General features: G+C 40.0%; 13 protein-coding genes and 3 long non-coding RNA genes across 27 annotated transcripts; 13 read left to right on the top strand and 3 right to left on the bottom strand.

Annotated features, from left to right (window-relative positions):
* Window positions 1–39235: 39235 nt before the first annotated feature.
* LOC122771650 (cAMP-responsive element modulator-like) lies at window positions 39236–52448 on the top strand. 3 transcript variants are annotated; one of them, XM_044029331.1, is made up of 8 exons: window positions 39236–39342; window positions 41176–41286; window positions 41381–41494; window positions 44426–44514; window positions 44635–44783; window positions 45221–45409; window positions 50178–50337; window positions 51373–52448. In XM_044029331.1, exons 2-8 carry the CDS (start codon window positions 41182–41184, stop codon window positions 51515–51517), a joined length of 951 nt encoding a protein of 316 aa, XP_043885266.1. In that variant the 5' UTR covers window positions 39236–39342; window positions 41176–41181; the 3' UTR covers window positions 51518–52448. The 3 variants fall into 3 exon arrangements, with proteins under 3 accessions (XP_043885266.1, XP_043885284.1, XP_043885275.1); XM_044029349.1 differs by lacking the exon at window positions 39236–39342 and having other exon boundaries at window positions 41178–41286; window positions 44396–44514; XM_044029340.1 differs by lacking the exons at window positions 39236–39342; window positions 41176–41286; window positions 41381–41494; ... (1 more) ...; window positions 44635–44783; window positions 45221–45409 and adding an exon at window positions 47451–47732.
* A 2667-nt stretch (window positions 52449–55115) lies between these two features.
* Window positions 55116–59144, top strand: mrpl37 (mitochondrial ribosomal protein L37). Its single transcript, XM_044029319.1, has 8 exons — window positions 55116–55619; window positions 56050–56233; window positions 56752–56867; window positions 57557–57745; window positions 57831–57985; window positions 58098–58229; window positions 58377–58451; window positions 58926–59144. The coding sequence occupies exons 1-8, from the start codon at window positions 55235–55237 to the stop codon at window positions 59001–59003; spliced, it is 1314 nt and encodes a 437-aa protein (XP_043885254.1). The 5' UTR covers window positions 55116–55234; the 3' UTR covers window positions 59004–59144.
* A 958-nt stretch (window positions 59145–60102) lies between these two features.
* Window positions 60103–70782, top strand: acot11a (acyl-CoA thioesterase 11a). 4 transcript variants are annotated; one of them, XM_044022227.1, is made up of 19 exons: window positions 60103–60147; window positions 60799–60871; window positions 61333–61372; window positions 62224–62422; window positions 62538–62607; window positions 63279–63339; window positions 64018–64122; window positions 64231–64366; window positions 64524–64615; window positions 64728–64789; window positions 65329–65448; window positions 65534–65672; window positions 66490–66545; window positions 66835–66901; window positions 67111–67194; window positions 67290–67423; window positions 68277–68444; window positions 68526–68652; window positions 69558–70782. In XM_044022227.1, the coding sequence occupies exons 4-19, from the start codon at window positions 62224–62226 to the stop codon at window positions 69780–69782; spliced, it is 1845 nt and encodes a 614-aa protein (XP_043878162.1). In that variant the 5' UTR covers window positions 60103–60147; window positions 60799–60871; window positions 61333–61372; the 3' UTR covers window positions 69783–70782. The 4 variants fall into 4 exon arrangements, with proteins under 4 accessions (XP_043878162.1, XP_043878153.1, XP_043878145.1 ...); XM_044022218.1 differs by lacking the exon at window positions 60103–60147 and adding an exon at window positions 60589–60668; XM_044022210.1 differs by lacking the exon at window positions 60103–60147 and having other exon boundaries at window positions 60613–60871.
* On the bottom strand, window positions 70758–78772 carry fam151a (family with sequence similarity 151 member A). 2 transcript variants are annotated; one of them, XM_044022199.1, is made up of 14 exons: window positions 78705–78772; window positions 77812–77905; window positions 77550–77716; window positions 76187–76324; window positions 75862–76011; window positions 75613–75775; window positions 75471–75528; window positions 74466–74555; window positions 73942–74018; window positions 73709–73845; window positions 73258–73431; window positions 72903–73018; window positions 72553–72720; window positions 70758–71662 (listed from the first exon to the last, which is right to left on the bottom strand). In XM_044022199.1, exons 2-14 carry the CDS (start codon window positions 77898–77900, stop codon window positions 71351–71353), a joined length of 1839 nt encoding a protein of 612 aa, XP_043878134.1. In that variant the 5' UTR covers window positions 77901–77905; window positions 78705–78772; the 3' UTR covers window positions 70758–71350. The 2 variants fall into 2 exon arrangements, with proteins under 2 accessions (XP_043878134.1, XP_043878129.1); XM_044022194.1 differs by lacking the exon at window positions 78705–78772 and having other exon boundaries at window positions 77812–77976.
* On the top strand, window positions 76279–89895 carry dnai4 (dynein axonemal intermediate chain 4). 4 transcript variants are annotated; one of them, XM_044022163.1, is made up of 19 exons: window positions 76279–76343; window positions 79005–79164; window positions 79274–79427; window positions 79647–79819; window positions 79950–80056; window positions 80496–80652; window positions 80792–80931; window positions 81394–81561; window positions 82358–82537; window positions 82647–82786; window positions 82963–83049; window positions 83158–83312; window positions 83735–83895; window positions 84904–85016; window positions 85504–85602; window positions 86273–86499; window positions 86581–86734; window positions 87013–87061; window positions 89588–89895. In XM_044022163.1, exons 2-18 carry the CDS (start codon window positions 79106–79108, stop codon window positions 87055–87057), a joined length of 2319 nt encoding a protein of 772 aa, XP_043878098.1. In that variant the 5' UTR covers window positions 76279–76343; window positions 79005–79105; the 3' UTR covers window positions 87058–87061; window positions 89588–89895. The 4 variants fall into 4 exon arrangements, with proteins under 4 accessions (XP_043878098.1, XP_043878107.1, XP_043878116.1 ...); XM_044022172.1 differs by lacking the exon at window positions 89588–89895 and adding an exon at window positions 87897–88068; XM_044022181.1 differs by lacking the exon at window positions 89588–89895 and having other exon boundaries at window positions 82653–82786; window positions 87013–87278.
* On the bottom strand, window positions 87342–95739 carry LOC122766964 (dual specificity protein phosphatase CDC14AB-like). Its single transcript, XM_044022246.1, has 14 exons — window positions 95348–95739; window positions 94875–94965; window positions 93277–93352; window positions 93097–93189; window positions 92917–92996; window positions 92342–92408; window positions 91534–91596; window positions 91306–91393; window positions 90989–91219; window positions 90749–90887; window positions 90362–90596; window positions 88403–88485; window positions 87992–88138; window positions 87342–87622 (listed from the first exon to the last, which is right to left on the bottom strand). Exons 1-14 carry the CDS (start codon window positions 95391–95393, stop codon window positions 87574–87576), a joined length of 1488 nt encoding a protein of 495 aa, XP_043878181.1. The 5' UTR covers window positions 95394–95739; the 3' UTR covers window positions 87342–87573.
* Window positions 95740–107227: 11488 nt separating this feature from the next.
* Window positions 107228–137288, top strand: LOC122771396 (xenotropic and polytropic retrovirus receptor 1 homolog). The gene is made up of 16 exons (XM_044028952.1): window positions 107228–107696; window positions 121487–121538; window positions 128078–128179; window positions 128987–129210; window positions 129435–129584; window positions 129810–129893; window positions 130803–130884; window positions 131238–131327; window positions 131768–131865; window positions 132006–132185; window positions 132681–132846; window positions 132930–133124; window positions 134020–134186; window positions 134829–134968; window positions 135537–135758; window positions 136038–137288. Exons 1-16 carry the CDS (start codon window positions 107628–107630, stop codon window positions 136090–136092), a joined length of 2076 nt encoding a protein of 691 aa, XP_043884887.1. The 5' UTR covers window positions 107228–107627; the 3' UTR covers window positions 136093–137288.
* A 5916-nt stretch (window positions 137289–143204) lies between these two features.
* Window positions 143205–147902, top strand: ttpa (tocopherol (alpha) transfer protein). Its single transcript, XM_044048800.1, has 5 exons — window positions 143205–143465; window positions 144788–144941; window positions 145052–145245; window positions 145808–145918; window positions 146988–147902. The coding sequence occupies exons 1-5, from the start codon at window positions 143286–143288 to the stop codon at window positions 147234–147236; spliced, it is 888 nt and encodes a 295-aa protein (XP_043904735.1). The 5' UTR covers window positions 143205–143285; the 3' UTR covers window positions 147237–147902.
* Window positions 147903–155243: 7341 nt separating this feature from the next.
* asph (aspartate beta-hydroxylase) lies at window positions 155244–176509 on the top strand (the record flags this gene model as incomplete). Its single annotated transcript, XM_044037909.1, has 11 exons — window positions 155244–155404; window positions 164538–164705; window positions 165521–165565; window positions 166964–167032; window positions 171018–171059; window positions 173518–173601; window positions 174773–174853; window positions 175012–175079; window positions 175256–175342; window positions 176130–176435; window positions 176474–176509. Coding segments are annotated over exons 1-11 (1032 nt in total), but the record flags the coding sequence as incomplete, so codon positions are not given.
* A 400-nt stretch (window positions 176510–176909) lies between these two features.
* On the top strand, window positions 176910–182768 carry LOC122778740. The gene is made up of 4 exons (XR_006361457.1): window positions 176910–177050; window positions 177430–177480; window positions 177656–177703; window positions 179326–182768. It is a non-coding gene; the product is annotated as an uncharacterized LOC122778740 (long non-coding RNA).
* A 1623-nt stretch (window positions 182769–184391) lies between these two features.
* On the bottom strand, window positions 184392–205737 carry LOC122778729 (nucleoprotein TPR-like). Its single transcript, XM_044040826.1, has 55 exons — window positions 205499–205737; window positions 205125–205229; window positions 204867–204931; window positions 203764–203854; window positions 203555–203658; window positions 203266–203430; window positions 202518–202610; window positions 202268–202348; window positions 202050–202137; window positions 201795–201932; window positions 201523–201617; window positions 201100–201297; window positions 200904–201011; window positions 200538–200761; window positions 199832–199995; window positions 199611–199729; window positions 199335–199483; window positions 198715–198877; window positions 198179–198313; window positions 197748–197888; window positions 197427–197631; window positions 196734–196957; window positions 196337–196477; window positions 196054–196170; window positions 195713–195916; window positions 195415–195593; window positions 195147–195294; window positions 194778–194915; window positions 194097–194228; window positions 193582–193712; window positions 193240–193450; window positions 193003–193152; window positions 192423–192536; window positions 192238–192321; window positions 191944–192135; window positions 191819–191857; window positions 191545–191712; window positions 190899–191010; window positions 190564–190757; window positions 190151–190212; window positions 189825–190024; window positions 189535–189729; window positions 188943–189058; window positions 188707–188781; window positions 188104–188355; window positions 187806–187992; window positions 187516–187709; window positions 187126–187197; window positions 186921–187012; window positions 186715–186827; window positions 186490–186588; window positions 186238–186382; window positions 185958–186055; window positions 184955–185068; window positions 184392–184715 (listed from the first exon to the last, which is right to left on the bottom strand). Exons 1-55 carry the CDS (start codon window positions 205647–205649, stop codon window positions 184660–184662), a joined length of 7530 nt encoding a protein of 2509 aa, XP_043896761.1. The 5' UTR covers window positions 205650–205737; the 3' UTR covers window positions 184392–184659.
* Window positions 193664–196413, top strand: LOC122778747. The gene is made up of 6 exons (XR_006361458.1): window positions 193664–193729; window positions 194116–194252; window positions 195468–195694; window positions 195836–195943; window positions 196060–196239; window positions 196349–196413. It is a non-coding gene; the product is annotated as an uncharacterized LOC122778747 (long non-coding RNA).
* Window positions 199661–205565, top strand: LOC122778752. Of its 2 annotated transcripts, none has more exons than XR_006361459.1 (4): window positions 199661–199720; window positions 202570–202743; window positions 203287–203368; window positions 205159–205565. It is a non-coding gene; the product is annotated as an uncharacterized LOC122778752 (long non-coding RNA). The 2 variants fall into 2 exon arrangements; XR_006361460.1 differs by lacking the exon at window positions 205159–205565 and adding an exon at window positions 204023–204155.
* A 63-nt stretch (window positions 205738–205800) lies between the features above and the next one.
* odr4 (odr-4 GPCR localization factor homolog) lies at window positions 205801–212652 on the top strand. 2 transcript variants are annotated; one of them, XM_044040808.1, is made up of 14 exons: window positions 205801–205875; window positions 207026–207129; window positions 208683–208799; window positions 209403–209495; window positions 209613–209719; window positions 209803–209839; window positions 210425–210568; window positions 210657–210752; window positions 211066–211113; window positions 211195–211314; window positions 211401–211509; window positions 211626–211823; window positions 212228–212281; window positions 212530–212652. In XM_044040808.1, exons 2-14 carry the CDS (start codon window positions 207031–207033, stop codon window positions 212598–212600), a joined length of 1293 nt encoding a protein of 430 aa, XP_043896743.1. In that variant the 5' UTR covers window positions 205801–205875; window positions 207026–207030; the 3' UTR covers window positions 212601–212652. The 2 variants fall into 2 exon arrangements, with proteins under 2 accessions (XP_043896743.1, XP_043896750.1); XM_044040815.1 differs by lacking the exons at window positions 205801–205875; window positions 207026–207129 and adding an exon at window positions 208261–208389.
* A 1822-nt stretch (window positions 212653–214474) lies between these two features.
* Window positions 214475–229511, top strand: dpydb (dihydropyrimidine dehydrogenase b). Its single transcript, XM_044038757.1, has 25 exons — window positions 214475–215611; window positions 217719–217829; window positions 217910–217992; window positions 218175–218262; window positions 218352–218513; window positions 219455–219651; window positions 220185–220266; window positions 220494–220581; window positions 220951–221058; window positions 221534–221703; window positions 221778–221988; window positions 222177–222361; window positions 222523–222738; window positions 223632–223796; window positions 223884–223952; window positions 224509–224592; window positions 224682–224802; window positions 224889–225008; window positions 225499–225641; window positions 225837–225891; window positions 226603–226724; window positions 226835–226984; window positions 227455–227517; window positions 227957–228034; window positions 228120–229511. The coding sequence occupies exons 1-25, from the start codon at window positions 215582–215584 to the stop codon at window positions 228282–228284; spliced, it is 3066 nt and encodes a 1021-aa protein (XP_043894692.1). The 5' UTR covers window positions 214475–215581; the 3' UTR covers window positions 228285–229511.
* A 421-nt stretch (window positions 229512–229932) lies between these two features.
* On the top strand, window positions 229933–243162 carry LOC122772715 (polypyrimidine tract-binding protein 2-like). Its single transcript, XM_044030934.1, has 17 exons — window positions 229933–230049; window positions 231176–231197; window positions 231546–231597; window positions 231696–231859; window positions 231963–232034; window positions 232134–232205; window positions 232679–232837; window positions 233246–233356; window positions 233524–233692; window positions 233820–233897; window positions 234837–234949; window positions 237976–238009; window positions 239693–239785; window positions 239893–240009; window positions 240254–240353; window positions 240488–240565; window positions 241416–243162. Exons 1-17 carry the CDS (start codon window positions 230042–230044, stop codon window positions 241543–241545), a joined length of 1572 nt encoding a protein of 523 aa, XP_043886869.1. The 5' UTR covers window positions 229933–230041; the 3' UTR covers window positions 241546–243162.
* Window positions 243163–247500: the final 4338 nt, after the last annotated feature.

Genomic DNA, 247500 nt, shown 5'->3' with positions numbered 1-247500 from the left:
TGTCTTCTGGAGAGATCGCGAAAGTGATCAGGACCTCAGTGAGCCCAACTACCAAGATCTTATCAAGCTGTTTGACAATCTCAAGAACTTTGATCTCATCTACGTCAACAACAAAATACTGGACGCACAGGTGATGAGGACACACTTATTTTAATATTAGTTACAGCAACAACCACTAAAAAAAAATACGTCAAAATGCTAAAAAGGTCTGGTTAAACAGCGAATATGAGGATATGGATTCAGATATGGAGTTCTGTACGAATGAACAGTCTGATTACTATTCGGACATTTACACCCATGTTTCCTGAGAATAATCTGCAGTCACACAATAGTGATCAGAAGGAACCGGTCAAGCCTGAGTGATGTTCCTGTCCAGTAGCATGAGCAAACCATCAGTACTCCAACTTAGAGAGCCCAGACGGAGAAGATGGCAAATGCAAACGATGTGATAAAACTATTTTTCTATATTTGACATATTTTGACACTTCACTGTACTGTATGTGTTTTTTTACTTATTGACTAGTCATTAATTACAGTGGATTTCTCCAGGTTCTCCAGTTTCCTCCCACAGTCCAAGGACATGGACGTTTGTTTGTCTCTATGTGTCCCTGTGATGGACAAGCGACCTGTCCAGGGTGGATGGATAATAAAAATTATTATTTTTCCTCTTCTGCCAGAATTTTACCACAAAACTCATCCCACACTTTTGAGGAATCGTCCACATATCGTAAAACGTGTGGTGAACTATGGCTTTTCTTTCTTCTTCGGATAATTTGCGGCAGACGTGCAATGCTGCCCTCCAAAGTTCCAGTCTGAATTCTCATCCTTCATTGCAGCTCAAGGCTCTTTTTAACAGAGGTGCAAGCAAATCATGAAAGAAGGAATTCTCAAAAGGAATTGACTTATGGAGTATTTCCACCGCCTCGCCTCGCCTCGCCACGGCACAATTAGGTTGCATCTCCACTACAAGAAGAACCTACTTAACGTGGGCGGAGTCATCACTGCGCGGCTGAGTGAAACTGTGGTGACTTTGTTTTATACGCGACACACACACACTCACACGAGTGACTAGTGATTTTTCACCAGACTTCTGTAGTTCTTCTGTAGATTAACCCACGTTTTTAGGATTGTTCAGTAGTTTTAAATTATCTACAGTTCCGCGCAGTTCATTTCTGTCCACACGTCTCCGGAGTACAGCCTCCAGCGGCAGCGGTCTGTGATGCCGCTCGCGATTGCAGGCGCTGTCCCTAAATACATCACTCCACTTTAAAAGACTCCAGTTAAATAGAGCGGTTTCCCTTGTAGTTGTTGGAGATTAACCCACGTTTTTAGGATTGTTCAGTAGTTTTAAGCGATCTACAGTTCGGCGCTGTTCGGCTTGATTTGTGTGGGGGACGTCTCTTCCTGTGACAGGACTCTGGCCAGTCAGCGGCCGGCAGTCTGACCGAACATCGCATAGTACCTACTTAGCACGCTTGGGACCTCGCCAGTAGAGCTGCAACTATTTTTTTCTCGATTAATCGATGAATCGTTTGGACCATAAAATATCAGAAAACCTTAAAAAATGTTGATTGGTGTTCGTCAAACCTGGAAATGATGACGTTCTCAAATGTCTTGTTTTGCCCATAAACCAAAATGATTAATTTTTAATGATTTCTTTGTTATCCAGAGCTAAGAAAGGAAGAAAATAGTCACATTTAAGAAGGTTAAACAATCGAAAATGTTGTTTTAATGATGAAAAAAGCTTCAAACCAATTGATCGATTATCAAAATAGTTGTCGATTAATTTAGTAATGGATTAATAATCGATTAATCGTTTCAGCTCTACTCGCCAGAGCCGGTACTATGCTAGTGGAAACGCTACTTAAACCGTGCCAAGGCGAGTAGAGTCGGTGGAAATGCGCCATTAGAGGCAGATAAATGGTCAAAGGACTCGTCCTTTGTTAGTTTCACATCAAAGCAAGCCCATATCTTTGATGTGTGTATATAGATCCATTTCTCCATAAATCACACAAAATCCATAAATTTGTCTTTGCAAAGCGCCAACAGCTGAGGCAGCTGCACAGCTCCAAAGAGCAAAGTGACGGGAGCCGACAAGACAGAACGTACGCGGCAGAAAAATGTCTCACAGTGTTGAGGTCCCCGATTTGACCTTTGATTGGGACAACGACGTCTTCTGGAGGGATCGTGAAAGTGATGAAGACCTCAGTGAGCCCAGTTACCAAGATCTTATCAAGCTATTTGACAATCTCAAGAACTTTGACCTCATTTACATCAACAACATAATCCTAGATGCACAAGTACGGAGTACCACGCATCAATTTGTCCACTTCATTTCTCAATTTTATTTTGTGCACGACCGAGTGTAACAACATGTCTCAAGTTGAATAATGCATTTGAATCTGTTTTCAACAGTTCATGAATGAGGCCTGGTGGAGCAGCTACAGTGACGACACAGACTCGGAGATCGATTCAGAGATCGACCTCTGTCTCTACGAACAGTTTGACGGTTTGGGGGACAGTTTGCCCACAGTTCTCTCCGAGTCATTTTCAGTGACACAACATTGACGAGAGAATCACTCGAGCCCGACTGTCCAGATGTATGGAGAGACAAACACTACGTCAAGGGAAATGACAAATGAACTCTGAAGAAACTGTATTTAATCAAATAAACTGCACTAAAATCTACGTGGTTTAAGCTTGTGATGTTTTGGTGTTTTTGCTTTAACGTCGAGCAAAGAGAGCGGCAGACAGGAACTTTGCTAAAAGACAAAACTGACGATGATGGCGGCTTTTATCAGACAACTTTCTTGGACACTACTTTTGTCCACCATACTTCTGTTACCATCCTGACTTCCTGAAAATGCAAAAACTATGGACTTGCGATCTGGTGTACCCCAGCTGAGATTGGCACCGCATAGAAGACGGATGGATACAGAAAAGCAGAGAAATAGAGCTTTGCGCCCATATACTTGCCTTCACGGTAGCCCCTCAGGAAAATCAGCACCGCACAATCACAGACAATTGATACTGATTATCATGATGGTCATCAGAGGGTTAATCAATGAAAGGACAGACAGAGTCACCAAAGTTCAAAGTCATCAAAGGAGTCCTGCCTTTGAAAAAAACAAGACACTATCACAAATAAACAGGACGCTCGCTGTGCGTCCGTCGCCGGATGGTGATGCAATGGAGCCGTGCATCTCTTCACAGAGCTTCCCAACAGCAGCTGTGAGCTGAGGTGCGAGGACTTCCACACACACACACACACACACACACACACACACAGATGTGGCGTTTTGCACAAGTGTCTACGTCACCGTCCACGTCCTCTCGCTGACTGTGGAGCACCAGCAGCTCTGCACGATTCAAGTGCCAAACATTCCTTTCACCGTGTCAGTGCCAAGTGGAATCCAAGGCTCTGGACTGAGGCCAGACTCACTGCTCGCTATTTACACTCTCAGAATTAACAACTGCCCCCATCCTGCTGCGCCGGACCGTGTGTGTGTGTGTGTGAACAGGGCAAAGGCTACGGTCCATCGTTATGAACATTAAGTTTGCCTCAGAATGTGATTTTAAATCAGGCTCAAAAACACAGCCAGAGAGAAGAGAGAAGGCTGCATCCAACTTCTTTTTGCACTTCTCTGGATTCATCCTTCATCCAGCTCTATACCAAACTTTAATGGGTTCTTCTTTGCCTCATATTCCATCCCATAGAGATTTTTAAAATCCATAGTTCCAACACTGAAAATGTGACCAGTTCAAACTCTTGTGCCAACGTCAGCTGCTGCGTAAATGGAGCAATTGCACCGTTTTTTTCTCCAAACATCAACTCCAGACACTGTCCAGAATGTTGTTTTGTTCTTAATCCATCAAATTCACAGCAGCAGGAATTGCTTTTTAAACATTCTGGCAAAGGTTGGTGCCTGGGTAGAGCGTGCAGAGGGAATTCCCCCGCTCGCTCCCTGTGAAACTTCAACTTGACAAAAAAAAAAAGAATATTTCATTATACTTTGATTTTAATTTCTTGCCGACTAAACACACATGCTAAAGCACATATTTAAATATACAGTATGCTGGAATTAGCCACTTAACCAACTACACTTGTTCCAGATGTTCCAGACCTTGGATTGAGGGAATCTGGATTTTAATTGACTACCCCCGTGTTAGAGAAACAGAAGCAGGGCGGGTGAGTCGTGTCGAGACAGAAACCAGAGGAAAACACGGGCAAAAGAAAACAACCTCAACGGCACCAAACCTCAAAAAGGAACAATGTCACCATTCAAAGAAAGACTCTTATCTGATCAAAACAGGCAACCGCTTGACAGTTTTCTGTACCATTACACTCTAAAAATAGACAGAATTACATGCCTGCGCTCAGACATTAAAACCGAGGCAGGTAGGATTAGTCAGCAGACTTTTATTCAGCACATTAAAAGCTTTAAAAGCTCCGAACAACGCCATCCCCCCTTTTTTTCCAGCGGCACTTCAGTTTGCACACACCGGTGGGAGAAGAGAGCTCCTCGTCAAATAAACAAGAAGCAAACTGTGCGGAAAATCAATCAAGGTACCTCACATATCTCGATTTAAATGTCGAAATAAAACAATCGCAGAGTGGAGCTAGAGAGAGACGGCGAGGATGAGGAAAGGAGGTCAGAAGGGCTGTGTGGTTGAGAGGAGGGGGAAAAAGAGACAGAGTGAGAGTACATTCATGAGTTTGCAGTTTTGACTCCAAACAAAGTAAATCATCCAGATGACTCATTTTACATTAAAAAAAAAATCTAATGTCGTATTCAAAAGGACTGGAGTTTTGATGAGTTTCCCACAGAATGAGGGCAAATCAGTCCGATACAGTCATTTAAGATCAGTTCAACTATGTAGTAACACATTTTTGTGGCATATTATAAATAAGTATCAATAAGCATCAGGACAAACAACACCACTATCCATATTTACGTTAACTGGATTCTAATTTTGCATTCAAATAGCCGTCAATGTTCACTGGCATTTTCCTCTTCACAGTCGTCCCTAAACGATGACGATGCTGCCGATGTCACGGTCACAGACCCGTAACTTGATGATGAATTCACTTGGTTTGACCCCGGCAACAACAATAAGCAGCTTAGCAGAGATGCAGACAGGAAGCTTTCAGGATCAACAGTTGAACGCGTCACCACACTGACCTTCACACAGGTTGTATGTTAACTAACTAATGGGGAAATCGATTGAGAAGGGCTGGGAGAATGTTTTCTTACCAAACAGTGGTGAAAGGAGAGGGAATGTGAAGCTGCAAAACCACACCGCTGCATTTTTAATCAGTAACTTTGTTTAAACTAACCTCTTTCTGTTAAGGTTATTTTTTGTTTTTGCAACGGTCAAAAAGGGAATGCAATGCATCATGATAGAGTTATGTTGTGTTGGCAGTGACACAGGAAGGAGGATGGGAAGCGAGAACAACAGAATGCTGTGGTTGGTACTCAGATGGAGGACCGTGGTTAAAAGTTCTGAGGAAAGTTTCCATGCTGAAGTATTTGTGCTATGTTTGGCACTGCTGCTGCTTTGAAGGACCCCGCAATCACGAAATGCTCACAAATGAAGGTCCTCTTATCATCAGGGCAAAACGGTGTTTCTTTCATTCCAGTAAGCCCAGGCCCAAATACAGTAAAAACCAAGAAAGAGTGTTTTGTACCATGTGAAGAATCGCACATTAGCATCTAAAGAATCATCATTTCAATTGTGTATGTATAGCAGGAAAGTCACTGCAGACATAAATGTGATTAAACGATTAAAAGCCACCCCCATTTTAGAAAATCCAGCTTTAACTGTACAAAATATACTTTCTTTTTAACCCAGGAAAGAACAAGTTCCAGTTCTGCGGCGGAAAAGTGTACTTTTCAAGCAGAGAAAACTTGTAGGAAATCAATGTTGAGTTTGGTTCTCGTTCAAAGACCCCGTGTCTCTCTAAGGGTCAGAGAAAATGGGGGGGGGAAGTAAATTGTCTACATATACAGCAGCTGTCTGCCCGCCAGCTAAACACCCGCGGTCCGACTGCTCTTAATCCTCCGACAACGAGCGCGACTGAAATCCAAGTCCAACTGGGGGCAAACAAAATTATGTTAAGATGGTTTTTCAAAAAGGTAAAGCCGAGACCTAAATCTGGTAGCAGTCCACATGTGCCTGAGTCAATAAATACCCCCAGGAGACGGCACGTTGATGCAGTGGAACAAAAACTCCTCTGTTAAAAGAGGTGGAAAAGCCTGAAAATAAGACGAGGGCTGCTCACTATGTCGATGCCACAGATTAAAACAACTTCCAGGCCTCGGTATTATTGTCAAATATTTTAGTTAATATCTTTGTTTCAGTTTTACATCAAGTGAGCAAATGTTATGGTAGACTGCATGGGAGATATCTCATTTAAAACATAATATAGAACATTCTATTTTGACTTTTTAATATCTTTCTATATTGGACACACATGTGGAAAAGCATGTTTGTTATTATTTATTATCTTTATCTGTCTTTGCTGATGTGACAATGTAAATTTCGCCACTGTGGGACTAAAGTGACCATCTTATCTTAATTCCTGACAATATCTATTCAGTTTGGTATGGTGCATTTTGAGTTTTAGTTTGCTAGACGCATGAATGACAGTGGGAAGATTTCTGGAACATTCCGGCAAGGGTTGTTCCCTGGTTCAGGCCATTTCATTTTGCAGAAAATCTGCCTGCAATAAACACAGCCCCTCGAGACAACTTCAGTAACCGTGACAGCGTAAGTATGAAAGCAGCTTAAGAGAGAGAAAAACAACGTGTGAGCAGCGGTGGGAATGACAGTTGGGTAAAAACAAGAGGAAAGTGTCTCGGGTGTCATTTGAAGTTCAGTGGAGACATGTGATCCTGTGTCTTCATTCACGACTGACCCTCAAAACACAGACCTGACGGATGCCTTCAGCACAGACCAGTCAGTGACACGAGAAGAATTCAATAGTATCAATTAGGCATGTTTGTAAAACGCCATTCATCCATTCATCCCCCCGAAGGACAAATTACATCGTATTCATCATCCGACTGGAAAAGGATGTCAAATTACAGCTGTCAGCTGTGTGGATACCTGCAGTCGTGCAGGCTTTATAACTCAGATGCTGTCACATTTAATCAAGCTGTACTTGTTTCTAAAGGAGCTTTTACTGTAGATATCTATTCTACTTGACTTGTATCTATACCCAGTGACAGTCGGGTGCATCGGATGAAAAACAATGCAGGAGCACAGAGCGCATGTGTTTTTATACTGTGTTTTTTTTATTTAATTTGGTAGTAAATCAAATTCAAATACTGATAATTGTGAACTCTGTATGATTTACTGTCTTGTTTGTCTTGGGGTGGAGTGGCTCAGTGGTTAAGACCGGTACCCTATGTGCGAAAAACATCATGGTCGCAAGTTCGATTCCACCCCTCGCTGATTGTACTCAATACCATTGTAAGTCGCTTTGGATAAAAGCGTCTGCTAAATGACATGTAATGTAATGTAATGTAATGTCTTTTACCAAAAAGCAGCTCTGACCGAGTACAGTTTCAAAAATGAAAAGTCACAGTCCTGATCTGGTGACACTCCTCATGACCACAAATGTGTATATAAAACACACTGACTCGAGCACCAACACCAGAATGTGACGAATACATGACAGGAACACAACTGTACCTGGCTGATGTGACTGGACTTCAGTGTCTTCTTGAGAGCGTGACATTGTTTCCTCATCTCATCCACACCTTAAACTAAACACACCGCACTGATCTCGCTCCTCCTGCAGCAACTAAACTGTGAAAACACTGAAGACGACCGGCGTGTGTGTTCAACAGGAGTTTTATGCTTGTGTGTGTGTGTGCAGGTACAGGTGTACAACACTTCAAACACACTTCTGTGTGTGTGTGTGTGTGTGTAAGAGACTGTCCTCCATTTCCTGATGGACACTTGAAAGAGGACACACGCTGCAACACAATAACCTGTTCTCTGTATTCTGACGACGCGTTATCAGATTCCCACAGTGTCACTGGATAGCGTTAGAGAGAGACAGTACAGGCTGAACTGCATGAGAGATTGTGCCGATTCCTGAGCTCCTGTATTCATGTGTCATCAGCCGCATCAGGTTTCACTGGATATTTTTTAAGACTCATGAATTTTATTATAATCTCAAGAAAAACATCCTCAACAAAAATTAAGTACGACGGGTGTAGGTTTTGGGCACATTTGTCCAGTCGGGGACAATCTGACTGAAGAGAAAAGTCTGTCCCATCTTTAAAATGAATTTAGTAAAAGAATATTTTCCTATGAGGTCAAAAACATTGGTAAAAATGAGTATAGTTGACAAATTGTTTCAGTTGTAGGTCAGATTTTATCTCAGAGGCTAATACGGCTCGTTTTCAGACGTATTTCACAACAGGGTTCACGCAGCCTTGAGCTATGAAAGGTGCTCAACCTTTATCTTCTCAGCATTTAAAGCAACCTTTCATGTTGATGGGTTAAGCCTGCCCCACACAAGAGGGTAATTGGTCCCGATCCGTAAGCAGGAACCAAGTGTGTGTAAACGTTATGATAGTCAGAGACTCAAACTGTCAAAATCAAGTTGTGCAAGTTTAGGAATGACACGGAGGTCAGTCAAAAAAAAGTCTTCAAACATCAGTTTACATCAGCTTTATATATTAATAATTTGTTGGCCATTCAGTGACACTTAGTACAAACAGTGACATGACACCAGGTGAATGTCAGATGTGGGACAGAAATGGGAGCAGTGGACAGGTGCAGGACACTCTAGAGGCAGCTGGCTTAGATCAGATGAACCTGAACAAAGAGAAGCCATCAGGCTCAAATCACTGGCAGCTGAAAGGTCATCATAGCCATCGCATTAAGGGATTCCTAGGATTCATCCGCGTGTCATCCAATCCGTTTGTGTACGTGCTAATTAAAAATATACACATGTGTGCGTATCATCCAGTAAACCCTTAAGTACTGGAGGGACGAAACAGGGCGAGATATTCTGGACAGTTAGTCAAGGATTTGCAAGTCAATTCAATGGAATGTTCTCAACCTGACCCCGAGCTGCAATCAACCACATCTACAACTTAAAGCAGAAGGAAACAAGCACCAGGATTCAGCTCCACTCCGGTCAGAGGTGTATCACATTACAGAAGACAGTCACTGGAGGCACCACTCAGGATTGACAGATATCAGGAGACAATCTTGTGGTTACCCTCATCTGGTTTGAGGCAAAAATGTGACAGGAGGAAATCCTGTCTGTCAGAGGTGGAAGTCCTACAGACATAACGCCTCGTGTCTTTAAAGAACTGGTTCAACAATGAAGAGACCTTCTCCTTTGTCTTACAAAACAACTTATTCTGTGAATAGGTTTGATATTTTTTAAAAGGCCTATAGATCACTATCAGGCTTGGAGGGTTTCCATGGACACACCTGATCGCAGAGTCAGATACGCAAAGGATAAGTCTGCATGAGTTTAAGTACACGTTTGTCAAAGACTCTGCCACTGTTGGCATAAAAGCTGTAACAAGGTATGTTCGCAAAATTCAAAGACAAACACAAATATTTAATTGTCTGACAAGGCAAAAAGAACCTACGAAAATCCTGTATCAAATATGGCGCTTTTCCATAATACAGTTCTAGCACTACTCGACTCGGTCATGAAACCAAAAGATTGGAGGACATCGAGGCGATATTGTACTTGCTGCTCAATCTGTGGACGGACCACGGTGCATCCTTTACAGACAGTAGCTATGTATGGTCGCCGTAACACTCGTGGTTTGATTCTTGTGTTGGACGTCGCACTCATGACTCCAGCGACGCAACTCTCTGACCAATCAGTGGCCGGCAGTCTTTTGACGTCACATTTTAGGATGTGCTCTTGGACCCTCACCAGAGCACCAAAAAAGGACCAGGGACCAGGGACCAGGTACTATCCGCAATGGAAAAGCTAAACGAATGAGTCGAGCCAAGTGGTACTAGAACTGTACAATGGAAAAGCGGCAATACACATACCATTACACCCCACGTATAAATGCTTACAAAGAAATCCCTAATGCCACAAACCAAGCTGCAGATAGTAGCGGCACAGCTGTGTTCTTGTAACCCCATTCCCCACACACACACACACACACTTGTCAAATGATCGCAAACTAACACTAAAACCCTCTTAATCTCTGTTAACGCAGTCTTAAACTTGGCTTTGTTGTCACCAGCCCCGACAGAAGCCCTGCCAACAGGAGCTTTGGTCCTCTCAAACTGTGAGACATACAACAGGCTGTTTCCAGGCTGAACAACACAAACCACAGCCATGGAGACCAAGTGACATCATCATGGGAGTTCTCTCCTCAGCCAATCAGACAATGAAGTGGGAGCGTGGGGTGGCAACGGTTGGCCACGATGCTCCTGAGGGGTGTGGTGATGGGTGCACAACGAAGGTATCGTGGACAATATCTCACTCTGAGGAACAGCTGATGCATCATGTTTAGCACCAAAGAGACAGCCAATAATACAAAACCAGATATGACATGATGTGAGAGATGATAATGGAAGATGGAGTTGGGTGGTGATGATGACGATTGGGGTCATCAATGACAACAAAGATGAAAGAACTAGTGCAATATTCAATCAATACTTTTGTAGAGTATCTTTGGAATGGGTGTGATTTTTGAGTATTGGGGAACGGATGTTGGATTTGGAAAAAAATAAAGACGAGTTCATGTAATAATGGTACTAATTGTGCCTGTTTGTTTTACACTGGGACACAGGAAGAGGGGGTGGGTGATAAGTAGGGCTGCAACTAACAAACCTGGAAATGACGATGTTCTCGAATGTCTGGTTTTGTCCACAAACTGATTTCTTGGTCAAATGGAGCAAATGAACCAGAAAATATAATAATTTACTAGTTCCTAGTGAATCTTTCAGTGTAAAAACAGACAGACCCTCATGGATCACATGTACAGTGATCTGATAACGCTGAGTGATTCTCTATTTTGCTCTAGAGACTAAAATCTCTAGGAACTGCTGTCACTTAACATTTAAAACACGTCAAAACATGTTGCAACCAAAGCTGCACACACCCCGGCCATTCTTCCTCCCGTCCCAGATGAAAAGAAGGCTTACAGGAGGCAAGTCACGTAAAAATAAACGTGTCCTCCTATGACAGCGTCTGATGACACCTAAGCCCTCAAATGTCATGGGTTTTTGAATAAAAAAAAAATAATAATGTGGGCATGTGCCAATCCTGATCCAGTTATGAAGCCGAATGTCTTCTGCAGGATTGGGGGACGCAGAACAAGAGGATTTGTGGGGGGGGCAGGGGCGGGACAGTTGGTCAATGGGCAGACAGCGGTGCATGGGATTATTTTGTAAAACATGGATTTGCACAGCGAGTCTGAAACACAGCAGTCTGTGTGCCAAGATCACGTGGCAGCTCGACATAGCTGCCAACGACCTCGGCTGTATCAGATTACAGCTCGGCAAATGGAAAAAAGGCAAAAATAAGGAAGCTTATTCGTAGCGGGCTGAGATATGTCCTATTACACAGAGGTGGAAATGCACAGAGAGGAAAATCTGGCCTCACAAAAGGAACTGGGACACAGACAAAGCCAAAGAAGACATCTTTAAAACAGATACAACTGGACAAATTATCCATATTTCACAATATCCCTCTTTGACTAAATCAAAATCAAATGTGTACGTAGTGATTTAATGGAGCGACCCCCCTGCTGTAACTCTGCATATGGGCTAAACGTTGATCCAAATGATTTAAAACAGCTCTTATATTACTTTAACCGATGATTTAAACGTCCACAGTCGACGGTGACGCTTCAGCAGCTGCTGTGGCTGCAGTGTATGGTTACTGGTTATCTTGACCTGACACTACATTCATCAATACAAACAAGACTAAAAGACTGAGGACACGAGGACACGAGGACAGGACGCATAACTGGATACAATGATTGACACATCTGTCATGCAAACCTCCATATTCAGATTATTGAACATGTCACTTATAATCTGATGTTAGTACACCACAATAAATCAATTCAATCACGCAGCCTGGTGTTTTGCTTTGTGGGCCACATCTGAAAAATATGGCAGGCCAAAAATAGGTGCATGGTAACTGCTTTTAAAACCCCAGTGTGGCTCTGCAGCATCTCTCACTGATGCATTATTAACCAACACTGCTGGAGTTTTTCTGATTACTGATTACTTGCTCCACACGTCACTCACGCTGATGCAGAACTGTGTCGGGACTGGGCGGGGTCCTAATCCTACAATTTATGTTTACATCACTTCACACGGAGTCGCACAAACACTACACAAATGTACAGAAACGGAGGATCGGTCTTCTTCGATGGAAGGACTGTAACGTCAAGGTGTGGACCCACGCGCTCACGTCCATGAGGACAGCGGAGGCCTGTAGAGACAGAAAAGGGGACAGACAAGCCTCGACAGGCTGACAACACAGTACAGTAGAGTGCAGTCGCTGATGGATTAAAGACAGTGTTGCGTAATTCTTTATGGATGCACTTAAAACGGAGAGAAGTCTGACAGATAGAGAGAACAACTCCCTTATCGGGTTTATTTAAAAAACGAGATGGAGGGACTTAAAAGTGTAAGAGTGGGGGGCAGAAGTGCAGGAGAGTAGATATCCTGCAAACAAAGACGTCCCAGCAGCAGCTGGAGTGTGTCCTTTAACAGCTAAATTGGAAACACCAAGTAATCCCACCTGATCCACAGCGTTGTCCTTTTTCTTAGGAGTATCAAGGCAGTTCACTAACGTAGCTTTACTACCCCCGTCTTCTCTTTCCAAGTCAAAAGATCCATAAAATGAAGTCAACGTGGAAGTGCCTGTAACGTGCATTATCAATACCGACCATCGGGTGGCAAGTCTGTGAGAAAATGAACCTACTTCTCGCTCAATTTATAACAATTCATGAAGAGTTTATGATATATAGAATATAGCGTGTCCATTCGAGATTTTAACAAATGAGAGACGTCACAGTGTGTTAATTACAGTAAATTATACTACTACTGCTGCCAAGAAACCTAACTACCACAGAGCATAATATCTGAGCGCAACATTTGGGAAGGACCATAGGAATAAAACAATGCTGACAGTTTGACATGTACATGACAAGAAGACAGAGGAAAAAAAAACATATTCCTCAAAACTAAAGCACAAGCACATGTGAATCAAAGCCGAGAGAGGGAATGTGAAGGTGGGGGGGAGAGGAGGGAGGTAATGGAGGTGGGATGAAGAGATGAATGTGGGGAGGAGGGAGGTTGGAGCACTGACGAGGATGTAGATTGCAGTCTTGAGAGCCTGAAGATGGAGGGGGTGTTAGTTACAGCAAGAGACGAGATGAGATGGGTTCTTTTGGCTCTCTTGACGACGTGATGAAATCACAAAGTATGTAAGATCCAATCGGTATTTGGCTCAGATGTGATTTATGGTTGCACTGTACCCTCGGCATGAAGTTTTACAAAATTCATTAAGGATTCTCCCCTGATAACACTATTTCTTCCTCAGACACCGCAGCGGGGGCACGGACAGAGGGAGGTAAAACAGAGTGGCCGATTTCAAATCAACCACAGCAAAGACATGTTTTTTCAACCCATTCAAATTCAATCATTTACGTACAGGAGACAGCAACGACACCAACAGACCCCTAAAGAGGGCCCCATACCAGTTTTAGCTTGCTATCAAAAGCTTCACAATTGCACACCGTCAGTCAGCGTATGAATCATGAAGTGCACTTACGCTTCAGGGAGTCAAGAATGAAAATCGATGCAAGAGAAAGAGGAAAAGAAAACAACAAGACACTTTTAAAGTGATATGTTGTTACGCTAAAGTAAGTATTTTGACAGCAGAACTTCAACTGTTGAATATCTTTTATTGAAAACCAGCAAATTCCAGCGGATTGAAACTGCTGCATGTTACAGGTCGACTCTAGATGTAAACGGAGACATTTAAATTCCACTTAAGTGGTACGCACACATTAACATGTACATATCCAACATAGAGCACTTATTTACCCACTGCAGGACCCGATGCTGGTGATGTAAGAGGATAAAAGCACGAGGTCGGGAGGTCGTCTCGTCCACTGAGACACCATGCATGCACATGCCAAAAAAGAAAAAGAATCGCCAGTGCAATAAAAGCAAAAAAATAAGAAGTGTCTCCAAAAATGTAAACAAAAGATAAGGTGAAATAGATTTTTCTTGTAGTTAAATCAACAAAATGTCCATCTGTAATTCATCACATAATTAAAAACACAAGTCAATTCTTTCTCGGGCTGTGAGCATTTAGCAATTTCTTTTTCTTTTCTTTTTTAACAGTTTTGGGAAATAATAATAGCTTCCAACAAAAATATCCCAAAGAAACAATAACTTTTTCTTTTTTTTCTTTTTTTTACATGTACCATGATAATAGGCTTCTGTCCACCGAGAGTCTGGGTGGTGAGGACAGAAGTATCTGCAGCATCTTTCTAGTCCAACAGTGCAAACTTGTTTGACTTGTGTGTGTCTGTGCCTCTGATGGATAATGTTGTGCAGTGAACTGTGAGCGATACACAAACGGGTCAGTGATCTGAGGGGCAGATATGACCAGGCATCTACTGTGAGAAATGACCCGAGGAGGTTTTCCTGTTGTGACACAGCAGGTCAGGCTTCTGCAGCGGCCGTGTAATTGGGATATAAGTGGGATGAGTGACTTTGAAGCTGGAGTCACTTTAAATGTAAATCAAAGTGCAAATAAAACGCTTCTCGTGTCTTTAAGCTTAGAATCACTTTCCGCTGCACGAGGTCAGCAGCTAAAACGAAGGGATCATACTTAATGTCGGAAAGGAAAGCAGCATTATTCCGTTCATGATGGAAAAATAAAAAGTCATCAGAAAGAAACTTTACTTTTGACTTCATAAAAACCTTGAATAAGACAAAAACACCATAGATACCCTCAACTATCAGTAAACCAAACTCATTTTTACTAATGTCCCTGTTGTCTGGCATCCAATGCCTGATATGTTGTATGTCTCTATATGTGTATGTGTGAACTAATGATGATTCTGTATGGGAAGCTACAGATTAATTGCCCCTCAGAGACCAATTAAGTTTTCTGAATCTGAGAAAACTTCTATAAATATTGCAAAACATAGAACTTGGTTTTAATGAAGCAAATGCATGTTAATGTAAACCCTAATTGTTGTTTTTGTATTGTCAAATCCATGCAAGCGCTGTATTTATCCGTGTAAATGTCTAAAAAATAGAATCAATTGAGATTTTTTTTTTCAGTAAAATATCTATTTTTGTGTTTGCAAACAAACACCAACACAAATAGTCAGTCATTCAGGTTCAATTCACTTAATACGACTGTGAGAATATTGTCAATATTAACTGGTGCTTATTTTCTGGTAATAAGCAATCCCAAAATTCTATTCAATTCTGTCTGCATTCACATTCAAACCATTTTTGTAGCTCACAATAAAAATGGAAAATTAAGCCAGATTTAAAGACCATACACACCCTGCTTTTATACAATATATATCAGGAAAGAACAAATGCCCTTTTAATAAAACTTCAGGAAATTCCTTTGTTGTCTCCGTTTACATCTATTCAGTGCGTTTGCTTTAGGTGACGTGTGACCAGGTCAAGGCTGCACAGATATACGTAAAGATTCTTGGCACAGTTCAATACATGGATTAAGAAAGTCTAAATGGGGCACTTGTTTCCAACAAATGGCCCTCACTTTGAAATGCCAGGCGTGTAGGGTTCGGTGTCCTAATTCATGTGTGTGCAAGAGGGCAAAACCTAAAGAGCTGAACACACACACAGACACAATCTTGTCTGATCATGTCAAAAGAGGCAGCAGTTCCAGGCCAAAAGTGACACCGTTCATTCACAGAGTAAGCTTCTTTTTTTATTCCGTCTCAACTGCCGCATTCAACTCTTACTCAGAATCCATCACCGTTTCATCACAAAAGGCCATTTAAAAATGGCTCAACTCATTCCTGCCACAACAAAGCTGAGGAGGACGTCTGTGTAAGTAACAAAGTATTGAAAATATTACAGGGTAAAAAGAGCACTCATCGTTTATTCCCTCTCACCAAAGCCGCAGTCTTCAATTTCACATGAAAAGCACTCTGTATGCAGAACATGGCTGCAGCATTAGCCCACACATGCAGAGAGGGCTCTCCAGTGACACTGCGCTCTTATAATTTAATTCTGTCGACCGTGATATTCAGCAAACCGACGAACATAAGTTCTTTGTTGCTGCAATAATAAGAACCTTGGGCAAATCCATACACACAGGAAGATTTGCAAAACAAAACCCCCAAAATATCTAATCCCTGTTTTGGCCTTGGGCTTTGCAGTAAGAAGACGCTCACAGCTGAACCAGATGAAGACGATTCCCTTTCAGTCGTCCCTGTCCTTGTTTAGTGTTCACTGCTATGTTTATCCGCATGGACCAAATTCTACATAAATGGCTCTGAGGCCTTTTGTACTTCCTCAGATGTTCTTTGACCGCAGCGCGACTGCCGTGCTTCCCCTTGTCGTGGTCGACACTGGTTTTACAAAGTTGTGTGGCTGCTGCTTTCATCTTCTTATTCCCCCCCCCCGCTGGTGCCAAGTGTCTGAACAAAACAAGACGAGTGCAAAGAAGCATCAACTTTGACTGTTTGCACTTTTTAAAGATGTACTCCTGCTCCACCCACCACTCCGCTCACACGGCTCGTCCTCACGGGTCCATAAGTCTGTGCCTACGCCCACAAAAGAACCTGTCCATCTGAAAACTGGGACATGGACCCCTGCAGAATGAAGAGACACTGGACTGGAGACAAAGTCCTAATCAACAGTCAGTACGTTTACGTGCACGGTTTCATCAAGCTAAGGCTGTAGTAGGACAACTTGCAGAGTCCGAGTACATCTGACTCCGCCTCCATAGGTGGCGCTGCATGTCACGATAATTATTGAGTTTCCTGTCGACCTTTACGTCACAGAAAAACAAACGGCGAGAGGGACAGCGAAAGGCCGGGCAGTTAGAGCTGCAACTAACAACTATTTTCATAATCAATTAATCTGTCGATTATTTTCTCGATTAATCGTTTGGAGTTCAGAATATTAATAATAAATAATGTTGATCGGTGTTCGTCAAACCTGGAAACGATGATGTTCTCAAATGTCTCGTTTAGTCCACAAACCAAAATGATTCACTTTATTTCTTTGTTATCCAGAGCAAAGAAATTAAGAAAATATTCACATTTAAGAAGCTTAAACAACCGGAAATCTTGTTTTAATCATGAAAAAAGCATCAACTATTATCAAAATAGTTAATCGATTAATAATCGATTAATCGTTTCAGCTCTACGGGCAGGGTATGTTGGTGCATGCACACAACACCAAGTCCAACGTGTATACATGCAGGAGTAATCAGACTATGAATAGAATTATCCAGGTATGATGTTCAATAAAATGGTGGAAAATGATAAGACAAACCACAAATTAAAGTGTTTAGACCAGGACATATTTACATTAAAGAAGCTGTACTGTATATCGATTTCTTGCCAAAGATTTGAGTTTTAGTTTTAAATGGTCAGTGTTGTCCACATAAAGTGACCTACAAGAGTTAGAAATAAACTATTTAATCATACAAACCCAGATAAAGGAAATTGCACACTTACTAACTCACAACACGAAAGTTTAATGATTGACGTGTATCCGGTTTGAATTATTTATATTCTCATAAGAGGACATTTGCTGCTAAGAAGTTTTCAAACACAGAGATAATCACATTCTGTTCTCTGAGGATGTGAATGCACAAATGAATCAAATGTTTCTCACATCACTTTCCGGATCAGACCAGATCAGAGATCAATAACCTCCCCCGCTCTCTCTTCTGTAATGCTGCTGAATCAGATGAAGGTTAAGAGGTTAAGGCATCTCAGCAATTCTCATGTCTCTCATGTCCAGTGCACTTCCTCACCGCCGACTCCTGCATACTAATGATGACGGACAGGAAAAAAGGGAAAGCCCTCATGACTCAACCGAATGCCGCCGTTCCTCCAGCTTCACTTGGACCGTTTTTGTTTAAAAATCAACATCTGTTGTTTTAAAATCAGAACCAGTCGTTACAAACCATTGAGGAATGCAACAGATTGAGTAACAATAGCTTTATGGGGTGCATGTCAGCATTCACCCAAGACATTTGCATCAACAGAGCCAGATGAGCTCCAACTCCAATTTTTTTTCTGCCGACATCAGCGTTGTCGGAGAAATGGGAAGCGACTCAAAATGTGATAAGACTTTCTTTTTTTTTTTTGCAACACTTTCCTACTATTCCATTCCAATGATTACACTTCATCTACTGGATCTCATTCTTGGAAAAACTCAAAAAACACCAAGTTAATGCAATGGAGAAGAGTATCCAAGGGTCCAACACAGACAGACCTATGATTATGCAACTAATGACTATTTCCACAATTAGTTCATCTGTAAAATGTGAGCAAAATTATGAAAAATGTCTCCTCAAACAGAAAGATTCAGTTCCTCTGGCTTCTTTGTTACAGAGTAAGTAAAAAATCTGTTGTTGCAGCTTCATATGGAAGTTCATATGGAAGTTGAGCAAATTCATGATGATGATTGTGACAGAAAACATTTTACAACAACCACAGTGCAATACTTTGGGATGTATCGTTTGAATAAATACTTTAGTTCTCGTTTTCCTCAGTTTTTACGCAGTTCCGCAGTAATGTATGGACCCCAGAGGGAAGGAAAAGCTCCGGAAACCAAACTAACAAATTAACAATTCCATTATCACGTTATCTGGAGCTACTGCACTAACAAATATCTGTTTATTGTCAATAATTAAATGAGTTAACCGAGTTCACGGTGTACATTTTTGTTGCGTTTTCTTTTTAATGTTTGATTTTAAACTGAAAAATGAAAAAAAACTATGAGAAACTCATCCAAACACTGGAAGCCGCCGGGTTCTTAGATAAACATCTGTCATTAGAATCTGCCACTCATCACATGCGTGTGTGTAGTAGTAGTAGTAGTAGTAGTAGTAGAACTGAGGGACACCATTGTAAAGACAACACAAACCACAACATACCAAAGTCTACACGATTAACTGGTGTGGACGCGGGAACAGAGGAGAGACTGTCGACGTCCTTACAGAGTAAATACAGACAAAAGCGAGATACATTGTCTCTTGCATCAGCGGCTGGTCACTCAGGAAGCAGTTTTTCCTGTCGAGCAGCGTTGGCCTCGCATACAGTTTTATCTACAGCTGACTGAAACTGGGAGTCGCTCCTCTCGGGTTTCATTGTAGGAATTCAACGATGTAATAAAGAGTTTCAAAAAGATCCGAGGTCATAAATCTGCAAGATGATACCACTTTAATGACAAGACGGCATTATTTAAATGACACGGTCACGGTGTGTGCGCGTTTCTTCCGATTGCCTGATTATTCCTCCCGCTGTGTGTGAATGGTGAATATTAACTCGTTTTGCAGGCTGCGTTCTGACAAGTGCAGACCAGACGTGTCAAACGCACACACACACACCCAGGAGACAATGAAGGCTTGTGAATCTAAGCCTTTCTTCCTTCCATGAAAAGCCAGTGGAAATGCCATCTGTAATTTAATGGGCAGACGAAAATGTGTTCAACTCAAAACACCATTTTACAGCATAATAACTAGACAAAATACAATGAATTATAACTATTAAGCAAATGAAATAACACAGAATCTTTTTTGAATGATTTCTCTGTCGTACGGAGCAAAGAAACCAGAAAATATTCACATTTCAGAAGCTAAAAAAAAAGTTAAAGAAACTGGTTTTAATAATGGAAAAAAAACTCAAATCGAGTAATTTTTTACCAAAATAGTTGATGGTCAATTTAGTAATCAATTAATAGTAATTGTTTCAGCCCGACTGACCAATGCCTATCAAGGATGTACAGTGAGATATTTATTCTATAGTTACATTTAAATCTGCAAAAGTCCAATGAATAAATATTTATAATATATATGTTTATAATTATAATAATATAAATAAATATTGTCAGTCTTGACAGTGACAGTGCAAAAGTAGGAATTGATATTTTCACTTTGCACTGATTTTATTGTCAGTGATTAAAATGATTAGGGCGGCAACTTCAGATCATATTCATTATTGATTATTCTGTCAACTATTCTCTTGATTAATTGACTGCTAGGTGCATAAAACCCCCCAAATAATCACCTGTCAAAATCATTGGTAATTAAGAATGAACTTGCAGATTAACTGCTGCAGCTGTAGAATCTATCCCAGATGTACAGGACAGCCTAAACCATGTTGAACTACTGCTGCACTCTTCTTATTTAGCATTCCTGTTCCATTGTTTAGGGGTTTTTGTCTTTGTTTCTTTGTCGTTTTTATGTGCAAGTATACAGAGTAATGGAAAATCCATAATAAAATAAACAAACCTAAAGGATTCAGTGGACGTAACCTCAGGAGAAGTCTTCGGTTTTAAATTCAAGGTTTAAAAAACAACAACATCAGATGACAAACATGCTGACTCAGCATGTTTGTCAGCTGGGCTTCACCATGACGAACCCAACGATGCCAGCAGACAGAAGAGTGAGGTCTGGAGTTCAAAGGCCTCACACCTCAGCTCTGCCCAAAGCCCAATAATCATCCGTCTGTCAGGAGGCAGCGCTCTCGCCTGGCCCGTCCTATATTTAGCAGACAAAGCCTCATCAGCCTAAGTACTGAATTCAATTTCAAGGGACTTCATTAATCTACCCTCATAAATCATTTGGGTTATGCTAATGTTTCCTCCTCATTCTCCTCAATACCATGTGGTTCTCTGTGTCCAAGCAGAACCTACTCGATGTCTTCATCGCCGAGCTGCTGGCAATCAACAGCTGCATAACAACACCAGGCTGTGTTGCGGGCGGGGAAATGAAAATGAAATTTTAAGACTCGGGGCCAGAGGAATCGCAGATGAATTTCACAGGAAGAAAATAATAATAAAGTATAAAATAAAAAACCAACAAGATCTAGGCCACACCAGCAGATAAATGAAGACTGTTTGGTAAAAACAAGGCTTGTGCTCAGACTTGACCGAGGTATTATCCCCTATATCTGAGCTCTGCTGCTGTTCGTCCCGTGTCCTCACATTCCTCAGAGACAATCCTCCCCCTGTACTGCGACGCACAGTGAGTCCTTGACATTTCAGTCAGTCAGTGTCTGTCCACTGGGTGGACATGGGACACTTGTGCCCGTGAACAAGGCCAGTCCACATGCTGAAAACAAGAGTACATTCAGTTTTTACACTCAGCCGATTCTCCGTTGTGAGCAGACGCAGCAGTCAACAGGGAGTTTGGAGCGTTTCTTCATAATCAATGAATCTGTAGATTAATAGATTAATCATTTGCTCCAGAAAATGTTGATCAGCGTTTACCAAACCTGGAAATTATGATGTTCTCAAACGTGCAGTTTTGTCCACATATTTTAATAGTTTTAAATGTTTAAAACACAAAATATTCACATTTAAGAAGCATTTAAAAAACCGATTAATCAATTATCAAAAAGGTTTGACGATTTAGTAACGGATTAATCGTTAAGAGTTTTAGTAGTATTCTCCAAAGCGACTTTACTTTCATATTAGGAATATCTCGACGCGATATCACAACCTCAAATTTCTACCCATGTCAGTCCGATACAGTCTAAAAATTAAAAATAATAATACACTTGTGTTGAGAGGTTCAACTGCATGGCAGATATTTGTAGCCATCACTCACATCCTGGTCACATGACTGAGGCGGAGGTGACGAACATCGCGCTCTACAAACTTAAGCCTTATAAATGCATTTATGTCATGTTTGGGTTTATTGATCGCATACAATTTTTAACTATTTCTGCTCCAGTGATTTTGGCCACTGTTTACCCATGGAGAGCATCATAACTCATCTCTCAAGTTTGAACTATTATTTCAATTCATTTTAAACCACAGACATTTCTGAGGTAAGGGAACACAGTAACCGACTTTGGATTCATTTTATTTCTATCAAATACATTTGGTTAAGATTTTGGCTGCATCTGCATCACAAGTGTGTCTGGTCCTGAGGGAACATTCATTATCTTGCCAAATCCCTTTTTTACTTTAAAATGTGTTTTGGTTTCGCAGTGGACACGAGACAGACCATAATGCACTTGGAGCAACAGGAAGTGAGCTGCAAAGTAAATTGGCTAAAAAAAACAGAACATCTTTTTTTGTTTAAAATGTGATGATGATCAAACTGTGTAAATCACTTTCTCATCGTCTCACTGCTCGTCTGACTTCTCTGATACAGTCATAAAACCAGAGTGCATGCAATTATTTGCAGTCCATTTTCCGTGATTTCAAAAGGAAACATTGTTTCCAAGTAGTTTTTTTTGGTTTTTTTCTTCATTAAAAACCAGAGACGTCCATTTAAAAAAGTTAAAAGCTTTTCTATAATAACACGCCTGACACAGAAGGACCCGTTGATTAAGAGTCCGGGTAGAACCTTGTTCCTTTCTGCTCTTGGAGATGCCGTGTGATCTTTGTCTAACCTTCACAGTTATTATAAGAGAACGCTGATGACTGCTCAGTTATGCTTGGAAGACTTTGTGTAACTATCAGTCATGGCTGTTTAAATGTTGCCATTGCTCAAACCACAACACTTCTTGAGTAAATTCAACCTGAGCTGACTTGAACAGTCCTCTTTCTTAAAAGGATGAATGCAGTCGCTGTTCTCACGCTTTCAAAAGACACTGTTCTGTGAGCGATCATTCCAACTGCTAATAACATGGAGCCGAGTTCTCACTTCACTGCCAGATGTTTTATGGCGTTGTGCGTTTTAAATTGTGAACACACAGTATATCTCTACTAAACTGCTTAAACAAGACTCTCTTCACTTAAAACTGGAGCGGTTAAAAACCTGCATTGGTCAAATCATCCTAAACTTGTGCAAAACCAGCGTGTTGATGCTGTGAGAGCTTGTGTTTCAGGCAGAAAAAACAAAAACACCCTTCTGTGAGGAAGAGTCTCTTTCATAAATGGACCGTGATGTCTAGCAGAAAGGACGGGGCCATGACGATGGATTTAAAAACAAATATCCAAGAAGAGCAGCAGAGATATCATTAGACTTCCTGTTCCTTCTTCCCTGCACAAACTTACACTCTGGAGCTTCCCTGTTTATGGAAGAGAGGTTCCAGGGAGGGAGGGAGGGAGGGAGGGGGTGACCTCAAAACAACAATCTGTGATGCAGGCACATGCATAAAATAACTTTCAAGCATCCATCAGCCAGTTATTTACCACTGTCAGTCACTCTCTAGCCCACTTGGTGTATCGGGGCTGTTGGGGGATCCGGCGCCATATGCAGCTGGCTTTGGTGCACATGGTTGGGGTGCCAAGACTCAGTTGACTGGACCCATGCCAGGGTCCAAGTAATCTGTTTTCATTGCACTCGGTAAAGCACTTAAGCTCTGTGTATCATTAAGTGTTATGATCTGAATGCTCATTAGCTTGGGCCCCGCAGCAGCCGCCGCCGCCGCCGCCCCACCCCGTGGCAGTCAAAAGTTCAGCGTGCATCGTGTCACGCTAAAAGAAAATCTTCTTTTACAGAAGAAGAGATAGTTTATAAAAGCCTGATTTTTCCACAACGTATGAGTCAACGTCAATGCATGTACTGTCATGAGTATGGACGACCATACTGGTCAAAATCTGATATCAGAAAGATAAAAATGTAAAATACAATACAATCCAAAAGTTCTATGTATCGCATGTGTTTCCCATTTTACAGTTGGTAAAAGGAAGATTTGGGACAGATAAAATGTATCCATCTATCTATCTCTGCTTCACTATGCACAGACTGGAAACATGTAAATAAATATCAGTAAGAGTATTTTAGCTTTTTGTTTATGGATGGTTTACAATCAGGTCAAATATGAAGAATTGTCCAAAACAACAAATGGCTACACTGAGAAAAGCCTGTGGCTTTAGAGACAAATGTGACGAAACATACCAATGTGAATAATGACTTCTCTCCAGGCTGTTTGTGATGTATTGCAACCATTTTTACACCCAAACGAACCATGTGACGTTTGAATCAGACGTATTTTACCGTTTGTCCGTCTTGCATACGGTACAGTCCAAAATCTGAGTATCACAGAGACTCTGTGTGCCCCGACCTGTTGCTTAAGAAATATTTCTGCTGATTTAGCGTGAATCAATTCAATGTAATGTCGCATTTGAAATGATGATAAAAATTCTAAAATGACAAATTGCAGTTTCCAATAACAATGGTGTGATTGCAGTCACCTGTACAAAGCCGATCATAGAATTAAAGATGGTTCTCACAAAACTTGTGTTGCTAGATGGACATAATCAGCCTTCCTTTGGGGGGGTGGCCCTCTCAGCTCAGGGCTCCAGGCTATTGGCTCCTATGCTTACACTGTTGAAATGCCTCAGTGCAAAATTACACAAACTTAATCAAGTCAACATTAGTCTCAAGCCTGAAGAATCACGTTTATATTGCCAAGCAAGTCCATACATTCACCAACCTGTTGGAGAGTAAATTATCTACAAAAAGCCTCATGGAAGAACATTACAAGTGTGCAGAAGTATGTTTTATTATTAGGGGCGAGTTGCTGCTTTCAAGTTCAGCATATTTTTGCCAAAACTGTAAACAGCTCTGACCAACAGCATGAACTTAACTTCTTAAAAAGGAGAGCAGACGTCTTTTCCCACCAACTGAGAACTATGCAGTCAGCATTTTACTGCCAGGTTCACTGCCCATCAGGGAAAACCCTGCTGTCAAATAACAAACGTGCCACTTGTTTTTATTATCGCATCGACGTGTCGGATTCAAGTAGGGACGACAACTCAGTGATTTACTTTCGTCACCGTGAGGCAGCAAAGTGGCAAAGAAAATGACAGCTATTTAAAGTGCACAGCACAGCACAGCACAGAAGCACTGTGGGAAAGTTAGTAATGCGGGCGTCATCGACAGGCAAACCAAAAGAATGTCTCATGTCCCAAGGGAAAATGATTATATACGTTACAGTGGATAACCGCAATCATCTTTCCTGTTATGCAAAGCCTTTTTTATAATGTCTGCAACCTAATACAACTGCTTAAATTCTTGATTTTTAAGAGCAATTTTACTTCAACGTGCAATGAATACGTTCACGCAGCTGGAAATGGCATCTCAACCATTGTCACTTTGAACAGTTTTCAAACAGGAAACTTCATATGGCAACCGCTGAGCAGTCCTCAAGTGACTCCATCAGGAAATTAATGACTCTGCTGGGTCATGTTTTAGGACATTTTTCACAGTAGTCTGGTCAAAGGCAAAGTCAGATCATCACAGAAGCTTTTAATCCTGCACTGTGCCCATTCTGGAAGCAGGAAACCTGGCTGCGACGCTCTGGTGACATGAGGATCAAACGGATGAACTGTAAAACGACTCAAGCTTATGCAGTATGACCTCGTACAACAGTACCTGCACTGTCTGTATAAGACATTTTCTCGATAACATAAACATCTGTCCAGAATTGATTCACTTTGATATTGCAAGCGTGTAAATAGGAATGGAGGCAAACAATCGGAACTTCCTGTCAAAGACACAACCGTGTTTAACTTATTGTTGAACCAACTGGATGATGAAACAGCGGGGTTGCAGACGTCATATTGTGTTGTGAATTCTATTTCCATCAGAATCAGCAGCAGGAGGCTGATTGTGACTCCATTTGCATTCAAGAAAAGATGAATTTATTCATCGTCTACCGTTTTATCCTACACAAGAGGGTCGCAGGGCTGCTGGTGCCAATCCCAGCTGACACGGGGCGAAAGGCGGGGCACAACCTCGCCAGTCCTTTGCAGGCCCAACATATAGAGGGTCTACATGTTTTTTGGAAACCGGAGAACCTCCACTACCAAACTTTTTTGCTATGAGACAAGCAGCAAATTAATGAGAGCAAATGAATCTAATAAACACACCATGCTAAACGGCCGCTTCATTATGTTCAGCTAATCAACTGCTTGTTAAGGCAAATATTTAATCAGCCAAAAACGTGGCAGCAACCCTGAGCATTGAGGCCTGAAGGCAAGGTGAAGACAACCTGCAACTTTGCAAGTGGCACGGTTTGGTTGACGGTCTGAGTATTTCAGACGGTGCTGATCTACTTAGATTTTCACACACAAATATCTCTAGGGTTTACAGAGAGTGGTCCGAGAAAGACAATATATCCAGTGAGCAGCAGTTCTGTGGAAGAAAAGGCCTCGTTGACTGAACTAAACCACTCGTTACAACCAGGAAAACCCTCTGTGAACACACAACATGTGAAACCAAGAAGACCAAGCCAGACACACCTAAAGAAGAGGCTGGAGGTAAATAATATATCAGTTAGCATGACCATGCATCAATAATCCTTTTATTACATGGTTGACTGAATCTTAATCAAATTATGAGGTAACTAGAGACTTCCACCCCTGAGTGAATAGATATTATTTGCCACACCTGTCGTGCAGGTATGTTAGGCATCTTCACTGAAACCATTTACCACCAGTTACATATTGCACAGATAGTGTCTGTGCAGATAGTTTGTTTACATATAATAAAATATAAATAATATTATTAACATATAATTGCATTAAGTGCTTGGCCCGAAAAATGCCCCTTAACTGTGATATAATAAGCACATACCACGGCCTCTCCTGATGTATTGCTTAAATATACCATACTTTTAAGCATTCTACTTTCTATAGAAATTATGGTATGATTTAATGGTTGTGTACCATAAATTTAAACGTAAACACCAGCAAAATCTGTAATTCAGACAGAATGATACTGTCAATTTTACGGTAATTACATGCTTGTGACTTTACGGTATTTTACTGTGAACAAACTTTTTATAACATCCACAGTATAATTCCGTATTTTCTACTTAGTAAGACCATAAAATTTAAAGTTATTTACTGTTTCTTGATTTACGGTAATTCAATGTATTTACTACAGTGATATACTATTTTTAATTTTACGGTATTTTACTGTCGCTATTTGACAGTTTTTTACTGTAATTTCTACGGACATTTTTTACAGTGCAGAAAGACAAATAATACTGCTCTCGACTGGCCGGACAAACATACTGAATGAACACACACACACACACACACACACACCTACTAATGTTAAGATGACATAATGGAACAACTTCAGTGATAACATCATTTTTGCCATTCTGGCTGAGTTGGCTAGAAAACAGGAGATAAAAGAGAAGAGAATTATTACATGTTCGCCCAAGGAGTGTCTCTGAAACGTGTCATTTTTGCTGCACAGATGAGTACAATTACTCATGATTTCCCGCCCACAAAGACCCATATTTATCAGGTCAATATCGCTCCCTGCCAACAGTGGTAATCGGATGAAACCACTGGTCTATTTGATGATGTTTGTGTGAAGTTTGTCCAAGTCTGACTTTATCAATGACAATCATCTCCACTGAGAACACGGCCTTATGGCGCTTTTCCACTACGCGGTTCCACTCCGCTCCGACGAGGTTCCAAGCGAGCTGAGCCAATGCTAAACCGTGTGTCGTCACCGATTGGTCAGAGAGTGTCGTCACTGGAAGAGTCGTGAGCGCGACGTCCGACACAAGAATCAAACCGAACTATAGATCAAATAAAATGACTCATCTCCAAAACATCGCAAAGGATATGTCTAAAATCTCAACAAGGAGTCTGGTGTGGTCATGCAGGAATTACTGAACGATTATGTGTAGGGCTGCAACAAACGATTACTTTTAGAATCGTGTAATCCGTCGATTGTTTTCCCAATTAATCGAGTATTCTTTTGTCCATAAAACTATAGGAAAATGTTGAAAAATGCCCGATCAGTGTTTACCAAACCTGGAAATCATGATGCTCTCAAATGTCTTTTTAGTTTTAAAGATTTTTTTGTAAAACGGAGCAAAGAAACCAGAAAATATTCACATTTAAGAAGCTGAAAAATCAGAAAGATTGTATTAATTGTTAAAAGAAAAAAACAATAATCATTGCAGCCCTAATTATGTGAAGTAATCTTTTTAATTACGTAACCGAATAATTCTGGATATTCTGTATAAGCAAAGCATCATGTCGTGTGAATGCAGCCGTCGCACGACACATAATCATTTGAGGACTCCTTTCCTTATTTTCATATTCCCTTTCATGCATGCATGCGCTTCCTTTGAAGATGTGGCACACTTCCAGTGGTGAACATGTTCATGTGTGAGACAGACTGCAACTGCAGCAGCAGCGTGCAGCAGCAGCAGCAGCAGCAGCAGCAGCAGCAGCGTGCAGCAGGACAGTGTATCCTCAGGCCTTGACCATCATCAAAGACTGTTTTAATAAAAAAAAGACATGAATGTGAGGCAAACTTCAGCTCATAGAAATGACACCAAGACAGGACTAAAACATGTTGGATTGTTAATATTATTATTATTATTATATAGTCTCCCATTTTGTCAAATAAAGGCAAAACAACATGTACTTAAAACAGATTAAAAGCAGACGGACAGTAGTTTGGTCAACAGTACTGTTCTGCTTGACTGAGCTGGGGCCACATTAACACAGATTATCTTTGCTTATTCTAACGTTCACATTACAAGTTAAATACATAATCTCAGCACATTATTCCTTGAAAATCTACACACAGGGTTGACCATCAGGTCAAAGACATTATCCCGAAATTAATTAACTGGCTAATTGTCTTTTTAAGCTTCTCTACGGGCAGAAACGTTCCACACAGCAGAGGTAAAACAAACAAAGTAGGGATATAGTTATACCTCAAAGTGCTTTGATATATATTAGAACATTATACATACTGGCAAATTCATTTAAAAAAATGACAAACACAGCTATTGTTTGGAGGAAAACTGCAGCTGCAAAGCATTATGTACTTAACTTTAAAGATATTGTGTTTTTCCTCTTTTCAGTAATTTATAATTGTAAGCATCTTCAGTGTGAATGTGTCTCGGTTTCTTTTGTTCGTTCTTTTCTATGGAACATTTTTGGATTTCAGACCACTAAACAGAAAAAGCAAGAACCATGTCTGCTGCACTGGGTCATTTCTGACTATATCTGGGCCTGTCTTCATTTATATAGAGTATTTGATCAATTTCAAAGGAAAGAAAGTAAATAAAAACAATAACACTGCGGCATCTTTAACCACATACGGCACAGACAGAAGACCAGACACTGGGCTTGAGGTCAAAGTCATGTTAAATCTGGTCAACCCCAGCAGTGAGTGGAAATCTGCCGCGAGCCATGTGGACACAACAAACCAGACACCTGATATCCACCCTGGTTGTTTTGGGAGCATTAAGATCAGCTACAAAATAAGAGACAACCCATGTTTCCCTCCGACACGCCATCACTTGCGTCACTTGAGGGTTTGGGACGTTAGACCACCAGACGGTTTTCCAGTCAAGGGTGTCATTTCAAACGCTTGCAAACACTCGGTGAAATCAGTGAAAATGTACCGCAGGAAAAAGAGCAGCGGAGGATAATACGACACCGCTCTTTTTCCCCTTCACAATGCACTCAACGAGAGTTTGACGTTGGACAAATTGTTTCCGCTCTGAAGTCCAGATATGTGGACGATTATGTACGAACAGAAGTGTCCCCGTCTTTCTAATTCCACAGTTGTGAGGTGGTTTTAAGGCCAATTTTTCTCCCCTTCTGCAGGAAGCATTCCTCTCTAATGACAGGGGAAGTAACAAGAAGGTCCACACAAACACCCAAGCAGGAGAAAACACCCAACCTAAATTTGAACCTCTTATTAAGACAAGCTGAGTAAAAAAAAAAATAAATAAATAATTAAATAAATAAAAAGATGCCATCTTGACATCCATGACCAAATGACTTCCTCAGACAGCCTTGGTGGGGTCGGGTGAAATGAGCAACGAGCAAGAAAAGCAGACATGAAGTGACTAAACGACATGGGTGTCGTATGTCGAGGCTGTGAAGATTTTTGCTTCTGCATTAAAACAACAGCAAAAATCAGCTTTTACTAGACTATCACGCCTTTACTTAAAGTGTCGACTTAACCTCAAAAAACAGCTTCTACAAAACGTCTCCACATGGAGCCAAGTGCAACAATGACTTCAGCTGCTAACCACACACAGTTTACTTCCAAACCCCAGAGGGTGGTGTCACTCATGACGCTGGCTTTTTGACGGGACTTATGTTAAAATTAGGTGGCGGCCAAATTATTTACAGCTGGGAGATTTATTAATATTACTATAATTATTTCTTTCTTTGAATATTTATATTTTTCTTGCACGCACCAACATTCAATCTCCAAATGGAACGTAGGAGTGAAAATCTCTTCGTGGTGCTTATATGGTGCTACGATTACAGCGACGATCATCGAGGGTAACATTAGCTCCAGAACTTAGGGCCGTGCAGTCGTGCCAGACTGAATTACAGTGAGATTCAGAGTTTTTACAATCACTGCTTTCAAGGGAGAATCAAAGTGACACAAAGTGGGTTTTTGCCCAACTTTTTAAAAGCGTTTTTCTGATTATTCGTTTAAAAAGAAAATATAAAGTCGTGTCCATTTCCATCAACTATAGTATGCACATTTTCTTAGCAGGGTGACCACACTTAATATACTGAAGGGTATGTAACTTTCTAAGTAATAAAATGTCAACAAAAAATACAACACGGGCTGCCGAGTGCTAGAGGAACACTTATTTTATGTAAGGAAATATGTGGAATATTGCAAAAGACTTTTCAGATTTAAAATTGTCTTCATCTCAATAATCCAGGAAGTAAAGCATGTTTTATTTGGAGAAGCTGAAGATGTTGCGTGCATACATGGTGTTAATAAATCCAGCAAAGAACAAGAGGGACACACCAGAGAGTAGAAGCAGGAACCTCGGTAATGTGGACTCCAATCACAATATATACCTGGGGGCGCGGACAATAAAAGATGTTCTAAAAGTTCATTAGTGTTCATGCTATAGAGCGACATTCTCAGTTATCCAGAGAGATTAATTGAAGAGTTATGTGCCATTAACAAAACCTCCATGGAGTCCATCAAGACACAGAATTAAAGCAACTGACCTCCCGTCCCCTCTGAGCAACACACTCAACTGTGCCGAGTGAAACCTTGAACTGGACACATGCTGCATAGCTGTGGTGTCATTGTTTCCATCTGCTTTATTTACATCTCGTTCACATGAGTCATCAGATAATGCACCTCTGCCACAAACCTAAACATTTTAAACATTTGATTTCTTTTGCATGTATTCACCTGACTTTTTGGAATCTACTGGGACAGAAAAAAAGCTTTTATCGCCCCTTGTTTCAAGACTAAAACAATAATATTCCCATTAGCATCAAGTCAAAGGACACGCTGGTATTTTCCCTGCAGATGAAAGGAGGAGAGAGTGGTTGAGCCGGCTGTTATCAGCTCCTTATACCTGCTTAACATCTCAGCTACACAGAGATATTCTCCTGCACTGCCCTGTCTGCTCACACTGAATTATTGAACACGAGGAGGATACTGTAAGACATCTGTGTCACTATCGTCAGAACAAAAAAAGAAAAAAAGACTGCCTAGAAGTTACAACATGGAGAAGAAAAGCATGAATCATTTATAAAAACGTGAAGAACTGTTTAGTTGAACCATAAATGAACTAGCTGGACTACTGACACCATCGAGACTGAAAGTTCTTTATCACTTTGTTATCGCTTATGTGTTGAAATCCTCACGTCCTGATAGCATCAATAAGTAAAAACTTGTCTGAAAAACTCTCGCAATTAACAAATGAACACAAACAGTCATTTAATTCGCTGGCCTCACAAACTGACAAGAGCCTGAAAAGTCAAGTATGTGAATGGCTCACTTTCCCACACCAAAGTCCATGGAGAAAATCTGCGTGGATACGTGAGCTGCTGTTCCACTGCTGACTTGTTTGGTAAGTTTGTGTCACAAAGTAACATGTATGAACTTATTGATAGAGGCAGCTCATGGGTGCTGTGGTGTAAAATCGCTGATTTTCTCTATGGGATTTGGTTCAGGGGAGTGAGGGGTGTGACAAAGAGACACAAACTTCACTTTCCAGGTGTGAAGGCTGTGCAACAACAAGATAAAGTGGTGAATAGTATCTGCTTGAAATAATGTACACTTAACACAGCAATGCCTGTGTGTCTGTAACTTCCAAAACGCTGAATAATCACTCAAATGTTCACGATATTCAATAAAATCAAATCAATCCTTTAACTTTGGTGGCGTAAACGTCATTTCAAGTACTGTCGCGTATAAAAACACACTGCTCCTGTAACCCCAAGTCTTTCTTTATCTGATCTGGTCTTGCTCATAAAGCACCAGCTGCAGCTCAAAGGTTATCTGCTGCAACCCCAACATCGTGCAACAAGTTTTCTTAGGTTGACTTTCATCTCAGAGATTTATGTGTCAGGTTCATGCCTCCCACAGTCAGCGGGAGCTCTGGCACTGCAGCTTCCTCTCCTGGACTGTCCAGCGTGGGCCTGGTGATGATGACCCTCTGACCAAAGACAGCGTAGAGCAACGTACTGTAACTTTAGAAGGCATTATTAAAAAATAGCGTGTGTTGATGTTGATGCATAAGAATGCATATGACGTACCAGTGAAGGCATCGCTTCCAGGTCCTGACCATGACATCGTCAAAACTAGGAATGACTCAATACTACCGATATCAGGACCTCAGTCCTGTAGAAGTATTTTACCTCTTAAAAAGACATGATGATGTTCTAACATTAGCAGACTTCAGGCACGTCCTTGTCAGCTCTACTCCGATCACACACCCTGGTTTATACAGGAGAACAGCATTTCTGAGTTCCCTCCAGAGGAATCTCACGTACCACTGATAGTACACTTTAGTTTGAGAACCCTATGTCTAGACTAATGGGTCAAAAGACTGGTGATATATTGTTGTCGCCCTTCCGCTTGCAATACAATAATCTATACGCCAGGACAAATACCCATATTTTAAAAGGTACTTTAAGGTACTTTAAGGTAAACCGTCCCTGCCAGTTTTGCTCAAATGAATGAGGATAACTTGGGTGGAAGTTACCAGGCAGAAGAAGTGTGAGTTTACAGCGGGATAACGACAGAGAAAGCTACATTAAAAGATGCTCCATCCATAGACTTTATGCACTTTGTTCTCAGTGTTATGAATAAATAGAGAAATCCTGCACTTTGTACTTTTCACAGATTTGTTTTCTTCAGTCAGACAATTGTATGATTGTATCCTGGACCACAGTAACCTGTGATTCCCACCCCTACTCTAGACTAAATGGGACTTTCATATTCCTTATTTCTCTGGATCCTGAACGCCTCACACTGGCTGCAGCCCTGCTAACTCTGCTAGTAGGCTAATCTCTGCAGGCAACTTGTAAGTGAGCGCCCTGAAAGTGTGTTTGTGCGCCAACATGTCAGGAGGCGCACAAAGTCGCACCATTTTTAAAAAGCTGTGCAGCCAAAGTAAACCAAGAAACCGCGTTGTGAGGGAAACCCAGAGGAAGTTTGGTGCGTTTACAAACACAAGAACCACAATGGCGGTGCGCCTTTTCCTTGGGAACACAGCAAACACACGGCGGATAAAGCCGCACACGCAGTACAGTTGTGCGCGGAAAACTGTGCCAAAAGCGGCAGTAAAGGGAATAGAAAGCGACACATTATCTCCTTCTACTTTGCATTTGTTTCAAGTTTGCGCCATATTGACTGCGCGCGTGCACACGCAGAGGGAGAGAAACACCCCCCCCTCCTCCTCCTCCTCCTCTGGGACGTCGCAACATTGTTTCCAGGAGGACAAAAAAGCCGCAAGAAAACGCCAAGTAGCGTCCACTCACCTTCGCTATGGCCTTCTTGTACCTCATGACAGCCTGCTGGATGAGTGTGTGCACTTTAATGTTGCCGTCCCCGCACGGCACCACCACCCGCGTCCTGCCGAAGCACACCGTCACTTTCATGGCTCGCTATCCGCGTATCCTGCTCCACATTCGGAGTCACGGCGAGGAGGGAAGCGGCGGAGGCAGCGGGAGGAGAAGGAGAAGAAGGAGGAGAGGAGGAGAACCGTGAGGAAGTAAAAAGAGACGCATGTGTTTCCCTTGTTAGTTTGTTCCCGGTTATTCCTTCACTGGAGCGACGACTGTGGCTCTTTCCGCTTCTCCTCACCGGACGACATTGTTTCTGTGTGTTTCCAGACCACCTGTTTAGTCTCTCTCTCTCTCTCTCTCTCTCTCTCTCTCTCTCGGCTGAGCTCATGTGATGCGTTCAAGTACGACTGGGAAATCACAGTGAAAACACTAAGCAACAAGACTGTTGTAAACAATATAACTCAATGAATAAATACAAATGAAGTAGTACAAGGTGCTCAAACTGTAATGTTTAGGCCTGAAACTAACGGTTGTTCGATTATTTTCTTGATTACTCAAGTACTTGTTTGGTCTGTAAAATGACCAAACCTGGAAATTGTGAAATTTTGTCCACAAAAGGCAGACCTTGGCCAAGTGGAAAAGGAACTTGACTTGTAACCAGAGGGTCGCTGGTTCAAATACCCACCCGGCCAAAAAGGGCTGGGGTACCCCTGAGCAAGGTACCCAAGCCCCAATGCTCCCCGGGCGCTACTCAGTGTGGCAGCCCACTGCTCCTAATTCTAGGGTGGGTCAAAATGAGGAATACTTTCCCTAAGGGGATTAATAAAAACTAACTTAAACAAAAAAATTTAGTTTGAATGAGTTATTTGTTATATGGAGCGAGGTTGAAAAAACTGAAAAAACACATTTAAGAAGCTGAAAATTAAAAAAGCTTGTTTAAATTAGTTAAAAAAAAACAAAAAACACATTTAAGAAGCTGAAAATTAAAAAAGCTTGTTTAAATTAGTTAAAAAAAACACTGTTATGTGTTTAATTTTTTTCATTCTGAAAATCTCCACTGTGTAACTTGTTGATGTAATTGTTGTTCTTCATAAACAGAAGTAATGTAAAATGACTTCATATGAAAACATGATGCATAAATCCCATCAAACAGCTGGCTTTTTTGAAAAGCAGGATTCAGTCGTTTATGTTTTCAGTAGTACTCTAATTCTATGGTTTCCAGAATGAGGTACGTGTGTTCTTCTGTCTTGACCAGGTCACATGTAAAAAGGAGATACTTAATCTCAGTGGAATTTCCCTGGAAAAGTAAATGATTAAAAATAAATAGAAAACTGTGACAGTGTTCTATGACAAACACTAGACGTTGGTAAAGTGAGTATCTTTGGTTTGTGGGCTAAACAAGACATTTGAGGACAAAAAACACTGAAAGATATGTTTCTACATATTCTGTCATTTTATGGGCCAAAATCTGATAAATCATACATAGCAGTCTCAGACGTAATGTATATTGATACAACAATAACCATGGGAGATGTTTTATCAATAGAAGTTATAATTTATTAAAGATACTTACATTATTGATACAATAACGTCAACATCACTAGATGTGAGCTGTTTCTCTGTACTTGGTGTTTACTTATAAGAAATAAGAAATGCTAAGAACAGAATAGCTGCACTGTCACATTATGGACACCACTGCTGTAAAACAGCAAATAAAAAAGTGGCTTAAAAGAAACAGCTGCTACTTACTCATTTAAAATAAAAATAAAACATCTGGCTAGTAATAGATATTTACTTTCCAAAAAACAGGACAGAAATGGTGGGGAAATATTTCAACATATGTGTTTTGTAATGTCTGAAAGTAGAATTTCCGAGCAGTAAGTGAAGGCATCACGAGATCAACGAAGACCGCAGTTGAAGTGAGTTCTCTGCTTCTGTGTTGAAGACTGGGAATGTTTTATAGCACTGGGGGTTAGTTCTGCACTCTCATCAAAGAAAGAAAAAAATAAATATATTAAAATCAGTACATTGACTGATCACCACAGCACCATAAAGACAAGTTAATTCCTCTAAAGTCAGGACAGTTTTCTACCTCACTTTTACACTTACATACAGATTTAATCTTGATAAATAAACTGAGACTAGGTTTGCTAATTTAATTTCTTCACATTTCTTTTTAAAAAGCAGGAGTTATATGTAGTTTTAATTCTCAGTGACACAGCATCTCCAGGATGTCTTGTGCACCTCTTGTGCATATACCAACTGCAAAGGGGTCAGGATTTCTGTATAACCACTTAAAAAACGTCCATTAATACATATTAACTCCGTTTTCTGGCATGAATTGCACTCATGTAGTTTGTAGTTAGTTTATTGTTTAACTATAATAAAATCCATCATGTGCATACTCTTTTTGAAAGATATCGCACTGCTGCTCCGTCTCAAACTAAACCAAAACCTCTTACAAATGAAGGGCAGTCCAAATCTATGTGGTGAGTCTTTCTCTGCAGCTGCAGCAGCAGCACATGTGTGGACCGGAGCCACCGCACACATCTGCACAAACAGAACCCTCGTAAAACATATACAGAATTCATATTTTAAGTAACTCACACAGTAGAGCTCCAGAAGAAGAGCTGCAACACATGGTTCAGTCTAAGAAAACAAGAAAACACAGGAGAACCACTGCATTTAAAGAATGGGCACCTTTTACAAGTGCCGGCTGCAGCTGAAACTCTATTTTAACTGTAAACGCAGATGATGTTTTTCCTCACAGGCCTCAGACCACAGCCTCAGCGGCCGTCACCATGAATTAAACTGCTGTCAGTTTGCAGAATATAGACACTTTACGCACAGTTTGGTTTGTTCTGTGTTCACAAAATGCAGCAGAGAGGAAATGTTCAGCCAGTGGAAGGATGAAGTCATAAGTGGATGATGGGAGCTGACACTGCGTTATTTCACGCATTCATTTAGCTAATATTTGTGTATAGATGAGAATATAATTCAGCCTCAACATCACTTACATGTGGCGAAGTTCAAAGGTCAGAGACACTTTTTAATAGAGCAGGTGACTTCGGTGACCTCAGTGACCTTTTAAACGTTCATGTAAATATAAATGATGATGTTTCTGACAGAGCATCTTTTTTGAATCAGTAGCGACCTCTTGTGGTACAATGTGTTTTCACAAAACTTTGTGCACACACCTGTTACTATTTACTCACCCTTTACACACTTTTTTACAGATGTGCTGTGTTTGAAATAAGAGTTAACAATTTGAGAAAAATATCGAATTGTGATTTTTCTGACAGATATTGAAATGAGGATTTGATTTGGGATAAAAAAAAAAAAAAGGTCAAGCTTCAGTTTTATACTCACTGTAATATTTTGGGAGAGAAATAAAGAAACACATATTTGCATCCTCAATGACAATTTATATCACTAATAACTCACTCTTTTATGATCGTATGAACAAAATTACACGACCATTTTTTTATTTTTTTTATTCTGATAGTCTGACTGGACTGAGTCCGACTACTTAATCTAAAGAATACCTCTCTGATGTCTCTGATGGCAGTAACAGCATGTAACTGTGTTTTAATACTTTCATCCCAGGCTGATTTTGTGCTAAAGAGGTGTTGGGTCTGTGCAGGTCATACGTGACCGCTGACTGTCAGGCCTTTGTGCCACCCATGGTCGCCCTTCTGCTGCTAGAGCACGACCATCTGGAGCCTCCACACTCTGACCACAGGACAAGCCAAGGACAAGAAGGAGGATGGAGGTGGGGACACCATGAGGGGACAGGGCAGGGAGACTGATGTTAGAGTGTGATTCAATAATAAAATAGATAAAGTAATAGTAAAGCAAGAAAGGGTCACGATGCAGTCATTGGCCATTTTATTAGGTACAGGACATACAGCTGTCAGTGTGGTTTCTGCTGCCGTGGCTATAATCTGCTTTGAGTTTTCATGTGTTGTGTGTTCAGACGTGTGCATCTTAAACCAGCATCAGCATAACCCTAACCCTACCCTCCTCATCCCTCATGTGGAGGATAAAGCGGTAGACTTATGAATGAATGAATGAATTAAAAAGGAAGGGAGTTTGGTGTTGGAGTACTGTGACCTCTCCTGGCACACAGGAGGACAGATGGTGGCACTGGGGTCATCAACACTCACATGTGAATGAAGGACTTTAGAGAAAACACAGCAGATTCCACAGGTGTGCTACAATACTGGACATGAAAAACCTTACTTACCTAAGGAGGCTTTTTATTTTTTTATGTTTTATTTTATATTTTTGACTGACTTTATGCCAGGAATAGTTTTACATGTATATTTATATCTATCATTTGTTGTGTTTTATTTAAGTGCTTCTGTTATTCTTTGTTATTTTTTGTGTGCCTTTAAGCCGGGAGTTGCTGCAAAATCTTGTTTTGTTATATTATATTAAAAACATTCTTGATTCTTGAAAACCATATACATGTATATACACATAATGTATATATTTTCAATAGATATGTTTATTTAGCTCTACTACTTGACAATCAAGTATCCGGTTTTAAGTTTTTTTGTTGCTTTTTAAAAAATTAATTCTGATTTTTCATCTTATTAAATGTGAACATTTTCTGGTTTCTTTGTTTTATTTGACAACAAAATCATAAAATGAGAATGACTTTTGACAAAGTAAGACATTTAAGAGCATCGTCATTTCAATTTTCTGGACCAAACAAATACACGATTAATCCAGAAAATAATCGACAAATGATATGATCGCTGTATGAATAGCTGTTGTTTGTTTTCAGCCAGCAGAGGGCAGCCTTACTCCAATCTACCAACTTATAAGCGACCACACGGTAAATATAAAGTGGAAAATTACTGTTTTGGATGATAATGATTCGTTTTTATTTAACAAACATTGTCTTCGGTGTTGTATTAAAACGCTTCCAGTGTCAGTATTTGTATTTAAAAGTACACATTTTAACATGAATAGGTTATATTTTTTTACAGTCACGTTTGATTACAATCAAACGGTCAAACAACGGCAAATGTAGCAGGTCAGAAACGTTAAAAAAAAACCCAAATGTCAATGCTAAGAAAATTACATAACCTACAATATTACTTTTTGTGATACGAAGTCATGACGTTTATACGTTTAGATTCACGTTTAGTATGTGTTCACATACTTGGCCAATGAAGCTGATTCTGATGCTTACAAAAGCGAACCCGGAAGTACGCAGGGAGGAGTGCTCTCGCTCCGCCCCCACACTCTCCGACGTTGAACTGACTCGTCGGTGGACATTTTGGGCACAGCAGCATCATCAGCGCTGACGTGGACACTACGTGAGCGAGGGCACAGCACGCGCACTGTCATTAGTGACGAGTCTGACTACGTAAAACTTCGGTAAGTCACTGCAAAGCTGTCGCATTCTTTTTCCATGGCCAGCGTCAGTTGAGCAGAGTCGGCGGACGAGACGCAAAAAGATGTCAGGTTTGCACTAAACAAAACGAAGCGGCCCGAATTAGCCTCATCGGCGCGGAGTGGAAAAGGAAAGTGTTGTCACTCTGCTCAGCTGGCTGTGTTCCGCTTCTGCTCAAGCTGCTCACGTTTACAGCGCTGCATCAAGTCACACGGAGTGAGGTGGATCACGGAAGTGTCTCTTCAAAATAAAATACTTAAAAAAACAAACAGGAAACGTACACATTCTCCTTGATTTCTAATAAAACATACATGCTGTTTCAAATCATGAATAAACACTAAATGTGTTCTAAAAGTTTCCATATAGAAACAACACAAGTTGGTTTTACTGAAGTAGGAAAGTCAGTTTTGTTAAAATTGACTAAAGTAATGTATTAACACACACACAGTTTGCTTTTGACATTTGACATATATCACTACAGTTCTCGAGCTTTTTTATACCAAGTACCACTTGAGAAATGACTAATCTCTTGAAGTAACTCCATTATCACCTACATTAAAACACAGTGGTGTAAATAGGCAGAGCAAAGTCCGCTGTGGACAGATTTATTCCCAATAATATACTTTGCTCTCTCCCTCATCATCATCCTTTCTTTCTGATTTTCCTCCAAGTACTCCAAAACTGTGGTACATGTACCACAATTTGAGAACCATGATGGTACTATGGTATTTTTATCATTGGTTTATATTTTATTTTATAGAATGAAAACTGAGAAATAGGAGAAATGTGTTCACAAGCTACAGTAGATGTCTAACATTTAGAAAAAATAAATGTGTCAAACTTTTAAAGTATTGCTTAATTAATAGTTTTAACTGAAGTCTCATTCACTCAGTCACTGGTTCTGACAGTAAAGGAGAAACATTTGAGATAAGTTAGTATAAGTATATCACAACACTTCATCCATTTAGGAGCCAGAACTCCGTAAAGAGGAAATTAGGCAAAGATTTACCAAAAGATGACATCACGGACAGACTGCAGCTTTAAACTGAGACTGTAGGTGTACATGTTATTATTATATAATATTATATTATGTCATAAATTGTGTTGTAGTCAATCATCAAGAGTCAGTTCTTTGTGATACTCAGTGTCAGAGTCTGACGCCTTCTTAAAAAACAATTATTCCCATGAGTACACTCATCGTTTCCCGCGTGTCTATGCTATCAAGAATCCACAGTGATATTTAAGTTTGTAGAGGACTCTGTCCTGAACTGTGAGAACATGACGTCCTGCCTCACGTAATGAGCACGAGGAATGGATGTTATGGTGTTGGCACAGAGCTCTTCTTCACACAGAACTCTGTGACTCACACGCAACCTGGCAGATGGATGAAAACAACAAGTTTGCATTTCAAATCAAGGCATAGTAAATCTGGTGTGTGCCGTCGTAGGCCTCCTTTAACTAGCATGTGAAATGGGTGGGGTTTTTTTTAATTTACGCACGTGTTATATATAAATGAAAGTTGAAAAAGTAATTGCTCCCAAGTTTTCCATCAGAATGTCATTCTTTGCAGCTGGGAAACATAAACAAACCTTCATTTCATGAATAAAACTGTAGAATCTGTACTTTGACGGCTCATACAACAAAGAAAATCCAAGTTAATCGCGGGATTGTGATCTGGAAAGCATTGTCCTGACTTACACCAGGCAATTAGTGCATGTAATGTGTCCTTATTCACTATAATGATAGGTTTTCTGTATAAAGAACCCATAGAAAGCCTCAGTAACGGCGTAAATAATCGGCTTGCCCGCCTGTTTTAGGTCACTATGGATTCAGTATCATCTCAGCTTGACAGCAGTTTAAATGAGTCACTAACAGATGGAGAGGAGAACCACAGTGAAGGCAGTTCATCTCCTGCAGCATCTCTTCAGGTAAACACACACATACGTGACCTTTTCTTTTACACAACACAGTGCTCTTTCAGTGTGGACATTTTGTCATCATTGTCTTGATATGCACTGGCAGGTATCTGTGGCTGCAGAATCCCCTGGCGCGACCGACCTCCAGCTGTCTGATGGTGAGATGCAGGACCAAGGTGTCATTCAGGCTCCTCAGACTTCTGTCATACAGTCACCACAGGTCAGACCACACTGCTTTTCACTTTAGAGGCAAAGTTTTCTCTGTTTAAACAGAGAAAGGTTAGATCTACTGTATGCACTCTCACGTCACCAAGTCCCAGGTCTGCCAGAGCAAGTACCAAGTCATTCAAGACCAATTCAAGTTCGGTCAAGCCATGTAAATTTGACAGTGCAAGACTGAAGTCAGTGGAGGAAGTCCAGATCAAGTTTGTCAGAGCAAACCTCAGGTCTATTCATGAGTTATTGATGCAAGGTCCAGGTCTGATTTCTCAGAGAAAACCTCAAGTTAGGTTTCAAGTCACTGTAGACTTTGCCTGGACAACTCAGTCAGAGCAATCCTCAAAGAAATGTCAAGGTGGAACCTCTCGCAACAAGTTTTTGAAGGCAAGTCCAGGTCAAATCTATGCACTCTTAGCTCACTTAAGCCACGTCCATACCAGAGCAAGTATCAAGTAATTCAAGACAAGTTCACACTCAATAGTCTCCAATCATGTAGATTTGACAATTTGGAAATCCAGATCAAGTCTAGTCATGAGTTATTGAATCAAGGTCCAGGTCAAATTTCTCAGAGAAAACCTCAAGTTAGGTTTCGAGTCACTGGAGACTTTTCCAGGTCAACTCAGTCCAAAGAATGGCCAAGGTCAAACCTCTCGCAACAAGTCTCAGGTCTCAGCTCAGTGAAGACAAAACCTCAAGTTCCAAGTTATTAACCACACAGTGTCTCACTCAGTGAGAGTATATTCCCAGTTAGGTTTCAACCAATCAAATGAGGACAATCCTCATGTCTGTCAGGAAAAGTCTCCAACTCATGTTATTTTGATGTTTCAAGTTAAATCTCAAGTCATAAGTTTGTGGACTTCCTCATTTTGTTGACTCTAGGTCAAACTGTAGTGGTTACAGTTCAGTAGACGCGTGTACAGGTTTGTCACATCAGAGCCCGTGTGTTAGTGAATGAGGGTTTAGCGTCTGTGTGTAGAAGGCGCACTGAGGTGTTCCCACTCCAGTGCATCTCTTAATAGGATTGGTGTGAGCAGCAGGAGGTGAGCTTTAAGCTCATCACTCTCACCTTCACATCCAGGTGATGTTGTTGTTATCGTTGTGTCAATGAAGGACGGACATCTTCACTAACCCACGGACAAGTCTGACCTTTGTGGTGACGCCGGCCAAAGGTCACAGTGTGTTTGTGGACAGAGAAAGTCAATCTGTTCAGATCATCCTGCAGTTTCTCAGTGTATTTAAAGCACATTTTATTAAAAGGACAGTTCAGGATTTTTCGAGGCAGGGGTTATATGAGTTTCTCGTCAGTGTGTAACATACCGGTGACTAATGCCGGGATCAGACTACACAAATTCAGGATGCAGATTTGGCGTCTGGGAAAGAGAAGTCTGGCTTGATCCAATATCTCCTGTTTTCCTGCCTTGTCTGACATCTCCTACGACGTGCTCCTGGACGCTGACCAGTACGATAAGACATAAACATACAGACATAAACATGGCTACTGAAGAACATTCTGTTGAGCTTTGACAACAGTACCTCTGTTGTCAAATGTTGGTGAGAAATAGGGAAGCCACTTCAACAACCTGGTGACAACTCCTTGCCCCGCCTCCTCGATGACCTATGAACTTGTGCTGTAAACTTGTAATGTTGCCAGTTCCCCAGACAAGACACGGCAAGGATCCGTGCCACTGTGACTGATAGTGTGACATGGTGACCATCGTGAAAGACGACAATGTAATAAATATAAGAAACATGACTGTGACTGTGGACAACGGGAAAAATAGATTTCACCCACATAGCAAAAGGCTAGTCAGCTTAAGTGTATGCTATCTTAAGAATGTGTAAGAAAGATTTTTTTCATACAAGAAACTGAAGTTGGCGTCACTTTGTAAACCACTCACTCCCCTGCACCAGAGTCATTTATCAAAAATAAGGGATTTTACATCACAGACGATACAGGAGGTTTTTTTTGCTGTTCTCCTCCTCTTAGTGTGTGACTTCCGTAGTTGAGAGCCTTTATTTGGATTTACAGAAGTTACAGAAACCACTCCGAGATAAAATCAATGGACTCTGGTGTTTAGGAGTGAGTGGTTTACAAAGTGACGCACAACTTCAATTTCCTGCATGAGAAGGCGTTCTAACAGTAAAGAGGAAGAGATATTCTCACAATAAATCACACTTAAGCTGACAGATTTTATTAGTTGAGCCTTTTGTTATGTGGCTAACAACTTTTTATTTGTTTTTCTTCTATTGTCTCCAGTCGCAGCCATGTGTCGCTGAGCTTGTGCCTGACTGCACCCGCCTGCTTCTCAGCTTGAGGAGTGCACAGAGCACAATCGCCTGTATGTAATATACTGAGTATGTATACATTATAGAGCCTGACTTCAAAAATCCCTTATTGTGATACTTTTGCAAACGTCTGCTTTGAGAGAAGTCGTCTTTAAAGCATATGGATGTGCACACACCCATGTTTAACCTCCGTGGCATAAATCAGACTTGTCTTTTTTTGTATCTGGCACAAACAATGTACTCTTTGTCCTGGACTCACACGACCATTACGCACAAGTTTGATTGGTAATATCTTCCCTGATTGATGTCAGTAGGACACGGGTGACAAAATATTCATGTCTTTATTTAACAGGGAAATCATTCGTGTTGAAAGACGAGCGTTAACGATTACACTGGCAAATAATTACAGTATTTAAAAGTGTCCGATGAGAGACGGAGCGGTTTGAAAAGATCAAGGCTTAGAATACAAAGCTGCTCAAATTCCCTCTTTGACGTCATCCCTCTCTTTCACTGATTGTTATGTCAAATACATTCCAGGTCACTGGAAAGTAACACGCCTTCAGTAACACCAGACATGTTGCCAAAATAAAAACACAACAACGTTGTGGATTGCAAGCACAATTTAAATACGGCTCATTTTCTCCAGGTTGCCACCGTAGCAGACCTGGAGGATAACGAGTTGGCAGCAGACGCTCAGAAGAGACGAGAGATTCTCTCCAGGCGTCCGTCTTACCGGTGAGAAGACATTAAAAGTAAACACGAGCGTGATGAACAACACATGTTTGCTGGTTGTTCTGGGCTGGGCTTTTTTTTTTTTTTGTGGAATGATTTTGGTAAGTTCTCCTCTCCCTTCAGGAAAATCCTCAATGAGCTTTCGACCGATTCGCCGGCAGTTCCTAAAATCGATGAAGAAAAGACAGAGGAGGAGGTGTCGATCGCGAGCGTGGCCTCATCGCCACCGTCAGTGCCAACCTCCATCTACCAGACCAGCGCGGGACAATACAGTCAGTACACACGTGGACAGGAGTGTTTGCTGCGGTTGAATTAGTCTCAGCTCACTTCACTTGTATTGTATTTTCACGTTGTCAAAATAAAGTGAATAAAACCGGGATAAAAATTCAGAATCTGATTCTTCGAGATTAATTTATTATATTAACACACTGCAATTATTTCTGCCTTAAAATGTTGGAGAAATTAGAATAAAGCAATTATTGTTTATCTCATCTGGTCCAAAATGTCACTCTCCACCTTCCCACCTGTAGGTTTTGTGTAATTCTGCCAACTAACGGCCCAGAAAACCTCCTCTGTGAATGCAACCACTGCTTTATAGTCTTTGAAACTTGGACTTCATCACACATTCAAAAAGCCTTCCTTCCCCACTCTAATGTTCTGGTGTCATGTAGAGTTCGGTGTTGTTTAACTGAGCTTCTCTACCACACAGTTGCCGTCAGTCAAGGGCGAGCCATCCAGCTGACCAGTCCTGGAGTGGAAGCCCTTCAGGGGGCTCAGACCCTCACGGTGGCGAGCCCTGCCACGACGCAGTCTGGCGCCACCATCCTGCAGTGTGCGGCTCAGCCTGCGGACTCTCCGCAGCAGTTCTACATACAGGGAGGACAGGTCCTCATCCAAGGTAGGCGGCGACTGATTTTGGTGGAAAATGAAAGTGGACACATTTGAGAAAATGATGAATGGGATTCCAGAGATGTGGAGGAAAATGAGTGAGAGTGAAGAAATTCAAAGATAATTTCCATGATTCTGACATCAAAGTGAAGCTGTAGTGACGTAGTGGAAACACTTTTCCACTGCGTGGTCCCAGCTGGCCTCGCCTCTGCACAGCGCGGTTATTTTGCTTTTCCATTAGCACAAGAATCAAACCGAACAATGCCCGAAATGTAGATCACTTAAAAAAGACCTCAAAATCCTCAAAACTGGTGGAGTCTGGTGTATTTAGCCACAACCTCTGCCGCTGTATCTCAGTTTAGACTGTGTCCGACTGAGTTTGTCCATAAATCCAAAGCATTTAGTGCCGTTTGTGAGAGAACAGCAAACGTCAGATCACCTCATTTCTTGGTGTCTTTTTGTTATTCGTGTTCGGTGATGTGCCGTGGACGGGCCTGTCGGTGCTCGCACTGTGCTCCGGTGGTGCAAACACCCAATCCTTCAGCTGCTAGAGCTCAGTTAATGCCTGGGAACGTGGTGAGGGACATGCCTGAGCAGCAAGTTGTTTCACCTGAGAGACGAGGGAAAACAAGGTTAAAGAAACAGTGTGTTGCACTTTCTGTTTGGGCTGTAAACACAGGATTACACGGTATACACATGAAACCACTTTGTTAAAGCGTAATTCAGTTTAGTCTTTTTTTATTCAGCTTTACTAGGCAGCTGCACGTACACGCCCCCTTCAGTAAGGACGGGTATTTCAAAGACACGGATACTAATAACGATACTGCCCATCTATGCTTTTCTAGAATTTGAGAAAGAAATAGGAACCAAACCTGCGTCGATTCATAACATGCTTACATTTACTCAAGGTTCTTCACACGTTAAGGTCAAGACCTTTCAGTTACTACAGAGAAACCCAACAGGAACACGATGAGCGAGCACTTGGCGACAGCAGAGAGAAGAAAACCATATACTGTGTAGGAAAACAGTCACTACCAATGTACAGTATAACAGAATATGATTCTGATGGTGTTCATTCAGAAACAGCAACACAAGTAAGGACTTATCATACATAATAATAATATCTATGGATAATAATAATGTGAATACCACAATCTATAGACACCAAAGTAAGTGCAGAGCAAACAGGTGATGAGACAACAAATGACTTAAACAGAAGTATTCTGGGAATCCAGTTATACACAAATCATGTGTAAAAAAGACAAGAACAAGACATTAACATGGAAGCGTGATTTTTTTTTTCTTCAGATAATTCATTATTAATAATCAACACTTCATAAACAATATATCACAGGCTGGAGTCGTTTGAAGAATTATTCTCCTCTGTGACAGGAAACTCACTCTCAGACAAATCCCGTGTCTTTAATCTGCATCTGATTTCTGCACATATGTGTACATGTGACATCTTCTGCCACCGAGAGTGCTCCTGCTGTCGTTACTGGAAATGTGAAACGTGTCACATCCTGTGATGCAACCAAACAGCAAATGTGGTCATTCACAGAGATCTGGCCAGATCGATGCTGTGTGCCGCATCATGCAGCAACACAGAGGAAACAAACCCATTATCCTCTGCGTTTATTAACGTGAAACACAAACACAACGGCTTTAAACATGCCCTTATCCCTGAACCTTGATCACACCACAAGCCCTAAACAGAAATGACATTCTGCCTCATTAGGACCATGTTTTGGTCTCCACGAGGACAACTGTATCCTGACAAGGTCAGTGTTTATGCCATTAAAGGTCCTAAAGAGGTCACACACACACACACACAATACAATAAGTCCTATCAGGGTGCTCAACAGTTTGCACAGCAGCCACTTGGGACACAATATCCTCTTGTTTGTTGAACGTCTCTCTCGAGTTGCGTCACTAGTGCTAAAAATACAACCCTCCACTACCAATCGCTCCCTCCCTGCACACATTGTGTTTCTCTACTTCAGCGTCTGATCCACAGCAGGAGGAGGAGGAGGAGGAGGAGGAGAGGGAGGAGGAGGAGGCGGAACTCTAATCCAGCGTGTTTTACTGACTTCAGCGGGCAGCAGTGATGTCATTGTGATGTCAATGCCTGTAATTGTAATCGGGCTGCAAAGTTGACGAGTGACCGCTCGTCTGCAGAGAAGCACAGGGAGAGGGAGTAAGAGAGAGAAGTGTGAGGCAGCAGCGAGGAAACAAGAGCAGGCGAGTTGTTTCAGTGTGGTGGTGTTCTACTGCCGTGGGGCTGGATTATTGGAAACGAGAGATGGCTGTAACCGGGGATGAGACTGAGTCAGGTAGAGTTTCTCTCTCACATATACACTTTGTACTTTTCTTGTTATGTCGGGACAGAAATCAGCATCTTGTGTTCTCGAGTGAATAATAACTAATCCTTGAGTTTATTTTTTCAATCTGACCGTAACTCTGCTCATGTTGTTTTTGCCAAAACTGAATTCATAAGAGAGCCACAGGTTAGAGCAGCAGCTGTCCCTCTCATTTCAACAGATAAGACACTTGATAAACAGATCGAAACAAGACAAACATGGGACCAGTAAGTTTGCTCAACTCTGTCCCTGCCAGTTTGTATCCTGCTGTTTTGCTCACACACACATACACACACACACACACGTTGTCACAGGGCAAGTTTAAGGACATTAGAAGGACTTTATCTTCCTTTTAACTTTAAAAAAAAACATTTAAAATCAGTGTTTGGGGACATGGCTTTTGCCTTTTAGTCTTCAGTGTGAAATGTGTCCCATGATTATTAACACACACACACACAGTCTGATCTCTGAACCAGTCCAGTGGTTGTCAGGCAGAAAGGCAGGAGGGGATAAGAAGTAAAAGGGGCGGGTGGCAGCAGGGGGTGGAGGTGGAGGGGTTAAGATAGTCGTCAGCTTGACGTCACTCCAGTTTCCTGGAAGAGAAACCAAGCAGGAGAGGGAGAATGCAGAAAGGGCGAGTGAGACGCACAAGCTGTCGTCAGCACAGTCACTGTGTTATCACAGTGTGTGTGTGTGTGTGTGTGTGTGTGTGTGTGTGTGTGTGTGTGTGGACAGGAAAGAGGCGGAGAAGAGAGAAAACTTCTCAGGAACAAAAGTGAAGAAGAGAAACTGAAGAGGCAGAAGAGACAGTTAACAGTTGACTCATTGTTTACACCAGTTAAATGAAACGGCACAGAGCTGCTTTTCACTCACTCACTCACTCACTCACTCAGGGACACTTCCACTCGCACTCTGTGGTAAACATCACGTCACTGAGTGAAATGACCTGTTGGGACCTGTGGCAAGTGTCAAAGCACACAACAATAATCATTAAAGGCCGAGTGTGTCATTTGTTTCCAAAGTGTTTTCTGGACGCTCAAGTTGCAGATACAGATACCGATATCACAAACTCACGTACCACCACTGTCACTGTTGCATTTTCTGTTGACTGTGTCAATCAATATATATATATATATATATATATATATATATATATATATATATATATATATATATATATATATATATATATGTATGTACACAAGTTGACAGATTAACATTCTTAGACCGTGTGGTTAATGTTTTGCCACGTGTTTAATCGATGTCTACAGTGCAGTACACTGCAACTAATGATTACTTTCAGTAGAGTCAGTTAAACTGTTCAGTTCTTTTCTGGATGAATGGAGTACTCGTTTGGTCCGTGTTTCCCAAACCTCGAAACCATGATGTTCTCAAATGTCTTTGAGTTTTGGCCTCAAACCAAAATTGTTCATGTTTTAATGATTTCTTTGTCAAATGGAGCAATGAGACCAACCAAATATTCGTATTTAAGAAGCTGAAAAATCAGAATTTTTCTAGTAAAAAACTTGATTATCAAAATAGCTGACAATTCATTTAGTTATTGATTAATAATCGAATAATCGCTGCCGCCCTATTTCCATGGGCTGCTGTTAAGCGCATATCGGGAAGTAGTTTGCTGATATAAACAGTAGGTGGTGCACAAGTAAAAAGGATCTGGTAGCTGTTGATACATTGTGGTGTTTCATTGCTGCTATTATTGTGATAATATCACACACCGCAGTATTACATGTTAATTTTGTTGACCTTTTTTGTGCTTGCAAGTCAGGAAATGCTTCTCATGGTCTTGAAGTGGGGGTTTATGGGTATTTTTTTTACCCATTACTTGTCACCCAATGCTCATGAAAGTGCAGATTTTTCCAATAATTCACAGTTTAGTGCAAATTCCCCAGAATTGCTGTTGTTGTCTGGGAAAAACTACAGTAATTCTGTGTTTGTGGTCTTCAAATGTCGTCTGTGAGTCAAACAAAAATCTATCACGCAAATGTACATGACAAATGAATTACATGCAAATATTTGTAAGGCTTATGTGCCGCCAAGTTTGGTCCTTTAAGTGCAAACGCTTGTTTACAAGGGCAGTCGCGTTCAGAGGAAATTCATCTTTTCAGACAGGAAGGAGAGCGGCATAATAAACAATGTCGGCTAAAGTCACTGTTGAAAACATCCTCCGGTGAAATGCATCCCTGTTTACTGCATTTTTCAGTTGAGAAAATACCAGACTGTGTGATTGAATTAGGAACGTAATAAAAGCCAGTGAGATCTGAAAATAAGTTTCTCTGTTTTCTCTCATTCATTCATTCTGTCATCACGTGTCATAGTAAAAGAGGGATAAAGCCAGAAAGCACTTAACAAAGTTAAAGCATTTGGAGCTCTAACGTTGTTGTCTGTCTTCTTTTGCAGCTGCCACTGGAGACATCCCTGCCTACCAGCTGCGGTCGCCCAACTCCGGCCTCGCACAAAGCATCGTGATGGCGGCGTCTCCGGGCTCCATGCAGAACCCGACATCCCAGCACGCTGAGGAAATCACCCGCAAAAGGGAGGTCAGGCTGATGAAGAACAGGTATGGGAAGTCAAGGGAGTCACAATAGAACTGTAGAATATGGACCTTATGTTAGATTGTTGATTTATTACATTGAATTATTTCCTAATCCACACCATGAAATTAAAGTATTCAACCAGGGAGGGGTCATAATGGAAGGGGAAATGTATGATTTGTGATGTTCTCACTGTTTAACAACGCTACCTGTTTATTCCACTAGGGGGCACCACCTTATTTCCTAAAACAGCTGAGCTTTATATAGAAACGGTGCTTGTAGCTAAATAATTGCCCCTACATGAGTTAGCAGCCAGATTATCTCTGGCCTAAAAGTCTGGAGTTTGATCTTTGGTGTCTGCGTCACAATCCAGAGACAATTCAACAGTAACAAAGTAATAACATACAACATGTATATCATCACGCTTTGTGATAAACTCAATAAGTTGATAGTGGAGAAAATTACTACTATTGTCTATGATTGGGTTAAAATTGCTGTCTAGCTCGCCAACATACAGTACTTGTGAGTTAATGTGATGAGCCACAAGGGGGAGCCTGGATCTCTGGTTTAATGCTCTTGTTTTTTCGCGTTGAAAACTTTTTGTAACATTAGTAACGTTCATTAATCTTTTTTCTCTGCGCTCTGCATTGCTGTTATTTTGTCATGACATAATCCCAACAAATGCTGCTACAAATTCCTGCTTTGAGATAAAGTTAATTGGGCTGCAGTTGATTCATAATGTAGCTTTTAACCTTATTATTCTCATTATTATTATTAATAAAGTTGCAATCAAAGTGTCAGAGCCAAACACAGACTTTTACTTTGCGGAGGTTGGGTGGCTTTGCTGTGTTTGCTGTGCCCACCCCGTTTCAACGGCCCTGTGCATGAGTGATTATCCAGGGAAATGTGCACTTACAAGGCTTTGCCAACAAATCCTGGACGACAGCCTTTAAACAAACATCTGCTCCGTTGTATTGTTGCTTTGTTAACATTGTATCCAAAGGCTGAGTTAAGTTTTGATCAAACGACCCAAACATGTTTTCTCTCTCTTTCTTCTCCAGGGAGGCAGCTCGCGAGTGCCGCAGGAAAAAGAAAGAGTACGTCAAATGTCTGGAAAACCGCGTGGCTGTGCTGGAAAACCAAAACAAGACCCTGATTGAAGAGCTGAAAGCGCTGAAGGACATTTACTGCCACAAAGCTGAGTAGCAGCGGCTGTTTGTGGTCACGGGCTGAGGACGGTGCCGTTTTTCAAACTGCTGCAGCAAAACAAAGAGAAAAAAAAGAAAAAGAAAAAGAAAGGACTCTGAAACAAAAACTGCTTTGACCGCCATTGTGTCTCTGCTCACTCAGGCCTGGTTTTTACGGCTAATTCACAAGTGTCCCGGGGAATTCAAGTGTCGCTCGAGCTTGCCAGTTGCGCTCTTGTTCTTATCTTGTGCTCTTTGCATGTGAGGACTCGAGTGTCGTTCACACACTTTTGCTTCGCCGCCGCTGGGCGTTGTGCATGGGCAAGGCCGGCAAGCGAGAGCCAGGCGAAAGAAGAGGAACAGGAAGAGGAAATACAGGTGCTTCCTGAAAATGCGCAGAGATTACGAAAGGAAAAAAAACCCCAGCAAGTTTCTGTGAGGTCAGACGAAATGCACAAAAAAAAAAAAAAAGAAGCTGCGCAGATCCACCACCAGCTGCAACCAGGCAACTCCATCATGTTTACCCCATCGTCATGACATTTGTGTAATTTAGGCCTCTGGTCTTAATTGTTTCATGCATTCCTTTTTGCAAAAACACAATTAAGGAGAAAACATCCTCAAGCCTTTTGTCCATGAAGCCATTTCCTGGATTTCATTAACCTGTTTTCGGTTTGTGCAGACACACTTGATTGGGTTATACTTTTCAGAAATAAACAATGAGTGACGTAAAAGGTCCAAGATGAAAATCCTCTTGTGTTTAGGATTTTTCAGAACAGAAAAAAACTATATTTCAAGGCCAATGTCTATTTGAAATGCTCCCCCGCCCCCTCCCTAAAAAACCTTTTCCAGAAGAGTCGTTTTTTGTTTGTTTGCATCTGTGAAGTGAGTCGTGTGATTGAACACAAAAGCACAGAAAGGACCAAAGCGTCATTAAAGAGAACTACAAATTATATTGAATTGTCTTTATTATAAAGAATTTCACTCCAAGAGTTAAAAGAAATGTTACAGATTAACTGTATAATAATAATAATGATGATGATAATAATAAAAAAGATCAATCCAAAACTGAAAAACCTCAGTTTCAAAATAAAATGACTCATCGCTTAAACAGTCATGCACGCGTTAGTTGCTGTTTTTGTTTCCTTTCAAATGAATGGATATCCATTGTAGAATTTAAAAAAAAACTGTATTTTGATATTGGCTACATGTTAAAATGCTCTGTTTAAAGGGTGATGCCAATTTTTTTTCTGCTTTGTTTTTTATGTTCAGACACGTTTATTTTATTGATTCTAAAACATGTTGTGTTCATGTTTTTTTGTTGGTGGTAATGAAGTTAACTAAACACCTTTGCTTTTTCTCTTGTTTCAGTTGAAGCGGAGTTTGTTCCACTGAATATGTTTTATTATTAGAAAGTGATAGAATTGATCTTTTCATCCCGGTGTATTTCCTTCCTTCCTTCCTTCTTTGTTTGAATTGTAAAATCAAAAGTATTTTTGTTTATCTAATAAAATATTCATATGTGACATGTGATTGTGACTCCAGGCACTCTCATCTTCAGAATTGTACATGACCTAAATCCAATATGAATGTTAAAAGATGAAAATCAAGTAGTATTGATCCAAGAAAATCCCTTTTAACACGGCTTAAATGGAAGAAATCTCTCCACAGAGGATGGTACACACACAGCACTAGTAGTATTACATTTATATACATGTACAATAATAACAGTTCAAAGTATTAAAGTTATCGTAGTTAGTACAACTAAATGACAGTGACAACTCCTGCATTTAAAGTCTCATAAATCAAACACACCAGGTTTAATATGTGTATTATTATTTATTTTAGCTTATTTTATTTATTAGTGTTTGCCAGACTCTCTGCTTTTTAACGTTCATTCTGAATTATAAGTGAATTTTGAAGAGTTTCTAAAAAAACAAAACATCTTCATAAGTTCTGAGTTGGGAAAATTTAGCAAACCAGTCTTTGAGGAGCACTAGTTTAGATAAACAGGTGCACACTGATAAAATTACTGTTAATGTGCCAGAATTAGCCAAAATGCCAATGTTTCCATCTGCGGTTTCAACACTGCAAAAAAATCCTTTCCTGACTGGAGAGTAGTGTTTCTAAGCAAAACTGTTGATAGTGATAAATATGTGCATGAATATAAGTGGTTTCCATAGCAACAGTAAAGCGTTGATCTTGAAGAGGTTGGTGGTGCTAAAAGCTGCGATAATAGTGTGTGTTGTAAGTCTCACACTATACAAATACAAATACACCTCATTATCACAACGTACCAGAGACACACACACACACACATACACACAACAACAACACAGCCATACACAACATCTCTCTGTCTTTCACACATAAACAATTTAAAGTATCTTTCACTTTCACTTTCTTACACACATGGACATAATTCACTGTTTATCCTCTTAACATGACCCTTTACATCTTAACTAAATGCCTAATATTAACCCTTACCTTAATCCTAACCTAATGTTATCCCTGAGCCTAAAACCAAAACTTTACCCTCAGAGTTGTTTCACATGTTTTCACTTTTAAATGCACTTTTGAACCATTTACTCACAGATGAATAAGTGGAACAGAATAAAAATGTCAGTGAAGCCTTGAAACTGCTGTTGATGAAGAGAAAATCTTTTTTGACCTTCACTGAAGCATCTGTCCACTCCTGTGGAAATGTTGCATGAATTCCTGCCTTCATGACATTTGAAATAATTTGAATTAATCATTTATGAACCATTCGGCTTCCCTGATTCAAGAATGAGTCAACGTGGCCCGCGGAACTGAACTTTTCTATTAACTGGCACAAATGCTGTTTGATACTGCACTAAATCAACTGCATTTACTCTCCTACTCCTCTGTTTATGCTTGTAAAAAATAATGTGTGTTGAAGCAATGTGGGAGCCTCTTTAATATTTCATTTTTGAAGCATCTTTAACATCTTTATGGCCTTCAGTCCTGTGAGGCTGCAGTGGAAATTTCCACAGCGAGAGTGGCTGAATGCAAGCAGGCAGATGAAGCCCACTGTCATGACAACATACACACAGAGCTTCAGTGAGGAAGTGAAGGAGGACACGGAGGACACGGAGGACCTCTGCTGGCCAATGTGCAGTACTGCAACAGAGTAGCTCAAGCAAGCGCGCTATCTATATTACATTATATTACCATGATGTCTTTGGTACACAAGGTAGGGTCTTAACCACTGAGCCACTCCACCCCCTATAAACTGGCTAGCTAACTATCTACGAACTGGGTAGCTATAAACTAGCCAGATAACGATCTATAAACTGGCTAGCAAACTATCTACGAACTGGTAGCTAACTATCTATCCATTAACTAGGTAACTAACTATATATAAACTGGCTATCTAACTATCTATTAACTAGCTAGCTAAATATGTACAAACTGGCTAGCTAACATCTAGCTACCTAGCTACTACAATGTTTATCTATTTAGACTAGGAGCTACCTTATATTGTATGTATGCTGTAGTACATACTCCGCTACAGTAGGTGTCGGTATAAATACTGTAGCATGTACTCCAGTACAGTAGGTGGCGGTCTGCTCCTAACATATTGTTATCGCGATCCGCCAGAAAATGCAGAAGATTCTTGATTCTTCTCAAAATGGCAGCCCGCAGTAGTCGACTCTGACAGACACCGTTAGGTCAAATTATCAGCTTTAGAGTTGAAAACCTCGAAAAAAGCAGAAACATGTTTCCAGAAACGTCTCGGTGTGTAACCGCGGCTCTGTCGCCATTCTCTAAAACCGCTGTCTTGAAGGAATTGAGGCGGTTCTTCGCACATGGCGGAGTGTGCCGTCTGCAGCCCCGGAGACACTTCGGTGTCAGCCGCCGTCTCACAGCCAAGGTCCCCCCTCCGCGTAAGCCCAGGGAGAGAGTCCCAATCCCCGGGCTCGAGATGATCGACTACGGGGAGAGGATGCACTATGTGCCGGGGCTGGCGAAGCCCGTGAACCCAGACTGGGAGAAGGACTTCAAAGACCCGAGATATTACAAGTCTCCCCCGCCTGACAAAATGCCGCTGAGCAAAGAGAAACCGTGCTATGTGTTCAACCAGAGGAGCAGTTTACTAGAAGGTGAGCTTTAATCATGTATGACACATGTTAGTGGCATTAAACTGCCATTAAACTATGTTCCGTAACACTCAAACGTGGTTGTACACTGATGGCACTTTACATTACAGTTCATTAACAACATGGTCATCATTTTAACATAATATTGTCCTATATCTTATTTACTAAAAGTGTGGTGTGGAGGTAATAATACATTGTTAAATGTTATTATAATAATACAAAGTAATAGGAAGGTAATAGTTTAATATTGAGAGTGTTTATCAGTGTAAAACCTTGACATGATAATCAAAATTGTTTGCAAATAAACCTTCTGAAGTGTAACGCATTGAAACTATAAGGATTGAATCTCCTCCTCCTCCTATGAAGTGTTGACATCCCACCTGCCTGTGAGAAGAAGTGACCTGAGCCTCTCTGTCACCTCCTGTCTCCTCAGGTGTGCCTCAGGCTCTGTGTTTGACCAAAACAAAGCTGATCCCTGGTCTGCCGCCTCAGCTCCTGTCAGCTGTTGAGAATCCTGCCAACCAGATTCCAGATCAGGACGAGCGCGTGCAGAATGCCATCAAACACGCTCGCTTCTGGGACACGACAGAGGAACGGCCGGACAAAACTAAATACAGGTAGCGTGTTACAAACTGCATACTTCTGACATATTTTCATGACACTCACAGGTTTGGGTTTTTCTTTATTATTAGCGCATGGGTGTTTTATTTTCACATAGGATTTGTTCTTTTGCCTGAGGGTTGTTCCTCTCCAAAACAAACATCCATAATAAAGTTGTTAAAAACCAAGCCTGGATGATTATGGGGTAAACTTTTAAAGTCAAGCTTCTATTTTTTTGTGATCAAATCAAATAATATGTAATTAATTACAAGTAAACTTGACAAATACACAAGTACAAACTGTACATAATAAACTGCAGCCTTTGTGATTTGCAAATCTCTTTCAAATGTTACAAATTGTTATTTTGATTTGAAAACAATGAATTATTCAGCCTCAGTGAAGCCACTGAATAAAGCAGCTTTATGTTAAAAAACGCTGTTTCTCGGACACAGGATGACTCTGAGAAGCTGCTGACGTTTATTCACCCTCTTTCTCTGCTCAGTGCTCACCTTGTTCTCTTGTGTTTCTCCCTCAGCAACACTCTGTTAAACAACCTCATGCACCTGTGTGCAACTCTACAGTCCAGCCACCCGGCGATCGGCAGGAGGATGCTTGCGGAAAAATGCTCTTTAGCAGCTACGTGGAAAAGAGGTACAAAGTGTAAAAGTGTTAACTGTTTTTTTTTGTGTGTTTTTTGCAATTTCCAACATAAACATTTATTTTTTCTATACTTTCAGCACACAGTGCTTATAAGTGTGTTCCACTTTTGTGAGCCTATTATTGAAAATATTATTTGTATACAATGCAGCATTTTTAAAAGTGTAATAAGAGTTAAGTTAAGTTTTCTAGACTTGATGACCACTCAAAGCTGCTTTACACTGCAGTTTTGCCATTAACCCATTCACTCGCACTCATTTTTCAAGTGTCTTGCCCAAGAACACATTGGCATGTAGACTGGCAGAGCTGGGGTAAGCGGCCACAGCTTTTAAGTTGATCGATGACTTGCTCTAATGAGTTATCGTCACCTTTAAAATAACTGAAAGATAATTCTCTGGAAAAGTGTATTCATGGACCGACAGCTACATTAAAGACAGAGATCTGCAAAGTCCTGATAATTTGAGACATATTTTTTTAGATGTTTCAGTCCAACTAAAATGATGGACTGATTTAAAAGACAGACTCATGTCCAAAAATTATTCTTGTTGCGCGAGTAATGATGTCGGAAGATAAACACTAATGGCGTGTTTCCACCGGCTCTACTCACGAGGCGAGGCGACCCAGGCTGGGCCCATAGTGGAAAAAGGCCATATATGGACTTCAGCTTCTGTTTCTTGTACCAGGTGAGGACCTGTTCCAGATCCGAGGTCAGAACAGTTTACTGCACAGCTGCATGGATCCTCTCCCAGTGGTTTCTGGGAAAGAGGAAGTTGCAGAAACGGCAGATCATGTCATGCAATCCCTCTACCCAGTTTCCCCCACCATCGACCTGCAGAAAATCTATGTGTATAAAGAGGAGATGAACAACACAGGTGAGGACGGTTGTGCTCTTTCTCATCATTGTCTCTCAGTGTTGTGCCGCTTCCCTCACTACTGTCATCCCTCTCATCCAATCAGGTTTCAGGGATGACTATCCTTATCCTCATGTGCACACACTTTACATCCTGGATGGAGATGACACCAACTTTTCACTTCGTCGAGAACAGTTCAGAGCCAAAATTCTCATGTTCGCATTTGGAAATGCTCTGGCCCGAGCACACAAACTGTATGGGGTAAAGACATTGACTTCCTGGCAACATATACTAATATTCAAGATCTAAATCCAGCTTGTTCTTTGTATTAATTATAAATCATTGTCATTCTTACCCTCTGTGTGTGTGTCAGACTCAGCCCCAGCATGTATTAGATTGTCCTATAACAGTACAGGCAGTTGGGACCAATGGCAGAATTTTCCAGTTTTTGGTTTTCCAGCTCAACACCACAGATTTCTCAGGGGATGATGGCATTAAGAACCAGGTAAAACCGTCCTTATTATGCTACTGTCATTTTTACTACTATGTTCGTGAGTCAGAGTGTTTTTAGAACTCTCCTGAGAAATGCCACTACATATTGGCACAAACTTGTAATCAAGAATGAAACTGAAATGCTGTTTGCTCCTCTCAGGCCTGGCTGGACGAGGATGCTGAGCTCTATGACTTTGCTAAAGTCCGACCACTGATCAAGAAGAAACAAGTGAAGGTGAGAAAGTCAGTCAGTGTTGTTTCCATCACACTACGACAGAGAATCGGTTTATGAAAAGAAGTTTGTCTGACTTTGTCTGAAACAGTCGTGGTTAGAGTTAATGGGCGTGTGAAGGAAAACTCTTCTAAGAGGTTGCAGTTGGACCTGTCTTTAGTGTGTCTGTCTGCCTTCAATGTGCGTCTTTCTACCGTCCAGTGACTTCACAATATTTCATTTCTGTTTCTTTGTCAGTCCAAAAAATGCACCTGTTGTTCTTTGGTGTTCACGCTACTTCCATTGTTTATGTTTATGGGTCAAAGCCTTGTGGTAGGAATTGTGTATTTTAAAAGTAGTTTTAATCAGACAATGTAAATGTACTGAGTGCCATGTTTTAGGCAGCAACTGCTCTGTGTGTGTTTTTAACCACAGACTTGATCTTAAGTATGGAGAAGCTGAACAGTCTCTGATTAGTCGCTGTGTGTCTCCTTGCAGGTACCAGCTGGTCTGGCTGGGTACAAGCCCGAGATATTCAACAAGTTCCTGGCCATGTACCTGCACGGCGCTGTATAGGACTGCTTACCTCCTAACTGTGTGTGTGTGTGTGTCTGGTATCTAAACCAGTGTTATATCACAAAATACTTCTGCTCCTGTCCTTTCAAACAGCCTGTGACCTGGCTTACATCAATAAAACCTGTCACTATCTCACCTGTATATATTGTGTCTAAAGTTTCTGTATGGTGAGGATATTGTCTTGATCATATCTATAGTAATTTGTTTAATTTAATTTAATTTAATTTAATTTAATTTAATTTAATTTAATTTACTTAGTTTACTTAAATTTAATTTAAGATACTCTCATAGGGCTGGTGCATTATACAATATTATTATGCATTGTCTTTTTTTTAAAAAAAGAAAAAAGATTAATTTCCATCATCAATCAATCTTTAATGAGGAAAGTTTAATGTAAAGTTTCATGTGAGTAGTTTGAAATCTCTTTTGATTTTGAAGTGCCACGAGGGACAACCTGCGTCTTCACAGTAATTCCAGGACATTGTGCTTCAAAATCATTGTATTTTTTTTACCTTTTTTAAAATGTTCTCTAAAAAGTATTCATACTAACATGTTTTGTAATGGGGCCACACGGTTGGTGTAGTGGTTAGCACTTGCCTTTGCAGCAATGTGAGAGTGAATTGTTCTCTATATGTCGCCCTGCGATGGACTGGCGAACTGTCCAGGGTGTACCCCGCCTATTGCCCCATGTAGCTGAGATTGGCACAGCACCCCCGCGACCCTCTGGTGGAGGATAAAGCGGTAGATGATGACTGACTGACTGACTAAGCATTATACATTGCAATCAATGGTTTTAGTATTACCACTACCACAGTGTCATTCTTTATAATACCACTTGATGGCAGCAAAGTAACGTATTTCATGAAAATAGACCATATATGATCAGTCACAACGATCTCCACACACAGTCTGATCTTTTTTCTTGTTTTTCTTTTCCAGTCACCACATTTGTTCTTTCTTTTTTAACCATAGGAGAGAGGGAGTACTTTTCCCAACAAGAGTGCACGCTAATAATACACAACACCTGTCCACGCCCTCAAATGCAGCCTGACAGTCACAGAAGAATAACACGTTCACCTGAACTCACACACACACACACACACACCAAGACCGTATGACACGCGTGTCTGTAAAAAGAAGCCAGGTAACACTTTATCAAGATTACAGTGTTAATTTCATAGTGAGGTTTGACATACGCTCTTTAAAAGTTTGTAAAGTTAGCCATACACAGACACAGGAAGTCATTTGCTTTTCCTTCAGTGCTAAAGTAACCTACCTGTTGTTTTTTAATGTAGTCATTTAATTTAAATTAATATGCTAATTGATGTCTGTTTAATTGCTGGTATTTATGTTTTTTTCGTAGCGTTACTGGTTACTGGTCAGCATACTTACACTAAAACAAGTATAACGTCACAAAAGGTTTTTTTTCTTTACTTATATTTTATATTATATACGTATATCTTTATTTTCGTGATCTCTACATACGATGATATTGAAGTATACTCAAGTACTTGGATTCACTCACTGTCATTAATGAGCCCAACATTTCTAACACCGTGTTGGCTCGTCAGGCTTTTATTTTGAAATGTGTAACCGGAACATCACTTGACATTCCAAGCAGTCCGTGATTCTTCAGTAGCCGCGGTTCGGTTTGTTCTAATGAATGTAATGGACACTAAAGATAATGAGTTATTTGTTTATGTCACAGATGTGAACTCAGCTAGCTAACACCAGCTGTTACAACTGTAAAACAGCTAATGTGGCTAACTCTCACTGTGTGTTTGTGTGTGTGCAGTTATTTTTGTCGTTTTCCTGGTTTAAGAACGGAGAGAGAGTTTTAAAGTTCGCCAGTCAACAGAAATAATACGGTGAGTACAATATCTTACATGTAAAGCAAAGCTATTTCATATATACTAGTGAGTTTAGCTGCTCTGTGGAGCTATGTTAGCTGCTGTGTGTTTACACTTGTCTCATATTAAAAGCCTGTGACTCAGAGTCAGGCTGACAGTGGATAATATATACAGTAGAGTCATTGTTTATGTTTTATTTAATGTTGAGATGTTTGTGTTTTACTGTCAGTGACTGGTGCTGAACGGGTCCAGTCGGTTGCAGCTGCAGAATCTGTAGCTACATGCACAGATGGGTGTTCAGTTTGTAATATAGTAGTTTTTGTCACATTACTAACAGGTTTTCTTAAACTGGTAAATGTGTTAGACCAATATCTAACTATGTGTGTGTGTGTGTGTGTCACTGGATTAGTGCTTTTCGAGGTGAAAGTTTTGATTTTTAAAGTTTTCAAAGCAAAGCTAAACGTATCTTCTGCTTACAGTGAATGATTGTACAGGAAACCGTTGCAGTAGTAGACCAAGGTATGTCAACACTTCTCTGATGTGACCTGCTGAGTCATTAGAGGACATTGACTTTTTTTAACATTGAAATATCACATTTCAGTCAACTGCTAAATCAAGTGCCAGATATTTTGACAACCAATGTATTGTTTTGAGGGTTTATCACGATTTCAGCTTCTTTTTTTTAAATATGTACTAGTTTATTTGCACCTTTAACTCTGACAGTAAATCAAATATTTGATTAGTGGACATAACAAGACATTTCATGTCTCATTTTGAGGTTTGGGAAACACCCATCGACATTTTTCAACCTTTGTGACATTTTATGGACTAATAAATGAGTTTATTAATGAAGGAAATAATGAAAAGATTAACTAATCATAAAAACGATCGTAGTTTCAACCATAATATGCATTGCAGGCTTGTTTATGTGTATTATTGCTGCAGTATTACTGAGCAACAATACTGTTATTTTGATAGTCTGACTGAAACTGAGAAATGTTCAAAGAATGAAGTCGGTTGCTTCGGAAATTTGTTTAAGCAGTACATGTCAAAACAACCTAATTTGACCAAAGTGTTGTACAGACAATACAAATACAAGGTAAAATCAACATTTGAAATTATACATGTACTAAGATAAAACGAGAGAAAAACATTAGTACATTTGAAATAGTCTATGCATCAGCCATTGCTGAAACCCAGCAAAAGGTGATACATCCTCGGCTTTTTTAAATGTTTGAGGGTCTCGCTGCAGAAAATACTCTATTAACACTGTTTTTAGCCATGATCTTAGCATGTACAAGAGCAGCTGGTCAGCTGACCTCTTAAGACAATTAAAAACAAGTCCTCCTCCTCTCCCCTCATCTTTGAAGATGAGTTCTAGACTGTCAGGTGACCTGGAGAGAGACGAGGTGGAAGAAGAGGAAGAAGAAGAAGAAGAGGAAGGCGAGAGGGCGAACCCAACAGTAGTGAGAATGAGTCAGATTGTGATGCCCTGCCACAGCAACCATCGACAGGAGCTGAGCGTGGGACAGCTGCTCAAGTGGATGGACTCCACCGCCTGCCTTTCTGGTGAGACTGACGTGTGTGTTAGTCATCTATGTTGGATGTTGACTTTTATTTTATTGCTGAGTGTCCAGTATGTTGCAAGCACAGGACCTGACATATCTGTGTGTCATATATGCAGCTGAGAGACAGGCTGGAAGTCCCTGCGTCACTGCTTCCATGGACGACATCCACTTTGATCACACCATCAGGTAACAGGAAGTGTTGGTCCTTCCAAATGACTATGTGCATGTGTGTATATACACTGCCTGCCAAGGTCTGGAGTCTGTGGTGGCCAATCTGTGTGTGGAAATGATGTCTCGTGCTCCCTGAACCACTCTTTCACAGTTTGAGCCCGCTAAATCCTGGCATTGTTATCTTGGAATATGCCATCAAGGAAGAAAAAAATCAATTGATGGAATAATCTGGTCATTCTGTATATTCTGGTAGTCAGCTGACCTCATTCTTTGGGCAAATAATGTTGCTAAACCTAGACCTGACCAACTGCAGCAACCCCTTACCTTTTTGCATAGTTAAATCCAGGTGGCCAGACAGTGTATATTGTATATTAGGGTTGTAAATCATGATTATTTTCACATTGAATTGATCAGTCAGTTATTTTCTTCATTTCGTCCATAAAACGGTGATCTCAAAAATCCACCAATTTAAATTATTGAGTGATTTTTTTTTGTTATGTGGAGCAAAAAAAACAGAAAATAATCTGAAAATGTGAGAGAGTCAGAGTTTAATTATTTTAAAAAGCACTCAAACAATGAATCGATTATCAGAATAGTTGGTGATTAATTCAGTAATTGATAAATAATCAATTAATTGTTGCAGCCCTCCAGTTATACTCATTCTTCCTTTATGCTTCTCTGTTCAGTGTGGGTCAGGTGGTGAACATCAAGGCAAAGGTGAACAGAGCCTTTAACACCAGTATGGAGGTACGGATTGTTCTTTAGTGTTTTATGGCAGTTGGTATTCATAATGTTGCATCACTGCCTCTCCTCCTCCTCCCCTGTGATTCATGTGATGTTCTTGTGAAATAGTGCTGCAGAGGCAAGTGTTCTCAGTTTTGTTTTGGCCCAAGCTTTAATCTGAAGTAAAGCTAACATGACACCCTGATAAATGTGATAGTTCTGCCATTTACTACTTTATTTAGGCAGTCTGGTCAAAGTCTGCACCTTTTCAGCAATGTAAAATGTTTCAGTTGCTTCTGAATTTGAAATATGGATTTTTCTGTCTATTTTCATATGATATAATGTTTATACATTATCCACACTAGATATAGATACAGTATAATACATAGCTTTGAATGTTTGACCTCAGATGTGTGAAATATTTCTCTGTTCTCCACATTTGTTTGTCTTCACTCAAAAATCTGACTTTTATATAAATAATGTTTATTTTATTTGAAATAATAATGGTTTTTTTTAATAATATAAAATATTTTTTAATAATATTGAATAACAATTAAATGACTTGAATGATTAGTTTTTCCAAAAGTGACATGTTTTTCATGTGTTGACTCAATTTCTTTAATAGCTTATGTCCCAAAAATATGAATGGACAATGTGTATATTTCACAGTGAGTGACAGTATCTCATATTATTGCATGTCAGGTGGGCATACAGGTGAACTGTGAGGACCTGTTCTCTGATCGTCACTGGAGAGTTTGTAATGCCTGCGCCACCTTTGTAACCCAGCGTACAAACGCGGGGAAAAAGGTTAGTACGTATAGGTGGAAATAATTTTTTTTTAAAAAACATTAGGAGAATGTAGGATAAGGCAAGCCTACGTGTGTGGGTGTGTCATATGCTGACTTAACCTCACAGGTGGTGTTGAAGCCCATCGTGCCTCAGACTCAGAAAGAACAGGTCGAATACAGCGTCGCAGCCGAGAGACGGAGGGTCAGGATGGTACATGATGACATCATCAAAGATCTGCTCTCCCATGGCTTCATCCAGCAAGGTAGGTGTGGTGCACCTTCCTTCCATAAAATAAATGGAATTACAGTGATTACATTTTTTCATGATGTAGCGTTGGAAAGAAATTATTCTATTTCGCCTTTATATTTACCTATTGTACCTCCTCTTGATTCATGTGTGTTTGTTTGTTTGTGTGACAGCTGATAACTCAGCAGTTGGCAATGCAGTGGCAGCAGAGAAGACCAAGGTGGAGAGTGTCGAGCTGGTTCTACCTCCTCACGCCAACCATCAGGTGATCTATTTGGTCACGATTGTGGGGATTAAGGCTTTTTTCCGCGTGGTGTTTTTACTGTGCAGTGTAATCTGTGTAACTGTACCTCTTGTTTTGTTTGTCTGATCATCAGCTGAATACATTTGGAGGACAGATCATGGCCTGGATGGTGAATGTGGCTATGATTGCTGCCAGGTACATTCATTCACTGGATACACACACACACACACACACACACAGGCTTAATTATCCTTCTTTGGACACTGCATTGATTAACTGGGCAACCTTTACCATCACCAGTTAATGCCTATCCATAACCATAACCACAATTCAGTTCTAGTTCCTCAGAAATGAGCTTCCGCCTCATTAGGACCAGGTTTAAGTCTCCATGAGGACGACTGGTCCTAAAGAGGTTATAAATACACGCACACACTTATAGTCGGACATTTCCAAAGACTGGGTCAGGACCCACAGATGCATCGCAAGAGGTTTTTGTTGGTCCTTGAGTAAATTTTGCATATTTTAGTTAAGATTTATGTGAATATGGTCTTTAGAAAATGTGCATGTGATTAATTTACCAAATGTCTAGTAATTCAGAATTATAGGTTTTGCAGATGTGGCTGTAAAGTTGCTTAGTAATATTTTGCCATCTTTAAAATAAGTGGGTGCCCATATAGAAAGTTTTGCAAATGCTGCTGTCATGTTCTTGTATTGTGTATCTTCTTCTCTTTCAGTCGTCTGTGTCAGGCTCATCCGACTCTTCGCACCATTGATATGTTCAAGTTCAGAGGTCCTTCTCAAGTTGGAGACAGACTTCTGCTGAGAGCTATTGTCAACAACGCCTTTAAAAACAGGTAGAGTCATAAAGATAGGTACGATTAAAAACTGATCCATGTCAAGATAACAAGATAAGATCGTGTGTTTGTCCTTGTCATGCAGCATGGAGGTAGGTGTGCGAGCAGAGGCCTACCAGGAGGAGGGACCAAACCGACACATAAACTCTGCCTTCATGACCTTTGAGGTGCTCGATGACCACAGGACGCCATGTACGTTGCCCCGGATACGTCCTGAACCCCTGGTGAGTGAAGCAACGTTATAAGGGCTTGACACTGGTAAAACGACAGCAGGGCAAGTTATACTTTACAGAAATAAGAAGTCAGCATTCATTCTTCTCTGTGTCATTTGAGGTAGAAAACAGTAGCAGTGTCTGTTTTCTGAAGTGGCACGAAACCTGTCCAACCAGTGCTGAATGTAAGAAAATGATGGTACAAGAATGAGTCGTGACATGCACAAATAAACACAACAGAGGAAAAGAATGTGGCACCACTGCACATTATTGGAATGTCTCCAGTGAAGTCTGTTTTTACTTGATTACATTGTAGACAGAGCTTACTTTTGGATTCAATATTAATACAAAAAAATTACCCAACATAAAATCCCCCAATAAAATGTTTATTAAACGCATTGTTTTTTAAGATGTTGTATTATTATTATATTATTATTATTATTATTATTACTATTATTATCATTATTATTATTAAGCTTAATCAGACACAGCACTGAGATGTGCTCTATGAATGGAATAAAATTCCAGGTATATTGGAAATATTTTTGTATTTTGTGTCATAATTTAACTTTGTGTTATTGTTGATAATGACACATGAGATGAGAAGAAAATTTCAAACTGGCACTCGTGTCACAAAGGTTGTGGACCCCTGTTTTACATACATTATTAAAGTGGAGAAAACAGGCTGCTGGATCTGATGTGATCAAGATTTGAACAGGGACAATGAACTTTACCACCTCAGAGTTGAAAAGGTGTGGATGTTTATAAACAAAGAGGCTTTAAAGTGCCATGTATTTTATCTTTTCTTGTCTCTTTCTTTCATTAACAGGAAGGGGAGAGGAGGTTTCAAGAGGCCATAGCCAGGAAGAAGATAAGATTAGACAGGTTAATCATCTTTCCGCTCATGTTGTTCATTTTATTCTCCTTTTACTCAATAAAACACACAAACATTGGTTCCATCTTCTGCCTGTGACATTATATATAAAATATTTAAATGTGAATCTGTTATGTTTCCATCATACATTTTCCTTCCACATTATATGCTATATAATCTCTTTATGCCTCAGACCGTGTTTTAAAAAAAAAAGATTTATTTAACCATGATGTTTGTTATTTATTTAAGTTGACAGTTATAAAAATGATACTAATATCTCATCATCTTTTGTTCTTCCAGGAAGTATATAATATCCCGTACACAGGCCGAGGTACCTCGGTCCGTCCCCTGGGACCCCAGAAACCAGGTGAGAAAAAGACACTGATCACTGCACAACTACACTACATGTGCTACATTTGCCTCAACTGTGGTGCAAAGATGAGGACTCAAAAGTGCATGATTCTCAGAAAAAGTTTTAAAAGAATTTATTTTAGGACAGAGTACAAAAAAGTGCATAAGCAAGAAAATGCACACTGGGAAAAGACTAGAAATAATGTGTGTGTGTGTGTTTTCCAGGTGTATTTGAGCTATAACAATGTGTCAGCTCTGAAGATGTTGGCTGCGAGAAACAAATGGCGCCTCAGCTCTGAGAAAGACAAGGTATCTGCAGTTTGTCTGCTTGAACAGGAGTTTTTTTTTGATGTCCTTTGTGTTCCCTGAGTTTTTAGAGTTGACGGGAGAATCTGTGTTTCCAGGTCCGTCTTTACACACTGGAGCAGAAATCCACGCTGAGTTTCAGGGTGGAGGCTGAGGTGGATGTTCCTGCTCACACAGCCTTTCGTCTGCTGGCCGAGCTCAGCAACAGACCGAGCTGGGACACACACTATCTGTACACACACGTTTGTCTACTTTACATTGACTTCCACTCATTTGGACAGCCAAACCAAAGACTTATCCCTAACCTTAACCATAACCACTTAATGCCTGTCCTCAAGTCACATCTTAGTCCTACCTTTAATCAGAGGCTGAGACATGAGGCTCTTTCTCATCAGGACCAGACTTTGGTCCCAATGAGGACAACTAGTCCTGCAAAGTTTTGCAGGATAACAAACAGTCTTCGCACACTGTGAGTTAACATGACAGAAACCGGTTAGAGAAGAAACTGTGATATGTGTTCAAGGAACTGTGTACATTTAAAAACTTCTGCAAACACACAGACCAAACCTCTGGTGATATAATTTATAGATCTATTAACAAAATAGAATAAAGTTGTGTATCTTTCTATGGCAGGTTGTCTTTATCCCAGCTCTATATTTATGGTTGAGGGTTTATTTATGGTCTGCGTGTATGCTGAATATTTCTTGGCGGCACTTTAAAAACAACAACAGCTGAAATAAAGTGCTGTACATCAGTGATAAATGAAATAAATAAAATATAGAAACCTAAGACCTAAAAGACCTAAAAACAAACAAATGAAAAAGACAGTAAAAAATACAAACAGGTAATAGCAATGTGGTCGAAAGCCAAAGAGTAAAAAAATGGTCTCCAGATGATGAAGTTTTGGAGCTGATTAGTCAAGGTCCACAAGTATATTGGTCTTTAAAACACATTTTGTGTCTGCAAACAACAGCGAGAGGATCTCAAGATAAACTGATCAAGTGGCTGCAGACGGTCAAGTATTATCCTAAAAATGTGTGTCTTTCACAACATGGTTAATATTCCTATTCTCTGTCATCGCTCAGGAGCTGTGAGCTGATTCATCGTGTGGATGACGAGGACTTCCTGTACCGCGTGGTTACCCCGTCAGTTCATCGCAGATCTGCAGCCTCCCCGTCTTCAGCCAGTCAGGTAGAAGGAATTCTCCACGACTTCATCTTGTTGGCTTCCAAGAGGAACCCATGCGGCAGCGGGTGAGTAGAGTGACTCGCACAGTGAGAAGTGAAAAGGTCACGCACCCCTACTGTCAGTGTCTCAGTGTTTCTTTTCTGTAGAGATCCGTACGTCATCGCCCTGCGCTCAGTGTCTCTGCCCACTTACCCTCCAACTGAAGGGTATAACAGAGGGGAGGTTCTGTGTGCTGGGTTCACCATACTGGAGACGGAAAACAACATGTCACTGGTGAGACAAGAAACATGTCACTGTTTATCCAAAAATATGTCCCTTTGACACTGAACTACACTGCAGAGGTATGGATGTCAGAGTCTGGCATGTTAGCTATTCAAAGTTAAGTCAGGTTGTATCAGGTACAAGCACATAGTCAATGATACGCCCTCAGCACCGAGAACCAGTTTGGACACAAGAAAATCGACGTGAATTTTACTCTCTGATAACCTAAGTATGTGTTTTGCACTTCTCTCTCTCTGTTACTCAGTATTTTCTTACTGGAAACTGAAGTTTGTAAACCGTTCGATCTCCCACACCAAAGTCTATAAAGAAAATGAGTGATTTTACATCATGGCCACACAAGTCGATAATAATATAATATAATAATAATAGAGAGTTTGTGACTTCAGTGTTAACACATTACTCTAACAGGTATGTGAAAAAATACTCCCCGTGTCACAAGGTCACAAAATGAATGGTCGAGCTCAAGACTAGATGCAAATTTCTATTTACTAAGGTAGGTTGTGTAAACATGTACATAACAGAGGGATGTTTCAATATTTTACCATTTTCGGCACTGTTTGTCCTGTTGTGGCCAACAGAGGGTGCTGCTTGCTATAAAAAATTGTTGAGAAGAAGCCGCATATTACCAAAAGGGGGTTTTCAAACTCGTTTATTACTTTTTATTTTGCATAAGTTGAAATTCCCTGCAGTAGTTATTTTACCTGAGTCTAAGCTGATAATCACTTCTGATTAACTTAAAAAGAGATAGTAAAACTAAAAAACTAAAAAATAATGTCACACTACTTTAACACCTGTGGGTACAATCAAAAGTTTAGCTGATTATCCAAAATATTACTTCACACTCTGAGCAGGTTCATTAACCCGACCCAATTGTTATTTTGTGCTTGTTTTTCCAGATCAGCTACTATAACCAGGCGTCTCCTGAGGTCCTTCCCTACATTTCCAATGACATCGCCGGCCTCTCCTCCTCTTTCTACCACACCTTCTGTTCATGTAGACAGTACCTGACTGAGAACAAGCTGCAGTTCACCTCTGAGGAGCAAAGAGGTCAAAGTCAGGTCACAGACACAGACAGAACCACCCGTGACAGCGAAACTGACAGTGTGTCATTGCAGCTATAGACACTCAGTACTACTGTTCAGGCCAGTTTATATATATATATATATATATATACTGTATATATATTAAAAAACAGTTTGCGCTGATATTTGCATTAAAATATTTTTTAAAGGTACATATAGATCAAGAAAAAAGGGTCAATTTAAATTAAAAACAAACTATCACAAACACATAAGATGTAATTTAACATGAATTCACTTTGAATCAATGACTGTGAAAAGATGGAAGTAAAGCCAAAATACCCAGATACTCCCCCTGGTGGCATAAAGCGGCATACTGTAGTGAGTGGATCAGACATGAAACAACATAATGCTCAATTTTACATGAAGTCTGTTTTACCCAAAATATGGTTTGTGTCATTTTAGGTAGTTCTTATCATACGTGTGTTTCTGATCAGATGGGCTTAAAGTTATTTGATGCTGTTTCTGAAACTGAATGGTAGTTGTACTTAAATAGATAGGATAGATATTATATTTTGGGTTCATTTTGTACATCTTCTAAACAGTCTTTGGTTTGAATATGTAATATAAAACTATGCAATTGAACACAGTGGTTCTCAAACGTTTTGTGGCATTACCCCATTCAGATCAATTATTCACAATGAACTAGTATAATAGTAGTATAAAAAACCCTTATAATTCACTTCATATTTTCCTTTTTGTCATTTATGGCAACCTGCAGTGTCTCTCCCCTCCCTCTAGGGGGTGTTCCAAGTTTGACAATCACTGATTGAAAGGTTTGATGGACTGTAGAGGTCATTGTAAATATAACCAAATATAGGGTTGAAAGTAGAGTGTATTTTTTACAAACACTAAAGGTGGTACGTTGTTAGTTGGAGCTACTTGAGTCCATTTGCTGACAGTAACTTCTGTTTTTTCATTAAAGAAACAAACAAACATGTCACACAGGGTCTTTCATAGGAATTTAAACTGTTATTGACATTTTTTACATTTACACTTTAAGAACAGACCAAAGCATTTTATTAAACAGTTTAATTTTAAAGCTGTCATCAGTGATGCCTCTATTCTTGTTTGACAGTATGTATTTCATCATATGACTTTAATCTACAACAATATACAGACTTGGATGACGGAGAACCTTCACAGACTTAAGTGAAGACTTAAGCCAGTTAAAGGTGAGTTGGTGATCCCTTAATGAAAGATGACAGATTTTATGAATGGGCATTTTATATTAAAACTTCCCTATGGCTGTTCAATCTCTCACCGTGTCAAGTAAACCAAACATCTAGTGAATTGAGTCCCTGCTCCCAAAAACATGGAACCACATAGCATAACCTCATGGGAGGAGGTAAAGATCTGACGTGATATTGAAACATGTTGAATACTGGGAAAAATGCTGTCTACATTGTTTGATTTAACATAATATTGCAGTACAGTGATGCTTCAGTGTTTGTGATACACTTCATGTAATTCCAATTTAGTTTCAGCTAAATTGGACCAAAACATGTTATGACACTTAAATGTGTCTCTAACATCTGCTGGTTGTTGTTTGGAGAGTTTTCTAGAATATTTGCCCTGTTTTTTAATGATGATACATAGAGTATGTCTGCTCAGGACTGTTTACTGATCACATACAGGTTTGTGTTTGCTCTGCCCGTGCGCCGACTCTTCAGTCCTTTCAAAACGTCTAAAGTTTCAGCACCGCTCTCTGTGTCCTCCTCCACTATGAGGTCGTATCTGTCCATCAGTGCTGGGACAGAGTGAAGTCCCCGGTCTCCCTCCGGCAGCGATGCTGTGATCAGATGTAGAGCCACTCTCTGAGACAATCCTGCCACTGACGCTGGGACGTAAGGAGGCCAGCTGTGCTGTGTCAGGACGATGGTAACGTACGGGAACAGCCTCTCTACTGTGGACACAAACTCCTGTAAACAGACACACTTTTTAAACGGGATTATTGCAAGTCTTTGTTTGTATTTGCAGTAAGAATATTAAAAAAAAAAAAGGTAAAAAGAACAACACGCAGGGCAAGTTGCACAATCCCTGGAATTACTCTTGAACATACTGCTCACAAAAAGTGCAAATTTGTACATTGCCAGTCAACTATTTGTGCATTTTTTGTATGTATTATGTTTTTTTTTTCTTTATCATTTACTTACAACAAATACCACATAAATAAATGTTTTCCTTGGTATATTCAGTCTCAGGTGGACATGCTGTGTCTCCCCCTGTTGGAAAGTCTCTGTTATGCCTTGGAGTTACTTAAAATGACCACACCTGTGGATATTTATCGTGTTTTACTCAGAATACACACTGCCTCTTGAGTGCTGTCCTGTTTCTTTTGCAATTTATTCACACTCTCGTAGATAACCTTTAATCTTCAAGTGAGCCGTTTGTTTACTGTCCTTTCTCTTAACACGTCATTTTATTCTCAATAGCTAAACCAGCCATTTCCAGGAGATGTAAGTTTGATAAATGAATCAACTCCATTCAATGCACGTGTTATTCAGCAGATATTAAGCAAAGAAAATCTGCATCTTTAATTGGTGACGCCCCCGAAAAGCAAATCTGTAGATCCTGACCTGGTCTCTGAGAATGATGGTTCTAAAAGACGGCAGTGGGAATAAAACTCTCGACAAAATGATAAAATTGACCCAAATTTAGATCTTGTGAGATGAAAAGAGAATACACAACGCAACCAACACATCTGTTAAAGAAACCCTGTGACCTACATTCTGAAACAGCCTGATACTTTACTACGTGTGCACGTAGTGTGTGTACTCTGCTCATGAGTGAATGTGGAGTGTTTTCTTACACTGCTCTGTAAACTGTCCACGTCGATCCACACAGGCCTGTAGAGCGTCCCTCTGCTGTAAGCTGAACTCAGCACAGTGAGAGAAGCTTCCAGGAGCTGCTGTGTGTGAACTCGGAGGTAAAGACCCCAGCGAGCATCAGCACTCTGTTCAAGCAGCTGCAGGACGTCCTGTACACACACACATTCACACAGAGACAAACATCCTATGTGATTATTATGGACATATCTCTTTTAATTATGCTTAAAACTAGCAGATAAAGTCATTTATTAAAATGTACTGTTGTGTTCACACTATTTCTTGCCTTAGATGATACAGAAATGATTTAAAAAATGATGACACATTGGGTTACCTGCAGTGTGAGGGGCTGCAAGCTCTTTCCAGAACCTTCCACCAGAATCACACCAGGTCGTGTGATGTCAGAAAACATCCGCACCACCAACATACCTCCTCTTTCTCCGGCACCATCTCGATACACATGGAATCAGAATCATATCGTTTATATATTGTCACTTCTAAATATACATTCAGCCTATATGGACACAAACTGACAGTTCTCTAATTCACACATTCACACATCTGAATCTCTGGATTCACTTTTGCCCTGTGAGTGGTTTTCTGTCATTCTTGGCTTCTAAATCACAGCTTTTTATTTTTTTTATTTTTTTATTCTTACAATCAGTGACTGTTTTGTTGTCTCTTCAGACCTGTGAGCTGAGCCAGTAAGGACGCGCGGTCAGTGACTGTGAACCAGTGGACATTCAGGCTGCTGCGCTGTGTGACTGCTGTGGACAGGAAGCTGGTGTCCGAATTGTGGTTTGGACACAGGAAGTCCATCAGGTCTCCTCCAGGGTAGAACGTCCTCACACGTCCCTGCAGCCCTGTAAGTAATCAACAATAAAAAACAACAACAAAGAAACAAACAGTTATTACAGTTAATATTATTTAAAAATGTCTCTAGTGAGTTTTGTCTAGTTTTTTTCATTTTTTTTGTCTTAAAATTGTTCGATTTACAAGAAAACTGGCTTAGTTTTAAGAATTCTATACATGCAAAATGTCCTTACTGCATTGACAGATTTTTCATCTTCAATCTTAAATCAATTTGTGAATATTTGGGGGTATATTTCTTTAGTAGGCTGTTGAGTATGTGTGTCTTACCTGCAGCTTCTTTAAACTGAGACAGCGTCGGTTCATAAATATCATAGTAGACTCTGGTGTGGTGGGTGTTGTCACGGACAAACAGCAGGTCACTGATATTTGGATGATTTGACCCCTGCCACAAGGTCAGACTGAACCTGGAAACAAGGTCCCAAACAGAACAGTCATCATTTTTATGTCCAGGCTGTTCTGTTTTTTTTTTACACTGTCATGAAGGAAACTGTGTGAGTTACCTTGGAGACTGATTGAGGAGCCAGCTCAGGTGCTGCCAGCCATCACGGACCAACAGGGCGTGGACTGGAAATGTTACCTGAGGAGAGTTGGTAGATGTTTTACTGACTCATTGTAACATCTTCACATTCATATTGGAACCATTGGAACTACACTGTCAACAAACCAGAGCATGGTGGTGGTGAATATAAGCGAAATTATATAATTTTAAACATCCCGACTCTCCTATACTGTATGTACTCGAGGGAAAACACATTTCAAATATCAGAAACTGTTTGTGAGGTTCAACTTAACTAAAAATGAGTTAAAAATGAGCCAGTTACAAAATTACATTATAAGAGAATATCGGTCACTAATGCAACACAACATAAATTATGTCTGATAATGATAAATTGATAATTCAATTTCTACATTGTATTAAAAAGGTCTTTATATGTCATAAACTGATGTGAAATAATGAGTAGAACTCATTTGTTGATGCTTTATAACGTGGGCGACCTTTGTTGTTGTTTTTTTTGTTGCTCACCCTCTGTGGGACGTCTTTGATGAGACTGTACATTTCTTCTACCATGGACCTGTTGTAGGATTCAGTGAAGAGTGGAGGACCGTAGGCCACCTGTCAGAAACAATGTCAGTTCCAACCATTCAGCCATGAACCTGACCTTACCTATATATATATACATATATATATACATATTATCTACCATTCTTAGATCCTGTTGGGTAAAAAAAAAAAGTTTGAGGGCTGTATATCAGTTGCCATGACCTCTGAATTCCTCCAGACAATTTGTTTGTACATTTGAATTTTGGGTTATTTGTTTCTGGTGTTCTGGTTTCCTTGTTTTACTGTTTTATTTTGTAGTTTTATTGTGTGTACATTAAGTTTTACTTCCTGTCCTGTCTTCTCTCTTGTTTGTCCTAATTTAAGCTCAACACTATGTAGATTCGGGCTGAACGATTTTGAAAAAATGTCTAATTGCAATTATGAGGGAATGCTACTTTTTTACGTCATTATTCTCATTTTCATTCAAAGAAAACATATTTAAAATGAGCACTGTGTGATATTTGATCTGCAAGAAACAGTTATGTAGAATAAGATGTGCACAGATCAAGACAATAATTAATCTAAAATGATATTCTGACACACATTTAGGCTTTAACAAATATTGCGCCTCCTGTGATTTGAAAACTGAAGTAGGCTGTGTTGCGATTTTGATAAAATTATGATTAATTGTTCAGCCCTAATGTAGATATCTAAATGTATCTAAAAATATTTAGATTTCTTCAATATTTTAAAATGTTTTCTCCACACACTACCGGGTTATCAGCCACTTAGTTCTGGCTCTGTATCCTGCCATTAAAGCCAATGCAGAAAAGGGATGTGGTGTAGTGTGGTCTACTGTAGTGAGTAAAATGTTATTACACGTTTGACTTGTATTGTAAAGTAAATTTCACAGATATAGTGCTTTACAATGATATAAATTGCTAGTAAAGTGCTACGGTCAAGCTTTGTCTGTTGATTATGTGATACCTTCCATCCAGGAGATAAAGTCACATGTGGAAACTTCTCCTGAATCAGCTGCAGAAATCTGGAGGAGGAGGAGGTGGAAGGAGAGGTGAGTGTTACTGTTGAAATAAAGGTCCAATATGCTGATACTGGGTTTATGTCTTACACAGTTCCATTAACTGGTGGCAGAAAGCCCGGGACATTTGGACCTCGTAGGATGTCTGCGTTGAGCCACACCGGCTGGTTTATACCTCTGTCGCTGTTCTTCTGACGAAGCAGGTCTAGTGACAAACCCACTGACTTTAAACTCTTGAAATCCAACTTAATCCCTGTAGAGAGACACTGAGCTCAGAACAAAAACCTTGCTTTTATGATTTTACGCACATATAGTATAATAATAGCTCCCCAACAAAACCTTTCTTTGAGGGCAACACAGCGTCCAGCCACTGGTCCAGAGTGTTGTCACTGAAGATGTCGGGAGGATGAGCCATGATGGGGATTGGCTCTTCACTGGGCGTCCCAAGACCCTTCACGGTGACGTCAGCCTCCAGGATCATGGCGTCACCTGAGAGGGTGATGACATCATATAAGGTGCTACATTCATACATGTTATCACTCAGTGTGTCAGTTCTTCCAAATGTTTCCTGGGTGAGTTTTGAGACTTTATTACATCTCTAAACTGTAGAGTTTAGAAACAACCGTTTTCTATTTTGTGTGTGTGTGTGTGTGTGTGTCTTTACTCGCTAAAGCTTTGTTCATCTCCTCCTTCTTGTTAGCCCTGTGAAACCATGTTGCCAAGAGACCGTCAGGTTCGCTGATGTTACCGGACTGAACCAGGTAGTCCAGCATGTCTGCACCAGTAGAGGGAACAGGAGAACCTGAATGGACACATGAAATGTACGTAAGTCAACTGTGAAATCAAATTTCTTTAGTTCATATCAATACAAATGTCAAGGAACTGCAGTTAAGGGTGTAAAAAAAAAAGCACAATCACAATCTCGGAAACGTGTGAAAACTGAACTCAAGAGGTTCAAGAGGAAAGTAAAACTGTAAGATAACCTTGAGGTGGATATTTTTCAGAAAGGTTTTTGTGGCTAAAGTGAAATTAAATAAATACAATAGTGAGGCTGCATGTTGCTCATCGCACCTTTACGTTTGTGACAGTGTTTGTATTATAGATCACTTTTTAAGGGAATAGTAACTAAACTGTAAGGGTTTCTGTCCCTTTATTCTATGTTTAATGTGTCTTGTGCAGTCATTGCATTCAGTGTTACACACCAAAGTGTATTTGAAGAGAGAAAACTCAGCCTCACCATATCATATCATATCATATCACTGTCTGTTCATATCTAAGTGCATATAAAACCCACTTTGGGTTCGTGTTTTATTATTTTACAGCTTGTGGTTTCATGTCTTTGAACACTCACTCACTCACACACAACACGATTCGACCGAATGTGACGTTGATGAATCTGACGAGCCGCGGACGTTTACGTTACACATGACTCTCCTGTTTATTTTAGGTTGTTGTTGAGTCATTAGTGAACAAGCTTGCATTTTAGGACTTTTACAGACATTTAGAAAAAGTAATGTTTGTGCGATAAACCCTATTTGATGTGTGAAGTCAGCTATAAAATGCAGTCAGTTTAAACCCTCACATGCGAAGCAGGGGATAAAAACTCAACTGCTCCTCCTCAATTAGAGAATTAGAGATTTATTAGACATTGTTCTCTGTTTAAGTCATTAAGAAAACACATATAAAGTTGTAATTTTAATTGTAAACATAAAGCCCATACCAGTGGTTGCCTAGAGCTGAACATACGTAGAAATACACGTTATCATGTGAACTTTGACTGCTCTAATCAAACACAGCTTTGTCTTATAAAGCTCACGTGTGATGTCCCGCTGCACAATCCTGTGTCCTGTTTATGTGTTTCACAATAAAAAAAGATAGTATATGATGCAAAATAAATCAGTTAATATTAAAAACAGACTAATCTAAAATGAAGTGAATGATAACATGGATGGCAAAACACCAAACAAGCTTCTAAAGCCGCATGTAATGGATTGGTTTGGCCCTCAGGCCATAGTGTGAGAATGTACCTGACTCTTTGGTGAGCAGCACAGCAGTAACTGTGATGACAGTGAGCAGGATAACAAGTCCCACGGTCAGACATATGATGATGAGCTGTTGCTTTGTGAGACAGCCCAGGTAACGCTCCTGCTGTCCCCTCTGTCCCGAGTCCACACCTCCATGATTGGACCTCATTCTGAAGGACACGCAGCGAAACACAGGAGAACTCTACACCTGTCTGTCAACGATCATAAACAGAAATCCACATGGAGCAGAGTGTGGCTCACTGACTTGTTTTGTCCCTCTTCTTTGCCTCGGTCTGTCCTCCTCTGTCTCTCACTGTCCTCTCCTTGTCTCATCCTTCTCTGCCTGCTTCTCATTCGGTCTGTTGGAGAATGACATAAGAGACAGATGGACAGGTTTTGTTTGCCTCCTGTCATTAAACGGCGTCTTATCTGAGGAGCAAAGATAACTCGTGCACACGCTCTCTTCACTTTCCCCTCAGCCTTGACCGCTCCACTTACAGCTCTGTTCTAAGGTCAGGAATAAGAAGTAGATTATAACAAACAACGTTTATGAAAGGCACAGTTTGTAAAACTTACACCCACTTTCAATAGCTTGTCAATTTATTCACTTTAAGACAGTTTCTAATTAAAATAATTTTGGTTTTGCTTTACTTTGTACATAAATCTTTGTTTTATTATCTTTTTTTACATTTACCACTAATTGTGTGTATATTTGTTTTGTCTTTTATTTTTGTTATACCTTTTTCAGTCTTATTATCCATTTGTCAGTCCCCCATGAAGCTCTTTGATCTACAATAACTCTATAAATGATCTATAAATAATATGTTTTTCTTAGTTTCTGACCAAGATGTTGATCTGCATACCATGAGTTCAGAGTTTCATAATTATTTTCCTGTACTTTTCCTGAAACTTTGTGTGTGAATTTGACTCTGTGAAAGGTTTTATAACGTAAATAAGTGCTTTATTATTATTATTATTATTATTATTATATACTTATCATTGAGCAGATTATAAAGACACTTTTATGTGCCATAAAATGTTCTCATCTCACCTCTTTCCCTTTTTTTAAATTTGTTAAACGTTATTGAAATAAGTGTCTAGTAAAAGTTTTTTGCCAAATGTAACAAATCAAGGATGAACACAAATAGAAGTACTCACATAAAGAGTCTTTTAGTCAGAAGTATTCGTTCTTCTTTCTCTAAATAATTACTCCGGAAAAGGAGGGACAAAGCTGCTCTGCAGTGATGAGATAAGAAGGAGGTCTCACTCGTAACTGACTTGAAACCACCTCAGATGAACTCAAAATCAGAGGGAATTTGCTGACTTTTTTTTCACAAAAATGTTTTCTGATTTTTTTTTTTATGTTTCAATTGTGAATTGTGATTAAAGATATTTTAATTTAAAAAATGACTTAATTAATAATCAATAATCTCTATTTGTGCGTTAACCTGTCGTCAGTCAGAGGCAGGGTAAAGGGGGATGGAGGGTAAAAGCGGTATCGTCGCTTGGCCTCCTGTTGCCATGGTAACCCCCACGCGTAGACGCGCAACAACACCGAGATGTCAACGTCGGCTCTAAAAGAAGACAGAAAGAAGAGACGAGCTCTGGTTCTGAGGCCGTAAGTTGACACAGTGTCGTACAAATCTTGTATCTCGATTGTGTGTGTGTGATTTTTTGTTTGTTTGCGTGTGTGTGTGTTTTTTTGTTTGTTTGTTTGTTTGGTACAGCTCGTCTCGAGCTTTGAACGTGTCCGTGTCGGGGACAGTGAATGCAGTGAACCTGAGCAGCAGACACACGCACAGCGGAGTGAGCAGGAGGAGCTTCAGTCTGACAGCAGGAGGAAGCAGAGTCCTCCTGGACAAGAGACCTGAGACTGTCCGGGTAACACACACACACACACACACACAAACCCAAGTCTTAACCCTCAAAAAGCCAAAATGAACTCTCTTTCCCAAAATGTCCTCACCTCCTCCCTATGGTTTCTATGTTATGTTTTGTGGTCCTTACAAAGATACACATACAAGAACACACACACACACACACACACACACAGCATTCCAAATGAGGACATCCAAAGACCTATTGCATTCTGCACTTCAGGTGTTTGATGAAGAAGACAACGATGTTACTCCTCAGCCGCTGTACCATGCAGATCCAGCAGGGGCAGTGCAGGCCCGAGGCTGCAGGTTCTTTGTGGAGGAACTCTCTGCAGGTCCTGGATCCACATCAGACCACACAACAGCCACAGGCAGCATCACTGTGCCTCTCTCCAGGTAAACAACCACCACCACACTGGATACCTTAATATTGTTTTAAAGAGTGTACTAAATTACATGTTAAATTAAAGTGTGCTTGACGTGTGTTTTGATCATTTCTCAAATGTGTGAATAAACCTGTTCTCAGGTCAGTGTTTGGAAGCAGCAGAATATCCAGCCAGTCGACAATCGAATCCATGAATGAGGAGATTGAAGATACATTCTCCAAACGAGACATGCCCGTCAACTTCCCAGGTTCATCACCGTTTAACCTTCTTTTTCTGCCATTTTAAAATACATATATGAAATTTACTTTGAGATGAAGGTAAGGTGTAAACCAAAGTTTCACTCAGCTGCACCAAAGCCCATAGAGAAAATCAGCATTTTTACATCATCATTGAAATCTTTTGTTTGTATTTGTGTGTAAGTGACACAAACCTTCTAAGCGAGGCAGCAGTAGACCACCAGCTCCTGTTTCCACGCAAGCTTAGGACACTGATTTTCTCCATAGACTTTGGTGCAGCTGAGTGAAAGGTTTCTACTGTAAACTTTAGTGTTCTGTACGAAAAAGCGGTTTAACATATGTTTAATAAACTAATGATATCATAAACTTACACTTTTATGGTGTGACAAATAATAACAATAAAAAACTGTCACTGCTTGTTTTGAGAGCTGTCTTCCGTTCCTTTTCCAGATGTGCAGGTGAAAAGAGACACAGTGAAAGAACACGTGACAGAGGACATGTTGAAAGACATCATAGATGTCTTCATTTCTGAGACGGACACTATTTCACTGCTGGACCTTCCCTGCACGGCCGTGTCAGTGGACGCTCATAACGCAGAAGCTGTCCAGTGAGTGAAATTGTCCTCTTCGGGACAAAAGACACACTGCGAATATGACCTTTCTTCTTATACTGACGACAACAAGATTCATTTATTGTAATTGGTGTAATTTTAGAAGCTCCTTTTACTCTGACTTTGTTTTTTACAGAGAGAGAAACAAACAGTACGCTGACGTGTGCAAGAACAGAGTGGGCAACGACAAGTACACGCATCGCTCCATGCAGACGCTGAACGGCGCGGTTAAAAACAAACATGTCCAGAGTGACGGCGTGCTCACGGGGGACGCAGGTGAGATCGTGATTGTCCCTCAGAGCATGCAGAGGCCATGCGTACAGTCCTTGTGCTCATAAAGTTCTGGGTTGCTTGGGGTCTGCACGTACTGTGTCCATTATGGTCTGACCTCTGACCTCTGGGGTCTTGGACACAGAAACAATGAAACGGCCTTAACCTCTGGAGTGGAGTAGAGAGGACCGAGGAGTATTTTTTTATTGCCAATCAGCCTAAAAAGACATGATATGAATTTTAGGCTGAATTGCTCAGCTGTGTTGCTGCATTATTTTTAATTCCTTCACTCTCTACTGCCTTATCCTCCACATGAGGCCATTTAGAGATGGAGGAAATCCCAGTCGATATAGGGTGACAAGCAGGGATTGAACGTTCCAACAATTCAGCACCTTCAAACAACCTTTATATAACGAACACGTCTGTGTTTTATCAGCTGTGATGACGTCATGTTTCCATTGTCCACAGCCACGACTGTGACCACGTGGGACATGTATGATACTGTGTGCAGCTGTGAGCAGGACGAAACAGGAGGACACAGCGCCGAGACGGAGAAGGTGAAGTGTCCAGAGGCCGCTGTGGACGTGAGCAGAGGTGCAGACAGGAGTGTGTCAGTGGGCAGCACAGTCAGCACAGGTAACAGACGGTGAAGACAGTGGGGGACACTTCAAGCATGTCTTGAGGGAAAACGTTCACTTCGACTCTTCGGTGGATATAGTGATTCCATTTTGTAGCTCATAGGTCAGGGGATACGGTGTCTCTGACCTGGCAAACCCTGGTATTCATAATCCTAATTTCTGACTGAAATTAAGCTTGTGTCACTTAGATAAATCAGAACAAAGGATTTCACACTCCAAAGTAACAAAATAACACATGAGGACTTACTGATGGATGGAGGCAACACTGATTTAAAATCACTGATTTTCTCTATGGACTCTGGTTCATGCTGATTGTAGGTCCAGAGAGTACAACAGGGGGCGCTCCCAGCACAGTTAACGCCTCACTTTCTACTGGCAAATACATTCTCAAGATCTTGTCTACTGAAGCTGGCAAAAATGATATTCATTGAGTCATTTGTCAGGGGCCACAAGGCGAGGCGGTGGCTAGCGTTGTTGCCTCCCAGCAAGATGGTCACAGGTTCGACTCCTGCTTGGACTGAGGGCCTTTCTGTGTGTGTGGAGTTTGCACGTTCTCCCTGTGTGTGCGTGGGTTTTCTCTGCGTGGTCCGCTCTCCTCCAACAGGTCATGTGAAATGTGAAAATGAATGGTTGTTAGGTAGCACTATCTGTCATCCCCTCATAGAACCAGTCTTTTAATAACCACAACGATCCCTTTAAATGACACATTTTTATAACATGTACTACATAATGTCATTGCAAAGCATCAAGAATCTTCCTCCACTGAGACAATGATTGACATTGTTTCCCTTCAGCCAGTGCTGCCAGCTCACTGAAGGATGTGGACGTGTTTGCCATGACTCCTGAGTCAGACCTGCAGCTCATCATGCAGTCAGAGAAATTCCAGTACTCTTTACTAGTAATGGAGAGGAGCATCCTGGGAAATACCTTCCAACCTGAGCTGGCTGCCTATCGTCAGCTGCCTGTACTAGAAGGTGACACACACACACACTCACATCTCACACACCATCTTCCACCTTCAGAAAAACTTTCTCCTAACACGTGGGAGTGAGTGATAATACAGCTGAACTGAAACTGTGTCAGGTGCAGACACTCAGCTGAAGCCTGGGACGGCGGACACAGAAAGCTGTGGCTCTCCAGCTCTGCGGCAGCTGTGGGCTTTCAGCTGTGAGCTCAGCAGGGGGCGCCGTGTCAGCAGCATGGCCTGGAACAAGAAGAACCAGGTAACCTGTTCTGAATTCTGCCAGCTCAAGTTTGATTGGTCAGTAGTTTCTTCATGCAGATTATTATCACAAACGAGATAATACATATTTCATTTCCAAAAAAAAACTTTGTGTGTAGAGTAGATGTATATTTATAGATTTTTAAAGATCTATGTGTAACATTTCTCTGTGTTTAGGACCTCTTGGCTGTAGGTTACGGCGAATTTGACAACATTAATATGAAACCGGGTCTGGTTTGCTGCTGGTCCCTGAAAAACCCCACTGTAAGACTTTGTTTTCATTTAAACTGTCACGCTCCTCTGCAGAGGACACAGTGTTTTGAGCGACAGGTGAGTTCATTCGGGAATCAGCGCGTCTTCTCTGCTCCACAGTGGCCTGAGCGTGTCATCCACTGTGACAGCGCTGTGACTTCTCTGGACTTCTCCACCGTTAACCCCGGTCAGCTGGCTGTGGGGACGCACGACGGCACCATCGCCGTCCACAGTGTTCACGGACAAAGCCACGGCTCACATGTGATGAGCAGCAGGTGAGTGAGTGTGTGACGGAGCAGCAACTGAAGACTCAAAGACTCTTTTCTGTCACTGACCACGTAGTAACACCCTTCACACTCATCAGTGCTCGTAGCCTTGTTGAAAACATATGGGTCAGGAACTGGTTACATTAAGGACTGAGATTTGAATTGTGGTTAGGTTAAAGTTAAGGTGAGGCACTGTACAAATGAATTCAAGTCACTGTTGTGTCTGTGTTTGTGTGTACATTTGTGTATTTATAATCTTTATGAGGACATGTTTGTCTTTTTGTCTGGTCCCCACTTCTACTTCAGGGTTAGAATTACGTTGGTTAAGGTTAGGATGAGGTCAGGGTTAAGGTCAGAGTAAGTCTCCAGAAAATGAATGTAAGTTAATGTAATGTCCTCTGAAACCAGAATGTGTGTGTGTGTGTGTGCAGCGAGTGTCCCAACAGACACTCAGGTCCAGTGTGGCAGCTCAGGTGGACTCAGCAGGAGTTGACGCTGACGGCAGAGGAGAAGACGGAGGCTCTGGTCTCTGTGTCTGCTGACGGCAGGATCAGCAGGTGGTTCATCTTCAACAACGGCCTCGACTGCAACGGTATTACACACACTGTCACTGTTTCAGCTCACTGTGCACAATGATGAGTAACGTGTACGTTCCACTCGGAAGAAACCAGAAATGTGGTGGAACAAATTCATGAATCCTGCTGAGGGAGTTCATTTAAAGCTGCTGTCGATTGTTGAGTCTCATCTCCACAGTGGCAAAAGCCAGAGTCTTCCATGTCACAAAGGTGATTCTCTTTTAACCAGGTTAGGTCACCATCACCACCACCTGCTCTGAGAATTATCAGAAAACACAGATGGAAAACACTGCACTTTCAGTAAACAGCCTCTTTGGGCATCGTTTTCACTGTGATTGTCTTAGTGCTTCTTTATTCCCTATGTTTCAACAGCCCTATTAACCCTGAGAACATTTTCCATTACATTGTTAAAACGTACAGAATATACAGAGAATATAAGAATGTGCAACATAGAGTTTCTTATTTCCTTTTTTTTCCGCATAACCTCAGGCAATCTGATGAAGAATTTTGGATTGAATTTGTGAAATTTGGAAATACGTCACAGTTCAAAGTTCACTTGGCTCCTTTTTATGAACAAAAAGAAAAGAAAAACGGTCTATTTTGTGACTTCTGCAGAATTATTGCTACTTTACATCAATAAAATGAATCGTAACTTTGACTCAACAACACGCAAGAAGACAAATAAAACAGAATTTTTTTAAAGCGTGAATATGTGACCTGTAAACAAACACACTAAGGTCAATAAGGGTTAATTTCCTATTATAAAATATTCATAAAAAATGCTTCATATGGCAATAGGCAATCTCAAAAAAGCTCCGACCATTGATTAAGTATTAATTTTCCAAGTCTAATTCTATCTTTTTTTAGGGTTTCTTTGCAGCCTAGGCAGTTATTACTGATGTTATTACAGATGCAGTATGATACTTGTCTTGTTGAAAATGCAAGACAAAATCAAAACAATGCAATTTTGATGTCTGAATAGTTTCTGTTTTTATAAACACAATTCAAACGTCCGTTTGTCGCAGATCTGATGAAGCTCAAGAGGATTCATAACACAAAGAAGAAAGCAGGAGTGAAGAAGATAGAGAGTGTTCTCTCAGTGCTGACTCCTGGACTCTGTTTTGACTTCCACCCAACAGTAAGATAGTAACACACATACTGTTATTACAGGATTATTATCATTATTATCATTATTATTATTATTGTTATTATTATTATTAGGCGTGTGACTGTGCTGCTGACAGTTTACACTATAGAGCGTATTGTCTTTTATATACTTACAGAAAAACTTTAAACTTTACTCAAAACTCAAATATCAAGGGAATCAGGCTGACACTGAAACTAATAAAGCAGGGCGATTAAATACTGAAGATAAGGAACAAGACACAGGTGAATCACATCTGACAACAACTGGAAACACACACACCATATGACGGAGAGTAAATTAAAAAAACAAAGTACACAAGGGATAAAACTACAACGTAAAACATGACAAGACACAAGGACACAATCAAAAAGGCAAGACAACACACATCACATATGATGTTATAATAGATATAATAAAAAATCCGTCATTGCAGACAGTACACACATCACGACTCTCCTCCGCTCCTCTGTTCCTGCAGGACTCCAGCATCTACTTGACTGGAACATGGGACGGTCACATCCACAAGTGCTCCTGCTCCAACACTCAGCAGGTCCTGGAGACTTTCAGGAAACACTTTGTAAGTCCTTCACAATAAAAGCCTCCGGGATTGGTTGCAGCTCCTCATGTGACCCTCAGGAAAAAGTACAAGCCGTGGTTAAATGATGGATGAGGATACTTTTATAGTTATCAGTAACGACTAGCTATATAACATATAGTAATGGTTATAGTATTGATTGGCCAAGTTCAAGGCTGTGACGCATTTCAGGGAAATGAGCTCTGAAGGCGTCAACGGCCTTTTTCCCATTTTGCAGGCTCCTCTAAATGTGGCCTCCAAACTGTGTTTGGTAGTTGGGTTGGGTTGGTTTCCTTGGCTGTAAACATGTGCCTGATGAACACGATGGTTAATGCCCATTCCATTTCGTTGTCTTCCCCTAATCCGGGTCGCAGGGGCAGCAGCCTTTTCAAGGAAGCCCAGAACGCCCTCTCTGGGGAGATCCCAAGGCATTAAGATAGTCCTTTATTCCCAGGCCAGCTGAGAGATATAATCCCTCAGGGTCTCCTCCCAGAAGGACATGCCTGACACACCTTCCCCAGGGAGGCGTCCAGGAGGAGGAGGTATCCTAACCACCTCAGCTGGCTCCTTTCAACATGGAGAAAAGAGCTGGTTTGTCAATGCCAAGTTGTGGCGATGTGTCGCGTGTGTCGAGCAATGACACAGAATCACCACCTTTATTTTGTCCCGTCAGTGTCCCGTGAACTGCGTCGCGTGGTGTCCCTTCAGTGCTGACGTGTTCCTGAGCTGCTCCTCTGACTGGACCATACAGCTGTGGAAGCAGGACCATCATCACCCTGTGTTGGGCTTCACTTCTGCTCAGAAACCTGTGTGCGACATCAAGTGGTCCCCAAAGTGGGCCACTGTGTTTGGAGCCGTCAATGAGGGACAGCTGGAGATCTGGGACCTGAATTCAAGCATGTGAGTCAGACTCAGGAGAGAAGTGGTCTATCTGTCTGTCCCCCCTGTCGGTCTGTGACGTGTCCTGTGTCTGTCCCTCAGCCTGGACCCAGTCATTGTGCAGCCTGCTGCCCCCGGTGTGACCATGACGTCCCTGCTCTTTGCCGCACAGTCACACTGTGTCCTGGTCGGAGACAGTGACGGACAAGTGACAGTTTATGAGCTCAAGGGCCTGAGTGTGGGAGACAGCAGCCAGGTAAACGTGTCACACAGGTGGTCTGTGTCTGTGTCAGGGAGTGTAGTTTTTCTAACGATTATGTATAGCAAATATACAAAAATGTACATTTTCAGGTTTTACTGGTTTTCTGGAAGAGTATTTTTAAATATATAAAGATATATATATATGTATATATAAAAACTCTAGAATGTATTTGACAAAAAGTAAAAAAAACTAAATTTCATTTTCTTTTTATTGGTTTTACTGCAGTCAGACACAGATGTCTAATGAAGACGTCTCTGCATTTTCTCTTGCAGGTGGACGTTCTTGAAGGCCTCGTTTTCTCTGCAGCTTCCACATAGACGTGTAAGAATGCAATTACAATTAAAGTCTGTACTTTGTTGAAACTTTATTTAACAGATAAAAGAACAAAGTGAAGATTTGTTAAAGATAAACACATGAAGATGAAACCAGTGATAATAGATATGTTTATTTTTATATTCATGACAGATTTTCATATCATAATCATAATTTCAACAGCATTTGCATAGCAAGCATTTAGATACAAACATCTAACAAGCAAACATTTTCCATACATATGTACAGAAAAAAACGGTGTTTAATTACAAAAACACACACAAAAGAGTTGTGGTAACCAAGCACATTGGTTTTATTAAGTTTTTATTACCACTTGATCCCAAGTTTCTTGATTTGATAAATTACATTTGTACACAAAGTGTTCATACTTAAATAATTAGCTGTTTTTGCTCAGAAAGGTTAAGTAAATTAAGCTTTAAATGAAAGATGCAGCTGCAGTTCAGAGTCACATGCTTTTGTTTCACTGACGCGATGTTGCCGGACGCCTGTTTTCACTTCACTCAGTGAATGACAGCAGGTCTGGAACTGAACAGACTGAGGCTGAAAGGACTGAGGAGACAAAAAACAACAACACAGGGAAAGAGTCGCAACAAATTCGTCGAGAAGACACAGATTTTCCTCATATAACACACACTTGCTGACTTCAAGGGATGCTTGTATGAGGAAAAAAGGCTGATTTTAGTCACTTAACAAGAAACTCATATTCAAAACCAGAGATTTACATCACAGCACAGAAGAGTTTGGTAACCTCAAATATGATATTGTGTGTCTTTTGGTATTTGAAATCTACTTATTTCATTTTGAAATCTTCATAAATGAACAGAATGCAGATTTCCTCAATGGACTTTGGTGAGGAAGAGTGAGGGAACACAAACATCACACAGCTGGTCAAGGCTTGAAATCAAGGCGGTCACTCACCTCTTGATGTAAGGGATGGAGGAGGAGGAGCTTCGCACAAGCTTCTTAGATGAAGAGGAGGAAGAGGAGGATGAGAAGGAGAGCGGGACTTTCGTAGTCTTAGCCGGTGGAAGGATGGAGCAGTGAGAGGACTTTGAAAGGTTTAACCTACAAAGATAAACTCCAGTTACATTACTCACTATATACTGTATGTAGTCTGTTTCCGATCATCCTGTCATACTCCACCTGTCCACCAGGTGTCCCCACACATTCTTCCTGACACCTGGTATCACTTGCTCAGCTCGTTCTCCCTCTCAAACACTGGGGTCGTGTTTGAAATCACTCAATACTCACTATGTTCTCCACTATATAGTGATTTTAAACAAATATATGACATTTAAAAGCACACACACACACATGAAGAGAAGTTACCTTGAAGACGGTGACTGTGATCTCTGTCCTTTCAGTGCTCTCAGTTTGTCTCCCTGAGTCAGACTGCTGTCTTTACAGTTATTCTGCACACATATAAAGAGACAGAGAGGCGAGGTTATCAGTCTGTGATCGTATGTTTTAATACTTTAAAAGGTACAATATGCAGGAAACAAAACATTCATTGTGTAAATACTACTAATATACTATAATATACTACTAATAATAATAGTACTGATGTGACATCACTCTCTTTCTCTGTGTTGCATTTAAGGACCACGGAAAATATCAAACTCTTTATGTAAATAGACCATGTTTTCATTTTCCCTCATCATTTTTCACAACCTATTATTCAGTTCAATTCAATTCAGTTTAATTATAATCAATTGTATTTGTTTAGCTCCAAATCACAACATACATTATGTCAAGGCACTGTACATAGTAAGCCGGAAACCTAAACTCCCTTTTAACAGAAGAAGAAATCTCTGACAGAACCAGACTCAGAGATGTGCAGCATCTGCCTCGACAGGTTGGGGTGAAAGGAAAAACGCGGGACACAGGAGAGGAAGGACAAGAGGTAGAGGTGAGGTAGAGACAGACGAGGCAGATACATAACAATTGTATCAAGTTATAAGTTTAGACAAGACACTTCTGAATCAGTGATGACGTATGTTTAAAGATATATATAACTTTAAATATGTTATCTATGGCTTTTGAAAGCTTTTTGAAAGTTAAACTCTGCAGAAAGCAGACCGACCTGAAGAATTTTTGGCTTTACTATTTGTTTAATATCAGCTAACTGTTGGGGTACCTTTTACTACTTTTATCTTTTAAGACTAGTTGTTCTACTTGTCAATGTTGTCTTATTAATCCTATGTAAACATCAACCTGCCGAAGGAACTAAAGATGGAAATAAGCCGTAGGCTATAATCTTGCATGTTAACATGTATATGTCCATTAATATGTATTGTCCCTATTTTAAATAAATAAACTCTGAACTCTAAACTTCCATAAAAAAAGCTGGTTTTGTTTGTTTTTTCAAACAAGGAATGAGATAAGACAAGAACGAATATTATTCCTTGACTGACAGCTCTATGAGCCATGTAAAGGTCTTTAAAATGACTTCTCCTCCCACACTTCTATGTAAACATCACGTTAACTCTCTCCTCTGTGTTCTGATTGTTTCAGGTGTGCAGGAGACGGGAGGAAACTCCACCAGCTGACTCCAATCCTACAATCACCTGTCTGTCTTCTTAAGCTCAGCTCGGCCACATCCACACTGACTGACCGTCACCACTGTTCAGTCTGTCATCTGTATTTTGTGCCTCTAATTTAAGTCTCTTGTATCCAGAGCTGCCTGCTCTGTCCTCTGACTCCATGGACTCTGTCACCTGCTTTTCCTGTCTGCATCTCCTCTGTCCTTTGGACCGTCCCCTCCACAAGAAGAGCTGAGCTGAGCTCTTCTGCCGCTTTTGTGAAATAAACCTTTTTTATTTTTTACTCTAATCCAGGGGTTTAAAACTCAAATGACCTGGGAGCCACATGAGCTTCAATCTGTATTCATTGATTGATTTATTTACCCTTTATTTAGCTAGGAAGGTCCAAATTGAGATACAAGATCTCTTCTTCCGGGGAGTCCTGGTCCTGTAGGGCTGCATCTCAATTAATCGTCAACAATTTTGTTTTGTTTCTTTAAATAATTAAAACAAGTTTTTAATGTGAATATTTTCTGGTTCTTTTTAAGTGGGCCCCCATGTGGCCTACGTGTCGCAAGTTGGAGACCTCTTCCCTGACCCACTGTCGCCTTGTCTGCGTCCACATAAAAACATGTTTCATTATCTATTTCTTGTTGCTTTGTCAGTGAGAAAAGATGCCTGATGACGTCCTGACGTCCACGCTCAACCGTGACGGACGACCTACAAAATGACACAGTTTCAGCAATAATGAAAAGTCCGCCCTCACCTCGTCCATGCTGTAGGATTTGTGGAGCGTGGTGTTGAGTGACAGGTCGCCCATGCTTGAGAAGAGGCGGGACATGGCGTCCTGTTTGCCTTCGTCAGAGTCAGGGCCGCAAATCTGCTGCTGATGCTGATGTTGACGCTGCTGCTGAAGCTGCTGCCGTCGACTCAGTCTCTGCTGAACAAGCTTCTGTTTGGAGCGATGGACGTCACCCTGGACCCACATACTGTGCTGTTTCCTACACACACACACACACAGGTAACTGTCCTACTGCACCACCTGATTATCATCTGTTCTACAGTCAGACACACACAAAAACACCCACAGTATAATAGAGAAAACAGTGTATTTCTCAGTGTGGATGTAAAAGAATCTTAACTGAAGACTCACTCCTCTAAGAAGTTCTGTTGTGGACCAATGATGGATCCGGGTCTACAGATTCTGATCCAGGCGATGGCTTCAGCCGCAGTGAAGCGGAAGTGCTTCATCAAGTAGCAGCCGATGAGAGTGCCTGTGCGGCCCAGGCCGGCTGTGATTGGATGTTTAAGAGACGGCGAGTCAGCGGAGCCAAGTTCTCCAAACAAATGAATTAAACAACAACAACAACAACAACAACAAAAGAGGTTGTACCTTTACAGTGCACAGCCACGCCTCCTTCTGTACTCTCACACACGTGCAGGAAGCGTCTGGTGATGAGGTCGGTGGGCGTCGTCCCGTCCAGGAAGAAGAGGTCGTGGTGGTCAAACCCGGCGTTCTCGAACCGCCTGCCGTCGTACAACTTCCTGTTTAGGCGGACCACGGCCTTGACGCCGTTTTGGCGAAAGTATGGGAAGTAGGCCTCAGGCGCGTGGAGAGGGTAACCTGGAAAAACAACATCAACACACACACGGTGATTCACTGGTGGGGATTGACAGACATTTCTGTTGTACTACTATTCTGTGTCTCACCGTTCTCTATCTTACTGCGAGGGTGAGGACTGCTGAACGCCAACAACTTCCCCGGAACGATCCAGTTCATGTCCCCGTTTTCTACACGCTGAACACGACGACAAAAGAAAAAGTTGAGATAAAATAAAACGGACAAAAGTTACACTCAACATGTTTAAAATAGGAATATGATAAATATGATAAACATCAGTTTAGTTGAAAAGGATGTTTTGTCAGCGTCATCCTCACCTCATAATGTTCATATTCGTCAACGTTAAAGCTCTCAAAGTCCAGGAAACCGTACTGCGACGCCTGGAGGAGAGAGGCACAGAGTCAGTGTGACGCTGTGACGTAACTTCTCTGCAAACAACATTCTTTAAACTTTTGAAAGAGTACAGGATTAAGAGGAAGTGGATAACGTTGCACAACAAACAGAGATTAGCTGCTTTAGCTGTTTTATGTTCAATAGGATCCGTTTAGTCTGATGTAACAAGAGAGTAAAGTACAGTATGTACTTTTTACATGTGTTAACTCAGTGGTTCCCAAACTGGGGGGCACGGTGAAGCTAAGGATGCTGCTAATGCAAGTAGCAGGGAAGGTGTTTTTATTTTGTTCTTTTTGTATTTTGGTTTTTTTCTTGATAATTCAACAAAAGTGATTAAAGAGCAAATAGACTGACATGCTACGGCTGAAGGAGTGAGGGGAAAAGCAAAATTTGCACTTTTATTGACAGATATTGCAGTTTTTTTCCCTGTTTTATGGCTTTAACAATTCGATGGAACATTATCACATGTCAACATAACAACATTGGCTACTTTATGCTCCAAAGATAAGAACTTCAATATATGAACAGTGTTTGCATTGTGTGTGTGTGTAGAATTATATAGCGAAGTAAATTGCAATGATTCAAACTAAGATTTTGATTTAAAAAAGGTGTAATTACACTTTTTATTGGAAAAGTGCTTTTCTTTTCATTTTTCCTTTGAACAAAGACAGATACCTCACAAACCTTTGCTCTGTGTGTTTGTTTGTATATATACATATTCACGTGTGATACCTTGCGAATGGCTTGTAGGCAGTCGAGCACGGAGAGATTAAAGGAACATTCTCCCACCGCTGCGTCCCTGTCACACACACACACACACACACACAGAAAACGTAAAGTTTTTAAACCCATGACATATTTCTATATTCAGTAATACACTGAAATATAGAAGAGTTCAAATTGTTGCAGCAGAGCAGCATCAGTCACTTTTGGCCATTTATATGAATCACCAGGCATAACCACTGACACGCAGTAGTCCTCATGGGGACCAAAACCTGGTCCTCATTAAGTTTGGGGTTGAAATTTGAGTTGAAGTTAGGGTTAAGATTAAGCATTAACTGGTTGTAGTTATGCTTTGTTTATGGTGTGTGTGTGTGTGTGTGTGTGTGTCTTGTATGGGTATCTTTTGTGAGCACCAAAGAAACTTGGCTGATCCTCACTTTCTGACGCCCCTAAAAATTGATTTTTCGGGCTTAAGACCTGGTTTTAGGGTTAGAATTAGGGTAAAGGTTAGGGTTGGGCACTTCGTTGAGATGGTTAAGGTTAGGTTAAGGGGTTAGGTTAGGGAATGCATTATGTGTGTGTACCTGAACGACAGGTAGCCTGTTTGGCTTCCTGAGAGAAGAGTCTCGTACGCCTCCTCTGGACTTCTTCTCAAATAGATGACCTGCAGGAAAGACGTTTTACTGTTAATTCAATCATGTACACATGGACAGAGAGAGGGATGGATGGATGAATGATGAATGGATGGATGGAGAGATATTTACAGCAAAGGCTCCAATGAGGACGGCAGCATTGGCTCTTTTCTTCTGGTCATAACTGGTGAAGTGGACCAGCGCCTTCCTGGACGTGGTGAAGGACTGACGTGATAAATGAGGAATAATTCAGTGATCGCAGCACCGTGATGAACACATGAACATGTTCTGAGTGAATCAGAGGGAGCTGACCTTGAGCTTCTTGTTGAGTCTGCAGCAGTATCTGTACAGCATGGCCAGGTTGAGGGGACCAAAGTCAGAGTAGAAACTGCAACACAAACAGCCTCATCATATCTGCAGCGACTCACAATAATCTGCTGAGATCTAATGTTACGAGGCTACAATAACAGATAAATATACTGTAAAAAGTTTATTTTCCACCAAAGGGAAAAAGTAAAACCAATACTACTGTATTAGTGGTCAGCAACTGGTGGCCCGTGGACCAAAACTGGCATGCCAGCATTAATTTGTGGGCCGGTAGATAAATAAACAAATCAGAATTTTTTTGGTTTCTTCATAAAAATGACAAAATCAAGCAGTTTTAAGACACTGTGGCAAATTCAAATTCCTTTTTTTAATCAACACATCTCTTAAATTTGGTATTTTTGTACAAGATTGAATAGATTATATTCAGATTATAATAGATTGAAATGCTGGTGTCACTAGTCCACTCTTTCGTCACCTGCTTGTCCGACCAGCACGAAGCTTGTTATCCCAGGCCCCTCCCCCTTTTTTAATGAACACCTCCTCTCAAAATCTAGCCACAGAAGAGAGGATTTAGTTCCATTTTAAAGTTGTTTAAAACCCCATGGAAGAATAAGAATTAAGGTTGTTTTTATGTGAACGAAGAATAATATCTTCCCTCACTGATTTTAAAGTGACTTCATAGATATTAAAGCTATTAAAGTGTATCATTGTCATTGTTATTAGGGCTAATAATGACAGTAGCAGGTGAATAAAATGACAGACAGGAATGACTAAGTGTCCGGTGAGTCAGTCTGTGTTTGTCCTAAATCCCCTGTCTGTCACGAGATCACAGCCACTGATCTCATGTTGACCTACATCTCACACACTGGGATGATATATATATATATAGATATATATATATATAAGTTTTCACATACAAGCGTCACTTCAAACACAGCAGCTCTATTTTCCTCATTAGCTGCTTTGATTCCAGTCAAATTTTCACACTAACAAACAGTAATCTATATATATATATATATATATATATGTTTATACATTCATGTATTCATCTTTTATTTATCTATTATAAGGAGTTTTTGGTTGTTTCTTTTCTTTCTACAAACTCTTTTTCCAGTCTTGTAACAAGTATGTTACCAGACCAGTTGAAGTCACTTTTTTTTATAATATTACTTAAGTTAATGACATGTACTGTACATAAGTATCAAAGGTAATTTTCTGATATAAAATGTTTTAGAAGTAAAAAGTATGAAAGAAGTAAGTATTTGAGTCATGGTGGCTCAGTGATAGGGCGAGTTGTCTTTTAACTGGAAGGTTGTGGGTTAAATTCCTGGCTCTGCTAGTATGTGTCATTGAGCAAAGACACTTAACCCCGCGTTGCAGCGTGTGAATGTGTGAATGAGTGAAAACTGTAGCGTAAAGCAGCTCATCAAGACTAGAAACGCTCTATGTAAATACAGAGCATTTAATCAACTCTTCTTCTTCTAATTTGATTTGGTAGTAACGAGACTAGACACACTACACACTAACTCTATGATAAATAATAAAAATAATAAATAAATCATGTCGATGTGAAGCAGTTTTACCTCTCGTAGTTGAACTCCTCGTCTGTGCTGAAGTAGTGTGTGTTTGCCGTGTTCTTCGGTTTGACACGAAGCGTGGCAAAGTACAGTCGGTCTGTGGAACACACACAATTCAAAGGTTCAGCCTCATTAGGACCTGGTTTTGGTCTCCATGAAGACTACTGGTTCCGGACAGGTGTTTATGCCAGAAAATGTCCTAAAGTGTGTGTATGTGTTTATTTTACATTCATTATTATTAGTATAAAGTAATGTATGCTTCCTCAGCAGTATATAAATATGTTAGTATGAATTAAAACAATTGGAATTATTATTTATGAATTCATGTTTCAAGGAGAAGTTTTAAACTTCCTCCCACTCCTTTGCAAACATGAGAAGAAACTAATGAATGTGAATGATTTGGTTTCTACTCGTCTTCATGTTTGAAATAAATAAAGTAAACTAAAATATACAGGTGTTATAGACATCATAGAACTTACCTTTGATGAATTCTGACGCCCTGGAGAGTTCATGTTCCTCCGCCATCTGACGTTTTTCCACACGAGATCACAACTCGCTCTGTCTCAGTGTGTGTTGTGTTGAATTTGAAATGTTATCTGGTCTGAAGCCACTTTACGTGTTCACTCACACACATCATGATGTCAGGAAATCCACTGTCCAGCTCGTCTGTCCCTGTCATCACTGACAAACTGTCCACAACTGTCCAAACACACACACACACACTTCACTGAGTCTGATCAATCAGAGTGAACGCTTTATCATCAATGTTCTGAATCAAAGTGTGTGTGTGTGTGTGTGTGTGTGTGTGTGTGTGTGTGAATGTCGGAATATTCCAGTAATCTGAGCTGAGGAGGCTGAGGACACGGAGCAGCCAGAGTTAGAGAGCGCAATAATCTCTGCTGCTGCTCTGCACATGCTCTGTCTGTGTCCACACACACACACACACACACACACGTTTGCTCAGCTCTTCTTATAGGACACTGTATTGACCTCCATTCATTTGGACAGTTTAAACAAAGCATCACACCTTCAAGGTAATGAGACAACATAGACACACAAGATCATTCTATAGTTGTGAGGACATGTATAGAAAATAAAGATATGACTAATGGACACTAATACAGCTGTGACATACCGTGTATGGACCTTAATAAGTTTGTGAATCTAACTGATTATTTCACACATTAACTATATTAACCCTATGAATTCATGTCTATAGCACCATAGATTTATCACAGTTTCTTTCTTTTTTAATGAAATATACTGTATGATATAATTGTATATATATATATATATATATATATATATATATATATATATATATATATATATATATATACATATATATGTATATATATACATCTTTTCCCATGCACATCAGTGAACTACGGTGGCCCTCACATACCAAAAATGGTATTTTACTAAATTTACTAAAGTAACAACTAATTGAAACTGAGAGTAAAACGTATCAAAACCAAAACTAAGCATTTACAAAAAAAATACAAATTTTAACTCAACTAATTTTAAAAACAAAAAGTCAAAACTAAATAAAAACTAAAACTAATGAAAAAAATCCAAAACTATTATAACCTTGGCTTCGACACAAGAAACACACACTCCGGCTGGTTTGGCACAAAATGGCGGCTTCAGTTGCCTGAAGCATACATGAAAGGCTTATTCTATAATAAATGTACATTTCTGTCGTGATTTTACACTTCTACAAACATATTTATGGGAAGTATATTCAAGTTCTGACAGTAAACCCTCATAAATGTTACACCCTGGTGCTACATAGACACTTTCCATAGCAGTGTTTGAATGCAGCCTTGCTCAGAGTGTATGTGTATGTCTCACTAACACTAACACTAACAGTCTTACTCTCTGAGGAATGTGTCTTGCTCCCGTCACTCGAGGGTGTCACATGGCTGAGCTCCCTGATTCGGCGGCTGAGCTATGACTTTCACATGGAAGCAGCTGAATCTGCGCTCGCGTCACATCACAAGTGTGTGAGATGGTGATTGTACAATAAGTGTTTGGCTGCTTGTGAGGCTTGTTATGCAGGCTCACTAATGTTCCTGGAATTTTTCTTTGAGATGTGAAGTAATATGATGAACCCACTCACAGAGCGACCGGCAGCTACTGTATAATCACTTTATATACAGATCGCTCCCAAATCATTGGAAATAGAACAAATTGATCAACAAAACAGTTTTTTTAATGAAATCCCAGTCTACTGTAATAGGCATACATATGTCAAAACCTCAAATAGAATCAAATTTAAACAGAATTTGGTATGTGTGTGCAGCATTAGATACGTGTCATCCAGAAGACGGAAGTGCAAACCCCATTATTACTAAGCTTGAGACAAATTTACATTCAAGACAATAAATAAATACATTTCGCAAAACACTTTTACATAAGTGGTGAAACAAACTTATGAAACTTGAGACATTTTCCTAAACAAATTCACAAAATGTGAAACCATTGTACAGATTCCCGCCAAAAATGTACAATATTTATTTGAAAATAAATTTGCAACATGACAAATCCCTAAACAAATGAACAAAAATTTAAACAAATTCACATTTTCTGAGACAAATTTACAAAATGCCAAACATTTTTACAAATTCCCAAAACAAATGAACAAAAGCCACAATTCTCACAGAAAGGAAATCAAAGTCACAAGATGCGAAACACACTTACACATTTCACCCACACTGTGCAGCTAGAATTTCTCAGTTCTAGTATTTCTTTTGTGTTTGGCATTTTGTACATTTGTTTCCAAAAATGTCATTTTGTTTCAACTTGTGTTTACTGTTTAGTTTGCACTTCCAAGCCACCGTAGATTTGACAGAAAGTTCAGATGTGTATGCAGGATGAGTTTTGTCATCTAAAACTATGATGTAAAACACAGGCGATAAAGTGTCTGCACTTTGTGTCCTCACCTACACTCTGTCTCACCTCTTGGACGTGGACACACACCTGCAGGTCTCGGTGAGTAGGACGTCGTCCTATTCCTGGTCTGAGCTTCATCTCCTCTCTTTAGCCAATTAGACGTGAGATTAACAGCTGAGGACACCGACGCCACGGTCATGAAATTAAAAGATGTCACAGAACACGTGACGATCCTGGTGATAGAATTAAACCAAATAGAGTATAATTTAAGTTATAGTTTTCTGTCTCATTCTTCGCAGTTTGGTTTATTTTAAAAAGGTGATATTTCTGACAGTAATGATGATGATGATTGTGCTGATAGGAGTCAGTCTTCTCTAAAGAAAGGCTGCCCTCTGGTGTTTACTCACGTTATAACATCTGCTGTAGCTGAAAGGCTAATAAATACGTCATTTCCTTCTGTGAGTTTTCAAAAATAAATAAATATATAAATAAAAGAAGCAAAGAAACAAATTTGCAAGAAACAAGTGACTCAGGAGTTCAACAGTAAACTGTCTTCAAACCTGGGGCAACACTCTGCTTGTGCTTGCCTCATTTTTTATTTATTTATTTATTTAAACAAATACACATTCAAATATGTGGCATATAAACACACACACCCAGGATGTCCATATAAGGAGTTGTGTATTATATAGTAATATATCATTTACAGAGGGTGCACCTGTGTGAGCGCTAAGGGTTAATTTGCGTGTGAAATTATGACCTAAAAGAGCTATATAAATAACATTTCTTCTTCTTATTATTATCTTTGTTATTATTCCTGTTAAATTCAAGACAGAAAACAAAAAGAGCGATTTATATGATATTAAAGTGTCTTAAAACAACATTTTATTGGCTCTGTTCAGGATTCATGATGTCATCAAAAGTATCATCTGCCAGTTTGTGTCTGTGTGGTGAAAAGGAAAGGAAGCGATTCATGTTTAAATTATAGTGTGACAGACTTTCAGTGCTGGACTGACTCCCGGTCATGCAGCACTTCACCACTTCACCTCACTGGGCCTCATTTCACCCTCAGGAGTCAGAGTACATCCGCTCCTTTTTCTGCTGAAATGTGCACTCAGAGAAAATGTGTGGCATTCATCACATCTGGCATAACATGTCCCACAGGAGTGGAAGGACAGCAGCAGCAGCAGCCGCAGCAGCAGCAGCAGCAGCAGCCGCAGCAGCAGCAGCAGCAGCAGCAGTCACCCAGTGAGGAAGCAATCTTACAACCATTATGCTCAGTTGGCAGAAAGGTGCTGAGTCATGGCGGCGATATTTCTCACAGTTTCACAGGTTCATGTCGCTCCTGAAGAAAGATCACATTTATTTAGAGCCAGTCTATTCAAATGGCGGCCCGTGGGCCACATGTGGCCCATACCCTGACTTCTTAGTGGCCCAGCCTGGAGATTCCTACAGTAGCACTGACCATGAACGCAACGCTCTGTGTAGCCTGATGGGTTTGATAGAAAAGATACAGAAGTTCTTTTGTGTTTTTAGATGTTTTTGAGTCGTATATATATTATATGATGTATGTATGGTGGCCCTGAAGTGCAATCACCAACACAGATAGGAAAACATGAACTAAAACACAACAACATGAACTAAAACACAACAACATATGATGTGATTCCCCAAACAAAGAAGGAAGATTCTTGACTCAGGGGAAACTGAGGGAGGGAAGCACAATTATTCAAAAATACTACCGCTATTCTAGTAATACAAAGCTAAATGCAAATCAGTGAAGTATTAAAAGAGTGAGGAGTTATCTGTATGTATGTATATCTGTGTCCTTGAGCAAAAACACTTAACTCCATGTTGCAGCATGTGAATGGATGTGAAACCAACTCTTCTTCTCCTGATTTTATTAGTAACGAGTAACAAAAGATAGTTACAGGAAAATACAGTGGAGTAAAAGTAAAAGTTGCTCGTGATATAAATAAAAAGAATTACATTTTGCAAATTGTAACACACAGTATTACAGCACTGCCCTCCAAGTACCACCAGAGGAATCCTCTGTACCATTGATGGTACATGTACAACAGTTTGAGAACCATGGTGAATTTTTCTTTTTTTTTGTTAATTTTTATTATTATTATTATTATTATTATTATTATTATTATGTGCTGCAGAACAGTCAAAGTGAAAATGACCTGACACATCCCAGAGCTGCATCAGCTGCAGGAGGATGACACTGGTCTCAAGGGCAAAGAGAGAGAGAGAGAGAGAGGGCGCGAGAGAGAGAGCATCTGTCTGCATGATGACGTCACCCCGCCTCATCCCTCCAGCTCTTCTTCTTCCTACGCGTATTATCCAGCAGCGCCCGCCCGTCCGCACTGTCCGGGAGGATGAAACCAAACCGAACCCTGCGATTGCATCCATGATCAAATCCTCTCGATTATTAAGACCAATTGTGTCTTTATTTTATTTTTGTTGTTTTTTCCCCTGGCGGACACGAGGAGAAGACATCATCTTTGTCTCTTGAATGTCTCTGCATGAAAGGATGAGGTGGAGGAGATGAGGAGAGGAGGAGAGGGAGGATGTGAAGGCTTCGGGATGGATCCTGGAGGAGATAATGCGACAAGGAGACTCCGTGTTTCACTGCAGATGTCGACGCTCTGCTTATTTAGGTGAACTATTTTCATCTGTTTTACATTTCTGCATGTGAATCCTGCTCAGGATTAGGATTAGGATTAGGATTATGCATGCAATTTAAGCGTCTGCAGACGTAAATAGTAATGTTTTCATATGCTTCCATATTGTGGAGTCTTTTATTGTTTGGCTCCAGTGTGTTCGGTTGGATGCTGGTGTGTGTGTGTGTGTGTGTGTGTGTGTGCAGGCCTTTAATGGAGCATGTAGGCTAATGCTGCATAGCCCACGGCCCACATACACACTAGTAATGATATGGTGCATTCAGTGTCGTCACAAATGTGAGGTTTAATAAATCTGAAGTGTTTGATTCAAACATGGGCATTTTCTGTTTCCGTGTTTGTGTCTGATCATTTTGGTTATTTTTGATATTTTTGGAACAGTGTAGCAACATGACAGTGTGTTTACTGCAGTGCATTTTTTTTTTTATTTCATTTTATCCTCAATTATTTGCACAATAGGACTATCTTTTTTCAAATAATCTGAACCATTATGGTTCATTTTCACAAGGAGAATGACATTATTGGACACAGGCAAAGAAAATTACATTTGAATGAATTCGATTTTCGTACATTTTGTTTCATTTTTAAAAAATATTGAGATGTTTTTTAGGGGTGTTGACATTGACAAAAGGAGCCCCACCATTAAAATCTGCTCCTAGCCTCATTCAGATGTGTGCAGGCCAGTGCGGGCTCTGCTCTGTAATGGCTGCCTGCTTGATGTGTCCTTGACATGTCATTAACAAAAAAAAAGAAGAAGCTGAGGTTTAGTTATTGTTGGCGTGTGAATGATTTTGTGCCGCTGAAGGATTGTGCGTGTTGTGTTTGAGGCGAGGAGATGGAAACAGTTGACAGGTGTCGTGAACGACAGAGGGAGAAAAAGGGGAAGATGGTCAGCAGGTAGAGGTGTGACCTTTAAGTCTTTAAGCCTTTTTTTGAATTATAACTCTGTTTTCCTTGTCGTTTATGTCCATTTTTCCTCTTTATAGACGATTCCAAAGGCAGGAGCTGCGGCTGCATGTTTGACATGGACTCTTTATGGTTGGATAAATAAAAGTAAGTGTTATCCAGAGAAAGAGACACAGCGTCAACAAAAGAGATGATGAAGAGCAGCAGCAGTAGTGCTGTTGCACCTCGGCTCATTCGTCCTCAAGGTGACTGTCCCTGTCTCTTGGATGAAGGAAGAGTCTTGGCTCTCTCGCGCTCTCTCAGTGTTCACAGTGGACCTTGATTTAAAATCAGTCAATTAAGGCACGCGGTGAATGCCAAGAGAGGAGCCTCACTGTCCACGACGGCTGGAATGTTCTCAGAACTGCAAAATGATCATGCACTGTGATTTAAAGATGAGAAAAAAATCATTAAAAAAGTTTGTCATGGTGAATTTTTCGAATAATAAGTGGAGAATGTCGTTAATATTTCATGCTTCTTTCCAGTTGTTCTCATAAAAACTGTATATAGTCTTCCTGTTTGAAGGTTGAGACTGATCAGGAGGAACAGTTCATTGAATCGCTATCAGGGCACAGAAATAACTCAATTTGAATTGAATTCTATGGGAAAATAAATTGTTTTCTCTGGTGTTTCAGATCTTTTTCAATAGCACATGATGTCCCTTTGTACTTTATGTTCCAATGTAGAGGACAAGAGACGGTAAGTGTGGACAGCCCTGTGATTTACAGCCCATATCAAGGAGCCTGGTTACACATGATATTTTAAAATGTACAGTTTCAAAATGACAAAATCATGGCACCGTAAAAATGAGGCATCCAAACTTGGATTTGTGTTGCAACAGTAAGACGACGTCCACTTGTACTATACACGCTCAGTCCAGAACCTCATGGTTTATAAGATCCTTGTACTGTATGTATCATATCTTTGATGATTTTTCTTACCGTATGTAAGGTGGAGTGAATTCAGTGTGTTCTATAATGGTATTTGGAGGCGGTCAAAGTCATGTTTTTTGTAACATTGTGACATTTTTGTTGTTGTTCCTTTGTTGCCCTTCATACATAAATAAAATGTAGAGAGAAAAAGGCTCCACCCATTTCTGTTTATGAGTCTTAAGAAAAGGTGTTTCTTTAATAAAAGACTTTTTATTAAAAACTTAAAACTTTTAGGTTTTCTTGTGTTTATGTGTGTGAAAACAAATAAAATAATTAAAAGAAAACGTGTGTGTGTGTGTGTGATGTATGGGTGTTTATATTCTTAATATATATATCACAGTTCACTTTTTAAACTGTTTTTAATTTGCAATTTACAAAGTCATGCATCACATCAATAATTATGAAGTAATATAATAATAATGTTATGTTATTATTAATTCAAACATTAATACACTAGTTCTGACACCGACTCACACAAATTATGCATGAAAATATCAACTCAAATATGCAAATATCTGCTTTTCTTCCCTCTTTATTTACTGTCTGTTTCCAACTGCGGCGACTGCTGTTTTCATGTGAACAGCAGTGTTATAAAAGACAGCGAGCCTGCAGCCTAATCTGACCGTGACTGGCTGCTAATCCCCAATAATGACTGCTCTACATTTAGTCCCTGCATGTTTCCACAGGCCACAGGTCACGTCAGCTGCACTCAGCGTTTCATTAAATCCCCTTCACAGTTCCATGTTTGTTTGTTTGTTTTTTTAAACATACACACTCTCACGCTCATGTCCACGCTCACACAAATTACATAATCCGACACTGCGTCCATCTATCGATTCTATTACAAGCTCAAATGTAGCCGCAAGCTTGAATTTTGAATCATAACATTATGTAAGACAATGATGAGTCAACTGCAACCAGCACACTCATGTTCTACAATTTATTTTTCCCATATGGGTGAGGGTGGATGAGTGGTTGAGTGAGTTGTCTTACAAATAGAAGGTCAGGGGTTTGATTCTGGGCCTTTACATGTCAGTGTATCCTTAGGAAAGACACTTAAGTTTCCTCCTGCAGCTTTGCGTAGTTATCAAAACTAGGAAAGCTTTTTGCTTTATATAATATAATATATAATATAGATTGAAAAATAATATTACAATATTATTATTATTTTTCTCATTTTGTTTAATTTTCTACGCACTCCGGTCAAAATTCCGCAGCTCCACGCCGATCACATACCCTGACATATACAGTAGAAACAGTATTTCTGATTTTCCTTCAAGTACCACGAGAGGAAGCTTGCGTACCACTGGTGATACACGTACCACACTTTGAGAACCATGGCTCTAAGATTAAAGCTCATTATTTTTTACACAACAGTCACATTTAAGTATACAGTATATGTGCACTGTGTGTATCCCAAAATTGTTACTTATATGGTTAAAGTGATATTACACACTAATATAATATTATATATATAATATAAATATGTACATATATATGTGTATATATATATATATATATATATATATATATATATATATATATATATATATATATATATATATATATATATACACACAGTTTTATCTCTGTGGTCTGCCGAAAAAAACCTTTTCCCTTTTTTCATGTTAATTAAAAACACGTTATTTAATTATTTAGCAGGTGACAGTAAAATAAATAAATTTCTTTTCCACCTCAACTGGCTATTGTATAGATAATGAATTATATAGCTTTTTAAAATGTTTAATTTGATTTAATTTCTTTCATTTTTAGTTTTAAGTCTATTTTTTTGACACAGTTTTTGGTTTTCAGCAGTCTGTGGTTTCTGAGCAGGTATCCACTTTGCCTGGTTGGTAATCTGTTGCTATAACGACCAGTACAAACAATGTACCTAAAAATAGTACACAGTATTGCCGCTAATATTACATATTGTACCTATGACTGTTACACTTAATTCCACTGGTATTACACCAGCTAGCACTGTTAGTTTTTAAGGACAATTTAGTTTAAGAAGATTGATTTAATATGACTGAAGAAAGGAGGAAAAAGAAAAGTGACACCTTCTCTCACGAGATTAAGCAGCCAAATGGTGTCAACGCTCATGTGTCACTGAGTTCTGATAAGAGACACAAACAACAACAACAAATGATGAACAAAGAAAGTAATTTGTGTGAATAAGACGTAAAGATGGATGTGCAGGACCTGGAATACACATGGGGATGTAATGTGATAAACAAACACTAGAGGTTGCTGTACTATTGATTATTTACAATCCCATTGAAATTATCTGTGATTAACTTGTGTTAATCCTTTAATTTTATGACTCAGATTATGAAAACAAAGATATTTATTTAGTTTATTTACGGAGATAAGAAAAAAAGGGTTAAATAATTCACTGTTTGCCTGATGAAGCCAGAATATGAACCTCCGACTGGCTGCGTTTACACTACATTTACACTCTTCATGCCCATTTTTTCATTGTTTATTTTTTAGGACCTGTCTACATTGTCTTTCAAAAAGTGACCCATATCTGAATCCTGCATGTATACCTGAAAATTGTTCAGAGGTCGAAAAAGGGAAGTGAAAATAGAGATATGCTTCAGGAAATTTAAAAAATTTAAAAAAACATGAAACCTTGGTATGAGTTCATGTGATCATCGGTGGTGATGGTCATTCACCACTGTCTTATCTTAAAGACACATTGTGTTTTAAGAATCTGCTGCCACCTGTATCGCCATCAAAATAAATTGAAATCCTGCACTGGAGAGAATATCAAGCATAATTAACCTACATTTGATTCATTTTGATAACTTTAAAACAATAAAGTTCAGGCGATATATCTCTCCTGCTAATTGATATGTTTTTTTGCCCTCAGTGATAAAGTTTGGACACTTAGATTACAGACACAAAAGCACACATTTATCAGATGAATACCCACAAATGAATGATATCTGAATCTATGTGTGTTTTTTTCCTGCTTACACTTTCATGGCTCTAATCTGATTTGTTCCACGTGGGAGGAAAAGATTAGACATCTCATATCCCTTGTTTACAACAGCTTGGCGTGTTTTCTCTCCATAGTGATTTCATTTGCAGTTGCAGCCTGTGTATAGTTATGGACTATAGCACACGCCTGTATTTGCATAAACTGAAGTGAACTACACTCAAAAAAAAAAAGGTCTGCATTTTGTCAAGCACTTTGTTCCCAGTCTTTCAGGACATGTGAGAGTTGATATTATCAGTTTAATGGTTAAAAGGAAAAACTCTAGGGTTAAAGCTAAACATAGAAAGAGAGAGACATGGAGAAGTGTCTTATATATGCAGAAATAGGGATGAGTTAGATTAAAGTTGAGTTGTATAATATAATACATACATAACAACATACTAAATGTTGATCTACAATATTGCACAATAGAAGGTTCCAGCAGAATTTATTGTCAACAGGATATTGTCATTATTTTTACATAATGCTGTGCAAACACACACACACATACACTGACAGAGAGGATGTATGTGTGTGTGTGTGTGTGTGTGTGTGTGATGGAAACTTTCCACCACAAGTTCCCCAACCAGCGTCTACGTCATCTTCTCCCAAAGGTGGAGGACGACATCACGTGAGTGGCATTCAAGTGCTATTGTAATCCGCAGCCTCTTTGTGACAGCACACAACACGAGTGGGGACAGATTTGAAAGGATTGCAATTGAAATGATGAATTTATATACGATTGATTTTCATCCTTGTAAAGTAGAAACTTTTTAAATCCTTTGTCTCCCGACGTCAACTGCGTTCCGTTTACATTGGAACTTGGAAGTCGGAACGGGGAGTGACGTCAACCGCGAAATGCAAACATGACTCGGGCTAGCTATTGTTAGCAATACCATTTGATTACACAATTCTACGTGGTATTGGGTGCAAATTAATCAGTATAATTTTCTGGATTCTTTACTCCATTTGAAAAAGAAATCATTAAATTGAACATATTTTGTGTTGTGGACAAAACAAGTCAGTTGAGAACATTAGATTTGATTATTTTAGATTACACTTTGTTGTCAGATTACACTGAAATTTGAAAACCACACCTTTAATGACAGCAAATGTAACCCAACATCACCATTTGAGGTTTGGGAAAGGTTTTTTCAACATTTTCTGAAAACATTTATGAAAATAATGGTTAGCTGCAGTTCCAGTGAGCATTTGTGTCTCAGACTATTTCCAAGTGCTGGGGGAACACACAGCAGACAATCAGCAAGACCTGCATGTCAAACCACATTTCAACAAAACTGAACTTTCCCTTCAACAGAGATCTATAAAGAGTATTTTTTTAAGTAGGGAAATAAATAAATAAATAAAAAATAATGATGATAATAATAATAACAATAATAATAATAATAATAATAATACTAATAATAATAAAACAGCATGAATTCTGAGAATTAAGTCAGAGTTCTAACTTTAATCTCTGAATTCTTACTTTTTTTCACTGAATTTCTTAGAATTCTGACTTTTTCTCAGAATTCTGACTTTAATCTCAGAATTAATGCTGTTTTATTTAAATAATTTACTTTCTTTGAAACAACTTTTGGCCCTAATACTCTTTTGATCGCAGCGGAGACATTAATAATATATACATGAGTAAAACCAGCCCTGAACTGGGTGAAATAACAAATTAAACTTGTACGTCTATAATCTTTATCCACTGATCAAATTGCCGTGTTCGTGACCTCCTTTGAGCTCGCACGCGTCACTTCTGGAACGAGTTTCGTGGACAAAATGCCACACCTCGCGTCACAACCACCAACAAAGGCCGTGAATCCTCAAGGAGGGCGAGGTGTTCATATTTCCCAGTGCACCTGAAGGCAGCGAGGGAGAGGGAGGTGGAGAGAGGCTGAACAACAGTGAGAGAGGAGGAGGAGGAGGAGGAGGAGGAAGATAGCCACAGTGAGCTAGCATCAGTGTCTGACTGCAACAGACCAAACGCTCATGAAACCATCATGTCAACGTCGCCCCGTGTTGTTAGGGTGTGACTTTTCGTCGTGTGCGTGCGGAAAAACGCACTGAAATGTGAGCCGTTGGCTTGGCTTATTTTAGCTTAGCTTAGCGCGAGGACAGACGGGGGACATCGGTGTCCCTGAGCAGCAGCAGCAGCAGCCTGTCTTCGGATGTTAGAGTGTCATAAAAAAAAAAACACATCCCTAAACCACCTCGGTGAGCTGAGCTGAGCTGAGGTGAGGACAGCAGCTCCCGGCTGAAGTGAGAAGGCAGCGGGGGAGAAGAGCAGCAGCAGCAGCGCCGCATCACCATGAAGTTCACAGAGCATCTCTCCGCTCACATCACCCCGGAGTGGAGGAAACAGTACATCCAGTATGAGGTACGTTCGCTAGCTCGCTCTTAGCCACCTCGAGCTAGCTCACTGGCTAAGTCAACGAGCGTTCACCGTCATACCGGTTAGACCCGATATTGGGACATTGTTTTATTTTTTTTTTAATTCATGTTTTGTTCTTGTGGGAGGGAGATACTGGGGGGGGTGTTTGTGTTTCCGCTGTGGTGTCGCTGAGCGGCTGCGGCTGTAAACGGACACAAACACCAGGGGATGTGTTGTTAGCTCGCTACGGTTAGCTTAGGTGAGCTGCAGTGAGCTTCTCCCAATCAACTGTGTGTGTGTCTCACACACATAAGGCATTCTGCGCTGAGTCATCATTTATTGAGCTGGGTAATCTTAACCCCCCCCCACCCCCACCAACACCACCAAAATCCTCAGAGGTAGAGGCTGTTCCAGCTTCAAGTATCTTGTGCTCTAAGGTCAGGATGTCCAGGGTCACTGAGGGACTGACAGCCCAGTGTCCAGCCTTTGATTCATTAATGCAGTTGCAACACATTTTTCATGATGTCTTTATTCAGTGATGACCAAACTGGGATATTTGTACTAAAAACAAAAACATGATTTGCAAACAGCCTGATTACATTTTGAAACTGGCACAAAAATTGGCATACGGTCAAATTCAGACAAACATTGCAGTTGATTTCTGAAGTGGGAGATGTCTGGAGGACAAATGTCTGAAGGGGTACGGGACCGTGAGAAGTTTGGGAACCATCGCCTTTATTGATGCACTGTCAATTCTTGGTGTCCAATAAGCCAGCCCATGTATTTCCAGTAAAGCTGTGAACACACTACAAATTGTTTTGCCCGATTCACAGTTGGGCAGAGTCTGCACCAGTCAGCACTCATTTGGGGACAGTCTGCATGGCTAGATGGCACAGAAATCTGCGCATGAGAGTAATAGACCCGACCTGACCTCAGTTGCAGTCAATCAAAGGTGTTTGCTTTTTTTCAGCTGATTCTGGACACAGTTGGGTAGTGTGTACTGATGCTGACCCAACTGCAACAATGGGCGATGTTTGTTTACCCTTTAAAATGTCGCTCGTAGACATGTGTGCAATCCAAGTCTTTTGTAATTCAGTAACAACTGTGAAAGTTTTATAGTGTCCCCAGCTTAAGCTGTCTGCCAAAGATGCAGAGATGTTCTACAGTCGATGTCTGCAGCCACAAATTATAGAATTTAGTTGATGTTGTCCCCTCACTATGCTTTTTTCATTTTAGGTCACATTGAATCTCTAAAAGACAACATAAACATTTTTAGCAGAAGTTTTAATAAGTTCAAGAAAAACATTTGTATTTGTGTATTTGAGTATTTTTTCACACTAATATTCAAATTGTACTCGTACAACAAAGCAACATAAAATCTGATATGTTCTAAAAAACTTGGATTACATATTCATGCTTCATTTTGCACAGATATGGCACAATTGTGTGGTTAAAAACATGGCAGTTTAAACAACTGTGTCAGACTTATATTGGTGTCGGAGAAGAAAAGGTGGGATTGAGCCACTCCTAACTGGTTATTGGTTTGATACTGGCCAGAATGCAGACCCGGGTTGTAGTTCAATTAAATTTGTATAGCATCAAATCACATCTCATTACAGCACTTGGTAAGGTGGAAGCCCTACTTTGTTTGTTAGTCCATTAAGGAATCAGTCAGAGATTGATGAGCTTCAGAGCTTAGTGGACGCGGAAGTGCATTTATAGTAATCATACACATTTGCTCGTATGCCTCAGAGAAAAGCAGCAGGGTGTTTTTGTTTCCTCACTCAGGACTGATGAGTACAGCATCATTTGTTACCACAGCCTATGTTAATATATACAAGCTCTCGAGTTGCATCTGGAGGTGTAGTGTTTTACGTTACGATTTTATGTTAGGAGTGTATATTTCCAGCAGGATTGCTCTAATGTTCCTGCTCACAGGGTTTCTCCCTCATCCCTGCACCGATGAGCTGACCTATCTATCTGCATAGTTGCAGTATTTCTTACAAGAGACAGTTTGCCAGGTCACAACCAGTGTGCCTGCAGCACATTCTTTCAGTCTGTGTCACCGAGTTCACCACCGCACCAAATCCCCAAATGTTATGACATTCAGTTCAGTAAAATTGACTTTGAAGTGGTGTTTTACTAAATTTAGATTATTTATTATTTGTTCATCAACGCCTTATTCTGTTTATTTCTGTCAGTTTGAGATAGAGCCGAGAGTTAAATAAGCTATCAGTCATCTCCACTCTGCACTCCTGACATGTTGTTTTGGTTCTGCCTTCGTTCCTTTTGCAGAACAGCCACATTAAGCTTTGAGCCAAAGGTCTTTTCCTGCTGGTAGAAATGGTTCAGCCGTCCTTCAGAATTAACCCTACTTAGCTCAGCTCTACAGATCCAAACAACAACAACAAGGAGCCCATAAGCTTTTGTTCAATTGCAAATCATACAGCTCTCAAACATCATCTGTAAGGTTTGGCTGTGGAAATGCTTTGAAATTTTAAATTACCGTAGCATCTGTTAGAAGGACTAAATAATAGTATGTATGTATTAGCTTGAAAAGAAACCACAGTGGACAATTTGCAAATCAAATTTCAAAACTTTGCCATAATGAGCCTTTACACACATATGGAAACTAATTATGAGGGAGTAAATCATTGCTTACATCAGAGGATTTATCAATATAAGAATGTTTTACTTTCACTATCAGTCCTAATTGGTGGGCTCTACATAGTGACTGTGATTGTAAATGGTGAGTTCTCTCATTGACAGACAACAGAGCTCATTTAGTTGGTAAATCAGCTGTAAAGCCCTGTGAACGCCGACTAGGTTCAGTCGTGACACAGACACAGCAGCCCTACAAGGGCTATGTCGACTGTAGCATTTATGAATGGCTTTGACCGTTTTATTGTCTTTGTTATCAGGACGAATATTTTGCTGAAAAACAGCAAATTGATTTTCAACACAGTAAGTCAAGATATGACTTTTCTGATTTGTTTCTGATTGCATTGTGTTAAATTGCAGTTGGTGTGTTAACATATTAAAAAAATGGGGTTAATCCAACAAAAACAGACTTTTAGAAGACTGAATTGTACTTATATATTGTGATTGGAAGTTAAGCCACGACAGTTTGTATACCTTCAGTCAGAACTGAGTCGAACTCATGCTGGCCTAGGTGCCAGCTTACAAGATGAAAGGGGGTGTAGCATAGCAGAGATGGACATACTTTATTCATAAATTGATTCCCCACTGCATACTGGGACAGCGCCAACTGAACATTGTATTTGAGCTACAACTGTAGCTTGACTTAACTGTGCATGGAAATGTACTGGGTGACTTTGTACTGCTGTGACTTTACAAAAGTGACCAAACAGGAACTTCCTGGGAAATGAAGGTTGTCTTGTGCCCATTCAAAGACAATTGACTGTAGACCACAACAAGGCTTTTGATATGGACACACTCCGAGGGTCAACAATATGAAGCTGATATTAATCTTAGTGTGTCTTTGTAACAGGAGCGTGTGATTGTTTTGTGATTATTCTGGTGCACCGTTGAGTTGCTTATTATTTCCTCAGCACTTTCACTTGGAGTCAGATCTCTTGTAGTGTTAAAACACAGACCAGATGTAGCTCGTTGTTCTTCCCAGCTGTTAATCTGACCCTGGGCCCGGTTAGTTTTTGTCCTGTGAAGATGGAGGAGTCAGGCCTCTGGGATTTGCAGAACCATGCTGACCAGGCCTGTTTCATGGATGTGGTGTTTTTTAAAGGCAGCTGTGCTTGGGTCAGACACTTAGTACGACATCTATATAAACAGATATGTACCCTGAGCTGTTATTATGATATGATGGGCACCAGACCAAAGACTGTGGGTGTCTTTGTATTTATGCTGGCCTGTTTCAAACATGCTATGATTTATTACAGCTCCTGCTCAGCTTAGAGCGCTGACATTGGAACAGCAGTGTGCAGTTATTTAGATTTATCTGCAGAAATGTATAAAATACTCTAATTTAATCCAGCCTGTACAACAGACTCTGACTTTGTTGACTCACAGCCGACAAATAAATGTACAATGGAAGAAGCTTTATATAACCTCACAGACTGACCGCATGACTCCCAGACAGGAACTGTAAGAAAATACAGTAAATGCATGATGGTCATCTGTAAGACTCAGCAGACGCATTGACTGCATTAACAGATTGCTTAATGGCTTTATGGCCTGAACACTCAAGGATTTGCATATCCTTACAAACTGCATGAAATGCAGATGATTCAGTAGTGGATTTTGACACACTGAGTCTATCATCTAAGATTTGCCTTGACTCATGTGAAAGCTTATATTGACTGGATACAGGATTGCAAAATATCATTAATGTACAATGTAATTGCATGAAAAAAACATACCTGATGTTCAAAGAAAGGATGTGGGCTTTTTACTTTTAATTTCAAGCTAAGCAAGTGGTGGAACATAACATTGATGATACTTTGATAAATGCAAAAAAGGATATCAAACCCTCAATCCGAATGTTGCTGAATTTCCCCCGGAGCCAATCATGCTGAGCGCTGCCTGAACAGTGCAGAAACAATGGCAAGTGAACAAGACTCTGAAAAAAGAAAGTTTGAAGAGTGCACTATTGTTTAAATAAAGTTTGTGGTTTGATTATATGTGTGCTTTTAATGAATTATTTTTACAATGCAATATTGCCTTTGCTAGTCTGAGTAATCTTATATTAAGATATCTAAACCGTACCGTTACCGTGGCCCAAAAACCGTGATACATACCAAACCGTGGGAAAACTGTACTGTTGCATCCCTAACATAGAGCGTTCTGATTTTTATTGAGGTAGAGGGAGAAGTTGGGGAATGGCTAACAAACCTTTCAAATTCAGTCTTTTAAGGGGCACACTTTAGTGTAAACACAGTGTAGGATTTGCTCTCAGGTTCCCCTCACAATTGGTAAATCGTTCTGTGATTGTACTTTGACGTTTGCCATATTAAAGTAGCATGTTGTAGTTCTGAACCTGAGACCAGAAGTAACATAGTGCCAATACAGGCAATGCTGACCTGCTCAGGCTTTGACAGAGGTAACATTCACCCAGTTGTAAGTTGATGTACCATCAAAATAATCTTGGAGACATTATTTGAAGGTTGAAATCCTTCATTGAGTTGGTTTAAATGGAGGATAATACAATTTTTACCAGGTGAATCCAAAGAAATAAACGTAGTCTTATGAGATCAAAGACGTCCAGAGTAGGGGAAATGGTCAGAGTAAAAAACAACAAATGGTATTGAGCCTCAAACTTATTGATGGAGGCAGATCAAGTGGGAAACATTTTCCTAAATTAGAGTATTTCAGTTGTCCTCTGAGCTTGTGCTGACCTCTGTTTTTGCTTGTTGGTGCAGTCAGCTTTGTGTAAGATGCTGACTGACTATATTCAAGTCCATATAACCTCATTTAATAAAACATGAACAATCATTTTAACCTGTCTATTTGATATTTTCTTTTGTCCTATGCAGTATTGTGTGTAGGACCAGATGGACAATGACTGTACCATTCAGCAGCACCTTGTTTCTTTATATATAACCTCCATATGCCATTGACCTGAGGTGTTTTATTCTTTCATAAATGAGCGCCTCACTTTTTACTGAGTCACCATAATGCAGTGGTGGAAACTCTAAGCTGCATGGGAAGTTAGTTTGCTGATGCTTGCTGGTTTTAGCTGAAGTGAAATGAGAAGCAGACAGAGACATAAGGGTGTATCAACAATTCTCTGTTTTGAATTGCAGCAGACAATTTTAGGTGCCTTCTGAAACTGGCAGACATAATTAAACACTTAACGCTTTATTTTCTGGAATTCTTTTTTGAATCATAGAGATACGTTGCATGTTGGGAATTTCACCTCAAGCCTCAAAGTACAGCAACAGAGTTGTATCTTAATACTCTAATAATAGATATAAAATAATACCAGTTTGTTTTGTCTGCAGAGATAAGATAAGGTATCTGAAGAGGCCACAGGCTTTAAATTCTGAAAAGACTTCAAATTCAAGTGCATTTGTTCTGTAGCCAAACATTTTTGTGATGTGTTTTGGTCCATTCATAATATTTTGTTGCTTTACAAAATCAATAGACTCTGAATTGTTGACATATTATGCCTTAAAGTGCTAAGTGGCAGCCCTGTCTTTTTCTGCGTGTCTGTGGGTTTTAGTCCTGTTGCTGGTCCGTCGTGTTGCTGTTTTCAGCAGAATACAGTCATGGAAGGCAGCTGCTGATTCTGCTGCTGCTCTGCTTCTGTTATGATTAAGATGAAAAGCTAACGATAAAGGACAGTGGAGGAGGAGTGGGAAAGAATAGAAGGTCAGAGAGAGGAGACGGCAGAGCAAAATGCTGGCCAGTATAGATGGAGAGATGTGGACAGATACGATAAAGGTTAGTGTTGGCACACAGATGAGATTTGTCCATTGAAGGTAGTTGAAAATATCAATAGAGGTGAATTAAAAGAGAGTCTTGACATTCTGAAAGGTTTTAATGCCATAATCATCTGATAAATGTACATCTTTCTACGACAAAAGGAAAAGGCTTTGTGTATGGGAAATGTTCTTGACATGAAAGCAACTGCCTTACATCAGCCTAACTGGTATTAAAGGGTCCATTCTTAAACCTACTCACTCATCATGCAAGTCAGTGCACATGCATAGACCACATGCATGGAGTTCCCACAGCTTTCTCGTCGGCAAAGTCTTATATGAAACATACTATATAATTATTCTTTTACACTTAAATTTAATGTGTGTAAACTTGCTGCAAAAAGCCAATTTACTTCTTTATCATTGTCAATTTTATTTTTGCTAGTCAGTCATGTTTCGTCACAAATGCACAGGAAACGATTTACAACCAGGAAACACATTGAAGGAGACAGTAACATGTACTTCTTTATTACACATGCACCCTACTAAAATACAACAAGTGTCGCCCCAAATGAAGGGAACACAGTCTGTTGATATTAATGACAGTATGAAATCTGCTTCTGAATTATGAAACAGTAAAGTCTGAAATGAAGCGTCTCTGTAGAAGAATGCTTCAAAATTCCTTCTGAATGTTGCATAGGTATGTTCCGCAGCAACTGGAAGAACTGGTTTCAGCTTATTAATGCCAAAAGAGATCCACCACAGTTTGACTGTTGGATGTGTTCAATAAAGACAGAAAAAGATTATACCTTCATTTTTTGTTCTTTGCACAAGTGCATTGTCTAATTAGACATAAATTGACAAATTATTGCAAAGAAAGCAGGTCTAACTAAACTATTAAAAGCAATCCACATTCTTCCCCTGTGGACTAAACATTGATGAGCCATAGCATTTAAAAAAAAAAAAGACCTTCCTAATCTGCTTTTGGACCTCCACGTGCCACTAAAACAGCTCTGAACTGTGAGGCATGCGCTCAAAACCTCTGAAGGTGCCCTGTGGTATGTGGCACAGGGACGTTGAGCAGCTGTATGTTGCAAGTTGGAGCGGCTGCGGATCAGACTTGTTGTTTCAGCACAACCCAGTCATCATTTAGTGGTTTGTGCCTCCTCTGACCACTGTCCGTAGGTACTCATCACTGCTGACCAGGAGCACCCCACAAGCCTTGTTGTTTATAAAATTCTTTCACTCAGCCTGTTGAAAGTGGTAATGTTAGACCCGGGTCATACTTTCTAGGTCTGTGTGTCTGTAGAGATCCACTTGGGTCCACGTTACGTACATGTCGCCATCTCCCCATTTCCGCAGTGGTCTGCACACGCGTGGACGTTGTTGAGCACCGTTACAGTTTGAGTGCACATTGACCAATACGTGCTGTCTGCGCACGCTCCATGGATGGTGCATGATGCTAAAGTTGTTTTGGTCTGTAACATAATAGGGAAACGCCATATACTAACGAGCCAAAAGGTGGCATATCACCACCTAGCAGAACAGACAGTTGTTCAATTAAATGGCGAAAGTGGAGCCACATGTGTGCATAGAAACTCTACTGAGGTACGAGGCCAGCGATAGGCTAGGACAAGGAGGGAGTGGACAGTGAAGGGGAAGGGAAGGACAGGACATAAGTAGGGTAATCTGTGAGGATAAGCAGAGCCCTCCTTCCTGCAGAGCTGCGTGTGTTTTGTTTTGGAAACTTGCACCTTCGCACATGCTGAGCCAGCCTACTGACCAAATACATACACACTCACACATCTGAGTATGGGAAATGGTTTAGCAGTATCTTAGTTGTGTGTGTGTGTGAATTTGTTACATTTTCTGGCATAATCACTGACCTTGTCAAGACCAGTAGTCCTCATGGAGACCTCGTCCTAGTAAGGCAGAACCGGTTGAGCTTGGGACTACTCTAACAATAATGATGATAATAATAGTAGCAATAATAGCTGCTCAAACCTGAGTGTGAGTGTGTTTACTGGGGAATACAACATGACAACAGATTGTTGAACAATGCACCACGACGTCGCCACAAGTTACTTTACATCATATTAAAAGAAACTGTTCTCTGTGGTTCTGTGTTCTTTTGACATTAGAGCCAGTGTAACAGTCAGATGCAGACAGGCTGTCCATTTCCATCATTACAATTCAGCACACATGTCACTGAGACTTCCTCTGCAGGTACTGTATTGGAGGTGTAGTGGAACAGCCAATAGGAGCACCCACTCTCTCTGAACTGCCCCTGCGTTTGGTCAGATCCTCCTGTGAAGTTGTGAGACCGTAAACGAGAGGAGGTGCACTAGGAAAGAGTCTAGTTCGCTCTCCGATCACTTGATGTTCATAAATCTTAACACTTATTATGTAATTAATGATCAATGTAAGCAAAAAGATTCTGCATTTTGTACTCGAGTGTACAGCACATTAGGGCTGAAACAATTAAAAAGAATTACTCGATGAATCGAGAAAATAAACGATTCATTGATTATGAAAATTATCATTAGTTACAGCCCTACAGCACATGCAATGTGAGTACAGTCTAACGGTGTGATTCCTAACATGTTCAAGGATGACCTGGTTAAGTTATCCCTCGTGTGACTGTTTGTCTGTTTCTCACACATCTCAAAATAATATGGGCTGGGCTTGGTCCCTTGTGGAAATACCAGTATGACGCTTGATATGGGCTTCAGCGTCTTCTCACTTTTCTCTGTGTGAGAAGAGTGTGTTTTTACAGTGAAAGTACATGGGGCTCACTTACAGCAGTTGATGTAACTCTCCTCTGCCTGCTGAGTGTCTAATCTCTCAGGTTACAGTGGCAAAAGGCCTTGCATTGATCCCGACCTCTTTCCTCAGATTATTGCTCTGTTTTCATGCCGTCATTGACTGAAAACACAAAGATTGTGTCGTTAGTGTTCAGTGTTACTGTTACAGTATCAAACAGGAGGACAGAGAAGTGGAGGCCAAATGTCGTCCATAATACCCCTGTAGAAGTATTTTCTAACTGTGGCAGAAGTGTGTCTGCTCCAGTTAAGTCTGGAGAAGTTTAGAAATGCTGCGTGATGTTTTAGTTTGAAAACTCCTGGGCTGCGTTTCATCCAGGACACATCAGTCAACACATTATTTATTATTCAAATCTCATTTAAGGGTTGAACTGAGCATAGTTTATAGATTCGCTCGACTTCTCTCTGTCCCTTGCGATGTACTCATACTCATACACCCTCACCAGCAAAGTGTGTTGTGAACCTCGAGTCAAGAAATTGTGTAATGTATATTTTGCAGTGGCTGTTTAATTATTTTCATTTGTTTGCCGTTGTCAAATTATGCATTTGTAGAATTAAACTTTGTTTTTTAAATTTTAATTTATTATCTATCTACAAATATCAAGAACTTCTATCTATCTGTTAATCACACAACTGCTGCTGGTAACTTGCATAAGAAATGCACGAGATATTGAAAGAAATCTCTAAAAGTGCTACTTCTGCCCCACCTACCGCAGAGATCATTATTACATTGATTGTTTTGTATATATCAATATCACTTGTAGAACTTCTTGTGGTGCATGTGATATTCCACAAAACCGAACAGTGGAAAACCAACAAAATCCTCTTGTATGGCTGCAGTACATTACAGTGCAGCAGTGGCATCTCTGTTGAACTGTGAGGAAAAGCCTTTACGTGACCACTTTGGGATGGAGCCCACAAATGATAGAAAGACAAATGTAATGTTAAACAAGGCTACAGGACTAGAAAAAAGATTAGTTTGTCCCCTCAAACAGCAATCACATTTGTATGGTATGTATTGTATTTGCATACAAGGAGGGGGAAGTAAGGTCTGTGATCACATGTCGTCAAAGGAGACACATTTAATGCCAGTTGTGAACCTTGTGGTTGGTCTAATAACAGATCGCTGTGGTATTCTGGGTGCAGATTATTTCTGATAAAGAGCTGAAACACACTCGTCTTGAAGCGAATCATTTTCATTTTAAAATGATTTAGGCTCCCACATCCGAGCACTGCAGCTCTATATTTAAGATGACAGCACAGTGGATGGTGGAAGACGTCTTTTTGCCTTCTCTGCTTTCTTTGTTGATGCTTGCTGTTGTGTACACTGTGTTGGTTGTTGTTGTTTACAGTAGTGTAGCAGCAGTACTGGTATAACAGTGACTGTAAGCTGACGGTGTGGCCTCTAACATGACCTTGAGTTGCTCTGCTGTTTGCTGCAGAAGTCGCTCTTTGACAGACTGGCGGGCAGAGTGGGGACACAGTGAGACTATTGTTGTCTTGTGCTCTGTTGCCATTTTGGCAGCGCTGACTGACCACTCTACTATCAAGCCCTTGAGTGAAAGCGATGGAAAAATGCCGTCTGTGTCCTCTTGTCTTGTTGTGACTCCGTGAGACTGAATGATTGTGGTGTCACTCCTCGTCTCTACACCAGAGACGAGCTGCAGTGCCACTGAAAATTGACTCACAGGCGGCATGAAGGAGACTGAATGGCTGCAGCAGCTTTACTGCATTGGTACAGGGCGCTGTAACCGCATGGAAGAAAGAATGATACAAATGCACATATCAACATATCTGTGATCTTATTGATTAGAAATTGATACAACAAAGGCACAATGAAATTAAGCATGTTGTCCTGAGTGTGTGACCCTTTAAAATAAGTCTTTACCTTACCTTTACAATTATTCAAAAGACAATTAGCAAGCCTCAGGATTTGTGACTTGACCATTGTCACATCCATAGGTTTGTGGATGTCACCTGTGACTATTCGTGTAATGTCCACTCATATGTGCCATTCCTCATCATCTATAATCATCTTATTTGGAACATAATTTTCAGAAGTTGAGACCGTTAACTCTGCAGGGAAATGTTTATTAATACTATATAAAACAATTGAGAATTATAGACTCATTTTCTCGTAGACATGCATTCAAGAGTTTTATTTGCGTCCAGTGTAGTCGCCCCCTGGTGGTTAAGTGCTACTTTTGTCTTTCTTCCTAGACTTCACTTCTCAAACTGAAATAGTTTCTATTTCTTATACATGGTCTATATTTATATGCTTTGGATTAAAGATTGGCATTATTATTAGATTATTCATGTGATTTAGACAATGTCAGTTAGTTAATGCAACTACTCGTGCTCATATTAAAAAATATTAACAATATCAACTTGATTGATTATTCTGTTCCTTCATCCTCCTGGTCATGTGCGTTGTTTTGAGTCTATCCAGCAGCATTACTGCAGGAAGTCATTGTAAGTTTACATTTGTACTTACTTTAAAATCAGTTGTGCTGTTTCCAAGAGGAAGGAGGATTTCCTCTTTGACAGCTCAGACAGGTCAAAGTGATGTGCACTGAAACACACCAGGATGTCGCCACAACAGTGGTCTTTCACCAGGTTCATGAGAGTGACAAGGTGTTTACTAACTGATATTTCAACCTGGTTTGTTTACCCAAGTAACTTTCAATTCACCTGAGGGTAAAATTAGTGTAAAATAGCCTTGAGATTCCAGTTTGGACTTTGAGCGTTGACATAAAAGCATTGAAAACCACTAGTTTAGAGAGAAATAATACTACATCATTAGTTCAGTACAAGTCCTTTCTCAACTGCTGCTGCTGTGGTGCAGATGCTGAGATACTGCTGAATTTGGGGGTGGGGTGTAGGGTCTCGGACGCACAGATAACTACTATCAGACTACAGACAGCTTGTATTTATTTACTTCTGTCACCAAAACATGTCTTTTGGTGACTGAAGACCTAAGCTGCATGAGTTCATTGAACAGTGTTTGTCTATTTGTGTGTTTTACTGTGGAGCAGTGTGTGTGGGTGAGTCAAAACAAGCCACCATATTAAAATATGGTACTCATCATCAAATACAGTCTTTGTTTTTTCATCCCAGTGCCTGTGTGAGCAAACGTGCCTCTCACGCCACTCTGCCGTGGCGTGTCAGCAAGAGTTTGTGCATCTCGCCTGTTTTGCACATGTGGTGCTCATGGGCCCCAGCAAAAAATAGACATTGAAAGGACTGTACTGTCACATTGACGTCACATAAAGTTGACATCTCTCACTGCAGTGCCAGTGTCTTGTTATTCTCACTCAGTATGAAAACTCCTATCATATTCATTCTATAAAAATAAAAAATATTCTATATTTTTAATACTTTTTTTAATACTTTTAATACTTTAATACTTTTTAATTTTTTAATACTTTTTAATACTTAAATATATACGGTTTATATGAAATTATATTTAAAACAATTTAAGGTTCTTTCATGTTATTTCAGTAGTTGAAAGAGTAGGTTGTGTTGTGTCAAAATGTAAAATGTTTATTTTATTTAGTCCAGGTTAGTCCCATTTTCAAAATAAGTCAGGGTACTAGATTTTGAAGTTCAGATTGAAGATTGTTCCAAACAGGTGCTGAAAACCTGAATCTTTTCGTTCTCAATTCTGTTCTTACGTTTGGAACAAGCAATTGCAAAATGTCCATTTGACCTCCATGACCTGCATTTAGAGCTCTCTCTTTATATGAATAAAGATAAACAACATTCACATGACTTGTTTTTGTTTACTATTCTTCACTCTACTGATTGTGCATCAACTATTGATAATAGAATGATTATCAAAGCCTTACTGTAAACAGACACACTGTTGTTGTGGAGACGCACATATTTGTGTGGTAGTGTTTTACACACACACATCAGACTATGTCGCCTAGGTGGTAGACAACCTCTGCTCAGACGGCTCCATCTGAGAAATGCTGTTTTTAAGTGTGACTGACTCACTTCTAGAGGCAAACTGATGTTTTTTATCAGAAGTGCCCTATTCGCATGCCAGAACACAACAAAAATCGTTCGCTATTTCTTGGTCTGCCATTTTAGTAGTAGTAGTTTATTTTGAACATGCAATAACATATATATAATATATAAATGAAATAAGCAACAACAAAAGAATAATACAAAAATGGGCAATGAGAAAAGAAACGTCAATTATTAATCTTCCTCTTACGTGACTCTTTTCTTATTTCTCTATATTTTTGTTACATTTCTGGATTGTGCCGGCCAAAAACTATAAATAAATAGTTACCACTGCTGCCATCTGGTAAATATATGCACATATGGTACGCACATGTATCATACTTTCAAATAATGCTACATTCACGAATAGCAGGAGGGGATATGGACAAAAATCATCTTAGATATCATTTTATATGATGATAATACACCTCTCTCACTGAGCACTTCATGAGGAACACCACAGTCCCTGTATGTGTAGTGGTGTTTTGCACTGTATTGTATCTCATTATAATAACCTCAAATGATTGTTGTTTCAATATTTTAAAAAACTTACTTTCTTTTGCAGGCTTTCAAAGAGATGATCTATGCTGCTCAAGACCAGGCTCCATCTGTTGAAGGTAAGGGAATGTTCCTCACTCAAAAGAACAGTTATTGTGTTAAACCCACAAATAATTGAAGCATAGATACAGGTACAGAATTTCCTTCATCCTATAATATTCCATGGAAAACGTGTATATCTTCTTAGTTTTAGCTTGGAACCAAAATCTGTGCATTCAGAATTGTGCATGGATACAACTTTTTTGTCACATAGCCAATTTCTTTGCACTTCATCAGTCGTGTGTGTTAATCAGATAATTATGTGTCTCAGTAAAAATACACTAAAAGCAGCCATAGCATGGCCAAAATGTGAGGCCTCAGAGTCCTAAAACGTTTTAAACCCAGTCATCAGAGACAATTTTCATCATCATGTAATTACAGGCCTCCCTGTGACACTGTACAAGTATCTCATAAAGTGACACAAAACAGTGAGATGAGCTCAACATGTTTTCCCTGTTATCTGTCCTCTCGTATGATATTTTGAAGAAGAGGAGCTTCTCTACTCTAAAGGCCAGTGATGGAACAGAATGTGAAGTCAACACTTAAAGGAACACAGATCACTGTCATGAACATGACTCTTTCACACTTAAGGTGGAGGCAAAAACTGAAGAACTTCTTAGTCAAGTGTTTCTGAACAGCATTGTGGTTATGCTGCTTTACTTCAATCATGTTGCATGCACGTTTTCAATTCTGGTGCCGATGTTAACAGATGCTCACATTAGAGCCTCGCTTCTTTGTCGTGTGTGAGTTGCATGGTTCCCCGCAAAAATAAACAGAGAGAAGATCTGTTGATAATTATATTGACATTCTACATAACATTACTTACTGTAGTAACTTAGCAGACACGCAGCCAGTGTTAAGACACACACGGGGAAGAACATAGTGCTGGGCGATATAGACTAAAACTGATATCGCGATATTTTTTGTTCAAATGGATATGCAATATTATAACGATATTTTGAACAAAACGGGTTAGCCTGCTAGCTCACCGGCTGGCCGCTCAGCTGACAGCTGAGAGCTGGAACCCGGCGTCCGGTGTGTACAACAGAAACCCGGAGACAGGGGACCAGAAACCTGGAGACCAGAGTCTCGGTGTCGGACACGGTAAACAATGAGCCACTGATGTGTTTTAAGTCCACTTGGAGCCGAAATCTGCGGCTAACAGCTGGTGCCGCTAAAAACTAGCGACAACAAACAGACATTACGTCACCAGCTCAACGTATATTTTGCATTAACGAGTAACGAAGATGGTTAAAAAAATTATTCTTTTTCTTAGCCACCAACTGCTCACTCTGTTTTGATGTGTAGCATGGGTTCTATCTAACATACAACGACCTCTATGCCGTGTTAACAGTTAAGCGAGCAGCTGGACTGGAGCAATGTCCATGTTTTATTTCGAGACATTACACAGAGGATAACACAAATGTCCAAATCGGTCACAGAGACGTTCAACAGATTCTCCTCTGCTTCCAGTACAAAATCTGTGTTATGTCCAACTGAGCTCATGTGTCAACAGAGCTAGTCATGGTGACATTTTCGTCACGCAACTGGTGCCAAGCCGGAAAAATAAGGACATTTGAACATTCTCTTACTGTTGTCTATAAGAGAAAATACTGAAAACCGCAGTCTAATTAAAAGAAAACCGCAAGAGACTCATAGAAGTGCAGCAGTTTGAAGTCATCAGTCTATTTATTACTTATTTTGAAATATGTCAACAGCCAATAGTTGAATAAGAGGCCATGAATATTGATTTACACTCCACTCCGGCAGGTGGATGTAAGGCCCTTCTTAACTGGTTTGCCAACTGCCAATAGAATTTTTAACCCACAGAAGAAAAAACTGTTTTCTGTTTCCTGTTTGCCATTTTGCTACAGCAGATGCTCCCTGGCAGTCATCATGACGTAGTATGAACTTGAAATTACAATAGAAGATGCTCCAGACACGTTTCAATCCATTTGTTTGTTTTGGATACTAGAGGTTCACACATGGACAGCATACGGCCCCAGAACATACAACTGAGAACAGAAGTTGCACATCTGTCAGGATTAAACAATGGACAGCAAAATAAAAATGGGATAAGTTAAAGATTTATCCAAAATATTATAGACATAATAATATTACAGAATAATAGTAATTTAATCTGTGAAGACCTAACAACGAGATTAATTTGCAAACATATTCTTAAAACAATCTGGCTCATATTTAATCTGGTGAGCCGTTTCACAAGTGGGTGAAATCAGTTATTCCTAAATCAAAAAGCAAGAACGTTCTGCGATGCAAACGCACTGCTCACACATCCAGTGTGGGCCCTGTTCAACAGCACAAAACCTATATGTAGACGCTAAAAATCATCCTGCACCTTTTTCTATGAGTTGTCAAACAGAAAACTCGTCAATTATATGTGTTACCACACCAAAACCCAGTAAATGAGACCTATGAGACTGTTGTGCAACTTCTTTCCAAAACAAACAGCACTGACATTAAATGATCATCACCTAAGGTTTAACTGTGAACTTTCCTCCTCCCACTGCTATTAGTCAGGGTTTTTTTTCTCTCCACTAAATTGGCACCAATTTTCAGTCATACTGGTCTTTCGAAAGGTTATTAAGCAATCAGTGATGGCATACCAACCTGACATTTCTAACTCTAGTTTAGAGCCAAAGTTGGTCACATGGAGAGGGAGAGACAAAGATAGAGACACCGACAGTGATGGAAACAGAGTGAGCAGAGAACACAGAGGTGGATCATGAGGGAGACCTTAGAAACCAGGTGGGAGGATAAAAGGAATGATAGATGGGCAGCGGGATTGATTTAACAAGCCTCTCTTCGTACGTAAAAGTACCCAACATCACTACAATCTGCCTGTGTCTCAAATTCTGCTCTCTTAAATCCACTTGGGAGTTTATCTGCATTTGCACTATTAAAAGATTTTTACAGACGATTTAATGCTAAGATTTTAAACACTGTGAATAATTCAAATGGATCAAAGTGGGCTTGGAAATTAAAGTGGTCTCCTAAGATGCAGAAGCTGTTGCATAAACATGGTATAAAGTCACAGGGCAGATAACTTACTGTAAAAGGTAGAGCATTACACTGGCATTGAAGAGGAAGTCTATTTAAAACATTTTCCAGCTCATGTTCTGATTCAAAAACAAGTCACAGAAAATATCTTTTAATAATGTGGAAAGAATTAAACAAAATGGCCGAAAATGAGACAGTCAGGTGGATGTATTTATCAGCCAGAAGGAGAAACAAGAATAGAAGAGTCTCTGAATCACAGTAGATATTAACTGCATGTGATGTGACTATAAACTTCTGAACATAGGACCATACACAAGGACAGTGTCAGACCCAAAGGCCAGACTGATGATTAATCAAAGAGCCGTTTCATATCTGATTTAAAAAAGGTAGAAAAACAAGATATGGTAGAATAAACTGACAGACATAAAACAGACGAAAAATGAGGTATAAATGAGCCTTTAACCCCAAGACGGTCACAGTTATCTTTCCATGTCTGTCAAATAAAGGGTTGTTGAAAATAATCACCTGCACATAATGATTTATAGGAAAGTAAAATCACAATTGATTGATCTTTTTATTATTTTATGGAATAATTGATTAATTGTCCAAAAAAGTCTTAAATATTTATCACGGTTTCCCAAACCTTAAAATCATGATGTTCTCAAATGTCTTGTTTTCTCCACAAACCAACTCAACTTATTTGAATGATTTCTTTGTTATATAGAGCAAAGAAGCCAGAAAATATTCGGACTGATTTAAGGTTTGTGAGAAGAGTCAAACCAATTAACCAATTATCAAAATAGCCCCAATACACAGTCCTAGTCAAATGTGTATAATTGGTAAGACAAAACAAACCAGCCTCTATCCTTTTCAATACCATAAAATGTCCTGTTGAAGTGTCTTTGAGCAACACACTGAGTCATGATGGTGGAACACACCTCTGCTTTGCGCAGCTTTCAAATGTGAGTGTGTGTAACTGAGAGCAAAGCAGGGTGTTGCTGAAAAATAGACCCAAAAAAACACCAATTGTCAAATGGAAAGTACAGCCTATTACTGAGAGACAGACATGTCATAATGGTAATAATGATAATAATCATGATGGCATGAGCTTAGATGGAACGAAAAGAGCAGAATAAGGCTAAAAAGGGATAAGGAGATTACTGTAGTCTGACTGTGGTGGCTGTTTGTGTGCTGAGGAGGGAGGGGAATGGCTAGGACTCTCCAATTTAGTTAATTTGGTGTCTTGTCTAAAAGCAGTTGGCCTGAAACACGGTGAATCACTGACTCTGTGCGGTCTGACTCAAAACCACCTGCGCGGTCTGTCGTCTGGTTGTTGTTGACAAAGATAGTGGGTACAAGTTTGCGGTCGGACACACCGGTTCACCGTATCCACTGTTCAATTAAGAGTTTACCAGAATCTGTCCCAGCACAAAAATCATTACAATTGCAAAATTCTGTTCTGCTAAAACTGACTCAGTGTGAGGAACAAGATGTCAGACATCTACCATGGCATTTGGAATAGAAATACATGTACATTTAACAAAGAAACAGAAGATGAATCACTGTCAGTTGTCCTGAATATGTCGGAACATGGACTTAATCCCTGTTGAACCACCCAGGATGGATATTCCTACAAGTGGACAGCTTTAACTACAACATGTTCACACTATGCACTACAATTTTCCAAATTGGCTGCTGATTAGAAGTCTTGTCACTTGTCTTTGAAATTTAAAATATACACATATACAGTATATTGTTTTTTTGACTAACACTAAAGAGGACCTGGCATGAAAGGCTCCGTGTCTTTCCCTCAGGGGCCACAGCAGGAGAATTGCTACAGTAACGACAGCAGCTCTCAGCTAAATGTCACCGAAAATAACAAACTAATTACTGACCTTAGAAACACAGATTAGCTCGCAGAGAGCATATGCTTGATGACAACATTGAAATGATGAGCTCTTGTGTTTGGATCACATTACACGCCTGTTTCACAACAAACACTCTGGTTCATTTGGCCCAGGAAAGGCCACTTCAGTGTAGACGACTGTGGAGTCCGAAAGGGTAATATGTGGAGAAACAAATTGAATTTCCCGAATTTCCTAAAAGGGAAATTGTCCCTTTGCACATCAACCATTTAGCATTTTAGCAGTAAAGGCATAATTTTGTGTTTCTGATCATATAAACAATGCCTCAATTTAGAAGTAAGTCGGGACAGTGTCGCAGTTAACCAGCATGCAAAAGTGAGGATGCTAAATGGGATTCCATCATCATTCATCTAATTATTTACACCTGTGTTTTTCCTACTGTGACTTGTCAAATTGGCAAAGTAACAGAAAGGAAAACAAGTGCAGCTTATTAGTTATGATAAGTGATTCATTTTAGAATCAATTAACATTAGCCCATTCATTGTTCACAATTAATCCTCAACCTCAAGTAAAAGTATAAAACATTTCCCCATTGTAGGACTAATAAAGGATTATCTTGGCTAACAGAATCCTAGCATTTTTCAGAATTTGAACAATTTAGAACAAAGTTATGGTCAAATGTGTAGCTGCACATCACTTTTAAAAACGTCTAAATTAAGAATGTGCATTCTAAAGAATTCTATTAATTAGTATCAATACTAGGGCAGTGCGTTGGTAAGAATCTGACATTAGAGGAAACATATCCCAATACGCGAGTGATGATACAATGTACTGCGATATGTAGGGACAACACTCATTCATCACAAAGAGTGCATCTTCCTCAAAACAAGAACTTCTGATGCCATTGTGTTTGTTTTTTCTTCAGTCGATCAGTGAGGGTCACAGACAGACTCTTGATTGATTATTGGAGTCCAACAAAGAGATTGACTTGAGCATTTTGAACCTACCCTTTGAACTTTTAACTGAAAGTCTCTAAGTCTACTTGATTTGATTTGTGTTGTAACCCTCTCAACAAACTTCCACATAGTCTTCAACTTAAAACCGTTTGATTGTTTTTACTGTGGTGTTATATGTGTTTATGTGGACTCTGAGCTGTGTTGTACAGTCATGCATTGGTGAATAAAACAATTATAAAAAACAAAGCACTAGTATTTCTGCAGATCTTTGCAGAGGTTGTATCAAGTATTTTGTTCCTGTTAAAGTGGGAGAGCTCTTAAATCTATTTCTAGATTCAAATTTATTGAATAATATTGAATTTCTCACCCCGCAACCCTCATGGGGAGGATAAAGCGGTAGAAAATGGATGGATGGGTGATTTTAAGAAGCTACTGTGTCACTGCTCCACCTGCTGGTCACTGCGGGTCAGGGCAGGTTTTTGCTGCATGAACCATGAGAAAGCAGAAGGGAAAAGCACATTTAATGTATAAACACACTTACTTTGTACACATACGGTCAGTGACTGCAGTAAAAGTCAAGGGCATGGAGGACTGACCGTCATCATCTCCTCACTTTCCCTCCTCTCTTCAGTCAGGCACATTAAGATGTTGTTGCTATGAGACAAGTAGCTGTAAAAGCTCCTCACTAACATCACATGTCATGTCTTTCTCTTCCAGTCACCGATGAAGATACAGTCAAGAGGTACTATGCCAAGTTTGAGGAAAAGTTCTTCCAGACATGTGAAAAAGAACTGGCCAAGATCAACACCTTCTACTCTGGTAATGACCACAACCAACATCTCACAACAATGTTCACTCACTGAGCTCTTTATTAAAAACAGTGGTACACACACATGTACCTGGTTGATGGAGTTACGGGCTGGTTTGGTCTCCTCAGATCTTTCCAGTAGAAAACCTTTAAAATGTGATAGAACAGGAACGACATGGTCTGACTATTTTGAGCAAATAAACAAAATGCTTAGTTATGCTGGCCAATATGGTTTATAAATAATATCTTGATATTTTTAGTCGTGGTTGTTTCTCTGGAGTGGAGTGACAATACACTGTAAATACACTTATTACAATCTATTATCTACTGTTTATCATCTTAAAATACAGTTATCTGTCAGATAATACCTGCTTTATATCTTTGGCTTCTTAATGTTAAATGGACGTCATCTACATGTGTTGGAAGCAACGTAATTGCCTTCATATATGGTCAAATTCTGCTATAACAGTGTTATTAAGGGACTTTTTTTCAATTATAATTTTGTTGATGTTATGTATTTTTTTTAATCAATGTATATAATATTTAATTTATAATATTTAGTGTATTTCACAAAGTAATTCAACATAATAAATATGATGAGTAACCAGCCTGTAAAACCAGGAAAAGTCATCACAGATACTCAAAGTCTAAGACAATGTCTTGTCTCATGTCAAGACATAAATATAATATAATTTATATATTGCCCAGCCCCACTACTTATTATTAGTGTGTTGTTCACTATATTTGAGAGGAGAGATCTGTGTTGCTGTCGTCCTCTCCTCTCTATCCTGAGCACTCGTTTCCTCTTCTCCTTTCAGAAAAGCTGGCCGAGGCTCAGCGGCGCTTCGCCACGCTGCAGAATGAGCTGCAGTCCTCGTTGGACGCCCAGAGAGAGAGCACGGTGCATGGGCGGGGCCTGAGGAGAAGGAAGACGGTGTTTGCCCTGTCGCAGCAGGAGCGATGCAAACACAGAAACATAAAGGACCTTCAGCTGGCCTTCTCCGAGTTCTACCTCAGCCTCATACTGTTGCAGAACTACCAGGTGCAATAGCAGCAACACACAAACACACAGGGGTTACATTTGCATTGAATTGGATGCCGTTGATGTGTGTAGGTCACAGCTGTCACATCCTGTTTCTACTGCACTGAATTGCTCCAAGTAGATGTTTGACTTGAGTTAGGTGAATTGGAATTGTTCATTTTACATTTTGAATATAACTCTGTTCTGGTATGTGTGTGTGTGTGTGTGTGTGTGTGTGTGTGTAGAACCTGAACTTCACAGGTTTCAGGAAGATCTTGAAGAAGCATGACAAGATTTTGGAGACACCGAGGGGGGCCGACTGGAGGGTGGTCCATGTCGAAGTGGCTCCATTTTACACTTGCAAGAAAATCACACAGCTCATCTCGGAGACGGAGGTACTCACACAAATATATACAGAAGTTTGGAGCAGTATGTCCAAGTGAAGAAAAGCAGGTGAAAAGAGGGAAGAGAGAAAATCTGCACTTGAGCAGAGAATATTAGAGAGAGGGTTTGACTGAAACAAACGTATATTGTGAACATAAACAGCATGGATACATATTGAGTGTTTATGTGGAGAAACAAATTGAAACCACCTCTCAAAACTCCTTGTGTTTTTTCAGGCGTTGGTCACAACAGAGCTGGAAGGTGGTGACAGACAGAAGGCCATGAAGAGGCTGAGGGTCCCTCCACTGGGAGCTGCACAGGTCTCCTGTCTCTCTCTCTTTCTCTTTTTCTCTCTCTCTCTCTTTCTCTTTCTCTTTTTCTCTCTCTCTCTGTCTCTCACACGCACACACATTCTTCTACAACATTCTTAGTTAAGATAATCACAGACAATACATTACCCTAACTGTAACATCACAACTAAATGCATAATCCTGACCCATAACCTAAAACTCAAATCCACGTATCAACCTTTAAAAAGCCTGTTTAAGTAAGGTCAGGATGTCCTCACAAAGATGGTTTTGAAATAAAATGTGTACTCACAGTCTACTAAAGACATGTGTACACACACACACACACACACACCAATATAGTGCTCATCCTGTTTTACGGTGTGATTTTACAGCAGTTTTATTACGGTGTTATTGTTTTACAGGCTGAATTTCTCCTTTTCATTGTTACATTTTTTCACTGAGACGTCTGATCAATGTAGTGAACTCTGAATGGAATTTTCACAGACATTTACAAGCAATTACAGTTCATTCATAATTGCATAATAAAATTACCTCCTACTCTACTGAGTACAACACATTCAAATTGAATCACTGCCATCACAGCACATGACATGTTATTAAATCCAAGATCAAAGTGTATTTGAAGTTCTAATGAAATAGGAAGAGCTGTAGTAGTGCTGCTGCTGCGGCTGCTGTCTGGGTTGAATGGATAGGTGGTGCACCTATCTGTTGTGTATGAAATAAAAAGCTCATGGAATCATTTTACTGATACAGATGCTTTGGACACTTTATGTGACATGTTTTATGTTTTGCACACACAGTGGAGAACAGCTCAGATCATTTATAATGCAGAGTTTACAGTTAAAAACACATGATATTTCTGTATCATACATTATCCCTCTGACAAACTGACTGGGCTTGTCTATTGTCTGCCCGCAGCCTGCTCCTGCCTGGACCACCTTTAGAGTTGGACTTTATTGCGGCGTTTTCCTGGTCTTATTGGTTTCTGTGGTCATCACAGGTAACACACACATACTCACTAACATACAGTATGACTTGACTCAGAATCATAACATGATTTCTTTCTTTCATGAGCATTTAGGTACACAGGGCATGCATATGTAGTCTTGATGCAGGAGAGTGAAACATATTGTTAAAATAGCAGGTCCTTTTTTAAAGTGGATTAAATGTGATTTTATTTTGTTTTCCCTGCTAACAGTCATATTTTCACTGAGCTGTCTTGTGTTGGTTCTAGGCACAACTGCCTTTCAGACAAACATCACAAATCACTCAAATTGTTGTTGCATAATGTGAAGTATTTTAGTTTCTTTGTGTAACTATAGTAACAGTCTCTGCATCTCTCTGTGTCATTAGGAGCTGTGGTGATTGATAGCGATGATGTTTGGCCTATGGTCAGGATCTACAGAGGAGGATTCCTTTTAATAGAGTTCCTCTTCCTGTTAGGTACACACACATCACACACACACAAACAATAATGGTAAGTAGTATTTAGGGTCTCATTCCTTCAGGTGAGACTGGCCGTGCCCTGACAGTGTCAGGTAGGTTCTATATAAACCAGGGGTCTGCGTCCCCACATCCCCAAATAGTGAAATTGTATTTATAACAACACTAATACATTAGGTTATATTTAACACATTATTAAAAGAGCTTTGAAATGGTGTGCAAAATCATCCTGAATACTTTTAGTTTGCAACGTTTGCAATGGACTATCAAAATATCATTTTATTAATGAATTAATTAAACTGTCAGACTTTTTTCCACATTCACTGGCCCCCCAGGTCATTTTGAGTTTGAGGCCCCTGATATAAACAGTCATGAACAGTACACTAGAGTATCTCCACCTGTTCCGAGCTGCTGTCTGATTGTCTGTCTTCATCTTTCAGGCATTAACACGTACGGCTGGAGACAGGCAGGAGTCAACCATGTGCTCATATTTGAGCTCAACCCCAGGAACAACCTGTCTCACCAACATCTGTTTGAGGTCTGAGTCTGTTCATACACACAACCACAACAAGACAGACAATTCATTTGTTGCTCAGGGTTTCACAGTGTGTTGTACTTCAGCTTTACCATGACTTTGATGAACAGTTAAGCTGAATCTGTGTGTGTGTGTGTGTGTAGATTGCAGGTCTGCTGGGTGTGCTGTGGTGCGTCAGCCTGCTGTCGTGTCTCTTTAGGAACAGCATCCTGGTGCCAATGCAGGCAAACCCTCTGGCTCTCTACGGCTTCTTCTTCCTCTTCCTCATCAACCCCCTCAAGATGTGCTACTACAAGTCACGCTTCTGGCTACTTAAACTCCTGGTAATTTCATTATATACAGTAAAAAAAAAGCACACCTGTCGGGCATCAGACGTATTTACAGTCAATAAGGGCTGCAATGATTATTCGATTAATCGTCAACTATTTTGATAATAGATTAATCGGTTTGAATGTTTTTGAAGCACTGTAATCAATATGAAATGGTTTTTGACTGGTGCTGCATGTGGTATTCTTACATAGTGTGTTACATACAAGTGTCAGCACTTATTACTCCTGTGCCAAGAAGCAGGTGGTACAAGCTTACTCAAACAAAGCTGTCAGTGGGGACAAGAGAAAAAACTGTTTTTTGAAGTTGGAAGTGTTGTCAAGCAACAGAGGATAAACTGGTCTTTATTCTCACATAAAAAACAGCAATTTTAGCTCACATGATGCTATCGTTTCACTTTTAAAAAGTTAAATCTGTTCATTAATTTTGCCCACCGGCTTCAGTTGGTTGTGTACAGATAAATCAGTGTGCGTTTTTGACTTCCTCCGCAGTTCCGAGTGGTGACCGCCCCGTTTCATCGCGTAGGCTTCGCAGACTTTTGGCTCGCTGACCAGCTCAACTCTCTGGTGGTGGTTCTGATGGATCTGGAGTACATGATCTGTTTCTACAGTTTTGAACTGAACTGGAAGAAACATGACGGACTCATCAGCAGTGAAGGTGAGACAGAATACGACTGCAGACAGTAAAGACCGTGAAGACACCTTAACATGTCCACCCTCCATCTTTGTCATTGTTTGCAGGTAGAGACGTGTGTAATTCATACTCCTATGGCGTCCGTGCGGTGATTCAGTGCCTTCCTGCGTGGTTCCGATTCGTCCAGTGTCTCCGACGTTACCGTGACACCAAGCGGGCCTTCCCTCACCTGGTGAATGCTGGGAAATACTCAACATCTTTCTTTGTTGTCACCTTTGCTGCCCTGTACAAGACACACAAAGGTAGAACTGTTTTCACATGCACCTTTACTGTAACATCATTAAAGAGTCCCAAATGCCTTAAAATCACTCTTAATCTCTAATTTAATCTGCTTTTAAGGGCCAGTGCGTAGGCTGTAGGGCTGAAACAATTACTCGATTATTAATTGATTACTAAATGAATTTTCAGCTATTTTTTTTATTTATTTATTTTTATTTAAAGTTGTAAATTTACAAGATAAAGTCTTAAATTTACACCTGCAGAGACCCCAACACCTTAGAGTATATGGATTGATGTGATAAACTAGAGAAACCAAAAAACCCCTCTGAATGGCCAGCTGATGCGTCCACCGATAAAACCTGCAGTGGACCAGTTTGAGCTATTTCCTCCTCCACAAAAGCAGCAATTTCCTCAAAATCTGCATGGTTCTTTCTTCTTATTCTCCTCTTCTAAAACAACAGGTTAGAATATTACGACTTTAACCGCATAAATTAAGACTTTATTCTCGAAGTCTGTGAATTTTTTTTTCCGTCGTAGGTATTAAATCAATCTTACATGTGAATATTTTCTGGTTTATTTGCTCGATATAACAAATAAATCATTGAAACTGAATCATTTTGTTTTATGGACGAAATAAGACATTTGAGAACATCATTTATAGGTTTGAAAAAAACAAAAAACTGATCAACATTTTCTGGCATATTACTGATATTGGATATCTTTTACCTCAGGTAGCTAAAAAAAACATGAAAAAACCCTTCCTAGAGTCAGTGTTGTATTTTGGCTACTGAACCAACATGGTACAACTACACACGGCTCCTGTAGATCTTAATTGTAATTGTTAAATATGCTAATATGTTTGCTTTTGTGTAAAAAATATTCAAGTTTTATTTACGCTTTATTTACTCTCCTCCTTAGCCGAATCTCACGCTGATACCCACATCTTCCTCTACTTGTACATCTGCTGTTCCGTGATCAGCTCATGTTACACACTGGTGTGGGATCTAAAGATGGACTGGGGCCTGTTTGACCGCAACGCAGGAGAGAACGCCTTCCTGAGAGAGGAGATTGTCTACCCTCATAAGGTATTTGTCCACATTAGAGCGCAGAGACAGAGAAACGTCCTGATACTGACATGATCATTTCTTTTTGTGAAACATAACCGTTTGGTTTATTGAAAATAGATGTATTACAAGTAAAAATAAATGATAATAAGTGGAAACTGAAAAGTTTATTGATCTAGTATTTGTGTTTAGAACTGGGGTTTACTATTTGCAACAGTAGATTGAACGTGAAACACAGGCTATTTAAGCCACACTTGGTGGATGTTCTCTTTTTCCTCCACAACAACTCAAAATATACCATGACGCTCGGATTATGTAAATATTTATCAGCAGCTACAGTTGGAGTTAATAAGAAGAAGTGAGTCATTAAAAGTTTATTATCCTCTTAATATAAGTGCTGGCGATAACTCATAGGGTTGTGTGTGTCTGTGTGTGTGTTACCTTAAAACAAGACCGTACCACCAACTGGACTGGAAAGTTGTCAAAACTAATTGTTTGAGATGCTCATGTATGTTTGTAAGTTTGATGCTTCCCTCTGCAGACAAGGGCGGATGATGACATTTATGTCACACAGATCGTAGTGGAGTTCTGGGAATGCGAGGATGCAGACGTCTAACCCAGGCTGTCAGTCTCCAGTTAACTGTGCTCTGTCTCCCCCTGCAGGCGTATTACTACAGCGCTATAGTGGAGGATGTGCTGCTGCGTTTCTCATGGACTTTGACCGTCACCCTCAACACAGTCTCTGGCTTTCATGGCATGTCTGACGTTCTGACTACTGTGCTCGCCCCGATGGAAGTCTTCAGGTTTATAATCACCCTCTTTTTTTTCCCCACTGTTATTAATTCAGCCCATGCTCTTCTTCCTTTTTTGCTTGAGATGATCTTTATTGCCATTTAACTCCAGTACAATAAAGTTGCAGAAGGCTTCACTCCCATTAAAATATAAAGATAAATATATGCAATTGAAGATAAATATAGTTATTAGCATGTAAATTCAAAAAGATAATAGTATATCACATGCATGAATTCATATTTGGATAAAACAGCAAAAAACAACAGCAACAAGTAAATGTTGATATTAAACTGAATTTCAGTGATGTTTTAAACGTCTTGATATGTGAGTTCCACTTCTGTGTTACTTGACAAATCCAAATTTGTCCATGAAAGCAAACCTCAAAGCCTGTCAGTGAATATTTTAGTCCTATACATTGTGTAAGTGTGGCCACGTCATGTTCATCTGTGTTTTTCCTCCATAAATGTCACCAGACGTGCTGTGTAGATACACGTTTTTGGAAATGTATTGTATAAATGATCAAATTAAGCATATATTTCAGTGGACAGTCCCCTGACAGCCAGTGTGTGTCCTCCACAGGCGCTTTGTGTGGAACTTCTTCCGACTGGAGAACGAGCACCTGAATAACTGTGGTGAGTTCAGGGCCGTCAGAGACATCAGCGTGGCTCCGCTCAACGCTGACGACCAGACGCTGCTGGAGCAGATGATGGACCAGGAGGACGGAGTCAGGAACCGACAGGGAAAGAAGAACTGGAAGAGGAGCTACAGCATGAGTCTACGTAGGCCACGGCTCGCCTCACAGTGAGTTTAAAAAAAAAAACCTGACAGTACTACGCAAAACGCTCAGGGCACCAGCAGCTCTGTTGTTTTTATGTCTGTCAAATTCTGTTGTCATTGGCTTTATTGGCCTTTTTAGATGGCAAAATGAGGTTCTGCCTCATTGGGACCAGATTTTAGTCTCAATGAGGACTACTTGTCCTAAGAAGGCCAGTGTTTATGCCAGAAAAGGACCTAAAGAGGCAACAAATACAAGAACAAGCTTACAATAACTCAACCCAGTGTTCTTCTGTCTCCTCCCAGGTCCAAAACCCGTGACACCAAGGTTCTGATAGAGGACACTGACGATGACTCCTGACATCAGGCCACGCCCCTCGCCTGGGTCCAGAATTTGTTCAAAGGAGGGAACTCCACCTCCTAACCGACAAGTTACCCGGCGAGTGTGGCGTTGAAACTCAACAAAAGGACGAGTTTCAAACTCTCATGCCTACATAATATTCTACGTTTTCAGTGCAGGAGCCTCTGCTCGGGTTCACACTGAAATACACTCGATTAAACAAACCCAGCAGAGGGTCATCACACTCCTCCTCCTCCTACCTTCGTGAGGCTTTTCACTTCAACTCCACCAGATGACAAACCTGTGTCTCTGACTCCACTTCAGCCGCAGCCTCGCATGAATGGAACGCAGAACATTCGTCCTCAGAGACAGCAAGCGTCCCCTGCTCCCTCACGGTGCCACACCACTACTCCCTCACAGAACGAGGCCGACCACACCGAGTTGACCGCTGCTGAAAAGTTCCCCTCCTCCTGCTCTCAGCTGCAGGAGAAAGGCCTTGAATAAATGAAGAACCATTTAAACCTCATGTCCACCTGTAATCTGGATCCTGGAGTGAATGGGAAGAAAAGGGTGACAGACGTTGGTCCCCGGTCTGACGGCACAGTGTTCCTGCACATTGACACTGTCGCTGCTCTACAGCTTCATCACAGAGCTGCCTACGTGCACCTTACATGCTTCACACACACACACACACACACACACACACACACACACACACACACACACACACTTGCACTTTGTAGGAAGTGTGAGGTGATTCCTATAGTGTGTTTGAACTCACACCCAGTGATTTTAATGTTTTATTGTTCATGGACGTGCATAGCTAGAGAAAGCTCACACACACACATACATACACACACACACACATACACATACATACAAAGAGAGACTATATTATTTGTAATGGTTGTAAATAAGAAAAAGGACCAAAGCAGGAGGTGGTGATTAGTGTGAGAACACCAAACAGCAGTTTTTGTTTTCAGGTCAAGGATTGTTGTCTTATTTGTCCCACAGAAACTTCCAGTCACACCGTGTGACGAAGAATCCTCCTTTTGGAATAGTGAAACTTTTTTTTTTTTTTTTTTGCTGAATGTTTGCCAACATATTTATGTGTGGATGCGTGGGAGAGACACCCGGATGTACCACCTGTGTGTCAACCCATTTAGGTCAGTCCGCTTTTGAAAAACTTCAACAACAACAAAAAAAAAAGGAGTGAAGATGAATCCCAAGGGATTTTTTTATTTTGTTCCCTGAAATCTTGATTAAAAAAAATGAAGACTAATTTGAAGTTAACTGCTGGTTAATGAAAGAGTTCTTGACGTGTGTCAAACTGGTTTGTTTATGATGAAAGAGGGGGTGTGGCCTGTCTGTCGCAGTGAAAATGGTGACTGTGATTAGCTGTTTTCACTGATCACCATGTTACTCACATTTGTTGTCAGGTTAATTTGAAACTATAATTTAGTATATATATATGTGTATATATATATGTATATATATATACATATACTACATAAATATATATATTTATGTAGTTGCGTTTAAGTAAATCTTTAAATATTTCATCCGTGATGTGGGATCGCTGTGGCCTCCAAGTTTAAATATTGTATTTGAGATTATATTTATTTTTATTCCTGAACATTGTTTTATGTGTATTTCAGTCTTTCTACTGTATGCACTAACCTAAGCCAAACTCTTACATAATAGTAGTTTTAAAGGTATAGTTCATGTTTGGATGCTCATTCTCACAAAACATGAGGCTCACCAAATAAAATCTACACCTGCATAAGTCAATGATGTCTTAACAATACGCTGCATATGTTACGTTATATGACAGGAAACTAAATTTAATAACCACACGCTCTCCTGCACCAAAGTCCATAGAGAAAATGAGTGATTTTACCTCACATAATACATTTGTGTCATTAATGTAAATCTAAATGAAAAGTTTCAAACACCAAAGTCACTAAATAACAAATTTAAAATGTTGTAGTGGAAGCAGTCATGAATGAACAGCTCGTGTGCTGTGATGCAAAGTTGCAGATTTTCTCTATGGAGTTTGTTGTGGGCAAGTGAGTGTTTTATAACGTGACACAGATTTGATGTAGACAGAAGCAGTGTGGGTTTTATGAGGTGAGCCTTTAGTCAAATTGGCTAAAACTGAGTTTTGACATGAGTTAGGAGAGATTGAACCAAACAAATGCATAAAAAGAGAGTCTTAACCTGTAAAGCACAGATGTCGCCTCTGGAAATGCACTTAGTTACAGGTCACTTCATTCCCTCACTGTTTTTATTCTATTATTTTCCAGCTGTTGTAACTTGAAAACATTCCAGCAAACTCACTGGTTCCATCCAAAGAGAACGGTTCAGTTTTAATTTGTTCTTCATGCAGGACTTTTATGTTCTTCTTCCTCAGGTTTTCACCTCGACACGTCTTCCTTTAGACACGTGCACATTTTAAGCAATGTTACATTACGCATTTGATGTCGCGTCCTGCCGGACATCTTTTGTGTTCCTTCACTCCCACAACCAAAAAAAACAAAAACAAATGAAAACTTCATGTTACATGTGTAGCTTGTTATGATTGTGTACATATGATTTTCTCCCTCCAGCTGCAGGCAGGCTGATGAAGCTCTGATTGGTTTGAGTTTAGTTTGGAGTTCTCTCTAGTGTCTCTATATTCCAGAATGTGCCTCACGCTTCCATTCCACAGGCCAACACACCTCAATGTAAAGATGGCTGACACTGTGACAGACCACGCCCCCCCATGTGAGTCTAATTCCATCCACGGGTAGAAAGGTAGCGCTGGGTGACGACCTTCTTTAATCTCTACACCTGAGGGAATGTGTGTTTTTGATTTTCATTTCTCTGAATTTGACTAATTTCACACTTTGACGACATAGTGCAGGTTTTTCTTTTTAAGGTGCGATTGTATAACTTCATTAATATTGTAAATCCTTCCTGTGCTGAGAACCAGCTTGGGACACAGACTCTCACTCTCGGTGAAAACATGGCTGCACACAGGGAAGAACTGAGTTTAGCTGTTTAACTAAAGGCTCATCTAATTTAAAAAAATCTCCACCTTTAATGTCTTCAGACATTGTTTGCTAATTTATCCCATTGTTCGACAACCTTCCCCTGACAAATTGAAGTTTGAGCCTCTTTGTAAACCACTCACACTCCCACACTAAAGTCCATAGAGAAAATCAATCAATTATACAAACCAGCACACAGGACTTGTTGATCCTGTTTCTGCCTCCGTCATTAAGTGCACATATGTTGTGGTACAATCATTTGTTTTGTTTTACTGAAGTGGCAAGAAGTTACCAGAGGATACAGCAGTAGACCAGCAGCTCCTGTTTCCCTGTCAGCTAAAAATGATGATTTTCTCTATGAGCTTTGGTGCAGGACAGCAAACGTTTACAAACTTAGTTCAGAAAATACTGTTGTAAAGTGGTGATTATGTTCTTGAGGCATAGTTGAATTAAGCAGCCTTGGGTTTTATTAGGTGAGCCTTTGGTTAAGTGGGTTAAGTCTGTTTTTCCTTGTGTCCTCGCTGCCAAATATACCACAAGGGGGCGCACACAACACAGTGTCTCACGCAGCCACTCTTCAAATGAAAAAATGATTTGTATAATTTTGCCAAATGAGATAACAAAACCGCCGTCACCCAGCACTAATCACAACTGGTGGAATCCAACACAAGTTCTTTGAAAATGTCCTAACATTCTTTTTCTTTTATTTTTCCTTTTTGAAAACATGACTCTTTGTTGTCACCAGGTCTGTTTTCTGTTTGTTTTATTTCATTAGGTCACAACAATAATACACATTGGGCCTCATGCAACAATGTTGTAAATACGTATGTGAAGTTTGTGCAAATGTTCTAAGTCACGTTCCCCAGCCTCTCCTCTCTGGACACACTGATGAACGTCATCATTCACCGATAATCCAGGAAACGTAGTTTATTTAATTAGATTAATGTACATTACTGTTTTATATAGTTTTAGGGTAATTTTCACGTGTGCAAACTTGTCAACGTGGGTGGCTCACAGTTTATTCTGAGTCTGACTGGAGTTGTTTAGAATTATTAGTTCAGGATTTTTCGTATAAGGTTATTTTACGTAGTCAGACAAACCTAGTTTTAATATATTATAGACTTAAGAAGGTGTAGATTTTTGTTTACTTCCGGCAGCCATGTTTTCATTGAGAGCGAGCTACCACGTCTCTGTGTAGGGGGCGCTCACAGCGCAGTCGCACAACTCAGTTGTCAGTACCGTATACTGTCTATCTATTTTAAGGAAGTATAAACAATGTCACGGGTCTACCTAGAAGGGAAGAACCATTATGAAACCATGCACGCAGTACAGCAACCAACATGTCATCATCCACTAAACTCACTAGAGGGAGCTGTGGAGTTGTCTTACAGGAAGACACGTGTGCACTAGCCGTGAAAAGAAGTGACAGGTTCTATTAAACTAATTGTGTTTGTGTATGAGCGGAAACTGCATAAGGCCCAATGTCGTTTATTCCTCCAGAGCTGAACATTCCAAACTTTAAATTTAGAAAAATCTAAATTCGGATCACTATTTTCTTATTTTCAGCCCACTTCAATATAAACATTTACAAAGGAATTATCTAAAAAAGTATGATAAATAATCTGCATATTTTTGGTTATTTGAAGCTTAAAGCTGCTGTTGGTGAAATAATTGAGTTAAAATCTATGTTAAATAGAGAAATACATAAGTCTCTCGGTGTCGCATATTTTCATGAGTTACCACGTAGTTCATCTTCCTCGCTCACGTCCTGCCCCTCCCACTCCTTCACTCGGGATTAGCTCATACCACAAAATTAATATAATATAATATGATATATATATAATATATATTATATATATATTAAGGTAATTGAGTACAACCGGCCTGGGGTGGAGCTTGGAGATGAATGCGTAATTAGCACCTACTCTTGTCTCTACAATGACTTTGTGTGTAATCTGATTGGGCAAAAGAAAGTACAGGAAGTTGGCCAAAAGATAACGTCATTGACGGCAGCTTTAACTAAAAATAAGATCCTTATTTGGTCACGTAGTTCACGTTTAACTCTCATGGCCACCAGGGGGCCACAGCTCACATTCTGGGAATGTACTGCTCTAGAGGCTCCTCATCCAGAAACACCAGGTTTAATGGTGTTTTTTATTGTTGTGCATTAGAATCATGTGTGGCAAAGATGCTGAAGAGTCTTAGTGATGCAACAGAAAGCTGAGGGTTCGCCGACCTCTGACCCCAATGTCTGTACATTTGCGTCATCAGGAAATCATGTTGTTGTTGTTGTTTCCCAACGCCGTGTTTTTCACTCTGCAGGTCCAGCGTTGTTGTTTTTTTTTGTTTTCTTGTCACGTGAAGGATTGTGACATTCAAAAGTCTGATTGTGTAAAACACAAGGCGTCTGGTGAATCCCTGGTCACCACGTCTGTCGTACACACGAACACACAAATGCACAGCAGATATCGTCCTCCACAAGACTGGAGGACGAGAGTCCAGGGACAGAGAAAGCCATGCTGTTGATACAATCATAACGTCACCATAAGCTTCTTCTTTCTTTCTACTTCATCTTCTCTTTTTTTTTCTTTGGACTGAGAGACTCTGAGGAGACGATGCCTGAACAAACGCGACATCCACTGGAGCTCGTTGACCCTCCAGAGCTGTTGATTATACAATCCATTACTCACGGACGATTATATTGATTAGGAGCGTTGTATAATCGGTGGCTGTGCTGTGGGTGTTGTCTTGTATTTACAGTAGCAGTGTGATGCTACACCGGTGCCTGGTTCACCAACCCCTGTTACAGTTTTTCAGTAAAAACAGCTCAGTCATGTTTGTGAATGCAGTCTCGTTTATTATCATCATTATTTTTATTTGATTTCTTGACTTGTGCTGATGTTTGTAATTACAGAAAAAGGTAGAAAATGTTTTGTTTCTATCGTTTGTACGCGTTTGCTTAAAAACTGTTGCGATAAATGTTTAAATGAAAAATACAAACTTATTACTCAGAGCAGGACACAGTTAAATATTTATATGTATGTACACACACACACACAGAGAAAGACGTATACTACTTACTACGTATACTATAAGCAGAGTAGGAGCCAGTCACATGTGTGATTATATGAAGTACTGACACAAAAGTACCTTTAGAACCAGTTTATAAATATCTACAAGGTTGGAGTATAATCTAATATAATCTAAGCGTCTAATGAGGATGAACTCATGTCCTCCACAATTAAAGGATAAATACATATTTAAAGGAGCTTAATTGTTCATCTCTCCTAACTGTAATTCAGATGTTCAGCGTTCCCAAACTTTGTATGTTTGGACCCACTTTTAATAGATGACAAACTTATTGTGAACCAAATTTTAAATGGGAAAACAATTGGTAAACAATTTATAACTTAATTTTAAGCATGTTGATTAAAAATTTTCTACGCTTATTTTTTGGGGGACCCAAATAAATCTTGTGACCCATCTCTGGTTCCAGACTCAAGCTTCGGAAATCACCTAGATGAAGTGAGATACACATTTTCCATTCACTACTCCAATAAAGACTAACAAAATGTCCAATGCTAGTTCACCACAGTGACAAAACAGAGGAAGAAGCATTTGTTTGTTTGAGTGTGGACATTTGCTCATCACACATTTTGACAAATGTACTGTATATATATATGTGTGTGTATATATATATATATATATATATATATATATACACAAACACACACATGTGTATATACTGTATATGTATATATATATATATATAGACACACACATATATATTGTATGTCCTGAACCCAAGCGCAACTTAAATCTTAGCACTAAACTTAACATTAAAGTTCCTCAGAAATAAGGTTATGCCTCATTAGGACCAGGTTTTTGGTCACCATGAGGACTACTGCTCTTGACAAGGTCAGAAAGACACTTTACAGTTGTGAGGCCCAGACAACGTGTCCTCACTTCCCCTACCTTAATGTACGGTCCTCACGAAGCTATACATACAAGTACCCACACAAACACACACAGCCCTCTTCTGTGTGTGTGTGTGCGCGCGTGTCTCTCTCTCTCTCTCTCTCTCTCTCCCTCTCTCTCTCTGACAGCAGTAGCAGTATAACAGTATATTTAAAAGTATATGAGTGTGACAGACAGTATCATGTAACGGGACCTGGGAGCGACATGAACGGGCCTGAGCTCAGTGAACTGCCGGACGACTCTCCGCAGCTGCAGCCGCATGTGAGTGAGCTGAGGCGGAGAGCGCTGCAGGCCACACAGCTGACCGCCGTCACCGCGCTCTCCGACGGATTCCTCATCAAGTTCCTGCGGGCCAGAGACTTTGACGTGGAGCTTTCTTTGAAGGTACAGAACCGAACCGGACCGGACCGGACCGGACTGGACTGAGCAGTAAAACGAAAACAACTCAAGTCTGCGTTAGTTTTAGTCACTGCTGTGTAATCACTGACAGATGCAGCAGTTTCTGAGTTCGGTAAAGTTGGAAAGATATTGACAGATTGGGACTTTACGGATCAATAACGTGTAAACGAAACGTTCTATTAACATAGGCGTGGTCTTTTCACAATCAGAATTGTGTACTTAATGAGCTACAATAACATTTTCATCCAAGTGACGTGAATTCCGTGCTGGAAGAATAACATGTGTCTCTATGTGCAGCGGCAGCGAGACGGTTGTGAGGCGAATGCCCAGGGACCGTCGTCAAAGTGCGTCGCTGAAAAGACGAGCACGAGAAAATAAATCAATAGGTTCACTGCTCTTAACTGTAGTGTTACAAAAACCACTACAGACAAACATGTCATTCCTATGGTCACACTACAGCTCGTATTTTGGTGAATTTGTATCTGAAATAATTTTCAATAACTTTACATTGTAGCCTACTGTACATTGTCCTCAGAATAACCTCACACAAAGAATCTGCCCTAAAACCATGTTGACTTTGGCTTTTTAATCATCATGTCTTTAGTCATAAGTGATATTTATACATTTGTAACTGGCAGATTTCACTGCTTTCGTCCACAGAAATGTGGAATAAAGGTTAATATTAATGTCCTTGGTTATGATTGTGTTAATGTTTTTGGTTCAGAAACCAGACTGTGGGCTGATATTTGTAAATAATGTTGTATCAAATTTATTTTGTTATTTATTGTTTAACCACATTACAAGGATAGGTGTTTTGTTTCCTGTGACGAAAGATGCATCGAGCTACAGTATATTAAACACATGCTTTTGCAGACACGGCACTCCTCGCATGCAGAGTCTACATCCTGTTACTCTCTGTACGAACGCTGTCTTGAATATATTCAATAAAGACCCAACTCAGAACATCTGTTTGAACACTTAATTCCGACAACCTTGCTGCACAATAATCAGCATTGATTAATATGTAATGAATACACAAATATCATTTATTTGTGTATGTTTACACCCTTTTATCCAGTTTTAAGTTTGATTTCTCTTGGAGTCAAACTTTTTCACTTTTTCACTTTTTTCACTAGTTCAAAAACTAGTTCAGTCTGTTCAATAACAACAGGACTTGCAATGACTCCATGTTTATAATGAGTAATATTTAATAACGTTAAACAATGACTGAAGATTATGACTTTCTCTTTCACAACAACCAGGCTTGTGTAATGTCCCTGAAGGTTGAATTCATGTGTCCTGTGCAGCTCTTGTTAAACTATCAGCGTTGGCGGCAGGAGAGTCCTGAGATCAGCGGCTGTCTGTCTCCGTCCTCTGTCCTCGGCCTCCTCAGCACCTCGTATCACAGTGTCCTCCCGCAGAGGGACCACGCTGGCAGCCGAGTCCTGCTCTACAGGATCGGTCAGTAAACGCAGACAGCAGTGATGTCAAAAACATGTGAGGCTCGGATCCTGATGTGTAATGTCTCCCTGCCTGTCTTTTTCTTGGTCTTTCTGTCTCTCTGTCTTCAGGACAGTGGAACCCTAAGGACTGGTCGGCCTTCCAGGTGTTCAGAATCAGCCTGATGACATCAGAGATCATCTCCTCAGAGACACAAACACAGAGGCGGGGCATCAAGGCCATATTTGACCTGCAGGGGTGGAGCTTAGGCCACGCCCTGCAGATTAACCCCTCCCTTGCCAGAAAGATATCATCCGTGCTCTCGGTAGGCCGTCAATCATGGTTGGGATTAGATTATGCTTTAAATGTTAGGAATTTGAATTCTTGATCTGAGAAATGTAGATTAAAAACTGTAATAATATAAGGGCTGCAACGATTATTAGATTATTAATCAATTACTAAACTATTTTGATAATTCATCCGTTTGAATGTTTTAAACAATTAAAACAAGCTTTCTTCATTTTTCAGCTTTTTAAATGTGAATATTTCCTAGTTTCTTTGCTCCATGTAACAAATAAATAATTGAAACCGAATCATTTGGTTTAGGAAACACCGATTGACATTTCAACACTTTATGACATTATTTGGACCAAACAAGTACACGATTAATCTTGAAAATAATCGGCAGATTATTGGTTGCAGCCCTAAATAACATGTTCTGTTAAAAAAAAGGAGAACTTCGTCTCGTAACATACTTTATGTTGAAAGTGCGTATGTTACATCACAGGACGTTTCAGTGTCTGTCAGTTTCTTCAAGTCCTCTGCTTCAGATCATCTTCATCTTTTTTTTGTGTGTGTGTTTGTGTGTGTTTGTGTGTGTTTGTCAGGACTCTTTCCCTCTCAAAGTGAGAGGAATCCACCTGGTCAACGAGCCAATGTTCTTCAGGCCCGTCTTTGCCATGATTCGTCCCTTTCTGCCAGACAAGATCAAACAGAGGGTCAGCATCACAGTGATTCTCCTGCTCTCAGGCTACATCCATATTACTTACACGTTTACAAGGCCGTAGTTTACAGAGAAAATCTTTAATTGTGCGTCATCACAGCGCACAGGAGTTGTTGATCCACTGCTGTCTCCATATTCGTGAGTTGAAAGGTGGTATTTTGTGCCGCTGGTGTTTGAAAGCCCGTGGGCAACACAAACTTCAGTTTCCAGCTGGAAAAGGATGTTGTGAAAACAAGTTAAGTGGCAAACATATTCTTTATACCTGTTAAGGTATAACGTGTGTCAATCAGGCTTTAGGCTAGGCCCCTTATGAAGGACAATCTTAACGCATCAGCACACCAAGACATTTTGGACGATGCTAGGCTTCTGACTTTGTGGCAACAGTTTGAGGAAGGCAATTGGAGGCTGTGCCAACATGACTGTGCCCCAGTGCGCAAAGCAAGGACTATAAAGACATGGTTTGACTTTGACTTTGGTGTGGAAGAACTTGACTGGCCCTTCACAGAGCCCTGACCTCATATGGATAAGAGATAAGAGGATTACTGGCACTTGGTTTTTTTCCCCACTTCACACACACTGGTTATCACGGATAACTCTAGAATTAGGAGCAACGGGCAGCGAATGAGCAGCACCCGGGGAGCAATGGGGGTTAGGTACCTTGCTCCGGTTACAAGCCAAGTTCCCTTTCCACTTGGCCATGGGCTGCAGTTCCCTCTTCAGCAGACACGGGCAACAAACTTCCGGTCAAACTGTTAGAAGCCGAGACATTTTAATGAATTAATTATTAACCCGGGTTAAACCGATTGTGTTTAAGTCCACAGCTGGTTCTGGTACAACTGGTTAAACTGGTTCTTAGTGCAGAGCAAATCCTGAACAATCACTTTAAGGCCACAAAAAACATCAGGTGTAGCTGTAGCATATGCGATGTGGTTTAGAACTTAAAAAGTGTGGATGTAGCTTCATTATGTCATAAAAACACAGAGAAACATGATTTAATTTAATTTAATTTAATTTAATTTAATTTAATTTAATTTAATTTAATTTAATTTAATTCTTTTCCGTAGATCCACATGCATGGAGTGGATTTCCATGACACTCTAAGTGACTTCTTCTCGCCGACCATTCTGCCGCCAGAATATGGAGGGGAGGGGCCTTCAATAGAGGAGGTGTGTCAGGACTGGACCAATCATCTGCTCCAGTCAGAGACGCTTCTGCAGCAGATTGCCGCTCACCCGACAGCCGATGTCGCCATTAGTCCTGAAAACTGCTTGATATCACGGGAGGCGGAGACTGAACGGTCGTCAGAGGTATGATGTTCGGAATCTTTGGCCCTTTTTTAAACTTGTTTTGTTACTGTAGACCAAACACACTCTCTGGAAGACATTCGCTACTGTGTGAGTCACTAAAAAACTTGAGTTTACATGATGCCACACTGCCAACTGAAAGCTGACCAAACGGCAGGTGTTACACCTTTAGGCATAATTTGTAAAAACGTGAGTAATATTATGGAAACACCATCTCATTCCTGATGCAACTTGTGTGAAAGTATTGTAAAAATAGTCATTGTGTGTCAATATCCAGGCCATAGGTTGGTAAAGTAACTCACTATCTTTACATTAAACTGTTAATAATTTCAAATTCTCCTTCATGCACCACACTTGGTATTTAGTATTTAAGATAGAGTTACGTTCTGATAAGAAAAATACAACCTTGTTACTGTATTGTACTATGAAGTGTAACCAATAAATCTATAAAAACTGTCGATTTTTTAAACACAAAACCTCAACTCAAAGAGGTAATATATTGATTTAAAAACTGTTTCAGACTTCTTTTTATTTTTAGGTCAGCAGGTGTTACTTTAATCTATTGAAAGACGTGTTTATGTTCGGCTTCAATGAAAAATAAATCACAAAGAATCAGTGTGTTGTCAAAATATTAGAAATATTATTATTCTGGGAATAAATCTGCCTCCTGACGAACTTTGCTGGTCTGTTTATGCCACTGTATTTTAACATCGGTGATAACGTTGTTACTCTGAGAGCTCAGTATTACCTCAGGTGGTGCTCGGTATAAAACCTGTGATGGAGTGAGATCTGCTCTTTGCCATATCAGTGTGGCAGTTGATTGTTGGGTATGGTGAGCGCGAACCCTGCCTTTCCTCCAGCACATCATCACTCCATCCAGACAAACTATTCCATTATGTACTCTGTTGTTCATGGTTGACCATTCCTTTGGGGCTGTTACTTCTTTTATTGGACCAATCTGCACATAACTTTACGCAGTGACTATTCAATGATTTGAGAATTTAGGCTGCTTTTTTCCCCATTATTACGTATATACAGAGGCTATAAATTATATATAGAGAGTGTCTCATATTCGTTTTCTTTTCTGATAAACAGTGAATTATATAAACACACTCACAATGTTTTTAAATCAGATTGAATTTGTGAAATTTGGAAATACGTCAACGTTTGTTTGGCTCGTTAACGAAAAGAAAAGAAAAACAGTCTATTTTTTGACTTTTGCACAATTATCGCTACTCCCGTTTGTTTTTTAAATGTGATATAAAATAACTTTGACTCAACCACACATAATAGACAAAAAATGTTTATTTTGTAAAGCCTGAATATGTGACCTATAAACACACACCCCAGGATGTCCATATAAGGAGTTGTGTATTATTCCCACAAAAATGTACCAAGGGTGCCCCTGCGGCACTGATCTGTGCCACGTGAGCACTAAGGGTTTAAAACAAAAAGAAGTTTATTTTTGTATATTTCTCTGTAACAGTCCATAACTGTATTAAGATTAACATCTGTCTTATGTGTAAACAGGAACATGTGAAATAAAGGACTGAACATGTAATTTCAAAGTGAGTTGTAACAAATCTGTGTATGAGGCATATTCATACCCCTCAGTGAGTCTTTAGCGTTGCTGAATATTATTTATTATAAACATCACGTGATGAGAAACATGAACATGTCTGTCTTGATATTGCCTCTGTTCTCTCTCAGTATTTAAGTTGAACTCATCACAGAGGCAAACTAGTGTCTTTACTATTGTAGAGAAGTATCACAGGTCAATTTAGATATTCATTTATGGAGGACTGTAATTAATGATAAATAAATAAATGAATGAATAAATAAATACAGAAATAATTGAAAAGATTACATAAATGTATTAATAAATGGAAAAAATAAATAAATACAGAAATGAATAAATGAATGAATAAATAAAGATTAAATATCTATTTTTAAATTAATTAATTAATAGATAAAATAATAAATAAATACACTGAAGAAATTATAAATTTTTCTGATGACCGACATTCATTCATTAATTTATTTATTTATTATTTTATTTAATTATTCTTTTTTTAAATGTAATTTATTGTGTATGTATTCATTCATTCATTCATTCATTCATTATTTCTTCTATTATAATGTAAGTTATGGTCCTCCATATACATCATGTGTCAACAAATGTAAATGATCATGTCATTAATTAATGAAGGAAATGCTTGTTATCTTAATCCTGTCTGTGATGAAAAGGGGAACATAGTCATTTTCTATTTACCAGTAATTTGAGCATTTCTAAGCTGTGTTTGTACTTAAATAATTATATTGAATAAAATAAGTGAAATAAATGAGTGTAATAATAGGACACTAACTTTCTCTGTACTATTGTTATCATGAATAGGATCTTGATATGTTCATATACAGTAAGTCATGAATGAAATGTCACTGCTCTCTGTCTTTGTGCGTTTCAGACCTTTGATCAGTAAACACTCTGTGTGGTAAACATTAACACTGCTTCTGGGATCAGCCTATAATGAAAGTACAGCGACATTTCATTTGTCAAGATTTAGACAGAAACACATACACCAATGTACTGTAAATACCTAATGACTGATTACTGTTGGACTGCTAGAAATAACCCAGTCCTCCCTTAAGTGTCATATTTTATAATTTTCTTCTTCTCTTTAATGTCAGACTATACACTAATATGTGTAATACTGCCCTCCACAGGCAAAGGAAAACATTTCTGTAGAGCAATTGCATGAGCAAAAGCTGAAACTGCCTCAATGAGTATAAAGTGATGATTCTTCAACACAGTTGAAAAGTTCCGGCAGGCTGTACACTGCAAACTGTAATTCTGACCCCTCTCAATCAGCAGTCCTTTATCACAGTCCAAAGTCCCCTAAACACAGTTTAGAATTGAAATTGATTTTCAGGAAAAACGTGCAAGACCCAGGTCAGTCAGTTAGATAAACAACTGTTGCCTCTTCCTCTTCTATGAATAATTCCCAGTAGGCTGCACACTGAGAGGTGAAATGCTGCCCTCCACAGGTTTTAGTTTGACTTTAGTTTATTTCAATAATATCACAACAAGCAACAAAACGACAACAAAAAGAATGTCCAAAACAACTGTACAAAGTTCTTCTTCTTCCAAGAATCCCTGCAGGTTGTGCAATGCTGGTTTGAAGTTTGTGATCACTCAAATTTCTTCTTGGTGGTTCCTCGGATGTTTTCAATCTAATTCAAAGTCCTTCAACATAGTTTTCTTCAATAGTTAGCTAAAGGCGACTGCACATGCTTGATTTAGGTTTAAGGATGTTACTATAGGAGGGCACTGTAGTTCTTCTCCACAGTCCAAAGTTCCTCAAAGCAGTTCAAAGCTCACCATCGCCCTATTGTGCAGTTCTCTTTTAAATTGACCACACAAGCGATAGAGACGTGGTTTGAACAAATGTGGCTAAGCACTCAAAACTTCCAAGAGCAGCATTACACCTCTCAGTGTGCAGCCTGCCAAAAACTGCCCAGAATCTTCTGTCTTGATGCTCAGATCATGACTAACTTTATCCAAACAATGGCAGGTGACCAGTCCTCTCACTCCTGGTCAACCAACAAGGATGACTATGAACTAAATGAGATGATAGGGAATGGAAGCACTGATGTTCTAGAAAGGAGAAGGTTGCCATCAAACACATCAAGCTGAAGTGTGACACTGCCATGGATATACTCCTTGAAGAGATCCAGGTTATGTGCCACTGTGGCAAAGAATCATAGAATCAGTAATGCTGCATCTTTATTAGTTAAATCCATGTTTAAAAACTCGGGATCAAGTGGTTATTTGCCTAGTGAACGTGCCACAGCTGTGATTTGGTGCGATACTCGGGCAGGGAGTGATTTTGGATTCGATTATTTGTCAAAACTGTCTTTAGTGTACATTTGTGAGTTTATTCGCTGGAGGACGTCTGATTTGTTTGCTCATGAGGCGTACTGACCTCATGAATCCTGCAGGTTAATCAATAGTTTCCTGTCATTGCCACGTTCTTCCTCTCAAAGAGGTAAATAAGAAAGGTTTTTGTTTTGTCTGTTGATGCACTGTTGAACGCCATCTGCTGCAGACGTCCTATAACAACAACACAAACCCTAATATTTCATTTCAATATTACACTTTAAAAACAGCAGGAGAAAGCAAACTGCAGACTTATATGAAAGTTCTGCTGACGTCTGTGTGTCAAAGTTTGAGGCCCAGTTTTCTGCATGAGTGTAAATTGGGTCAGAGAAATGACAGGACATTTTAAAAGAGAGGGACTCTGTCAGCAGAGGGCGTAAGAGAGCTGGGGGACATGTGTCTCCTGCATACTCACCAAACCCAGAGCATACACACACACACACAGCATTCCTAGTGAGGACACTCATAGACACAATGCATTTCCTACACTTTGACCTTAAAAAAACAGCATAGCCCAGCATTTTGTTGTGTTTTGGTGCTGGTCCAGCATGCTGGTCTTTGCTGGTCTGTGCTGGTCCATGTTGTTCTAAACTGGTCTATGCTGGTCCGCCAGCATCATTATGCTGGTCTGTGCTTGTCTTTGCTGGTCCACCAGCATCATTATGCTGGTCTATGCTGTTCTAAACTGGTCTTTGCTGGTCTGTGCTGGTCCATGTTGTTCTAAACTGGTCTATGCTGGTCCACCAGTATCATTATGCTGGTCTGTGCTTGTCTTTGCTGGTCCACCAGCATCATTATGCTGGTCCTTGCTGGTCTATGCTAGTCCACCAGCATCATTATGCTGGCCTATGATGGTTTTTCCAATAGGGTCTTAACCCTCAAAAAAACATTTTAGGGGTTTGACATAAGGACACAAGGACAGTTCAAAATGTCCTTACTTTCCCATATTGTCCTCACTCCATGTGGTTTATAATTTGTTTTGGTCAGAAGAATCCACTAAAGTTTTCTTTCCACACAGAACGTGTGTTTTGGGAGCCCTGAAATGCAGTTATTTGGAAAATGGGTCTGAAACCAACATGCTTCTTTAAAAAAAACATCTTCCTCTTCTTGTGTCTGGAGATTGTTTGGTTTGTTTGCTTTATGATAACTCTTGTTTTCTTTCTTTACTCGGCCTGGTTTGGTTCATTCTGCTGCTGTGATTGTATACTATTTTAATGTATACTTATTACAGTGCCACAGTGAGTGTTTGTACTACAGCATTTATAGTTGTTTTGGGGGGTTTTCGTGTCTGACAGACAGCCCTTCCTCTCTAAAAGCTTCCTCATCATTGACACTGGGAGCTTTTTAAATGCCTCTGTAAGACATAAAAACCTGAGACCTTCCCCATTCATAGAGCCTCTGCCCTTTGCCCTGCAGACACTGTACACAGTTCCCTTATCTGTAACACGTACTGTACTGTAGTGAGTCCATCTGGTGATAAGCAATGTGCTGCCACAAGCTGACAACACAGCAGGTTGCATGTCTTTTTTGGGGATGTTATATCACCATTTATTCAGTCCTCAGTCCACTTTATTATTATTTTCTTTGTCTCGTGCCTGACATACAGCAATTCATTCATTCATTTTTTACATTGATTTTGAATAGAAACATTTGGACTTAAAGGTCTTTAAGGTGTGTGAAATTTGCCGCTGAGTGTCCCTCATCTCTCCATGTGTGTCAGAGAATCTATGTAGCCTTCAGCTATCATCAAAACTGAAAAGGATACTTTAAATTACTTTATCCATAGTGGGATATTGTAAGGAAATGGTGGTCCAAAGTGGCGACCCTGCTCCTGGTATAAATATTAACGTCTAATTCTGATTGTGCACTTAAAAAATGAAGTAGAATTATTTTATCTTCAGTTTTGGACAAATTAAAATGAATTGCACTTAAATGTTGCACGGTTAAATGTAGACAGTTGCACTGTGTTGTATTATTATATTATTATGTGTTGTATTATATTGCACTGTAAACATCTGCATCATGGTGAGGTAAAGATCCTAGGCGAACATGTGAGACAGCTGAATCCTTATGAATCAATGATCATCATACTGTATATGAGGATGAATTAGCTTTTGCAGAGGTGAAAGACTGGGGGGAGGGGGTTGGAATGCGAAAGGGACCAGATCCACCCCACCCCTACTCACCCAAGAAACACATGTGTGTTGTGTCATCCTTCCCACATTCCATTTAACCGGCGGGGAACTGACCACTACTGTGAACGTGGAAAGTGTGACCCAGGCCATTCGTCGAGACATTCATAGAATTTAATTATTGCAGTGTAGGACCTATTATCCAATCATTTCACTTTCTTTTTTTTTTGGAAAAGAATGAATTCACCCAGAACCACATTTTTAGTGAACATACCAAACATGTTCATATTAGCACTACCTTCAGCTTTTTCATTTGTTTTCCTAAAACACAATAAAGCATGATTACAGAAAAATAGTACCCATAATTGTAAAAACATCAAATGTTTCCTGATAGAAATTGATATTAAATATGGATATATTTGTTTTTTTTTTCTTTTTTCTCTCACTCTGAATTCTGTGAAAGTGGGGCAGTCGCTATAAGATTCTCCATTTCATTTGGAAAATAGTATTCATGCTTGTGTTCAAAAATATTTGATTTCCCTATTTCTCAGTAAGCAGACGACTCCAGCAGCAGTATTGCAGACCGTGTGTTTACCGTGTGTGAACACACCCTTCATTCATCCAGTCACAGAAGCAAGTGGTGAAGAGATAGACACAAACAGAAACATCCATCTTGCAAATGACATTCTATTCATGTGATTAGATCAGCCGCTCACACCCAAAGCATTGATCTACACAATAATGATTAGGCCAACATCAACAGTAAGTGAGAACAAATGAACTCACATCGACCTCCTCCCCCATCCTCAATTTGTCTGTGAGCTGTGAGAAAACCAAATGGTCTCTGCACCGCAGGGTGTGTGTGTGTGTGTGGACAGTCTGGCAAGTTAGAGGTGATGAAATGGGACTTTAAAGTGATAATAGTACAGTTTAAAACACTATATACCTATTTTACAATTGTAAAATAATATGTTAATTTATTAATAATCTCAAACTATGTCAGCACTTACGCACACACAAAACAGTGGACTATCCCTTTAACCGTGGTCTCTCCACTCTTGTTTGTTTTTTAGGAGTAACCTCAGCTTGCTAAATACATGCAGTTTACAAAACTAACATGGTTTTTATAGCAAAACAAACTGTTAGCATAAACATGCTAGTGGGTATTAGCTTGGAGCAGATCATCCTTAGCATTTAAAAAGCTATTGAACAAGTTACGTGTGAATCACTAACACTTCACCATGGGTCGAGATGCTATGGCATAATTATGAGCTACTATCTCAAAGTTATTCGACGCTAAGTCAGAATTGAGATGCTAAGTTATTATTATGAGATGCTAAGTCAGAATTACAAGATACTATCTCAAAGTTATGAGATGCTAAGTCATAATTATGAGATACTATCTCAGAATTATGAGATGCTAAGTCATAATTATGAGATGCTAAGTTATTATTATGAGATGCTAAGTCATAATGAGACACCAATTCAAAATGATGAGAGGCTAAGTCATAATTTACAAGATGCTTGTAGATGCTAAGTCATAATTATAAGATTAAACTTTAACTTCAGTAAAGAATGCTCCATTTGGTGAATGTGTTTATTCTGATACAATCCTCACTACAGTCTCCCAACATTTAAATAAAAAATTCTTAATAAATAACCTTTGATTTGAATACAGTCAAAGGCCACACATCCTTTGAAAGCTGTCGTTACGTAACGCGTGAGTTGCTTTGATAGAGATCAGTATATGGAAACATCGCGATGCTCTGGATCGACCATCTTGCCACGTTCCAGAGGAGCTGCGGGGGCGGAGTCAATGGGAATTGACTATCCACACAGTTGAATAAGCCTGACGCTTCTCGACTCTGATTGGCTCAGACGGTCTCCAACTGGCCCCTTTTTCCAAAGCGAGCCTTTCATTGGCTTATAGAGCCGCCGGTCCTTTAAGGGGGAGTGTTTTGTGTGTTCGTGAGTTTTATGAGGCAAGAGGAAAGATTTTTGATTTCCTTTCACTCACAGAAACTGAAGCATATCTTCTTCTCCTCTTCCCGAAGCTCCAGCAATGGCTCCTAAGAAAAGCACGAATAAAAGCCACGGAAAAGCCAAAGGTGAGTCGCTGCTTCGCTGTTCCCTGCAGTGAGTAAATGCCCCATTTCAGAGTGAACCTAGCTGGTCAGTTAGCTTCACGTAGCTGTGGAAACGGCTGTGGTCGCCATTTATTTAGCCGGTTTATCGACGCTATAAACACCGTAGCGTCACGTAAACACCGTGTTTCTGACCCTTCAGGGGGTGGGTTTAATGTCATGAGTCTGTTGCTTGCGGTGCCGTTACCTTGTCTAGTTTAGCGGTGCATTAACGTGACGCGACACGAACGTGCACTATTTGCACTCGGTTCTCTGCCGCTCACTGAAGCAGCAACATCAGCTGTTCATCCTGGCTCTGGCCTGTTGACCATGGCGGATTACAGTGGGACATAGTTTGACACGGTACATACGTGAACAGGCTCTGGGATCTACCAGAAACCCGGGTTCTGCTCTCCACGCAGTAGCAGTAATAGCAGCGTGTGTGTGTGTGTGTGTGTGTGTTGCACCCCGCCCCCCAATCTAGTCCACTCACTTTAACAAAATGTTCACGTGTCAGTAGGAGAAGGCGCGGGTGGGGTGGTGCTTAGACGTGGACGCCGGGGGTCTCTTGTGTGTCTGACCCGGACCCCACTAACACGAGTTAGGGGGTCATTATGAATCCGGTGTTGTTTTTGTTTTGGTGTTTTAATTATGCATCACACACCCAGAGGGTGTGAACAAACTAAGCGTCTCACGATTATTTTTCGCTCCCCAAAAACCGTCCTGCTAAAGTCACATCGACTGACCTTTTGTAGTCAAACCTCTTTATTATAGCATTTTAAAAACACATGTTCTTGTGCTTTACTGCTCTGAAATAGTCGCGCACGCACGCACGCATGACTGCCTTTGTGTGGCGTGTATGTGGGCAATGTTTAAGAGACGTGTCCTGTAAGTTTTAGAACACAATGTCCTCTACATACGGCTCAATACTGACACACCTCTCAGCAGCAGCAGCAGCCACATGTATGAAAATGCAGTCAAATACAAAATGATTATATAACTTATTTTTTAGTGTTGCAGTCCCACATGAATGAATGAATGAGAAGTGTGCCCCATTTTTGTCCACTCTCTTTGGTGATCATATACTGATTACAATATTGTGTCCATTCAAAGAGCATTAGTATTGTTAGAAAAGTACAAAATGTTCATTTACCCCTTTGTCGGGTCTGCCCCTGCCCCCGCCCAACACAGCCCCTGCAGAAGTAGCTCAACAGTCCATACTTGTGATTGCTATGAAACTTCCAGTGTCGAGTTGATCTGTGAAGGAATATATGTCTTTGGACCAGGGCTGGGTGGAGGGAAATGGAGAGTTAAATACTTTTTTAACTGATGTTACAAATAAACTTATTGTGTTTGTGGATTAGCACAAATGCTAATAATTTACGTTTCAATCCACTAGATGGTGCCAAGTGCTCACTCTCAATAGAGCTTTTGTGTAAATATATCGCAATATTGATTTCACAAAAACTATAATTTTTAATATTGTATTGTGACTTAAATATCGTGATGATGATGATCACCACCCCTGCTTTGGACTAGATGATCAGCTGAGCACAATAAATCTTCATTTAAAAGATCTCATTTTGATGTGACTTCTGCACAAAATGCAGGACTAGTGTTGTAGGACAGTGATGCTACCAGATGCCCCACGTTTGTGTATTATTTTGTCATAAATGTTGACAATCCCCTTGCTTGCATGCTTTCATATTATGATTTTCTGCTCAGGGGAACAGATGTTTGTGTTGTCCATTGTCATACCAAAACATAACGTTTTAGCACCCCCCGCTGGGCAATTTTTGAAATTACTTCAAAGTGTATCTTAGTCCGTGCTTCTGGGCTGTTTATTTTGAATTTAAATGAGTTTTTATGGCTTGAGTTTAATTTATCACCTACAGCTATTCTGTTGAGTTTCAGTGGGTGATCATATTCAGTTGACTTATAATTGTTTTAAGATGCACATGTTGTACAACTTACAGCAATAGTGAACAACCAAGTAAAACCAGCATGGAAGCTGAATTATCTCTTTCACAATCAATTTCACATCAGAAATTGATCCAAATCGGGACTTTGAATCAGGTATTGAATCGATCAAAAAAATTGGTAGAGATACCCAGCCATCTATTATTTTCATTAATGAGTGTGTTACTTGTGTTCTGGATTACTGTTTAATGGTTTGTAAACTGTCAGGAAACAGAAAAAAATTTGCTCAATGCTGCTTCCCAAACCTCAACCTTGTTTTGTCCATATATCAGATATTCAGATATTTATTTCATTCATTCAATTGTTGCAGCCCTATTCCAAACATATTGAGATGTTCCAGTTTTTACATAGTCACGTTAAAATGTTAAACGCTGTTGGTGTTTGAGCTTTGATGTGTGATAACAAAAAAGAAATATAAACATTTTTTTCACAAATGTCTGCCTCTTAATGTCCACCTCTGCACAGAAACCTGTATTCCTAAAATAAGTTTCAGGGCATGTCTTGCAGCCATTTAACCTTTTCTGCAGCTCTTCAGTGTTTATTTGAGTTGGATCATATGATCAAACACTGGTGGTGGCCTATCAAATATTGGTTTTGGCTCCGCAGTGAAGTTTGAAAGGCGACAACGCAGGGAATGGCATGCCAGGAATTTTTATATACATTCAATCTGAAATATCTCACTATATGCTGATCATGTGCTTGGATTGAATCATGGATCTCTGAGTGAGAATATATAAAGAGTTTTATCATTTTTGGAATATATGATTGACAGTTTGAAGTAATTGTATAAATCTGTTATAAACTCTTAATAATAAAGAAATATTTAAAATACATTGATAAAATCAGTTTGTATTGAGTTTTGGTAAATAACCAACTCTTAAAACCAACTTTTACTGTTCAGCAATAACAATACTTCATTTACCTTTTATGTTATGAAGGTTACAGAAAAGAATGGTGGGGTGGGTCAGGTGGAGCTTGGACCAGAGGGCAGACTGGGAGTGGGTGTGATGTATCTGTTGTTGGTTGCATTGTGTCAAAGTGCCTATAGGCATGGGACGACAGAAAGAAAATGCATACGAATGACATAATTTGCGACATTATTGTGACAGTTGTAGAAAATGCTTTATATTATATAGTTTTGCTCTTCTTGTTTTTCACTTTCACTAAATTTAAAGTTAAAATCAACAAATCTTCAAATTAGATCATTATGAATTAGGGATGAGTTGATACGATATTCTGTATCATTCAAAATCTCTGGCTTGGATATTGGACAGATAAATATGTAAAATCCCATAAACTATGCACAGTAAAATGTACATAAAAATCTGCAGCACTATTTTAGCCGAGTCATGTTGTGGGCTATTTATTTTTTCTTTATGGGAGAATTTCTTACACAGTTGAATTATCTCTTTGAAATAGTTTTCAACACATTTGTGCCATTTTAAGCCGTTTCATATTTTAGATGGTCTCAAACGACTGGATGTGACCTGTATCAGTATTGGCAAATATTCGCGTTTTGAGGTATTGGACACGCAAAGGCCATGGCCATTTTGACTCATCGGGTCCAAGAATGATCTTGTGGCTTTACAAAATAAATGTAACTTGAGTGCCTTTTTATTAGGATAAAATAGTTTTTTGTCTCATCTAGTGCACAAAATGAACCCCCATGTGTATTACCTGTTTTTTAACTTGATGTGTTTTGTTTTATCCCTACATCATGTGTCCCTTCAGTCCGTCAGGTGTCCCCTCCCTCCCCCACATGCTGGGAGTCAGTGAAAGTTATGGAGAGAGGGTAACTCATCTCTGTGTGTTGTGTTATGCTGCTTTGCATTTGCAGTGTGTTCTTTTCGCAAACAAAACCCTACAGACAAAAATCTCACCATAACCTGTCTTGCATGACAGTGTGGTGCTGTGTATTTTGTTGTTTTTGCCCTTTGTTGCAACGTGTCGTGTGTGTGTGTGTGTGTTGCATGATTTTAGTATCCTGTGTGTGATGATAGGAATTTTTTCAGCTTATACATTGACTGAGTTTGCAGTAATGTGATAACTGCTGCAAAGTTGGGAAAATGAGGAAGCATTTTTCATCCATGAATTTATTACTCTAAGTATTTGTTTTGTTTTCATGCCTTTTTATTTTTATCATAAATCGGCTATTGGACAAACTTATTTCTCATGATCGGCATTGGTTGACCTTATGTGTCCGAGTGACAATTCGATTATTATCCCAGTATAATATTTCTCAATAGCCAAAGTTTAAAATGACTAATAATGTGGTTATGCATTTTGCAGACACACTGGGATTTTTATGCATGTTTGGTGGTGATCTGAAATCTATGATGCCTGTGTAGACTGCGCTTGTAGATCTCTGGAAGATGTTTCACCTCACTTCAATTCTTTACAACTGAAGAAGCTTCTTGGGTGAGAGGTTGAACATCTTCAAGACATCTTCTAGTCCAGCTGCTACTGATTCAATGACTTTGGGAAACTGCTTACAGATAAATGTGGCCCAAAACACGACCATCTTAGCAGTGATGGGCCCTTCTGTTTAAACCAACGGACTCTCACTCTGTAGTGAAAGGCTATACATCTGTTATTATAAACCAGCTGTTTTATAGACTATTGGTATCGTATTTAGAATGACTCTCTGCTATTAATATTATTTAGTAATGAAGTTCTAAATGTGACGCCAACAGTGCCTGGAGCCAGCAACTACATGTTTTGAGCCAAGAGGCTGCACGACAGAATGCTGCACTTGTTGGCAGCAACAGAGACATTAGCTTTGTTAAACATCATCTTTGCTGTCAAACACACTGTGCTGCCTCATGTATATTAAGTGTTGTAGGGGTTTCATGAGTTTGATGAGTTAGATTTTAAGTAAAACCATACCATGATGGAAACGCAGCATTGTTTTTTGCGAAGTTTAGCATTAACCTAACATAGGTTAATTGGTGTCAACTGGTTCTTGATGCCTAGCTCTATTTAGATCTGGCATTAACATCCGTGCTGGTTCATCTGATCTCATGCTGACAGGTCTGAATGCACCCAATCTGGTCTGAACGTGGCCTAATTTGAAGCACATTTCCTGGTGCTACAAAAGTCAGAAAGTGCTGCACTGTAGAAGAGGATGTCATTGGCTTCTAGGCCTGTAAGCCACGTGATGAATTTAGCTGAACTGTTCTTTGGGAGGCTCTGTTGGTTTTCACTTCTCCAAGCAGCTGTTTTGTAAAGTTTGGATTAGCCTGAGGGTCACAGTTTGGCATTCAAAGAACAGAGTCAAAGGTGTGTGAAACAAGAATGTCTTCAAGAAAGTATTTAAACCTGCATATGATGATGATGATGATGATGATGATGTGGGTGTACACGAACAAGCACGCGCACATGTTTTAAAACCTGAGGGAGGAGTAGGATTGAAGGCGGTGCACCACATGTCTTACATAAGCCTAAAGAGCAGCTTTGTGTTCTGACTGTCGCAGAGAAGAAACTGAGCAGAGACATTTTGACATTTGATTAGAAGGAAACGAGTGAGACCTGCTTATTCCCTCTGTGTAAATCATTTGAGAATGGACTATTCAGGAGATCCAGAGGGTATGTTGGTGCATGTTTTCTATGTGTCTGACAAATATGTGTACCTGAGATGTTGGATGTTGGCCTGTGTATGATTAGACTTCAGGATTGAAGGTTTGCTTGGCTGTTCAGAGCACATACATGATTGTTGGTTCTGTAGTGTGGAATAGGCAGAGTCAGTGTTGATGTGTCAATATCTCAGAGGTTTTACCGAATATCGGTTCAGTCCTTATAACTATAGTTAAAAATATACGTCCTTGTTGTGCATTAGATCATCTGAAGTAAATACTGTGTAGAAGGCGCTGCTCATAGAAGATGGTAACCATCCTCCCTGAGTGAACACTAAAGCTACAGCATCATTGTCACATTAACTTTTGTTTCAGTGCTATTCAGTTCATCTGTAAAGTGTTGTTCCCCCAGCAGTCGCACCATAGCTGCAGCCGAACTGTCCTGTCTTTGAATTACAGCCGTACTGGTGCTTTGCCTCAGTGCAGCTTTGAGGACAGTTCATCTCACCTCACATTCTTTCCCCCTTGCCCTTGCACTGGTCCTTCAGCCAATTAATTTGGTGGATGCATGTCCTCTGCTGGTATAAAACTTAATTGCAATTGCATGTTAGGACATTACATTAGTCGATTAGATTTGTCGGACAGCCGCAGCACACGCCTAATACTTTTTAGGAGGGGACTGTTAAGTTGGTTCATCTAACTAACTCCCCTATTCATCAATCAAAATGCTTCTAATTCCATTTACAATGCACTTGAATGTGCAAACCTGAATTTCTTGCTTTTATTGAATGTCACCATACAAACTACCTGCACTGGATCAGCCCTGTGGTTTTGTTAGCAGCTACAATAACACCGCTTTGTGTGTGATCATACATCTCCATAAGTCATCATGAGAAAAGGTTTGTGGTGATGTATAATCAAGTCTTTTAGGTAGGACCACACAATTTCACAATGCTTTTCAGTAGGGGTTTAAGGAAATGTAGATACACTAATATATTCAACTGCATGATATTGCATATCTATAGAAATTTATCATCAACACCTAACATAGGATTTATATTCTAAAAGTCTTGGGACAAGTTATGTTGTTCAAACTTTAATTGTGACTGAAAAGGAAGTAGAATCCACCAGGAAGGCTTTCTGATAAACTTGGCTACCAGTGGTCAGGAATTACTGAGAAAACAAGCTGAATAGTTTAGAACCTTTTTTTTTTTTTTTAGAAACTTGTCACTACATCACTTTTTTTATTTACCTCAAAAGTTACCTTGGTTTTGATTGAATTATTAACTTTATTCTTTTGGTGTGTGTGCGTGGACAGGGGTTCGGGTTGGGGGGCCTGGTTTGTTTTGGACACAAGCAACTGTATTGGTGCACCTGGTCTAATCTAACCATGTCTTTCCTGATCTAACCATGTCATGTTTTTGTCAAGAATTTTAACTTCCAGTTTTGATGCTAACACTTTAAATCTTGAAAGAGGCATATAATCTATACATAATTCAGTTCAACCTGGTGCTCAACCGTATTCTTGTGACCTCTGTTGGCGTCACGGTGGCAGTTCTGCAAACCATGACGGTAATACTCGCGAGCAGGCAGTGTTAATGGGCACCGTCCACTGAGCCTCGGTGATGTTGATGTCTGTGTTGTTCTCCCTCTGTCAGTGTCGGGGCCAGCTGGTCTCACATTACTATAAATAGCAGTGTTTGACCCCCACAGCCATATCAGGCACATAGAAAAAAAAGTGCAAGGATGACTGACAGAAGAACAGGAGAAGGAAACACAGTTATCAGAGAAAGAGGGGAGGGACAGACTGAGACAGTGCAGAGGTGAGACTGTAAGACAGAGACACTCTGTCCCTTCTGCTGGGACTGCATGCTGCCCCATCATTTGTTCAATAAGGCGAAAATGGGTGATCCAGCGACCTTGGCACAGTCTGTCGTCCCTCCTGTTGTCACGGCGATCCCCACGGTCATCGCTGGGGAAATGCAAGGTGAGAAAGTTGTGTTCAAGGTCTGCTGAGAAGGACAAACCAGAGGTTGGAGGTCACTGTGGGAATGGTTGTTTGGCTTTGCTGAGTCGATGTCTCACTGGGTTTCGGGACAGTTTCAGCTTCAGTTTGTCCTCTGGGGCCATTACATAAGCTTGTTTTGTGTCTTGTTGGTGGAGTGGTTGATCATAATCACGTCCTAAATCATCACTACGAAACGCCTTCTTTAAATAATGGTTATTTTGAGATTCGTAGAACTTTGAAACATGCACATTTTTGATTTGTTCTTAAAAATCCCAAAAACAGATTAGCCAAAAATATTGCATTTAAAGGGTTTACACTTGGCAAGTGGAAAAGTAAGACGTAACTGCAAATAAGACTAGAATCAGGGACATTTGTAAGGAAATCTGGTTACTTTTTGCTCCAAGTGCTTTATCTTGCAAGGCATGTTCACTTACGGATTCGCCCTGATCAATGGCTACAGGATTTATGTCAAACTAGACCAAAGCAGTATGAGAAATGAGGCTGATATTAGTACGATCAACATTAAAAAAAAAATTGGATAAGTCTTTTTGAGGGAAAAGTCTGTGAATCTGCTGTGTGTTGATATCAACCCATGGATGTATTATGTTCAGGTGAATAGTTGTTAAAACTGTAAAGTTGAATTTTATACTGTATGTTTATCATGTGCATGTTAGCACTTAAAACTATGCTTTGTGCGTGTGTGTGTGTGTGTGTCTAAGATCTGACCTAGTACCATGTAGCGGACTTGAACACCTGTTCATTCTTCCTGACACTATTTTTTCCCACCATATATTGTAGGACGCCATCAGCACTCTCCGAAATAGCTCCTCGTATGTGGTTTATTTTTTTTATTTTTTCCTTGCCTCTGAGCCACCAAACTACATCTGGTTCCTCACAGATTTAAACAATTTACAAATCATGATGACAATCGCGTGTAACACATGGATTTAGATGACTTTTCCCTCAGACTTACTGAAAAACCATAACAAAAAATAATACCCGGGATGCATGATATTGAACTTTTTGCCGATGCTTTTTACCCTGCGACCAACTGCAGAGGTAATTTTGTCCCCTCTGTAAAATATTTTGCATACTTATGCTGAAGCAGATGTAGATATACATTTTCTTTCTTCTAATTATAGCTGGAGAGGGTGCAAGTAAGGCAGTAGCAGCCTATTCAGCCTACCATTTTAGTAATTAGTCGTATCAGGGGATCTTGGCGTGTTTGCCCATATTTTAAAGCCAATATCAGCTGATACCGATAGCAGAACTGAAGATTCCCCAATTTCTTGTTAATTTGCATCGTCCATACTACCTGCACCCACTAAGATCTGTCTTTGTGTCATTGTTGAGCCAAGCACTGACAATATTGACGTAAATGTAACTTGCATTACATCCCCACACACTGGATGTATGTAGTATCTTTGAGTCTTGATTCACCTCCTGTTTGTTGGTGTTGTTGATGCAGCATGACTTTTCCAGAAGTACAAAAGGGATTTCCTTACACACCAAATCCACACATGAAACCTGACGCCATGTATTGATGTCGTGTTTGCAGATGGCGTTAAACCCCCGTCAGCTAATAGGAATGGGAAGAAGGCAAGTTCCAGCAGCAGCAGCAGCAGCAGCAGCTTCTTCAACTGGTTTATCGTCCTGGCCCTGCTGGGAGTCTGGACATCTGTGGCCGTAGTCTACTTCGACCTGGTCGACTATCAGGGAGTCATTGGTAAGTTTGCTAGCTCTTGTATTTTCCACCTCATGTCACTTGCTTTGAAATGTGTGATCTTGTGTCCATCATGCTTGTACATTCATTAATTAAGTTTTCTTTTTAAAGGCACAGTGTGTAAGATTTAGAAATGACTGTAGTGAAGCTGCAACTGAATATCTCTTACCTCGCTTTCCTTCTCTTTGATGTAAATATTTAGGGCTCAGTCTGTGCTAATGAATTAAAAGGAAGTACAGTTGCAAAATAAAAATACCAGTAATTCATCTAAACCTTACACACTGGACGCACCTGTCCCATAAGTACTTCAACCTAGAATAATAATCAATCTAACCCTGATATTTACCTTAATTGGAACGCTAGTGTGTCCATTACAAACAGGTCTACGTCAGTTCTCTGCTCTTTTTATTTCACTTATTGAACTCCATCTTGAGGGAAAGGGAGAAAACAGGTTTGAGACACCACTGTGAATTCAGTCTAATCATGTTCTTGGAACAGTTAATTAAATGTAATTTAACAGTGTTTGGCTCCTCATTATGACATCAGACCTGTGATGTCGTAAGCTTTATAGCTTTTACACCATCACCTTTGTCACATGTAAATTTACTAGATTTATTACATACATAAATTACAGTACATTTGGGGAACAGAATGGTGTTTTGTTGGACTCCCTGTTGCATATGCCTGTTATATTAAACATGTGTTTACCACTATTCTGCATCGCTATGATAATCAATGTGGAATGTTCTTGTCTGTGCGGTGTCTGCTATTGATGTGTGATGACCTATCTGTTTTTTTTTTTTGTCTTTTGCATGCAGACAAAGCTAAGGGCATTCAAATTAATCTGTCTGAGGCCTTGCAAGGTAAAAAACAAATGTATATCACATGGCATTTTTCTCTTGATCATCTTTCCTCCTAAAATATTTTCTTCACTATTCTCACCAAGTCTAACTGTCGATAGAGTCCATTCTCATCTTCTTCATCATCCCTCTTCAGCTGCTAAGGAACTTGTGTCAACAATTGTCTCTGGGACAACAATCACCAAATATTTATTGGTTTTTATCACTAAAGGAATATTAGAATAGTAGGTCTTACTGTATTGGTATATTAGGGGGTTAATTGTTATTTGGTTGTTCTTAATGTTTTTCTATATATGCTTAAAGCTTAAATAGAGGCACCAAAACACTTTGGTGTAAGCCCCTTTAGACCCCTTGTGGCATCAGGCCCATGAGAATCTGTCACTAGGACTAAAAATGTTTTTGTGGGGAACACTGCTGTTGGATGCACACATTTGTTTCTTATCTTGGTTTCCTCTTAACAAATACATTTTGTATTTCAGTTGACGGTAAGTCAACATTATGTCATGTTTGGATTAATGGTCCAGTCACATTTAGCAGGGTTCAGTGGGAGAAATTAAAGGCTGCCATCCTGCACCGTCACGTTCATACAGCAGCCCAAATTGACAAAACAGCTAGAGCACATGTTTTGCATTATGTAAAGGCCACTGTCGATCTCCGATGGGTGAACAAAGGGATGTCTGTTACACACTGGACCTTCCAATAAAAGATGGGTGTAAATAAATCTAATAATTTAATTATGGATCAATAACTACACTGTCATATCATCATTGGGTACCTAGAGATTTGCATCCCTATCATTTACTTTTATCCATCTCATCATCCTGCTTACCACGTTCTCCCACATTTTTGAAGAAATTCACCAAGCTGTTAGCTGAATAAAATCAGCAGCGAGCTTGGTGCATTTTTGGTTCACATTTTTTTTCCAAGTTCATGCTAATGTAACTATAGTGTATGTTTTGAATGAACTTGGTGTTGTGGTTAGATTTCCTTTTCAGTTTCACATCTGATACTTGAAACCTTCATATGAGCTTAAATGCAAGTGTTGGCTGCAATAGGTTAGGGGTAGGTGAACAGGAGGGATGATCGCCATGAGCTAACATTTGTAATGTGGACATTTGAAGACAGACTTGAGAGAATGTGAGGCTCATCACTGCATGTGTGTGTGTGTTCATGTTCTTCCTCTTTAGGCTTCTCCCTTTAGGGGTTGCCACAGTCTGCCTCCATCTTGTCCTCTCCATTGTGCCATCTTGTGTTAAACCAACTGTCTTCATGCCCTCCATCACAACATCCATGAACCTCCACGTTGTGTGTCCATGTTGAATCATGGGTGTAAATGTGCTGTTCCACTGCCAAAGATTCTGCGAAACAAACCGTTGCACTGTGTGTTTGTCTCTGCTGCAGGTAAACTTGTGGCCTACGACACAGACGGCGATGGTGATTTTGACGTCGAGGACGCTAAAATTCTGCTAGGCAAGTTGATTCCTCTCTAATTCAATTAATGTCACAGTGTCCTGCAGAAAATAATCAATAAAAATGACAGGAGGAGACATTATTTCCCACCCTCACTGTACAGATTACATTTATTTTTGCAGAACACTGATAATGTGTGTTTTAACTTTGCTGAATTCATTAAAAGGCATTTGGGTTTCTTTTGCATGACTGACAATCATATTAATCATATCATACTTAAGTTATTTTAAAATCCATAAACCTAAATTATGAAACTTCACAATGAGTATTGTGGGTGCTCTACATCAGAGCGGTAACTTGCAGGTTAAAGACTAAATTATTGTGGTTCAATTGGATTAATTAACATTTCACACAATGAGCAAGCACTTGTCAATGGAGAGACAAAAAGTAAAATAAATGTCGGACAGGACCAGACTCAAAGATGTGCAGCCGTCTGCCTCAGGTTGGGGTGAAAGGAAAGACAATGAGTGATGGGAGCAGTTTGAGTAGTAGAATATAACAACGTTACACAACAATACAAAGCAGTAGCATGCACTATAAAAATTAAACAGTTAAAGCCTTCCTGCTGTATCTGGATCTGCAGCCCTGGAGTCACAGGTATCTGCAGAGCAAAGACAGAGAGGTTATTAATAGTAATGGCAGGGAAGCGACAGAGGTAATTCATGTTAATGTTCCCAGTACCACTGCAGCTTGAGCCGTGGTAAGAAGTTTCAGCTCCCTGTCATTTTTAGTGCTTGGTTTTCTTCATGTTGAACCTGCTGTGTGTTGCATGGTGTCATCCAAAACCAGCTTTTTTTTTTTTTTTTTTCTTGTATTGTTTACATGAAACTTCCAGACACACATCCAACATTTGAGACCACAGCTGACAGGTCTACTGGCAGCAGCAGTTACAATCCGCCCTTTCATTAAGAAAACAGATTTTAGCGACTAAACAAGCCACCAATAAGATCCACACTAGCTTTGTTTTCACACAGCACAGTTCTGTGCACTGAAGCTCCTGTTTTTTTTTCTGTTCATCGCTTGTAGAGGTTTATTCAACACAAAAGGTTTGAGCTGAGCTCAACACAGTCGGTGCAGAGAGCTCAGGTCAGAATGAATGACTTGCATTATAGTTCGGGGTCATCATTGTTCATTCATTAGACAAACTCCTGCTGGCTTGCATAGAGACTTGGTTAGATCCCTTGCTGCCTAACCTACACTTTAACTTCTCTTACCTTCTCCTCTTGTTTCCTTTCCTCCCTCCCTCTTTTCCTCTGCTCTTAATTATGTTTCATTTTTCCATCTGATTTCACCGTTCTTTACATTTACATTCTTTAAGTTTTTCCCCACACCATTTGTGTTCGTCATTACCCCCACATTGTGCTCCCGATCATCCCCCATCCTTGTGCCCCCACTCCCCCCACCACCTGCTCTTGTTTGCGTAGGCTTGACCGCTGAGGGAGACGGTCAGGGTGACGCTGAAGTTCTGGACTGGTTAGAAGAAGTGGAGGAGGGCGGCTCTGATTGGTTAAACGGTTTCGTCACTTTCCTGTATGGTCTGATAAATCCCCTGGAGGTGACTGAAGAGGAGGAGCTCACCGCCTCAGGAGAAGCTGTGGATGAACAGGAGGAGGATGAGGATGATGAGGAGGATGAGAGCGGAGCTCGAAGAAGAAGAGCAAGAAATGATGGAAATCAGGGACAGAAGATTGTCATAGTCGGCCTCCACAATCAATAACCTTGGGCTATGACAGGGAAAGGCCATGACATCAACAGTCAAAGCTACGCCTTTGCGAGAACTGTTCGACTCCCCTTACCATTTCAGGTTTTGACAACTTAAACGAGCACCAGTGTCTTTGGATCTGAATACTTCCATTCTGGCCTCGTGCTCTCAGCCCCACCTAACCCAGGTTTCACCCTCTGTCATCCCTAATAATTGTCAGGCTTGAAAAACAAGATTCAGTCTTGTATTAACAGTGTTGAAAAGCAGAAAACCTGTTGAAGGAGTTTTTTTCCTATGATGTCAGTTCCTCTGCGTTGATGTGATACTCAGGTACACTTTTATAAGCCCTCTCTTAAACCTTTTTTAAGATTCATCATTTTCTGCACAACATGTTTGTAGGAAAAGATGATTTGCACTTGCAGCAGCTCTGCTGACCCTTTCTGACCTTTGATCTTTTCCTGTTGCTGCATGCTACACAAACTGATATTCAGGACTGTAGGATTATGAGCATTGATTTTTACTTTTATAACATTTAAGGCTCTTGGTTTTTTATTGGACTATATTTCTACCTGATACATGCAATACGTATCTGGATAAAGAAATGCTTGTTGAGGCAAATTGTTCCCAAAATCCATTGCAATTGGACCCGTTTGGGGACAGGTGGACCTGCTTACATTGTGATTGGATCCAGAGGATCTCTGTACATCTGTCCAATAAAGTCACACTCTGAAGAAAAATAAATCAGGCCACCCTCCTGCTGCTTAAACTTCATGTCGAAACTCTAAAGAGTACTTTGCACATTTCATGTTAATAAACTAATTGACTTAATTAGCTTTAATTGGCACGATAATTTTGACGGATCGCCTTTTTTTTAATTTAATGACCAAACATTAGGTTGAGTTTGTGCTTGGAATAGAGCCTCTTTATTGATTTGGTTCCATTTTTCTGCTCAGCAGCTGAATTTATCACATCTTTTGATAACTTTCCTTTCAACACCACAAATAACATAAACACATGTCCATTGTAGTTTACAGTCACATTTTTGTTCATGCCAAGGTTAAGGTCAACTATAATTGTGGACATTCATAATTGTTGTGCACTTCAGGAGAAGGGTGTGATAAATGAGCCGCAGTTGCCTCAGATAAGTGGTGCTGGAAGGTTTGATTCATCGAGCTTGACTCGACTAACTGCTGCCACTTAACAAAAACTCAAACAACAAAAACCAGGTGTGTGTCTGTGTGTCAGCAGTTTGTATGAACATTAAGTGCTGTTGTGTGGATGCTGACTGATTTGAAACAGGCTCACCCTGCTCTGGGCTGGAATAACTCTACCACATGGCATGAATGAAGCACAAAACTGACTTGAGATTCAGGAAATGCAGAGGAGAGGAAAAAAAAGCTTCTTTAACTTTAATAAATGGCACACCTGGTTTGTTACGATCATAGTTCAGGTTTTGTGACATAGACTACACTGACTGCTCTGTGCAAGCCACAAACCAGCTTGAGGCATAAAGAAAGACATTAAGTTTGTTTTTTGACTGGAAAAGTAAGTTTGAACTCACTATTTTATGACTTGGGTGTTAGAAATCCTTAGCTGAAAATTGACCTTAGTGACACAAACTTTACTCCTATGTTGATTAGTACCTCATGCAACCACACTTGCAAAAGCCTGTACTATTCCTTTACAAAATTGTTCAGTTTCTGGCAGTAACTGGACTGAAGTCTGACACAGCTCCCAGATCAGACTTCTGTGTGACATAAACCAACACAGTTTATATCTCCTTTAGGAAAATATGGTCCCTCATACATGGATCTTTTTTATGTAGCTGTTACTGTAGCAAAATTATTCCCCCCGATTATACTGAGAATTGATGTATGTATACACACTCTCTCAAAGATTTGTTTCCCATGGGTGTTGCTCTGCACATATTCATTTCTTACTCATCACACAGGTTTGAAGCCGGCTCCTTTTTTTGTGCACGTTGACTCCGTGTCATGTTTTCTTGGTTTATTTGGCTCTTGCTCATGTGAAGTATAGGTACGTTTCTTGGGACAGCAATGTTGTGTGACTACTTCAGCTGTGCGTTGTATGTTTAGGGCAGGGTATTGCTGCAGATTTCCAAAATCGATAGGATTCTGATTCAGAAAAGTTCAATTTGATATTGATTTTATTTAAAGCTATTTGATTTTCCATGCCAATTTTGCTTGGTTACAAAATTTGCCCAGAACTAATGGTGCAAACTGTGTCCAGTGTGGTAACTTGTCTCCTATTGTGTAATGACAGATGAAAAACCCAGTGAGTCTGCTAGAAGAGGAGCTAAGAAAGGTATCATCAGACAGCAACATGCATGAAGCTGTGCTGTGTTGCAGTGTGAGCTTATGTTGTTGATGTTTTACTTACTTATCCTTTTTTTGGTGCATTTCTTGATCTGACAGACAAAACATTTGTCCGAATTATTTGCCTGTGGTAACTACATACATTATTAATCCCACTTGAATATTTATAAGATTAGTCTTGGATACCAGCATCATTTAAAAGGTCTACACATTGTGCAGAAAACAAAGACTATGGCATGGTCTTGCTGTGGTATATATCCCTCATTCGTTGACATGAGAGTGCCTGGTGTGTGGAGATGCCACTAACACTTGAGCCTGATCTTCATCATATAACAGCTCATTTGCTGAGATGTGAAACCCCAAATATTGTCAATGATCATCCATCTCAGAAACCTCTCCAACAAAGGACGTGGGCTGGAAGCTTCGCGAAGCTCTGAAGCAGCAGCTGGCCATCATCCATGAACGCGTGGAAGCCAAGAAGCTTGCCAAGCTGGCTCTGGCTGAAGTCAGGCAGCTCCTGGCCAAAGAGGAGGAGGAGGAGAAAATGGACCTGGGGAGGAAGGAAATAACCGCCAAAGTGAAGGAAAGGGTGGCTGCCAGGCTGAAGGAGGAAGAGGAGAAGATGGAGAAAGACGAGATGGAGAAAGCGCTGCAGAAACTAAAGGAGGAAAAGGCAAAACATCTGAAGGAGGAGATGAGGGAAGATGAGGCCACGGGCAAACAGGAAGGAGAGAAGCCAGAGAAAAGGGCTGAGGGAAAGCAAGCACAGGAGGAGGAGAAGGGTAGAGGAAAGGAGCCTGTCAAAGAAAAAAAGAAGAGAAGAAAGTCTGAGCAAGGAGGCAAGAAGTGACATGAAAGGGATGACAGGAAGTGTGAGTCATGGCGACATGTCAACATCAGTTAAGAATCAAACATTTGCTCACATTCTTATTAAACTTAAATTCCCAAATGAAGGTCAGGGGTTACCATCATATGTCTCCACCGTGTTCTTTCTCAACCGTTATTTAAAAAAAATAATATAACAATATATGCAGTTGAGGTTAATGCAGCAAATTAAAAAAAAGAGTTGATCAACAAGTTCATGTTGATTTTTGTACCATCCCACTGCTGTTGTGAGTAGGAGATATATTAAGTGGTTTCTATTACTATTAGCTAGTTGCTGTTAGGCATGGCTTTGAAAAAAGGTGTGGCTCAATGGCACTTGTGTGTCTGGCTTGTAGTATCTACAGCTATTGTTTAGATGTCGGCTTTTAAATCTTACAAAACACTGCTAATAATAGATGCCGACACGTTTACCGCCTAGCTATAAACAGCCGTTTCGTCACTTGAGTCCTTGTCCCATGACGTTGGTGGTGGACCTGTGTCTTGTGTTAAGTCAGTCATGTATGTGATATTTAGGATTTTATGGCTCTTATTTTGGCCAGCAATACATATCGTTACTGCTACGGAGTATCATATCGGCTTAACCCAGAAACAAAGAAGGCTTATTTGTTTACTTTGTGGTTGGCGACAGAATGGAAGAATGTAAATAACAAGGTCATGCTTGTATGTAAACAACATGCCACACTTTGCCAGGACAATGGTACGAAGTGTGTGATCTTGGACTGAGTCGATTTTGCATGGAGCTGCTTCTTTTTTTTCTCAGTGAGTGAGTGGGAGTGTTAATGATGTCTCCATTATTCCTTCTGCACTATGTACCCTCACCTCAACCCCCCCACCTCTGCTAAACCAAACTGGATTAGTCCTGTTGACGAGAACATGGACATGTGTCTGCTCTTTTTTTCTGTTGAGGATGAGGAAAGATTTGTGGACTTGTTGGCCCAAATCTGATTTTTTTTTTGACTCGTATGTGTGATATAATTTGATATTTCTTCAATTCTGATGTTGGCCATTTTCATATTCTCTCTAAATCAGAATTGAAAAGGATCAGATTCTGGCCACTTGAGCCTGTAGACGGAACATGTTTGTGATAGTGTTCTTTGATAGATTTGTCTCGACAGAAATTATGGGGTTCTATAAAAGTTTTTGTCTATTCTCAATAAAGTTTGTTGATCCATTTTTTTGTCTTATCTTGTTTTTCTTCAAATGAATAAAAGCTCATCCTCTAACTGGCGTCAGAATGTGTTGGGAAACAAATAGCTTAACGTCCAGCTTAGACCCTTATTTAGGGAAAGATCAAAATCTTTCATGGTGATTAAAAAAAATCTTTTGAAATGTGACATACATTTGTTTGTCAGCTGAAGATGAACCACAACAAACCACACATGTGTCAATGACCTGTAACTCAAGTGTGCAAAAGAAAACCAGTGCCTCTTTCAGAAGAAAGTAAATCATTTTACAGATTGTTTAATGTGAAAAGTGAAACCTTGATCGTGAGATTTCACATGCAGTACGTACATATGTGTTTATACCACTGTTGTTGCCAACATGTGCATCGTCTCGTGTAGGACTGAAAGAGAGAGCCGCTGACGTCATCACCCGTAGTGAAGAAGCTGCCGCCCCAGTGGAGACTCCTGAACCCACACCAGAGGGTAACACACCTCTTTTTACAGTTATTTGAACCTTTAATTTACAAAAAATTTAAATTAAAGAAACGTTTTTTCCATTTTTGCATTAGTTCAATCTTTCATTACTGTTTTTTATGATTTCACAGTATATATAAACTGTATAGTTTATTTAGCTGTTTTTATAATTTGTGTGTCATTAGACACTTGTCATTTTGTCTAGAATTCAGTTAAATTACAGATACTGACCTTGAATTCTGACGTTTCAGAATAGATGTCTGAAACTGGAACTATAGTCTTATAAAAGTCGCAGATATTTTTAAATGCATAAAAATTGCACTTTGCATTGCAGTGGCTTCAATACTATTAGAAACACTAGAAAATCTCCCACAAAAGGACTCAACAGCTGCTTCTTTGAACTAGAATGAGCTGGATTAAGATACAGCTGAAGTCTCGACGGGCCCAGAGGCCTGAAAATAACAGGTTATTTGAGACTGTTGCACAGAATGTGAAGACGCACCTTTGTATACTCTGTGCAAGCAATAAAGTACAGGTTTAAGGGTTATTTTAAACATCATTCCATGAGTTATTATGCTGTAGCTACCTTCTCCCACATATAAGACCTGAGCACCTTGCAGGTTCTTCTGCCATGTACCTGCGCTGTGCCCTCTTACTTTTCTCTGTGCGCTCCCTCTTACCAAGTTGCTGATTTTGCACTACATGCAGTCTTCCTTTATAACAATCATTTTCATGTAAAAATATATAATTGATGACTGTAAACAATATTCCTGTTTGCTAGAAAATGCATATTGAGTCCAAAAAATTCCAGACACATGATGATTTCACATAAACTCTGCCGCCCCAGTGCTAAATCTGTACCTTTTAAGGTAAATAGAAGAAGAAACAATAATTTCCCCTTTAAGAAGCCCTAGAATGCCCCCTATAAAACCTAAAGTCTTGCAAAGCTACACACCGAACCATCTCCCCCACTTGGTTGCTCTGCTCCCATACCGTCACTGTTGAGCTCGTACAGTTTATCTTCTAGAAAAACTCCTGATAAACAGTATTAATGGTAATGCTTGTAGCAGTGTACATAAACAAGTGCCATAAGCATTTTCTGAATGTTGGCATCAACTTGAGATATATATTTATATATATATATTTAAAGTTGGGCGTATTTCTGTGCCTTTGACCTCAGATATTGTGGAGCCTGACCCTGAGCCTCTGGATGATGTGATTGAAGCTGCTGTGGCAGAGGAATTTACTGCTCCAGCACCAGGTACAGTACAAACACTTCTACTGTAGTTAACACACAGGAATATGAACTTATTTAACCAAACAAAGCAGCAGCTCTTGGAAACATCCTGGTAAATCATGCTGTAACACTGCCTGCGGCCCCAGTGCATGTTAAGGAACAATCTGTATTTCTGTTTCCAGAGCCTGAAGTGGCTGAACCTGTAGAAGAAGAACTTGAACCTGAACCTGAACCTGAACCTGAACCTGAGGTTTGTGCAGACCTGGTTAATCATTAGAGAGCCATCACATACACATGGTTTACTGTTCTTTTAGTCTGAGGTATCTTACTGAACATTGAAATGGTCCTTAATCCTTAAAGATGTTATATGTAAAACTATATAATATTCAACCGTTGATGGCACCTGGATGTTTTATTCCTCTTCAGGTGTTTGAGGAGGATCCAGAGGTGCTGGAGGAGGAGCCTCCTGTTGTAGAAGAGGATGTCCCAGAGGAGGAGGCTCCAGAGGAGGAGGTATGAATGATTTTTTTGTCACTATTGCATCATAATTGCAAAGAGGGTTAATACTCAATGCTATGCTAGCAGACAGAATGTTTTTATGATGGTATGCAGTTATGCTGTTGTCAGTCATCAGCTAGTCAGGTCACCAGTGGTTACCCTTGAAACATGTTTAGTTTTTACATATATAACGTGAGGAAATGTCCAGAGAACAAGGTTCAGACGTTGACCTGGGTTTGTTATTTACACATGAAGAACAAAGACACATTCTCAACAACATTAGATTGTCTGGATCATCCAGGTGAGGGGTGGAGCTTGGCTTGAGTGAGCAGCAGACAGAACTTGTCCAGACCTTTTCCTGCTGTGTTCTCACACAGACTCACTCACTGGCAGAAGTTCTGGAAAATTACCCAAGAAACATTTGCATTCTCACATACTGCTCCTCCTAACAATCTCCTGAGAATGTGTGGACTTAAGTGCAGGTTTTACAGCAGCTTTATTTTTGAACTGCTCCACCCATAACAAAGGACAGTATTGGCAGCAGCAGTTCACAATCTCCTTAGTGGCTCAAATGAAACTCGGGCACCTCCTTATGGCACTGTTTACCTGTAAATCTGCTGTTGTCTCACTGGCTCTTGACATTAAATTAAATTGGATACAAATCTGACACATATGTATTTTCCTAATGTTAGTTTTTGATGCCAGCTTGATGTTTTCCCTGATGTTGTCCAGTATAACTACTGTACTATAACTGTACACAAAAGTTTTCATCATCCGTCGCTGACTTTATTGCAATACTCAGGCTGCTCCAGTTGAGGAGGAGGCAGCAACTCAAGAGGAGGTGCCTGTTGAGGAGGAAGAACCCGCAGTCGAGGAGGAGGCTGCTCCTTCAGAGGAAGCTATGGAGGTAGAAGCTGTTCCTACAGAGGAAGCCGTTGAGGAGGCTGCTCCTGAAGAAGAAGCTGCAGAAGAGGCTGAAGAAGCTGCTCCTGAAGAAGCTGTGGAGGTGGAGGCTGCTCCTGAAGAAGAAGCTGTGGAGGTGGAGGCTGCTCCTGAAGAAGAAGCTGTGGAGGTGGAGGCTGCTCCTGAAGAAGAAGCTGTGGAGGAGGTCCTGAAGAAGAAAGGAGGAAGGAAGAAGAAGAGGAGGAGGAAACCGCCCCTGAAGAAGAAGCTGTGGAGGAGGAGGAGAAAGAAAAAGCTGTGGAGGAGGAAATTGAAGAAGCTGTGGAGGAAATTGTTCCTGAAGAAGCTGTGGAGGAGGAGGAAACCTCCTGAAGAAGAAGCCCTGAAGAAGCTGTGGAGGAGGAGGAAACCATTCCTGAAGAAGCTGTGGAGGAGGAAATCATTCCTGAAGAAGCTGTGGAGGAGGGAATCATTCCTGAAGAAGCTGTGGGAGGTGCACCTGAAGAAGAAGCTGTGGAGGAGCAGGCTGCACCTGAAGAAGAAGCTGTGGAAGAGGAGGAGACTGCACCAGAAGAAGAAGAAGAAGCTTTGGAGGAGGAGGCTGCTCCAGAAGAAGAAGAAGCTTTGGAGGAGGAGGAGGAGGAGGCTGCTCCAGAAGAAGAAGAAGCTGTGGAGGAGGAGGAGGCTGCTCCAGAAGAAGAAGAAGCTGTGGAGGAGGAGGCTGCTCCAGAAGAAGAAGAAGAAGCTGTGGAGGAACCTGTAAAAGAAGCAGAACAGCCAGAGGCTGCTCCAGAACCAGTGCAGGATCAAACAGTCCCAGGTGAGTAGTTTGACATTTTAGGAAATATTCCCTCTCGAGTGTTGGATTATTACATCAGGACTAATCCACATTTCTTAGTCACTTAGTCACTTGTCTGTTTACATGTTGTTCAGATGTGTGAAAAAAACAATTGATAAGGCTTTTCAGTGTTGACTCAATGATGGTTAATACAGATGGGTAATTTGAAAGTGCTTTAAACTGAAGACACCACATGGGTAGTGACCCCTGCTGGCTGACTGCAGTATAGGCCCTAAACCGTACCTCATTTATGTTATTGATACAAACATGAATAAACTCAAGTTTTTTAAGTACTCATACAACAAGTACTTATTTATGGTCCTGGATGGTTTTATATATCTGTTGTTTTTTTTCTCTGCAGTCACAGAGACAGAAGAAGTAGCACAAGAGGTAGAAGAGACAGTGGAAGAAGGTAGGCGCTCACACAAACACACAAATGTGTGTTGTTTTGCACAGAATGTTTTTGATTACAATCTGTGGCATCAAAAACCAGAAATAAAGTTTCTTTTGAAATTCCAAAAAATTGTTTAATATGACTTTGCATGATATTGCGTGGTTTGACATGTGTTTGTGTTTTGTGTTTGCAGCAGCAGAATTTGTTGAGTCACAGGAACCAAGTCAGGATGAGCCCACAGGTAATTAATATTAATGATTCAAATCATAACATCTGACCATAGAGCTACAGCTGTACAAGCAAATGACTTTAGTAGGATGGTCAAGGTGATGCGTTTTAAAGTTCTGACACACTAGCCTCTTTAGCTCGGATTAGCTCGTGACTGTGTCAGACGTCCGACACAAGAATCAAGCTGAACAGTGGCGAACTTTAGATCAGTTTAAAAGACTGAACTATCCTAAAAACGTGGGTTAATCTCCGACAATTACCAGGGAAATGTCTCAAATCTCAATACTTAGGATTAGTTTGTGTCTGACAGGGTGGGGGTGTGGCATCACGATGTAGACGATGACATCGGCACAACCCTATAACGGACAGTAAAAACATGCTTTAAACCAAACAAAACTGGGCACCCAATCACTACACCACCCCAACCCCCACTCCTTGAGAGACAGAGGTGTCGCAGAAAACAACTGCTTCTTCTCACCTCTCCCTACTTTTTATCACAGTAGAGGAAATGATAACCTTTTGTTTATAAAGGCCTTTATAACAAAGCATTATTTCCAATGAATTGGTGTCAGGAACATTAACTGTGTCTCCCTCTTTTGAGGAGTCACAAAGACGGTGCCTGTGCGAACGAGCACACGTTTAGGTAATGAATAGTCTCCGCCCGTCCCTCTGTACACGCGTGTCCTGGTGTGTTCTTCTTACGGTCACCTTAATTTAACACTGCAGCTCTTTAGTTATTGTAGCTGTACTCAGTTCAGTGGAAGAGCAAGTCGTCTTTAGGCCGTAAAGTCGAGGGTCTGATTCCTGGCGTCTCAAGTCCTTGGGCAAACCCAAAGTTGCTCCTGACACTGTGTGACTGTGTATGACATGGATGCTCACATTCAGTGAAAGAAAATATGGCTGCTATTGGGGACACAAGGTAGACTATCTTATAGGGGTCGCCAGAGACACCACAATATGACGTGATCATGATATTGCAATATTCTTTTATTTGTGAAATCATATTTTGCAACATACTCAACGGCTCTAGTGAGAGTGAGCACTTGTGGCACCATCTAATGGACTGAAACGTCAATTGATTTTTTTTTGTTATGCTAATCTACAAAAAGTTTGATTACCTATAACATACATTTAAAAAAAACATGTCTACAATGTGTTCGATCACATGATTATCTTTCAATCTGTGCAATGAGGACAGGGACTGAAACCATGGTGAGGTTTCATGCCTTTTTATGTCTTTGGGGCAAGAATGTTTAGGTTTTACAGTAACACCACTTTTACTTCTGTTTCAGTCTACTTACAGTGACATTATCAGGTCAATTCCCACGCCACCCCTGTATTTTGTTTCCCCAAGAATTAACCAGTGTAAATGCAGATATCAGATATGGGTCGTCCTCAGATATAATTTATCAGTTTAAATGCAGCCTTATTTTTAGACTTGTCTAAAAAGAAAAACAAAACCCTGAACAGATCCGAGTCACTGTTTTCCACCACACGTGTAAAGAGGAGAAACTGAGTATTTGCACTCCACTACAGAATCAAACAAATCGTGGTCCATTTTATACAAAATGCACCTTTAAGACATTGTGAGACACCCTGTTTTAACTGATATCCTCTTGTTTGTGTCCTCCATAGAAACGTAGAGGCTGCTGCAGTCGTCGTGGTGACGGAGAAGGAGCCCACTGACGTTGTTGCATCAGCACCACCTGAGTGCACTCAGGACAATGATGCGTTTTTCCACCTCCAGAGAAATTATTGAGTCGTCATGACCCCCCCATCCCCCCTCCCCCCACGACTCCCCCCCTCTGTCACACCTGTACTTTGCTTTTTCAAATTTTCTTTTCTCTTTTTTTTTTTTTTCTTTTTTAAATAAAGTGTCACAGGCCTCGTTCAGTCCTGGCTCTAACATCCATCACTGAGATCCGACCACAAGTGGACAACGTTAAGTACGAACGTTCACACTAAGTTGTGTCCTGGGAACATCTGCTGTGATAGATGTTCTTGGTCTGGCCACACGCCACCTCATAATGTCTTTGTGTTTTTGTCACAGTCGACCTGTGATGTGATGACTCGGGATAAATGTTGACACCAGATCTGAACGAGGTCTTCGTTTGAGTAAATGAAACTGTTTATACACCTTTTTTTTTTTTTTTTAAAGACCACTTTTTCTTTTCTTCTCCAGTAGAGCACCCAAGGTTGTTAAGTTGTGTGTGTGTGTGTGTGTGTGTGTGTGTGTGGTTGTGTGTTATGGTTAGATGTCCAGGCCACAGGAAGTAGGGCTGTCACTTTTATTTCTGATATTTTTTAGAACTTCAGGGTAGAAAGTTGAAACTTGAACCTTTTAAAACCTGTTTTTGTTCAGAATATACAGCCTAGAAAACCCATCACTCCATCTGAAGTAATTACGGCGTGGGCCAGCAGAGGGCAGAGTGAGTGCAGTAAGTTTGAATTCATCAGAAAAGCAGTGGAAATGTTGCGTGTGGAAATACTTTGTTGGGAACAAATTTGCCCACTCACCTGTTAGCTTAGCTGTCGGAAGCGGCTTAGGGATGAGTCGTGATCAACCTCGCGTGACTTAAGGTGCGTTCCATTTACATTTTTTTTGGACTCAACTGGAGCGCGGACATACTGTATCTCAGGCCTAGCTATTGTTAGCTCTAAGCGGTACTTAGTAGTAGTTCACTTGCTCGGACTTTTCAAGTTGGAAATCCGATCTGAGGGGGCGCGTTCCAGTTCAAACTTCGACTAGGAACTCTGAAATTCGGGGTTAGGTACCAAAACATGTCCTGTAATATTCACACTCAACTAACAAAAAAAAGTGACGGCCCTAACCAGGGTCTTATCAGTGTTAGCTGCGACAGTGAAGTCGCGTGTTCCTGTGCGCTGAAGTGACACTTGTTTGATTTCGAGTCACGTTAAATTCAGTCGCCAAGTTAAATACGAGCCGCGACTCACTCACAAAACTTTGTCTCCTCTCTGTTCTTTTGGAAAAATCCAGCGCCACCCTGTGGCCACTGATCACTACACACCCTGACGCTGTGGTGTTTTTGTTTACGTCGGAAACTGGGACTTCACCGAGATCCGGATGAGTATTTTGGGTGGTAAAAAAATGGACACAAATGTATCTCGGGGCTAGCCATTGTTAGCGATACCAGTGGATATCGACCGTCTACGTGATATTTTTACATACTCAAACATGTTTACGTTTGAAAATGAAACCGTGCTACTACGTGTTTGTATGGTTCTTAGGCTTCAGTCTAAACAAAGCCTTGGAGACGTCCCCATATCGGGATTGTTGAGGTTGCTCCTGATCTCGGAAATACCGAGTTCCTTCTGTAAATGGAACGCATCATTGGGGTTAGGATTAAGTGGGTGTGGTTAGTGGTGGGTGTGTTTTGAGTGGCCATAGGCCGCACCTGGACACTACCTGGACTTAGTGTCCATTTTGTTGTAGATTCTATGCAAAGCTACTTGTCTCCTCCCTCTTCCTCATCCCCCCTCTTCATCACCCAGTCAGTTTATTTACCACTCAGTGTCGACTCCAGGATGAGCCATGAGCATCTTAAACTTGGTGTGTGTGTGTTTGTGTTGACAAATCATTTCTGTGAAAAGTTAAATATCAGGATGTTGAACTCTTTGTTTTTTTTGTTAGTGTGTGTGTTATTTTAATGTTTCATATTTCAGACATAACACCAGGAGCATCCAACCAGATGATCAAATGAGTTAAAAGTGAAGAAGTCGGGCGGGAGTTTGGACAGTGTAGTGTTGTCAGTGCACACTGTGATGTCAGGTTTCTTTGTTTTTAAATTCACCAGCAGCACATGGAGACAGACATCAGACAGGATAGATGAAGCTTTTTTTTTTACCTCTATGTGACTCAGATCCCTTCATGTTTTAATGGAACCTTCAGTGTGAAATGTGTGTTCTGCTCCCACTGGTTCACTTTGGAAGCCCACTCGCGTGGTTTTATGTCGTTAAATGTCTGTACGAGTATTTTAAACGGTTGACGTTTGGTAGAAAAACGTGTGACGTATGATTCCAACTAGTGCTGCAACTATTGATTATTTTGTAATGGGTTTGAGTGTTGTTGAAGTTTTGAAGTTTTCAGTTTCTTAAATGTGAATATTTTCTGGTTTCTTTGTGCCATAGAATAACCGACATATTGTTGGTTTGTGGACAACAAGACTGGTTTGGTAAACACTGATTAACATTTTTTGACATTTAACGGACCAAACAAGCACTCAATGACAATATCATACGATGCAGCCCTGATCGATGAATTCAATTCATAAAATGTTCATCTGTGTTTGGCAAACCTCAAAATGATCGCAAATTATTCCGTTTTCATTATTTTCATTGTCACGTGGAGTAAAAGAAAGAATGAAATTCATATTTAAGAAGCTGAATATAATAACAAAAACAAAACACTCCTATCAATTATCAAGATTAATTTAGTAAGTGATTAATGGTTGCAGCCGAACATGTGGACCAAGTGAATATTTTGGTAAATATAGGAATGCGAGTGTGTAAAGAAACTGACAGTTGTAGGAATAATCACAACACTTTTTGGTCTTAGTTTGGTCATCACGCATTACGTGTGTTAACACTAGCTGGTCTTTTCTACTCCCTAACACTTTATAAAGTCAATGTGAAACGTTTTGTAACATTAAAAAGATTGCGCTTTTAGATTTTTTTAAAAAAGGAAACATTTTTAATAAGAACTTTAGGGAAAAATATAACGTAATTGTTTTTGTGATTAACAAAGCCATAAGAGAGGAAACGTGACAGCAGTGTGTTTTTTCTTTACTAATCTGAGATCAGGAGTCATGTTCACGCAGACACTGCAGAGCCGACATGAGCTCAAAGATGCCGAGGAGGAGAATTGTGTTGTCCGTCGAGTTAAAGGTGTGCAGATGTGACGCGGTCCTGCACGTGATGTTCATGCTGATTAAATTATTGTGACTTTCTGATGACGGTTGTTTTTAAAGCAAAAAAGAAAAAGGAAGCTTCAGAAGTGTCACATCTTTCTGTAAATGATCTGTTTTGGGAGCTGAAATAAAAAGGTTTAAGAAACAACAGTGTGACTCGAGGGTTTCCTCACTTCATGGGTGATCTGTTAATCTAATTATTGTAAAGTTAGTGAACAAATTTAGCACTGAACAAACTGGTGTCTCAAACCAAACAAAACCGGAAATTAATTTGCAACTAAGTGTGACCACATTTTTCAAAGCAATTTAATATTGAGCCAAAATTGGGTAAAATTATGGTAAAATTGAATTTACCAGATTTCTTTTGGGAACCGTTTTTCTCCCCGGCTCTTTTAAGACACATTTGTGTGAGATGCAGAGAATAAAATGTCAATAATAGCTTTTAACAAGCAAGACTTTTAGAACGTCTAATTTTTTTGTAAGTGTTTGTAATTGCATTTACTAAAAAAAGAAAAAAGGCTCTCTGATATCACTGGTTACTAGGACGTTTTTGACAACATACAATACTAGGACGTTTTTTACAGTTTATATTTGCAGTTCTTGTTGGTGCTACTAAACTAGGACATTTTTTACAGTTTATATTTGCAGTTCTTGTTGATACTTCTAAACTAGGACCTTTTTTACAGTTTATATTTGCAGTTTTTGTTGATACTACTAAACTAGGACATTTTTTACAGTTTATATTTGCAGTTCTTGTTGATACTACTAAACTAGTACATTTTGAAGACATTATTTGACGTCATACTATATAAATGAAGTATTTGATACCAAGTCAGTTTTCGAAAACGTTGACGACACACACACGTGCATGGTTAGACGTGATCGTGTGGAGCAGTGACGTCACATTAGCGGCAGGTGTAATCTGAACACCCGAGTGATCAGGTGTGAACAGAGCGTGGTGGAAATGTGTGGATCACTTAAAGCAGCAATTAGCATATGTTTGTTCCCGCTGCTCCTCCTCGTTTTCCTTTTCCGGTTTCTGTCTCCGCGTTTAAACCATGGATGGTTAAACTGTTGAAAATGGAACATTCCAAATAGAGTGACAGAGAAGGAAGGAGTGGACTGAACCAACTACCAAGTCACGGAAAGTATACCATGACTATCAAACGTGTAGCTTTGTGCAGGAGCAGCTCCACCTGTAATTAATCGATGTTCATGTCCTAATTGAACAAAATGGCAGCTGAATTTGTTTGAATTGAATTGATTTTTCGGAGGGCTGTGGTGCCGGAAGTGACGTGCTGGGGGCCGTAGTGCGCAGGCCTAATGATGTAGCTGAAAATGAAGCCTACGGAATATAGCCTTTATAGTGACATTTTTTTAATTGTTATATGGCCTTACCAGGTCATAACCTCACTTCTTCTCCATGCCTTACCCTTAAATTTAGTTGTTTCTCGTACGTGATTTTTCTCTATTGTCCTCTATTGTAGTAGAAACTTCTGGACCTCTAGCTTGGGGAATAGTTGCCAGCCCCCAGTACGTCACTTCCGGCGCCACGGCCCTCCTCCCCTTCATCTTTTAAAAGCCGTTGACAAGAGCTAGTTTTAGTCCTCACCTTAAAAGTATCAGTGTAAAGTTCCACAGTTGTTTTCTGTCATGAGACACATGTGAATTTATGTTGCGTGACCCAAATCCTCCCCCTTTGTTTTGGACAGTGCCTCCCATCACAAAAACATTGATTGATCCGTCAAAAACAAACATCAGACGAGACGGTTGTTCACAGAGGGACAAACTTGCAGATAAACCCAGGTTTACTCAACTTTATTATTAAAATAAGTTTGTCAACAGCTCGACTCGAACAAACACAGAAACTCAGTAAAAAATAGGACAAACGTCTCGTCGCGTCGTCTACTCTTGCACTTGAACGATCATCATCAACTGATTTATTAATGTAGTCGGCGTCTCATTGAAATGAATGGTGTTCATGTTTTCATTTTGTGATTGGATGAGCTCTTTGAAAGGTTAGTGCTGACATCATCATTGATTAGGCAACGCCCCCTCTGCCCATGGCCCCTCCTCTTCCTCCCCGAGAGAAAGTTCCTGAGAAGAGACAGATGTTAAATTTGTGTAAATGAGTGTAATTTTCACATAATTTCAGTTTGAGATTATTTCTACAAATGTCTGCCATGCTGCCTTCCTCTTATCGTACTGTGTTTAAATTTAGTTCAAACACATTAACAGTACGTAAATTAAGTTTGGAGCTGTGAACTCTGCTGAGACGTTAAAAATCCAGTTAACTTTTGTTTGTTTTTTTTGTAGGACAGTGAGTGTGTTACTACCTCTGCGACTGGTCAACATCCTGACCTCCCGCCCTCCTCTACTTCCTCTGGTCGACAGGCTGCTGAGCAGATGCTGGCTGTTCACCGTGCGTCGTTGAGGAACACTGCTGGTGTCTGAGGACAAAGGACACACAGAGAGGAGACGTGAGGCTGGATGAGACACTGGACAAAACAAGAGGTGAGCGACAGGATTGTTGGAGCGGAAAAAAGGTTACGATGATGATTAGGGGGTGGAATCAGAGGGCACCTCACCATAACAATAATATCATGATACAGCAATTCTGCGATAATAAATATATTGCAAGACAATCATACAGCGATACATCACGATATCTGTCTCACTGCAGAAACCAAAAACGTCTGAAAAGTTTAAAGTGCAGGATTTCTCTATTCACAACATAGAGAACAAAGGTCATAAAGCATCTCTTAAAGTAGCTTTCTCTGCCATTATCCTGCTGTAAACTCCCTCTTCTTCTGCCAGGTCACTTCACTAAATCAATGTTGTGATCCACCAAAAAAAGGGGCTAAATGTTGTCACATTTACACAAAGACAATAGTGATCCATGGCATTTATGAGTTGTACCCGAGCTGCAAGTTCTCTGATTTTTCAGCTTCTTAATTGTAAATAGAATCTGGTTTGTCTGCTCAGTAGAACAAAGAAACCATTAAAACAGCTACACGTTGGTTTCGTCATTTGGAAAAACATCATTATTTCGAGGTTTGAGAAACAAAAATCCATATTTTTCAACATTTTCTATTATGGTCCAAATATGACGAGAATAATCGACAGATTCATCAGTGTGTGGGGTAAGATGAAAGTTTTTTCCCTGATCTCCTCAATGAATGGAATGAAGTTCACAAACACCTGAAAGTTGACACAGCATTAATAACCTCTTTTATACAAACATTAGCACAAATACACTTTTCCCCTTGAAACAGGCGACTGAAGGAGTTAGCGTAAAGGTTTTTCAGCTTGTTTTAGTCAGTAAACAGAATAAATTACCAGGGTCTTGGCTTGTAGATGGCAGTGATGCATCGTCACTCTGCTGCCCTGACGACTCCCCGTCTGCCTGGTTGTCCAAAGACGACTCGATACCAGGCCTGAAAGAAACACACACACACACACACACACACACACACACACAACATTAAAAATGCATCTTTCATAGTCAAAAGTTAGTTTAATGGCACAAAATACTTAAAAATACAGTAATTAAGGAAAAACCAATGGTTTCCTTAAAAACTAAGAATACATTATCCCCAAACTAATGTGAGTCGCTTACCCATCTCCTTCCTGCTCCACAAAGACTTCGTCTCCATCGTCTGAGGCAGCAGCAGGGATCCCTGTGGAGGCCGTTACCATGGGAACAGACTGGGAGGCCATGTTGTCGCCACTGTCTGAGGGCAGCGACTCGGTGAAGACAGTCACTGACAGAGTGAGAGACAGGGGACATGATGCAGCACTTACAGGTACAAGTGTGTGTGTATTTTTGTATTTGTGGCTTTGCGAGGACCAAAAGGTGTGTGTGTGTTACCTGGTGCAGCTACTTGTAAAGGTGTGGTGGGGACACTTCGTCCTCCTCCGTCTTCATCATGTGCAGCCAGGAACAGAGGAGACTCATACATCCCCAAACCTACAACAGCAGCAGCAGTTCATTAACAGACAGAATCCATTTACTCAACACACTTTGAGTGTTTCTTAGTGAGGTCAGAGGTTAAGGGTTTAGGGTTGAGGGTAGAAGTCGGGTGTGCAGTGGTACCTCCTTGAGAGGCCAGCTGTCCTAGGTCAGAGTGAGATGCTGAAGTCGGAGGCAGCAGGTCCTCTGGAGGTCCAAACCTAAACCTGGTGGACAGACCCGCCACCTGAGGGGAACTGACAACATGGAGGACAGTTAAAGTAAGGGTACAAATGTGTCCTCACTAAGTGTGCTGTACAACTGTGTGTGTGTGTGTGTGTGTGTCTTACTGTATAGCCTCAGCAAAGCCATCAGTGCGGTGTGGAACCACCAGAGTGGGAGTACTGGGAACCATCCTGTCATCATCATCAAAGAAATGTTGCTGCAACACAAACGTTACTCAGGTAACCACGACGACGCAAAAACAACACAAACTAACATCAACACCAGGAAGAAAATGTGAATTCAAGTTCATGTACGAGCTCCGTCTCTCACCGTGCTGCCGATTCCAGGAGTGAGTTGAAGTCCACGTCCGACCGACGGCCTGCGCAGCTGAGAGGACTGTCTCTGAACAACAATATCACAATATTACATTTACGAAATCTCTTCTTAAAATTAGAATCTGCAGCCTGTCATGAGATTAAATTATCAATTCATACTCAGGAATCATTTACTTCTGAATGCTGCCTCTCTTTACCTAAAACTATTGTGATGTTCTATGTAAAGCTTTTCTCTTAAAGGGTTAGTTCAGTAGTTGAATAACAGTTATGAGAAAGAGGAGAACGAAGTCTTAAGATATTAAAGACCTGAAGCAGGTGTAGATTGTATTACACGGTTCTGAACTAATCCTGTAAAAATCCTCTTAGTGGCTAAATGAGTCGGTACCTGTGTGTGTGGAGGTCCCAGTTCTGGAGCTGGCGGTTGGATGTAGAGCCTTGGAGGGAGGGAGTGTGTGGGTCTGCGGGGATGGGGCAGGTGGGGAGTGAGGGAGGAGGAGGGGGAGGGGACAGAGGAGGAGATAGGGGGGAGGTGTGCGGGTTCTCTGGTGGAGTCGGACTCTGACGGGACACTGCTGCTGCCTTCACGAGCAGGAAATGAGCAAACACATGAGTTGATTTGAAAATGAGGGACTACCAACTACATTAATTGATGCTCAGAAGTCACGTGACACTCACTGCTCTGTGGCGGCTCAGATGCATGCTGGGAGTCCGAAGACGCTCCGCACACGTCCTCCTCAGTGTTTGTGGCCTCTGATGGGTCCTCCTCTCCTTCATCTTCAGCCTCCCTGCTCTTCTCATTACTCTCGTCTCCTCCCGTCATTCCACTGTCACCAGCGTCGTCCTCGTCTTCGTCGTCCTCCTCCTCCTCTTCCTCCTTATACTGAGGCAGACAAAGTTAACTCTGTTATTAACACGTCAGATCAGAACTGAAAACATTCTGGACAGTTAATGAAGACAGCAGCACCTCCCCCACTTCCTCGTCGTCGTCGTCCTCCTCCTCCTCCTCCTCCTCGTCTTCCTCCTCCTCTTCTTCTTCTTCCTCGTCCTGCTTGTCCTCTCCCTCTCTGCTCTCGCGGCTCTCGCTGTCTGTGATCACAATGACGTCTCGGATCAAATCCGAGTCCTGAGAGGACATCTGGTAAGAGGGGACAGACTGGGACACGCCTTCTTCGTCAATGTCCTCGTCGTCTTCAGCCAAAACGGTGAAACCTTCCTCTGGGAGCTCCTGAGACACAAACATACTTCCATCAGTAAGTATTTTAACACACTACACACAACTGGAAACTCTCATCATCATGACAGAGCAACACAAAAATGAAAGGATGAACATATACACGGGAAAACACATATGTCACAGGTTTGGTTATCCCGAGAGAACGCATTTCTCTTTATCTTGTTAACGTGAGATAAATTAATCCTGATTACGAGATAATGGAATAAATGGAAAATAAAGACCTGGGTGTTTATTTTTATTTTACTATGGTCACTATTTGTTCTTTTACTGTGGAAAAGATGCTGCCAAATGACAACTGTGATCTGTCGTTTGTCCACCAGGTGTCTGTGATCAGCGACTGACCTGACTGTCATCTGGCGAGTCCTGTTGTTCCCCGTCATCCCTCAGCTCACCTTCCATCTCCTCATCACCTTCCATCTGTAAGAGGTTGTGATGTCACAGTCAGTGTGTTTACACCATGACACACAATGTATTCACATCAGTCCATGTGAGTAAAGTGAAGTGATGCTGCTGCTGGGAGTTGTTATTAAACTAAACTTGTACTTTTGTGTTTTTTTAAACATCGAACATGTGTTTACCTGCAGTGCTATTGATGGTTTCAGCCGCGTTTTCTTCGTAGACGGTGATGAGAGGGAACTCTCTGGCCTGCTCTCCTCTTCGTCTTCCTCCTCGTCTTCTCTGCCTCGCTTTGAACCTGTCGTTTGTGTGTTGGTGAGACACACAGACACAAACCGGGATATTGATTGGTTAAAAAGTCATCAGTCTTCCGTGTTACAACACCCCATCATGTGTCACAGATAGATGAATAGATCCAAAAACATACTTCCAGCATTGAAATAAGGTCATTTGATGTGTAAAAAACATTATACTATTTAAAAAAAAAACAATTTTACATTTGGAGATTTTCTGTTTATCCATTAACATCATGTGGCAACCGGTCGTGACGTCACTGATATTATGTATGTATGTATTTTGCTGCTACTTGCTTTGTGTAGCGCAGTCAGCCTTGTAATCAGTGCACACTTATATTTATAGTTAATATTTAATGAAATCCAGCCACAGCTGCTGCTGCTGTCTGACAAACAGCCCTTGTGACCTTGTGTTTGGAACTTGTGAACCTTGTTGTGGCGGGAACAACGCGCACCATAACTTTATGTAATAAAGGGTCACCTATTCCAATCAGAGAGGAGGACGTGGAGGGTCGCTCTGCCTCCATGCTGGATCCTGCGTCCTGACTGGCCGCCTGCTGCTGGGTGGGTTGGACAAACGCTGTGGCTTGAGTGCTGGTTGGCTGAGTTATGGAGGTGGATGCGCTCACCAGACTGGAGGTGGTGGAATGCACCGACGCTCCTGTACTCATTAGCACTACAACATGGGAAAAGCACACGTGATTTCATTCTATATAGTATAATGTGGTGGAAAGCACTTTTTTAAAGTGCTCAATCAAAACTCACTCTCACCCTCTTGGCTGTCAGTCTGTGTGGTTGGCATCACAGTGGCAGTAGGTGTTGGGATGGAGACAGTTGCTGGGGTGAGCATAGGCCGGATGCTGGCACGGGGCGTGGACTTGCTTCCAGGGGAGGGGCTGGGCTTGTTGCTAGGAGATGGCGTACTTGGAGTTGGGCGGATGTTTGCAGTAGGTGGCTCAGACAGACTGGAGCTGAAAGAGAAATAGTTTTCAGTACAGTCGACCGTTTCCTTCTGTTACATTCACTGAATGAAACTTGAGAATTTACAGACATTCACAACAGTTTCAGGTGTTTGGTGTGTGTGTGTGTGTGATTACCCTTGAGCTGGACTCTTCAGTGATATCTGTCGCTGGTCTGAAGATCTGGGCTGATCAACCACCTACGTCCAAAAACAGACTTTTAACGTTACAATTAAATCACAGAGAAACACAATATGACAAAAAAAAAAAGATCAAAAGTCTCCTTATTACCAGATATTTTTAGTCTATAAAGCTACTAAAACTACAAAAGATTCTACATACAAAAGACCAATTAGTGACTGGAGTTACAAATTACCAATAGCTATAAAATCAGACCCATGCTCTGTCTTGAAAATATATGTTTCATTGCATTGTCCCCATCAGAATAAATCAATCAATAAAGAAGGTGATGTCTCTCTTAGTGTTTAGCTATTCAGATAATAATTGCATAATAAAACAGGTGCTTATGGGTAAATAACGTCATGTGATACCTTAGGTCCACTCTGGTCCTGTGGTTCCTCTCTGGACTCGGAGTGTGTTTGCGTCTCTTTCAGCTCCCTCAGTTCTCTGTCCAGACGAAGAAGTCTACCTTCGTACTGAGACTTGAGGGCGTTCATTCTCACCTCCAGTTCCTCTTTACTCTGTTTCAGCTCCTCTGTCTCTTTAGAAAGCTGATCTTTGGCAGCTACAGATGAAAGTGCAGGTAACAAACGCAAATCACTGTTAAACTAAATTTATTTAAACACAGAATTTATTTAGTTTACTTGTATTTTGCAAGTAGGGTTTCAATATAGTGTGTGTGTGCGTGAGAGTGAGAGAAACTGACCCACGAGTTGGTTGATTTTGGTCTTGGCTCCCATGAAGAGCTTTTTGGTCTTTTCCTCTTTGTCAGCCATCTGTTGTTTCAGCTGCTCTTCTTTGTTCTTGCTCTCGTTGAGCTGAAGCAAAATATAACAGTACTGTAATCGCTGCTATTAAAATGCTTTAAAAAATGTATATTACATGTACAACAAGACATTATAGGATTTTTTTTTTAAATGTACTTTCTATCTATCGATTAATTCCATATTTTCCACCCTAGGCTTTGGACATGCACTTATTTCTGTCTGCCTGTGTTACAGAGTGTTCCTCAGGGGTCAATACTAGGGACATTTGTCTTCATTTAATACTTTAATATCTCTTTAAAGTTGCATTCGATTTAGTCTTGGAAAATCAAAACCTTTTATGCCCTTCATTTGTAGTTTTTTTTTGCAGTTTACTGCTACTCCTTTTACCAGATCTCCCTTGGAAAAATACATTTGTTTCCTTACAATGAATAAACTATACAGTTCAGTTAGTCTATTCTTTGCATTCAACATCATAAAACACAAGCACTTCTCTTTTAGAAAGTATTTCATCAAAGTACAAATAAATTAAACCCACCACACATTGTGATTTAGCAGATTAAGTATGTATAAAAGAGTTTAAACTACCTCTTGTTTGAGTTTAGTCACCTCCTCTTGGTTAGAGTCAGTAGCAGTGTTGGCGTCACCAGCCTGGGAACTCTTGGCCTGCACAGCTTGACTAGCTTCATTAGCCTTGTTAGCTTCAGTTAGCTGCTCCTGCAAACGCTGGATGTTTGCTTCCCGCTCACCAACCGTCTGACACAGAAATGATGAGGAGAAAATTGATGATAGAGATGGTACATGTTGTATTTAATTCAATCACAAATTCAACAGATGGATAAGAGTTAAAGATTTTTCCAACCTTCTGCAGGTTGTCCAGCTGTCCCTGGAGTTCAGTCACCTGTGTGGATGTAAGCACAGGGACGAACATTCAGTTTAAAAACTGCACACAAAGAAACTATATTACAGAAAAAGACTGGAGCTCACCTTCCCCTCCACTTGGCTCAGAGCAGTCTTAAGATTATTAACTTCCTGGTTGTGGCTGTGTTGACTCGTTTGCTGTGTCTGCTGCAGCTCTTTCTGACTGGTGATGTTCTGTTGGAGCGCGTCTTTCGCCTGCTGGAGCTCTCTCTGCATCTGGTTCTGACGGGCCTGAGCTGCTTTCAGCTGGTTGTGTACCTGTAATTTGGAAAATGATGGCTGGGTATTAATGCTTCTGGAATTCTAGGAAAAATATCAATGAGTTTTTACCAGATGTGATCCCTGTTGACTCGTTCCTACCTGCTGGTTGTGGATCTTGCCTTGCTGAAGCTCTTTCTGACTCTGGGTCAGCTGAGTCTGAGTCTGAGACAACTGGGCCTGGATCTATGAAAAGGAAAATGTGATTTTTTTACGTGGCTCTTCAGAGAAAAAGCCCACCTTGAGGTCATTTTTTTATCCAAAGAAAACTTAATCAGACACAGTACCTGTGTCAGTTGGCTCTGGTTCTGTGTCATCTGGTTAGTGACCTCTTGCAATTTCTCCTTGGTCTTCTGTGTCTCCTTCTGGGCCTCTTCCAACTCATGCTGGGCTTTCTGAGTCTGGACAAAGAAAGGATTTATCGAATACAAAAAAAAACAAAACAAACCTATGTTTGAGTGCAAAATATTTGATGATGGTAAAATAACCAGTTTTAGTTCAGTGAAAAAAAAATGATTTGTGTGCACAGAGGTAAGTCACTCATTGACACTCATACGCAGGCACAAATCTTTTACTTTTTATCATTTTGTTTTTGTTTATTTCCCTCTAAACTTAAGTTAAAATTATGCTTATAAGTCACAATTCACACTGTTACACTGAGAAACACTCAAATTTCAGACAAGCTTTTTCCAAATCTTCAAACCAGTGACTAAAGACTATTGTCATGGGCTGGTCGCTGAACATTATACCTAGATTTTAAAATGACTGCATATAGTCCATTTTGACAAGGCAACACATTCCAAAGGACTGTGGTGCACCATCTTTCTACATTAGGCTGATGAAAGTTGAAAGAATCATTCTGCTCACAGCTTCCTGTTTTTTCTGAATGTCTTCTCTCAGGGTTTTCAGCTCCTCTCTGGACTTGTTAAGCTCCTCCTGGGCTTTACTCAGCTCCTGCTGCAACTCTGTGTTTGGAGCTGCCTCACCTCCTGTTTTAGTTGCCGTTTCTGTGACCAACTGCGACACACAAAACACAGATTTTAAACTTTCCAGTGTTTCTCATTTGATTGCCTGCTACAGCTTTAATCCAAACTGCAGTCCCACCTTGTCATGCTGGGCTTTCAGCTCCTCATACTGGGTCTTGTAGCGTCGTCCGATCTTCTTGACCTGTGTGATGGTCTTGTTCTTCTCCAAAATGTCATTGGTCTTTGTTTCCAGGTCTTTTTTCAGAGTCTCTTTCTCCGACATCAGATGTGCCACAGAGTCTCTGAAGCCTTGCACTTGAGACTGTGCTGCATTTGTGCTGGCAGTGGATCTGATTCACACATAATATTCTCAGTTAGGTCAAATTATAAGATACATTTTTAAAGTCTTCAAATGCTCCTACTTACTCCTACTTTCTCAAGCAGATAATTGTCTGTGTGTGTGTGTGTGTTTTGTCTTCACCTGGCCAGTTCAGTCTTGAGTTTGGCAATCTCTTCAGTGAGCTGTGCGATGCGTCTCTGCTGAGCTTCCCGCTCTGTGTTCAGTTTCTGCCTCTCCTCCACGTTTCCATCTTTCTGTTGGTTCATCATTTGCTGCAGAGGAACGCACAGTGAGTGAAACCAAACATTCGCTGACCCACTTCAGGCCTCATTTACGTTACAATCTTGTTATTTTTTTTGTTCTGTAAAAGGTTTTCCATGAACACAGCCTCGTTTCAATAAAAACCATGGGACCCGTTTTTTTCTTCAAAAATAGAGTTTTGCACCACAGATGCCAAATCTGTGTGAATAAAAAGCCGGTACAATACCAAACTTTTGTAGATTCTACTAAATTCATTCTCCTGTTTACAGGGTCTTAGTTTCAGCCCCAGGGCCCAACAGTTATTTATTTGTAGCCACCAACACAATATTATATTATATAATCTTCATGTTACAGCACTGTGAGTGGTGCATTGATTCTCTCAGGGAAAGAGTTACCTGTGCTTTGTTCTTCCAGTGTTTGATGTCATCCTCCAGAAGCCTCTTGTCAGCCTGAAGGCCGCCATTTTTCTCTGACAGCGCAGACAGCGAGTGATGCAGTGGGTTGATGTCCGACTGGAGCTTTTTCACCTGACAAGACAGAAATGACAATAAGTAAGTAAAATAAATCTCATTATTAAATGCCATAGTAGGGCTCAAAGGCACTCTGCACTCATTTCTGAAATAATATCGACACTGCCTTGTCTAGAGTTTTTTTCTTTTTTGAGTTGGAAAACAAAACTGCATCAAAGAAAAATAGCTGGCATTCTATGATATACTGTAAATTATATTTAAGGCAAAAAACAAATCAATATTACACATGAACAGACTGTCCTGTTCAGATTAACAAAACAATAAATACATACCATTGTGGGAAAAATAAAGCCTTGATATACACTCGGTTTGTTATTTAAGATACTTTACCTAATTTAAAGATGTGAAGCACAGTGCATGTGTGGACTCTACTTTACTTTATCCTTGCTGGCTGCACATATCAGACTGTTGTCTTGAAGTAGTGGTGCTACTTTTTTACTTTGTTATTCATTATTTTAGCTCAACACTTTCAAAAGTGTATTTAAAGCTAAAAAATACAAAGAGTACAAGGGGAAAAAAACACAATATACAACATTCGGATCTTACTCTAGCCTCCGCTTGAAGCAGCTCCTGCTGCAGCTTGTCTCTGTCCAGTTTCAGTATCTTGTTGGTTTCCTGTAGAGCAGTGATACTGTGCATCTTCTTCAGCTGTTCCTCCTGCTGCGACATAGTCTTAGCTGTAACCTGACAGGAGAGGAAGGACAGATTAAAAAACAACAGTACTTAAAACAAAATCATTTCCACAAGAATATATTTAAAGGCCTTGTTTTTTTTCCTTTTTTTATTATAATATTGGGAGCAGTTCAGCTTTTTTTAAGATATGGAATGTAAAACATGAACGTTATCCGCACTAAATCCGGCTACTTCAAGGTTCATCAGTTGATAAGATATTTTAATACTTTGTCCAGTTCCTACCTGCATTTTCTCCCTCTCAGCATTCAGAGCTTCCTGTAGCTCCTTTAGTTCTCTGTCCTGGTGTTCCACTCGCTGTTTGTAGCGAACAGCTTCTCCCACCGACACCTCACATTGAGCCAGAGCGATCTCTTTCTCCTGCCGCACAAACCTACACAACACGCACACATCTTAAACTCAATCCACTGATCAGTCCAGATATGAAGAGATTACTGATGTTCGAGAAGAGTTATCAATGCATGCACATTCACCCACGGTATTGCAGTAGTACCTGAGTATTTCTAATAATTGCTCAGTGGTCTTTCCTTCCTCACTGAACGACAGGTCCATCTGCTGTTGCTGCTGCTGCTGCTGACGGCTACTGGTGGCCATTTCATCCATCTGCTGGTGCAAGAGAGCGTTCTGCTTGCCCAGCTCCTCAGCGCGACGACTCTGATTGGACAGGTCCTCCTAAAGAAGAGTCCAAGACTGATTAGAAACACAGCATTGGAGTTCTTCACAAAATGGCTACACAATGTGGTGTAACGGGACCAAAGGGATGTTGCACTCTTGTGAGTTAGTTGTTGTACCTTTAGCTGTTTCTCTAATGTGTTCCATGCTGCAGTTTTCTCCTGCAGGAGTAGGGACGTCTTGTTTAGCTTCTCCTCTATCTCATCCTTCTGAGCTACATCTCGTTGGATTTTTTTCTTCAGCTCCTGCAGAGCCTCCACATCAGCAGCATGAAGCATGAGCTCCCGCTCATACTTGGCCTGCGCCTCTCCAGCCAGCTTGGTCTGAAAGGAGGACAGCGATCAGCTGAGGTGATTGAAGGACAGACTGATTCCATAGAATGAGGCACATTCTGAATGTTAACTTGAAGCCAAGACAAATGTGTTCCATGCTAACTGTGTGAGTGTGTGCGTTCATGAACCTGCAGCAGACTCTCCTGAGTGGCCTTCTGCTCCTTTGTGAGAGAAGCAGCCGCTCTCTCCAGTGCATCCTGCTGTTCAGTCTGACTGGACTTCAGCTGACGCTGCACCTCATACACCTGGAAAAGACAGAGGGGAGAAGAAGGACACATATTCAAAGATGTACACTATAGGGCTGAACAATTATGGTAACATTTTCTGATATACTGCAGTTGCAATTGCCATAAAGCCTTTTACAATTAAATACTATTATATAGAAAATACAGTGTGAGTACACATGCTTACTTGTTTCTCCAGGGCCTCCCTCGCCTTCCTCCTCTCCTCCTGCTCCTGCTGCCCCATTTTCTCCACCTCCACAATCCTCTTCTCCAGCTGTTCCTGCACCTCCTGTGACTCCTTCAGTCTGATCTCCAGGGAGGCACGGAACTGAACAAGTGAAAAAAGACAGTTTGTCTGTGTGTGAATTAAATATTCTGGGGTTATACTGTAGGTTATGGCCCAAGGAAGAAATTATATTCAAGTGGTGATCCAGAGTTGAGTGTATTAACACTGGGGGGAATGTGGCTTCGTTTTTTTCTCAAGTTAAGACATGTTATAGGCCAAGTTTTACAACAAAAAAAAAATGTGAGTGTTATAAACATTTTAAGGATCAGCAAAGGGAAGAAGGGAGACTATAACCTACCTCCTTTTCTTCCTTCAGACTATCTTCCAGGGTCAGAACCAAAGTTTTATACTGCTCAACATTGGTATTAGCAATCTTCAGCTGCTCTGCTAGTTCATCGTTCCGTTCCTCAGCAGTTCGCAGAAGACCTTTCACCTCCGTTAGTTCCTTCTCTGACTGGCTCTGCTGCAGAGTGGGCGTTTGGCTTGGCTGCTGGGCTGGAGCTGTTGGTGTTTGAGGGCGCACTATAGGTGGACAGACAGAAAAAGTAAGTACTTTTTTTTGTCTTTATTAGAGGTTTTAACTTGAGCTGGGTATTGAACTTGATATCAAACTTCCTCTGTATCAGGGATGGAAAATATCTTGACATTTGATGTCAAATTTCAGTACCTTAGGAAATAATCTCATACTGAGAAGATTGAAAGTGCATGGAATACAACTACTACTGCAATGTGTACGGTAAAATATATATATATTTTTTTAATATAGATTTCATAGATTTTTATCTAAATAGAACATGTACTGTAATTTTTATTTAAGACTGATTTAATAAAATTGGTTTGTTCAGGAATCAGTATTGAAGTCATAGATATTGACATCGATACATTATCAACATTTTTTTAAATCAGTACCCAGCCTTAGTTTACACTTACAGTCTGGTCTTACTGACTATGTCAGACTTTTGTCATATTGGTACGAGTCAGTGTAAGTTACCTCTCAGTGGAGCTCTAAGTGGTGTAGCTCGGGTAGCTGGGGTGGTGGAGTTGTTGGAGTTGTTGGCAGCATCAGATGATGAACCAGGGGTCAGCTGGGCTTTCAACGCTGCCACCTGCTGTTCAGAACTACGTAACACATCCCTGGTCTTCTGTAGCACGACGTTCTGAGTCTCCAGCTGCTTCTTGGCTTCCAACAACTGAGCCTGCACAGGAGGTGGACAGAGGTCACAGTGAAACAAGAGGTGTGGCAACAAAGATCACTTTACAACACCAGTTAAGGTGAGTATATAAATACATTTAACATATATGCTCTACATACATCCATAGTACGTCCAAGGGTATGTCTCTGAGCTACTTCCTTGTCCATCTTAGTCTTCATGGAAGCCAGCTCTGCCTCCAGACGCTCGATCTTGTTCTCAAGCCGCTGGCGTGTATCCGTCTCCGTACGCTCCATTGTCAACTGGGCAAATATTATAGAGGAGGTAAATTATGAGATAATTTAAAATGTTTACTTTTAACCAAACTGAAACACTGTGACCCATAGCATTATGGATGCATTGTGGACTTCTTGCACAAGCCAGATATCTAGTAAGATGAAAACTGCTGTCTGTGTCTAACAACATTACTACAATGAACAGGATTCAGGATTCTTATCATCTTGCTTAATAATAGAACATATATATCTTATCCAATAAAATAAGGAGGTGACAGTTTCTTTAATGAACACTACTTGTATAAGTGAATACGTACCTGTATAGTCTTGAGGTTGGTGAGCAGTAGTTTCTGGTTACGTTGCTCAGCCAGCATGGCTTCCTTTTCTCGGTTCAGTCTACTCTCCCCTTGCCTTAAAATGTCTCTCTCTTTTGTCACATTTTTTACACGCACCTGAAGAAAAAAAAACAAAAAAAAACACAGACATGAATTATGAATGATCATACATCTCATCTTACTTTTATAATTAATTAATCCGATGATTCTTTTCTCAAATAATCGAGTACTTGTTTGGTCCAAAAAAAATGTTTCAAACAGCAACATTTCGTTTTAATGACTTATTTGTTTTATGGGGCAAAGAAAGCCTAAAATTAATTTAGTAATAACTTGATAATCGATTAATTATTGCACCACTAAACAAAAAAACTATCACAATCTGGTTCACATTAGCCACAACATTAAAAAGTCTTTCAAAATGTAATTAGTTACAACAATAAAAACATACACTTACATGTTCTCTGCATATGTTTTTTGTGAGGTATAATCACATGTGAAATGTGCTACAATCTTCTCACCTCTTCCAGTGCCAGTTTTTCATTCGCCTGTCGCAGATCCTGACACATTGTGTGAATCGAGTGCTCATGTCGTTGGACGACAGCAGCCATTTTTTGGTTCCGGTCCTGAAGAGCGGCGATCTCTCTGCGGTAGGCGGACACAGTCTCCTGGAGTATTTCATACCTAACACAAAGACAAGGATACAAAGTATAAAATCCTCAACAACTGTATTCTGTGGCAGATGCGGCATCAGCGGTACTGGACCTATTCCTGAACAAAAATATCAACCAAATGAGATTTGTTGCTTTTAAGCCAGGGTTTGTGCACCTTTTACAAAATCAGTTTCACTTAAATAATTCAATCAATTCTCAAACCTTTTCACTTTTTAATCACAACAAAAGAGATGGTATTATGCTACAAAAACAAAATCATGTTACACATGCAAGCACGATCTTATTTTATTCCTCCATCTGATCAGCAAATTATTTAGTCAATAAGTTATTAGTTGTGAAAGACATTCAGTCACTATTTCAAGCATTCTCAGGCCCTTTATCCAAAATGTAAGCACTTTTCAAACCTTAAAAAAAAGAAAACATGATTTAAACAAGCATTTTCAAGGATTTCAAGCACAAATACAAACCTCTTGTTGCTGAACTCCAGCTGAGAGGTCAGCTTGGCGTGGCTGGCATTGAATTCTGTTATCTGTCTCTGCAGCCTGTCGTTTGTTTCAGTCAACATCCTGTCGTTCTCTGCCTTCTCCTTTTTATACAGACTGAAGGCATCACTGAGCTGGAAGAGCAAGATTAAACATTCAATCAGAACAGCCAAAGAATTTTAACATATCTTATTTCCTTTTTGTCTTGCAGTGATGAAGAGAAATGCAGATTGGAGTCTGCGTGTGTCTTCATGAACATACCTGCTTTAACGCTGCTTTAGTCTGTGCAGTCTGTGCTGACTCAGCGGCAGCAGCTCTTTGTGGCGTAGAGCGAGTACCTGGGGCGGACGGACGAACAGCTGCAGGTTGAGGTGAAGAATCTAGACATATAGACACAAGTGGAAGCGTCATATCATTTTGTTAAGACCATAACCCCAACTGTTCACTAACGAGGTGCATGTAAGGGAACATTTCTGAATCACCTTGAGAAGGAAGGCTGAAGCCAGTGCTCTGTGTCAACAGAGCCTTATACATGTCTCTCTGCCTGGCACTCGAGTCAGCCAGCTGTTTCTGCTGGTTCCTCTGTTCTCTCAGCTGCTCCACCTCCTTCTGAAGTTTGTCCACACTGGCCTCCAACTCAGACACACTGCAGGGATCCACAGAGACAGAGCTAAAGTTTAAAACATGCCTCGTAACAGCTTTACAGCTCATCATCACCATAGTGTAGATCATCGATGTGAAATGTTGTCATATTTAAATAATCATCTTTGATCTAACATGTTTTTATTCTCCTAAAGCTCCAGTGATTAACTCCTGAAGCCCCCTGAGGAATTGTGAGTTATTACCAAAAAAGCTGGCAGTGCCTTTACATGAAATATCCCTCAGTCATCTGGTATCACCCCCACCCCTCCACAAGTTTAATCCCATCAAATTGTTATATATCCACTTTTTTGCAGGAGCTTCTCTCAATATTCAGCAATACTAATTAATACCGGCTGAGGCCATTACTAAAACAATGACTCTGTGCTTCTGCCCGTCTTTAATGATGGTTAAAATCGATATTTGACTAATCATGCGTACGTTATCATACGTATTAACGTTTATGGTTGATTTAGACAAGCCAAAGCAGAAAATCTGACCAAACCACCAGTGCAGTATAGTAAGAGCAGGACTGATCACACTTCTTACCGTGCTGATGTTGCCTGTTTCTGCTGAGTGGCCTTCTCCTGCTCCAGCTCCCTCAGTCTCCCCAGTAGGCTTTGGTTCTGCCTCTGTAGCTCCTCCACACTGCGGAAAGACAACTGTTGTGGGCTGATGACCTCAGAGGTGCTGGAAATGTCCGCAGAGCTGTTGCTGTCCTTGGACACCTGGTTACCTCTGGCTTCCTCCAGCTCCACCAGAAGTGTACACAGCTGATCAAAGACGAATGAATGAAAACATTGAAGGGACTGCACTATTGTGCTAGGTACCAGTCACATCTTTTGACACTTGAAACACTACTAATTGTGTTACTAAACTAAACTGAACTGTACAGCTCGGTGTAGTGGAGTGTACCTGTGCAGACGTGTCATCGAGCTGTCGCTCTGTCTTCAGTTTCTCTCTCTCCATAGCATCACAGAGCTGCTTGGCCTCTTCTTTCTCTTTCAGCAAACTGTGGATCTCCTGATTACAAAGTGATATCCAACATTTTAGCGCTACGTGGAGTACATGTATTACAACAATGTCCAGACAAGCGTGTATCATCACTGACCACTCGAGCCTGTTCCAGTTTGGTGCACAGGGAGGCCATGGATCTCTGGATGCTCTCGTACTCCTCTCGTTGGCGCTTAAGGACAGGCGCTTTGGACTCGACCTCCTGCACGATCTCATCCAACACCCTGCTCACTCTCCTGGTCTCCTGTTTCTCCAGCTGAAGCTGTGTCTGACACTCTGCATAGGCATTATACAGCTAGACAAAAAGATAGAGGGCTGGGGATTAACACTTTGAATTATAATACTGATATTAACCAAGTCTGAAGGTTCTCAGTCGCCCGGGTCTTTAAATATTTAGGGATTTACATGTAAGCAAGTGGACTTGTTTTAGGTAACTAAAGTTAACTAGTCTAATTGCCTTAATTGAAACTCCAGAAGATATTAACCCCAATCACTGATGTGATATAAAAAGAGCACTCACATCAAAGAACTTCATGCCCGGCTTCACTATCGCAGCAATGGAGGCTGCTGATGGACACATTTTGTCCAACTGCTCCTCGGTCACAGAAGGTGCACCTGAAGCATAAGACATACACATACATGCTTACACTTACAGTACATCCATACATTTATGTATAGAAGAACGATCCAATACAAATACATATGAAACCAGCATTCCCACTATTAAAGTCTTAAGGTTAAGTGCTAGTTAATGCATAGTGTACGAGTGTGTGTGTGTGTGTATATTCTTACAGCAGCGTTTGCCAGCAGCCTTCATTGTGGCGTTTTCCAGCTCTTTCTCCATTTTCTTGATTTTCTCTTTGAGCTCAGCCTCCAGCCGAATCTTAATTCCGTCGCCCTCCAACACCTTCTTCTCCAGAGCTTTATTTGCTGAAAAGACAACATCAGTCATACAAGTCATTGTTAATACTACATGGATGGAAAGTGGAAGTCAATGTTTCAAACTGTGCCCCCGGGACAAAATGGTTGTCCTTCAAAGAGTCTTACCTTCCCCAGCTTCCTTAACCACTTTGCCGAGCTCTTCCACTGCTCTGCTCAGTTCTTGGTTCTTTTTCTCCATATCTGTTGCTGACCCCTACAGGGAAGAGCAGCAACAGTGTGATGGAAAGACATTTTTTGTATCATGCTTAAATGTCCACCAGACATCAGAAATGTGTTTATTTCAGAGAACATATTTATTCCTGGGATCCTGCCATGACTCCCACCTTATAGAGTGAAGACAACTTGATATGAGCGTTGAGCTCATTGCGGTATTTCTCCTCCATCGCACTCTGCTCGTCTTTAGCCTGAAGAGAAATTAACATAAACATTGCTGGATGGATAGTTAACACTATATTGGACTCACACACTACCCTGGACGGTTAAAATGGAGAATACGAATTGAAAGAAAAGAAAATGCCTTTGTTCCAATTATGAAATTATTGATTGAGGAAAACAGTGGTACATTGACGTCACCTGTTTGAGTTTGTTGTTGAGGTCTTGAGCTCTTTTACTGTGGCTTTCACAGGTTTCCTTCAGAGACGTGAGCTGACTTTCTAGCTCCGTCACCTGATCAAAAGAAAAGTTATCAGGGAAAACACATCAGCAACACAGTGGAGAAGTTAAGGACTGATCACGCCTGGAAGAACTCCGTCACCCTCGGACATCTTCCTCAGTACGTCAGTACATTTACAGAAAAAAGGTATTGTGTTTGTATGATTAAAACCAGACTTAAAGTACTTAAAATATATGTTCAATGGTTAGTCTGACTGGAATTGTACTAAATTAACTTTCTTAAAGTCGTACTAACAGATAATGCGGTTGGGAGTCAAATTACTATTGCATGTATACACTCAACAGAAGAGGAGGACAAAAGTATGTAAAAACGTGGCAAAATTTATTTATATTTATATTTTGAAGTTAGCATTATGGTAGGAGGACACAGAACTGTGCTCAATATGACACCAACTAACCACCGCTTAACTTGTTTGGTCAGGAAAACACTTTAGTAACAACCTGAAGGCTAGCACACTTTATTCAATAAATTGAGTCCTCGCAGGTCCTCGTATACTGAGACAAGGACAGCAGTATAAATGGCGTCCTTAGCAGTGTATGTAATACAGAATCCGGTAGAAGCGCAGCTGATATATTTTATATACACCGTTTATTAGCTGATCTATTGAGTAAATTCCTTTTTCTTGTGAATATGTGCATACTTAGTTACCTGCTCCTTGCTGTTCTTCAGGTTCCCCTGCAGCTCTAGAATCTCTTTGCCTTTGTCCCTGTTGGTGCTCAGCAACTCATCTGTTTTGGTCTTCAGTTCAGCGGTGAGCCACTCAATTTTCTTCTCGAGTAACTCTTTCTCCTGCTCCATGCGCTTCTCCCGGTGCTATAAGACATGATGGTGTGATGGATACACTTACTTTTTCCACAACCAAAGTTTTTCTGGGGTCATTAAAAACAACTGCATTTTTTTAACAAAGTATTGTTTTTTTATGAAATATGGCGTTTACCTGCACAGAGGCCTCGGATGATTGTACGTCATCCAGTTTCAACTGCAGCTCCACCTTTAACTTGTTAGTCTCTGTCAGCTTTTCACTTAGACGGTTCACATCCTCTGAAACATACACATACAAATTGAATTGCTATAAATGGAAAAACTTATTACATTTCCATTTTTTTGTGAGTGTACTTTTTCTTTTTCCGCTATCATCCATCTTACCAGTTAGGTTTTCCACCTCCTGCGTTCTCTTTTCCAGCAACCTTGCCAGCTCTCTCCTCTCTGCCTCAATCTCATGCTTGGTCTTTGTTTGCTGTGGAGAGGCACATAAGCACATACACGTCTTAAAAAACCTGCCTTAAACCCACCACTGTGCTGCATATATGGCAGCAACTAAGTATTTTCATAATCAATTAATTGTATAGTTTCCATGAGTGATTCTACCCAGCATGCAAATCAAGCTGTGTGATTCCCTGTTAAGGATTGGTCCTTCTGGAGCAGAGGCTGTCTACTCCCTACTTCCTGTTCACTGGCGTCTGTGATTGGTGTGGCTGTGATTCGACCAAGTCTACCAATCTAGACTCTTCAATCAACCCCAGCTGCAGTATATATAGCTTGTGTGCCCTCAATTCCTGGCGGCTGTGAATCAGTGATCAGTTTGCCTCACTGTCGGTTGCATACCATTGTGTGTCTAGGTGTAGTTAGAGGCCTGTCTGGTGCCTGTCTGAGTGGTTCCAGTCAGTGTTTGAAAATCTTTGTAAAACTGTTTTGTTTGATATAGAATACCTGAAAGAGTTGTCACTGCCTTTCATTTGTTTTGAGACTGACCAGTCGCAGAATAGCTGTGTTTTTGTAAGCTTATGGGTGCTGATCTTCTTTTGTTCTTTACTGTTCTTTTGTTTTAGCCAAGAGCTAAATAGCAGTCATTTATTCGACTTCACTTTGTATTAGTTATTTGTCAGCACCTGTACAGCCTCCTTTTGTTATATTTCCTTGTGTGCACACTCCTTGTTTAATATAACTCCTGACTTTACCCTAAGCCAGTCCAGTTGTCATATTCCACCTTATTATTATTATTGTTATTGACTAGGTCTTAATTTTACATAATTTAGCAAAAAATTTTGAATCTACTTTACAGCCCTTCAGTTTATTAATGCTCACTAGAAGTTTCATGTGCTCAAATTTCTTCACCAACCAGGGACTGTCTATATCAACAAAGAAATCACACTTTGAAATGATGTGATCACATGCATCACCACGACCACACAAGAACACACACGGAACATCTCCAGCATTCTCCTTGTTAGTTTTGTGAGTTTGTTTACCTGTTGTGGTGTTTTATCTTGAGGTGTCTCACCCTCTATTCCTTTCAGAGTGTTCAGTTCGTCATCTGTTAAGTGAAAAAATGAGATAAACTTCACAATAACTAAAACAAAACTAGAAAAATGATTGGAGATCAATTGTGTTTGCATGACGAGAAGAGGTCCACATTCCGTCTTTGTACGTCACAGTTACAGGTTATGTCATTCAATTTTAATTTGATCTGTTCATACACTGCTGATTCTATGTGTGAGGAAACTTACTGAGTTTCTTATTTTCCTCCTTTACTAACTGCAGGTCTTTGGTGGCAGACAGGATCTGTTCCTGGCTCTCCAGCAGCCTCTTCTCGATGTCAAAGTACTGCTGCTCTGTAGGTGTATACAACATTCAACAGGAAAAGGTGAAGACACAGGACAGACATGTACTGACAACAGAACTTATTTGTCTCTTTTTTGGACTCTTTCTTCAAACAAGCCCAGAATGAATATGTCATCAAAGCTACAGAAAACAAAATAAGCTAAATTTAAAGCTGTCGGGGAAAAAACACACATCAATGAAACACACGTAAATGTACACTGATTTATAATAGAGATAGCCTCCAGCTCGTAGTTTATGTTAACTAGCAGCTACTACTCACCACTGTCTGCTTTGAACCGCTCGTGTTGCGTCTTTAGCGCCTCGTTAGCATTCTGCAGCTCCGTCACAAACTTCTCCAGCTTGTTCTGGACTCCTTTGGGGAGTTTGTTCAACTCCGTCCGCTCCAGAGCCTGCAGCAGGACGGCCGCCATCTCCGCTGAACCCCCTGCTGACAAGTTACCCTGAATGGACACGGATCTGTTAAAATAAAGGAGCACAATCTAATCCGAAAACGTCCAGCGCGAGCGGCTTGAGCGTTTATAAACGCTTCTGCGTCAGAGACCTGCGACGGAAATGCATCACCGCGCAGAGCATCACGGGAGGTTGTGTTGTCTCTACTCTGCTGACGAACCACTGTCCCATCTGTCAAATTTAAAGGTAAAAATTAACCTCCAGGCTCGTGTTTGAGTTGTTTGAGGTATTTCCTGACACTGCGTGGACGGATTTTTAAATATAAACTTTCTGGAACTTTGCGACAACGTTCATCATTTACAGGCAGCTAGGTGTTGTGTGTTAGCTAGCGAGAGCACTGCAGCAGACTACCTTTAGCCAAAAGTTAAAGACGCTTGTTGCATTTAATTCACTCAGGAACGGTGTTTTTGTACATAGCACTGGCTATGCAACTATTGTAATCCCTCGTTAAATCTCTATTTTAAATGTGTTCTGTCACAGCAACTGTACACTAGGGTTGCAACTAATGGTTATTTTCATAATCAATTACTTGTTTGGTCTGTAAAATGTTGAACAAACCTGAAAATGTTAATAATGTTCTTGAATATCTTGTTTTGTCCACAAACATTATTCAGTTTTAATTATGTCTTTGTTATATGGAGCAAAGAAACCAGAAAATATTAACATTTAGGAAGCTGAAAAATCTAAAAGCTTGTTTTCATTATTGAAAAAAACACTCAAACCGATTATCAAAATAGTTTACGGGTAATTTAATAATTGAGGCTATTATCATTATTATTATTATTATCATCATTAGCAGTAGAAGAATTGTCATCATTATGCTATGACTAAAATTGTTATCAGTATACTTTTATCAATAATGTATGCTACTACGTGTATAAATGACATTGTAGTACTATAAACATGTCATGCCCAAACCTATAACATGATACAACTGTTATATATTTGTTCCTGGGTTGTCTCTTCTGTCTTTACCTTGCCTCCTTTCATTTTCTCTCCCCCCTTTCTGCTCCCCCACCTTTCCTCTGTCCCCCATTTTTCTTTTCACCTCAACTGGTCGAGGCAGATGCTGGTTCTGTCAGAGATTGCTTCTTGTTGACTGATGCCTTCCACTCATGCCTAGTGTTCGCTCATTGCATGAATTGTTGGGTTTCTTTTCTCTCAATAATATTGTAATGGTATCTGCCTTACTATGTACAGTGCCCTGCTATAATGATCGTTGTGATTATGTGCTATACAAGTAAAATTGAATTGAATTGAATTAGTTGAATAATTGTTGCAGCTCTACTGTACAAAGTGCAGTATATACTAACATGTTTCTCCACACTCTTCTCAGACAGAATGGGTCGTGGTTATATAGTAGACGATGCTGTGGAGCGATATCTGTCTGCACTGTGTGGACAACCAACAGTCCCAGTCACAGGACTACTTATTGGACAGGTACGTTCAGTACAGTTTAATTCAGTTCAGGCTTTTTAATGGACTCATAGCTCAGTTAAAGAGCAATACAAGAACAGCACATAAGAGAAGCAGTTCAATACATAAAAATACCTCAAATCTACAATAATTACATAAACATAAGTAACCATACTCTTATAAAGGAGGTATCTGTACCAATGTTTCCATAGCTGGGACTGAATTTGGATTGTACCAAAATGATCTCAATTACAGATGCAGCAAGTCTGCAAATACTTTTAATCATGCAATTCTCTTTCTTTCCCCTTTATCTGATAAAGGGAATTATGAGTTTATTAATACAAATGATACACAAAATTGCTTAACTTAAAAGAAAATCTTTATCAACACTTGCAGTCCATCCCTTCAATCTGTGTTATATCTGCACAGCAATACACTTATATGTCTTAATTAAAAAAACAATCAAAGGCAATCGTAATTTAGCATTTCTTAGAATAAATATGGTTAAACTTAGATAAATAAATAATAGCAAGCAGATTAATTAATATAAATTCCACAAAAAGATCAGAGCATCATTTTACATGTCACCCAGAGTCTCTGCCAAATTGAAGACTGGGAAGTTCAGTGTCTGATCCTCATCAAGTGACAAATCATCACAGAACTATGTATTTTATTCTAAAAGTACTGTGTGTGTTTCATATAATGTAGGTTTTTAACCCCATAAACTGAACGTACATTCAGCAGCTTCTGCAAAAAAACTTATCATACATACAGTTCCAAGCAATCAACTGCATAGACATCATTGTAAACATGAAAAGGAATGGGGACAAAGTACGGCCATTGTTTACTGCAGGGGTCTCAAACTCAAATGATCCTCGGGCCAATGTCAAGTGAAAAACAAGTTCAACTGTTTGAGAAAAACAACAGTTCAGTAGGGTTGGGTGATATTAACTTAAATTTATCACAGTCTTCCATCACAATATTGCAGTAATGATATGCATGATGATATTTCAAAACGGTGTTTGTTGTGATATGGAACTATATTTATATAAATGAATAAAAACAATTTAAAATATGACATAAAATTATTAAAATAAAAGCACATTTATTGTACATGTTTAAAATTACGAAAATACATAAATATAAGTAAGTAATTATGTGTGGTTATTTTTATTGAGTGTTACTGAGGTTTTGAGGATCCATGGAGCCATAAGCCACGACTACATGAGTTTGTGAGAAGCCACTACTCAGCCAGTCACATGCAGAGTAGGACAAGTCAAGCCTGTGAGTGTACAGACAGCAGCTGTGTTTACAAAGAAGTTCGATTTCATTATAACTTGATATTAAGTGGTAGGTCACATAAAATTAATCAGGATGCCACATCTGGCCCTCTAGCCACCAGTTTAAGACCAATGGTTTACACTGAATGGGGGTGACACTCCATATACACTATCCTGTGTATATCATGTTAGTCATAATATAATAGGAGCTTTTATATAGCTGTGGGAAGATGTATTGTGTCTCATAATGTGTCATGACATTCTATGATGTGGAGAACTGATGACTGAATATTTCAGAGCACAACCCAGAGGGATTTTGTCGTCATGGCAACTCGCACACCGCAGAGGGAGGAGTCTACCACAGCAACCGGAAACTCTGTGGACAAGGACTGGGTGACTGAGCATGCTCGACAGGTGGGCTCATCTCATACACATGACCCTTAAGAATGAACACTGGACACATGTTTGTGATACATAAATAGAAAATACTACTAGTAGTAATTGCTTTATTGTCATTTAGTTCAGTTCACCTTATTTTAGGCACATATATCATATAAATCACAGTAACAATAACAATGACACAAACTGTACAAAACTACAATGATTGTGGTGGACTTGAAATGTTTATTTAGGTGTTTTTGTTTTTATTATTATGTATTTCATTTTGTTTAAAAGTGATATTGATGATAATAGCAACACTCCTTTGTCACGTTTAAAATTACCATTTTAAATCTTATTTTGCAATGCAAAGACAGTTACTTTATGAACTTTACTTTTAGTTTTATTTCATTATCTCAAATACATTCAATAATCCCGACTTTAAAAAAACAAACTAAACAAGGCAATCAGAGATGGCAGACTTCACCCTGTTCACGCAACAATCCTCTGTCAGTGTGTGTGTGTGTATATATATATATATATATATATATATATATATATATATATACACATGTGTGTGTGTGTGTATATATACATTACATCTGTATTACACCCAACATTATGTGTTTTAATCTGTAGGTGTCCAGGATGCTGCCTGGAGGTCTGTCTGTATTAGGAGTCTTCATCATCACTGAGAATGATGGTAAAGAAACGCAAGCAACACTCCGACAGGTAAGAGTCACAAAAACACACCGCATGTATACACACCTACGTTACTGAAGAAACAAACTACAACGACTGCGCCTCAAGAAAATGTTAGAGAAAAGAGTGTGTGCTGTGTTTTTACAGCTGGTATTTGCGGTAGATAACCTGATCTCCTCGGAGCATTTGTGGAAACCTGCAGATGATGACGTCACAGAATGTGTCACACTGCACGTCAACCCCAAAACCCGAAAGTATCCTTTTGCACCGTCTCCTCTCTGCTACCAGCTACTGTGTGCATGTGTATGTGTGTATTTTCTTTAACCTGACATGTCAGAACCACCTGCAGAACATTTGAAGTCAAAGACCCCAAGGTCAGTTTACATCTTTTACCAGGTGCAGTCAGTAGCAATCGTTACGTTCAAAAGTATTTAAGCGTTCTCTTTTTGGGCCTATACATTCCCCTTCCCAGTGATATCATTCTAGCCTGATTAATGGGGTTATTCAGTTTTTTGAGGCTTTGCTGTATGAGTAACTGTTCAAAACCTCCTGTGCTGAGAACCACCCTGAGAGAGGGGGCTCACTCTCCCTGAAACATCATGTTTGCTGCTTTATTTTTCTGTTGGACAGCATTTGCTGACTGGAAACTGTGATGTTTGTAAACTGCTAACTCTCTTCCACCAAAAAGAAGTTAATAGAGAAAATCATAAACACTCGACTCAAGTTTCTTCACCAGATTGTTTTAAATATCCACTGTGTCCTCATCACTTGACAGCACAGATCCGAAGTTAAGGATTCAAGTTTGTGACTCTCACACTTAACCCGGACTGTGTTTTGACAAGAATCTGGCAATACGATACAATTTAGTGAATCATTATTTTTGTTAAAGCCCTAGTTTGAATCGACTTGCACATGATGTGTAAATTGAAACGCCATGTCATTGTCATCGACTGTTTCAGAGCACGGCCAAGCCTGCAGACTGGAAGTACCAGTGCGGTGTGTGCTCCTCCTGGGTCATGGTGTCGTGTTGGCTAAATGTGGACATGTTGGTACCACTACCAAACAACAGAACCAGTGCAGAATACATGGCTACATGTGTTAAGGTAAAGAGCCCGTTCACAGTAACACAAATCCTCTGTCTTTGAGAATTTCAGCAGAACTGTTTGTTGTTGTATCTCTTGTATGTTTCAGGAGGGATTGAAAGCTTGGGCTCATCAGATTGACAACAGCGTTTGTTTAATTGACGGAAAAAAGCTGCCAGAGGACACAGAACTCACAGCAGGGCAGGTTGTTTAAATCCAACCAACAAAAAACTGTGCATGATACAAAATAATCTACATTAAAGAAACTTTGTCAGTAAGTGGATGTAAGGATTTAAGCTGATTATTCACCTATTTTAATGTGCAAAGATACCCAAGCAGGCTACCGGCAAACAAACCAGATTGTTCTGAAGTCATTATCCAGATAAGAAAGAACTATTAAAGAAATATTAATCATGCAACTCACTGTTGCAACCTGTTAAAAATGCAAACATTATGTAACACTATTTATTTGCTGCATGTGAAAATGAAAAAAATTTCAGTTTTCTTTCCTGTTGCAGAAGAGGAACGTGAAACAGACGTACACGACTCAACTGCTCATCATGCCAGTAAGACTGCATTTATACTGTCAGCCTCTTTATTCACACAGGCCTAAATTAAATGATGAATTTAATGACTGTTTGTTTCAGGAGGAACTGAGATCAGCAGATGTGATCCAGAGTTGTGGAGGCAGCATGTCGGTCAGAGGAACAATCCACAGCAGAGTTTACCTACACAGCAACAAGCCAAAGTCCAAACTGGCTGAGAAGGTAACAAGTTTATATATATCACATGTCGTTAAATGCAGCTGAGAGAGTAGTCCAACATTTTGTCATTAAATCTGATTTTCGAACAGCTGCTAAAGAGAGATGTGGTTTCTACGGTGGCCACAAGGGTTCAAATGCTTATGGAGGAGCTGCAGGCGTCAGAGGAGGAGAGCAAGAGCAGAGAAACGCAGCTGACTGGTAAACACACTCGCACATGGACACTCTGGGGCAGTTTTCAGATACAAACGCCAGAAAATGTGTGAAGAATTGGACCCAGAATATTGTTTAGAGTTGACACATTGTCTTTCTCTCAGAACAACTCCCTCGTCGTGTCTTCTGTCCTGTCAAAGCGACTGGACCATTGTGTGTGTGTGACTACCAGTTCAGTGACGAGGACCTGTGTGAGGTGACTGACAGGCTGAAAGAGATGCTCGACATCGATGCAGCTGAAGAAGACTTGGACACCAGGCAGGAGATGACTGCTGACATCGCAGAGAGCAGAGTTAAAGAAGGTTGGGAAACATTTATGTGTGTGTTATTGCCAGTTCCCAAAAATGTTTTCACCAAACCTGTTATATTTGAGTTCTGAGAGACCTGGAAGTTTCGGTCAGAGACAAAAACATATCCGTCTGGCGGCCGCAGTGCAGGACACTGAAATGATTCATCATGACTTTCACATTGTAAAACTCAGGAGAGTTTAATCCAAAACTGTACATAGCTCTGAAATGGGTAACTTAGAAAATGTTCACAATAAACAGGACTTTGGTTATGTGCAGAAACGTTTTGGTTGTGCTCGGTCATAACCTCTTTTGCAGTAGTTTGTCACCACTAAACAATCTGTCTTTTGTGCAGCTATGATTTATTGTAATAGAGCTTTGTGGAAGTTAATGAAATGAATGTGCTCTGTGTTTTGCAGAGGCAACTGTGGAAACTGTCAACGCTCTGGAGCCAAAGAGAAAAGGCTTCACTGGTAAATATTTGATGTTCTGCTGCGGTATAGACATTAGCACCCATCATTCTCCTCATATCACAATGACGGCAACGAAAATGTAGCAATGCATAGCCTGAATAGTCTGTAGCTTACTGTTGTGTAGAAATATCCACTGTAAAAACTAATAAATACAAGTTTTAAAAGAATGCAGGCAGGTTTAGAAGATTGTCAGTGTGTGTCTGCGTGCTTGTATCCTGATTCTTCTCTTCTCTGCGTGTGTGGTCTAGGTGTTGCCATAGCTACTGCCGCCGCCGTACTTGCCGCTGCTGCCTCAATGCTCTATCTCAATGACGTCTGACATGTACAAACTGGTACAAACACGCACCAGAATAAAGTGTTTTTGTGTTGAACACATCTTCTCTGCGTCTGTTGGTTGAGTCAGAAATTAAGTAATTAAAAAACTAGAGAAAGCACTCGGAGAGAGTATATATGAACACTGCACTATAAGAGTAACAGTCCACATCACCAACAAAATTATAAACATGTTTACTTTGTCTGATGCGATGTGGTGCGAACACACGTTTGCTGACTTTATCCGGCACATAGCTTCATATATAAAATCCTCTGTAAAACACTGTGCTCCACTGTGCAGCCACCAACAGCACACTTGTCCCTCTGCGTTGACATAATACTGCTCTTCCTCCCTCAACTGCACTCTCGTAGGGACAAGGTGGAGCGAAGGTGGAGCTTGCGAAGTAAACTTACTGGTGGGGCGGTAACATTCGCGGTGAAATGCGCATGCTGCCGTCATAAGCGCAGGGAGTTTTATCGCCTATACTTACACTAAGGGGGACCACGACAATATGACTGAGTATTCTTTTTCCACACTTTGGCGACTGGTAGGGCCTCCAGAGTCCCAAATATAAGTACTGAAATGGTTAAAAATTTGCATTATATGTCCCCTTTAAGAGCCACAAAGATTTTTTTCAATGACTCAAATGTCCATTTATTGAGGTCGGTTAGGCCACATGCAATATACTGTAATATTCAAAAGAAAATGTTTATGCAAAACAACAAAAATATGAACTTAAATAAAATATAATTTCCATTTTGACAAACCTTAAAAAAAAATTGTCTGACATTAAACAGGTCCGTGGCGCAAAAAAGGTTGGGGACCGCTGCACTGGGTTACTTCTCCTACAGCTGACAAAGTGTCAATATGCGAACTGCTCCAAAAACGAAAGTGAATGTTAAAAATTGTGCTCGCAGCTCGACCCAGTAACAGTCTGTCTGTGTATCGTTGTGGATTAACATTCTATGATTGTGCACCTCCGCGCTTCTGTGGATTTTTCTCTGTGCCAACTTGTTTCTGTGTGACTTCGTTTTTACCGTGGATCTCGCGCCGACAAGGTTAATTGAGTATCTTCGGGTATTGTACTCTTTGCCTCTGTCCTTGAACTGTGAAAATAAACTGTGTTACTTACCACCGCTCTGCATCTGGGTCCAGCCCTGTGCGCAGAAAAGGAATATTTCAGGCTGCCATTTTGTGCCGTCATTCTCTACGGCAGGCTAAACCAGATAAGACCAGCATATTCTTTGCACTTTCACAACAAACTGAGAGTTGCCCTCAAGTTCCACAATAGCTATGCAGACAAACAAATAAACAAGTATTAATAAATTCACTTCTTTTGAAAAGCTTATTTGCAGTATATTCTTTTGGGTTAAATGCACAGAAAGAATTACCCCTGGGGGATAAATAAAGTGTATATAAAAACATTTCTGTTTATTTCTAACAAATAAGCTTCTCTTAGCCTATAAATATTCCAAAATATTTCCACTTCCCTTTCCAATGAACATCAACTATTATCAGTTTTGCAGTGTCATCTGGGCAGGATTTAGACACAGATTCCTGTAAAATAAGCATTAATAATTTGACAGTTAAAACAGTAAAATGGTAACACTGCCTGAACCATAGCATTAATCCGTGTAGATTGTCACAGTTGCGGCCAGCTGCTAATTTAAAAGCTTCAGCAAGAGCCACAATCTCAGCTTCTTGGGTTGAGTAGTGGACAGACCAGCATGAGTAGGAAATATCTACCACCAAGTAACAATCACTCCCCAAGAAGTATTCTGTCTTTCCGGCGTTAGGAAGAGGTTTTCTAAAGTATTGTAAATATTTATTTAATCATTGAAACAAGAATTAACTTTACTTTTAAATATCGTTGGGAATTAAAGTTAACCAATCATTTAAAATGTAAACCCTATTAAATCCTATTGTCAAGAAATCTGACATCGGTCTAGTTCAGGGATGGTTCATATTATAAAAACCACTCAGTGACCTTTTCCACATAGATGATTAGCCCTAATGCCTGAAGTATTCAGAGGTCAGAAATGTAACTCAGCAGTTTACAGGACATGATACTCAATCTTTTCTATTCAACTCAGAGGTGGAGGGTATGAGTGTTAAATCTCACCATATAACTAGACTAAATAAATCTTCAATAACAGATTCTTATCTATTTAGAACTAACGTCTCAACAAGGCAATATTAGAAATGAAGGGTTAACATGCCAGTTTATTGAAATGTCCAGTAGTAGAAAATACAGCCAGTAAGTTGTGTGACACACAGTTGATGTGTGGGAGCTTCAGACCAACTCCATGGTGAATGGGAGCTCTGTACCTTATGTTTGTATATTTACTCAGGAATGCTGTCTCCATCTGAGGACCTTTTAATCACCATGGGGTCTTTTCACATGACAATTGAGCCACCTTGACTCGTCTACTTCCTGCACTGAGAACATCAGACCTCAAATGAGACAGTGTTTACACTTCAGAGTGGTGGGACTGTCCAGGGTGTGGTCTCACTGTCTTACATAGGCAACATATCCACAATGTGTGTTAGCGGCACGTGAAGCAGATCCTGAAGGTCTGGTCTGGGAGAACTGCAACACAGTTATGTTCTTCACCATCATCAGGTGTGGGAAGAAGAGGTGTAGGATGTTCGGCATGTCAAGTAACACAGTGTTGTTACTAAGCGTGTGTGCTGTGGAAAGATGAGATGTTGACTATGTTAACCGCCTCACAGGAAGTGGAGTTTGGACTGTACTCTGCACAGGTTTCACTGGTTCAGAAAACAATGAATGACCAGCTTTTCTGAACGTTGACCCTCAGAGAATGATAAATGCTCCACCTCTCAGCCTTCCTTATTAAAGTTTGACCTGTCATTTTTCTTCTCTGTTATTGAGAGGACTGCGGTCGAGCAGAGCAGTCCCGGACAGTGCTTCGGACCTCTGATCCACAACAAATCTCCTGAAGAACTTCAGACTGGACAAAAACATCATGTTGAGTAGAGACCTTCCAGATATTGAGGTAAATCAACATCATGGCTTTCTGACATAAAGTGTCTGGACATTTCTGTCTCATGTTTCTTGTTTCCATCACAGCACAGCACGTGTCTCTAACCCTAACCCTCATTAACAACATATAATGTGTCTACATTTACTGTACATGTTGAGTTAATCTACCTCAAGTTAATGAGATCCATGAATCGCTGTGTTACATATCAGTCTGGTGAAGAAAAAGTCTAAATCCCTGGACAAAAACCAAAGTATATCATATATTACAATTCCAAAGAAGATGTTGTTTCATTTGATGATTATTCTCCAACACTGTGGCCCCAGCCAGTCTCTGTGTTCCAAATCATTAACATTATTTGATTTTTTACTGAAATCTGATTCCATCCAACTACACAGAAGTGCAAATAAATCACTGGACTACTCACTATGATATTCATTATTGGTATAAATCATGTGTTGGTCAAAATCACTGGATGGGCTATTGGAAAAAGTAAAATTTAAATAATAACTCAATAGGCTTGTGCTTGAACCCTAAATATGTAATGTTTCAAAAATGCAGGGGTGTCAAACTTATTTTAATTCAGGGGCCACAGAATGGACCACATAATAATAGTATAATAACCTATAAACAATAAGATCTCCTAATGTTTTCCTTTGTTTTACATTGAACAATTAAGTATTTTTTTTACAAAACACATGACAAACAACCAGAAATAAGATGAAAAATAACTGGAATTTCAACAACAGTATGCCTAAGTTTACCATTTACACATGTGCATTGCAATTTACAGATCACAATGGATTTACAAAGGCACAAAACATTTAGTCACGGTATCTGGAACTGAAAATGTTGGATATGGGCAGGCACAGCTGTGTATACTGTAGCTGCTTCTGCAGTGAGGAGATAAGAAGGTGGCATCATTGACCCACTGCAGGCGAATATGACCAGTCAAAACATAAGCAACAACATGAATCAGGGAAAGCAAAATGAAACAACACACTTATACACACTCTGGTGTAAATTACTCAGCTCCACTCTGATCACATTCCCTGGTTTCTAATGTAGAACTGTATTTCTGATGTTCCTCCAAGTCCCACCAGATGCACAGTTTGAGCTCCATGGTTCTAGAGGGTTCATAGGGCGAAAGGAAATCAGATTAAATAACAAGGTCCAAGACCAGTAAGAGCTTTAAAAACCAGTAAAAGGACCTTAAAGTCAACTAAAGCTCACAGGCACAGGCCTCTGCAAATGTGTGGACCTGATGTGGCCTTGTGGTCTTGCGTACGCAGCCACGTGTATCAGACTGTAAATCAGTGACGTATGGTCAGAGTGAGGGTATCGTGTGCACGTGTAGCGATGGGGCAATAGTTTGAACATGTGCCGTCTGGAATCTGTACGTTTATTGTCAAATTATTCGAAATATAAACACTGGATGTGGGCAATTTCTTTCACCTGTTTAAAAATTTAGGACCACGTTTAGTGACTTGAATTTGAATTTGACAGTGAATTATTTCTTCATTGCGATTGCGGTGGTTATGTATTCATCCAACAGGTCACATAACGTGCGTGCACTGACCCTGCAGTTAACCTTCATCTTATCACCTCCACCCCGACCAGTCAAACAAGCAAACTTCTGAGAAAGTTCCATCGTTTTAATGGTTCAACTGTGGTTCCTGAACATCATGATACACATTTACATTTGTAAATCCACATGTTTTAGAACAAAAAATAAACAAAGTTTGAATTTTTACAAGAGAAATTTGTAGAGCTGAAACAATTAATTGATGAATCAGTTATTCATCAATTACTAAATTAATCCACAACTATTTTGATCGTCGATTAATCGGTTCTGAGCTTATTTCATGATTAAAACAAGATTTCTGATTGTTTAAGCTTCTTTAATGTGAGTATTTTCTTCGAACGCCAATCAACATTAAAAATATAGACTGTTAATTTGTTTGTTAGTGGGCAAACTGCAAACTGTCCACTGTATATATGTAGTCTGATATAAACACATGATTCAGGTTGTGTGTACGTATATGATATGATATGATATGATATGATAGAAAAAAATGATTTTCTAACTATGTGTTTATTTATTTCACGTCATGTCTTACAGAGCATCCTGGCTCTGAATCCCAGGGTGAAAACTCACGCTCAGATCACGTCCACAGCAAACAAGAAGAAAGAAAAGAAACACTGGAAAAGAAACCCAGAGAGAAACTGCGATGTAAGAAACGTGCACTTAAACACGCATATTTTGTCTATTTCTGTCCACTGTCTTCACATTATTTAATTTCCTCCTCTCAGTCTTGTGTGAAGTTGGACAACAACTTTGACGACATTAAACACACGACACTGAGCGAGCGTGGCGCTCTACGAGAGGCAATGAGGTGAGAATGGATGATTGATTGACACGTTACATTTCCTATTATTTACATACTTGTGTGCCTGTACTCAAAATGGTCAAATTAATGCACTGTTTATCTGCATTTATATACTAACACATTCCACTACTTTGATCTCAATAACTAGAAATAACTGACAAATGAAATGCACACACATCTGTGCTCAGGTGTCTAAAATGTGCCGACGCACCGTGTCAGAAGAGCTGCCCGACCAACCTTGACGTCAAGTCATTTATCACAAGTATCTCCAATAAGGTGCTGTCGTCCACTGTACACACATGTCTACATGATGTCTTCATGAAAACTACGACTAAACTCATGGTGTGTTTGTGTGTGGGTACCAGAACTACTATGGGTCAGCACGGGCCATCCTGTCAGACAACCCGCTGGGTTTGACCTGTGGAATGGTTTGTCCCACGTCAGATCTGTGTGTCGGAGGCTGTAACCTGTACGCCTCTGAGGAAGGGCCCATCAACATCGGAGGGTTACAGCAGTTTGCTACCGAGGTACAAAATGTGATGCTTGGATGTTTATGTGTGGTTATCTTTCTACTTAAAGGTCCAGAGCTAAAACATTTAATCGATTACTAAATGAATCGACAACTATTTTGATAATCGATTAATCGGTTTGAAGCTTTTTTCATGATTAAAACAAGATTTCCGATTGTTTATGCTTCTTAAATGTGACTATTTTCTTCATTTCTTTGCTCTGGATAACAAAGAAATCATTAAAAGTGACTCATTTTGGTTTGTGGACAAAACAAGACATTTGAAAACATCATCATTTCCAGGTTTGACGAACACCGATCAACATTTTTTAAGGTTTTCTGATATTTTATGAAACGATTAATCGAGAAAATAATCGTGAGTTGCAGCTCTAGTCCAGTGTGTAGAATTCAGGAGGGAGAATCTGTCAACAGAAATTTAAAGTGATGTATTTAGTAATTTGTCATCGTGAACGTTTAAGAACTGTTGTGTTTTGTTTATCTTAGAATGAGATCTTTATATTGCAGTGTAGCTGGTCGACTTACTTGCCTTTTAGTTCCAGTGCAAAAGGTATTCAAAAAGTATTCTTAAATACTGGCTCTTTAAAGTAACAAATGTTTCACAGCTTTATTAGACAGCCTGGATAAATATTATCCTGCACCAATGCCTATAAGGAAAATGAGCAAACTTTGACATGATGATGTCCTTGAGTGTCTTGTTTTTTCCATAAACCACAATTGATCAGATTGAAATAGTTTGTTCGGATTAGTTTGTTCAGATTTACCTAAGTGATACAAACTAACATAAAGCAGCAGTAGACCAGCACCTTCTTTGACCCCAGAAGCTAAAAACAAACCTTTTCTCTGTGAACTTTGGTGCAGGAGAGTGAAACCTCAGTTAGTCATTTCCTCATTAACTTGACAATGACTTCAAATGTGTGTGTGTTATTTTTCCCACCACAGGTGTTTAGTAAGATGGGCATCCCTCAGATCAGGAGTCCTGAACTCCCACCATCCAATGAGATGCCTGAGTCTTACCACAGCCCCATTGCTCTGATTGGCTGTGGCCCTGCGTCAATCAGCTGTGCTTCCTTTCTGGCCCGACTGGGATATGACAATGTTACTATATTTGAGAAACAGAAGTACATTGGAGGACTGAGGTAACTTCACGGAGTGTATCCCAACATACTCTATACTTAACTTAATTATATGAAACAGTGGTAAAGATATTGCATTTTGATATGGCATATATGAGGCAAAATGAAGTTCAGGGTTTATTATTCTGTGTATTTGAAATGCTCCCATTGGCCTTTCATCACGTCCAGACATCGTTGAATTTGATCCAGATTGGTCTTTAAAGAACCTAAAATGGCACATGCTGCTCAACCTCGAGTGGCTGATAATGACCCTAGCTTGTCCTTTTTCAACTTACACTTTTCAATTTTTCTCCCAATGATCCGTCACTGTGACCAGTGAGAGTGTTGCCATCATTTAGGAGTTACACGGTACAATTTGCATAAAAGACAAAGTTATCAGAAAAATGTAATTGCACCTTTTGTGATTTGCTAATTGCTTTGTTTCAAATAATGATGTTAATTTAGAAACAATTCTTAAGGCCTAATTCACAAGTTAAAAAAACCAAGAGGAGAGATATATAAAATGATCATTTTTAAGAAAATGCTCTTTCCTGCAGCACATCAGAAATCCCCCAGTTCCGCCTTCCCTATGAGGTGGTCCAGTTTGAAGTAGACCTAATGAAGGATCTCGGAGTCAAGGTAGGAATTGGCTGTTAAAGGCACGTTTCACCATATAACAAAACACATGCAGAAAGATAAAAACCTTTAAATCAAAACTTGTAGGCAGAAACTCTAATTTGAACAAATCCCAGTTGGTGTAATGATAACCTGAAATATCAGAGAAAATGTGTATTGCTCGTTGTTTGATTAAAAGTACAAAGACAATATAACTGTACTTTTTATATGTGGCTGGTTGATGTGTGCAGGTGATTTGTGAAAAGGGTCTCAGTGCTGAAGGAATGACCCTGACGTCCCTGAAGGAGGACGGATTTAAGGCTGTCTTTATTGGAATTGGTGAGTGCTTCATGGATATGTGTCTATGTGTTCATAGAGGGGTTTTTAAACCTTTAAACATATAATACACATGTGTGTGTGTATTTTTAACTACTTATGAAAGCGTATGTGTGTGGAAAGACTGTACAGACTTTACTTGGACATTGGTGTATACTCATATGTCCTAATTTATCATCTATTTTCCTCTACACTGGAACAAAATGTACACAATGTGCAATTGAATACAACTTTAAACTGGCAGTTGAGAACGTAAACTGGGAATTTGACTAATATTGGTGTCTCTTCAGTATATTCTTCACTTTGTGGTTGGCTCCAGAGAGGAAATTAGAAGGACCTGTAAATGTTTTACACGGTCTATGGTGTGTCCAGGTCTCCCTCAGGCAAACAGAGCTGAGATCTTCAATGGTTTGACCATGGATCAAGGCTTCTTCACCTCCAAAGACTTTCTGCCCCTGGTGGCCTCAGCCAGTAAGAAAGGTGAGTCAAAGCCAGTCCTGACTCAAATTCCAATACTGGATATTGATTTGATGGCATGAACTTCAGATTTTCTCCTTTTCACTTCCCATCTCTGAGCTTCTCCTCAAAAAGAGATTATTTGACATATTATTTATCAGGTCCTTCCTCATTTTGTGTGATCATGTGTTCATTTTGGGAAATGAAAGAAAAAGACATAATGAAGTTAGATTAGACAGACCTGTGTAGATTCGTCATGACAGTTATCTGTATTTACATTTGAACAAAGATAGCATTATTAGTGCTTGAACTACACACTTCATGTGTAAACAAGGTCACACACAAGGTGACTAATGAACTCAAACACCACATCAACCACAGTTAAGCCATTGTATGTGATGTCAGCAGACTCAAAAAACTATAGAAAACATCAAAACATTACATTTGCAGCAGACCTTAGGTCTTAGCTCGTCAGACAATAATGACTTATTTTGCTCAGGTATGTGTCAGTGTCGCTCGTCTCTGCCGGAGATAAGAGGCGTGGTGATAGTTCTGGGCGCTGGAGACACTGCGTTTGACTGCGCCACCTCGGCCCTTCGCTGTGGAGCCAGGAGAGTGTACGTCTGCTTCAGGAAGGGCTTCACCAACATCAGAGCTGTTCCCGAAGAGGTAATGATGTAGGAGAGGAAACAAATATGAATATGAAATATGAAATACTGAACATATGTGTTATTTTCTGTCAGATGGAGCTGGCTAAGGAGGAGCAGTGTGAGTTCTTGCCCTTCCTGTCCCCTCGAGAGGTCATCATGAAGAACGGACGGGTCGCCGGGTTACAGTTCTGTCGCACTGAGCAGACTGAGAAAGGTGACTGGGTGGAAGATGAGGACCAAGTTGTGAGGCTGAAGGCAGATTACATCATCAGTGCCTTTGGTTCAGTGTTGAGTGACCAGCAAGGTAATTAATCCATCTTTATCACCATCAGAACATTTCATTTGCTTAATTATTATTAAGAAATGTGAAGACCCTCTCTTTGTTATGAATGAGTTGTTAAGTTTTTCAGATTTGTTGGCGTTGTTACTCGCCGTGGGCTGTGATGACACACTTTGACACGTTAACCTGATCCATGTGCTCCCTGTTTGTAGTGATGGAGGCCCTGTCTCCAGTGAAGCTGACCCGCTGGGGAACTCCAGAGGTGAACACAGACACCATGCAGACCAGCGAGCCCTGGGTGTTTGCAGGTGGAGACATCGCTGGTTTGGCAAATACCTCAGTGGAATCCGTGAACGATGGCAAACAGGCCTCATGGCACATTCACAGATACATACAGGTACAGAGTATAAACTATTCTGCTGAGGTTTCAACGGCATACACATTAAATATGCTTCAGCTTAATTACACAAGTATGTTTACCACTTTATTTCACTGGTAGTTTTGATGTGTGCAACTCAGACTTAAATGTATTTCTCCCACTCTCCCACCCTTCTGTAGTCCCTGCATGGACAGACAGTGGACCCAGTCCCCAAGCTACCATTGTTCTACAGTGCTATAGATGAGGTGGACATCAGTGTCGACGTTTGTGGAATAAAATTTCCCAACCCGTTTGGACTGGCTTCTGCTCCACCCACCACCACCACAGCCATGATCAGAAGAGCCTTTGAACAAGGATGGGGTTTTGCTCTCACCAAGACATTTGGACTGGACAAGGTACACAACAGTTTGGTAGTTCCACAATTTGTCTTTCTATTTTTCAGGTTTAAAAGTATATGTGAGTTTTAGAAACTCACTGGATGTCCCAGGTTTGAGTCCAGACTGGGACCACTGTGTCTGGTATGTGACAATGTCTGTGAAGGCTCTCAGTAATCCAGGTCATTGACTTTTCAGACAACTGGAGTTGCTTAGTTCATATTTCACCTTTCATTGAAGAGGCTTCTTCAGTTCTGTGAAGTTCTCTGAACTGAGGAAGCCTCTTGGATGAGAGGTGAAACGTAAGCAAGTCCAGTTGCATTGATCTGAACTCCTGAAATTAGTGTTCAAACATGTCTTTGTTGGACTCCTCAGTGACAGTAAGAAGAGGAACACCTACTTATTTAACTCAAACAGCAGTCACATTTCAGAAGGATCGTTGTGTACGTGTACATGGACATTAATGAAGGCTTACATGGGCATTGACCCCTGCTGGACACCTGTAGGACCAGACCTATTTAAGGGTTGTAAAGAAAGTTTAGGAGCAGGGCAGCCCATAGCCAAGCAGAGAAATTGGCTTGTGACCATAGGGTGTTTTTTTAGTGGTTCTTAAGAAGGTTCTACATGTAGTTATGGAAACTTTTAATGGGTATTTTAAAAGGTTAATGCGATGGTAGCAAGATTGAGTGGCTATTGAGGAAGTTCTAGGTTCTGGATAGTTTAACAACTATGGGATATTTTGCAGTGATGACAGTAGTGTACCACAATGAGCAGCACAACAGAGAGGAAAAAACCCATCATTTTACTCATGTTGTTTGACATGCATATAACAGTTTTATGTAGGATTGAATATTTGTAAACTGTCAAAAAATAATAGCTTGTCATATCCTTTGTGTAAACCCGTCTCTCTGCAGGACCTGGTGACAAACGTGTCTCCTCGTATCGTGCGTGGCACCACCTCAGGTCATATGTATGGACCAGGCCAAGGCTCGTTCCTCAACATCGAGCTCATCAGTGAGAAGACAGCAGCGTACTGGTGTCAGTCAGTGACTGAGCTGAAGAAGGACTTCCCCAATAATGTCAGTACATCAACAAAGCATTCCTCAGTGGGTGCTTGGAAAATGGCGGGCAGTTAAAAACTAACTCTCTGGTTGTCTCTCCATCAGGTGGTGATCTCCAGTATCATGTGTAGTTACAACAAGGAAGACTGGACTGAACTAGCCAAGATGGCAGAGGTGAGGCTGAAAAGTAGATACTTATCACTCTTATGGTCAACTCACACGTACATGTTGGAAGCGTCAGTTTAAAAGCTAATCATTCACTTTGCTAAGCATTAAAGTGACAGTTGCCTGTGAGTCCACTGTAGGAATATGTGTGCACCTGCCTGCACTTACCAAGATTTTTATTTATTGCTATATTTATCTACCTGATTCTTATCCTGTCCTTTATATTGATAGTTATTATCTAACACCTATAAACCTTTTTTTTAATTGCTTATTTTTATTTCTTCTTGTTACTTTTGTTTATTTTCTTGTCTGTTGTCTTATTTGGCTTTCTTTAAATCTGGTCTTTGGTTTTTAAAAGGTGCTATATAAATAAATACATTTAAAAAAAACATATGCAGAAGTCTATTTCTAACGTGTCACTGATAAAGTGGCCTCTCTGGTCACTTTATCAGTGACATGTGAACTTAACAATTGATAGTGCAATGGTTATAAAAGCAAGTCATAGGAAGGTTTGCCTCGGAAAAGTTGTTTAACATAGTTTTTTATATATATAATTTCTTTTTAGAAATCAGGTCCAGATGCACTGGAGCTAAACTTGTCTTGTCCTCATGGGATGGGGGAGAGAGGCATGGGTCTGGCCTGCGGACAGGTGCGCACACACAGATACAGAATTAAACGTCATAAAACTGCATGTTATAATAATAAATGAAGTGTTTTTATGTCTATGTTCACCATTAGGACCCGGTGCTTGTACGTAACATCTGTCGCTGGGTGCGAGCAGCCATTTCCATCCCGTTCTTCGCCAAACTGACACCAAACGTTACCAACATTGTTGACATCGCCAAGGCTGCTTACGAAGGCAAACACTCGCTATAGTGTTTCCTGCATTCAACAATATACACAAAAAAGAACTCATGTTGACTGTTGTGGTGTTTCATACTGTAGGTGGGGCAGATGGAGTCACAGCTACAAACACAGTGTCGGGTTTGATGGGACTGAAGGCAGATGGCTCTCCCTGGCCAAGTGTCGGGGCGGAAAAACGCACCACCTACGGAGGGGTTTCTGGTAAGCACATTCAAACACAAATTCAATCCTTAAACTGATTATCAATATCATTGGTGTAGATTTATGTTGCTAAAATTAGGTGTTCTAAATGGAGGTTCCCAACTAGGGGTGCCTGACCCCCACTTAGGGCCCCCAAAGCTCCACAGGAGGTTGCGGAGGAGGTACACTGAGCATTTAATTCATTTTTGAGATTTGAGAGTTTACAGCTTAATTTCCTAGTCTTGAATCACAGAAGTGCAAAAACAGGGTATTTTAAAACACTAGAGAGAGGAGGATAGAGAGAAATTACAGTCTTAGAGTTCTCGTTAAGAGTCTGGCTGCTTTCACTCTTAAGATATGCTTTGGTCCAAAAATTAGGCTGCTAAAGTGATTGTTAACTTCAACAAATACGATCAGATCAAAGGTTTACGAACATGCATTGTCCGTTAAAGATTGAATGACTGAAAGTGTCAGTGATGTAATCTTTTAGAACTTTCCACAATCTTTGCAGGTAACGCCATCAGACCCATCAGTCTCAGAGCGGTATCAGCCATTGCCAGAGCAATTCCGGGTTTCCCTATACTGGCCACTGGGGGCATTGACTCAGCTGAGTCTGGACTACAGTTCCTCCATGCTGGGGCCTCAGTGTTACAGGTGACACTTACATTTCTCTCACTCCTGATATTATCTGTCAGGCAGCAAATCAGGCACATTTGTTGTAATACAACATATGGGTTTGCACCAAAGAAACTTTGACAGAAATCACTTTAAGTTTTAAACAAATGATTTATTGCTGTGTCTATATTATATGTCTCATTATTAATGTTTGCATGTGTCTGATAACAACAGGTGTGCAGTGCAATTCAAAACCAGGATTTCACAGTCATTGAGGATTACTGTGTAGGTATGTGACTGCATCTGTATTTCACCTCAAGCAGACCTTCACTATTTCTAACACACAATTACAAGTTCAGGCAGTTCATTCTGGAATGTATTATCCCTAGATTCAAATAATCATTTGTTTTTTTTAAACATGAATGAGTTCCAAGAGTGACCCAAGATACAGTATATTGTAAAAAAAGTATACTGAAGTTTGTAATGTTTATAAAGTTTGATGTAGTAGACTTCTGCCACACTTCAAACAACATAGAATTCATACATATCCGACCTCCATGGAAAGGCCACTCACATTTTGAGTTCTTTCTCATTAACTCAAGGCCAATTTATGTATAAAATCTTATTAATATTTGTATTTTTTTTGAAAATCCATTATATAATAGAACAAATTCTGCCGAAATGTTACCATATCTCCAGCACAAAAGCTCCAAATAACAGTAGTTAAATTGTTGTTGTAAAGTTAATCACACGAATGTTATAACCACTGTTCTCAAGGGCTATTGCCTATTTCCATATAATTGCAGGCAGAATACTTTGAGGTCAGAATTCATACATTTCAGATGGGGTCTGTCCAGCTTTGTTTGGAACGTGGCATGAAAACTTCTCTTCATTGCTCGAGTCAATTAATCTCTCCTCAGGGCCGATGAACCGTTTTCCCCTCTGTGTGTATAATGTTACACTTCATACTGATGACACCATGGTGAATGTGTGTGTCCAGGTCTGAAAGCTTTGTTGTACCTCAAGAGCCTGGAGCTGAAGGACTGGGATGGTCAGTCTCCTCCGACAGCGAGACACCAGAAAGGAAAACCAATTCCAAGACTGGAAGAAATGGTCGGACAGGTACAACTACAGTGACCACTATATTATATAATTATAACCGACTGGTACATATAAGTAGATAATTGTTTTTGGGGTCTTCCAAATGGTGGATGGTGTGTCTCTGTGTGTAGAGCCTCCCCAGCTTCGGTCCATACCTCAAACAGAAGAAGGAAACCCTCGCCGAGTACAAGAAAAAGCTCAGAGAAGCACCGATAACTGATGTGGTGGAAACTAACATCGCCCGAGTTAACGCGCCCAAAAAACCTGTTCCAGCTGTCAAGGTGAACACACACACACACACACACACACTGGCACAAACACAATTCTTAAGGATGAGTTTTGTATTCTTAATCCTTAACTTAGTGCTCACATGGCACAGATCAGTGCCACAGACGCACCCTTGGTAAAGTGCAGCAGGAATAATACACAACTCCTTATATGGACATCCTGGTGTGTGTGTTTATATATCTTCAGGCTTTACAAAATGAGTTAGTAGTGATAATTGTGCAGAAGTCCCAAAGAGCCAAGTGAACTTTGAAATTCAAACCCGTTTAAAAAATTTACTTTTTGCTCAGGTGTGTTTATATAGTTTTTTTCATCAGATTACCTATAGGTTGTGCTAAAAAAAAGGGATATAAGACACTCTATATTGCACAAGCTAATAGCCTCTGTATATACGTTTTAACATAGTAATGGAAAAAAGCAGCCTTAATGCTCTTGGTTCTTTTGTTGTACATGTGTGTGTTTATAGGATGTGATCGCCAGAGCTCTGCGCTACATTGGAGCATACAACAATCTTAACAACATGGAGCAGGTACAACAAACTGTGGCAAATTTCACATCATTTTGTAATAATTCACGTGCATATCTATATATTTTCTTCATCTATTGTGAAGCTGTTGGCCTTAAAATGGACATAAAAAACCCTTTTTGACATCTCATGGCCACTGATGTGTGAACTTCTGATGTAGTAATTATCAGAATAAAGGCTGCATTGACCAGAGATACTGTAGGTTTGTCCAGTCTACAGGTTCATATACAGTGGTAAAAAACATCAGCAAAAAAACAACAGCTACACATCAATAGATCGGCCACAATGTTGAATTTATGCAACACACAGGAAGAGTACATCCTATTTTTATGCCAGGCTGTGTTTGGTTTCGACAAAGACAGTTAAAACTGGCATTTATTCTTATGATTACTTCAAATTAAAATGAATGTGAACTGATCATAACCCTCATGTGTATTTTCAGGTGCAAGCGCTGATAGATGAAGAGATGTGTATCAACTGTGGGAAATGTTACATGACCTGCAATGACTCTGGATACCAGGTATGTCCGTCTGTTGGTCAGTCTGTTTGCTCCTGTCCTTCACAAACACGTGTGTTTATCCCTCTAACATTCATTTTCCTCACAGGCCATAACGTTTGATCCAGAGACTCACCTTCCCTTCGTGAATGACAGCTGCACGGGCTGCACTTTGTGCTTGAGCGTCTGTCCAATCATAGACTGCATCCAAATGGTAACCAGGACAACACCCTATGAGCCCAAGAGGGGTGTGCCCATTAGTCCTGTCTGCTGAAAGGAAGAAAAAAACAACTAACCAAACCCTTTCTGTTTCATCATGGAGTTCACACAGTTCCATTTTTTTATTATTATAAGCTTTATTTAACCATTTAAGCCTTATTGAAATAAAAAAATGATATGTTTTAACAAGAGAGTCGTACCCAAGCCAGGGTCATACGACAAGCCATGTCGTATGATCACAATATTTGTAAAATATTAATCCAAAAGAAAAGTAAAGTAGGGAATGATTACAGGGAATCATGATCAGTTAAAACCACAGCTGGATATCCCTCACCTCATCCTTCCCCTCCATGCTGGGATAGATTATGAGCCAGAGGAAAAGGGTCATTTGAGTTTGAAACCCTGGGTTTCACATTATTCAAATGACTTGCTTCAACGAGCCTTTATTCTGGTCAAGGAGAAAACCCCCCCACACATTTTCAGTAGGAGGAGGTGGGGAATATGAAAATAGCACGCTAATCCATCTTGATATTGCAATAATGATGATATTTCACTGAAATAGTAAAAGTGTTTGTTTTGATATGTAATGATTTGTCCAGTCCATCTACCGATACTGATAACAGTCCATTTGACACCTTTTTAAACTATTAATCTGCTCCCATACAGACAAAATAACAGAAATTACTCTTTGCGTTATCCGATCCAGGGATTTTGACCAGTATGGGCTCATCCGTATAACAAATATAGACAGAAATGAAGTACAATAAAAATTAACATATGTACAACTCTAATTAAAACATTAAACAGCTTTGTATGTATAATTTACACTTAATGTAATACATTTAATTTCCTGATAAATACAATCGGCCAAACAGTATTATTGTTATTAAATTAAAAAATATAGCTTGAAAACATAATTAGTATTCTGTCTTCTATCACCTAACTTGCACCTCACTGCGCCTCAGTGGTGGGCCACAGGCTGCGAGTTTGGGACCTGATATTATTATTATTATTTTTAATTTAAAAAAAAAGAAGTATCTAATATTTTTATCTTAATGACAGAGAAGGAAAGTTTGAATTTATGAAAAGTGTTATAAATCAAAGCAATTATAATGTAAATGTGTCGTTAATTTGACTGTACATGTGATTCTGAATACATTATCAGTTGTGTTGGTTTTTCAAATGAAATCTACATTATTGCATGTGAAGGCTAATGTATAAAGAAATGTACTTTTGACACAATAAACCCTTACGATTTCAATAAAAATCATACCTTAAATTATCACAAGCAGGAACCTGAGTTTATTAATATATGACATCACATTTCACAGCTTTTATTAATACACAAAACAACCAACACATTGCACAATTTTACATATGCGGTTATAGTATCACAGCCATAAAAGTTCACTCAAACAGTCACATACATGACAACCTGTTACTGCACTGACTGCCAACAGGGACAAAAGAAGAAACTGATAAACCTGTGCCTGCATGTAAAAAAAGAGATTCGTTTTTACTTCATTAACCTGTTAACACTTGAAAAGCTTGGAAAAGCAGACATCAAGAACGTATTTTAACATTACATTATAATACATGTCACCACAGAAAACGCAGTTATCTTCCTCAGCATCAGGTGGCAGTAAAAGCCCTTACGCCTCTGGTGTTTGTTTCCTGTCGCTATTAATAGACAAGAAGAAGAAGAAGAAGAAAACGACGACGACGAAGAAGAAGAAGAACGCCCATTATTATTTCGCGCACAATCGATTTGGGCTGAAATAATCACCAGGCAGAAGAAGACCAAGCGCTGCAATGGACGGGTGATTTAATTTATTTCAACACTAAAGCTTCTGTGTGCACGTGATAGAGACAGAACGAGAAGTTAACCGTACTCTGTTTAAGATATGCTAACTGTTAGCTCAGCTACGAGCCTTGATAGTGACGTTCGCTACCTAGCAATACCAGATCCCAACCAAGAAACGTTGTGTTTAATTGTTGTCTCTCTCGTAGGCAAATATAGACTTATAGTAGAACGGGAGCGATACGTATATTTTTTATTTCATTTAGTTCTTAAAAATTCGGCATAGAAAACAAAAGCAAGTTTGTTAGTTAATTGGTGAAAATACACTCAAGTATAGTGTCAGTTTCTTTCTTGTCTGTAATAAATATTAACATTAGCTTTCGTTGCCGCACTCGAGAATGAAATATGCCCGTAACCGTTTTGCATGAAAGTGTGCGTCATGTTTGACTGTGTTAAAATTGTAAGATAAAAACCTGGTTTGGTTTAAATGGAGCATGTTAGCGGACATGGTGGGAAACGCACCTGTCAGTTTGTTAGCATCCTTTGTCTGAAGGCAGATACAGTGTGTTCGCTTGAGCTTGTGCAGAAGCCACATAGCGGTCATTCCTTTATGGTTATTTTGTATTTAAAAATATTTATATTATATTAACAACTAATTATCACATATCTATGAAATAAAAGTACAAAGTACATTTATTTTCTTTATGATAAGGTCTCTAGTTGTATTGTGAGTGTGAGATAGAAGACAAAGACAATTTCTTTATTCTTCTTGTCTGCCCTTTGTTATATTTGACTTTTAGTCCTCCGTATTGTTTTTTTAAATGTAATACCTTATTTTGAGTGCAAACAGAAAAGGAGCGTGATGGTCAGCCAATTTGTTTCAAAGAAAATGCTGTAAAACTGAATCTGATGTAGATTTTTGGTCCCAGTTTATTGGCAGGTTTCACAATACTTATTATTTTCTTTACTTATTATTGGCAGCATCAAAATGATTAATACAGGCATTAATTAAATAAGTATTCATGTGTTGAAATATTTGATTCTTAATGAATTTTTAAATCTATGAAACCATTAATAGCTGCTTGATCATGTTTCCCTGTACTTTTTCTCTTCTTTCTGTTACAATGCTCTACGTCCACCAACAGAGATGTTGCAGTTGGTGTGAAGGTACGTTTTTTTTTTATGAATTGTAGATGAACACACATGCCTTTGCATTTATACTTTGTTGTAATACATATACTATTAAGTAAAAAAAAAAAAAGACTGACTAAGGCTTAATTTTAAGATTTTGTTTATTTACATGTGTTATCTTCTAAGCGTTGGTAAGCAATAACAGGGTTTCATCTGCTTTTTGTTGTATTGTTGTTAGCAAGCACTGCAGCATTACATCATATTACTTAATATGGCTGGGCAATATATATTGCTATACTGCAATACTGATATTGAGGCATTTAGTCAAGGAAAATACACAAAATTGACATAAAATTAAGAAAATTTTCCATTTTAACTTTCCAGAGAGGCTCAGATGAGCTCAACATGTATAGCAGCAGTCCAAACTCACTGGCTGGTAAGATCAACCTTAGCCAACACAACAAAACATGATAGTGTTGTACATGATAGTCAAAACTAGAATGTAAGAGTTTTTCTGTGTGTGTCCATGTTTAGCGAATGGCAGTGACAGTAAGAAACAGCGTCTGGATGAATCGCCTCCCTCCAGAGTTCTCCACATCAGGAAACTTCCCAACGAAGTCTCAGAGACTGAAGTCATTGCTTTGGGGCTGCCGTTTGGAAAAGTCACCAACATACTGATGCTCAAGGGGAAAAATCAGGTACAACAAGCGAAAATACCCGGAAGTTTAAATGATTAACATTAACCTTCTCTAAACAAGAAAATAGTGTGCGATACATTGTCCCATTATGACTTTATTTAAGGCGTTTCTGGAGTTGGGTACAGAGGAAGCAGCCATCACTATGGTGAACTACTACACAGCTGTCACACCACAGGTATGAATGCATCTTTTTCAACTCATACTTCTTATTATTCATTTTTATGTATATGAAATACAAGTGGTGATGTTTTATATTTATATTTTTTGTGTTTAGGTCAGAAACACACCTGTCTTCATCCAGTACTCCAACCATAAAGAACTGAAAACAGATTCAGCTCTGAATCAGGTACACACACGCAATCACACACATTTATTTATACTTATATAGCTGCAATGAGTCATAGATTATTAATCAATTACTAAATTGATAGCCAACAATTTCTGATCATTAATTAATGGTTTTGTGTATTTTTGAAATAAATAAAACAACATTTTCATCTTCTTAAATGTGAATATTTTCTGGTTTCTTTGTTCTTTCAAACAAAGAAATCATTAAAACTGAATCATTTTGGCTTGTTGACACAACAAGACATTTGAGAACATCATGTTTTAGGTTTGGAAAAATCCAGTCAACGTTTTTTCAACATTTTCTTACATTTTGTAGACAAAACAACTAAGTGATTATTTGAGAAAATAATTGTGACACTCTCTACCAAAACAGATGGTTAATAATAATGATAATAATAATAATGATAATAATAATAATAATGCATATTATGATATAATCTCCTCACCTTGTTTCTGTATGTTCCCACTTAGAGGGCTCAGGCAGTGCTGCAGGCAGTGTCAGCAGTTCAGGATGGAGGCTCCCCATCTTCTGACCCCGGAGCTCTGGACCTTGCTCCACCCCCCAGCCCCGTCCTGCGAATTATTATCGACAACATGTTTTATCCAGTGACACTGGATGTTCTTCAACAGGTGAGAACTGGAACACTTCAAAATTTCACTATACCAGTGTTTGAAGTATATGTGAGGAAGAGGAGGATGATGAAAGAACAAATTATCTTATTGGGAATAAATCTTCCTCACGTGAAAAGTCTGTAGCTGACTTTGCTTGGCCTATTTACTCCGCCGTATTTTAACTTACTTACTTTGAGAGCTCAGTCTTTTTTCTCTTGGTATAAAAAGTTTGAAAACCACTGGTGTAAACCAATTCATAAAACTAAACACAACATCAGACTATATGAAAACAGGACACTTTGTTGTCTAATTTTTACACTTCAACACAACACAAGTGTTTGTTGTGTCACAATTTATTTTTAATGTGTTGTGTCGTAATAAAAGTGTCCCACAAATATTAAATCTTTGTTTCTCTCTCTCTTGAAGATCTTCAGTAAGTTTGGGACTGTGATGAAAATCATAACCTTCACCAAAAACAACCAGTTTCAGGCTCTGCTGCAGTTCAGTGACCCGGTCAATGCACAGCAAGCTAAACTGGTAAGATCATACACATGAACATGATCAGTTCACAATAAGTTCTTCATGTACCCTTTTGTCTCTGAGTGCAAGCAGTAGATTCATTTTGTAGATCAATAATAGTTTTTTTATCTTCATCTCTGTATAAGAAAATACCCTGTGATTCCTTGTATATTCTTTCACACCAGTCTCTGGATGGACAGAACATCTATAATTCATGCTGCACTCTGCGGATAGACTTCAGTAAACTGGTCAACCTCAACGTCAAATACAACAATGACAAGAGTCGAGATTACACCAGACCTGACCTTCCCAGTGGAGATGGAGAGACGACTAACAAGGACCATTCTCTGTTGGGTAAATATAGTTGGATCCACCTGCACTCAGGCCGAGTGTATGTGCAAAAACCACTGTACATGTAGTTTTGGATTTGCTGTATTGACAATAATTATATGGAATAAGTCGAGTTGTTGTTTTCTTGTAGGTACCCCATCTGGAGCACTAGCTTCCTACTCTAGTGGAGGAGGTTACTCATCTTCTTTGTCCCTCTCACAGGGTGGAGGTATTTAAATTTAGTTTTGTTCATCACTGTATCTGCAGTTGTCTGCCCTGCTACTGTCTCACAGTCTCTCATGTCTTACTGTGTTTTTGTTTTTGTTTTTTTTTTTAAATGTACCAGGACTGAAAAGGTTGTTTTTCAGTGGTCATAGTGGTTGGTCAAGTGGACTAGTTTGTAATCAGCAGGTCGTTTCATGAGCTTTTGTGCTTTCTCTGCTTGTCCACCTGAAGTTATCAACTTTAGTTAGTAGTGGTGTTTTATGGCAGGTTGCTTCCATTATGCAATACTGCCCTCATCTGGATTCAATCATCCAGTGCTTTATAAATCCTTTTTTTCATTTTGGTTCAAGTCATCAGCTTGGATTAAATGCAGTAAGGTATTTGGATTTTAAAAAGAAATTAATATTGGCCAAAAACAGCTTATAGCTTCTTCTTTTTTTTTTCTTTTAATTTCTTTTTGTATTTAGATGGCTTTAAATAATTTACAATTTTGTTCTACCTTAAAACAATCGTAGAAGTCTTGTTGTTCTTGTTCTGTCGCTCAGAGAGACACACACACACATCCGGAACTCCAACTCACCACAGACTTTCAACATTTTAACAATCATTACTTAATTAGATTTTTTTATTTATTTATTACTGACCAACTTTCTTATGTTATTTTGTTAAAGTGTCTTTGAGTGACCTGAAAAGTGGTATAAAAATCTGATGTAGTCCACCTGGTGAAAGACTGTGATTGTCCATTTTCTTTTATTCTTTCATTCTGATCTCATGCATGTATTTGTATGACATAACATGTTGGATAACAACAGATGTGACAATATTGATAATATTACTGTTCTTTAAATTTTAAATTATCAGCTGAAGAGGGTTAATAACCCTGGGAATTGGTTGTTATGTTATTGGATTCTAAAGTGTTTCTCGTCTTGTTCTGTCCTAACAGGGACCATAAGTCCTCTGAGTGCTGCAGCGGCAGCAGCAGCAGCTGCAGGTCGTGTTGCTCTGTCTGGCTCTGGAGTGTCAGGGGTCCTGTTGGCGTCCAACCTAAACGAAGAGGTACATGAACCATAAATATGAGTTACTGTAATTTGTGATTAAGGACCAAATGAATAGACGCTGGGGAATGATTTACTCCATTAACTAAAGGTGTGAATTCCTCTATGAATGTGTGTTTGCTCACCAAGGTGAAGTCACCATCAGTTTAACATAAGATGGATTAAAGTCAGTGTGACTGTGAAACTTCAAATTATAACTCCACAAAAATTGTCTTAATGGAACAAAGAGAAATACAAATGCATTAACATTTAAAAAGAATCTGTTTCTCATGTCAATGTTCTTTAATTTCTCAAATTCTGTCAAAAATGTGCTTTCTCTGTTATCTGCATCTCTAAACCTTCTCTACTTGTTTCCGTATGTTATGTAACGGTATGTCACTGTTCTATCAGAGGACTTTTCTCTGTCTGTCTTTGCCCCTCTCACACCTCTGCTGAGAGGGGAGTCATACTGGAGTGGTGGTTTCACACGTCTGCTCCCTTCTGGTAACGTTTTGCTGCTCTGTAGCAACAGCTCATATGTATATTTGGGAATGACTGGCTCTTAATTTGGCATCTGGTATCATTTTTCAAGAATTGCACTGACCGAAGTAAAAGGTGACGTTGTTTATGTGTTTACGGTTGGATAAAGACAGCTGGTAGTTGTAAACTAGAGTTGCCGGCTACAGTCATCCTTGTTCTGCTTTGCAGCCTCTGTGAGCCCAGTGTAGTGGCACCTGCACCAAATCTCCTCCAGTTTTTCACACAAGTAGATCAAGAACTTGTGTTGGCTGGAGATGTGATAAGTAACAAACACTTGGTTTGAGATAAAGGTAAAGGTAATTTTCCCCCCAAGATATCAGGATTAAATACAATTTACAAATGTTAGTGAGTTGGGCCTTTTTGTTTTCCGTTAAAATGATAGGCTTATTAAAGCACCGCTAATCATGTGATGTGATCACCATCTAAATATGTGAGGAGAATCATAATTCAGCTCATGAATCGTCAGTCAGTCAGTCATCATCTAACCGCTTTATCCTCCACCAGAGGGTCACGGGGGGTGCTGTGCAAATCTCAGCTACATCGGGCGATAGGCGGGGTACACCCTGGACAGTTCGCCAGTCCATCGCAGGGACTGGCTATCTGTGTGACACACAGATAGAGACAAACAACCATTCACTCTCACACTCACTCCTACGGTCAATTTAGAGTGTCCAATTCACCTAAGCGTCCTAAGAGAACCCACGCACACACGGGGAGAACATGCAAACTCCATGCAGAAAGGCCCTTGTTCCAAACGGGGCTCGAACCCGGGTCTTCTCGCTGCAAGGCGAGAGTGCTAACCACTACGCCACCGTGTGGCCCCTCATGAATCGTAATTCTATTTAGTTTTGGCCAGATGTGTGGGGCGATCTTCAGACAGAACCTTGTTTCTAGGAGGCGTAGCAGTAAATACTCACCTGAATGTTTAGTTTCCAGCACTAAAGTGAAACCTTTTAGTGTTTTCAGAACATGCTTTTTCATGTTACTTCTGATTGTATGTACACGTTCATAAGAAACTGGATGACTGTTTGAGACAATACAAGTTAACTGTCCGTTGTGGCAGCAATGGAGTTGGATTACACAGTGTAATGACACGCCCACCCATAAAAACTTGATTACTTTATGCAGTGACATTCGTGATGTTCGACATCCTTCCGAGCTAAAAAGACATTTCGTGCTTTTTGAAATTTTCTTTTTCCCATTAAAGGTTCCTCAACATGCTGCTCCGACACTTACCACTAATTAATACGGCTGTTGCTTTTTCTAAAAATCTATTTCAGACGAATATTACGTGCCATGCTATTTAGAAGACGCATACACAAACAGAAGGACAACATTATTTATTATCATGCTTACTATTCTAGAACCCAAAATACTTCTGTACACTGCATTTCACATGCTTCGACAATGTGATTAGGATGATGCATTAGCTCATGGATGTCCTCCATTCTCACACTTAAAGGGCACCTAAGACTAAGCTGTGCTCACAGCACCCTCTTTTGTACCACATGGTAATTACTTGACACAGTCTGATGCACCTCTAGGCTGTATATTTTGAGCAAGAGCGGGTTTTTACAATTTGAGTTTGAATCTTCCCCCACAACTTCATATGGATATCCAAATGTCAGATTAAAAAGTGACAGCCCAAGTCATTAACACTAATCCTGCCAAAGTTTACTTCCAGTTACACGTGATTTTTTAGGTCACTGTCCCTCTTCTGGTTTAATATCTCCTTCTCCACAGTGTTTTTATATATCATTTATCAGCTAGGGCAAGGTTGGGTGGTCAAATTTCAAAGGCCATGGTCACTTGTTGCTTGTTGACGTGAAGTGAAGGGAAGCTGGTTGTGACCGGTTATTCCAGTTTCCTGATGTCATCAGTCATCCATTCTTTAATGTATTATTTTCTACCTTCCTCTCATCCTTTCTTTTCTTCACCAATAAATGCATCCAGCAGGGAGTGTGTGTGTGTGTGTGTGTGTGTGGTATGGTACATGTATTAACACAAGTGGAAGGTGTGTGTGTGTGTGTGCGTGCGTGCGTGCTTTGGAAGCAAACCAGCCATCATTCAGACTCCGTTGATGTCCCACTGATGCTCTGTTTACTGACCTCTGCTTTGGTTTTTGTCCTCTCCTCTTTCCCCCACCCCTCCTCCTCTGCTCCTCCCTTCACTCATTTTCTCTCCATTTTTACCCTCCACCCCCCTCAATATTGGACACACACATCCCCCTTCCCCCCTTTTTTATGTATATTTACCCACATTGTTCCTTCATCTCCATTCCCTCTGCTCCTTCTTCACATTTCTTATTCCGGTCTTAACTGACTTTGGCTTTGCTGTTTTGACCCACTCTCCAAATGCCTTCCATTTTTGCTCCTCATCATCACGGAAACCACCACCTCCCCCCTCGTCCAACGCTGGGCGGTCTGATCTCTACCTTCGTCTCTCCTTCTTCCTCCTCCTCTGCTCCTCCTCTTCCTGTCCTCTGCTCTGCGGTCTCTCTCTCTAAAGATGGTCACGCCTCAAAGTCTCTTTACCCTCTTCGGTATGTTCAACCTCTACTATTCTATCTGTTTATCTCTCTCTGTTAATCCAGTTTGTTCACTTTTCCTCAGTGATGTCATGGACTCGTTTATTCCTCTAAATCTCTCTGTGTCTCTCAGCCTCCCTCTCTCTATATTGTTGTACACGACAGAGTTAAAATTGACCTTTTTCTCCACTCTCTGCATTAAAAAAGTGAGTCTGAGAGAATATGGGTTTGGTCAGCTTGACTCTTTAACAGATGAGAACAAAGACACTAAAACCCTTGTGTTTTTACGGTTTACTGTTGGTTAGCAAGGTTTCAGTCAAGATTTCATCCCATTATATGTTTGCTGCTTTTATTTGTTCTTCTTTCTGCAGTGTCTTTAAAAACTGATGATCTAACCTGAAAATGTGGATTTACAGTACAAGGATTTAAAGCAAACAAATTTTAACTTTAATAAGCCAGTACTTTCACAGCTACCTCATAGAAAAAGCTAATGTCATATAAACATATCTGACTTTTTTCTCCATTAATTGAGTCGATCTTTGGTCCAAAAAATGTCCAAAAAAAAATAGTGCATTAACATTAAATGCATGAAACGCTTAATCCAAAGAAATAAACATTTGGATTAAGCAGCACTCATCTAGTTCCTGATACAAAGAAATGTGTAGACTTACAAACAGATGTCATTATTTGCCAATTCATTACATGATAGAGATTATTAAAAACTAAAAGAAATTCATTTGACATTTGAAGGGTCTGATATTTCTGATGGTTTGTTTAAGAAGTTAGTGATGTTCAAATGAACTGTTTTATTGTGTCTATAAAATGTATAACTTGGTAGGTTTCTGGTGCGTGTTTCGGAATAATTACTACATTATTTGCTGTAGATATTGGCCTGACGATCTACTATCATCATAGACTGTGTTACAGAGTTTGAAGCCTCCACCTTTCTCGCAACACAAGGGTCATTTCAGTGTTTTTGTTCTCACTTGTGGTTCAGTTCAACATGACAGTCGAGTTTACTCACTGAGACTCACTCCAGCCTTTAAATCCACTGAATCTCTTCTCTTTTTTGTCTCTCCTCATAGAGTTTGTGCTAATCAAGTGCAGTGGTAGTGAACCTTTTCCTGTTACTCGACAACATTTGCAGTTGGGATCACCTGCCTTATGTGCTGGAGACAAATTTTACATATTTGTCTTTACACTTAACCCAAAAAAGACCTAAAAATAACCTTACATTTTTGGTCTTCTTTGATGATATACTGCTCGTACAATATTTCCTACTGCAGTTTGTTTTCCGTGAAGTTAGCACATTTCTCTGAAAGGGTTATAAACGCCGAATCAAGCTGGATTTTGTGGATCAGACAGTCAGACGCAGAGCAGCTTCAGGCGTGCGTCAGTGGTAAAGCTCAGCTCAGTGTTTTCTTCTCTCTGGTCAAACCACTTTGTCACACAGAGAAGAGGTTTTAGTGGAAGTCGAATCGGAAGATTCCATCTTTTCTTTGTCTTTCTGGCACTAACTTTTTTCCTTCCATCCTTCACACCTCTTCCTTTTTTTTATCTTGGTTGGCTCCATCTCTCCTGCTCTGTCTGTTCTGTCCTCCTCGTGTTCTCCTCTACCCTGCTCTCTCTCTCTCCCTCGTTCTCTCTCTCTCTCTCTCTCTCTCCTCTCTCTCGTTCTCGCCCTCTCTCTATCTTCAGGAGTCTATGGTGATGTCCAGAGGGTGAAGATCCTCTACAACAAAAAAGACAGTGCTCTGATCCAGCTGTCTGACGGAAACCAGGCTCAGCTGGGTATGATTTTTTTTTCTACAGAAACTGTGGTGCATGACTTTAATCCATGATGAGATTCTTCTCATCTGTCCCCACTGTCTCTTTCTCTGTCCGTCCGTCCTCTGTAGCTATGAGTCACCTGAATGGTCAAAAGGTGTATGGTAAAGTGATGAGAGTGACTCTGTCCAAACATCAAACTGTGGCTTTACCCAGAGAAGGACTGGATGACCAGCTCTTAACTAAAGGTGAGTGGACAAGTTTGACACCAGTTTAACTGTAACTCACTGTTTTAGTCAGAAATATGAAATATACACAGTCAGATGAAATCAAAAAAGCATGAAAATAAAAAACAATTGTTTTTTAATGTGTATTAAAACAAGGTCACAATATTGTGAAAAATGAATAATAATAACAATAATAATAATAATAAGTCATTTTACCCAACGATATGGTTGTTATTATGTCCATGCTTTATGTTTTTTTTCATAGATTTCTCTGGCTCTCCACTTCACCGCTTTAAGAAGCCAGGATCCAAAAACTTCCAGAATATCTTTCCTCCCTCTGCCACACTTCATCTCTCCAATATCCGGTAGTTTAACACAACACACATTCATTAATACTTTATTACTTTGTTGTTTTTGTTTTTTCATGTCAGTTGGGCACAGATTGTGTTGGAGTATGTGTCTTGATTTCATGCTGTTTTTTGTCTTTTTGGACGTGCAGGGACGGCGTAGGCGAGGACGATCTTCGCCTTCTGTTCTCAAACAGTGGAGCAACTGTCAAAGCCTTCAAGTTCTTCCAGTAAGAAACAATCTGCCATTGATGAAACCTAAATAGTCTGTAATCTTACTACTGGAAACTCTCAGTGCATGTTTAGCTGTAAGAATAAAAAGGTTGAACCACACTGTTAACAGATTCTGTAGACCTGTCTGTGAGCCAGATGACTCTAAACACAAGGATCTGCTTATGAAGTCTGTGTCTGCTGAAGTCTGCAATATCTGAAACATGTGTTCACCTCTTTTTCTCACTGGTTTATGGTCTTTTCTGATTGGAAACTGAATTTTGTAAACCGCAAGTGTCAAACACGATTGTATTTGGCCCGCAAGACATTGTGTTCTGTCTTTGCTGCTCCTCCATTGACACAATTATTAGTACCACACTTCAAGTTACAGACACAGAATCTCTAACTGAGTTTGACTCCCCTCTTGTAAACTACTCACTTCCTGCACCAAAGCCAATAGAAAAAAAGTTTTTTAATCCTCTGCTGCCTCCACAAATAAATTAAAAAAGTATTTTGTGACTTTGGTGTTTGAAATCCTTCATTTGAAATTTAAAACCTAACAATCGCGGTAGCATTAGACCAGCAGCTCTTTTTATTTTATTTATTTGTTTTATCTTTTTCTTTATGGACTTTGGTGCAGAAGAATGAGTTTCCAGCAGAAGGAGGCTGTGTAATGACAAGATAAAGTAGCACACTAAGCTCTGTCAGCTAGCCACCTGTCCTGAGAGTCGTGAGAGTCAGGCCCATGGCAGCAGTGGTGCACACGTCCAAGTCATACAAACACACCTGAATAACACCTGCTCTGTTTACATGTAAGATCAGAGGTTTGTCACAGACTCACCTGCTGTTCTCTCTGCTCACTGTTCACAGGGATCGGAAGATGGCGCTGATCCAGATGTCGTCAGTAGAGGAGGCGATCCAAGAGCTTATGAAGCTTCACAACTACGACATGGGAGGGAATCACCATCTAAAAGTTTCCTTTTCAAAGTCCACCATCTAAGCCTCGCACATTAAACAGCCACGAGGAGCAAAGACATTCTGTTTTCAACATCTTCTGCACTGTCCCCAAATCTTAAATTAGGTTGTACAGCATCACACATGATCAGTGTCTCGTCTGGTCTGGAGGGGAAAATAAAAAACTTGTCACAAGGATACGATCTTAAAATTATAATGCAGTAATCTAGGGGTGTCACGTTCTCAATTGTAAATTGAATATTGATTGAAACCGACGTCACAATCTCGACCTTTGAAAGTGAAGGTGGAGTTGAGGAATTAACAACGCCCCCAGTGTGAGGTCCTGCACGCGCTGAACGATAAATTATATATAGATAAAGACGTTATTCAGTACAGATTTGGTGACTGTAACATCAGATTGCTGGACATTCAGTGCAACACAGAGCTACATGACTCTCTCTGACTTCTCTTCTTTTTACACTCAGTTCCCCATCAACTGGTTATTGTTACGTTCATCTCATTAATAAATGATTTAAATTTAACAATAATGCCTTAAGTGTTTTTGTTTTTCCATCATTGAACATTATATCACTTATGAAAACATGTAGACAATGAAAAAAATGAAAAGGCTTATCATGATCCTGGACTAATCAAGAAAAGTCTAAAACTGTCAGAACCATCTGCGCTAAAAAGAGCGATCGGGAATCGAATCAAGGATTTGGAGAATGGTGACACCCCTAACATCATGATATTGTGACACCAGTTTGCTGCAGAAAGATCTGATTTTTAAAAAGCCCAGATGTATGAAACAAATAACATAATTTGTGAGGAAATACTCAGACTTATTTAAAGTGAGTTGATCAGATTTGTGATTTCGGTGCAGAGCAGAAGATTCACGGAAGTTTAAGTGACATTCTTAAGTTTGGGGAAAAGCTGAAATCTCTTGTAGACCAGATCATCTGATTTCAGTTCAGCCTTCACCTTTTTACACAGATCTGTCAGCCACGTGCACACACACACAGGTTTGTGCAGCTATTCTTCTTAGGACACAGCATTGAATCCCATTCATTTGGACTAAACAGAGTTATCCCTAACATTAGCCATAACCTTATCCCAAACCTGAACCCTATCTTAAATATCAGCCCTAAACTTACACCAGTTCCTCAGAGTTGGGGTTCTGCCTCATTAGGACCAGGTTTTGGTCTCCATGAGGACCACTGGTCCTGTGTTTATACATGAAACGTACACGCACACAGCCATGAGCATGTGGTTCTGGTCTGGGTCGTTGACCTGTCAGGACCAAAGTTCATGCACCTTTGTTCTGTGGTCTGATCTTTACTGTTGATTCTTTTGTGTCTTCAAAGAATTATTCTTATTCTTGTTTGTTGATCCTGAGTTGTAAACGTGTAGAAACATAGATGTGAGACGTCTCCTTCTCATGTGTCCAGCAGAGACGAACAGAAACAGCTACTGTTTTATTCCTGGGTTTATTTTTGGATGGTTGTTTTTTAAAGTTTCATTAGCTCAGTATTTATTTTTTTTCTCTCTTCTCAGATCAGCACAAATTAAACGCATCTTTTCTACCAAGGAACCCAAAGTGAACACGTGTTTGTGTATGTTTGGACTCTCCTCCGTCTTACTGTCAATAAACTTCTGTCACTCAGTCTGTCTCTCTTGCTCTCGCTACTTCCTCCTCACCTTTCACTCTGTTGGCTCCTCTGTCCTTCCTCTGTTTCTGCTGAGTCATGGGAAAAAAACACAATCGCTAATTGTCTCTTCTCCAGTGATTTATTGTTACGGCCCGAGCGCTCGACCTATTGCTCGTCTTTGCAGGAATTATAATAGTTATTATTATGGCAAAAATGCTTATAAAACAGTCCTGGGGTTGATAGATAGAACAAGTTTATTGATTGTGGAAATCAATGAAAATTCTAATTTTCAGTCAACTTTAAGTTTAATTACTCACATATTCTTCTAACCAAAGCTGGTGTTTAATATTAACAGCCATAACCTAGGTAACCAGATCAGACCAGATCTCAAGTCGGGTCAGACCTGGCACGCTGCACGCTACAATCTGTATTGATGCCTTTACTGTTCAGATGTCAGGTATTGTCTCTGTTCCAATCAGATCTGAGCTGTCTTCTACTATGACAGTTCTTCAGGTTTTGACTGTTTGCATTACATTTTAAACTAATCATAAGATTTGAACTCAGACAAACACGTATTGTTCTTACAGAAAGTTCTTTTTTAGGTGAATACAATATGCTTCCGTAATATTAGCCATAACATATTGATCTAAAAAGAGAACTAATATACAGAATGATTCAGCATCAAAATGTGCAACAGAAATTTTAACATGGTAAAAGTGAAAATAGAACTGCTCAAAGATGGTAGAATGTCCACAAAGTACACCATAATCATAGAAACACATCATTTCTTTACAGCCACATATATTTGTTTTTTTTGTTTGTTTGTTTTTAAATTGTAAAAAGGTGAACTCACCCTTTTCTGTAAAATAGGTGAAATGTTCCTTTTAATGAAGTGTTGAATGCAGAACCTCTGATATCCACCAGAGGTCAGTGTGGATTAAGTCATTCAGGCAGGACCAGTGTTTGGAGCCTGAGCAATAATCACATTCATTAAAAAGAGAGCTCAAACAAAGTATCATAAAAAAGTTATGATACTTAATCTAAATACTGTGTGTACACAACCACCTGCCACTTTATTAGGTACACATGATGCCTAATAAAAGAGGCAGAAGTGGTCTTCTGCTGCTGAACCTCTTCTGCTTCAAGGTTTAACGTGTTGTGCAGATAATGTCCCACAAACCTTTGGTTGTAACAAGTGGTTGTTTGAGTTTGGACATTTTCCTCTGACCTCTGACATCAGCAGGACATTTTCACTCAGAGAACTGCAGCTCACTGGAAACATTCTCTGTAAACTCCAGAGATGGTTCTGTATTAAAAAAGTGACTACATTCACTGAGTTGCTGCCCTGTGATTGGCTGATTAGATAGTGAACAGGTGTACCTAATAAAGTGGCTGCATGTTAGAGCCCACACACACACACACAGGTTTGCACAGCTACTCTTCTTAGGACACTGCATTGACTTACATTCATTCATTCCTGAACTCAACCAGTTCCTTATTAAAGCAGGTTCTTCCTTATTAGAACCAGGTTGTGGTCTCCACGAGGAGTACTGGTCCTGACAAGGTCAGTGTTTATGCCAGAAAAATGTCCTAAAGAGGTAACAAATACAAGTATACACACACACACACACACAAGAATAAAGGGGGTAGGGTTACACTGACCGCCCAGGATGAGATCATCAGTTCCTCATACAGATGGCTGATGGAGCTTAAAACCAGGTGAGACGCTTCTCTTTTTTCACCATTTTACACACACACATTCACGAATGCAGGCGCACACACACTGAGTGTATACATATATACAGGAACAAAGGATTAGAAAAAACAAGCACAAAAGAAGAGAATTTCAGAAAAACAAACACAGCATTCAACATACAAACGTGTCCTATCATTGAGGAAAAGTCATAAACTACTCATGTAAACATAATTCTCACATCCCTATTTTCCATGAGTCAAATATCTTTAAATGCAAGATTTGAGTGAGTTAATCTTTAAATAAGGAGGTGATTCATTTTCCAAAGTAAACAAATATGCATGTACATGTAGTTTTGTAAATAAAATGATAATGTAAAGAAAAAAGTAACCAGTCACAAAACAAATACATCCATGTTGTGATGAAACATCTATGGAACATTTTCTGCTGAAGTGAGATTAAATTTGAGGAGGTCGATGTTAATGACCGCAAAGAAATCACATCTTTACTGAAGAGAAAGAAAGATTCTTATCTTATCTGATGATAGAAGGAAGGGTTAGGCTTAGGGAGGAAGATAGCAAGGAAAAAAGGAAGGAAGGAAGGATTTTTGCTCACGGTGAGCCATAAACTCTGAACTACCCAATCAGATGCCGGCTCCCTGATGACCTCAGAGCCCCGCCCATGTGTTCAGTGATGCAGATGATCCACTCTGGTTGATCTGTTCCTTCCCCTCCCCCGACATACCTCCATTGTCCTCACACAGTCCTTGGAGGTGTGGGGGAGGGGAGAGTGGGAGGGAGGTGAGGGGGTGAGGAGTGTGTGTGTGTGTGGGGGGGGGTGTAGGTCATCAGTAGAGCAGGAGGAGCAGTGCATGCACACACACACACACACACACATATTTGTGTAGCATTCATAGTGAGGACACTCATAGACATAATGCACTCTCTCGCCCCTTACCTTAACCATCACAACTAAGTGCCTAACCCTAACCTTTAACCTGAAAAAGCTGAGGACCAGCTGAAATGTCCTCACATCCTTAGGATTATACCTTTTTGGTCCTCACAAAGATAGCCACACACACACACACACACACACACACACACACAGACTCTGCATTGACTTCCATTTATTTGAATGGCCTAAACCAGGGATGCCCAACCTTTTTTTTTATCAATCGAGATCTTCTTTAAAAGCATCTAGTCTGTTGAGATCTACTGGTTCACCGAGTCATCGCTTACCGACAGCCTTTCAATGACGAGATTACATTGTAAACAAGAAACCGACCAGATATAATAGAAAAGGTGTTTTGTGAGATGCTGAAACATGGCAATTTATACATGTTTCTATCTACTTGGTGCTCTGGCACTGGGAAGAGGAAGGCAGTTTCATGCAGCCGTGCTATGATGACCCCGTCCACATTGAGACAGTACTATAGTCTCTTGAAAATGAGACCCCATGTCTCAATGGGATAACCTGTATATATAAAGGTTGTATTAAAAAAATAAAGTTACTCCATGCTACAACTGTATAGTTAAAGAGCGGCATCCTGTCGACAGGATTCGGCATGCGTACTTCTCATTACCGTAACTCCTAGAGCATTTGTGATATCTAGATAATTCGAAAACTACCGGAATATACCTGTCATTACGGTAGAACTTCAAGACTTCTGCGGAACGACCGTCCAATCACAGACAAGATTCAATCACACATCACACGTTTGTGACGTCAGCTTCTCAGCACTGTAATTCCTAAACGGTTGAATAACTGCCAGATATGGAAAGTTGAAGTTATCTTGGAGAACAGGGGCCGAAAGAAGCACTCACTCGCTCACTCACTGAACATTTTAGCCATAAAATCTAAATAAATCCAGGCGGCCTGATTATCATGATGGTCAGAAACTTGGCATAGTTTCAAAAAAAAGTAAAGATGTTGCATGTGAAATCAGCATTGTTTGAACTCATTTTTGAATAGAACAGACGTTTATATTTAAGTTACACACTACAACGTTGACTGTTGACCTTTAGCCCTGCCTGCTCCTTCTTCACATTTCACTTATATTCACTTACAGTATATCACACGTGGAGCTGCTCCCTGCAGTGGTTTCTGATCCGACAGTGTCTCCCATCACGTTTCCTCATAACGCTGGTGCTGATGTGTTTATCACTCACCATTCTACTGGTTCATTATCTACTCTCGCTGAGTGATGGACTGTGTTTTACAGCAGCCACAGGTCGCCGTGAAACCTGGAACAGGGTTTTAACCCTTAGTGCAGACCCTTGGCAAACTGCAGTGGGAATAAAACACAAGTCCTTATATGGAGGCGTATCCTTACATCATCAGGCTTTACAAAAGGCAAAATTTTGGACAACATATAGACAACTATACGATGGTTTTTTTTTTTAAATTTTGGACGACTTACTAAACTATGACCTTTTTGAGTGATTTTGGACGACATACTATATTATGACTTTTTGGAGTAATTTTGGAGGACGTACTATACTATGACTTTCTAGTGATTTTTAACGACATACTAAACTATGACATTTTTGAGTGATTTTAACGTACACTATACTTTTGAGTGATTTTTAGAGCGACATACTATGCTATGGCGTTTTGAGTGATTGCGCAACATCACGATACTATGACTTTTTGAGTGATT

Source organism: Solea senegalensis, linkage group LG1 (genome assembly GCF_019176455.1).
Source record: "Solea senegalensis isolate Sse05_10M linkage group LG1, IFAPA_SoseM_1, whole genome shotgun sequence".
NCBI lineage: Eukaryota > Metazoa > Chordata > Actinopteri > Pleuronectiformes > Soleidae > Solea > Solea senegalensis.
The sequence above is the reverse complement of the archived record's forward strand: the minus strand, read 5'-3'. Positions and strand labels throughout refer to the sequence as shown.

Bases quoted from the DNA above. Each gene is read 5' to 3' on its own strand.
- LOC122771396 (XM_044028952.1), top strand. From the start codon at position 107,628: ATGAAGTTCACAGAGCATCTCTCCGCTCACATCACCCCGGAGTGGAGG. The intron at 107,697-121,486 runs GTACGTTCGCTA...TTTCTTTTGCAG, and splicing joins AACAGTACATCCAGTATGAG to GCTTTCAAAGAGATGATCTA. The intron at 130,885-131,237 runs GTAACACACACA...CTGTGTCATTAG, and splicing joins GGTTTCTGTGGTCATCACAG to GAGCTGTGGTGATTGATAGC.
- LOC122772715 (XM_044030934.1), top strand. The intron at 231,598-231,695 runs GTAAGATCAACC...GTCCATGTTTAG, and splicing joins CAGTCCAAACTCACTGGCTG to CGAATGGCAGTGACAGTAAG. The intron at 233,357-233,523 runs GTAAGATCATAC...CTTTCACACCAG, and splicing joins ATGCACAGCAAGCTAAACTG to TCTCTGGATGGACAGAACAT.
- LOC122766964 (XM_044022246.1), bottom strand. From the start codon at position 95,393: ATGGCGGAGGAACATGAACTCTCCAGGGCGTCAGAATTCATCAAAG. The intron at 94,966-95,347 runs GTAAGTTCTATG...TGTGTTCCACAG, and splicing joins GGCGTCAGAATTCATCAAAG to ACCGACTGTACTTTGCCACG. The intron at 92,409-92,916 runs GTACACACACAT...TGTGTGTGACAG, and splicing joins ACAGGCTACCTGTCGTTCAG to GGACGCAGCGGTGGGAGAAT.
- odr4 (XM_044040808.1), top strand. From the start codon at position 207,031: ATGGGTCGTGGTTATATAGTAGACGATGCTGTGGAGCGATATCTGTCT. The intron at 210,569-210,656 runs GTAAAGAGCCCG...TGTATGTTTCAG, and splicing joins ACATGGCTACATGTGTTAAG to GAGGGATTGAAAGCTTGGGC. The intron at 211,824-212,227 runs GTTGGGAAACAT...TGTGTTTTGCAG, and splicing joins AGAGAGCAGAGTTAAAGAAG to AGGCAACTGTGGAAACTGTC.
- dpydb (XM_044038757.1), top strand. From the start codon at position 215,582: ATGTTGAGTAGAGACCTTCCAGATATTGAG. The intron at 221,704-221,777 runs GTAATGATGTAG...ATTTTCTGTCAG, and splicing joins TCAGAGCTGTTCCCGAAGAG to ATGGAGCTGGCTAAGGAGGA. The intron at 224,803-224,888 runs GCAAACACTCGC...TTCATACTGTAG, and splicing joins CGCCAAGGCTGCTTACGAAG to GTGGGGCAGATGGAGTCACA.
- ttpa (XM_044048800.1), top strand. From the start codon at position 143,286: ATGAACGGGCCTGAGCTCAGTGAACTGCCGGACGACTCTCCGCAGCTG. The intron at 143,466-144,787 runs GTACAGAACCGA...TGTCCTGTGCAG, and splicing joins ACGTGGAGCTTTCTTTGAAG to CTCTTGTTAAACTATCAGCG. The intron at 145,919-146,987 runs GTCAGCATCACA...TCTTTTCCGTAG, and splicing joins CAGACAAGATCAAACAGAGG to ATCCACATGCATGGAGTGGA.
- fam151a (XM_044022194.1), bottom strand. From the start codon at position 77,960: ATGACAGGAGGCAAACAAAACCTGTCCATCTGTCTCTTATGTCATTCT. The intron at 77,717-77,811 runs GTCAGTGAGCCA...CGTGTCCTTCAG, and splicing joins AAAGAAGAGGGACAAAACAA to AATGAGGTCCAATCATGGAG. The intron at 73,432-73,708 runs GTAAGACACACA...GATTACTTACAG, and splicing joins TCAGTTTAAAGAAGCTGCAG to GGCTGCAGGGACGTGTGAGG.
- LOC122778729 (XM_044040826.1), bottom strand. From the start codon at position 205,649: ATGGCGGCCGTCCTGCTGCAGGCTCTGGAGCGGACGGAGTTGAACAAA. The intron at 190,758-190,898 runs GTCAGTTTCTCT...TTTCATCTGTAG, and splicing joins CAAAATCAACCAACTCGTGG to CTGCCAAAGATCAGCTTTCT. The intron at 187,710-187,805 runs GTGAGTGTCACG...CTGCTCGTGAAG, and splicing joins ATCTGAGCCGCCACAGAGCA to GCAGCAGCAGTGTCCCGTCA.
- LOC122771650 (XM_044029349.1), top strand. From the start codon at position 41,182: ATGGATTCAGTATCATCTCAGCTTGACAGCAGTTTAAATGAGTCACTA. The intron at 44,515-44,634 runs GTGAGAAGACAT...CTCTCCCTTCAG, and splicing joins TCCAGGCGTCCGTCTTACCG to GAAAATCCTCAATGAGCTTT. The intron at 44,784-45,220 runs GTCAGTACACAC...TCTACCACACAG, and splicing joins GACCAGCGCGGGACAATACA to TTGCCGTCAGTCAAGGGCGA.
- dnai4 (XM_044022163.1), top strand. From the start codon at position 79,106: ATGTCAACGTCGGCTCTAAAAGAAGACAGAAAGAAGAGACGAGCTCTG. The intron at 81,562-82,357 runs GTAACAGACGGT...GTTTCCCTTCAG, and splicing joins GGGCAGCACAGTCAGCACAG to CCAGTGCTGCCAGCTCACTG. The intron at 85,603-86,272 runs GTAAGTCCTTCA...TTGTCCCGTCAG, and splicing joins AGACTTTCAGGAAACACTTT to TGTCCCGTGAACTGCGTCGC.
- mrpl37 (XM_044029319.1), top strand. From the start codon at position 55,235: ATGTTTCCAGAAACGTCTCGGTGTGTAACCGCGGCTCTGTCGCCATTC. The intron at 57,746-57,830 runs GTGAGGACGGTT...TCATCCAATCAG, and splicing joins AGAGGAGATGAACAACACAG to GTTTCAGGGATGACTATCCT. The intron at 58,230-58,376 runs GTAAAACCGTCC...TGCTCCTCTCAG, and splicing joins ATGATGGCATTAAGAACCAG to GCCTGGCTGGACGAGGATGC.
- acot11a (XM_044022227.1), top strand. From the start codon at position 62,224: ATGAGTTCTAGACTGTCAGGTGACCTGGAGAGAGACGAGGTGGAAGAA. The intron at 64,790-65,328 runs GTACATTCATTC...CTTCTCTTTCAG, and splicing joins GTGGCTATGATTGCTGCCAG to TCGTCTGTGTCAGGCTCATC. The intron at 67,195-67,289 runs GTATCTGCAGTT...CTGTGTTTCCAG, and splicing joins TCAGCTCTGAGAAAGACAAG to GTCCGTCTTTACACACTGGA.